Source organism: Mobula hypostoma, chromosome 3 (assembly GCF_963921235.1).
Source record: "Mobula hypostoma chromosome 3, sMobHyp1.1, whole genome shotgun sequence".
Taxonomy (NCBI): Eukaryota; Metazoa; Chordata; class Chondrichthyes; order Myliobatiformes; family Myliobatidae; genus Mobula; species Mobula hypostoma.
The window spans coordinates 186,509,718-186,784,898 of NC_086099.1; the positions used below are offsets into that span (position 1 = coordinate 186,509,718).

Below are 275,181 nucleotides of genomic sequence, written 5' to 3' on the forward strand. Positions count from 1 at the left end.
GAGACAGAGTAAACAAACTGAGCAATGTCAAAGGCCAGTGGTGTCAGTGGTCAGATGTGGGCATTCAGGTCTCATTCACAAGCCTTGACCAATCATTACACTGCTAGCAACAGTACATACAGCAACTGGGTACCGATGTTTGGCTCCAGCCTCCATATCTACCACTCCAGCACCTGCACCCAACAATAGGCGCCTCTACTGTAAAAGGTGAAGGAGAGCTCTAAATGGTATTAAGCACACGTGATGTTACCCCATCCCCTGCTGTCCAGCCATTGGACAACATTTCTGGTACTTGCCCGACATAAAAGTAGACAGCAGAAAGTTCACCTACTCCATGCGGTTCAGCAAACAGGTAAGGGCTATTTACAATCCTCACATCTCCACCACATCCTCAAAGTTCACTGGATGAATAAGAAAACCAACATCAGTATCTTCTCCCAGGTGAACTTCCTCATCATTGAGGCTTTAGCAGAAGTCAATTAGCTGCATTAGGCTTGCTATGTCATTCACATTATTCCCAAGACAAGCATAATTTTCTGATCAGCTCATGCACCACTTATTCCATCTGTAGATTGTCAATGAGACCTCACAATGACCTCACCGGCCGCCTCAGAGCCCACAAAACCAGAGTGGGAGCAAATGGGCTGCAGTGGGTGGCATGGTAGCGCAGTGGTTATCATAACGCTTTACAGCATCGGCACCTGGGTTCAATTCCTTCCACTGTCTGTAAGGAGTTTGTACATTCTCCCTGTGACTGTGCAGGTTTCCACCAGGTGCTCAGCTCTCCTCCCAAATCCCAAAGGTGCACATGTTAGTAGCTTCGCTGGTCACATGGGTATAATTGGGTGGCACGGGGTCACTGGGCCAAGAGGTCCTGTTACAACGCTGTATCTACAAACCAAATAAAATAATCCTGAAAGATTTCTGTAGAGGATTAGGTATTAATAAATAAACTCCTGCTAACCCACTCTATGTCTAAGATCATGATTTCAGAAATCTTGCATGCATCAGTCCAAATGCCCAGACTTGATAATGTTAATGGAGACAACCAAGGCCTTGTTGATGCTCCCATTGACAACGGCAATTAAATTAAAAGGATTATACTATAAGAAAAAAGTGCACCCTCTCTGCATCCCTTAAATTTAAGAGATTGTGTTGAAATAACTAGGGATGCTTGTATTAATTAAAAGAATTTATAGAAACTATATCCCCCAGTGAGGAATTCTGGACAAAGAAGAAAATGATCATAAAATCAAAGCTGGGCATTTCAAGAAAGATGACAGAAGATATTTCTATGTTCAAAGAGTGCTGGAATTATCTCTTCAAAAAACTGCAGCAAGTAGAAGTGAACATTTAAATTCTATAAAAAAGATCATTGTTTTTAAAAGGACAGTAAAAGAAGATGAGTACAATGCTGTTACAGGCATGACTGAGTGAACAGGCTCAGGAGTCCACCTTTTGTATTTTCTTAAGTTCCTATGAAAGAAAACAAGATCTGATCAACCTACAAATAAATCTTGTTTTCCCTGCTTTCCTGCTGAGATTTATCCACATGAAACTATCCACAGCCGATTGAGAACTTTTGTTGCTTTTGCGTTTTACTCATTCATTCACTAGTGCACTTTGAGGTATGATGCATCAGCTTCCATCTGAAGTCATGTTGCAGCTGCTTTGAGATTTACTTTCACCTACACCAGAAAATACATCTTAATTCTGCACAGAAATCTGGCAAGAGGCATTCGCTGGAGCTTGGGAGGTGGCCTTTTCTTTCTTTGAAATAAGTTTGTGCATGTAAAATGCCATTAGCATTAGGAAGCTGTCAGGTTCATGGATTTATTAAGGATTGGATCTTCCTTTAGTATATCATGGGCTCATTAGAAGTGTTTGGATGAGAAAACTCTCTCAAGCTCATATGTTATACATTACACATCTGGGAATTACAATATGGTGGTGTCACTTAATGCCAGGAGTTACTTAATTTTTTCCAGGTCCATATGTTTGCATAGTCCTTCAGCACTGCTATGGAGACAGGTTTTCTGATATCAAAAGTTTCATTGTATCAACAGTTTCTTTCTCAAGAGCAACAACGGCTAAATTTCTTTTTAAAGGTTTATTTCTAAGAATTATCCAGCCAGCTAACCAGAGGCAAAGGAAGATACATGTAGCCTTCCATAACTGAAGAAATAAATCATATGCACACAAGAAGAAGTTGTTTTTTGGTTACTATGACTAGAATTTCCTCAGGGATTTGCCCACACTGCCGTCTTTACGTCAGACAGATATATGAGTGGAGGTTATGACAACTGATCAGAAGTCACTCTAAAACATTTCCCGATGATAAATAACATCAGAAGCAAAGTGGAAAGTTTTTCTCTGATGGCTATAAACCCCTTAGTGATCTAAATGAAGACATTTTTGATTTTGATAGTAATAGTGATTCTGTGCTAATCAACTGGCTGGAGTGTTTATCAATATCTTAACCACTCATTTTGAAGTCTGAGATACCTATCTGCTTCAAGTAGGCTTCAATTTTACCAGTGCCTAAGAAAAACGTGGTAACCTGCCTTAATGACTACCATCCAGTAGCCCTTACATTCACTGTGATAAGTATTTTGAGAGGTTTGTGAAGAAACATATTAAATCCTGCTTAAGAATTGACTTGGATCCTTTATAATTTGCCTACCAGTATAACAAGTCCACCACAGATGCAACTTCTTTGGCTCTTCACTCAACTGTGGAACATCTAGATAGCAAGGATGCATACGTCAGGATGCTCTTTATTAATTACAGCTCAGCATTCAATACTATCATCCCCTCAAAACTAATCAATAAGCTTCAAGACCTTGGCCTCAATACTTCCTTTTGCGACTGGATCCTTGATTTCCTAATTTGCAGACCCCAGTCAGCTTAGATTGGCAACAACATTTCCTCCACAATCTCCATCAGCACAGGTGCATCACAAGGCTGTGTGCTTAGCCTGTTGCTCTATCTGCTTTATACTTATGACTGTGTGCTAAGCACTGATCCAACACCATATTTAAGTTTGCTGACAATAGCACTGTCATTGGCTGAATCAAGGGTGGCGATGAATCTGCATATAGGAGGGAGGTAGAAAATATGGCCAAGTGGTACCAGAACAACAACCTCTCACTCAATTTCAGCAAGACCAAAGAGATGATTATTGAATTTAGGAGGAGAAAACAGGAGGTCCATGAACCAGTCCTCATCGGGAGATCAGAGGTGGAGAGGGTCAGCAACTTTAAATTCCTCGGTGTTATCATTACAGAAGATTTGTCCTGGCCCTAGCATATAAGTGTAATTATAATGAAAGCACAGCAGTGTCTCTTCTTCCTTAGAAGTTTGTAAAAATTTGGCATGATATCTAAACTTTGACAAACTTCTATTGATGTTTGTTGGGGAATCTATTGACTGGTTGCATCATGGCCTGGGATGGAAACACTGATGCCCTTGAATGGAAAATCCTACAAAGAGCAGTGGATACAGTGGATGCACCTACACAGTGCACATCTACATGGAACACTATTACAGGAAAGCAGCATCCATCATCAAGGACCACCACAACCTGGGCCATGCTCCCTTCTCATTGCTGAGCATCAGGACCCACACCACCAGGTTCAGGAGCAGTCATTACCCCTCAACCATCAGGCTCTTGAACCAGTGGGGATAACTTCACTCAACTTCACTCATCCCATTACTGAACTGTTTCCACAACCTATGGACTCACTTTCAAGGGATCTTCATCTCATGTTCTGAATATTTATTGCTTATTTATCAATTATTATTATTTCTTTTGTACTGTTTGTTATCGTTTGCACATTGGTTGTTTGTCCATCCTTTTGTGTGCTGTCACTAATTTATTATATTATGTTTCTTGGACTTACTGAGCACGCCTGCAAAAAAACAAGTCTCAGGGTTGTATATGGTGACATATATGTACTTTGATGATAAATTTACTTTGAACTTTGAAGAGATATTCTCACAATATTAATGAAGTCACAATACTTAACAACTAAATTGCTCCTTCAAGCTTTTTTTTAGATTGAAGTGTTACGTGGTCGGCAACAATGAATATAGAATTGAGTCAGGTTTTATAAACAAACTTAAACATTTATTAAACTCTGTTCAACAATAGTGAAAAGTAAACAAACGACTAACTTAACTGGAAGTTAACTGCTATTTGGCAATTTAACAAACAGCCAACTCTGGAATAGTTCTTAAAGTGGTAAATTTGAACACAGTCTTAAAGTGGTAAATTTGAAAGTCCAAGTGATTTATACAGTCAGTAAGGAGAGACTTCCCTGAAAACTGATTTCTTCGAAGATGTGACGTTACTGCTGATCCCAGTCGAGAGATGCCTTGTCCAAAGGACTCACGACGAAGGAATTAAAACGGCTTAACGGAACTGACCTTTTTGCTGAAGGGTGAACACTGCACAAACCTTCCTGATCTTGCAGGGTTTATCTCAGATGCAGGCCACTATTCCTGAACAAAGATTCAATAAGGTCAATCCTTCATAAAACCGCCGAACGGCACCAACTTTACTCAATCCTTCGGGTTCCCGTACTTTGGTAATGTCTTCACTCTCCAATACTAGACTGTAAAGGTAAAACAAAGGTGCAACAAACAAGAACTGGCAGCGATTGTCGAAACTGCTGGCACAATGTTTTTACCTTAAAATAGAAAGTAAAACTCCACTTTAAAACGAAACTGCATCATGAGACGAATACGCAGCAAAACTAACTGATGCACTAACTGACGAACTAACTGTGTGACAACAGAGGTTTCTCCTTATATACCTGTTGGAATATGCCATCACGTGACCTCACACTGGCAGGAAGATTACATCACCCCACCATCACAAGACAATTATATCATGCTCACAAGATACTCAATTACGTCATGGTCATAAGACAGTCACAAGATACCCACGAGGTATGTAACAGAAGCAATAGCAACATAGCCCATTAGTTGTCATGAGGAAATGAAGTCAACCACATTTTGTGGAACTGGAGTCATACTGACTGAGATTAGTTGTTGTTCCCTTGCCTGGAGGAGCTCTGATGAAACAAGTAAATTTATAGTAATATCCAACAGTTTTATTATTGGAAAGCTGTCTTCATTCTTGCCTCTGCTACTAGCTTTTCAAGCAAAATTCCTTCTCCTCTCACTAAACAGTCCCGCTAATAACAATGGCCATGTTGTTATTACCCATCTTTCTTACATAAGAATGTAAGAAATTCGGGGCAGGAGTGGGCTTTCATCCTATTAATTCTGTGTGCCTTTCAATGGAGATTGGAGCTGATCTACCTTTTCTTTTCCTCAATGCCAGTAAATGACTCTCAATTTAACAGCCCTTCAAAAATGTATCTACTTCCTCTTTATGTACCTCAACATCCCTCTGAGGTAGGGAATTCCAAAATTTCTCTATCTTCTCTGAAAAGTAGTTCTTGCTCACTTCAGTTTAACTTATGTGCCTTCGTAACTATTCTTCAACTGAAGGAAACTTCTTCACATCTACACTGTTATTCACCTTGGAGATCCTAATGAATTGCCCCTCATTTTTTCCAAACTCCAAAAGACATGTAGATTGTTCAGCCAAGTTACATACAAATGTGGAAATTGTGGAACTGTTATAATAACACAACAGGTTTCCTAAGCTTGTGTCCCAGTTAATCTTTACAATCAACATTACAATCAAATGTGATCATGTCAATATACACCATTCAGTGTTTTTAACAGGAATTCAGAATAAAGTCTGTAAGGGGTTTCTTCTTTTATGTTACTGCGAAGGCTAACAAAATGGCTTCTTTGTTATGTTATAATTAAAATTGGCTTTTTTGTAATAATAACTGCAATGTAAGGAGTTCGCTCTTTCTCTCTGCTTGTTTGGGTTATATTATTGATAAGAGAGAGAATGAACCAATTGGGATAGATGTTATTCTTTCTTGTGTGTCTGTAAGCTATTGTGTTTCGCAGGCTTTGGCACAGAAGGCGCGATGGGGACAGAGAGAGGAGATGCGATGCTGTGACCCTGGGTGGCGGGACTGACCCTGAGCGGGAGTCCGAGGCCCAGGGTCTTCGGCAAGGAGAGGAGACGGAGACAGACTCGTGTGGAGCGTCTGGTCAAGGGGGGTCGGATGGGATGGAAAGGTGGAAAGAAAACTCCGTTAATTGAGCTCCAACTGTTGCTCATGAAGTGGTTGAACCTTGATAAGTTTGGTGCCTTTTATTTTCCTTATATATTTTATCTCTATTAATTACATAGTTCCAGCAAGATCTATAAAGTGTAATCATTTAATCGCATATTGTGTATTGTCTGTTATTTGGTAGGGCGGGGTACATCACATAGCATCCACACAAACTTGATTACCCAGTTTGGCAGGGCCAAAGGCTGCTCCCCCTAGGGGAAAGCGAGTTGAGCGAGCCTGAGGCTTACCAGGGGGCTACAAATCTGGATGTGGGAATGTTGACTGTTTTTCCCCCTTACCCACAATTGAGTCAATTCCATTCTCTCGTTGTTTTTTTATTTGAAAACTGTTGAGGAACAACAAATTTCATGACATATATCAGTGAAATAACCCTGATTCTCATTCTGATTTTAACCTCAAGCTCTCTATTGGACAGAGAATAATATCACTCATAGCCCCAACAAATTCCTGTGAATGAGTACAGACAGGGGCCTCCCCACTGACTTCCATCCACGTGGCTGTGAATTTGACCAGAAAATATCTGTGTGGGGTAAAAACGTTCACCCTTATTTGTGAGCACAGGAACTCCTCACACAGAGTGGTGTATTTCTAGAATTCTCTACCTCAAAGAGTTTTGAATTCTAGATGAATTGCAGGCGCTTAAAAAGGAATTGGAGACTGTGTTCTGATAAATTTTGAGGTTAGTCTCTTACCCAAGCTTTTTCCTCACTTCCTGTTACTCCCTCATAGTGGCTGCCAAATTTTAACCACCAGACAAATAGGAAAGAATCAAATGTCTTGACCATGTTTTCCCTTTTGGTTTTGATTGAAAACAGAGGCGTTTTTGAATAATTTCATTTAGGCAGAATTAAACCACAGTTTTCTCCTTCCTAATCAATCTACTTCAACTCTATAATCCTGCCATTCTATTATCTGACCATCACAATTGTACAATAATGGCCTAGGATAATTTCCCTGAGTATTCAAATGATATTTTTTCCTGGGATGTTGATGGAGTCAGCAAATGATTAAAAGAATAGACTGGTTATCATTCTATGTGGAGCATGAGAATTTCAGGTCCATACCTACCTTTGCACTATTTTAATAGAATTGTGAGATAATGTTCCTGCTCTTTAAAACACTGATTAAACTACATTTGGAATATTGCGCTCAATTCTGGTCCCCTCATTTTAGAAAGGATATGGAAGCTTTATAGAGGGTGCAGAGGAGATTTACTAGGATGCTGCCTGGATAAGAGAAAAGTCTTATGCGGATAGGTTAGATAGATAGATAGATAGATAGATAGATAGATAGATAGAAACTTTATTGATCCCTAAGGAAATTAGAGTGTCATTACAAATGCACAGATACCAAAAATATTAAAAGAGAAGTAAGAAATAATAAAAAAAAAGTTACCTCAAACAGTTTAGCGGGGGGGGGGGGTGGGAGTCATCTCTTCCCCAACTATAGGTTGACTCATTGTAGAGCCTAATGGCCAAGGTTTGAGAATGACCTCATGTAGCGCTCTTTGGAGCAGTGGGCTAGGGATTTTCTCTTTGGAGTGAAGGAGGATGAGAAGTGTCTTGATGGAAATGTACAAGATGATAAAAGGCACAGCTACAATAATGGAGTATAAGTTCCAGGTTTTAGGAAGAATGTTTAGGCGATGTGTCAGAGGTAATTTGTTTTTGTGTGGAGGGTGTATGCAATGCCATGACAGAGATGGTGGTAGAGGCAGATACATTAAGGACACTTAAGAGAGTGTTAGATAGGCATGTGGATAACGGAACAATGGATGGCTCTATAGGAGGGAAAGGTTCAATTAATATTAGAGTAAGCGAAAAGGTCCACACAGGATTGTGGGCCAAAGATCCTGTACAGTTCTGCAGTGTCCTGTTACAGGTCCTGTATATTGTATGTTCTATGCTCGATGAGAGAAAAGCAGAGCAGATCATTCAGCTCCTTACGACTTCTCTCTCAGTCAATAGTCATGGCTGATTGTTTCACCTCAGCCCCACTTAGAGACAGCAGGTTAACTTGCTTTCAATTCCCATAACTTTGCATAAAATTGTCAGTAGGTGCTAGGGTAAAATGGAAGTTCTTGATTTTGACCCCAACTCCTTTGACTTTTACATCTACTGCACTTATTGCTTGTTTCCCCATTTAATATGTAGAAGTATGCAAAAGTGAAAAAGGCTAGATAGCCAATTGTACTAACCCTGACTCAAAGAGGAGCCATGTGACAATGTTTAACATGTTTGGAGAATCACAAATGTTGCAAAATTTTCAAAATAAATACAGAAATACTCTATTTAGAATATACCTTTGAAATTCAGTGAAGTTCGAGACTGTGTGCATTAACCTTTACAAATTGCTCAAAGGGGTTTATGTGAAGGAGATGACCCATAGATGCTGTAAAAAGGGAAATGAGAATGAGGCACTGGCTACTAGGATTGTATTTTCTTCTTTCCATTGGAAATGAGGAAACCAGATCTAAGGAAAGCGATATAAAAGTATGAATCAGGGTTATTAAGATATTAAGATGGCAGACTCGGTCAGTTTACCAGATTTTAGAATAAACGTGGAATTCTTCAAGTAAATTTGACACCATGTGACTCTGGTTCCTTCGTGTAGTCACTAACTCATAGGTTAGTCCAACTCATTCTAGTCTGAGGAACCAGCTGGTATGACGGACAATTCCAGAAGACAATCATATAAGCGAAGGTGAAATAACAGCTTCTTGAAGTGTCATCCATGTAGAAGGTAGGTTACATATATGTATCCTTTTTTATTCATTCACAGGATTTGATCATTGCTGGCATTTGTCATCCTTTTACCATTGAGCTACAGAGACAGGTAAGGCTCAAGTACATTGGTTGGTCTAGAATGGTTTACAGGACGGACTGGGTAATGATAACAGACTATCTTCTGAAAGGCAAGGCTAGGGCTGTACAATGATTCAGTAGTTTTATGCTTACTGTTATTGAGACTCGTGCTTTTTTCAGGAAAACATTTTTATTTCATTATTTGAATCCAAACTCTCGAGCTTATGCCAATGGTTCAATCCTTTGATTGTTCGTCAAGTAACTTAACCAATGCACCACAATGCCCCCATGCAGTCCATGATAAATCTACCTAGTAGTAACAGAAACTACTCTTATATTTACAGTATACATTGTAACATTCTCACACACACACACACATATATATATATATATATATATATATATATATATATATATACACACACATATAAATTAAAGATTTTAAAGATTTGTGAAAGAACAGATTTCTGATCTTTCACAAGCCAAGACAAATGAGCTAATGATTTCTAAAACTCTGTTTTATGATAAATTGGTGCATTTTGTTTCTTATTCTGTCTCTCTTAGTTGGACCAGATCCCTTTGAATATGTTTCAGCCATTGATTTTTTGCCTGACAATCTAAAGAACACAATTTGTGTGCTGGATTTCCTCCCTAATGACAACTCATCTAGATGAAACATGATCGTTGATTGATTGGGTGAATGCCCTACTCAGTTCCTGGATACGGCAAGGTTAGTGTGTTTAATTCCTTTGGATCTCACTAAGAAACCCTAGTGCCTTATGAGAACGCAGCACCAGAAGGGCCTCTCCTGCTTATTGACTTTCACACAGCGGAATGCAGACTCTCCACTGGAGATTTCCATTTTCCGTTTGGAACTTGGAACGCACTTCTCCACCTTGCACTGTAATCAGATTCAGGTTCTTTATTGTGACTTATCTGGCTGCTGAACTGTAAAGGTTTGTTTTTGGGCATGAGCTCAGTCTTCATAGCACACTTACAGAATAATCCGTATTGTTTGTAATAGGCGGCTCTCTCTTTTTAGCAGAGTCTTTTCCTTTGGCTGCTCCTGTGGTACTCTTCTGTTGTCTCCTTGGATACTGACTTACTAGTTTAACCTTGGTATTCAATACTATGTATTGTTTCACTTTCATGTCATGGCATTGTTTCATTACTTTCCAAGAGCACCCTGCAATTACAAAACATCTTCTTTTATATAATAATATTCAATCTCCAATAATGGACACACATCCTAATGAATTTCCCCACTTGTGCCTGACATAGGCACTTCTAAACTATAAGCCATAGAGCCAACAAAGAAATGACTTCTATTCCCAGACTGCTAAAGTGACTGTCTCTTTTGTAAGTCATTTGGGGGTGTATGGTAGTTACAAAAGTTCACTCTCCTAAACAACTTCATCTTTTCTAAGTGAAAATAGAATTCACTTGGGTTACGAGGGGTACCGAAGTGAATAGCAACACCAATAATAGAGCACACACATGAAGGTCTTTGGCACTCCTGGGTCAAATACAGGACTCTTAGAATCAGGATCAGGTATAACCGTTAAAACATCAAAAAAAGGTTTGTCAGTGGATTTTCATTCTCGATGATAGCTTTATACAAATAAAATGAAAGGGTGTAATGTCGTTAGATTAAGCTGTATAATGGAAGGTATTGATTAAGTCACATTGCTTCCAACTCCTTCATTCTTATTTCCATTGTAGCTATTTCTTGTTTTTATTTATATATCATAAGATAAAGTTGAGACGGAAGAGTTGGCTGTTTTCTTCCATCCACCACTAGCCTTGCCAGAATACACAGTTTAGTATGTTACTGTTCTCCCCACTGATTACCCGGTGGAGGAAAATCTTAAATGTGCTCTGGTAGTTAAACAAGCTGATTTGTTCCTAGATTCAATGCATTTCCAGTCAGAACAAAATCAATCTCCATCTTACAGAGCTTTGTTTTTATGAAATATGTGAAGAGTCATTGAATTTCTAAATTGGCAGAAAACACTGTTAATGAACTACATATCAAATCATAAAATGGTTCAGCGAGCACCTCTTGCATTGATATTCTGCAGTTTCCTTTACAGCGTATCTCACTTTCAATCATTACAGTTGTGCATGGCTTTGAACCACAACTTAATTACTGCCACCAGCTTAAGGATTAAGGAGAGGTTCAGAGGGATATGGGCAAATCACAGGCAAATGGAGCTAGCTCAGGCAGACAAATTGTTTGGGATAGATGGGTGGCCCAGAAGAGCTATTTCCATGCTGTGCTGTATAACTATGACTCCATGATTATTTTGGAGACAATTCATCTTGTATTCAGTAAATTGATTCTTGGGGTGAAAGAATTGTCCAATGGGTAACCATTGCTGGATTGACCTGATTGAAAGGGATAACTTAGAAGGATAAAAATTTGTCTAATTCAGATACATGAAAATTTGGATCCCAGGTGCTCCATATATAACACGTACTCAGCCCCATGGGGTGCAGTTTCTTCTGTTATCCTATTCTACATAAAACAAGGCTTTCATGGAAATTGGGTGGTAACTTGTGGCACGGAGTGAGTGCTGCATTGTCGGGGTCCTTAAGAAACTTCCATAAGTAGTCCATTGCTACTCTTTGAAATGGAGCCTATGGAATTCCCAAGGTGCATCATTCCCAAAATATTGACTTTGAGTTTGTTATGTATAGAATTTGAGTTGAAGATGAAACATGACTGTGACTAAGCACTGTCTCAATGCCACTTGTAAGTTTTTCCAATGACCCCATTGTTGCTGGATGAGTCAGCCTATGGAGTGGAATAGGACACCTGGTTGAGTGATGCCACAAGGGACCATGGTTCAGTATCAGTGAAACTAAAGAGGTAATTGTTGACCTTAGGAAGGGGAAGACAGGCAGCATGTGCCTGTCTGCATTGGGGAATTAACGATGATGAGGATCAGCAGCTTGAAATTCCAGGATGTTAAAGTATTGGATAACTTGTCTTGGGTCCAGCCTGTAGATGTAATCAGAAGGAAAAATCACAGCATCTTTACTTTCGTAGGAGATTAAGGAGGCTTGGCTTGTCACTGCACATTCAAGCAAACTTCTACAGACAGTATCCTAACTGGTTGTATCATAGTCTGGTGCAGAAATGTAAGAAGCTGCAGAGAGTACTGGACTCAACCCAACACATCCCTCTACACCATGAGTAGTATCTACAGGAGACACTGTCTTAGGAAGACAACATCCATCATCAAAACTCACCTCTATCCAACCATGCCATCATCTCGCAGCTACCATCTGGCAGTGGGTACAGAAGCCTGAAGTCCCACACCATTAGGTTATTAAACTAGTTGGCATAACCCCAATCCCTAAAACACTATGACTGCTTTGATCACTTCGCACTAAAATTAACAATTGAGTATAATTTATGTTTAATTTTTGTTTTATTGTGAATGCTGCTTATATGATGCTATGTGCCTGTGTTGCTGTTGCAAGTAAGCTTCTCAGTGGACTGGTGCTCACATGTATTTGTGTATATGACAATAAAATGAGCTCTGACTTTGACTTTGATGTTGGAAGAAGTTTGCGGAGGTTGCTGGGAATGAAGCTGCCCACGCTGAATAAATGATCCAAATTATTTGTTAGAATGTCAAATATTAGATTTAGAAAAACATACTTCTGATAGGTTTCAGATGTTTTTGAAAGGCAAACATTCAGTGTATTTATCTTTTGACAGTAGGCTAAAGCTGATGAAGTTTAGCTGGCTGTCGAGATTTTAGCAGATGCAATTTGATGAGGCTTGGTAATGGCATTGGTTTATTATTGTTACGTGTACCAAGAAACAGTGGAAAGCTAGTCTTGGATACTGTTCATACCGTTCAAATCATTGCACAGTGCACAGAGATGGAACAAGGTAAAAAAAATAACAATGCAGAATACAGTGTAACAGCTGCAGAGAAAGTGCAGTGCAGGTAAATAATAAAGTGCATATTTATAACTAGGTAGATGGTGAGGTCAAAGGACCATCTTATCATACAAGATGTTCATTTCAGAGTCAGATAACAGTGAGATAGAAGCTGTCCTTGAGCTTAGTGGAAGGTGTTATCAAACTTTTGTATATTCTGCTAGATGAGAGAGGGGAGACGAGAAAATATCTGGGCTGGGTGGGTTCTTTGATCATGCTGGTGGCTTTCTAATGGCAGTGAGAAGTACAGACAAAGTCCATAGAGGGGAGAGTGGTTTCCATAACGTGCAGAGCTGTATCCACAACTCTCTGCAGTCACCTTCTTGCAGCCACATGCAGAGCATTTGCCATACCAAGCCGTTATGCATCCAGATAAAATGCTTTCTATGGTGTATCAATAAAAATTGGTAAGGGTAGATCAGAACATGCCAAACCGTTTTAGACTCCTGAGGAAGCAGAGGTGTTGGCGAACTTTCTTGGCCATGAAATCATTGTGGTTGGACTAGAACAAGCTATCTGTTTTATCAGTCCTATTACTCCTAGGAACCCGATACTCTGAACCCTCTCAAACTCAACCCCATTGATGGAAACAAGAGCAAGAGCATTGCCCCCCCTTCCTGAAGTCAATGACCAGATCTTGTTGACATTGAGGGAAAGGTTGTCATGACACCATGTTGCTAAACTCTTTATCTCCTTCCTGTACTTCAATTCATTGCCATTTGAGATGCAACCCATTACAGTGGTATCATCTGCAAACATAGATGAAGTCAGAGCAGAATCTGGCCATGTAGTCATTAGTGTACAGTGAGTAGAGTAGGGGGCTCAGGTCCCTGTCTGTCCTTACTGATTGTGGTCTGTTGTTATGGAGGTCAAGGATCCATTTGCTTTGGGAGGCATTGACTCTCAAGGTCCAGAGTTCTGGTCACTTTGTACTTCACCTTCACAATGTGATCTAATTTAGTCGCAAACACTGGCAAGGCACAGGACCCTGGTGCAAGGAAACAAACCAATCCTCAGCCACTGGTCACATATTAGGATACAATATTTTCCAGAAAAAAAGGCAACTAATCTAAAGCATTGCTCAACAATTCCCATCTTCTACCCTTCATAATGTTGAGCTCACCTAAGATTCCCAAGCACATAAGCCCCACTGCCCTCTAATCACTTCCACACAGCCCCAACTTTCAATGTTTTTTATAAACACATTCTCGTCATCCCTCTGACTCCACCCTCTTACTCTCCAATTCACTACTTGGCTGCAGTGCCTTCTGCTGTTGAAGCCCATCTGTCTAGAATTACCTTCCTGAATCTTCTGGCTTCTCCATATCCGAGATTCATAGGGAAATCCACCACGGAAACAGGCTGTTTGGTCCACTGAATCTGTGCAAACTATCAATCATCCATTTACACATTTACACCCTGTTTCATACATCAAGTATCGGAGGAACTGGATGAAGGCTTCAAGGAGAATAAAACTGCTGAGATAGTAACGTAATGGGAGGTGTATGGAGGGATATGGTCCGTGTGCAGGTCAGTGGGACTAGGCAGAAAATGGTTCGGCAGAGCCAAGAAGGGCCAAAGGGCCTGTTTCTGTGCTGTAGTTTCTATGGTTCTATGGTTCTATGGTTCTATAAAGAGAAAGAGATGGGAATATGACTGAGTAGAGTGTTCAGGAAAAAAAAGAGCATGATCTCCTGCTACACCTATAAGGTTCACACAGCAGACCTAATCTTAGAACCTTTGCTCTTCTCTGCTTTTCTGTAGTCAGTTAACTTTTAATTCAAACAGCTGCTGCTTCCAGCAAATCCCAGCCTACTGTGAAGATCAGAGGTGGAGCTAACAAGTATTCCAGCTTCACATTAACACCATGTTCAATCTCCCATCCAAAGACACCAACAGGCAGTCCTGGATAAGATTGCAGGTTATACTCAACCTCTCATCCTCCAAGACCAACTTCGATCACCCCTAACATCTCATTGTTTGGCACCCCCTTTTTAATGTACAGCTATGAAACAGTTGCCTTTGCATTATAGGTGCTGTACGAACAGATGGTTATTGCTGTGGGCATATTAGCAGATCTCATTAAAAACCAGTAAAGCTCATCCTCTGAATTCTTTATGTTTAAATCTTTTCCAATTTTGCAATCAGCTTTAATGCGGGTAGAACTTAGTTTCCCTTAGCAACTGCAACATGTTATAACTGATGCTGTGGTGATGTGCAGCAATAATAGCCAAAGACAGCAAAACTACTCATTCTGTGAGGGAACAGCTGTGTCAGAAAACCGGATGTCTGACCTACACAATGTACTTGTAGGCCACCCAGTGTTTTAATGAGAGAGCAAAGACAATGCAGAGATGCCTTCATTTCGCGTTACTAAAAACAGTCAGGGGCTCAGTGCCATGTAAACAGATAAGCTCGGCCCCAGCACAAACCTCTTCGCCCTCTAACATGGGCACAGATGCAGGCTTCAGTTCTCATTGGCAGAATCTCCCTGCAGTTTCCTCCAAGTTTATTTGAGTTTTATTGCATGATCCTGCTTTCTTGTGTTCTTTTCCTCAGTTGGTGTACACCTTTGCCACTCCTGATCACTGCTGATCCTAATGTGAAAATGAGAGTGTCAAAGAAATCACTGGTTTGAGATATGTGGAGCGCACAAGAGCCAAAAAATGGAAAGAATTCATTATTTGCCTCAGGACTTACATCCTTCCTACCTAGGTAAACATTGTAAAGGAAATACCTACATATCTCCTTGCTGATGCTAGAGTTACACTTTCATAGTGTTATGCCATTGATGCACGAAGGCATGGAAACAATTTCTGAATCAGAGCCAGGTCCTACTGTGTAAATGAAAGTTTAATGTAACAGTGGATCCTTTAAAGCCGTCCTCGGAGGCATCTGCCACAACTGCCGTGCACGTATGATTGCTGTAATGTTAGTGAGAGCAGGAACAATGTCTTCATCACGCTTCCCGGGAGAAAGAAGGGTAGGGTACCCAGGGCAGAGCTTTTCCCAATTGGTGGGATTCCCTTGATTGCAAGGCACTGTACCATTACTGAGTGGATAGCAGTGTTTTTCATAGCAACTTCAGACTCTACATATTATATAGAATGACATAGAAATTACAAGATGGAAACATACCGTTCAATCCAACCAGTCAGAGTTGGCACTATTCCTTCGCTGTCAGAGTAATCTCAATGCCATATACTTGCCCTGTTTCCACATCCCACCATTCTTCCTTTGTCAGTTATTTAAATATGGACATAATTCTGCTTCAGTCACAGGCAGTAATGAAGCATTCCTCAACATTATAATCCTGTGAAAATGAAATATATACCCCTGCATTATTGTTCAGCTGATATCTGAATAAATAAATAAAACTTGTGGGTGTTGCTCAGGGAATCCAAAGTTAAAACCAGAAATGCTGCAATTACTCAGCAGGTCAGTCAGCACCTGAATGATAGAGTAAAAGAGACATGCAGCAAGGAAACAGGCCTTCAGCTCACGACATCCACACCAACCATCATTCATTAGTACTAATTAGTACATTCATTAGTACTAATCCCATTTTAATCATTCGCACTTCCTCATCAACCCCAGTGCCTGAGGTCAGAATTGAACCTGGGACCCCAAAGAGAAAGGCTCTTGCGTAACTTCACATCTGCTTCTTAACTAAATGCCTTCAAGAGGTGGTTCATCTGGTCTACAGTTCACTATCGATGTGTTTACTCTAATACAAAGTGCTCATCCTTCAGAAGGAGCAGGAGGAGAAGATGGTGGTGCGCCTGCGCGTGTGCAGCCCTCCGGTGAAAAATGATATTGTATCTGTTAAATAGGGGCCATGGACAATTCTGATTTGATGGAGAATGGACGTGAAAGCACAGAGGAACATCTGGAGAAATTTCTGAAACGGAAGGTTCAGTGATCTTTCGGAGGGTAGGCCTCAATATCCCCGGCCTTGCCTGCTTTTGGCGACCAAGAAGGAGGCCAAATCGTTCAGACAGAGATGGCGCTCAGTACTCGGTGTCAGAGAGCTGATCAGAGCTCAAAGTTTTCAGATGACTGAGAGTCGGATTGTGGTCGGCATGGCAGGGAGAGTTTATCTTCCTTCTCCCGTCTGCGTGAGATGAGGGACATTTGAGAGACTTTGAACTTTACTGTGCTCATGGACTTCTTCATCAAGTTATGGTATTGTTGCACTGTTGTAACTATATGTTATAATTATGTGGTTTTGTCAGTTTTTTCAGTCTTGGTCTGTCTTGTGTTTTGTGATATCACACCGGAGGAAATATTGTATCATTTCTTAATGCATGCATTACTAAATGGCAATAAAAGAGGACTACGTGTCTTCATAATCTAAAAATTCAACAGTACATAAAACATTGTTGATTTCAGATATGTCGAATATTATATGCAATAGCATTTTTAAGTAAAAAATTGCAAAATGAATGATTATCTTGTTTTTTAAAATGGTCCAGATTTATTTCATTCACTTTACATTGATTTTCAAAGCTTCCAAACAAATCATTGTGCTTTATAGAAGTTTGTAATAACTTTCTGAGCACTCTTCGATTATTCAGGAAATGTCAACATTTCTTTGTCTGTAAAATGAACCTGCAGTAGGTTTTCAGTTCTTCAATCTGGCTTGTATCTGCTTCATAGGCTATCCCTTCATTTCAGTGGCCAGCGCTTGGTCCATATAACCTCCTATAAGAGCTCTCCTTTAACTTTGGGGTTCCATGCAGCAGCAAGCCCCATGACACCTTAATGATTGTTAGCAGCGTTGGGAGGCTAAGCCCATTTAGACTCATATATGGTTACAAAGTGGTGATGGAATGCGGAGTAATATGAGGGTAAGCACAGTTAGATCAGTCTGACCCATCAAGTTGTTTAGGAGTTTCATTTGAAATGCACTTTCTGTTAAATAAAAGTAATGAAGGATTTGGTGATACAAATAATGCCTTAAACATGTGTTTTGATTCCAATTGCAATTATGATCTCTGAAAGAAAATCTGGCTTTTCAGGGTCTCCATTTCAAAACAATTATTCCACTCCCTCTACTCCCAGGTCTCTCCTCCTACAACCACACCATTCATTAGCCTGGACTTTGAGGCTGTAAAGATAACTTGATATCATCTTTGGATAGCTGTACCTATAACATGGGGTCGAAGGCATTTTCTGGGTGAGAATGTGCACATAGATATTGCTGAGTGATAGCGCTCTGCTCTTCCAAAGCTTTCTGAAAAATCATACTCAATTGCATTCCGTTCTATTTTTAATTCCTGTGTGCATACTGAAGACTGGAGAAACAGGTAATTTTGAGACTGCTTCCAAAAACGATGTCTGTTGCTGATCAGCTTCTGCTGTCTGGAATTGAGCAACGGCTTTTGCTTTGCAAGGGTCTCACTAAACTGGAATAAGCTCAGATCTCTCTAGTGGCCAAGATCCTGGTCTTGCTCCCCTCACACACGACACAGTAGTTGGCACCATGTTGGAGTCCAGATGAAGTGTAAATTGTGGGAAGGGGTTGGAGGGAAGACTGGAAAGGATGTTCCATGACAGTCCATCAGGCAGAGGCCCAGTTGGTTTTGCAATGTCACTGTGGCATCACCAGTGTTTGGAATAATGAAATGAGACCACTGACTAGGTGGCTCGTTCTATTCCGGCACCTACCGAACAAATATGCCTCACACAGTGACTAAATGCAGCGCTCCATCTGAGTTGCACTGGTGTGTCAGCTGAAGTTATGAAGTGTGGTTTGAAATGAGTCAGAGGCGAGAGCACTGATGTGACATTTCTACAGTACAAATCTAGATCACGATCATGTGTTGGAATACAAGCCTATGCACGGCACTGGGAAGAAAGTTGCTGGTATGTTACCTAGCTATGAAAATATGGGAGCTATGTGCTTGGCACACAATAAATCTTTTTCTTAATATGATGTGTAAAGGCTTGCTGGTAGCAAAGACATTTTGATTAACTCTACACCCACCACAGCTGAACACTATCTTTTCATCAGGTAAATTAATCTTCAGATTTTGGCAGTGGAATTACTGAATAATTTACACTCCATCAAATGGTAATTAGTTTAAAAACTGCTTCAATTCTGAAATAGACTTGAAGATCACAGAGAAAAAGGATAAAAAAGGTACACTGTAAATTTGAAATTTGGGAAAGAGAACGGAACATTTTACATTCGTTTAACTTTTAAAAATTGATTCGGGCTTCTGAACATCATTTGTTGCTTGCCAGCCAACACAGATCAGGTGATTTGAGTAAGCAAAATAACTAAGCATTCAGTTGCTAAGCATAGGTTCTAGCACCATCAGGAACTTGGTGTTCCTGGCTGGATGATTTTTCGTGGGAGGTGAGAGTGCCGTTGTGAGATGGGATCTTGGCTTTTGATTCTTTCTCTCAGTCACTAGAACTTACAAGGGCTGGGTGCAGGAAAGCTCCAACAATAAGGACCTTGTAGTCATGACTTCTCTTTCTCATGTCCTGAAGTTCACCTACCTTTAGTAGCCTTGTCTTCCGTGTCTTCTGTAGGACACTTCCATCTTTTTAAACTTCTCTTTTGTCTTTTTCTGCAACTCTACACTAACCCTGCAGGACACTGAAGGAATCTTTTGCGGTGTGAACCTCCTTAGCTGCATTCTTTGTGCACTAAATGACTTTCAACCTATTGATATGGTCTGTGAAGTTGCTGAAGGATTCACGGACATCCTGCCCTTCAGCAAGGGGACCAATCAGTGGCTCAGTTCTCTAAATATATTGGAATGCGGCTTCCTGCTTGAGGCTGTTTTCCCTACACTTAATTCTTTTCACTGAGTCAGATGCTATTTTGAGAGTAGAAATAGCCGAACTGCGATACTATAATCAACACAGTGCAGTAATTTTCATTGTGTCATGGGAGCACTGCAGGAGAGTTAATGATGCAATTAAGAATGATCGATAGTTAAACAGGAAGCAAGGTTTCCACGTATCTTCTAGATAGAAGACAAAGTGCACGGCTTCTGAGTCATGGCTGGCAAATTAACCTGAATGGTTTCAAAGGGTGATTTTATGGAAATAACTGTGCCTTCTTTATACTGTGCATTATTCACCAGAAGCTTCCCACAGCCAGAGAGGAAACGTGACATACCAAAGCAGAAAGTTTGACTTATTCATTAAGCCAGAGGTGTGGGTAATGAGACTACAAAACTAGAAGTGTAAATTCAAGTTCCCCCACTGTATTTGTGTAATTAGTTAATAGGTTTATTAGTATCAGTAATGGGGACCATAAAACTCTCAAAGTGTTATAATTGTTTAGTTGACCATTGCCCTCTAGGGAAAGAAATGAGTCATGTACCCGACTGTTCCATTCAAAATCCGGTTCTTAATTGCCCTCTGAAATAGCTTAGCAAGCAGGACACTGAGATGCTTTAAATTACTACAGGTGCTTAAAGAGGGTGTTCTTGCTGCCAACTCTTCAAGGACAATTTGGAATATTTTATATATACTGGCCTTGCCAGCAATGGTTAGATTCGCTGAACAAAAAGAACATTCTGACAGGCTGCATCACTGTCTGGCATGGAGGGGCTACTGCACAGGACCGAAAGAAGCTGCAGAAGGTTGTAAATCTAGTCAGCTCCATCTTGGGCACTAGTCTACAAAGTACCCAGGATATCTTTAGGGAGCAGTGTCTCAGAAAGGCGGCATCCATTATTAAAGACCCCCAGCACCCAGGGCATACTCCTTTCTCACTGCTACCATCGGGTAGGAGGAACAATTTCTTCCCCTCTGCCATCTGATTCCTAAAAGGACTTTGAAGCTTTGGACACTACCTCACTTTTTTTTAATATACAGTATTTCTGGTTTTGCATGTTTTTTAAATTTATTCAATATATGTAATTGATTCACTTGTTTATTTATTATTATTTTGTTTTATTTAACTTATTATTAGTTTTTTCTCCCTGCTAGATTATGTATTGCATTGAACTGCTGCTACTAAGTCAACAAATTTCACGTCACATGCCGGTGATGATAAACCTGATTCCGATTCTGATTATCCTGCATCCAAACTGATCCTGTTGTTGAAGTGCACCTAATTTTAAAATGGAATTAAACATAAACACAATACAAAATGAAAAAATGTGCACACAAAGCTTTCTTCCCCCTCCTTTTTCTGTGTGATGGAGCTGCCTCACAGCCCTAGTGACCTGAGTCAATCCTCTGATGCTGACCCTGTGCAGATTCTCCTATTACCTGCATGGATTTCCTCCCATATCCCAAAGATGTATGAGCCTGCAACTCGTTCCAAATGTGCTGATGAGTGGGAGGGGGAAGATGATGGGAATGTGGGGAGAATAATGTGAGTTTGGCCAAGACTAGTGTAAATGGGTAGCAGAGACTTGGTGGACAAACAGATTCGTTTCTGTGATGTATCTCTCAATGACTCAAAACTCTGTAACCTGTCAGTATAACCTGTTCATGGGGCACAACTCCATCGTGGCTTGTTATGTTAATCACTTACAGGGCAGGAAGGACGAAATAACAGAGGTGCACCAGATTCTACTATTAACTATTCATATACTTTCCCTATGTGAGTGGTGGAGGTTAGTTAAGAGGCAGTGATGTGGTACAAGCCAGTTGATGGCATGGAGGGCCAGAAAGCTAAGAACTGACTAACATTCCCCGCTGATGGATAGCACCGAAGCTTCTTATAAAGTCAAGGAAAGAATGAAGCTTTAATCACGCAGATCTATTTGTCTCAGCGAGTCACTGGACAAAATGGGGCTACAATAGAACGAGGTGGATTTTAAACAACATTGTTACTGAGTTGGCTGTGAATATTTTAGGATATTCTGGTATAAATAAATTTAACTCCGCTCCAGATTGTGATTAGTAAACTGGTGTTGTTTTTTTGGAGATAGTGCGGAAAAGGTCCTTTTGACCCAATGAGCCATGTCGCCTAGCAACCCACCTTTTTAACACGAGCCCAAAAACTGGACAATTTACAATGACTGATTAACAGCGCTGGAACTGAACTCTGAACACTGACGCCCCGAGGTGTAATAGGGTTATGCTAACTACGACGCTACTGTATTTTCTTGAAGAATTATCCCAGATCAGTTTTGTTTAATAAGTCACTTTCAGGATTCCTATATTGTTGCTCAGTTCCTCTGTAAAAGCTCTATCAGGTCCAAGAAATATGTTATTAATTTATGAAAATAGTAGTCCCCTGGCAGGCTTCAGAAATATCTTTCTACTGGCTGTTATTTAAAAATTTAAATCAGGGATAAAAAAAAAATCAGTAAACCAATATTATAATGTTTCTGCAAATGACTGATAATTTGTATAATATCGAATAATTATGAATAATATAAAAGGTAAACAAAAACAAAAATAAAACATTAAGATTTATTATTACCATTGATTCTCTCCATTAATAATACAATTCAAGCTGGATCATCTTGATATTGCTGTGTTCATAACTAGTCTTTCGCTCAGTAATCTGGGTCAGTACCTTTGTACATCTGTCCCAGTTGGTATGATATGAACGAAATGGTAATCATTATAGTGAACATAAAATTGGTCTCATGGGATACCAACAGCTAAGGAATATGAAATCAGGACCAAAACTGTTTTTTGTGTAGTTGCTGTGCACATAATAACCTGTTTCAACTTGACTTTGACATCTACTCTTAACTGAAACACACGTTTATTATTAAGTACAAGGTTGGCTTGCTTATTAAATGTGAAATCTTTGGAAGTAACATGAGGTTGTATAAAATTGTGACCAAGATCCACCAGCAGGAAAGAAAACTATTCCCTGATATTTTAAATACTTAAGAATGTTTCTGTTAGTGCATTTAGAACCGAAAGTATAGGCACCTGTAAAGGGTGGATGAGAAAATCATTATATTCTTAGTAATTCTGGGAGCATTGGTTAACTTTCCCCACCTGATTTTTGGACTGGTGGCTTCTTTAATGTCCTTAATAATGCTTTCGGTAGACTCTGCTGCAGTAAGGTTCAGCAAATTGGATCCGATCCCACTGTCAGCATTTGAGGCTGGTGTCCAATGAAGGGACTATCATGGTGCATTTCGTAACCTGACTATAAACAGATTGATGAAGGCTGCATGGCTTTCATTTGGGAATGTTCTCAGCATGTATCTGTAACATCCTGGACTGTGGCGCAGATGCTTGGCAATCAGATAAAGGAATGGTGGGTGGGGATTCAGCCTTGATCTGCAGCAGTAAATAAGTGCCTGACTATTGGCTGCCAGTTTGACGCACCTCTCTATCTTCAGATTCATGTGTGAACACTAATATCCGGAAGTGACCACTAGCACTAGTCAAAAGCCTTGCCGGTGAACACTGGTGAATTCTTCTCCTCCAACCCAACCCCATTCCATGTTGTGTGAGTGATCTGCAGATCTCCGTGTGGCTGTTTGTAATTCAGAGCTTCTATAATGCTTGTTGGCAAAGAGATTATTGATCTAAATAGAGTCTTCCCGTGGCTTTTTAACATTTCACGAGCAGTAATATTCTGTGTTCCCCAATTCCCTTGCAGTTTGTAGTGTCTGCTGAAAATGGAGAATTCAAGCTGAGTGAAAATTCAGCTTGTACAGTTAATAAGACCTAGTCCTTAAGCCAAAGCTCAAAGGCACTGGTAAGACCTCATTCGGAGTACTGTGTGCAGTTTTGGGCTCCATATTTACAAAGGGATGTGCTAATGTTGGAGAAGGTTCAGAGAAGACTCACTAGAATAATTCCGGGAATGAGAGGGTTAACAAATGAAGAACATCTGACCGCTCTTGGACTGTTCCCCATGGAGTTTAGAAGAATGAGGGGGACCTCATAGAAACATTTCGAAGGTTGAAAGGCATGGACAGAGTGGATGTGGCAAAGTTGTTTCCCATGGTGGGGGAGTCTAGTACAAGAGGGCATGACTTAAGGATTGAAGGGCGCACATTCAGAACAGAGATGCGAAGAAATTTTTTTAGCCAGAGGGTGGTGAACTGTGGATTTAGCCAGAGGGTGGTGAATCTGTGGAATTTGTTGCCATAGGTGGCAGTGGAGGCCAAGTAATTGAGTGTATTTAAGGCAGAGATTGATGGGTATCTGAGTAGCCAGGGCATCAAAGGTTATGGTGAGAAGGTGGGGGAGTGGGACTAAATGGGAGAATGGATCAGCTCATGACAAAATGGCGGAGCAGACTCGATGGGCCAAGTGGCCGACTTCTGCTCCTTTGTCTTATGGTCTTAAATATTTTGGCCATATCATGAGAGGACAGGATTTCTTGGAGACGACTCTCATGTTTGGTAAAACAGAAGGTAAAAGAAGAAGAGGATGACAGAGGCTATGATGGATAGAAAATATTGCTCCGACAATGTGTATCACCTTGGGGGATCTTAGAGAGGCAGTTTCCAACAAGAAGGCTTGGTGTGCAGGAGTCCATGAGGTCATGAAGAATCAGACTCGGTTTAACAACTGAACAACAAAACAACAGTCTTCAAGTATAAACAGCACTCATGAAATACTAGATGAGTATGTTTTCTAATCACACCTGAGGTGTTTGTCTGCTGGAGGTCATTGTCATACCATTAAATTTATCCAATAAAGATAAAACAAACCACACCAGCAGAATGCAGTTCAGGCTCGTACGTGAAAATCTGCTCCGATGCCTCTCCAAAAGAAAATGCCATTGCTAAAACTTGCCAGTTCCTGTCATCAGACCAGGTAACAACTCCAACACTCAGTCACAGTCTCACTGAAGGTGGCAGCAGCAGATATCTGCCAATCACTCAGGTGGTTCTGCATCTCTGCTTCACACAGATCTCCGTTGCCACGTCTGCTCAGACTGAATCATCAGATGATAGACAGATACAACCTGGACACAGGCTCTTCTGTGCAAGGGTGCACAACAAATATTATGCCCCATTTTACACTAATCCTGCTATAATCTGTTTTATGTTTCAGCACACCAGAACAGGCATATGTGTAAGGGAATCCTGCGTTTGTGAGGTTTGTCTGATGTGTGCTCTTCAGTCGTGACAAACCCTCCATACTGGATTGCAATGTGGAGCTGTACTGCGTGCATGCAAATTGAATTATGACCCTTAATGCTTCAAAATTTGAGACCAGCATTGATTTATTAATCCCATAAAGACTCAGAGCTGCATTATGTCAGAAGATAGAATACAAAAGAATAGAGCACAAGAATAGGCCCCTGCACACATTGGCTGTGCTAACCATGAAGACAATATAAACTTTCCATCTGCCTGTATAAGGTGTATATTCCTCTATTCCCTCCTTATTCATGTCTTCTAAATGCCTCTGCAATATTGATATTCTGTCTGCTTCTACCGCCTTCCCCAGCAGCATATTACGTTTAAAAAAATCTCAAGGATCTCCTTTAAACTTTCCCCTTCTCACCTACAACTATGCCTTTGAATATTTGACATTTCCACCCGAGACAAAAGATGCTGCCCAATCTATGCCTCTCCCAATTTGATATACTTCTCAGTCCAAGGGTGAGAGACATGTCAGATTCACTCTGAAACAAGGTGGAGTGCTTAGACCATTGTTCTACCCTCCCTACACTCATGACAGTGTGGCTAGGCACAACTTAACACCATCTATCAATCTGCTGATGATACAACTGTTGTTGGCAGAATCTCAGGTGGTGACAAGAAGACAAGCGGAAAAATTTGTTGTCTGGTTGACTGGTGCCACAACTACAACCTTGCAGTCAATGTCAGCAAGACCAAGGAACTGATTGTAGACTTCATGAAGGGGAAGTCAGGAGAATAATTTCCAATCCTCATTGAGGAGTGAGTGATGTCAACATCACAGAGGATCTATCCTAGGCCTACCATATTGATGCAATCATGATGAAGGCATGCCAATGACTATGCTTCTTTCAGAGTCTGAGGAGATTTGGTGTGTCATTGAAGAATCTAGCAAATTTCTACAGATGCACTATGGAGAGCATTCTGACTGGTTGCATCACTACCTGATATGGAGGCACCAAAGCACAGAAGTGTAAGAGGCTTCAGAAGTTTGTAGATGTTAGGGAGCATTCTGGAATTATGTGGATACAGCAGATACTAATTCAAACGAGACCCAGTCTTCAGTTCTTATTGTAAATTGCAAACTGTAAATTGAAGTTAAACTGGCCCACAGACTAAGAGATTTCATATGCACCAGTCAAGCATTAAAACAATGGGATTGTGTTAATTGGCTTGTATCAAACCAGGCACTATTGTGAGTTCAACTTGGCAGACCAAGCGGATGTTGTCACTTCACAAATCAAACATGGGCATAGGCATAGGTAATCTATGGCTTTTATGTACCGACCCATATTTGTGTACACAGAGAAAGGCCTGACACCATTAATTGGTGAAAACATACATTAATTCTATTATGAGATCTTCCCCCTTCCTTTTCAGTCTCGAAGAAGGGTCTTGGCCTGAAATGTTGACCGTTTATTCATGTCCATAGATGATGCCTGGCCGCTGAGTTCCTCCAGCACTTTGTGTATGTTGATTAATTTTAGGTGTCTGGCTCTCTGTAGTTAGAATTTTTTTGGAATACTTGCGTTAGTTAGTTTCTCTCAGCAAAGGCGCTTGAACCTGAAGAGATGTATAATCAATTACAATATGCTTCTACTGTAAACATGTACCTCAAAGGAACTATTTGTTGTCCCAAAATATTGAACACATTGTATCATTTGGAGTTGTATTGAATTACCTGCTGTGCCTTGACCTTAAGGTATGAAAATGTGATATACCTTTGCGTGTGTGAGCTTCCACTGAGAGTGCCTTCAGAATGATGCCTGCTTGTGATGAGTAAAGACTCTATATCACCAGCTTCAGTGTCTATCCAGTGACTTTGATCACAGCCGCAGCATTTTGATGCTTGTCTGGGATATGCTTGTGACCCACTGTGTGGCCTGCGATTTAAGCAGTCTAAGAGGATGAATATTTTTTAAGACTAGCACTCATTCTTAGATCTGGTTAGGTCAATGACCATGGGATCCTAGAGTATCAAGGGACATGGCGGAGAGCTGAACTGTTAAAAGTGATGTGTATGTGTTCCTGTGTTCTGTGTAGAGGACCAGCTATCAGATAGTGCAGGGTAGTTTGTCTAGACAAGGCCAACAGTTGCGAAAGGTAGATGGTTTGGGATGCCAGAAGGTGCGTGACAACAGATTATGTATAGTGTGGCTACTGAGAACACTTGAGTAGTGTGGGAGATAGCCTTCAGGATGCCAGAGGGAGCATGCACCGTATTTTCACACAGGGAATTCCTTGTGTGTGTCTCACCGTGTGTGGGAAAACCTGAGAATCAAAGTCTAATTTGGGCGATAGTGCAGAGGTGTTTAACTTTCTACATAAAGGGGATACAGCAACATCATGCGCTCAGTTACGAAGAGGGGAGAACTCACATCCCTTCCTCATTAGGGGCTTCATTTGGGAAGTGTTGCACCAGGGACCGAGATTAGGAAAAACTTCTTCACACAGAGAGTGGTGAATCTGTGGAATTCTCTGCCACAGGAAACAGTTGAGGCCAGTTCATTGGCTATATTTAAGAGGGAGTTAGATATGGCCCTTGTGGCTACGGGGGTCAGGGGGTATGGAGGGAAGGCTGGTACAGGGTTCTGAGTTGGATGATCAGCCATGATCATAATAAATGGTGGTGCGGGCTCGAAGGGCCGAATGGCCTACTCCTGCACCTATTTTCTATGTTTCTATGTTTCTAAACAGGAGAGGTTATACTCAGTACTGCCTGTCAAAATGGCACCTACAGAGACCAGGCAATGAGAAGCTCAGCACCCCAATGATAACAGCCAGCCACTCACTCACGCTCATCACCACCATCCACAAGCTCTTCACCCTATTCTCTCAGAACTGTTCTTGCACAGATTTGCATGTGGCAATGCGAAATGTTGGCACAAGTTAGAAGAAATGATCAAAATCCACTAGGTACACCCCAAAGACATAAACATATTGGTTAACGCTAAATGCCTGAGGAATACATGGGACGGTATGACCCCAGAGTGCAGGATGGAACATGGGCAACTAGTGTGAAAGCCAGCAATGAAGAAAGATACTGGAATTTTAAGAAAGAAGTGAGGTGGTGATTTGGAAGAGGAGAGAGTAACTGGGGAATGATGACGTCAATTGTTCGGAAGGCCGATAAGCCTGTCATGGATGATGTAGAGTGAGATACTGGGCCTACGAGGAATACTGAGGGCTGGACAATCCAGGGTGGGATGATCCAGTCTTCCTGAGAATGCTCAAGGAAAGGCTGAGCTCAGCCCACTAGAAAATTTTAGACTTGGGGATCCACTTCCACCACAACAGTTTCATGGGCCAGGGAAATAGATGGAAAGAGAGGGAAGGGGGATTGTAAAGTGGCTGTAGCTGCTGTGAAGATGCTTGGATCTTACTTTGTTTGCCACTAGCCAGGGCACGTAGCAAGCGAATGCTGTGTTAGACATAGAAGGACAGGGGAAATAATATGTGACAGCTATCGTCTTCTAGGCCATGGTTGGAGACAGCGTCCTAACAGGGGAAGGAGGCATGAGAGTCACCCACTGAGATAGGTGGAGATCACAACAGAACCTGTCTCCAACCCTGACAGCACCCTCTCTGACCAATCCAACTGTTGACCAGGTGTTAGATCTAGTAAAGCCATATCTTAGTAAAGGCATCTGTTAGTCTTGCGAGACCATGGATCTGCACCTAGAAAGTCTTCACTCTCCAGGGCGCAGGCCTGGGCAAGGTTGTATGGAAGACCAGCAATTGCCCATGTCTCCTCTCTCCAGGACACCAATGTTGTCCAAGGGAAGGGCATTAGGACCCATACAGCTTGGCACCAGTCTCATCGCAGAATAATGTGTGATTAGGTGCCTTGCTCAAGGACACAACATGTTCCCTCAGCTGGGGCTCGAACTCACGATCTTCAGGTAGCTAGTCCAATGCCTTAACCACTTGGCCACGTGCCCACACCATATCTTAGTGCAATTCTACAATATGAGGACAATTTGTTAATTGCCTCAGAGGACAAAGCTGGGTACTGTGTGAGTCAATAGTGAGAGTTTTTGAGGTATTGCAGCAACAGGGATTTAAGGCCCAGTTTGGAAAGCAAACTGTGCAAGGTAGAAAGGACATGACAGATGACAGAAGGATAGTAATCAGTTCCATGTGAGGGGAGTGAAGGAGGCAAAGGGATTGCTCAATTAATGATGCAACTTCATACCAGGATTTGAGGCAAAACTAGCCCCAATGCAGACTTCAGTCAAATGAGGGAAGCCCTCTCTGGAGGTAGTAAAGTGTGGGTCAGTAGAAGACTAAGCTTTCCTGGATATTAAGAAGGCTCTAGGTCCTGCACCAGCTTTAGGTTTACCAGTTGTGACTCACCCTTTTCACCTTTACTGCTGCAATGAGGGAGGGTATACAGTAGTAACCCAGGACCACAAGGCACAAAAATACCAGTAACATACTCTACAACAAAATAGACTCCTGTTGTAGCCGGTCTTCCCCAATGTGTCACAGCCTTGGTTGGTGCAGCTTGGGCTGTGCATGTTTGTAAGCCCATTGTAATGGTGGGGCAGCTCATATTGCACACTCCACTCACCAACGTAGAGCTCCTGAAGACTGGGAGGCCGAGGGCAGTCAGACAGTCGGACAACAGCTTGGGAGGCATTTCTCCTCCCCGAAACCAAATCAGAAACGATAGTGAGAGACAGTGGAGTGAACACTGCAAGTGCCATTCTAACAGAGGGTGAGACACACGAGTGTCAACTGGAAATAGAGCAGGAGGGAGGTACTGGTGTAAAGGAAACTCTTCTGGAAGGGGAAGTAGAGGAGATTTTCATAGATGGGTCCCAGAGGTATACAGATAGGAAGCCACAGACCGGATGGAGAGGAATTAGTCGCAGGAACACTGCATGGAGGATGCTCAGCTCAGGTGGCAGAACTAGTAGTTTTAATAGAAGCACTACACTACACTACAGCAGGGGGAGGAGAGTTATCATATCAAAGAGTCATCAAAGGTATGCTTTTGGGGTGGTGCATGATTTCCTGATGGCATGGGCACGCAGAGGGTTCGTAATCTCAGCAGGCACAAGTATTCAGCATGGCTGCTGACTAAAGGAACTCCTAGAAGCAGTGGCGTTGCCTGCAGAGGTAGCAGTGATCAAAGGCTCACCAGAGAGAGGAAAGCTGTTGGTTTTTTGGGGGGGGGGTCGATTTTCCGAGAAGCTGCAGCTTCTGATAATCTGCATTAAGGAGCTGGAGGTGGAACTGGATGAACTCTGGATCATTTGGGAGGCTGAGGGGGTGATAGATAGGACATGTAGAGAGGTAGTTACTCCCAAGGTGCAGGGCACTGAGATTTAGGTGACTGTCAGGAAGGGGAAAGGGGTTAAGGAGTCATTACAGAGCACACAAGTGGCCATCCCCCTCAACAGCAGGTATCACTTTGGTTATATTTGGCGGGGTGGGGGGGGTGGTGGTGGGTGGCGGGTTGACCTAACAGAGGAAAGTCACAGCGGTCGGGAGTCTGGCACTGAGTTTGGCTCTGTGACTCAGAAGGGAAGGGGGAGGGAGAAGAACCATGCTGTGTGATAGGGGATTCATTCATTAGGGGCACGGATGGGTAGTTCTATAGACGAGAACGAGATTCCCGGATGGTATGTTGCCTCTGGGGTGCTAGGGTCTGGGATATCTCAGATCGAGTCCTCGGCATTCTTAAGTGGGAGGGTGAACAGCCAGAATTCGTGGTCCTTGTAGGTACCAATGACACGGGTAGGATGAGTGACAAAGTTCTGCATAGGGAGTTCAGGGAGTTAAGTGCTAAATTAAAGGGCAGGACCTCTCGGGATTGCTGCCTATGCCACGTGCTAGTCAGGCCGGAACTAGGAAGATTATACAGTTTAAAATGTAGCTAAGGAGTTGGTGTCGGAAGGAGGGCATGAGATTTTTGGATCATTAGGCTCTCTTCCAGGGAAAGTGGGACCTGAGCAGACAGGACGGTTTGCATCTGAACTGGAGGGGGACTAATATCCTAGCAGGAAGGTTTGTTAATATTGCATAGTGGGGCTTAAACTAGAGTTGCAGAGGGATGGGAACCAGAGTGCCAGAATGGTTAGATGAGAGGTTGCTGAGACAGATGTTGATAAGACTTCAGACAAAGCCAGGAATCAAAAGGTTGAGCATGGTGCGACTAGTGTCCTGAGGTGCATATATTTCAATGCAAGAAGTATTTTAGGAAAGGCAGATGTAGAGCTGAAGACCAGGTAGCAGGTTTACAAACAGAGGCAATGTGTCGTGAAGAGAGGCTGTTGATAGGGCAAAATTGCAGTCAACAGGATGAGTTGCAACGTAAAAAGCAGACAAAATCGTAAAGGGTAAATACAGGACTGAAGATGTTATATTTGAACGTACACAGTATACGGAATAAAGATGATGGGCTTGTAACACAGTTGCAGCTTGACAGATTTGATGTCAGCATCTCTGAATTATGGCTGAAACAAGATTATAGCTGGGAGCTTAATACCCAAGGATACACTTTGTATTGAAAGGACAGGCAGGAAGGCAGAGGAGGTGGCATTGCTCTGTTGGTAAAAATGAAATCAAATCGTTAGAAAGTGGTGACATAGGGTCAGAAGGTATTGGATCATTGTGGATAGAGCTAAGGAACTGCAAGAGTGAAAAGACCCTAATGAGAGCTGTATGTAGACCTCCAAACAGCAGTAAGGATATGGTCTACAAATTGCAATGGGAGACAGAAAATGCATGTCAAAAGGGCAATGTTACAATAGTCATAGAGGATTTTAATATGCAGGTATATTGGGAAAATCAGGTTGCTGCTGGATTCCAGGAGGGGGGCTTGCCTACGAGACGGCTTTTTAGAGTAGCTTGTGATTGAGCCCACTAGAGGATCAGATATTCTGGACTGGGTACGGTGTAATGAACTGAAATTGAGCAAAGAGCTTAAGGTAAAAGAACTCTTAGGGGACAGTGATCATAATATGATTGAATTCACCCTGAAATTTGAGAAGGAGAAGCTAAAGTTTCTTCAGTAAGCACATGATGGGCCAAAGGGCCTTTTGTTGGATTGCATGAATCTATGCCAATTGTAATGTTGTAGCGGCTCAATGTTTTAATTCTCTGAATTCTCTCCTTGAGCCCTGATTAATCATACTTGTCATTTCTTTGCCAGCACAACCTGCCTGGCACTGAATCCAGAACAGAAAAAAGAACAATGGGAAAGGTGGAAGCAGACATACTTTGCAGAACAATTCTCATTTGGCAGACAAATCACGGGCAGATATATTGATTCAGGACATTGCAACTGGGCAGAGTTTGCTTGGAACTATTAACATGCCCCGTGGATGAAAAATTGTCACTTTACTGCACGTCTTCTCCTTTGTCTTTGAGCTTTGCTTTTCCAATTTCCGTTTTTGATTTACAGGTGAATGAGATCAAGAATTCAAGGAAAATAATCAATTCTTTTTTCTTTTCTCTTGGCAACTGTAAGATGTAATAAAATGCCCTCAGCAATATTGCTCCAGCTGATGATTTGTCGCTCATGCTCGATGAATGCATGAGTTTCAATGGGACAAAAGAATGTATTGTTCCACCTGTTACTGTCAGTACTTCTGCATTCCGGCAATGCTGCAGAACAGTTAATTATCACCACAGAGGCAAGGCAATATTTATATATTTAATACAGGGCCTGACCAAATATATGCTAGGACATTGTGGAAAACAAGGGAAGTAATTGCAAGAGCCCTGGAGATTATTCTATCCTCCCTAGACACATACGAGGTACAGAAGATGAAGAGTGGCTAATGTTGGATCTTTATTTAAGAAAAGTTACAGAGACAAGTCAGAGAACCTCAGGCTGGTGAGCCTAATGTCAGTGGAGGGAAAGCTACTGGAGGAGAATCTGAGAAACGGATTCTATCAGCATTTGGAAAAGCAAGGACTGATTAGGAACAGTTGGTGGAAAATTTTGTCTCAGAACTTCGAAGAGGTGACCAAGAAGCTTGATAAGGGCAGGGTGGTAGAGATTGACCACCTAGACTTCAGCAAGGCTTTTGACAAGTTCCTGCATCTCCAGGTGAGAACACATGGGTTCCAATGTAAACTAGCCAAATGAATACAAAATTAGCTTGTTGGGAGGAATACGAGTATGGTGGTGAAGGGCTGTATTTTAGATTGGAGGCCTGTAACCAGTTAAGTGCTACAGAGGTCAGTCTTGGGTCCTCCGTTGTTTGGCACATAGATTAACGATTTTGATTAGAATATAAGTTCAAAGTAAATTTATTACTGAAGTACATATATGTCATCATGTACAACCCTGACATATATTTTCTTATGGACAATCACAACAGATAGGAGGGAGATTGCCTCCTATGCTATTGGAGGCATGATTAGTAAGTTTGCCATTGACATCAAAACTTTAGTTGTCTAAAGTTACAACAAAAATTGAACGTTCAAAGCAAGTTTATCAAAATACATATTGTATATTTCACCATATATAACCCTGAAATTAGTTTCCTTGTGGGCATACTCAATAAGTACATAATACAATAATAAAGATGATAGAATTCATGGAAGACCGCACCAACTTGGGCATTCAACCAGTGTGCAAAAGACAACGAACTGTGGAAATACAAAAGGAAAGAAATAATAATAATAAACAAATAAGCAATAAATATCGAGAACAGGAGATGAAGATTCTTTGAAAGTGAGTCCATAATTTGTGGAAACAGTTCAGTGAAGGGGATGAGTGAAGTTGAGGGAAGTTATCCGCGCTGGTTCAAGTGCCTGATGGTTGAGGGGTAATAATTGTTTCTGAACCTGGTGGTGTGAGTCCTGAAGTTCCAGTACCACCTTCCTGATGGCAGCAACGAGAAGAGAGCATAGCCTGGACGGTGGGGGTCCTTGGTGATGTTTGCTGCTTTCCAGCGGCAGTGCTACACGTAGATGTGCTCAGTGGTGGGGAGGGTTTTACCTCTGATGGACTGGGCTGTGTCCACTGGGATTTTCCATTCGAGGACATTGGTGTTTCCATTGTCAGACTGTGATGCAAGCAATCTATATACTCTCCAACACACATCTATAGATGTTTGTTGAAGTTTTAGATGTCATGCTGAATCTTCACAAACTTCTTAAGGAAGTACAGGTGCTGCAGGGCTTTCTCATAATTGCACCTATGTGCTTGGCTTGGGACAGGTCCTCTGAAATGATAATATGAAGGAAATTAAATTTGCTGTCCCTCACTATCGCTGATGCCCTGATGAGCACGGGCTCATGGACCTTTAGTTTCCTCCTCCTTGATCTTGCTGACATTGAGGGAGAGGTTGTTACTGTGGCACCATTCAGCCAGATTTTCAATCTCCCTCCTAAATGCTGATTCATCACCACCTTTGATTCAGTCAACAACGGTTGTTTTAACAGCAAACTTAAATATGGCACTGTGGCTGTGCTTAGCCTCAACAGTCATGTGTAAAGTGAGTAGAGCAGGGGCTAAGCACGGTCTTGAGGTGTACCTCTGCTGATGCAGGATCTAGATCAAGTGGAAAAGTGGGTAAAGGAATGGCAAATGAGATTTTACTTGGTCAAGAATTAAGTGATTCATTTTGGGAAGTTAAACTTGGGCAAGACATACATAATGAATGACGGAGCCCTAGGTATATTGAAGGACAGCATGTCCTGAAGATAGAAGTTTCCTGAAGGTGGCATCAGGCATAAGGGATGATGAAGTATATGAAGACGTATTCTCCTTTGGCTCCTGCTACTTCCTTCAAACAAAAGGTGTAGCTATGGGTACTTGCATGGGTCCCAGCTGTGCCTGCCTTTTTGTCAGCTATGTGGAACAGTCTATGTTCCAAACCTACACTGGTATCACTCCCCACTTTTCCTACACTACATTGATGACTGCATTGGTGCTGTTTCTTGCATCCATGCCAAGCTAGTCAACTTCATCAACTTTGCTTCCAACATACCCCCTGCCCTCAAATTTATCTGGTCCACTCCCTCCCCTTTCTCAATCTCACTGCCTCTATCTGCTTATCTACTGATGGACTCTCATGGACTCTCATAGCTACCTGCACTATACCTCTTCCCAACCAGTTACTTGTAAAAAGGCCATGCCCTTCTCTCAATTCCTCCGTCTCTGCTCTATCTGCTCTCAGGATGATACATTTCATTCCAGAATGAAGGAGATGTCGCCTTTCTTCAAAGAAAGAGGCTTCCTTTTCTCCACCAACTACATCTCTTCCATTTCACGCATGTCTGCCCATCCTTCTGCCACTCCACCAGGGCTAGGATTCTTCTTGTCCTCACCCACCTCTCCACCAGCCTCCTCGCCCAGCACTTAATTTTAAGTAACTTCCAACATCTCCAACAAGATCCCACCAACAAACGCATCTTTCCCTCCCCTCCCCAACCCCCCACCCTCCACTTTCTGCTTTCCACAGGGATTGCTCCCGACTCATCTCCCTTGCCCATTCATCCCTCTCCACTGATCTCCCTCCTGGCACTTATCCTTGCAAGTGGAACATGTGCTACACCTGCCCCTACACCTCTTCCCTCACTACCATTCAGGGCCCCAAACAGTCCTTCCACATGAATCAACACTTCACCTGTGAGTCTGTTGGGGGTCATCTATTGAATCCCGATTCTTCCAGAGTGGCCTCTTGTATATCGGTGAGACCTGATGTAGATTGGGAGACCACTTCACCGAGCACCTATACTCTGCCCACCAGAAAAGGATGGATCTCACAGTGGCCACCTGTTTTAATTCCCATTCCCATTCTGATATGTCCATCCATGGCTTCTTCTACTGTCATGATGAGGTTGGAGGAACAGCACCTTATATTCCATCTGGGTAGCCTCAAACCTGATGGCATGAACATCGATTTCTCGAATTTCCAGTGAAGACCCCCACCCCATTCTCTATTCTCCAATTCCCATTTCCCTCTCTCACCTTATCTCCTTGCCTGCCCATCGCCTCCCTCTTGTGCTCCTTCCCCTTTTTCACCCATGGCCTCCTGTCCTCTCCCATTAGATTCCCCCTTCTCTAGCCCTGTATCTTTTTCACCAATCAACTTCTCAACTCTTTACTTCACCACTCCCCCCACCTTCCAGCTTCACCCATCACCTTGTGTTTCTCCCTCCCCTTCCTCCACCCTTTCGCTCTGACTCCTCATCTTCTTTTTTCTCCAGTTCTGCTGAAGAGTCTCGGCCTGAAACATCGACTGTACTCTTTTTCATTGATGCTGCCTGGCCTGCTGAGTTCCTCCAGCAATTTGTGTGTGTTACAGGTATATGGCACGGGTGTCTTCATTGCATAGAGCACAGAGTACAGGAGTTAGGACATCACATGACAATTTACAAGATATTTGTGAGACTGCACTTTGAATAACGTGCTATTCTGGTTGCTGAGTTATAAGAAGGATGTAATTACGCTTCAAAGATTACAGAAAATATTTACGGGAATGCTGCCAGGATTGGAAGGCTTAAGTTATTAAGGATAGAGTGGATAGGGCTGCGACTTTTTTCTCTGAAGGAGGTTTATCAAATCATGAGGGGCACAGATAAAGTGGATGATCAAACTTCTTGAAATAGGATCTAGTGCTTTTAGATTATTATATTATTAGATTATGAGGACACTCAGTCCTCGTTTATTGTCATTTAGAAATGCATGCATTAAAAAATGATACAAAGTTCCTCCAGAAAGATATCACAGAGACACAGGACAAACCAAGACTAAAACTGACAAAACCACATAATTATAACATATAGTTACAACAATGCAAAGCAATACCATAATTTGATAAAAAGCAGACCATGGGCACAGTAAAAAAAAAAGTCTCAAGTCCCGATAGCCCCATCATCTCACGCAGACGGTAGAAGGGAGAAACTCTCCCTGCCGTGACCTCCAAGTGCCGCAAACTTGCCGATGCATTGAAACATACTTCCTTTTCCATCAATATGGAGTTTAGAGATTTAAAATGAGAGGAGACAGATTTAAAGGGAATCCATGTGGCAAGTTCTTTTACATAGACTGTGGCAGGTATATGGAGAGAGCTGCCGGGAAAGTGGTAGAGGCAGGCACTATCACAAAGATGAAGGCACAAAAGAATGTAGGAGCTTGAATCTAGAGCAACAAACTATCAGCTAAGAAAACTGAATGGGTTTAGCAGCACTGGTGTGGAGAACAGAAGTGAGGACATTTTGGATCAAAATCCTGCCACAGGTTCTGATGCAGGTTTTGCCATTTCCTTTCACCCACAGATGCTGCTTGACTTGCTGAGTTCCTCCAGCAGGAAGTTTGTTGCTACAATGACAACAAAGTTGGACAAGCTCATGGATAGAAATTTAGAGAAAAATGGGTTAAATGCAGGAAAATGGAAGAAGCTCAGGAAGGTACCTGGGTCGGCATGGCAAGTTGGGATGAAAGACATGTTTCCATGTTGCATTACTCTATGACTCTAAAGATTTGAGAAGAACTGCCAATGAAACCCTGACAGGTCCCCATCCTCCACAGGAGCTGCCCATGACTGAGTAGATGTTCTAGAAAGCAATTCTTTTCTGCATTTTGTGTTATTTCTCCAGAGAGTTCATTGATCTCCTTACTATTGGTTTTATTTCCAACCAATTCCTCACAATCACTGAGTGTTGTTAGATGTTAGACACAAGTTATTTTTTTAGAGGCTTAGATGAGAATTTCCTCAGTTAGATGATCACCATGAATTCACAAACAGTCTTATGCAAATGTGTTAGTTGTAGGAAAGCAAAGGACGGCAGGTGTTCAATATCTGAACTGAAACAAAGAACGTTGGAAATATTCAAGAGGTCAGAAAGCATCTGTGGAGTTAATACATTCTATTATTTATGTGGGGAAAGAATTCAAAGTTCGGAGATGCAGCGGGACTTGGGAGTCCTCATACAGGATACCCTTAAAGTTAACCTCCAGGTTGAGTCAGTAGGGAAGAAGGCAAATGCAATGTTGGCGTTCATTTCTAGAGGAATAGAGTATAGGAGTAGGGATGTGATGTTGAGGCTCTATAAGGTGCTGGTGAGACCTCACTTGGAGTACTGTGGGCAGTTTTGGTGTCCTTATTTAAGAAAGGATATGCTGACATTGGAGAGGGTACAGAGAAGATTCACTAGAATGATTCCGGGAATGAGAGGGTTAACATATGAGGAATGTTTGTCTGCTCTTGGACTGTATTCCTTGGAGTTTAGAAGAATGAGGGGAGACCTCATAGAAACATTTCGAATGTTGAAAGGCATGGACAGAGTGGATGTGGCAAAGTTGTTTCCCATGATGGGGGAGTCTAGTACGAGAGGGCATGACTTAAGGATTGAAGGGCGCCCATTCAGAACAGAAATGCGAAGAAATTTTTTTAGTCAGAGGGTGGTGAATCTATGGAGTTTGTTGCCATGGGCAGCAGTGGAGGCCAAGTCATTGGGTGTATTTAAGGCAGAGATTAATAGGTATCTGAGTAGCCAGGGCATCAAAGGTTATGGTGAGAAGGTGGGGGAGTGGGACTAAATGGGAGAATGGATCAGCTCATGATGAAATGCTGGAGCAGACTCAATGGGCCGAATGGCTGACTTCTGCTCCTTTGTCTTATGGTCTTATGGTCTTATTCCAGTTGATGGCTTTTCATTAGGACTGAAAAGAGTTAGAAATTAAATATTTTACTTTGCAGAGGAGTGGGAGCAATGTTGAGAGCAAATGGAGTGGCTATGATAGGGTTGAAACCAAAAGAGACTTGGTGATGTGGATGAGAAAGGATGGTAAAAGTTTGGTCTCTGCAACTGGTGTATCAGCAGGACACGAGGATAGAAGGAACTGAATGGAAGCAGTGAGGAAACAAACAAAACACTGGGACTGGGAGAGAAAAACGAAACAGATGCTAGAAATTTGAGATTCAGACAGAGAATGGTAGAAATACTCAGCAGGCCAGACTGGACTTGAGGAGGGAGAAAGGTAGTTCTAATATTTCATCAGAACTAGCCATTTCTGGCACAAAATGAAAAGGCTGGTTATCTGAAACCATAGAATTCAATGTTATGTTCTACAGCCTGCAAGGTGCACAGTGGAAAGGTGAGATGCAGTTCGAGTTTTCATTGGGCTTTGTCAGGACATTGTGAAGTAATGGTATCTGTGCAGGTGGGAAATTATATATAAGTGAACTTAGACGGACAGTAAAAACTTAAAAGATCTGACAAAAGGTCACAATGTACCCAGCTGAAACAGTTAGCTGTAGTGATTGAGTAACAAAGGAATAAATGAACTCCTGATGGCTTTAATATCATTTTGCTTCATTTTGGTGGACATGTACAGCAGTTCCACTTACTTTGCTCCATCCCTTGACACTTTATATAATCATTTCAATTTGGAAAATGTCAGTTAATCTTGAATCCATGCCCTTTTCAGACTTTCAGAGATCATTAACAGCTTTGTGAAATATTGGTTTCACTCCTAATTGGCCCGATGTAGAATTAAGGCAAATAAAAATGAAGAGAAAATCACCATTTGATTTGTAGGTGCATCAAAAGTCAAGGGAATTGCATCCTAGCATCCAGTTAGATGCTGTTGAGGTGTAATTGCTTGTCAGGAGGGATGTCTTGGGTTCCTCTCTGGAGCTGGATGAGAGCACATAGGTGCAACCTAGTAACATAGAACATAGAATAGTACAGCACAGTACAGGCCCTTCGGCCCACAATGTTGTGCGGACCCTCAAACCCTGCCTCCCATATAAGCCCCCACCTTAAATTCCTCCATATACCTGTCTAGTAGTCTCTTAAACTTCACTAGTGTATCTGCCTCCACCACTGACTCAGGCAGTGCATTCCACGCACCAACCACTCTCTGAGTAAAAAACCTTCCTCTAATATCCCCCTTGAACTTCCCACCCCTTACCTTAAGGCCATGTCCTCTTGTATTGAGCAGTGGTGTCCTGGGGAAGAGGCGCTGGCTATCCACTCTATCTATTCCTCTTATTATCTTGTACACCTGTATCATGTCTCCTCTCATCCTCCTTCTCCCCAAAGAGTAAAGCCCTAGCTCCCTTAATCTCTGATCATAATGCATACTTTCTAAACCAGGCAACATCCTGGTAAATCTCCTCTGTACCCTTTCCAATGCTTCCACATCCTTCCTATAGTGAGGTGACCAGAACTGGACACAGTACTCCAAGTGTGGCCTAACCAGAGCTTTATAGAGCTGCATCATCACATTGCGATTCTTAAACTCTATCCCTCAACTTATGAAAGCTAACACCCCATAAGCTTTCTTAACTACCCTATCCACCTGTGAGACAACTTTCAGGGATCTGTGGACATGTACCCCGAGATCCCTCTGCTCCTCCACACTACCAAGTATCCTGCCATTTGCTTTGTACTCTGCCTTGGAGTTTGTCCTTCCAAAGTGTACCACCTCACACTTCTCTGGGTTGAACTCCATCTGCCACTTCTCAGCCCACTCCTGCATCCTATCAATGTCGCTCTACAATCTTCAACAATCCTCTACACTATCTACAACACCACCAACCTTTGGGTCGTCTGCAAACTTGCCAACTCACCCTTCTACCCCCACATCCAGATTGTTAATAAAAATCACGAAAAGTAGAGGTCCCAGAACAGATCCTTGTGGGACACCACTAGTCACAATCCTCTAATCTGAATGTACTCCCTCCACCACCCGCCTCTGTCTTCTGCAGGCAAGCCAATTCTGAATCCACCTGGCCAGACTTCCCTGGATCCCATGCCTTCTAACTTTCTGAATAAGCCTACCGTGTGGAACCTTGTCAAATGCCTTACTAAAATCCATATAGATCACATCCACTGCACTACCCTCATCTATATGCCTGGTCACCTCCTCAAAGAACTCTATCAGGCTTGTTAGACACGATCTGCCCTTCACAAAGCCATGCTGACTGTCCCTGATCAGACCATGATTCTCTAAATGCCTATAGATCCTATCTCTAAGAATCTTTTCCAACAGCTTTCCCACCACAGACGTAAGGCTCACTGGTCTATAATTACCCGGACTATCCCTACTACCTTTTTTGAACAAGGGGACAACATTCACCTCCCTGAAATCCTCCGGTACCATTCCCGTGGACAACGAGGACATAAAGATCCTAGCCAAAGGCTCAGCAATCTCTTCTCTCGCCTCGTGGAGCAGCTTGGGGAATATTCCGTCAGGCCCCGGGGACTTATCTGTCCTAATGTATTTTAACAACTCCAACACATCCTCTCCCTTAATATCAACATGCTCCAGAACAGCAACCTCACTCATATTGTCCTCACCATCATCAAGTTTCCTCTCATTGGTGAATACCGAAGAGAAGTATTCATTGAGGACCTCACTCACTTCCACAGCCTCCAAGCACATCTTCCCACCTTTATCTCTAATCGGTCCTACCTTCACTCCTGTCATCCTTTTTTTCTTCACATAATTGAAGAATGCCTTGGGGTTTTCCTTTACCCTACTCACCAAGGCCTTCTCATGACCCCTTCTTACTCTTCTCAGCCCCTTCTTAAGCTCCTTTCTTGCTTCCCTATATTCCTCAATAGACCCATCTGATCCTTGCTTCCTAAATCTCATGTATGCTGCCTTCTTCCTCCTGACTAGATTCTCCACCTCACTTGTCACCCATGGTTCCTTCACCCTACCGTTCTTTATCTTCCTCACCGGGACAAATTTATCCCTAACATCCCGCAAGAGATCTCTAAACATCGACCACATTGTCCATAGTACATTTCCCTGCAAAAACATCATCCCAATTCACACCCGCAAGTTCTAGCCTTATAGCCTCATAACTTGCCTTTCCCCAATTAAAAATTTTCCTGTCCTCTCTGATTCTATCCTTTTCCATGATAATGCTAAACCCTTGGAACTAATCAGGTGCCAATCAATATTAGGGAAGTTAAAGTCACTCATGATAACAATCCTGTTATTTTTGCACCTTTCCAAAATCTGCCTCCCAATCTGCTCCTCTGTATCTCTGCTGCTACCAGGGGGCCTATAGAATACCCCCAATAGAGTAACTGCTCCCTTCCTGTTCCTGACTTCCACCCATATTGACTCAAAAGAGGATCCTGCTACATTACCCACCCTATCTGTAGCTGTAATAGTATCCCTGACTAGGCTCCAGCCAACTGTTGTATCATTGAATTTTGCTTATCGGTAGTTGGATTTGACCAATTTTGCATTTTCTACCCTTTTGGTCCCTACTCTGAGGTAAGAGTTCACCAAGAGTGGTCAAGTGATTAAGTCACAGATCTGCACATGGTTGGCAACCTGTACAGAGGTGGGGAGCACTGACCATCCTAGTGTGACATTGGGCTAAGACACCATGAAAGGTTTCTTCCAATGAAGTATTCAATATGAGTGTTAGTCAGATATACACATCTCTATTTGTTCCTGGCTTTGTTATGTCCATATATACTCCGGGAAAAGAACCTGCTACTGGCTAAACTACGATATTCTCTCAATCTGCAGTCATGGGAATGCCAACACGAGCAGGAAGCGGAGAGGAATAATTGACTTGAAGGATGATTGGCATCCAACTAGAACCAGGAAGAAAAGTTGAAGAAGAGTTGTTAGGACATCTTTAAGTCTGAGTTACCTTAATGCTGTTACTCTGAGCAATGGTTCTCCCTTTTTCAATAAATTTACCATAAATGTTGGTTTCAGTGAAGTTCACAACAATAAGCTTAAACAGATCATCTGATCATTATTACTTTGATATAATGGGAGCTTGCTGTCAGTAAACTGTTTGCCATGTTTCCGCTGCCTTGGGAAAGCAGCCAACATAATCAAGGATGCCTTCCACTCTGATAATTCTCTCACGTACCACCAGGCTCAAGGATAGTTTACATCCTGCGGATATCAGACTCTTCAAGGGACCTGTCACACGGTAAAAGACGAACCTTTGGACACTTGATCTCCCAATCTATTTCTTTATGACCTACCTGCCTGGCAGCTGCAACACCACTGTATATTCTGCATTCTGTTTTCTCACTTTAATTATAAAAGTCATGATCTGTCTGAATGGCACACAAACCAGAAGCTTTTCACTGTATCTCAGTATGTGTGAGAATAACAGACCAATACTAACATACTAACTTATTGACAAAACATCAAGTATTCACTCACTGTGGGGTTTCCAAAGGGTGTGAGAAACGTAATGTAAATGCAACACTCGCTTTCTTATCACTGCTTTGTCCACGAGAATAACCATTGTCCTCTGGTAAACAAAGACATTTATGGAGCTAAAAACAACCTGCCAGAAGAGCACGGCACTTCAGGAAACATCTGTAGAGGGAAATGTACAGTCAACATTCCATGTTAGGACCCCATCATGTGAATTCCAGATGAAGAGACTCAACATAAAACATCGACTGACCATTTTCCTCCACAGATGTTGCCTGACCAAGTTAACTTCCTCTAGAAGTTTGTTTCTGCTCCAGATCCAGCATCTGCAGACTCTTGTGACTACAGACCACTACGGGTCTGACTAACACTCAACGTCAGGAAAGCCAGAGTACAGACATCTGAACAAAGTGTTTCCTGTTTGGAGTGGGGTGCTCCTGGACGTGCTCTCTTGAAAATGCGGAGTGGGCAGGGAGGATGTCCTGGCTTAAGGAAACCCTAATTAGGTTCTACTTACAACTACTACTATATTATTGCTCCAAAATTAAATGCATGATAATAGACGTGGAGCTGAATTTCAAACAGTGCATTTTCACTTTTTAAATACTTCTGGATTGAACTCCCTGGGAAAAAAAATATAAGCTGTGTCTCTCCCTTTATAATAACATAGAGTTGCATTCCAGTGACATTATGCTCAGGGCGGTGGACTCTGGACATTACTCTTCAGTCATGATGTCACCTGACTGGAACTTGGTGATTTAACTGTACAGGGAATTCAGTAAAACACGTGTTCTCAGTTTGCCACTGATGTAGAGATTTAAAGCACAAAATATTGAAACACATGGAAAACATCCATGACTTTAATGATGGTTCCCTTTATAATATTTGGATTTCATGTTATTTCAGATGAATTTTGATCTCCTTGAACTGATTAAAACCTTCCATGCAGAACAATAAAGGCTGCAGAGCTCAGCTGGTCTTCAGTGTACCTTGTTATGAAGAATTATTATGGTACAATTTTCTTGTGAATTATACTGCATGAATTTTTAAGAATATGAACCCATCACAATGCCAAGTAGGTCATTTCATATTAATAAGTTAGTTCCTTTTATCATTATTTTTTTCAATATTCCCCACCCTTCCTCTTTTCTCTGTGAGGATTCATTACAATGCTCAGTTTTACCAAATATCACACACAGAATTTTCTACACAAGGTTTTCAAGATTTAAACCCTTACAGTCAAATTAAGGTACACTTCATCCAGAGGAAATTAAAAAAGTCCATGCTAGTATGATGCAGGAATCCTCATTTAATGTCCAAAGTTCTGCTAATTTCTTTTTGTTTCTATAATTTAATTCATTGCTAATGTTGACATCTGAAGGAAAATACTGCTGCAATTTTCATTTTTGATTATGTGAGCTAAAGGGAAACAATCTCATTTAATAAATGATTAACACAAGATATTCTGCTGGTGATGGAAACCCAGAGTAACTCACACAAAATGCTGGAGATCCATGGCCCGAAATGTCGATTGTTAATTCCTCTCCGTTGAACCTGCCTGACCGGCTGAGTTCCTCCGGTATCTTGTGTATGCTACTCATGCAATAAATGGTTGCTTTTGCAAATATAATTATTTTATGGCAGCTAAGTGAGTCAGTATTACATATTATATTTAATATATATTAACTATTAATATTGTAGAAATGGTGTATCAGCATTGGTGTTTTGAACAGCAGTTTTCCTTTCAGTAACTGTAATACTTTTGCCATTTTGGTGAATGAACATTATGAAAGGCAGGGCCAAGGTTGCCAGTTTGATGCCAGCAATTTAAACTGTCATCCCCGTTGAGGAGTTCCTGTAAGCCAAGCTCTCAATGCACCTGAGGTAATTCAAATAATAGCAAAAAATTGCTGGAAGCAGTTGGCAGCAAAAGAAACAGAGTTAGGAGCTTTGGGTTTGAAGCTCTTTACTGGAGGTAACCTAATATAATTTGACTGAGGCAATATTATAGCAGTAACTGCTGAGTGGCAGAAAACAAAAGGGAAGTTTCACTGAAGAAAGATTGTTGTTCCTTTCTTTCCACCCGGACAAAGGTGCAACTGTATGTGAGGAACTGTGAGAACGCAGGGTTACTTAAAGAGCTTTGACAAAAACAACGGCTACTTGCATTGCTGGCTCTTGAATTACAGACAGTGGCAGACTGGATGTAAACCTGATGAATTTATCCAAAGTAAATGCCTGGAATATCACCCATGCAAGCTTGAGATTTGGCAAGTGGTGGCACCTCACTGATGTGGTGCTCTGCCTGGTACAATGTACCCATGTCAGGTATAGAGGAAACATGCCTATTTACGACTACAGGACAAATTGCCCTTATCCGATAAAGGACGACTGTATCTATGTAAGATGTAAAAGCCACACATATACAACGAGCACAGGACAAACAAATATGGCAGGTGACCAAGAGACTGCAAATAAATCTTACTTCTTGTGCTCTCCAGTCTCTTGTTTGTGATTCACCTCAATTCCTCCCATTCTTGTTCTCTGCCTTATATCCAACCTATGGTACACCCAGCACTCACTTTCAATTTCCTCCCCTACTGGTATGAGTGGTGTAGTCGAGATACATCTCTACCAAATGAGGCGCACAGTGCTCCTTCTCTCCACTAGCCTGTAGATCACCCTTGGTCAAGGTATAACTCCTAATCAGGGTCATATGAAGCCATGGGAACGGGTGGTGCACGGTCATATGAATAGTTTGTACATACCACAAGTCCCGGTGATGAGACCACTGATGCCGGGCAGACAATTTGTGAAGAGTATTGATAATGGTTGGGGTCACTCGAATTGTAAAGACACTGCCCAGAAGAAGGCAATGGGAAACTGCTTCTGTGGAAAACTTTGCCAAGAATAATCATGGTCACGGAAAGACCATGATCACCCACCTCATACAACACGGCACATAATGAACAGATGAAACCTTCCTGGTTTCTTTACCTACTACCTACACAATACATGTACCAGATTCCCTCTGCCATTTAGTTCCATCAGTCGTTCACCTCTCCTCTAATGGTTTCTACTATCACCATACCTTTGAACACTTGTAGCCTTTGTGTCACCACTTATCGCCCTCCAGCCTCTGACTTTCAACACTATGTGTCTCCCAACTCCATCTGCCTTCTCTATCAATCATAAGTCATTCTCATTCCACCTATCACCTACTAGCCCTTATCTCATTCCTCCCTTTCAACCCTTTAAATTGGCTCTCTTCCCTCTCCACTCTCAGTCCTGTTCAGGGTATTGACCCAAAATGTCAATGACTCCTTTTCTCTTATCAGTACTGTTTGATCCACTGATCTCCTCTAGTAGTTTGTTTTTTTATACCATGTTGGATATGGGCCAAGCATATCCATGCCAAATACAGTTTAAACATGCCTAAGCGAGTTACAGGAGAAATATGCTCATGTCAAATACACAATGAGTTAAAGTGCACCTCACAGCTTCATTTCAGTGTTGCATTCCCTAAGAAAACTTGAGTCATAGAAAGATATCACATGGAAACAGATCCTTTGGCCCCGAGTCAGTGCCGACCATTAAATGCTCATTTGCAGAAATGAGTATGGGCCCTAGCTTTGCCTGTGTTTTCGTTGGCTGCATGGGACAGGTTAATGTTCTGAGCCTTTCCTGGTATGCTCCCCAACGCTTCCTGCTCTGTAATGATGACTGTATTGGTGCTGCTTCATGTACCCATGGTGAGCTCATCAATTTCATCAGCTTCCACCCTGCCCTTAAATTCACTTGGTCCATTTCTGATACCTCTCTCTGCTTTCTCAATCTCTCTGTATCCATCTCAGGAGACAAACTATTATAAACTCACTAATTCCCATGGCTATCTTGACTATACACCTATGCAATTGTGGAATTGTTTTTGGAGGACTCTGTGGTTCATGTTCTATCTGTTTCTGGTTATGCTTTCTTGCTCTTTGAGTGATTTGTTTGAGGCACTTTGGCATGGAGCTAGCTCTGCTGCTGAGGCCTTCAGCCAACGATGCAGTGCTAAACTGTACTAACTCAGTGGTTGTTACTCCTGGAACGTTTCAGAGGCCCTGCAGTTTGATGTTTGATGTTCTGTGTGATATTAGCTCACTTTTTGATGTTTGCATGATTTGTTCTATTTTTTGCGCATTGGATGTTTGATGTGTTCGATGGTGTTTCTTTGTTTTGTGGAGGATGAAGCTCAGGATTTTATACTGTATAATAAATGAACTTTGAAACTTTAGTCCATGGCCTTCTCTTTGGCTACTCTCATGGTGGAGAAGCAACATCTCATATTCTGTCTGCTCCAATCTGGTGGCACGAACATTGATTTCTCCTTCCAGTCATTTTTTTTTGCCTTTCCCTTCCCTCTTCTTCTAATCCCCACTCTGACCTCTTCTCCTCACCTGCCTATCACCTCCTCTGGTGTCCCTCCTTCTTCCCTTTCCCCCATGGTCCACTCTCCTCTCCTACCAGATTCCTTCTTCACCAGGCTTTACATTTTCCACCAGCCTCCTAGCTAGTCCTCCTTCCCCTCGCCCCACCTTCCTTCCCAGTCCTGCTGAAGGGTCTCAGCCTGAAACATTCACCGTTTATTCACTTCCATAGATGTTGCCTGACCTGCTGAGTTCCTCCAGCATTTTGTGTGTGTTGCTTAGGATTTCAAACATCTGCAGAATCTCCTGTATTTATCATCTGCAAGAATCTCATTTTATTCTCACACATTCTTATCAACTCCGCCTCGATTCTACCACTCACCAACATCTTCTGGACAATTTTATGGTGGCAAATTAACCTACCAACTAGTACACCTTTGGGATATGGGAGAGAGGTTGAATACTTATGAGAAAACCAAATTGTTAGAAGGAGAATGTATACATCCTACAAAGACAGCACAAAGACAGGACCAGCCATGGGCTGCTACCATTGTAACGTAGTGGCACATTTGCCATTGCCTTACCCCCTGAGTGAAACTCTGTGAACAATTCTATTCAATAGACTGGTTATTGCTGAGAAATGCTGTCAACTCATGATAAAGTTACAAATTCTTTTTGGCTGTGAGCCCAAGTTTTTTTTTGATTAAACGGAAAATGCCTTAAAAAAACATTAGTTTCAGAAAACTTCCAACTGTCAGAAGGCAGAGAACAGAAGATTTCATCTCATCAGTTAGGTATGAATTCGAGTCACAGAAGGAAAAGGCTAACTTCCAAATAATGGTGTCAATCTGGGTCTTTATAGCATGACATCTATTGGCCCAGGTTTCTCTGTAGAACAGCAGCAGTCAGCTGATCTTAGTTTGAATTCTCAAAGTTCAATTGGAATTTTTCTGTGTGACCATTAACTAAAATTGTCACTGGTAGTGTTGTCATGTAGAATAACAAGGGGTATTTGGAACCTGATTGAACATGTGATGGGGATTTCTTTAATCAACCAGACACTTACTAAGACCAAAAGACATACGAGCAGAGTTAGCCTATTTGGCTCATCGAGTCTGCACCTCCATTCCATCATGGCTGATTTATGACCCCTCTCAACCCCATTCTCCTGCCTTCTCCTTGAAACATTTTATGTCCTGGCTAATCAAGAAACTATTAATCTCTAGATCATATATACCCATTACTTGGCGCGTGGCCAAGTGGTTAAGGCATTTGTCATGTGATTTGAAGGTCGCGAGTTTGAGCCTCAGCTGAGACAGCGTGTGTGTCCTTGAGCAAGGCACTTAACCACACATTGCTCTGTGATGACACCGGTGCCAAGCTGTATGGGTCCTAATGCCCTTCCCTTGGACAACATCGGTGGCACGGAGAGGGGAGACTTGCAGTATGGGCAACTGCTGGTCTTCCATACAACCTTGCCCAGCCTGCACCCTGGAAACTTCCAATGTGCAAATCCATGGTCTCATGAGACTAACGGATGCCTATGAATGTACCCAATGACTTGGCCTCCACAGCCATCTGCTGCAATTAATTACACAGACTGACCACCCTCCTCATCTCAGTTCTATATGGATATTCCTCTATTCTGCCCCTCTGATACTAGTGTCCCCCATTATAGGAAACATCTTCTCCATGTCCATTCTCTCTAGGCTTTTCACCATTCAATAGGTTCTAATGAGATTCTCTCTCATTTGTCTAAATTCCAACACAGTCCAGAACCATCAAATGTTCCTTGTACGTTAACCCTTTCGCTCCCAGAATCATTCTCATGAACCTCCTCTGTTCCATTTCTAATGCCAGCACATCTTTTCTTAGATGAGGGGCCCAAAACTGCTCACAATATTCCAAGTGCAGTCTGACCAATGCCTTATAAAGCTTCAACATTAAATCCTTGCTCTTATATTCTCGTCCTTTCAAAATGGATGCTGACGTTGCATTTGCCTTCCTTACTACCGACACAACCTGCAAATTAATCTTTAGGGAATCCTGCACAATGACTCCCAAATCAACCTGGCACCTCTGATATTTTAATTTTCTTCCCATTTAGAAAATATGCTATGCCTTTGTTCCTTCTGCCCAAGTGCATGACCACACACTTTCCTAAACTATTTTCCATCTGCCTCTTGCTTGTCCATTCTCCCAATCTCTCCAAGTCCTTCTCTAGAGTCCCTGCTTCATGGGCACTACCTGCCCCTCCTCCTACATTCGTTCATGCCATCAATTCCGTCATCCAAATCATTGGCAAGTAACGTGAGAAGAAGTGATCCTAACGCCGACCCCCTGCAGAACATCAATACTCATTGGCAGCCCGCCAGAAAATAAACTCACTCCCCCCCACTCATTGCCTCCTGCAAGTCAGCCAAATTTTCTATCCATGCTAGTATGTCCTTTGTATACCATGTATACCACGTACACCATCTTGTTAAGCAGCCTCACGTGCTGCATTTTGTCAAAGACCTTCTGAAAATCCAAGTAAACATCATCCACTGACTCCTTTGTCAATCCTGCCTGTTATTTCCTTCAACAATTCAAACAGGGTTGTCAGGCGACATTTCCCCTTCAAGAAACCATGCTGACTGGCCTATTTCATCATGTGCCTTCAATAATGGTGCCACCAACTGAAGCATTGTGGGAGAAGGAAGATCAGGATTTTGCAGCAGAGTATGCTGCAGACGGAGGTCTCTCTAGTCGAGTGATCATTCCCTCTCTCTCTTTCTCTCGGTGGTGGGGAAAGTTTGCTGCCAATTGTCAAATTGGAGAACCTTGGAATAAAAAGAAACATGGCAGACTGTAACCTGGTAACAGCGACTGATTGTTGGTTTTCCCTTTTGCTGTGAAATGGGTGACACGCCTCTGTCCCTTGTTAGTGAGAGAAAGTGAGCCTGTGGCATGTTGAACTGTCAGGAAAACAGTTCTTTTTGTTGACTGCAGATCGTGGTCTCCCTTTGGGAGCTTGCTGTTGCTTGGTGGGTAGTGGGTGCTGATGCTTTCTGGTGGGGCTAGGGGTAGGTTGATGTTTTGCTGTTGCTTGTGCAGGGGAGGGAGGAGAGAGGGCTTTGGGGTTCAAATGTTTTTCTGTCACTCATTCTTTTGGGATTCTTCTGCTTTTTTGTGGATGTCTGTGAAGAGTAAGAATTTCAGGTTGTACACTGTATATACTCTGATAATTACAGGAAAGACTGAGACTTTATAAAGCCCTGGTGAGGCCTCACTTGGAATATTTTGTGCAGTTTTGGATCCTTTATCTTCTAAAAGATGTGTTGAAACTGGAGAGGGTTCAAAGGAGACTGACAAAAACGATTCCAGAATTAAATATCTCCTCATATAAAGCACATTTGATGGCTTGGGCCTGTATTCACTGGAATTTGGAAGAATGAGGGGATGATCAAATTGCCACCTATCGAACGGTGAAAGGTCTTGATAGAGTGGATGTAGAAAGGATCTTTCCTATGGTGGGAAAGTCCATGACCAGAGGACACAGCCTCAAGTTAGAGGGGTGTCCCTTTAGAATGGAGATGAGGAGGAATTTCTTTAGCCAGAGAGTAGTGAATCTGTAGAATTCGCTGCCACAGGCAGCTGTGGAGGCCAGGTCTTTATGCATATTTAAGGCAGAGGTTGATAGATTCTTGATTGGTCAGGGCACGAGGGATACAGGGGAAGACAGGAGATTGGGGCTGAGAAGAAAATTAGTTCAGCCATGATGAAATGGCAGAGCAGACTCAATGGGCCCAATGACCTAATTCTGTTCCTATAACTTATGGTCTTATAATAAGTGGAACCATTTGAAGGTACCTCAAAACCTCAGCCTTAATAATGGACTCCAACATCTTTCCAACCAATTTTATAGAGCATTACAGAAGAATTTTATAGATGAAGTTACCAGGAAAATTGATGAAGGCAAGGCAGTGGATGTTGTCTACATAGTCTTTAGCAAGGCCTTTGACAAGGTCCTACATGGGAGGTTGGTCAAAAAGTTTCAGACGCTTGCTATTGAAGATGAGGTTGTAAATTGTATTGGACACAAGCTTCTTGAGGGAGGTAGTAGATGACTGAATCTCTGAGTGGAGGCCTGAAACTAGTGTGTGCTTCAGGTAACAGTGCTGTGTCCTTTGTAGTTTGTCATCTAAATCAATGATCTGGATGATAATGTGGTTAACTGGGTCAGCAAATTTGTGGATGATACTAATATTGGGGGTGTAGTGGACAACGAGGAAGACTACCAAAACTTGCAGTGGGATCTGGACCAGCTGGAAAAACGGTCTAAAAAATGGCAGATGGAGCTTAATGCAGACAAGTGTGAGGTGTTGCACTTTGGGAGGACTAACAAGCATAGTTCTTAGACAATGAATGGTGGGACACTGAGAAGTGTAGTACAATGAGGGATCTGGGAATTCAGTTCCATAATTCCTTGAAAGTGGCATCACAGGTATATAGGGTTGTTAAGAAAGATTTTAGAACATTGGCTTTCATAAATAAATGTATTGAGTTTAGGAGTTGAGATGTATTTTGAAACTGTATAACACATAGGTGATGTCTCATTTGGAATATTGTGCGCAGTTTTAGTCACCTATCTACAGGAAAGATGTAAATAAGATTGAAAGAGTTCAGAGAAAGTTTACAAGGATGTTGCTGGGACTTGAGGACCTGAGATATAGGAAAAGATTGAATAGGTTAGGAATTTATTCCCTAGAGCATAGAAGATTGAGGGGAGATTTGATAAAGGTACACAAAATTATGAGGGGTATAAATGGAGTAAATGAAAGCAGAATTTTTCCACTGAGATTGGGTGAAACTAGAACTAGAGGTCATGGGTTAAGGGTGAAAAGGAAAATGTTTAAGGGGAACATGAGGGGGAATTTCTTCTTTCAGATGGTGGTGAGAGTGCACAATGAGCTGCCAACAGAAGTGATGGATGCAATTTCGATTTCAGAATTTAAGAGAAATTTGGATAGCTACAGATAGGTCGAGGTACAGGTTGATGAGACTAGGCAGATTAATATTTTGGCAAGGGTAAGTTGAGCCAAAGGGCCTGTTTCTGTGTAGTAGTTCTATGTGTATGTCATGGTCTGGTCCGTGAAGTCTGCATTCCGGTTCACGGTCCGGTCCATCGACCCTTGCTCCAGGTTTTCCTGTCTACTCTGTTTCTGTTCCTGTTTGAGCACTAATCGAGGCGCTGATTCTCGTTGGGGCTGGCTGCATAAATACCTCCAGAGACCAGGGCGGGGGACTGGATTGTTCTTGTCCTTACTCCTCGTGTTCCTTCCCCTGCCTTCTGTTTCCTCGCCTGAAGCCTTGCCTTGTCTTGCCGGTAACTCTCGCCTCACCTGAAGTTCTCGTCTCGTCTTGCATTGCCTGAAGCCTTGCCTTGTCTTGCCGGTAACTCTCATCTCGTCTCACCTGAAGCCTTGTCTTGGAGCCACCCTGTACCTAGCTCCCTTCCTGTCCCTTGCCTCCGTTGGGTAAGCCGGGCCAGATTGCCATTACCCTGCGGTGGGTTCTGTCCCTTCCTGTCCCTTGCCTTCCGTCGGGTAAGTCAGGCCAGATTGCCATTACTCTGCGGTGGGTTCTGTCCCTTCCCGTCCCTTGCCTCTGTCGGGTGGAGTACCGCGCCCTGCCCAGGAGTAGCTTCAAGCCCCCAAGTCTCCTGTCTTGAGCCTCGCCTCAAGTCTGAAGACTCCAGCCTCGTCCTGCCTGCCAGCCAAGTCACGTCCTTGTCTAGTTCTGGGGTCCGAGCCAGAGGCAAGACCCAGGTTCTGGGTCCTTGTCCAGTCTCTGGCTCGGAGTCCAAGCCCTGGCTCCTAGCTCCCTTGTCCAGTCCTGTTCCCGGTTCCTGGTTTTCGTGTCCATGTCCTAGCCCTCACCCTCTATCCAAGTCCTGTCCCTAGTATTTCAGTGCCTGTGTCTTGCACTTGGGTCCATTCCCAGCCACCACTCTATGACAGTGTAGTGCTTCTGTGTTGTAGTTCTATGTGTAGTGTTTCTGTGTAGTAGTTCTATGTAGCCATTCAAGTTACGCTAACTGGCCTATAGTTTCCTTTTTTCTGCCTCCCTCTTTTCTTGAAATGTGGAGTGATATTTGCAATATTCCAGTCCTCCTGAACCATTCTAGAATCTAGTGATTCTTGAAAGATCATTACTAATACCTCCACAGTCTCTACAATTATCTCTTTCAGAACTTTGGTGTGTAGTCCAAATGGTCTAGGTGACTTATCTCCCTTCAGACCTTTCAGATTCCAAAGCAACTAGTCCTTAGTAATAGCAACTACCTTCCCACCCCGACACTCTCAAATTTCCAGCATACTGCTACTGTCTTCCACAGTGAAGACTGACACAAAATGCTTAAATCCTCTAATTTCCCACTAATTTTTCTAATTTTCACCTAATTTTTCACCTTTGCTTTTATGCTGTCCTTGACTTCCCTCATTAGCCACAGTTGTGTCATCCTCCTATTAGAATACTCTTTCATCTTTAGGATGTATCTGCCCTGAGCTTTCCGAACTTCTTCCAGAAACTCCAGCCATTGCTGTTCTGCCATTGTCCCTGCTAATATCCCCTTCCAATTACCTTTAGCCAATTCCTCACTCTTGCCTCTGTAATTCCCTTTATTCCACTGTAATACTGATATATATGACTTTAGCTCAAATTGCAGGGTGAATTCTATCATATGTTGATCACTGCCTCCTAAGGGTTCCTTTGCCTTAATCACCTGAATCAATTCTGGTTCATTCAACCACAGGATGCTCTAAAAGCCCATCTTGTTGGGATTCTACAAATTCCCTCTTTTGGGATTCAACACCAACCCAATTTTCCCAATCTATTTACATGTTGGAACCCCTCCATGACCATCATAACATTGTGCTATTTAGATACCTTTTCTATCTCCCATTATCATTTGTATTCCACATCCTTGCTACTCTTTGGAGGCCTGTATATAACTCCCAGTAGGGTCTTTTTGACTATAGTTTCTTAACTCTATGCATAATTCTATATCCTCCAATCATATAACCCCTCTTTCTAAGGATTTGTATTCATTTCTCACCAACGGAGCCACCCTCCCTCCCATCTGCCTGTTTGTTGTGCCAAAGCCTGACAACTCTAACACTATCCATGCACACAATGGCCAGTCCTACAATGGCCGCTCTGCTTACACCTTGATCTTTTTCATTGGCTTTTGCTGAGTACCTAAGAAATTGCTATGATTGCAGCCCACTGAAAAATCCTGAAAGGCCCTGAGCTCTTTTTTAAACCTGTGCCACCTCAGCCAATCAAGCGACTGTTCGTGAGGACTGCGGCCTGCCAAGAAGTCCCGAAAGGCCTCGAGCTCTTTTTAAACCTTGTGCCACCTCAGCCAATCAAGTGACAGTCAAGCTTGTGATGATTGCAGCTTGCCAAAAATATGACCTTTCCAAAGAATTTGGAATTAGAATTGTAAGCATATTGTTATTGTGACATGTACCAAGATACAGGGGAAAGCTTGCCTGGCATACTGTTTGACTGATCTAATCATTCCGCAGTGCATTGAGGTAGAACAAAGTAAAACAATAACAGACTGCAGAATAAAGTATAATAGCTACAGAGAAAGAGCAGAGCACGTAACAATAAGGTGAAAGACAATAACAAGGTAGACTACAAAATCAACAATCTATCTTATCATACTAGGGAGCCATTCAATAGTCTTATAACAGCAGGATAGAAGCTGTGCTTGAGCGTGGTGGTGCACATTTTCAGACCTTTGTATCCGATGGAAGAAGGGAGAGGAGAAAGTATCTGGGGTGGATAGAGTCTTTGATTATGCTGGCTACTTTATCGAGGCAGAGAGAAGAATAAACAAAATCCATGAAGGGGAAACTAGTTTCCATGATGTGCTGAGCTGAGTCCACAACTCTTTGTAGTTTCCTCTGGTCATGTGCAGAGCATTTACCATACCGAGCTGTGATACATCCAACTAGTATGCTTTCAATGGGTCACTGACAAAAATTGGTAAAGGTCAGTGAGAACAAGACAAATATCTTAAGCCTCCTGAAGGAACAGAGGCATTGGTGAGCATTCTTGGCTATGGCATCTAGGTGGTTGCACCAGGATGTCCTCTCCTATATGGCAAAGTTATTTCCCATGGCAGGGGAGTCTAAGACAAGAGTGCACGACTTCAGGATTGAAGGACGTCCATTTAGAACAGAGATGCAGAGAAATTACTTTAGTCAGAGGGTGGTAAACCTGTGGAATTTGTTACCACGAGAAGCTGTGGAGGCCAAGTCATTGGGTGCATTAAAGGCCGAGATAGATTGGTTCTTGATTAGCCAGGGCATCAAAGGGTATGGGGAGAAGGTAGGGGGAGTGAGGACGACTGGAAGAATTGGATCAGCCCATGATTGAATGGCGGAGCAGGCTCGATGGGCCGAATGACCCACCTGCTCCTATATCTTATGGTCCTAGGAACTCAAAGCTCTCAGCTCTCAACCTCGACACCATTGATGTAAACAGAAGCTTGTGCACCACACCCCTTCCTGAAGTCAATGATCAGCTCTTTTGTTTTGCTGACATTGAGGGAAAGGTTGTATCATGACACCATGTTACTAAGCTTTTTATCTCCTTCTTGTACTCCAACTCATTATTTGAGACATGACCCACTATGGTGGTATCATCTGCAAGCCTGTAGGTGGAGTTAGAGTTGATTCTGGCCCCATGGTCATGAGTGTACAGGGAGTAGATTTTGGGGGGTGAGGAAGCAGCCACGTGGAGCATAGTTTATGTTGAACTGAGCAGCTCAGAACCTGAAGGAGGATAGTGTATGTCTGACCAATGGAACTAATATCTTGACAAAGTACCTCAGCAACATTAAATCAGAATATAAGAAAGATTTTATGACTTTAATAAAGAAAACTTGCTATTCTTTCAGTGTGCAAAATTGTGAAATGCATGGTTGAGTGAGAGCAAGCAAGGCATGTATTTTGCATAATGTTTAATCATGTAAATGATTTCTTCTTCATTTCTTGCTCCCTGCTGACTTGCAGATTTACTAATGAATGTTCAGAACCTTGGTTGCGATACTGAGGGAAAAATTACTCTCTCCTAGTTCATATACATTATTTTGTCATTTGAAGGCAGCACCCATGAGGTTACTGAAAGGTAATTATAACTGTTCCTGTGAAGACCATTCTTAGCTCGCCTCCACTTTAGTAATGAAGCACCTCCTCCTGAAGGTGTTCCTGGTTCCTTTAAATCATGCCAGAGGTTTGGATTTCATAACTTGCCCTCAAAGTGGGGCACCAGGTTTGCCAATTATTGTTTTTTTGTTTCCCCCGCGAGCCCAGAGAGACATTTTGCCTTCACATTGGATTGGCCAATTCTGAAGTAAAATGAGAGGAGTGTCGGTGATTTCTCACATCTTTGGCCTGATCGTGGGGGAGGATTTGTGAGTAGTTGGTGTAAGTATAAGAGGAGACTGATGTAGGGGACTAGAAATGTCTCGCCTTTCCACCTTTAGTCAGACCATTACACTTTTTTTTAGCATTGTGGAAATATTCCAAGGCTGGATTATTAGGTTCACCGTCCTCTGTAACTCTCAGAATCACTGGGTTGTAGAGCACTTCAGTACAGAATCAGGCCCTTTGGCCCATCTAGTCCATGCCAAACTGTTACCCTGCCTAGTTCCATCCACCTGCACCTGGACCATAGCCCTCCACACTCCTCCTTTCCATGTACACGTCCGAATTTCTCTTAAATTTTGAAATTGAACCTGCATCCACCACTTCCACTAGTAGAGACACCTAAAGCACTTTCTGTTCCATGAAGGAATTCGATCTTCTTTTGCTGTTTACTCTCCGGTCCAGAGCTGCACATCATCATTTGCAAACTGGAGACAAACGAGACTGCTGGAATCGGGCACAATGAGCAGCCTGCCAGTGGAATACAGTGCTTTGAGAAACACCTGTAGGGGGAAGAGTAATTGTCAATCCAGCATTAGGATTTAGAGTGGAGAGGGTTTTTGGCCAATATAAAGAGGAGAGGGGGAGTGATGACACAGAGGTCAGTAGTGGATTGGCAGTATCTTTGCTACCAACTACAGTGTTTTTCACAGATGCTGCACACTGCAGCCTCTTTACAGTGAATGAATCTTTATGATGGTCGGTAGAGTGTCAGTCGTGCTGACTGCATGCCTGGCCTATTCTAATGAGCTGCAGGCACCAGTTTCAGCTGGCCTCTGTTCCCACATGATCAGGTGTGTGTAGTATAGCCTACCCTTTACATATGCATTTTGGACACAATGAAGCTTCCAGGGCAGGATATGTTATGCAGAACTTAAGGTCATAAAGCTTTACATTAAAGAGTGCACTTACCAATGCTCAATGTGAAGTCTATTATAACTGTATGGTTCAGGAAATAAACAGCTTGTGACATTTCCATTTGGCCACTTCATTCCTAGCTGAACTCTTCCCCCCACACTGATTTCCACCCCCTTATCCAATAATGCAGAGCATCTATTTATTTCATAAGCTTCTTAGGAACAAAGCAAAGGGAAGGCTCACGGCAAAGGAAAATACACGCCAAGCTTTTTTTTTGCTTATTATAAATGAATAAATCAATTTGCATTGATACCTTGACTGCAGCACATTGTCCCTGCTGATTTGGGTATTCATTAGGGAAGTAATAATTGATATCAAAAATGACTTAGGTTGAAAAGAATTGAGGAAAGGAATATGGGAGCACATGATATTAACATCCAGAGAATGAGCAATTGAAAGAACCATCTTAGATGCTGAAAGGAGGGTCACTTTGAAGGGAATGCAAATTGGAAGCCCAGCCTGCTGTGTTTACTTTTCTTGTAAGTATATTGTGTCAGGAAAATAATAAAACTTTTGTTTGAATTAGACCTGTCACAAGAGTGCAGTAAAAATCCTGCTCCATTCAATTCTGTGACTTGCCCTTAATTTAGACCAGTATTACCACTTTGAAATGAATGTTATTTGGTCTATAAGACAGATAGGTAGGAAAAAGACTCCATCAAATGTGAGACATATGTAACTATCTTTCAGTATCCCATCAACTAAATTTCTACCCTTTACATCTGGCATCATTCCAGAAGCTGGAAGTGCATCTACTTCCCACTGTTTGGAAGTTGACTTGAAACACCACATCCCATAAATCACAGTAAGTCCTAGTCAATCATAACACCAATATTTTTTCATGGGTATGTACTTGACTGATTAAATTGATTAACTTTAGTTTCAAGCTATTAAATTTGAATACGATAAAGGATGCTTTAGTATGCTTGCACAGAGATATCACAATGAATTATTTTCCTTTGTAGTCTGGTTATTCATTGCTTACAATGTAATTCTGGTCAGCAAATTTAATTGCCTCTTCTGGGATTGAAACACATGCAAGCAGATTAATTATTAATATCTCATATGGATCATTGTCTTCTGCAGAATGGTCAAATGTGAATTATCACTTTCAATGTGCTGCTTTGGACAACGGTAAATAAAATTTTAACTTAATAATATTTTGATTTATTAATTCAATTAATTACTAGCTTGAAAGGCAGGGCCATAATTTCTGGAATCTCCAGAGAGGGCAGTACTGTACATTGCAAAAACTGCATTATTTTAATCAGTGAAAAAATTGAATCCCATGATACTGAGTGTTCCTCATCCCCATCATCACAAGGCCATCAAAACTTAGCCTGTAAAGGTCACAACAATTATTCCCAATCACAATTGAATGGCAAAATTTCACTTTTGTGGACTCAGCCCGTGGGGTTAGAAATTTCACAGTATGATTTCAGTGTGCACTTGGTATAATATCTTCTTGGTAGGCAAATTTATGCCGTCTTTTCCATTAACTGCTGTCAAAGTCATAGGTTTTTTTTCTGCCCCTTTCTCTGATATGCCTGCCAGATCTCAAGGGAACATATTTAAATATGTTATAATGAGGGGCAGTGGTACCACAGCTCCATTCTAGTCCACTTGTTATAGCTGAATTAGACTAAGAATTAACATACAGCTGTTGCCAGGATTGGATGGAAGTCTTGGCTTGAATGTGAGTCTAAAGAATATGGAAATATAATGATTCCTGCAGCTGGGAACAATTTTTTTTGAGGCAGCTTTCTTTGTACGTCATACTTCTTCATAATCTGAGCCACATTTTGACAATATGAGGCTCCTACATAATTTTTTGCCAAGTTGGTTTGGCTCTCTCCATGGACATACCTTTTTGTGCCTAATTTCATGGAAGAGGAACAAGAGACCATTAATAAACAATTAAGGATGGATTTTGCTAGATATTGTTTCTTCATTGTAAAAACAAGTATCATATGTTAGATGGTAGTTGATTTAGTGAGATGTGTGGTTTCACCACAAAGATAATGCAGAGCTCCTTTTCCTACTGCATGAATTTCAAAGTTCAAAGTACAAAGTAAATTTATTACCCAAGTATATATCACCATTTACTACCCTGAGATTCATTTACTTGCAGGCATTCACTGCAGGAAAAAGAAATACAAGAGAATCCATGAAAAATTACAAAGGACTGACCAACTACCAACGTGCAGAAGAAGACAAACTCTGCAAATAAAAAAAACATGAATAGTAATAACAAGATTATCTGATCTAGAAAATTTACAAAGAAAAACAAGAACTGAAATGACAAATTTTCTAAAACACTGCAATGAGCTTAGATTAACACTACCTAGGACAGAAGGAGAAAGAAGAATAACAGACATAAAAAAAATTGCACAACAGTCAGATAAAACTTCTAAGATTGAATTTCCATCAACAAAAACAGGATTCAGCGCTCCACATGAGCATATGCAATTCTGATAAGGTGTACACACCACTAAACTTAAATGAAAGCACAACCCAGAAAAATGAAGAAAACAGAATTATACAGGACATTGAAAGTAAAATTTGACAGACCAAAGTGTTGGCACAGAATTACCAACACAGAGATAATGAACTTTTGGTCTAATATCTGGCCAAACACGCTGATGCACAATCAAGAAGAAGCTAGATTAAGCAGGGAAAAGAACACAATTGAAAATATGGAAACACCTGTTTTTACAATGGATATGCTAAAAGTGGTTATTAAAAGATACCCACAACTGGAAATGTACTGGCAGTGATACTATTCATAATTATTGATATAAAAATGACCTTTCGTTGTAGTCCCACCCAGCCTCAGTGAAAAAAGCCTGCTTGCATATTCCCTTTTTATACTCCTGATAATTTGGTATGCCTCTACCATATCTTCTCTCAATCCTCTACGCTCTGAGGAATACAGAACTAACTTATTCAATCTTATAGCTCATCCAGACCTGGCATCATCTTTGAAAAATTTCTCTGTACGCTTTCAAACTTATTTACATCTTATCTGTAGTTAGGTGACCAAAACCGCACCCAATACTCAAAAATTAGGCCTCACCAATGTCTTATACGAGTTCAACATAACTTCCCATCTCCTATACTCAATACATTGATTTATGAAGTCCAATGTGCAAAAAGCTTTCTTTACAACCCCATCTACCTGTGATGCCAATTTGAATGAATTATGGGCCTGTATTCCCAGATCTCTTTGTTCTATCAAATCCTCAATGCTCTACCGTTCATTGTGTAAGACCTATCGGGGTTGGTTCTACCAAAGTGCAAAACCTTGCACTTGTCTGCATTAATTTCCATCTGTCATTTTTCAGCCCATTTTTCCAGCTGATGCAGATCCCTCTACAAGACATAATAGTTTTCCTTGCTGTCCACTACACCCCCAATCTTGGTGTCATCCTCAAATTTGCTGATTCAGTTAACCACATTATCATCCAGATCACTGATATACATGACAAACCACTGATCCCTGCGACACATAAACACCAGTCACAGGCCTCCACTCAGAGAGACAACCATCTACTCCCACTCTCTGGCTTCTCCAATGTCTGATCCAATTTACTACTTCATTGCGAACACCAAGCAACTGAACCTTCTTGACTAACCTCCCATGTGGGACCTTGTCAAATGACTTGCATCTTACCTAAAGCAGAAATCACAAAAGACCCATCAAAATATCGTCTTGTTGCATGTTTACAAACTATATATAAAATTGTCACATTGTGCATTTCACAACTGATCACCACTCACTTAGATAACCACAACATACTTACAGAAGAGCAGAAAAGATGCTGTAAGGGTATAAGATGATGTAAAGAACAGAACTACAGATTCTGTAATTTTAAATCAAACCTGACCAAAAAGCAAAAATCTTTCGTGTTGTTATATTGACAACCCAAAAGCTACTGTGACACACCTATACATGGACAATTTGAAATTATATGCTCCTTCAGCAGTAAAGCTAAAACAATTGATTCAAATAGTAAAACTGTTTTCTAAAAATGTAAACATGAACATGAACATTAAACATAAAGAAAGGTGCAATAGAGCTACTAGAATATAAAACAGAGCAGCAGGATACAATACAGCTGACAGATGAATATGAAACATATCAGTATCTTCGATATCAAGAAGCTAAGAGAATAGATCATAGTGCAATGAGGGGAAAACTTTTGACAGAATTTACATCAAAGCTTAAGAAAATCTGTCAAACAGTGGTAAAAATATAACGAAGGCAATAAACACTTTCGCTATATCTATATTAACATATTCTTTTGGCTTAATATCTTGGTCCAAAACCAATGTGTAAAATTTACAAAGAAAAATAAGAACTGAAATGACAAAGTGTACATAGAAGACAATATGTACACTTAAACACTCATAGATTAACACTACCTCGGACAGAAGGAGTAAGAGGAATACCAGACGTAAAAAATTTACACGACAGTTAGATAAAACTTTTAAGACTATATTTTCTTCAGCAAAAACAGGGTTCAGCACTCAATGCAATTCTGATAAGTACACACCAATAAACTTAAATGTAAGCACAACTCAGAAAATTATCACTAGTGAAGAAAAAGTTTACCCATGGAAGAGCAAGGAAGACATCCCCATGATCTGAGCAGACTAGATGTTGACAAGGAAGTGTCAAACACCTGGTTCAGAGTTGGAGAGCTCTTCCTAGAAACAGAGAGGTTCTTTGTGGCAATACAGGATCAGGTGGTTAACAGAAAAGTCAAGTGGCAAACATCATTCACCAAAATCTTGCTTTAAAATACAAACTCATAAAAGACACCGTACCTTACTATTGATACAAGCCTGATCCAGTTTTAGAGTCTGAGTCCTACAAGTTGTATTATGACTGATCCATTATTACTGATAGGGCAATCCATAATAACCATCTGGATATAATATTACAGGATAAACAAGCAAGCAGGAACAACCTACTAAATTATTATAGCCATTCCAAACACACTTAGCATACAGAAATCAATAAGTAAAAACACCAGAAATATACTGAATTAAAAGCGGAAATTGAAACGATGGAATATAAACAAGGTATACATTGTCCCAATAGTAATATCTACACCTGGAATTGTCCCAAAGTCACTACATAACCGCAGTAAACAATTAGGCCTACACAGCAATATTTATGTAAAGCATCAGAAACCCACAATACTAAACACCATTTGAATAGTTTGAAATTGAGAAATGAGTGTGCTTGGCCATGCCCAAGCTCAGGTTTTACTAGTCTGAGCGGAGAAAAAATAGAAATATAATAATTATAAATACTGAGAACATAAATTGTTGAGTCCTTGAAAGTGAGGCCATAGGTCGTGTTCAGTGATCAGTTCATTGCTGAGGTGTGAAGTTATCCACACTGATTCAGGAGTCTATTAAAGGTAATTACTGTTTCTGAACCTGTTGGTATGGGACCTAAGGCTCCTATACCTCCTTCCCGTTGGCAGCAGTGAGAAAAGATCATGGCCTGGAAGGGTCCTTAATGATGAGTGCTGCTTTCTTGTGGTAATGCCCTTGTAGTGCTCAATGGCAAATATGTTAGTCAGGGTTTTTACTTCGAAGCAGGAGAGAAGTGTCTTATTTGTACAAGAGACACTTCAGGCCATGAGCGAATCTGCGTAGCACTGAAACTGAATCCACTCTGCACATCTCAACAACAGAACCTGGCTCTAACACAAAAACCAATTATTGGGCCTGGTACTCATTCCTTGCCTCAATGCAAATATAGAAGATTGTTGCTGCAATGAAGGACGAAGTAGGCCATGTAAGTTCCGAAGTTTACTGTAAAATTTTATCAAGGAAATATTATTGGGAAATAGTAAGCATATTTAATACACCATTGATATAGATCTTGTAAAATGATTATCTGGCTGAAAGCAGAAAGAGCTGCTTCGTATCTGAAGTCAGATGTAGTGTGCAACCAAATTTGGATTGATTATCAATTTATTAGCAGATTCACATCTGAAAAGCCACACAAATACAGCTTTTCACCTTGGCAGTAAAATTGATTTAATCATTCTATGATAGAAAAGGTAATCTGAGAATAAATCAATATTTCTCATTTTGGACTGGCATTACCAATTATGTAAATTAAATTAAATGGACTGGAAAACTTTTCATTTGTTCTTTTATCTTACTGGCAGACTTAACATAGCCACAGCTCAAATAAAACACAATAGAACACCTTATGTTATCATGGAGAGACTGTCTGAAAGACTTAGCTGCAGTCTGCGTTCCTTGATCATCTTTGATTTCTGCAGTTGTCCTCCACCTCCACACCTCAAGTGCTACGGAAGTAGTAAGTATTCCATGGCAATAGGAGCCATTTAGAGCACATTAGAGACAAACTTTGTTGGAGTCCAAATAGACATTCTGATCCTACATCTCATTCCTCAATTAACTTACTGAATACAACTACAATTTAAAGTTCTTACATTTCACTTTTACCTGTTTTTTAGAACTTTGAATCACCAGAAATAATCAATTTATATCAATAGTCTTGTGGAAGGATTGCAACAGGATCAGGACAGTCAGTTGCATGAGCCTTGTCTGTATCAGCTTAACTGGTGGTGGGTCTTCTATATCTCAGGTGAAAATAATCTATTGATCCCAATAACCTAATAGTAGCATTCTTTCAAATATCATTAGAGTCAGCTTTCTTAGCCTTTAAGAATGTTTGAAACACATGATATGTGTTCATGATATCTGATTTATCTACTGTTTAATTTAAAATTATGTTCCTTTTATTCCAGATTTTCCCCACAAAGGAAATCATTCTATTGTCACTGCCATCCCTTCATAGTTTAAATATTTTGAACAACGTGCATTAACCTTCTCTGTTCTAACAAAAAGAGCTACAACTTTTGAGTTTGTTTCCTTAAATCTGCATTTTACTACATTAGAATGCAATTAAATGAGGATGTAGCAGTCAGTGGAAAACCAAAGTTTATTGACTGTATGGCTTGCTCAGGCATTCTGAAATGCAGTCTAAATTCCCCCTTCCAGGACGTGCCCTTTTCCCATTGCTACCATCAAGGAGGAGGCACAGAAGCCTGAAGGCACACACTCAATAACTCAGGAACAGTGTTTACCCCTCTGCCATCCAGTTTCTGAATGGACATTGAACCCATGAACACTACCTCATTACTTTTTTTTATACTACTTCTTTAATTTAACTATTTATATATATAATTATACTTACTGTAATTCACATTTTTTCATATTATTTTGTATTGCACTGTGCCACAAAGACAAAAACTGTCACAATTTAGCTGACAATATTAAACCTGATTCTGATTCTGAATTTAACAAAAATATTACTTATCTGGAACTACATGCACACAGGTTAGTACAGGAGGATTTCTTCTGTAAAGACATTTGGTCAAACTAAAGGCCAATCACCATCATTGAAATCAGCTTCTTTATTTAATTACTTAACAAAACTTACATTCCCCAGTTTTTCTGATGGTATTTAAACTTGCCTCTGCATTATTAGTCCAGGTTTCTTGATTATTATTTGAGTAAAGTAATTTGAGACATCTGATTACAGACTATTCTACCTTGACTTCTCATCTTCTTGTTCTCCAGTCCCAATGAAGGGTCTTGGCCCAAAACATTGACATATACTTTTTTCCCATAGATGCTGCCGCCTGGCCTGAAGATTTCCTCCAGCATTTTGCTTGGATTTCCAGCATCAGCCGATTTTCTCTTGTCTACCATTCTACCATTCCCAGTGTGATCTGGAGTGAACTCCAGTAGTTTAGCACAGTCAAGACTTTGGTGGTATCAGACTGACAGAATTTCTGGTCGGGTGGATACTTTTCATATTGGTATCCCAAATGCTTTAACTTCATCTTTTGGGTGTTGCGCGGCAGTATCATAAATCTTCCAAGAAACTCAGTAAGGGGAAGGGGAGCATGGAAATGGGACCCCAGTGACTTCCAAGGATACCTGGGAAATTGGATCCCAATACATTTAAAGGATCCAGGAAATAAGGCCCTGCTGAGCAGGAAACAGGACCAGATGCGCTTTAAGGCGCTGATGGAAATAGGAACTCGGTGAGTTTACATGGAGCCCTTGATGCACCACTCGATAAACCCAGATGCCAAACTATTAGGCTTTTTGAATAATCAAATATCAAATAATTAGAGCTGTACCAATTTCAGACAACCCTCACCTTGAGATTTATTAATACTAACCTCACAATTGTTGTATTTCATTCCCATTGGCTGAAAGCAACGTATTTTGTTATCTGTGCTGTGGCTTTCAGAGTTATTGGTTCCAAGCTCATGCTTTCCCTAAATTTAGTTTTCATCTCTCACTCAGTATCTGAGTTAGATTTAGGTGACAATCGTGAAAAGGAGCACTGGATGAACAGATGATTATGAACAAAGTGTCTCAAATAAGATGACACTGGAGGAGCAGGACATGCCAGGCAAGGTTAAAACTGACATCCTTTCTCAGCTGAAGACACTGTGGCTTCATTTTTCATGGGTCTTCTCAATAAATTAATGTTGTTATCCAAGCAAAATTACCTTATGTAGTAATTCTGAGGCTGTCAAAGCACTTTACAAGATATGTGACTAATACATTAGAACTCACTAGAATCTCTCCAGTGGCAGAGGAATTCAATATTAAGCTATGGATCATTTGACTAAACATCAGAATTTTTATTTGTAAGAGCTTGTTGTGTACAAATCAACCATATAAGTCTTACATTGGAAATAAGCCATCAATTTTGAAGCACGTGGGACATCTCAAGGATATGAAAAGTTTTAAGGAGGACTCAGGTCCTGAAAAAGGGTCTTGGCCTGAAACGCCAACTGCTTGTTCATTTCCATAGGTGTTGCCTGACCTGCTGATTTCCTCTAGCATTTTGTGTGTGGTGCTTTCTCTTAAATCTGTTTATCTTTCATAAGTAATAATGCATAATCTCTAATTCAAGGCACTTAATTAACTTTGTTTCGGCACTAATCTTGCCCTTAATTCTATTGTTTGAAGCAAAGTATTGGATTTTTTGAAACATTTTAATGCAAAGTAAGTGACTTGATAATTAGGAGTAGATTATGAGATCATCTCTTCTCTCCAGATTACTGAGACGTAATTCTGTTAACCCATTTTAAAAACTCTTAACTCAATCCCTTCTGCATGTGAAATCTCATTTTTTTGTCACCATTTCAGCAAATGACTGTCAGTTTTTAAATATGGTGCTCAAAAAGTATTATTGTGAATGAGGTTGGGCCAGTGATCGTGCTTTTGTCTTTCCAAATCTGGATGGAATATGTCAGCAGGAAACCTTTTAACTCAGATATCAAAAGACATGAATTACCATCTGCTGCAGATTATACATGCACTGTGAATGAAGAGCTGATGAATTAAATGTCTCAATTGGGCATATTAGCTCAGGAAACTTTTTGGACAATATTCTGTGAGAGATTTTGACTTGAAATTGCTTGAATGAATTGTCAGCAGACATTTACAAAAGGAAGAATAGAAAGGGAAAAAAGAATAACATGCATGATAACTGCAGATCACTCAACATGCATTGTATATGGTGAAGGGATTTGGAATTTCTGCTGAAGTTTAGGGAAAGCAGCCACCATTGCGTGCCAGTAAGCTCCCAGAAACAGGTAACAACATAATTGTTCAAGTCATCTCCGTAAAGTGCTGTTTGAGGGATAAACACTGGTTAACCAGGAGGATATATAAATCATACTGCAATAACCCACATCTATCCTAGATTACTAATATGTGATCAAAAAAAGATGCAGAAGATTGCAAGTTCAGCCAGCTCCATCATGGGCATTGGCCTCCCCAGCATTGAGGATATCTTCAAAAGGAGATGCCTCGAGAAGGCGACATCCATCATGAAGGACCTCCATCATACAGGACTCGCTCTCTTCTCATTGCTACCATCAATGAGGAGGTACAGGAGCTTGAAGCCACACATTCATGACATTCTCCACTCGCCATCTGAATTCTTCATGGAGAATGAACCCATGTACACTCCCTCACTGCATTTTTTGCTCTTTTTTCACTGCTTATTTATATTTCAAATTTTAAAATACATTTCTTATTGTAATTTACAGTTTTTATTATGAATAACAATAGCAATTGAATAAATTATTGTACATTAATAAATTATAAATTATAACATATTTCAATAATAAATTACAATAAACTGTTGAATAAATATACAATAAATTATAAATTGTTATGAACTGCAGTTGCAACACAATAAATTTCATGACACATGATAGTGATATTAAACCTGATTCTGAGATGCCATCTGCAACAGTGGAACACTTCCTTGATATTAGACAGCGTGATGATGTGCTCAGATTCCTTGAGCAGTGTTTGAAACCCCACCATTCTGGCTTTCAGCCATTTGGACCTGTTGTTAACAGTTGATCGCTGGAATTAAGTTGGAAGTTACCTGTAGAACTGATCAAATTTATAAAATTGAACATGTCAGTAATATTAGAGATAAATACATGGCATCAATTTTGGAAACAAAAGGCTGTGTGAATCATTTTGATTTGTTTTTCTCAACATTTGGTATTCCTTGTATTTTTTTTGTGTGATTGGTAAAAGAGTCATGGAATCACAGAGATATAGGGCATAGAAACAGGCCCTGCGACCCACTGCATCCATGCTGACATTTTTACCTTGCTATATTCTTTCTGCCTGCTTTAAGTCCATATTCCTCTATGCTAAATGTCTGCCTAAATGACTCTCCCTCCTCTGGCATTAAGTTTCTATAATCATCTCCTTTCTGTGTCAAAAACATCTCACCCTCAAATACCCTTTAGAATCCTTTTCTCTTAGCTTAAGTCAATGCCCTCTTGTTTATGATCACTTCTAGCATAGAAACAAGATCCTGACTATCAGAAGTTTTCCATGCCTCTTGTTACCCCTCCCCCAGATTCCATCCTTCATTCCATAGAAAATGAACAAAGTTCAGAGTTAATTTATTACCAAAGTACATATATGTCACCATATATAACCCTGAAATTTGTTTTCTTGCGGGCATACTCAGTAGATCCAAGAACCATAACAGAATGAACGAAAACCGCACCCAGCAGTGTGGACAAACAACCAATGTGCAAAAGACAACAAACTGCACAAATACAAAACAGAAAAAATAATAAATAAATAAGCAATAAATGTCAAGAACATGAGATGACGAGTCCTTGAAAGTGAGTCCATAGGTTGTGGGAACAGTTCAGTGATGGGGCAAGTGAGGTTGAATGAAGGTATTCCCACTGATGACTTAGGGGTAATGACTGTTCATGCAGCTGGTCCTGTGAGTCCTGAGGCTCCTGTACCTTCTTCCTGGCAGCAGCGACAAGAGAGCATGACCTGGATGGTGGGGATCCCTGATGATGGATGTTGCTTTCCTGTGATAGTACTCCACGTCAATGTGCCCAGTGGAGAGGAGGGCTTTACCCATGATGGACTGGGCCGTATCCACTACTTTCTGCAGGATTTTCTGTTCAAGAGCATACCATACCATACCAAGCTGCAATACAACCAGTCAATATACTCTCTACCACACATTATAGATGTTTGTCAAAGTATTAGATGTCATGCCGAATCTTCACAAGCTTCTAAAGAAGTAGAGGCACTGCTGTACTTTCTTTGTAGTTGAACTTACGCTCTGGGCCCAGGACAAGTCCTCTGAAATTATACCACCAAGAATTTTAAATTGCTGACTCTCTCCACCTCTGATCCCTCGATGAGGACTGGCTCATGGACTGCTGGATTCCTCCTCCTGAAGTCAATAACAGCTCCTTGGTCTTGCTGATATTGAGAGGTTGTTGTTATGGCACCATTCAGCCAGATTTTCAATCTCTCTCTTTGATGTGTTTCATCACCAACCTCTCAAAACACTTCATCAGTGTGGATGTAAGTGGTGCTGGACAATAGTTACTGAGGCAGGTTACCAGATTCTACTTAGGCGCTGATATGATTGAGGCCTGCTTGAAGCAGCTGGGTACTTCAGAATGCTTAATATTGCAGCCAGTTGATCAGCATAGGTCTTTAGTACACTGCCAGGTATTCCCCCTGGGCTAGATACTTTCTGTGGTTTCATCCTCCTAAATGATGCTCTCGTGTTGATCTCAGAGACTGAAATTCAAGCCCTGCCACAGCTGTTGAGCATCTTTCATTGATTCAGGCTTACTCCTGAATTGTCACTTCACCCATGAGATGGCTTTCCAGAGATCATTTTACTTTGTTGCCAGAAATGAATGCTCTGATCTAGCCCTGAATAGATTGTGGATCGCCTGGTTCATTCAGGGATTTTTGTTCGGGAAGACTGTACGACTTTGTGGGGATACACTCATCTACGACTGCTTTTAGAAAGTCCATGACAAACATGGTGTGTTCGTTCAGATCCACTGATGAATCCTCGAACGCGGGCCAGGTCCACTGACTTGAAGTAATCTCATAGCCACTCCTCTACCTCTTGCGCCCACCTCTTCATTGTCCTTATCCTGGAGCCTTGATCTTCAGCCTCTACCAGTATGCAGGTAGCAGAAAGACAGTCAAGCAATCAAATTTCCTGAAATGGAACACTAGGCATTCCTTATCGTAATATAGTGTGTTGGGATCTCTGGGGCTACAAGTTGTAGGCTGATGGTAATTGGGCAGAGATTTATTCAACCAAGCCTGGTGGAAGTCTCCAGCTATGATTTGAAATGTGTTGAAGTGGTCTGCTTCTTGTTTAGTGATGGCAGCATGCAGTATCTCAAGTACCTGATTACAGTCAGCCGATTGTGGTATGGGAACTGTGGTCAGAATCACAGAGGAGAACTCTTTTGGTAAATAGAACAGTCAGTACTTGATCGTTAGGTGTTCCAGGTTGGGGGAGCACAATTACAAACAAACACCACATTGGAGCACCATGGAGAGTTTATCACGAAAAACAAAGCCTATCCAATCTCCTCCTGTAACTAAAGTCTTCAGATCCAGGCAATATCCTGGAAAATCTCCTTTGCCTTCTCTTCAGCACAACCAGAACTGCATACAATAGTCCAAGTTCAGTATAATCAGTATTTTGTAAATTTGAAAAATAGTGTACTCGAATTTTATGCAAATAAACTACTGAAAGAACTCAATGTGTTAAGCATCATCTGTGGGGGCAAACTATACCATCATTTCCAGGGAATTATGGGACTGAACCCAAGGACTCTCTCTCCATCAGTGTTCTTTAATACTCTAATATTGTATATGTCCTATCCCTATTTAACTTCCCCGGAATGCCTCACCTTGCTGTTGATGGGATTAAATTCCACCTGCCAATGCTCCATCCATCTTTCTATCCAATCTATACCGTATATCCTGGCATAACTTGAACAACATTCCTCTTGGTCCACAACAACACCAACTTTCATGTTATCGACAATCCTACTTATCATACCTCCTGCATTATTATCCATGTCATTAATATGTATCGCAAAATGTATGATTCCCAAAAGTCACATCACTGGTCACAGACCTCTATTCAGAAAAAAAATCCCACCATCACTACCCTATGCCTCGCTCTGACCAAGGCAATTTTGAAACCAACTAGCCATGTTGGTTGGAATCCCTTCTGGACCATCCTGTAGGATATAAATGACACAGATTTCCGGGTAGCGCAGAATTTCACAAAATCAAAGACAGCTCATAGTAAGTTAACACACCAGTTTATCGTGGATTTGCTTCTTATCTTTCACTGGCTGAAGAAGCATGATGGAAGTTTAGCAGTTGACACAGTAGTCAAGAGTGCATTCGGAAAAGTAGTGCAGGTGTGCAGTCAGAGCATATAAAAAATAGGGCTACTTCATACATTCTGAGTAGGATCTATCTATCCATGTGCCTACCAACATGTAAGTGTTAAATCTCATGTGGCAAAACCTGGTCTGCAGTCAACTTGGTTCCACTTGCCATTGGACCAAACCTTTCTTCATGTAGTCCAAGGCTGGTAACCAATGGCAACCTCATGTTAAAGAAAATCATGCATATGCAATTTATATGCACTCAAGTATAGTTTTGCGGCTATGTACTGATATGAGCTTTTTAAATGGAATGTATGTAGATCTTAAAGGTCTCTCTCCTATCTCCACCTAAGAAGATCTATATTATTAAATCCTGCTCCTCTCAAGTCAAAGGTTTCTTCTAAAATGTGGAATTCAACATATTTTTATTTTTAGCATACGTACTAAATAGTGATTTACAGATTATTCAATTTAATTATATCCCAATGTGTGCTCTTCTATTTCATTTCAAGCATTAATGCACAATTCTAGTTATAGAAAATAAACAAAAGTGACTGGAATCATGAAATGGGTCCACTTTAATTTAGGATAGTGGACTGCCAGTCCACGGCAACAAATGGACAAATACTGACTGAAGTGAATTGTTTTTCATATACAAAAACATTAAAATACAGGAATAATTAGATGAAAAGTCAACAAGTAGCTAGATACTCGTATGATAACATGAAAAAGGTGTTGATTTGATATTTTCATTTCCATTTTGGTCTGTTTTGGAATTTTATTTTCTATATCAATTGGTGTGCACACACTTCAATAGAATCATATATTGGTTGCATAATCCTTCCAACCTAGTAATGACAATTTTTAAGGTTGGAATTAGCTCATTTATACCAAAAGGCCACTTCAGAATTTACTTCCTCCCTTACACACATATTGTACAAAAATCTATGGCCTCAATGTTATTTTTAGCCAGGCTTTTTGAACTCTCTTATTGAAAATAATGAATTTCCAGAACTAGGTTCAAGAGATGCAGTATTTTCTCACAACCTGATAGAATACCAGTAAAAATACTTATTTCTACCTCTGTTACACTGATGGATTCTCGTCTTGCCTCAGCTAATGTAATGTTTAAATTTTTATCCATGCTATTGCTATTTCAAGACTTAACTATTTCATTTGCACTCCTGGATAGCTTTCCTTGTCTTATTCTTTGTACCCAAGGCCATTCAGGACACTGCAACATGCCCCCTATGCATCCAATTAATTCTCTCATCACCCAGTGTTCAACATCCTTCAATAGCTCCTGGTTAAATTCTCATCCTTGTTGAAAATCATTCCAGCACTTCTATAATCTCATCCAACTGTGCAACTGTATGCCTAGCATCCTGCAGTTCTAATTCTGGATCATCCCCAACCTTATCACACCACCACGGGTGGTTGTGTCTTCTGATGTTGAGGGTGTAGGAGCCAAAATTGTCCACTTAAATCTTTCTGACTTGCTATCTTTGGTGCTCCTTGGAATACATTAGGATTTTTAGTTCATGAAAGCTCTTAACTAATAGGAGGCTGTTGCTGAAGGTGCTGAGGTCAGGATTCATGGAATTCTAACCGGGCAGTTCATGGCTTTCATCCATGGGCTACAAACATCGGTCAATTGTTGGTGTGGCTGAAGATAGAGTTGGTCATGTTTTTAATTTAACTGCACATGCTCAGTTTGAGAAAGCCACCACAGATAGTGCAAACTTGAAGTTAATTAACAAGTATAATAAATTTGGAAATAATACTATAGCAAGGTCTTTGACTTACATATTACATTTTTGGTTATCAAATACAGTAATGGCAATTTTTTAGTAGCTCTTGAGGTTTATATCTTGAATGTTAAAACTATAAGAAGCATATTTTTTTATTTCCTCCAAAAATTTATGCTGATCTAACAGGGTGTTGAAAAAAATTGTGTACAGGCATTAACTTCATTTTTGGTAGCAACAATATTTTTGAAAAGTAACCCTAAATCCTTAAGGTATAGGAACAGAATTAGGCTATTCAAACCATCAGGGTTTCTAGGCCATTCAATCAATGCTGATTTTTTTTCACCCCCATTCTCCCACCAAGACCTATAACCCTTAACCCCCTTACCCACCGAGTATTTCTCAATTTCTGCTTTAATTATACCAATGACATGGCCTCCTTCACCCTCTGCGGCAATTAATTCTACAGATTCATCACCCTCTGGCTGAATCCATTTCTCCTCATCTCAATTTTGAAGGCACATTCCTTACTCTCTCACCTACTAAGGGCAACATCCTCTCCATCCAGATCTTTCATTATGCGGTAGGTTTCAATGAGATCTCCGCCCAGCCCTTCTGAACGCCAACATGGCAACAACCTTTCCCTCGGTGTCAGCAAAACGCGAGAGCTGGAAGCTGGGCAGTGCACAAGTTCATGCTTACATCAACAGTGCTGAGTTTGAGAGGGTTGAGAGTTTCAAGTTCCTAGGAGTGACCATCACCAATGGCCTGTGCTTGTCCAATCACATAGATGCCATGGCAAGTAAACTCACTATGCCACTACTTCCTCAGAAATTTGGCATGTCCCTTCTGACCCTCAACAATTTCTATTGATGTACCCTATCCAGATAAAAGGTGGCTTGGATTGGCAACTGCTCTGCTCATGACTGTAAGGAACTGCAGAGTTCTGTATATAGCTCAGCGTATTATGGAAACTAGTCTGCCCTCCATGGACTGTCTACACTTCTCACAGCCACAGTAAAGCAGATAACGTAATCAATGATCACAGCCATCCTGTCAGACCTTCACATCAGATAGTAGGTAGAAAAGCCTAAAAGCATGTACCACCAGGCTCAAAGACAGCTTCTATTCTGCTGTTATAAGAGTATTGGATATTCCCTGGTATGATAGTATGGACTCTTGACCGCACAATCTACCTTGATATGACCTTTCACCGTATTGTCTTCCGACACTGAATTTTCTTTCTAACACCTTATTCTGCAGTTTGTAATTATTTTAGCTTGTATTGTCTCAATGCACTGTTGTAATGAATTGATCCATATGATTGGCATACAATGCAAGTTTTCTATTATATGTCGGTACGTGAAAATAATAAACCAATTTACCACTGAAGCCCAGAGCTATCGAAAGCTCCTCATATGTTAAGCCTTTCATTCCTGGGATCATTCTTGATAACTTTTGCTGGATCCTAACTAGGACTAGCACTTCTTTTCTTAAATAAAGACCTCAAAATTACTCACAATATTCCAAAAGGCTCCAGACCAACACATTATACAGCCTCAGCAGTATATTCATGCTTCTGTATTCTAGTCCTCTCCAAATGAAAGCAAACATTGCATCCATCTACCCTATTACTGACTTAACCTGCAAGTTATCCTTCAGAGAGTCCTGAATTAGTTCTCCCAAGTCCGTTTGCATATCTGATTTCTGAATTCGTACCCCATTTAAAGAATAGTCTTACCTTTACCATTCCTACCAAAGTGCATAGACCCACACTTCCCTATGCTATATTCCATCTGCCACGTTTTTACCCATTCTCCTGGCCTAAGTCCTTCTGCAGATTCTCTATCTCACAAAACCACCAGTCCTAACACCTATCTTTGTATAGTAAAAAGGGATACTTTAAAACTTGTACATATTGTGCAGTAAAAGCTTATAATCCTTTTTAATCACTATGTGAGTAATACCCAATCTAAAACATTATATATTTTGCATTCTTAATTTACATTAGCTATGAATGTTTTGCACTGTATCATAAATGTTTGGTTTGGAATGTATTGACATGAAAATTAGAACCAAATAGATTTCCAGCATAAGGGAAACAGTTGAAATCCTAAACGAATACTCATTGCTCACCAGACTACCCAGTAAATATTAAAAATGAAACAGTTGACAGAAATTGGAAATTGCTAAGGGTGGAGTGCTCTGCAACATAAAAATGTAAACAACAACTTGACCTCATCAGATGCTGTGTCTGGGTCAGGTTACAGTGACAGATGTGATAGCAAGCTCATTTTTTTCTGTCCCTATAGGATTCTGCTGCCTTGGAAACGGGTCAGACAGCAGGCGCAGTAAAATGAACAACCCACTTCTTTCCACCTGCTCATATTGAAAACTGCACTGGCAGAGAAAGAATTATCTTTATTTTTCTAATAAATTCAGACTTAGAAAAAACGTATTCATTTGAAAGACAGAAACAGAATTGTATTAATAATTTCACCAGCACTGATCGCAAAAATACAAGAGAAATAACCTGCTTTGGAGTTCCTTCTAAACAGCATTACAATTTTGTTAATTCAGAGCACATCTACATGCATAAAGTTAGCCTCAAAGGATGGTAGTGAAGATTAGGGTGGTAGCATTGGGAATGTGGTGGTGATATCCTCATATCAGGTTTTCCACTCTTGGTATCAAGCTGTGGGAGACCATGGACACCTCACATTCCACCAGACGGGTCTACCAGACATCGCCATCCATAGAGACGTCCTTGAGTTGTGTTTCTAGTATCTGGATTATAGATTGAATTTGAAGGCTGAAGGAAAAATTATGTATAAATTTGCCATTTCTAATGCCGCATATGTACTGAACACTAGGAAGCATCACAGAAACATTCATATATATTCAGTCATACAAATGTCCTTGAATTATCCATTCAATTTACTCTTCTATAAAGCCTATGATGTTCTGTTTAAAGTGTGGTTAATCCTCACTTATAATATATCCCTAGGGTACACATGGTTCCTGTATTTCAAATAAACAAGCTAGTGGCTCTGAGAATACCCATGTGGCAGGAACAGAATAACATGATTATGCAATTTGGCTCTGCAGTAGATTCTGTACACTAGGAATGGGAGAAATCAGCACCCTTCTTCCCCGTAACTTCATTAAGAACACCCCCCAAGACCCCTGGTGGCCATATTGTGAAGCCACCAACTATTTTTTTGGTGGTTAGCTCAATCTAGATGTTAATTGTGAAGTTTTCTTTAAGGAATACACCTCCCTAAATTTTGCCACATCCTGGTGAATATCTGTAAAAATAAATAGTAACCTTCTAACAGAATGTGGATCAACCTGGTCCTTTCTTCAAAGAGTATTGCTGCAACACAAAAAATAAAACATTCTGAAAATAAAACATTGGCCCTATAATGCAAGTTTGGTGGGGATGGTGGTTGGTGCTTGAAATTTTAGGATATACTGGGGATGGATGAAATATTAAAACATCTCAAGTTAGATTTCAACCTCTAACCACAAAATACTCTGCAGATGCTGGGGTCAAAGCAACACTCACAACATGCTAGAGGAACTCAGCAGGTCGGGCAGCATCTGTGGAAAAGATCAGTCAACGTTTCGGGCTGGAACCCTGCGTCAGGACTGAAGAGGGAGGGGGCAGAGGCCCTATAAAGAAGGTGGGGGGAGGGTGGGAAGGAGAAGGCTGGTAGGTTCCAGGTGAAAAACCAGTAAGGGGAAAGATAAAGGGGTGGGCAACGGGAAGCAGGGAGGTGATAAGCAGGAAAGATGAAGAAGGAATAGGGGAAAACACAATGGGTAGTAGAAGGAGGTGGAACCATGAGGGAGGTGATAGGCAGCTGGGGGAGGGGGTAGAGTGAAATAGGGATGGGGAAGGGAGGGGGAGGGAATTACCAGAAGTTGGAGAAATCTATGTTCGTACCAAGGGGCTGGAGACTACCTAAACGGTATATGAGGTGTTGCTCCTCCAACCTGAGTTTAGCCCCATCATGGCAGTCAAGGAGGCCATGTATGGACATATCCGAATGGGAATGGGAAGCAGAGTTGAAGTGGGTATATCAACCTCTGTTAAAGCTCTCCACTAATAGAGACAGGCAAAGTGCCAGAAAAAAAATAGCAACTGACCTCCTAGTTAACCCTTGCCATCTAGATTTCCAAGATACACAGGTTCAGCAGTTACAGGGAGACAGGAATATTTTGGGAAGATATCTCTGTATAGTACATCATTTTGACCAGTAGTGACAGAAGTGCTTCCTCTCAGTTCTCCAAACTAACCATCGTACCTTAGCTCAGACCACTCTCTATTTCCATGTAGGTCACGCCTCCGGAGTAAGTGATTAGACAGCTACCCAATGAATTGTTCCCTTTGTATGCAGATAATGTCCTTCATAACATTGTGAACATTGTGAAACTTTTATGAGCTTTACAGCTTATAATGCACCTTTGAGACATTGTTAGGTAGGGAATGCAGCAGCCAAATTTTCAGTGGATGAAGTCTTATAAACATCATTGTGATGATAGCCATGTTTTCTAAAAACAATGTTAGCTATGGGACAAACTTGAAATTTTCCTCGTATGAACAAATATTGTCATGTCTAATTGAGGTCAAATAAGTTTTCTGTTTAAAATACTAGTTAAAAATATGCTGTCCGCAGTGTGTCTCAGAACAATGTTGAATTTGGTATTCAAGCCTAAATTTTGTATTCAAGTTTCTGTGTTAGGTCCTGAATCCAGAAAGTTTTGTTCAGAAGAAAGACTGTAACATAATGCACCATTCGACATCCACTTAGTTCACTAGTATTTTTAAAGCTGAAGGCAACTTTCTGTCGTACCATCCAAACAAATTCAATCAGGTACAGTGAGGGACTTCCAAGAATTTATTGAATGTTGTGTTTTCCAAATAAATTCACTATTTACTGTCATAATCTACCAGCTACTTTGCAAGATTTGCCTTTAAACAAGAACAATGTGGACTAAGACTAGGAAATCTACTGAAGGCACATTTTTTTCCTGCAGTTTATTTTGTTCATATTATATGGATGTAGAATACATTTGCAATGGTTTCCTTTTAATATATTCTTAATGCTTCTCTGCAATTGTTCATCAATTTATATCTTGAAGTGCAATGTTACAATAGTATCCTTGCAGAGTGTGATGATACTTTTCAATGCTTTGTTGTGTGGCCAACTCCTATTAACTTACTATTCAACTATATTACTCTGTCATTGATGTAATTTTTCTAAGTAAATTTTAAACTATTAAGTTTGAAATGATAGATTCAGATTCAACTCCATTGATAGCTTCTCAAGAAAACCAATATTCTTGATATAGAATGAGTACTTAGCATCTTTACACAACACAGAAAATTGTTTCTTTGTTACCTTAAACAATTCTATGTCAAAGAAATAATAGCAAACATTTGTGATAATAATGCATTTGATTGTAGTCTTGTTGCAACAATATTTCCATTTTTGCACTTACATACATACATTGTCTGAATATGAAAACTATAGGCAGAATGTATATGACAAGTTATGAGGATCAAAAGGTAACAGGGTGCATTTTACAATACAGTTTACTTTTTTCAAAACATACGCTATTCTTTAGTGTTGTGGAATATATATAAATTTATGTCTTTCTATCAGGTTAATGTCTTGCTCGAGTTTTTTCATTTTGGCTTCAAGATTTTGTTTATGGTGTTGCTTGGAAAGAGTATCTATCAATATTGAAAGACCTTGAAATTCACGATTTAGTTCCTCCCAGTTCTGCTTCAGTCCCTGAAAAATTACCATAAATAGAAAAGCAAACAAGTCAATATTGTGTTATCAGTCTAAAAGTATAACAGTAATATTTAAGCTACCTTGGTATGAAGTATGAACTTTCATTCAAAATTATATATTAAGCAACACACACAAAATGCTGGAGGAACTCAGTAGGCCAGGCAGCATCTATCGAAAAGAGTCCAGTCGGCGTTTCTGTCTGAGACCTAGGGTCCTGCTAAAAGGCCTCGGCCAGAAACGTCGATGGTACTCTTTTCCATAGATGCTGCCTGGCCTGCTGAGCTCCTCCAGCATTTTGTGTGTGTTGCTTGGATTCCAGCATCTGCAGATTTTTTCTTCTCTGTAAAACATTTATTTTCACTTAATGACACGATAAGAATGCCTTGATACTGAGGAGAGCCGATTGTGAAGTTAAAATTTTGCTAGTCAATTCAGAAATAAAAACTCTGCTACAATTAAAGGACTTCTAAAATTTGGAACAGCTATTTAGTAATCATTTAATAAGCAAAAAATTCTGAAAAAAGAAAGAAGTAATCTTACAACAGGAATTCTGCAGATGCTGGAAATTCAAGCAACACACATAAAAGTTGCTGGTGAACGCAGCAGGCCAGGCAGCATCTCTAGGAAGAGGTACAGTTGACATTTCAGGCCAAGACCCTTCTTACGTTGACTCTTCCAACCTGTTAGGATAAATGTATTGAACCACCAAAAGAAGTGAAATTCTCCCTTTTCCTTGTGCTGACTCATTACTGGAGAATCCAAAATTAATACAACTCTCGTCCTAACAAAATAACTGGAGCTTGTAGTCTAGGGTGTGAATTCAACACCAAAAACCAAAGAGAAGTATTTTCTTCATCTTTGTTTTCTAAACAGTTCAGATGGATTCAAAGTCCAATGTTGTCTTTCAATATGTGAAGACAGTGTAATGGATGCCCAAGTATGGCAGGAAAAGCCACTCATTTGCATTTCTCCTTGGGGCACTGAAAATGAGTGGCTCTTCCTGCCATACTATGGTTCTGATCTCTTCTAACTAGATGGCAACTACAATGTTTTCTGAGATGGACTTGTGGGAGGAGAAGATGGCGGCGCAACGCAGCTCGCAGCGGCCACTCCGGTGGTGATATCTGTTAGCTGTCAAGTAGGGTACCGTGCACAATCCTGATTTGATGGAGACAGACGTGAGAGCACAGAGGAACATCTGGTGAAACTTCTGAAATGCCTGCTTCGCTGCTGCTTCTACTGTGATATCCAGAATCTCCGGAGGGGAAGGCCCCGAGTCCTCGGCTTTGCTTGTTGCTCGGTGGCCGGGGCGGGGTCGAAGCGCTCGGTGTTCAGTGTCGGAGGTTCGAAGTTTTCGGACGGACTCAGGGTCCGTTGCAGTCGGGTGCTTCCAACGGTGCTGCATCGGCAAGTTTGTGGCGCTTGGATGTTTGTGGCAGGGAGAATTTCTCCCTTCTACCGTCTGCCTGAGATGATGAGGCTATTGGAACTTGAAACTTTTTTTCACCTTGCCCATGGTCTGCTCTTTATCAAATTACGGTATTGCTTTGCACTGTTGTAACTGAATGTTATAATGATCTGGTTTTGTCAGTTTTAGTCTTGGTTTGTCCTGTTTTTTTTTGTGATATCATTCTGGAGGAACATTGTATCATTTTTTAATGCATGCATTTCTAAATGACAATAATTGAAGACTGAGTGCCCTCATAATCTAATTTAATCTAAAAGGTATCTCCTTATAAATTCACACCAGTCCTCATAGGAGGAACAAGAGTTGCAGAGTAATATGCAGAAGAAGTGGATGGAAGAGAAAATCCAAATAAAAACTGTGTGGGTTATAGTGTCAACTGCAAAGCAGGTAGCTAACAATGAAATACCAACATAACAGGGAAATATACAGTGCAGTTCCTCAGGAGCCAGTGGTAAGGCTGCTACCTTTTGTAGTATGTGTTAATGAAATAGGCTTGAACCTGTAGGCACTATTCCAAAATTTGGCAATGATACAAAATGAAGAGGCGTAAGATTGTAATTGGATTTCAAGGAGATATAGGCAGGCTGGTGGAATAGGAATGAAGAGAACAGATGAAAATAAGTAGTGAGAAGCAGTACATTGATGACAGTATTGGTGTTGCTTCATGCACCCATGCTGAGTTTGTCAATTTGATCAACTTTGTCTCCAACTTCCACCCTGTCCTTAAATTCAATTGATCCATTTCCAATGCCTCTCTTTCCTTTCTCAATTTCTCTGGCTCCATCTCTGCAAACAAACTGTCTACCAATACCTTTTATAAACCTACTGTTTCCCACTGCTATCTTGACTATAGTTCTTTGTACTCGTTTCCTGTAAAAATGCCATTCACTTTTCTCATTTCCTTTGTCTGCACCACATCTGTTCCCAGGATGAGGCTTTCCTGTCCAGGACATCAGAGAAGTCATCCTCTTCAAAGAAAGGAATTTCCCTTCTTCCACCATTGACACTGCCCTCACCAGCATTTCCTCCATTTCCCAAACATCTGCACTGCCTTAACAGGGATAGAGTTCCTCTTGACCTCACCTACCACTCCATGAGCTTCTGCAACTTCTCTACAACTTCTGCCATTCCAAACACGTCCTTACCTGCCCCGTCATCTTTCCGCAGGGATTGCTCACTCCATGATTCCCTTGTCCATTTGACGATCTCCACTAATCTCTCTCCTGGCACTTATCACTGCAAGTGGCAGAAGTGCTACACCTGCTCATTCACCTCCTCCCTCGCCTTCATTCAGGCCCCAAACAGTTCTATCAGGTGAGGCAATACTTCACCTGCAAATCCTTTGGAGTCATCCTTTGTATCCAGTGCTCCCGACCTGACATAGATTGGGAGACCACTTTTATGAGCACCTCTGCTTCATCCACAAAAAGCAGGATTTCATGGCCATTTTAATTCCTATCCCCATTCTTATTTTGATACATCAGTCCATTGCTTCCTTATCTGACATGCTGAGGCCACTCTCAGGTTGCAGAAGCAAAATCTTATATTATGTCTAGGTAGCCTCCAACCTAATGGCATGGACATTGATCTCTCCAACTTCTGGTAACTTTTCCTCTTTCCTCTTCCCTCTTCTTCGATTACCCCACTCTGGTCTTTTACCTCTTCTCCTCCCGTTGCCACTCCTCCTTCCCTTTCTCCCATGTTCCACTCTCCTGCCTTATCAGATTCCTTCTTCTCCATCCCTTTCATGTCCCAGCTTCTTATGTTATCCCCCTCTCCCACCCACCTGGCTTCATCTAAGACCTTCTAGCTTGTCCTACTTCTCCTCCCCCCATCTTGTTCTGGCATCTCCCCCCTTCCTTTCTGGTCCTGACGAAGGGTCTCAGCCTGAAACATTGACTGTTTATTCAGTTCCATAGATGCTGTCTGACTTGCTAAGTTCCTCCAGCATTTTGTGTGTGTTGCTCTGGATTTCCAGCATCTGCAGAATCTCTTGTGTTTCGGAGAAACAGTTGGCAGGAAGAGTGAGAAGAGGTAATGCAGGTAATTGTGAAATTACAGTAGAGTGGGATCAGTTGGGCCATAGGAGAGCAACCAGACATCACAAATTATGGAGCAGAGAGAAGAGTGTCATTTTGAACTCATGAAAAAATGGCACCACTGAATTGCGGTGGGGAAAACTAAGACACTACAGAAGAGTGCAACAGGTCTGAGCTGTTATTGCTCTCTTACTTCCAACTCATACCAGTGGTCTGATCTATACTAAATAACTTAAATATATAATCACTCCATACCGTTAACACATCATTTCTCTCCTCTTCAGATAACATCTTCATTGAGCCTTGCCGAATACGCTCCTTTACATAAGCATCATATTCTTCTTGAGCTTTCTTCTCCTCTTCATTCCGCTTGATTATATAATCTGGTACTTTACCATAGCCCTATTAATTGAATAATTGAGATTTACATATGGAATATGAAGTACACACACTGTTTTATTGTTGAATTAATTAGTTTGAAGGTGACGCAAAAATTGGTGGAGTTGTGAATAGTGAAGAAAGATGAAAGGTAAAGATTAGCATTATTTGTCACAAGTGCATTGAAACATGACCAACACAATCCAAGAATGTGCTGAGGGCAGCCCACAGGTGCTGGCATGCTTTTGGTACCAACATAGCATGTCCACAGCCTACCAACACTAACTCTACATCTTTGGAATTTGGAAGGAAACTGAAGCACCCAGAGGAAACCCATGCAGTTGCAAGGAGAACATACCAACTCCTTATAGACAGTGTCAGGAAGTGAACCACATTCGCTTTGCTGTAAAACATTATGCTAATCATTATGCTACTATGCCGGTCAAGTCATCAAATGGTAGCTCATGATATAGATCAGGTGGAAAATGGCAGATGCATGTTAATCGAAGCAAATTAGAGGTGATGCATTTATTTTAGGGGGTCAAATGCAACAAGGAAGTATGTAGTAAATAGCAGGACCCTTTGGAGTATTGACGTGCAGAGGAATCTTGGAGTGCTAGTCCATTGCTCTTGGAAAGTGACAACACGAGGATAGGATGATAAAGCATGCTTGCCTTCATCAGCTAGGAAGCAGAGTATAGAAGCTGGGAAGTCAAGTTGCAGATGTATAAAACTATGGTTATGCACCTTTGGAGTATTGTGTGCTGTTCTGTTTGCCTCATTATAGTAAGGATATGGACGCTTTGGAGAGGGTGCACTGACTGTTCACCAGGATTTTGTTTAGATAAGAGTGTACGAGCTATGAGGAGAGATTGGACAAACTTGATCATTAAGGACCCGTAATATCTTGGACACACCCTCTCATTACTACTATCAAGGAGGAGGTACAGGGGCATGAAGATGCACATTCAACATTTTAGGAACAGTTTCTTCCATTCCACCATTAGATCAGATTTCTGAACTCACAAACACTTGAACACTACCTCACTATTTCCCTTTTGACTAATTAATTTATGTATGTATTTATTTATTTATTATAATTTACAGTAATCTTTATGTCTTGCAGCGTACTGTTTCCATGGAACAACACAATTCATGACATAAATCAGGGATAATAAACCTTATTCTGATTCTGAACTTGGATTGTTTTCTCTGGAGCATCAGAGGTGGCGGGGGGTGCACCCTGATAGAAGTATACAAAGTTTTGAAAGCATATTCATCTGCATCTGCACTAGGTGTGTCAAGCTCCAGCTCCTTAGGGACCACATTAGGGAACTGGAGATGCAGCTCGATGACCTTCGTCTGGTCAGGAAGAGTGAGGAGGTGATAGAGAGGAGCTATAGGCAGGTAGTCACTCCGGGACCACAGGAGACAGAGAAGTGGGTAACAGTCAGGAGAGGGAAGGGCAAGAAGCAGGTGCTAGAGAGTACCCCAGTGGCTGTCCCCCTTAACAATAAGTGTTCCTGCTTTAGTACTGTTGGGGGGGGGGGAACGGCCTACCTGGGGGAAGCAACAATGGCCGCACCTCTGGCACAGGGTCTGGCCCTGTGGCTCGGAAGGGTTGGGAAAGGAAGAGGATGGCAGCAGTGATAGGGAACTCTATAGTTAGGGGGTCAGATAGGCGATTCTGCGGATGCAGGAAAGAAACACGGATGGTAGTTTGCCTCCCAGGTGCCAGGGTCCGGGATGCTTCTGATCGCCTCCACGATATCTTGAGGTGGGAAGGAGAACAGCCAGACGTCGTGGTACATATTGGTACCAACAACATAGGTAGAAAAGGGAGGAGGTCCTGAAAACAGACTACAGGGAGCTAGGAAAGAAGTTGAGAAGCAGGACCTCAAAGAGTAGTAATCTCGGGATTACTGCCTGTACCACATGACAGTGAGTACAGGAATAGAATGAGGTGCGGGATAAATGCATGGCTGAGGGATTGGAGCAGGGGGCAGGGATTCAGATTTCTGGATCATTGGGACCTCTTCTGGGGCAGGTGTGACCTGTACAAAAAGGACGGGTTGCACTTGAATCTGAGGGGGAACCAATATCCCGGTGGGAAGGTTTGCTAAGGCTATTGGGGAGAGTTTAAACTAGAATTGCTGGGGGGTGGGAACCGAACTGAAGTGACGGAGGAAAGGGAGGTTGACTCACAAATAGAGAAAGCTTGGAGACAGTGCGAAAGGGAGGATAGGCAGGTGATAGAAAAGGGACGCGCTCAGACTAATGGTTTGAGATGTGTCTGTTTTAATGCGAGGAGTATTATGAATAAAGTGGATGAGCTTAGAGCGTGGATCAGCACTTGAAGCTATGATGTTGTGCCCATTACGGAGACTTGGATGGTGCAGGGGCAGGAATGGTTACTTCAAGTGCCAGGCTTTAGATGTTTCAGAAAGGACAGGGAGGGAGGCAAAAGAGGTGGGGGCATGGCACTGTTGATCAGAGATAGTGTCATGGCTGCAGAAAAGGAGGAAGTCATGGAGGGGTTGTCTCTGTGGGTGGAAGTTAGGAATAGGAAGGGGTCAATAACTCTGCTGGGTGTTTTTTTTTTTATATAGACCACCCAATAGTTACAGGGACATCGAGGAGCAGATACAGAGACAGGTTCTGGAAAGGAGTAATAATAACAGGGTTGTTGTGGTGGGAGATTTTAATTTCCAAAACATTGATTGGCATCTCCCTAGAGTGAGGGGTTTAGATGGGGTAGAGTTTGTTAGGTGTGTTCAGGAAGGTTTCTTTACACAATACGTAGATAAGCCTACAAGAGGAGAGGCTGTACTTGATCTGGTATTGGGAAATGAACCTGATCAGATGTCAGATCTCTCAGTAGGAGAGCATTTTGGAGATAGTGATCACAATTCTATCTCCTTTACCAGAGCATTGGAGAGGGATAGGAACAGATAAGTTAGGGAAATGTTTAATTGGAGTAAGGGGAAATGTGAGGCTATCAGGCAGGAAATTGGAAGCATAAATTGGAAACAGATGTTCTCAAGGAAACGTACGGAAGAAATGTGGCAAATGTTCAGGGGATATTTGCATGGGGTTCTGAGTACGTACATTTCAATGACACATGGAAAGGATGGTAGGGTACAAGATCCGTTGTGTGCAAAGGCCTTTGTAAATCTAGTCAATAAGAAAAGAAGAGCTTACGAAAGGTTAAAAAAACTAGGTAATGATAGGAACCTAGAAGAATACAAGGCTAGCAGGAAGGAGCTCCAGAATGAAATTAGGAGAGCCAGAAGGGGCCATGAGAAGGCCTTGGCAGACAGGATTAAGGAAAACCCCAAGGCATTCTACAAGTATGTGAAGAGCAAGAGGATAAAACATGAACGAATAGGACCAATCAAGTGTGACAGTGGAAAAGTGTGTATGGAAGCAGAGGAGATAGCAGAGGTACTTAATGAATACTTTGCGTCAGTATTCACTACGGAAAAGGATCTTGGCGATTATAGGGATGACTTGCAGTGGATTGAAAAGCTTGAGCATGTAGATATTAAGGAAGAGGGTGTGCTGGAGCTTTTGGAAAGCATCAAGTTGGATAAGTCACTGGGCCCGGACTGGATGTACCCCAGGCTACTCTAGGAAGCGAGGGAAGAGATTGATGAGCCTCTGGCAATGATCTTTGCATCATCAATGAGGACAAGAGTGGTTCCAGAGGATTGGAGGGTTGCGGATGTTGTTCCCTTGTTCAAGAAAGGGAGTAGGGATAGTCCAGATAATTATAGGCCAGTGAGTCTTACTTCCGTTGATGGACAAGATCCTGAGAAGCAGGATTTATGAACATTTGGAGAGGCATAATATGATTAGGAATAGTCAGCATGGCTTTGCCAAAGGCAGGTCGTGCCTTACGAGCCTGATTGAATTTTTTGAGGATGTGACCAAACACATTGATGAAGGTAGAGCCGTAGATGTAGTGTACATGGATTTTAGCAAGGCATTTGATAAGGTACCCCATGCAAGGCTTATTGAGAAAGTAAGGAGGCATGGGATCCAAAGGGACATTGCTTTCTGGATCCAAAACTGGCTTGCCCACAGAAGGCAAAGAGTGGTTGTACTGTATATGGGTCATATTCTGCATGGGGGCTGGTGACTAGTGGTGTGCCTCAGAGACCTGTTCTGGGAGCCCCACTCTTCGCGATTTTTATAAATGACCTGGATGTGGAAGTGGAGGGAAGGGTTAGTAAATTTGCTGATGACACAAAGGTTGGGGGTGTTGTGGGGAGTGTGGAAGGTTGTTAGAGATAACAACGGGACATTGATAGGATGCAAGACTGGGCTGAGAAGTGGCAGATGGAGCTTAACCCAGATAAGTGTGAGGTGGTTCATTCTGGTAGGTCAAATACGATGGCAGAATACAGCATTAATGGTAAGACTCTTGGCAATGTGGAGGATCAGGGGGATCTTGGGGTCCGAGTCCATAGGACACTTAAAGCTGCTATGCAGGTTGACTCTGTGGTTAAGAAGGCATACAGTGCATTGGCCTTCATCAATCGTGGGATTGAGTTTAAGAGCTGAGGTAATGTTGCAGCTACGTAGGACCCTGGTCAGACCCCACTTGGAGTACTGCGCTCAGTTCTGGTCGCCTCACTACGGGAAGGACGTGGAAACCATAGAAAGGGTGAAGAAGAGATTTACAAGGATGTTGCCTGGATTGGGGAGCATGCCTTATAAAAATAGGTTGAGTGAACTTGGCCTTTTCTCCTTGGAGTGATGGAGGATAAGAGGTGACCTGATAGAGGTGTATAAGATGATGAGAGGCATTGATCGTGTGGATAGTCAGAGGCTTTTCCGCAGGGCTGAAATGGCTAGCATGAGAGGGCATAGTTTTAGGGTGCTTGGAAGTAGGTACAGAGGAGATATCAGGGGTAGGTTTTTTAAGCAGAGAGTGATGAGTGCGTAGAATGGGCTGCTGGCGGCAGCGGTGGAGGTGGAAACGACAGGGTCTTTTAAAAGACTCCTGGATGACTACATGGAGCTTAGACAAATAGAGGGCAATGGATAAAGCCTAGGTAGTTCTAAGGTAGGGACATGTTCGGCACAGCTTTGTGAGCCGAAGGACTTGTACTGTGCTGTAGTTTTTTTATGTTTCTAGAATAAATAGTCAGAGTCTTTTACCTCGGTGAAAGTGTCAAATACTGGAGAGCATAGCTTTAAGTGAAAGTTGAAAGGAGATTTGCAAGGCATAATATTTTACACAAAGAGCGTATGGAATGCACCGCGAGTGGAGGTGTTCCAGTCTCTGCCACCCTTATTTACAAACATTAAGAAGTTCTAAGAGCTATACTGACGAAGAATAATTACTTGTTATACCGTATTGATGAACTACTGAAATGTGTTTAGGGAAATAAAATTAGACATCAATTCTTTACCCCAGGAACTAAAACATGACATTAAACAGGATAAAATTTCAAAGAATTTGATAAGTTCACATTGGTAAATCAATTTATTCACTTGATTTTTGTGCCTTTTAATGTCTACATCAAAAAAAATACATAGATGCTTGAGCCTCTCCTAAGTAGTTAAAATTAATTATGTTTCTTAGTGTTATGACTTAGTTTTCTGAAAGCAGAGCATGGATACTGAACAGATACATTTTCCAAAAATGCAGTTGCAGTAAGTCAAAGGACTTACTTATCATTCTGCATTCTGTTGTGTTAGTCCACCTATTTTACATTTTATGAAAAGGAATAAAATAATGCTAAATATTATTCAGGAAAAATCTGCATTACCTTCATTATGGATTGAAGAACGAGATTAAAAAATATCAGTCTTGTTTCATGGTCTATAAATTTCAGGAATATTTTAATCAGAGAGACATGGAGCACATTTTCCAATGTTAAGTGCACTTTGAAGTTGCAGCTCAAATAATTACTGTTAAAGGCAGTGACATGTGCAACATGACTATGTTAGCGTGGCTAAAGATGAAGATTTCCAGAAGCTATGGTGGTAGGGATTAGGGAAAGACTGTAAGGTTCTTAGGAATTGAGGGAAAAAAGGAGATTTTGATACTTATGGGGCAAGTCAATCCATTTGTGCTTGGAAGCATGGTTAAATCACATCCACACCAAGATGCTTCACAGAATATGAGAAAAATATACCATAGACAGTTAGTAAGTGAATCATTATTCAAATATCTATGCTCCAAGTATATTACAATTAAGTAATTTGAGTCCAGTCACAACTGTAATATAACTATTTCCTTCAGTAGTAGTATTATACAAACACATGAATTAGGAGCAGGACGAGGCCACTCAGCCCTCGGGTTTGCTCCACCATTTAATAAAGTCATAGCTAATCTGAAATGATCCATTTAGCTGCAGTAATATTTCATTCTCTTATTCATCAATTATCTATCTACCACTACTTTCAAGATATTCAAAGACTTTAGTTCCACTAGCCTTAGAAGAAGAATGTTCCAAAGGCTCATAACCTTAAAAAAAAGCCAAATCTCTGGTTTGAAACAGCAATCCTTTATTTTGAACACTGATTTACTCTCGAGCCCCAGATCTAGATTCTCCCTTCATGTAACATCTGAATACATATCCTGAGAAAATTCTGCACCACGTTAAGTGAATTAGTCAAGTGCCCTCTTACTTTTCTGAATTCTAATGGGTAAGAGGTTAGTCTTCCCAAAATTATTGTCAGAAATCAATTTACCTGTTCCAGATAATATTTATGTAAACTTTCTCTGTATTCCTTCATACATTAAAGTAATGTTGCATTAAAAAGCAGTGCTAATGAAGATATTAGGACACCCACTTCTTTGTAAAGGCACAAAACTCACCCAAGAATTATAGACCTGGCTTACTGTCTTATTTAATAGAAGCTGTTGTATATTTAATATTTCATTATGATTTGAGTAATATTGTAAATGTATTGTTTGATTAAGCATTCTTTGTTTACATAATTCATTATGGGTTATATGTAAAAGTACATTGATGGCATACATCATGTTTGCGTGCCTCAGTAAAGTAAGAACCAAGAAGACACATTATTCTCTGCCTCCATATTTTTTTTCGATTAGTTTTACGTTTTGGAGTTACAAAACATAATAAAGGCATCTTCATATAGCAATTCCTTGGTACTGCAGTGAAGTACTAGCATAGGTTATGTCTTCAGTTCTCAGCAATAAGAATTTGATTCACGATCTTCTTTTATAATTGTTGAAGTGCTATGAGAGAAGGTAATTTCAATAATTTCTAACATAAAATGTCACATATTTTTTTTCACTCACATTACATTTCCTACAATGTTTTGGACGGTAGGGAGGTTGTCTCATTTCCTGTTCTAGAAGAAATACAATAGATGCCCGCAGAGATCGAGGTCCTCCAAGAGGACCACAATCTTGCCATAGGGTGTGGAGGCTAGCGTGCCTCGATGTCCTGGAGAGCTATGTTAGCTGGGGTCAGGGCTTTATGCTTTAGTTCTTTGTAGGGTCACCCATGCCAAGCAGGTCAGGGTAGAGGACTGACTAAGAGTGGTCCATTAGTCCTCCAGGTTCAGGGGTTCAGCTCTGGTCTAACAACCCTGACTGGTAAAACAAAACTGTTAAGGAAACAGCGATATTGGATCCTTCTACATCTGTGTACGATGGTATTCCTGAGTCTCCACCTGGAACTCGCATGCCTGACAGTAGTGAAAACTGAGCGACTGACACAATGAAAGAAGCCCTGAACATTGCCGGTGATGAGGAACTTCATTGTCACCCTAATTACCAGCAGCATAATAGGCAGTAGGTAGGTCAGGTAAAGATCGAGGTAAAATGAAATAGTAAATTAATGTGTGTGTGTGTGTGTGTAATATATATATATATATGTAGTGGGTAGTGGCTCCATATGTCCCTACTGCAGGGCGTGACGACCCTGCCTTAAACGAGTCCCGGGCTCAGTCGGCTCCGGCTGACAGTACCTGGTATGGGCCCCTATCCAGGGTTACAGATCCCACTGCCTTGTGGGTATCTTCAGGAGAAGAGGCTAAGGAGTAAACCCTACACAAATCCGGAGTGGAGCCCCTAAGGCGGTTGGATGACGTATCATGTCACCTCCCGGTAGCTCCTGCAGCCAAGCTGATGCCAAATGTACTGCTTTGCGTTCCTTTGGACCACATCTGCGAGGCTGAGAGGGGGATCTTGATATCTGGGCAGCCCAGGATCTCCATATTCATTGCCCAGGTCTGCGCCCCGGACAGGCGCATCCATTGTCTAAGACAGACGGAGCCATTAATTAATTAATTATATGTTCTTTAGTTAAACATAGAATTATTTATAGCAGAGGTAGAATGGTTTGTGAGACAGAAGATCATCAAACTTGACATGAAAATGTTGCTATAGAGGTAAAAAATGTTGAGACAGAGAGGGAGGGGAGGAGGAGGGGAGAGAAGAGAGCTGAAAGATTAAAGATAGAAACAAAATGAAATTATTGTTATTTGGACACCCTTCATCAGTCATGTTATTCACAATTTAGAATGCACTCTCTTAAAATAAATAATCTTTGCCTGTCTGTCTCGCTGAGCATGAGACATCTGATGAGAGGTTTGACAGCTTCACATATTCCTGTTTCTGATTCACCAACTCCCTGTCATAAGACCTTACTTATTCAAGCACCAGCCTACACATCGTCACTTGGGAGGAGGTAAGGAGTGAGATCATAGACACAGACTTTCATATAAAATCTATCTTTTGCCATGAAAACAAGAAGGACTTCTTACAAGCTTTGCTGTTGTTGATTATGATGATGCAACTCTAAAACTCATATATTCAAGCTCCACATTATAAATGTTAAATCAATACTATCAAAATACTTAAATTGTAAGAATTATTTATTTAGAGATACAGCACGGAACAGCCGCTTCCTGCCTAAAGAGCCGCACCCACCAGAATCCCACCTATTTAACACTGGCCTAATCACAGGACAACTTACAATGACCAATTAATCTACTAAATGGTACATTTTTGAACTGTGGGAGGAAACCAGGGCATCTGGAGAAAACCCTCGTGGCTATGGAGAGAACATACAAACTCCTTACAGGCAGCACTGGAATTGAACTCCAGTTTTAGAACGCCTGGGCTGTTATAGCATTGCACTATCTGCTATGCTACTATGGCTCCCCAATTATATTAATGTAATATAATTATTTTAATATCCAAGATTGCAATAGTTTATCCTGACTTTACCTCAGGATGCACTGGGATTAACTTATGCATGGCTGTATAAATACATGCAAACTATCTTACTGGGTAGCAGATTAAATAAGGTGGTGAATAATTCAGCCTCTCATGCTATTTCAGTTCTATCCCCAAGGTATGTCATTTGGAAGCTATCCTCTTTCTCAGTTAATTACTTGATTTCTTTCAGACCCTCAATAAGTAATTTACAGTTGGAAACACAGAAGACTGCAAATGCTAGAATCTGGAGCAAAAAAAATTCTTGGAGGAACTGAAGAGGAACTGCTGGAGGAACTTGGACTTATATGATGTACTTGAGGTATTGAAAACTAGTTCCACTGAATTAACATCTGGGAACATATTTGTGATCCAAATAAAATAGAATTTCAGACTATGCTCTCTCTAATCTGTTAACTCCTCCAGAAAAATACCTTAAGCTCAGATGTTTTGTCCAGGTATAAAAGGGAACTGGGATCTAGTTGAGCAGTCACTTTGGAGCATACATTTTTGGGAATGGCTGTGTTTGAAATGTAAGTGCTGTGGTTGAGTATAAGCACCGAGAGTTTGGTTCAGGAAGCTTTGGGAGAGGAGGCTGAGTAGGTAGGAGCAGGTGTTGGAGATCAGGGTAACTACCAGTGTTTTTAATGACTTTGCTTGTAGGAAGTGCACCAAACTGCAGCTTCTCACTGACCTTCTGAAGGAACTGAAACTGCAGTTGGATATACTTATGTTAATCTGGAATGCTGAGGGCATCATAGTGAGGTCTTCAGACCTAAGGTACAGGTTACAGATAGTGACTTCCAGCAGAGGTAAGGGGAAGGGAGAGCACAGGACTCCCAGGGGCCATTCCTCTCAGCCGTAAGTCATTTGGATAATGCAGGAGGTATGATGATGGGTGGGAATGACAACAATGTACAGCAGCAGCCAGCAGGCCAGTGGCACTGTGGCTCACTGAAGCTCAGTATGGGAGGGTAAAAGCAGGCAGAGCAATAGTGATAAGAGAATCAATAGTTAGGTAACAGACAGGAAATTCTGCAGCTGCAAAAGAGATGCCAGGATGGCGTATTGCTTCGTTGGAGTCGAAGATGTCTCAAAGTAGCTGCAGAACATTCTCAAGGAGGAGGGTGAACAGTTAAAGATTGTGCACCTTAGCAACAAAGACTTATGTAGAAAGGGGGAAGTAAGCAATGAGTATATCATTGGTGAATTTTGAATCCTTCCTCCGTGTTGTTAATGCAGATTGTGAACAATTGTGAACCAAAAACTGATCCTTGTGGTATCCAGGTGTTACCTCATACCAGTCTGAAAAGGTCTCATTTATTTCTACTGTTTTCCTTGAGACAGACTGTTTTCAATTGATTCTAACACTCTTTCTCTGATAATCTGAGTTTTCAATTTAAGTATCAGATTTCTTCTAATAATTTTGTTATAAGGATCTTGAAGCATAAGGGTATCAGTTTGAAGAGCAGTAAAAATTACCACTTTATTCTGTAAGTACTCGTGCAAGTACAGAATCAGTATGAATCAAAATAATGAATTCCAAACCATTTCTGGATTTTCTTCTACATTGCATCTGGGAAATCTATTCAACAGGTGAAAATGTGGCTAGTGGCTTCTTTTGCAATGTCTTGGGGTGTCAGCATTTACCAAAGAGCAGGATCTAATGTAATGAAACAGGGGATGCCTATCAATGTGCTACTTTTATATAATCCCCACAAACAACACAAATTTTGACTTGCTTTTCTCTATTTGTTGACAGTGAGAGTGTCCAGCAATGGATCATGGTTTCTGTGCACTGCCACTGTCCAACCAAGGAATAAAGGTGAACTGCACCAACAAAATATGAATTCTCAGCTTGGCGAATAATCCCTACTGTTTTTGAAAAGCAGTATGAAAAGGCTTGGCTATCCACAGTTCTGTTGCAGGTTTCTTCTAATTAATTCTATTAATTCTAGTTAAAATATAAGAATGCAAGAAGGCAGACATTCCATGATCTAGGATCCCCTCTGCCATCCAATTTCTGAATGAACCCAATGTCACTATTTTTTTTATTCCTAGCTTTGCACGACTTTTTTAAATTTAACTATTTTATATATATATATATACACACACACACACACACTTACCGTAATTTCACTTTTTTTCTGTTATTGTGTACTGCATTGTACTGCTGCCGCAAAGGCAACACATGTCACAACATGTGTTTGCAATATTAAACCTGATTCTGAAAAATGAGCCAGAGATGATCATTGAAACTTGTTCCAGATTTCAGTGGGAGAACAGATGATCTGATCTTAGCTTTAACTCCACTTTACCTTCTGCATCCCATAACCCTCAACTCTAATACAGTCCAAAAACCTGCCAATATATTCTCTCATGATCTATCTTACTACATCACATATTTATTCCAACCTCTCATTCTTTTGAAGTCCAGCTCATAAAGGCCCGACCTGTTCAATCTTTCCTCATAAGAACCCCTTCATTCTATGTATTGATACAGTATAGAGCATTCTCGCTCATCCATCTTGAATGTAATGCTATCCCTCTGCAAATAAGGAGACCACAGTTTTACATAGTACTCCAGTTACATCCTCACCAAAGCCCTGCAGTGTTACACCTGGACTTCACTATTTAAAATCCATCCTCTTTATATCACATGCTTTTATTTCATTTTCTTGCTTAAGATCTTGATGTGCATTCCTGCTAACTTTCTGTTTCCTACAGGGAGATACCCTTTCATACCATTATAATTGCCTTTATTGAACTTTAAAGCACTACGTGCATGTCTTAATTTCTCAAATTCAAACTAAATGCAATTCTACAGTTAGCACCGTTTCAATATTCAGCTTTCTTGGGCATCATTATTTCGCAGGACCTCACTTGGAAGAACCATATCTCCTTCATTAACAAACAGGCTCAGCAGAGGATGTACTTCTTGTGATAGTTGGTAAAATTCCCCCTTCGCCAGAACATACTGGAGCAATTCTACAGAAAGCATCCTCACATTAGCCATTACTGTTTCGTTTGGTGCAGCATACTTTCGCAATATACGAAAACCACAGGGAGAGCAGGAAAAGTCACTGGATGCTCTGCAGTACTCGTATGTGTCTGGGGCAAAGAAGCGGGCAGGAAACACCATTGTGGACACTATCCACCCTGCAAACTACCTTTTCCAAAAATTCCCTACTGGAAAGTGCTAATTGGGCTGTTAAAACAAAAATTTAATGCCATCTCAGAAGTTTCTTCTTCCAGGCATTTAATCTGATCAATCATTTTAGTTAGCACCCCCCCCCCACTAACTTCAATCTATTACTTCTTTCACTGCAATGCACTGAAAACATTTTAAAATCACTTTTTATAATGTTGTTATGTACTTTTTATTCCATATCTGTACTTTAACCTCTAACTTATTTTTATATAATTCTTTATAATTGTTGAATGTTCTGTTTTGTTGCTTGTTGAACCAACACACCATAACAAATTCCTTATACAAGTACAGTATATGTATATGGTTAATGAAGTTAATCCCTGATCAAATGCCATTTGGAAATCTTGCTAGCTATATCATGAAGACCTAAATTTGTCAAATAAAAGTTTATTTTTACTAATAACATGCTGACTTTCAATGAAGGTCTTATGATTTTCTAAACGTACTTCCACTACTTCCTTAATAATGAATTGCAGCATTTTCTCTATGACAGAAATTAGATTAACTACCCACTGTCTCCTTTTTCCTGTTGGTCCTTTCTCAAATAGAGGTGATGCATTTTCTAAACTGTTGGCTTCCTGTGTAGTGGTAAGGAATATTTCCAGAATCAAGGGAATTTTGGAACATCATGACAGTGCATTCATTATCACTGCATCTACTTTATATAACAACCTTAGATGCAGGCTGTTATGCACACAGTAAATGTCAGCCATTAGTTTCGCTCATTCTTTTTCTCTGGCAATCTTGATAATTTAAAATCCTCTCCTCTTTTTACTCCAAAATTTTCTCATACTAACTAAATCCTGAAATGCTTTTACACATTTTTTCTACCATGAAGACATGAAATATTTCACTGAAGTCTTCACCATTTCCATTGCTCGGATTATAATTTCTTTAACTTATCCTCATTATTGTTTATTTTGCTACTCCATTTCTTTTTTCACGCTGGCAGAAACACTTATTGTCTGTTTTTAATATTTCATGGTAAGTTCTTCTCATGATATATCCTTTGTTGTTTTCTAAAACTTTCCCAATCTTCTGGCTTACCACTCAGAGTTATACTACACAAAATGGGCCTTAAGCCCTACAGGTCCATGTCAACCAAGATACCCATTTGCCCATATTTCAAGATTCAAGATTCAAGCACACTTATTATCATATATAGGCATCCGTTAGTCTCATGAGACCATGGATTTGCGCCTTGGAAGGTTTCCAGGGCGCAGGCCTGGGCAAGGTTGTATGGAAGACTGGCAATTGTCCATGCTGCAAGTCTCTCCTCTCCATGCCACCGATGTTGTCCAAGGGAATGGCACTAGGACCGATACAGCTTGGCACCGGTGTTGTCGCAGAGGAATGTGTGGTTAAGTGCCTTACCAAAGAATGTAAAAATTATACACCTTGAAGTTTGTTTGCTTACAGGCAGCCACAAAGCCTGAAGAAACCAATTTTAAAAAGGCAACCATAAAAAGAGAAAAAAACCACACATTATGCAAACAATAGAAGCAAAACACAGCATTCCAACTAGACTGAGTCCTTAGATATGCTCCCCGGACCAGCAGGACTAGGCCCAAGCTTACTCATATTAGCCATCCCAGTTCATCATATTTGCAGGGCAAAAACACCGCAAGCTCGCTGAGACGACAGCTGCTGGAAAGAGAAATGAACATTGCGGGAAAGTGATCCAAATCAGCCCTCGCCTTGCCTCCGGTCCTAGACATCCCACCCTGCAAAAACTCATTTCAGGGAGGTAGCACCCCCACCCCCCTCAACCCCATATCATCCCCCCGCCCCTCCACCGTCGACCTCCAAGGGTGTATGTAATACTTTGCTTAGAAATTTGGTCTAATCTGTAAACCAAGTTAGGTATATGCAGCAAATGTGACATTAAAATATGTACTTATATTATATTATATTATCATGTTTATTTTATTACAACTTTAAGCAAGTCTACAGGGAGTTTGGCCTCATCATGTAGGACACTAATTAATAGCTAGCTCCTTGGCAGCTAGCCAGCTAGTTTAAATCAGGGGTCCCCAACCTTTTTTGCACCGTGGACTGGTTTAATATTGACAATATTTTTGCGGACCAGCCAACCGGGGGGTGGGTGTTAAAACACGACCGGAATATAGGTGATAAGTCAACTATAAGTCACTTGTAAGTGGCCAACACACTCAATTTCATTTCTAAAGGGGATTATCTAATGAATTTAATATTAAACACACAGAGCATATTTTCCTCACATGAATGTAGTGATAAGTCAATTATAACAGTGGTCCCAAACCTTCGGGCTGCAAAGAATGCAGTAGTACAGCGGTAGCCAGAACGCACCCAGCACACCTTTAAGAAGAAAGCCGAAATAAACAAGCTAATTGATTAGGTGCCACCCGGCACGTAAATGTCGGCCCAGATCAGAGACGACGCAATCTGCAGTCGCCTTTGATCTGGGCCGACATTTACGTGCCGGGCGGCACCTAATTAATTAGCTTGTTTATTTCGGCTTTTTTCTTAAAGATGTGCTGGGTGCGTTCCAGCCACCGCTGTATTCTTCGCGGCCCAGAGGCTGGGGACCACTGAATTATAAGTCACTTATAAGTCAATAGCATCATAACATTTTAAGTAATGTTTGGATATTAAACACACAGCGCATATTTTCCTCGTATGAACATATAAAGTCATTGCAACACACCAATAGCGCTGTATCAGTGGGAGCCCTGGGCTTGTTTTCCTGCAACAACACGGTCCTATCGAGGGGTGATGGGAGACATCGATACTCGAAGGGGGTTCCTTATGTCCAGTCTATTCCGCAATGTAGTTTTCGTTGCATTAATTGCAGGAAACTGCTTCACAGAAATATGTTGGAAATGGAAGCAACGTTTGCAGTGCTTTCGTGGCCATCTCAGGATATTCAGCCTTGGCTTTGATCCAGAATGCCGGCAGAGATGTTATATCAAATATACTTTTCAGCCCACCGTCATTTGCAAGCTCGAGGAGTTGATCTTTTTCCCGCGCTGACATGGATGATTCACCGGAAACATTCACAAATGGGTCACGGACCCATTCCTTTGCACGTCTTGAGTAACTGATGACCTCGTGTGCATTAAGATTCAACAGTGCGTGACAGGGAATGAGGAAAGGTGCAGCTGATTCATATCGTTTCATATCACCAAATCATATTGTTTCCTTGCGGCCTGGTGGTTGGGGACCACTATTAGCACGAAGAGAGACCAATCAGGATTCTCGCTCTCCCTCTCAAAAAATAACTACTTCCGGGATATTGTATATAATTTCCTTGCATCAGGGAGCCACTATCGATATGCGGGAGACTCCCAGAACTTCCGGGAGAGGTGGGATGTCTGTGGTCCTGACAGGCAGGCTTTCCAGTATACCTGGGCCGGCGTTTAAATTGTCCAAGCACCGGGTGGTGCACCCCTCTATGACTAGGCCCTGGCGCAGTGACACACCCAGACCACACAGCCTGAAGCTAATCTTGATCTCACCAAATTGGCTCAGCACTTGCAGCTATCCAACCTTTCATCTGGGTTAGGTGGACGGGCATCGAAACGCTTTCACATCGACTCCTCTCCAAACCGTTCACTCCCACAGCGACAGTAATATGAATTCTGTCTGTGACCCTGTCTTGAACACGTTGCCCCTTTGGCCTTGCAATGCACTTGCATGGCCCATCCTACGAATCAGCTTCACTTCCACTTGCTTCTTCATCATTTGCGGTGATAGCTGACCCCAAATTACTTCAGAAAAGTGTTACTAATAATATTTTAGTTGTATTTCTTGCCTTCTGAACTACCAGTGAGCTGTCACACAACCTCAGTAGCAACATCTTAAACCAGAAGACATTATTTGACCTTTCCTATCCATGTACCCATCCTAGTACCTTTTAAATGTTGTTAGTGTACCTGTTCAATCACTTCCTCTAGCAGCTCTATTCCATATACTGACCATCTTGTGGGTGAAAGAGTTGTTCCTCAAATTCCTATTAAATCTTTCATTTTCCCTATTAAATCAATCATCTTTAGAGCAATATTTTAATTCCATTTAATACCATTCTTAACTTCCATGGTCAATCATTATTGGATCATCCTTCTCAGAGTCTTTAATAGTCAATAGAATACACCTTGGTTGAGAACGATAAAATATCTCCTCAAAAGACTGTTGCTACTTACCTATTGCCTTAAGATTTAATCTATTTTTTCCCAGTCCACTTTATCCAACTCTGCTTTCATACCATTATAATTATCTTTATTGAACTTCAAGGCACTACTTTCAGATCTAAATTTCTCACATTCAAACTGAATACTAAATTTTATATTGCCATGGTTACTCTTCCTCAGAAGAATCTTTACTGTGAGATTTTGAGTCATTAAACATGACCACACTTAAGATATTGTGTTTCCTCCTTGTTTACTTACACCACAGTTTCGTCGTAGCTGCAACATGATATCCTGCATTCTGCTTTTCTTTTCATTACCTCAATATATTTATGTATGGAATGATCTGTCATCATGGCAGGCAAACAAATGCTTTAATTTATCTTGGTACGTGTGGCAATAATAAACAGTACTTGGTTCCACAACATATTGTTCCAAGACATTGCCCTGAAAAATACAATGAACTTGCCATCGGCCATCTATCACTTTGATTTGTCTCATTTATGGGATTGTTATAATTACTCATGTATAAAGTATTACATTTCTTGAAAACTTAAATATTTATTTATACTCTGCCTTAGGCCAGTTTTGTTCGAGAGCATGCAGACTATTTCCACCAATTTGCTACCAGCTAAATTGAATCTATATCTTCATTTTGAGATGAGGGATCAACAAAAGGGGCAAGGTTGTAGGGAGAGCATGTGACTTAAATTATCTGAACTTGCAGGCCATCACTTGTACTCTAGTGCAGAGATCTAAAAAACATCTTCTTTTAATATGAACAGGAAAGTTACATATATTTAATAACTCTTACTTCAGTGGTTGATAAGTTGATGGAGAAGATCCTGAGAGGCAGGATTGATGAACATTTGGAGAGGCATAATATGATTAGAAATAGTCAGCATGGCTTTGCCAAAGGCAGGTCATGCCTTACAAGCCTGATTGAATTTTTTGAGGATGTGACTAAACACATTGATGAAGGTAGAGCAGCAGATGTAGTGTACAGTATATGGATTTCAGCAAGGCATTTGACAAGGTACCCCATGCAAGGCTTATTGAGAAAGTAAGGAGGCATGGGATCCAAAACTGGCTTGCCCACAGAAGGCAAAGAGAGGTTGTAGACGGGTCATATTTTGCATGGAGGTCTGTCACCAGTGGTGTGCCTCAGGGATCTGTTCTGGGACTCCTACTCTTCGTGATTTTTATAAATGACCAGGATGAGGAAGTGGAGAGATGGCTTAGTAGATCTGCTGATGTAACAAAGGTTGGAGGTGTTGTGGATAATGTGGAGGGCTGTCAGAGGTTACAGTGGGACATTGATAGGATGTAAAACTGGGCTGAGAAGTGGCAGGTGGAGTTCAACCCAGATAAGTGTGAGGTTGTTCATTCTGGTAGGTCAAATATGATGACAGAATATAGTATTAATGGTAAGACTCTTGGCAGTGTGGAGGATCAGAGGGATCTTGGGGTCCGAGTCCATACGATACTCAAAGCTGCTGACAGGTTGACTCTGTGTAATGTTACTCAAAGCATACGGTGCATTGACTTTCAGCATTCATAGGATTGAGTTTAGGAGCCGAGAGGTAATGTTACAGCTATATAGGACCCTGGTCAGACTTGGAGTACTGTGCTCAGTTCCGGTCGCCTCACTACAGGAAGGATGTGGAAACCATAGAAAGGGTGCAGAGGAGATGTACAAGGATGTTACCTGGATTGGTGAACATGCCTTATGAGAATAGGTTGAGTGAACTCGGCCTTTTCTGCTTGGAGTGACAGAGGATGAGAGGTGACCTGTATAAATAATGAGAGGCATTGATCGTGTGGATAGTCAGAGGCTTTTTCGCAGGGCTGAAATGGCTAGCATGAGAGGGCATAGTTTTAAGGTGCTTGGAAGTAGGTACAGAGGAGATGTCAGGGGTAAGTTTTTTTACGCAGAGAGTGATGAGTGCATGGAATGGGCTGCCAGTGACGGTGGTGGAAGTGGATTCGATAGGGACTTTTAAGGATCTCCTGGACAGGTACATGGAGCTCAGAAAAATAGAAGGCTATGGGTAACCCTAGGTAATTTCTAAGGTAAGGACATGTTCGGCACAGCTTTGTGGGACGAAGGGCCTGTATTGTGCTGTAGGTTTTCTATGTTTCTATGATTTTACTAAAAGTAATCTGTAATGTGATCTGTAAATGATCCACTGATTATCTGCCAAAACGTTATAAATGTTTTGTATAATATGTACTGGAAATTTCTAATTTAATCCCAAATAGATAAATTGAAATCTACCATTGGATAATTTTCTTCAACTATTTCTGGTTGTAGGATGTTGATTATGCAATTTTCTAAAATTGACTAAAGTATAGTGAAGAGCTACATTTTAGGTACCGTATGTGACAGATATAAGGATTAAAACATGGTTTTGGATGAATGGAATTTAAATAATTAGAAGAATTTTCTGTTAGCAAGTTAAAAAATGTGGTGCATGACACATGCATAAACATTCCTTTACATATGATAAAAGACTCAAAACATTGCTCTGAAAGCTTCAAAAGAAAAGAGCAAATATTCTCTTCAGTCCATAAACGCACTCATTAAATCAGCTTTCTACCTTTCTGTACAGGAGGGTTGGAAGAAGCCCTGATGGTTCCAATAAGTTTTTATTTCCTCTCCTGGTATCGACATAGATGGGCACAGGTTTCTTCGGCACTGACATCTTGACTTCAGCTACATTGGCTTCAATAAAATTTTTTTTGGTCTGGAGTCCCATAAGTGGCTTTTCAGATGGAATCGAGGTTTTTATTCCATCCACAGGGACTTTGTAAGGTTTTCCTGTGGAATTAAACATATTAAATTCTTGAGATACTTTTTAATAAAGAATTCCTTGTTACCGCATCACTCTATTGTGCAATCCAGAATGAAATAATGGGTTCTTCCTTCTACTTGCTAACTGAAACTGATACCCATGGAAAATATGCACAAATTCTATTCTCCTGTATCCCAAACAGGGGCAATGATATGTGCACCAAGCTTGCAATTATTCATCCTCTGAAATGAATGCACAGAAACCATTGATTTGGCATTCCTAATTTTTTGCAAGCTCTGCTCAATCAGTTCTTTGATAAATCAGGATTGTACCCAAACTTGTGTTAAAAAATACAAAGTTTACAAGATGAGTTGTTACCAGTCTTTCCTCTCACAACAGATGGGGCTCACTAGATCTCCCTCTCCTCCTGGAGAAAAGAAATGAGAAATTGCATTTGAAAGCTTGCACTATAAAAGCTATGTGCATTCTTCATGATGCAAAGAAGGCCAGAAAGAGATTTTGCTGATGAATGAAAATTCATGGCAGTTCTAGACAGGGCAAATAGTGAGAAGCTATTCACTATTAGCAGATAGCTGTAGGATTACGACACAGATTTATAGTGAAAGGTGAAAGATATAAGGGAATTGTGAGGAAAAATTTATTTTGTAAAGACTGATGTTGTTCTGGAACAACATCTAGCTCTAGCTAGGGGGGAAAACGCACTAAGCAAAATAATAGGGCTGAAGGCCAAGAAATACTCTGAACCTCATGGTCTGCAACCAAGGACCTTAATAATTGACTGTAAAACTGGCAGATGCATTGCTTGTAACATACCAAAGTCCTTTGGATTCTAGAGGGGTCCCAGAGGAATAGAAAATCACAAATGTAGCTGGAAACTGTAGGCCAGTAAGATCAATTGTGTGTAATTACTCAACGTCTTTTAATTTTAATTTAGTCTAACATGGTTTTGTATCTCATCAAAGACTCCCTGAAAGTCCAACCAACACTATAACATCTGGTTCATGCTATTCTATCCCACCAATTACAATCTCTAAATGTTCACACATTTGTCAAACATGACTTCCCATTTATAATTCCATGTTCATCCTGGCCAGACTTATTTATATTAACACTTATGAATTATGAATTCCAGGATTGTCCTTATCATTGATGTCAGGCTAATTGGTTAAGAGCTTTTCAACTCACTTCTTTCTTAACTACAAGAGTTACATTCACTGCTTTCCATTGTATGGAACTGTTCTAAAATTGTTACAATTTTGGATGGTGTCAGCCAGTACTCTGGCATATCCAGGGCCACCTTCTTTAAAACATCAGGCCCTTCATCGAATACAAGGCTCAGATGAAACTTAATTCTATGAGTGTCTCACAAATATTTGTTTATCTTCATGGAAGGCACACAAAACTTGTATAAATGATGCTCAAGTTTCAGAAAAGCACAGTTGAACTAATCTTCTATGTCAAAATGATTTAACCTTTCAAAAGAGAAACTGTGTAGAAGTATGTATTGAATGTCATATTGAAGCTAGTAAACCCTTTATTTCACTTGCTACATTTTAATATTACAAATTATAAAATGTTTTATTCTATTTTACAGACGCTTACTTTCTGGTAGCTTTTGTTCCTTGGAATGCTTCAACAGATGATGCTTTGGGCAAGGAGGCTCAACCTTAGGTAAACCCATTGTTTTGTGTGAAGACTTCTTACTATTCCATTCATCTTGTACCATTTTCCGTTGTTTTGAAAGATACCTCAAAAAAATAAAACTTGTAAAATACTTTTGAGTCAAGGCAGATGAACAAAGAAACTAGCTATTATTTTGGTATAAGAACTATTTACATATTTTCTAAAAGAGTTGCAGGTAGCTTTCCTATGTCCAATGTTCTTGAAATGATGAAGCTGCATGTCAGTGCAGAGAATGGAATTACTTCTGAGTATTTCATTTTCATAGCCCTCTTCATACGGCATCAGATGTCATAAAAGAGAAAGTTGCCCATTTTTAGCACCACATCCACCACTGACGCACCCTCGATGTGGTATCCCATCTGCAACATCCACATGAAATGTTGCTGCAGAAAAGCAGCATCCATCATCAAAGATCCTCACCACCCAGGACATGCTCTTTTCTCACTGCTGCCATCAGGTAGAAGGTACAAGAGCCTCAGGACTCACACCACCAAGTTCAAGAACAGTTACTACCCCTCAACCATCAGGCTTTTGAACAAAAGAGGATAACTACACTCATTCTACTGTTGGTGTTCCCACAACCAATGATGTCACTTTAAGGACTCTTTATCTTGTTCTTTCATACACTTGCATAGTTTGTTGTCCAATGATCCTGTTTAAAGAGATTGTTCTATAGATTTGCTAAGTTTGTCCGCAGACAAAGAATATCAGGTTTGTTTGTGGTGACGTGTATGTACTCTGATAATAAATTTTACTTTGAATGTTGAACTTTGAAGATGCATTGTAGACATTTTCAATATGAGCTTCCAAACTTTGTCATCTAGCATTCTGGAGAAAGGGCAGCAAAGGTGTGATATCACCATCCCCCTCCAAGACCATGACCAGTGGGGAGCCCAGTTCCCCTCCAAGTCATACTCCATCCTAACTTGGAAATTATTTCCAACTTGCAGCATTGTTGGATCAAAATCTTGCAAATTCTAACTTACCAACACTGCAGGACTGTCTTTATCATAAATCAGCTTTTCAAGGGGGCAGCTCAACACCAGCTTCTCATGGGCAGTTCAGAATGGATAATAATACAATTGATTCTGGTTAATTGGAACACATTGAGACCACTACATTTTGGCCCAAAAAGCTGAAACTTTGTGGAAATAGTTAAAAAAGGTATAAAAAAGGCAAACTGGGTCGGAAATTATGTATTTAAATGAAATAGCGAACAAATTGGAATACTACCAGTACTACAAAAATAACTATAAAACTGTGTATTAATTCCTAATAGTTATCGACAGAGAAATTCATCCAGTGTTTGATGGAGTGCTAGTAACACACACAAAATTTTGATGGAGTGTTCTTTTGACTGTAAATGAACAAAACCAGTGCAGAGACCTAGTGCAGATAATGGACTGACTACCTAAATGCTTTAAATGACTGCATCCTCCAAATCTTCACTTTCGTTGTAAAATTCAGGGTGATTGTTGATACCTTCAAATTCTTTGTAGTTCCTAACTTGCTGGAGAAGTGAAAGCATTTCATCTTTACTCCCAGCCATTTCCGACATCTCTGAGCCTGAATGCTTGAAATTGCAGTGAGCAAAACAGCTCTGAATTGTTTTATTGCTTATTTCTTGCCAACTATCAGTGACAAAAATCACTGCTTTTTGAATAGAAGCTCACGCAACTGGTGCTACTTAAAAACAGCAAAACAAGTGCATGCTACTGACGCTTGTTAGAAACTGTTTGGCAACAGTCTCCTGTCCAAATTAAGTGGCAATGTGTCTCAAACAAATGAAGGGAATCTTGGCTGTTTTATTGATTAGTTTTTGTTCTTTGAGAGTTGTCCCAAATAAGTGGCTGTCCCGATTAGCTGATAGCCCAATTAACCAGAATCCACTGCATTGGCCTTGTCACTAAAATGCATATTCCATTAAATTAAACAGGATTAGGTACTCGTTAGAAAATCTGAAAAAATTATGGAGCCATTTCCAAACTGTTCTGATACTTAGCTGCCGTCAATTCCAGTCTAAGAAATTTATGTACCAATTGTTCTGAGAAATCTTTTGTTTTTGAAGAACTGAAACATTGGGTCTTCTAAAAGAATTTGGTGCACAAAAGATAAATACCAGCCTGATCAAACTGTACCAACAAATTCTGGATCCATATTCCAGAAGCCATTTGCATACACCTATAGCTAGAGATGCACAATCCTCATCAGATGAAAAAGTAGTAATCTATAAAGGATTCAATATGCCACCAAAGCCGTGAAGGAATATGTCGAATGTTTCATCAACTTCACTGGTGCCATTAAGAAAAGTAACTGCTGAAATTGTTAGCACTTGCTCCAACATGCAAGTAATTTGCAGCAAAGCTAGGGCTGGAAAGTGCACTGGAGACTCTTTGACTATCACAAGGTTACAATAGTACCTACATTTAATTAGGTAGAGGTTTATGGTGAAATGGAGAAAGTTTAAAGGAGATGTGCAAGGTAGTTGAAGTTAGGGGAGGTGATTGAAGTAGATGCAATAGCAACATCAAAGAAACAGTTAAACAGACACTTGGACAGGTAAGGAACAGAGAAATGCAGACCATGTGCAGGCCGATTGAAATACTTTAATTTAGCATCATAGTCAGCACAGGCACGTAGGGCTAAAGAGTCTGCTCCTACTCATAATGGTTGAGACCTGAAGTCACAAGAGAATAAATATTCTTGGATCTTAGCAAGACCAAGCTGCTGGAGGAACTCAATGGTTCAGGCAGCATCTTTGGAAGCAAAGGTATAGTGAACAATTCAGGTCTAGACCCTGTATTAGGAGAAGGTACAGTATAAAGGGCAGACAGTTAGTGAAAAGATGTTCAGGAGCTGGGTGAGACAGGATTTGGTAAGTGATAGATGGATCCAGGCGGCATGGGGTTGATAAACAGATGGCGGGGCGGGGGGGGGGGGTCAGGTGAAAATAGCAACACAGGCTGGGAGATGATTTATGGTGCAAATGTGTAATACGGAGATGATTTAAAAGGAAGGTAATGGGGTACTGAGTTGATTTAGTATGTGGGTGACAAGCAGAAGGAACCAGGTGGGGGAAGGTAAAGGAATTGTTGAAGGCAGGTGGGGGAATGAAACAATATCTCATATTCTCCAATTTCAGGTACACTGCATCCTTTCTGTTGCTTCCTCTTCCTTTCTGGTCCTACAGCATATTTCCTTCTTTCCAAGCACTAGCCCCTCCTACACTCCATAGTCCCTAGTTAGTTAGAGCTTTATTGTCATTGCCGAGGACAACGAGATTACAGTGCTACTCCATTCCACGCAAAACAGCATACTGGCATTTCAATTACTGAAAGCACAATGACTAAATTTAAAATAACATCTGAGTTATTTAGACCGACATCCAAGTTGCAACTGAATTAAAAATAAGCAACTCTAAAATAATGCACGATAGCCCGGAGGGGGGGGGGGCTGTTTTTTTCAGGTCTGGATGTCCGTGCTGAGATGTTTCTGTATCTCCTGCCAGATGGTAGGAGATTGAACAGGTGATTACTGGGGTGGGATGAGTCCATCACAATTCTTTGCGAGCCCGCCATAGACATTGTGAGTTGCAGATGGCTTCCATATCTGGTGGTTATGTCCCAGTGATGTTCTGTGCAGTTTTGATCACTTGCTGAAGAACTTTTTGGTCAATCTTATTGCAGCTTGTGTACCATCATGGTATTTATTTATTTATTGAGGCACAGTGCAGAATAGGCCCTTCCGGTCCTTCAAGCTGCGCCACCCAGCAATCCTAGCCTAATCACAGGACAACTTACAATGAACAATTAACCTACTAACCCATAGGTCTTTGAAATGTGGGACCACCAGGAGGAAACCCACCAGTCATGGAGAGAACATACAAACTCCTTACAGATGGTGCTGGAATTATCTTTTTACAAAATCGTTGAGACTTCTTTGAACATAGAATAGAAATTCACAATTTTCTCCACCGTGTACTATCATCAAGTTGCATTCCAATCCAGTTTGACTGGACACGTTATAAGCACAACTTGGAGACTTTTGATATTAATCGCCTTCCCACCTTTTACCTCTACGATCACGCCCACCCTCCACTTCCCTCCAACTCTCTCATTCCCACCACCACCTCCTCACTTGGCACATCCTTCTGTCCGAGCCACCCAGTCTATGGATAACACTCACTTGAGCCGGTGACGGGGTGGCTCTTCGGCACGGGGCAGTAGGTTGTAGATGCACTCGCTCGAAGCTGCCTCGTCCATGCTGGTACGAGGTAACCTGTTTAGTGAGTGGACAGAGACCGAACGCGTTACCACAGAGACCGTCACTAACAACAAACCGCTTCCATGGAGCGTCACTTCCGTTCTGGAGACTCGATGTATGTGATTGGTTAACGCAAGTTCCCGGGCTCCTGGCGGAAGGTGACGCAGAGTTTGACAACCAGCAGAATGGGGAGAGGAGCAAAAGCATGTCGGAATAGCATAAATGAATAATAAAGGTAGGGTATTGGAGTCATAATGCGGAGCAATGAAGAATTAGAGACAGGATAATAAAACTACGCGTAACATGGAGAGTAGTAAACGGTGACAATGTGAGGTAATAGCGAGTGTAATATAGAAGAATAGGATCCAAGATTGTTTAATGTCATTGCCTGTACATAGTGTAAAGAAGAATGAAATAATTGTTACTCCGGATCCGATACAGCACAAAACCCCACAAAAGATAAAGAACATAATAATACCACTAATAAAACAATAAATATAAATACATAAGGCAGCTTATATACAGTACATAGATTGATTGTATGTCCAGAAAATGACGCTAGGCGGTACATAAGGTGAATGACAGGAAATTATAAAGTAGTGGCCCAGTTAGAGGGTGGAAGTGTTGATCAGTCTTAATTTTTGGGGAAAGTAACTGTTTTTGAGTCTCGTGGTCCTGGTGTGGATGTTGTCGCTTCCTCTCTTATGGGAGTGGAACAAACAGGGTGGGTGTTAACGATGGTACCGATCTGTCTACATGCCCTTGATGCCGAGTAAGCTGGTGTTGGTGATTCACTAGGCAATTTTAACTACCCATTGTAGAGCCTTCCTGCCCACAGCAGTGCAGTTTCTGAACCAAGCAGTGATGCAGCTTGGCTGGATGTTCTATTGTGCATCTGTAGGATGACATGAATATGAATGTGTAAGGCTGGCTCTCTTCAGCCTCCTCTCAAAGTGGAGGCATTAGTGAGCTTTCTTGGCTGTGTAAGATGTGTTCTGGAGACGTAGGTTGTGGGTGATGTGGGGCAATAGAGTTGAATGCCTCAGTGAGGTTCAGAAAGAGCACTCTGACATAAATGTCCTTGTTTCTTAGGTATGTTAGGGTCGGGTGCATGACAGGTGCTAAGGCATCTGTTGTGGAGCAGTTCTGTCGGTAAGTATATTAGTGAGTATCCAACGTGGCAGGAATGGAGTTTTTGATATGTGCCATTATCAGCTGTTCAGAGCACTTCACGATGACTGGTGTCAGTGCCACTCGGCGGTCGCCATTTAGCTCTGAAGGTGAAGAGTTCAGGGATGATGGTGGCTGATTTGAAGCATATGGGGACAGCAGCCTGGATGAGTGAAGTGTTGAAGGTGACAGTGAAGACCTCAGTGAGCTGATGTGTACACTCCCTGAGTACTCGGCCTGGGATGTTGTCTGGCCTGGATACTTTAAGGGGTTGTCTTGCTGCAGGGCCCTTCTCACATCTGCTGTTGTTACAGAGAGTGGCTGCTCATCTGGGAGAGAGTTAGCTATTGTGGCTGCAAGTGTGTTGCATGACTCAAAGTGTGCATAAGAGTTGTTTAGAGCATCAGGGAGGGAGGTGTCACTGCATAGTCAATGCTGTTATTCCTTGCATAGTCAGTAATGCCCTTGGCCCCAGCCACATATGCCAGGGTTTGTTATCAGACAGGTGTTCCTGAATTTTTTGTGCACAGGCGTCCTTTGCCCTCTTGATGCATAAGACGAGGTTTCTCCTGAATGCTCAGAGCAGGGACAATTGACAATCTTATATTACAGAGATCTATTACTTCATAATATAGTTATCTCCATACTTGTCCCCACTAATGCTGTAATATAAATATAATGGAGAGAGAGATCAGAATCAAGTTTTCTATGACTGGCATATGTTATTAAATTTTATTTTTATGTGGCAGCAGCAGACTGTAAATTGCAGTAAGTATATATATATATATATATATATATATACACACACACACATACACACACACACACACACACACACACATACATACACACACACACACACACACACACACACACATATATATACATATATATATATATAGTAATTAAATAAGTAGTGCAAAAAGAGAAAAGAGAAGTAGTGAGGTAATGTTCATGGGTTCAATGTCAATCTGATAACAGAGGGGAAGAAGCTGTTTCTGAATCGTTAAGTGTGTGCCTTCAGGCTCCTGTACCTCCTTTCTGATGGTAGCAATGAGAAGAGGGAATGTCTTGGGTGAGGGGGTCCTTAATGATGGATGCTGCCTTTTTGAGGCATCGTTCCTTGAAGATCTTCCAGATGCCTGGGAAGCAAGTGCCCATGATGGAGCTGACTGAGTTTACACCTTTCTGCAGCTTATTTCAATCCTGTGCAGTGCACATCCCCATTCCAGATGGTAATGCAGCCAGTTAGAATTCCCTCCATGGTACACCTGTAGAAATTTGCGAGTGTCTTTGGTGACATACCAAATCTCAAACTCCTAATGAAATATAGCTGCTGTTGTGCCCCCTTTGTAACCATATCAATGTGTTGGATAGATCCTCAGAGATGTTGGCACCCAGGAACTTAAAATTGCTCACCCTTTCCACTTCAAGTCCCTTGTTAAGGACTGGTGTGTGTTCCCTCATCTTACCCTTTCTGAAGTCCACAATCAATTCTTCGGACTTTCTGCATGGAGTGCAAGGTTGTTGTTGTGACACCACTTAACAGCTGATCTATCTCACTCCTGTACCCTTCTTATCACCATCTAAAATTCTGCCAACAATAGTTATGTCATCAGCAAATTTACATTTGAACTGTGCATCTTAGTGCAGTGGGCTAAGCATACATCCTTGAGGTGTGCCAATATTGATTATCAGGGGGTTGGAGATGTTATTTCTGAACCACACAGACTGTGGTTTTCAGGTGTGGAAGCTGAGGATTTAGTTGCAGAGGGAGTTACAGAGGTCCGGTCTTGGAGCTTTTTGATCAAAACTGTAGGAATAGTTGTGTTAAGCGCTGAGTTGTAGTCAACAAGCAGCAGCTTGATTCAAGTATTAGTATTGTAATAAAGTAAAGGCATCGGTTAGTCTTGCGAGACCATGGATCTGCACCTGGAAAGTCTTCGCTCTCCAGGGCACAGGCCTGGGCAAGTTTGTATGGAAGACCAGCAGTTGCCCATGCTGCAAGTCTCCCCTCGCCACAACACCAATGTTGTCCAAGGGAAGGGCATTAGGACCCATACAGCTTGGCACCAGTGTCGTCGCAGAGCAATGTGTGATTAAGTACCTTGCTCAAGGACACAACACGTTCCCTTGGCTGCGGCTCAAACTCACGACCTTCAGGTAGCTAGTCCAATGCTTTAACCACTTGGCCATGTGACCACAGTATTGTAATGGTGATCCAAGAACATGTGAAGAGCTAGTGAGATCGCATCTGCTGTAGACCCATTGTGGTGATAGGCAAATTACAGTGGGTCCAGGTTCTTGCTCACACAGGAGTTGATTCTAGCCATAACCAACAAATCAAAACACTTCATCGCCATAGATGCGAGTGCTACTGGATGATAGTCGTTAAGGCAGCTTACCCTGCTCTTCTTGGGCACTGGTATAATCATTGCCCTTTTGAAGCATGTGGGAACTTTCAACAATATCAATGAGAAATTGAAAATGTCTTTGAACATACCGCTAATTAGTTGGCACAGGTTTTCAGAGCCCTACCAGGTATACCATCAGGTCCTGTCGCCTTGCGAAGGTTCACCCTCTTGCAAGACATTCTGATGTTGGCCTCCAAAACAGAGGTCACAGGGTCACCAGACGCTGCAGGGATCCTCCTAACTGTAGTTCTATTCTCCGTCTCAAAGTGTGCATAAAAGGTGTTGAGCTTATCTAGGAGTGAAGTATCACTGTTTTGTGGGAAGTAATGGCCTGCAACCCCTGCCAGAGTTGATGTGCATCTGATTCTGCCTCAAACCTCGATTGGAATTGTTCATTTGCACTTGAGATAGCCCTCCATAAGTCATACCTGGCCTCCTTGTATAGTTCCTCACCACCAGACTTGTATACCATCGATCTAGCCCTCATCCTGACTCATCCACAGCTTTTGATTTGGGTACGTCCAGTTTATTCTCATAGGCATACACTTATCCACATCGGTTTTAATTAAGTCAGTGACAACTGTGGCACATTCATTCAGACGACAATGAATTCCTGAATACTGTCAGTGCACTGACCCAAAGCAGTCCTGTAAGCGCTTCTCTGCCTCTTCGTCCATTCCTACTTGGTCCTCTCTACAGGTGCTGCAGTCTTCAGTCCCTGTCTATCGCTCAGCGAGTAGAAGTACAGACTTTCCAAAGTGAAAGTGGGATGGTATGGTAAGCATTTTTGAAGATAGTATTACAGAGGTCTGGTGTGTTGGCTCCTCTGGTTCCCACAAATGATACATTTGGTGATAAGTATTTGAGACTTTTTCAAGCTGCTTGGTTAAAAATCCCTTATGTTGGGGAATGCACCAGCATGTGCTGCTTCATGCCTGTTGGTTACGTTGATCAGTTCATCTAGAGCCTGTTTGACATCGGCCCGAGATAGAATGTACACCACAACCAAGATGATGGCTGAAATTTCCTGTGGCAGATAAAATGAACAACACTTGATTGCCAGATGTTCCAGATGCTGAGTGAGCAGGACTAGGACAGAACTGCCATGTTTGTGCATCAAAAGGAGTTAATCATAAAGCATACTCCACCTTCTCTGCCTTTGAAAGACTCAGCAGTCCTATCTTGGTGGTTAATCATGAAGCCAGTGAGCTGTATCACTGCGTCTGGAATAGCGGAGGATAGCCAAGCCTTAGCAAAACATAAAACACAACAGTGTCTGATATCTCTCTGGTACATCAATCTTGCTCTGAAATCTGGATTTTAAATTCCAGAGATTGTATGTTTGCCAGCAGAATAGATGGCAGAGGAAGTCAGAACCCTCTTCTCTTTAAATGAACTTTTAATCAGAGCTGATGGAAATGTTCCATCGGAGGTTAATTATAAGCGGGCAATAGAGATGGTGAGATAATAGACTAGCAGAGAAAAGTGTGAGAGTAACAGAAAATGTTAAAACAACAGGGAATAAGACAGAGCAACAGACGATAACAGAGAGAGTACAGTGACAGTCCTAGGAGAGAGAGTACTTGAGATATAATAACAGGCAAAGTAATGACATAATGGAGGCTGAGTGCAGTAGAGGTAGAGAGAATGAGGTGGAATTATAGATAGCAATGAGACTGAAACAGATTATTAGAAAGCTCGACACAAATAAAAAGAGGGTTTATAATAGTGATTGAATGTAATGAGGACTTGAGAGGAGCAAACTTTAGAAGTAGTATATAATATGCTGATACAACTATTGACTTAATTTAGTGCTACATATTAGTTATGAAATTATTGGAAAGATAGTATTGTAAAAGTCTGAAAATTTGATATGTTTGTAAATCTTGACAGCTTGACATCATAGAACAGTACAACAAAAGAGAAGCTACTTTAGCCCATGATGTTTGTACTGACCATGATGCCAATCTAAGATAATCACATGGTCCATATCCTTCTATTTCCTGCTTACTCACGTGTTTGTCTAAATGCCTCTAAGTACCTTTTTATCTGCTTTTACCACCTCCCTTGCAGCACCTCTGCCTTGCAAATCTCATTTAAATTTTCCCTCCCTTTCCTTAAACATATTGCCCTCCAGCATTTAATATTTTCACTTTCGGGGTGAAAAAAACACTGAAAAATTACCCTTTCTGTCCCACTCATTAGTATACTAATCCTTGTTGTCTGCAGAACTGCATGATTGGCTATGTATCACTGGGAGCAGCCAGAGCAGGGTTTAGAAATATGGATAGGTTTGAGACCAGAAGCAGAGTCCAGAGTGAGGGTCAGACATACAGCTGGTGCCAGGCTTAGGAGTATGCATAGGTTTCAATGTTTTTGACAAGCTCAGTCTCACTACTTCTCTGTCCTCCCTTTAGACTTACCAGGGCTTATTTTTTCACTTTAAGCTCAAAAGGTCCATGGCAAAATGTATTATACCACCATGTACTCTGTTTAAAAAGTGAAATACAAATTATAAGTTAAAATAGACTGAAAATCCATTAGACTGGCCTCAAAATCCTGAGGCTGCCAAGTTATTGGAGTTTTATTGTAATTGGAATAGAGATCGGATAAAAATGAGGATTAGAAGAGATCAAAGAGAAAAAAGAAATAGTTGAAGAGAAATAATGGAACAAGAGAGAGATACATGGACAAAGGATTTGAAGTAGATCATAGCTAAGTTCGTCTCCTCCATTTTCAAGATTCAATTTTCAGCCTTTACCTTCTCTCACTACCTTTGTGACTCCTTATTTATTGGGAACATTTCTCAAAGAGCCATGTTCCTGCTTTTCTGCTTATGGTTTGCCCATCACTCAGGCTGACAATTTGTGAAGCCGGCACTTGGTTATAATGTTAAACTTGATTGATTTTCTTGTACTAAGATTAATCACAGGTTTGAGACCATTTTTGGAGCTGACAGTATACTTAATGTAGGGAGTTTATGGAGGACTTATGGAGGACAGCTATAGTGGACTTTTGTTGGGAATGCTCAGGAAGAGTGCAGAACAGGATTGGAATAAGGCTTGTGAAAAAGCCTTTTCAAAATTAAGACAGCTTGTTGACTTGTTCCCAGCACTTGCTTCAGGAATTATACAGCCAGTGCTAATGCAGGTGACTTTTAGAATGTACTAAATGATAGCTCTTGCTTCTCGGGTTCTGAGAGTTGTTGAGAAGGGGTAACACATACAAAATGTTGGAGGAACTCAGCAGGTCATAATGGAGATGAATAAACAGGCGACGTATCAGGCCAAGACTCTTCATCAGGAACGTGCTGCAGGGATGGTGGTAGATCTTGATTTTAACAGACACAGTGTTCCCGAGCTGCCGAGATCCTCTAGCATTTTGTGTGTGTTGACCAAGATTTCTAGCATCTGCAGAATCTCTTGTTTTGAGAAAGGGTATTCAGTTTATGGCAGATATTTATTAGCCACCATCTGAGCGAATAACCATTTTACAACACAATCTATTTTCCCTCCTTCCCTATCAACCTAGTTATTGCTGGGTAGTAGAATCGAGGACAGATGGTATTAGGTTGAAATGAATGGATAAGAGTACTTGGGCACCATGATGGACCTTTGTGTTGAAAGTGATGGAATTATTAGTAATGGTTCTGCTGAGCCAATATTAGCAACAGACATTGACTGTAACTGTTTCCAGACACACTCCAGGAAACTGATGTGGGGGATTAGATGAAGTCACATAGGTGTAGACATATTTGAACACCTAGACGAAGGATCCCAAAGTATAGAATGTAAAGCTAGCCTGATGGTAGCCTGATGGTTACCAAAGTAAATTAAAGCATTCCACATTAATCAGGGGAAATTGGCTCAACTGGGAGGTAGCCTGAGCCTGGTTGGTTATATACAGCCTACTGTGCAGGATTGTGAGGATGGTGCAGAAGATGAATTTAACCTTTTCTTTAGAAAATCTATTCGGGGAGGTGTATCAGAGCAGGAAAAGCAAACACACCTTTTGGGAAGAACAAGTATAGTTCAAGCGAAGAACGACTGACAGAGACATGTTTCTCTATCTTGTTGACAGTAATTACAGAGTTGTATTGCAACACATTACTCTGTTAATTCCAGTGTCGTCGTGGTCGTCGTGGCTATCCCTCGAGGTTGAGGATGATGGTCTTCATTCTGAAGAAGTGGCCCACAGAGCGAAGACGCCTGTGTGTGTATTTGTTTAATGTGTACTTGATGTTGCACTCAGTCGAAGCAAGCAACTGAGAAGAAGGGAGTGGAAGAAATCGGGTAGAAAAAGTCAGTTTTTTTTAAACACTGCTCGGGGAGAAGGGTCTGCACTGCGCAGGAGCGCGACGTAGTGCGCCAAGGTTTAAAAGCAGACCTCCATATACAGTGGCCATAGTTGTAGCGGCCATCATCGGAGTGGACTGAGTCAGAGTGGGACGGCTTTGGCTCAACAGGCTTCAGCGAGAACAGGCAGAGGCCAGGGTAGGTTCTGGTAAGTTTTTTGTTCAGATTGTTTAGTGCAGTGAGAATGCCAGGCAGGATGTTGGAATGCTCCTCTTGCAGGATGTGGGAAGTCAGAGAGCCCTCTGGTGTCCCTGACAACGGCACCTGCAAGAAGTGCATCCAGCTGCAGCTCCTGACAAACCGCATTAGGGAACTGGAGCAGGAGCTGGATGACCTGCGGATCATTCGGGAGAATGAGGAGAGTATAGATAGTAGCTACAGGGAGGTAGTTACACCAAAGGAGCAGAGGACAGGAAATTGGGTTACTGTCAGGCGAGGGAAGAGGAAAGGGCAGGCAGAGCAGGGTTCCCCTGTGGCCATTCCCCTCAACAACAAGTATACCGCATTGGATACTGTTGGGGGGGATGACCTACCTGGGACAAGCTGCAGTAGCCAGATCTCTGGCACTGGGTCTGGCTCTGCAGTGCAGAAGGGAGGGTGGAAAAAGAGGAGAGTGGTAGTGATAGGGGATTCGATAGTTAGAGGTGCAGATAGCAGGTTCTGTGGTCGTGACAGAGAATCCAGGATTGTTTGTTGCCTCCCGGGTGCCAGGGTCAAGGATGTCTCTGATCGCTTGCATGACATTCTGAAGAGGGAAGGTGACCAGCCAGATGTCGTGGTGCACATTGGTACCAATGACATAGCAAGGAAGAGTGAGGAGGTCCTGGAGAGTGAGTATAGAGAGGTTGGTAGGAAGTTGAAAAGCAGGACCTCAAGGGTGGTAATCTCAGGATTGCTACCTGTGCTAGGTGCCAGTGAGGGTAAGAATAGGATGCTTTGGAGGATGAACGAGTGGCTGAGGAACTGGTGTAGGGGGCAGGGTTTCAGATTTCAGGATCATTGGGACCTCTTCTGGGGCAGGTGGCACCTGTACAAGAGAGACGGGTTACACTTGAACTACAGGGGGACCAATATCCTTTCAGGGAGGTTTGTTAGTGCTGTTGGGGAGGCTTTAAACTAGATTTGCAGGGGGATGGGAACCAGAGTGCCAGAGCTGACAATGTGGCTGGGGTGAAAATAAATGATGTTAAAAGTTCAAGCAAATCCGCTGGTAGAAAGGTTGCGAGTTGTGGTAAAAATCTTCTGAGGTGTATATATTTCAATGCTCGGAGTATTGCGGGGAAGGCGGATGAGTTGAGGGCGTGGATTGACACGTGGAATTATGACATTATAGCAATTAGTGAAACTTGGCTACAGGAGGAGCAGGACTGGCAACTTAATATTCCAGGGTTCCGATGTTTCAGATGTGATCGAGGCAGAGGAATGAAAGGTGGGGGAGTAGCATTGCTTGTTAGGGAAAATATTACAGCAGTGCTCAGGCAGGACAGATTAGAGGGCTTGTCTACTGAGTCCCTATGGGTGGAGCTGAGAAACAAGAAAGGTATGGCCACATTAGTGGGATTGTATTACAGACCACCCAATAGTCAACGAGACTTGGAAGAGCAAATCTGCAGAGAGATAGCAGGCAACTGCAGGAAACATAAAGTTGTGGTGGTAGGGGATTTTAATTTTCCATACATTGATTGGGACTCCCATACTGTTAGGGGTCTAGATGGTTTAGAGTTTGTAAAATGTGCTCAGGAATGTTTTCTAAATCAATATATAGAGGGACCAACTAGAGGGGATGCAATATTGGATCTCCTGTTAGGAAACGAGTAAGGACAAGTGACGGAAGTCTGTATAGGGGAGCACTTTAGTTCCAGTGATCATAACACCATTAGTTTCAATTTGATCATGGACAAGGATAGATCTGGTCCTAGGGTTGAGGTTCTGAAATGGAAGAAGGCCAAATTTGAAGAAATGAGAAAGGATCTAAAAAGCGTGGATTGGGACAGGTTGTTCTCTGGCAAAGATGTGATTGGTAGGTGGGAAGCCTTCAAAGGAGAAATTTTGAGAGTGCAGAGTTTGTATGTTCCTGTCAGGATTAAAGGCAAATTGAATAGGAATAAGGAACCTTGGTTCTCAAGGGATATTGCAACTCTGATAAAGAAGAAGAAGGAGTTGTATGAAATGTATAGGAAACAGGGAGTAAATCAGGTGCTTGAGGAGTATAAGAAGTGCAAGAAAATACTTAAGAAAGTAATCAGGAGGGCTAAAAGAAGACATGAGGTTGCCTTGGCAGTCAAAGTGAAGGATAATCCAAAGAGTTTTTACAGGTATATTAAGAGCAAAAGGATTGTAAGGGATAAAATTGGTCCTCTTGAAGATCAGCGTGGTCAGCTATGTGCGGAATCAAAGGAAATGGGGGAGATCTTAAATAGGTTTTTTGCGTCTGTATTTACTAAGGAAATTGGCATGAAGTCTATGGAATTGAGGGAATCAAGTAGTGAGATCATGGAAACTGTACAGATTGAAAAGGAGGAGGTGCTTGCTATCTTGAGGAAAATTAAATTGGATAAATCCCCGGGACCTGACAGAGTGTTCCCTCGGACCTTGAAGGAGACAAGTGTTGAAATTGCGGGGGCCCTGGCAGAAATATTTAAAATGTCGCTGTCTACGGGTGAGGTGCCGGAGGATTGGAGAGTGGCTCATGTTGTTCCTTTGTTTAAAAAAGAATCGAAAAGAAATCCGGGAAATTATAGCCTGGTGAGTTTTACATCGGTAGTGGGTTAGTTATTGGAGGGAGTACTAAGAGACAGAATCTACAAGCATTTGGATAGACAGGGACTTATTAGGGAGAGTCAACATGGCTTTGTGCGTGGTAGGTCATGTTTGACCAATCTGTTGGAGTTTTTCGAGGAGGTTACCAGGAAAGTGGATGAAGTGAAGGCAGTGGATATTGTCTACATGGATTTCAGTAAGGCCTTTGACAAGGTCCCACATGGGAAGTTAGTTAGGAAAATTCAGTCGCTAGGTATACATGGAGAGGTGGTAAATTGGATTAGACATTGGCTCAATGGAAGAAGTCAAAGAGTGGTGGTAGAGAATTGCTTCTCAGAGTGGAGGCCTGTGTCTAGTGGTGTGCCACAGGGATCAGTGCTGAGTCCATTGTTATTTGTCATCTATATCAATGATCTGGATGATAATGTGGTAAATTGGATCAGTAAATTTGCTGATGATACAAAGATTGGAGGTGTAGTAGACAGTGAGGAAGGTTTTCAGAGCCTGCAGAGGGACTTGGACCAGCTGGAAAAATGGGCTGAAAAATGGCAGATGGAGTTTAACCCAGACAAGTGTGAGGTATTGCACGTTGGAAGGACAAACCAAGGTAGAACATACAGGGTTAATGGTAAGGCACTGAGGAGTGCAGTAGAACAGAGGGATCTGGGAATACAGATACAAAATTCCCTAAAAGTGGCGTCACAAGTAGATAGGGTCGTAAAGAGAGCTTTTGGTACATTGGCCTTTATTAATCAAAGTATTGAGTATAAGAGTTGGAGTGTTATGATGAGGTTGTATAAGGCATTGGTGAGGCCGAATCTGGAGTATTGTGTTCAGTTTTGGTCACCAAATTACAGGAAGGATATAAATAAGGTTGAAAGAGTGCAGAGAAGGTTTACAAGGATGTTGCTGGGACTTGAGAAACTCAGTTACAGAGAAAGGTTGAATAGGTTGGGACTTTATTCCCTGGAGCGTAGAAGAATGAGGGGAGATTTGATAGAGGTATATAAAATTATGATGGGTATAGATAGAGTGAATGCAAGCAGGCTTTTTCCACTGAGGCAAGGGGAGAAAAAAACCAGAGGACATGGGTTAAGGGTGAGGGGGGAAAAGTTTAAAGGGAACATTAGGAGGGGCTTCTTCTCACAGAGAGTGGTGGGAGTATGGAATGAGCTGCCAGATGAGGTGGTAAATGCGGGTTCTTTTTTAACATTTAAGAATAAATTGGACAGATACATGGATGGGAGGTGTATGGAGGGATATGGTCCGTGTGCAGGTCAGTGGGACTAGGCAGAAAATGGTTCGGCATAGCCAAGAAGGGCCAAAAGGCCTGTTTCTGTGCTGTAGTTTCTATGGTTTCTATGATTTCCAAGTCAAGTCAAGTCACTTTTTATTGTTATTTGACCATAACTGCTGGTACAGTACACAGTAAAGGCAAGACAATGTTTTTCAGGACCATGTTGCTACATGAAACAATACAAAAACTACACTGAACTACATAAAAAACAACACAAAACTACACTAGACTACAGACCTACCCAGGACTGCATAAAGTCCTGAAAACCGTGCAGGCATTACAATAAATAATAAACAAGACAATAGGCACAGTAGAGGGCAATAGATTGGTGTCAGTCCAGGCTCTGGGTATTGATGAGTCTGATGACTTGGGGGAAGAAACTGTTACATTGTCTGGCCATGAGAGCCTGAATGCTTCGGTGCCTTTTGCCAGATGGCAGGAGGGAGAAGAGTTTGTATGAGGGGTGCGTGGGGTACTTCATAATGCTGTTTGCTTTGCAGATGCAGTGTGTGGTGTAAATGTCTCTAATGGTGGGAAGAGAGACCCCGATGATCTTCTCAGCTGACCTCACTATCCGCTGCAGGGTCTTGCGATCCGAGATGGTGCAATTTCCGAACCAGGCAGTGATGCAGCTGCTCAGGATGCTCTCAGTACAACCTCTGTAGAATGTGGTGAGGATGGGGGGTGGGAGATGGACTTTTCTCAGCCTTCGCAGAAAGTAGAGACACTGCTGGGCTTTCTTTGCTATGGAGCTGGTGTTGAGGGACCAGGTAAGATTCTCCACCAGGTGAACACCAAGAAATTTGGTGTTCTTAACGATCTCTACGGAGGAGTTGTCGGTGTTCAGCAGAGAGTGGTCGTTCCATGTCCTCCTGAAGTCAACAACCATTTCTTTTGTTTTGTTCACATTCAGAGACAGGTTGCTGGCTCTGCACCAGTCCGTTAGCCGCTGCACCTCCTCTCTGTATGCTGACTCATCGTTCTTGCTGATGAGACTCACCACGGTCGTGTCATCAGCGAACTTGATGATATAGTTCGAGCTGTGTGTTGCAGCACAGTCATGGGTCAGCAGAGTGAACAGCAGTGGACTGAGCACACAGCCCTGGGGGGCCCCCGTGCTCAGAGTGATAGTGTTGGAGATGCTGCTTCCAATTGGGACTGACTGAGGTCTCCCAGTCAGGAAGTCTAGGATCCAGTTGCAGAGGGAGGTGTTCATGCCCAGTAGGCTCAGCTTTCCAATCAGTTTCTGAGGAATGATTCTGTTGAATGCTGAACTGAAGTCTATGAACAGCATTCGAACATACGTGTCTTTTTTGTCCAGGTGGGTTAGGGCCAGGTGGAGGGTGATGGCAATCCAAGAAGCACACAATACTTCACAAATCAACCAACTGATTCCAATGGCACGGAAACCACGACGATTGGAGCTGATGGATTTGTTGCAGCCTTCATCCGCCTTCACAGCCTTTGAGTTCGAAGTAACTTCGTCTGCCTGTTCCACCGTTGAGGTCTTGGTTGGATTGTTCTTTGTCAGGGATCTCACCCTCGACCGTACCGCCATGGCTCCATAGCTCCAGACAGCATTACTCTCGGGATCACAGGACCACACAAGCTTCTCCACCATGACAAGGTGACAATCCATGGAGAAGAATTCCAGTGTATTGGCTAACTGGATCCCATTGAGTCAAGAAGTTGTTTGCTCCACTCTGTAAGGATTGGAACATGGTTTCATTAGAATATAGAGACAATAGAGGCTTGAAGGATCATTACACCGAATAATTTGGCGGTGAGATTCAAGATTTACCAAAACCAACCAATAAATTAAACCAATCACAACAGCATTATTTTACTGAAGGGGATTAAGGAGGAGCTCTCTCAGATGGGGAGGGCTTATCATTAAGGGATGTTATGAAGAATAGTGAAATTCATCTGTGACTTGAAACTTTGTTATACATTCCGATTGTGGTGAATAGTTGGAATTGGTTTATTGTTGTCACATGGACTGCTCAGACAGATGAATTCATTGCACAGTACATTGAGGTAATACAAGGTTAAACAATAACAGTGCAGAATAAAGCGTATCAGCTACATAGAAAATACAGTGCAGGTAAAGAATAAGGTGCAAGATGATAATGAGGTGGATAGTGTGATCATGAGTCCATCTCATTGTGAAAGGGAATCATGCAGTAGTCTGAGAACAGAGGGGCAGGATCTCCTCGAGTCTGCTGGAGCATGCTTCAGGCTTTTGAATCCTCTGCCAATGGAGAGGCGAGCAGAGAGCATGACTGGACAGGTGGGGTCTTTGATTGTGCTAATTTCTTTACTGAGGCAGCAAGAAGTAAAGACAGAGTCCATAGGCAGGAAGCTGGTTTTTGTGCTGTGCTGAGCTGTGTTCATAATTCTCTGCAGTTTCTTGTGGTCACATGCAGCGCAGTTGCCTTTATGCTCCAGATTTTGACTATCCATATAACTGCTCTTGACAGCACTGTCATAAAACACATGTTCCTCATATTTGAATTTTGAACTAAAAAGCTTTCTATAAATCTTGACATACAGAAGCTGTGTACACATGACATGAGTTTAGCCTCATTTGACAGCAGAAAGTACTTGTTTTGTTTGTGCACAACTGCGTATATATTAAATAAAAGCACGCACGTGGAAGATGGCTTTAACTGGTGTATTAACATTGCAGCAAGAGAGAGAGAGAGAACAATGTGCACGTGCAGACAACAGTCTATATGTTGTGCTGGGGGTGGGGGGGGGGTCATTGCTCTAGAAGAAATAGATCCACACATTATACTTCCTCCCCCTTTAGATTATTGCAACATAAAGCTGTATATGTACATAACATTCAATTTCCTTTTCATAAACCCATATTCCAAATAAACATGCATTCACAAAAAACAGTCCATAACTAAGTTCACAGTTCTAAAGATTCAGTCTTTTGGGTGGTGCTCTGTTTCTTTCAGGTTAGCACCTCTTGACCTGTGGTGTGTCATTAGGTTTGGCAGGTGTCTTGTCAACGACAACTTTCTCATCTTGCCTCCAGGCCTGCGGAGTGGCATCAGGTTTGGTCAGTGTCTTGTCTAAGATAACGTTCTCAGTTTCCAGTGTCATGTTGCTGTCATGACATAATCACTGAGAGGTAAGTCTGATCACTGTACTGAGTCTATCTTGTTGGATGCAGTCGGCTCAGGTGTGTTCTTTGGTTGAGCATCCAGTAGCTGGTCTACGTGGTGTCTCCAAGTCTGATCTCCAGCATCCACTGTGTATATCAGTGGTCCAGTTCTTGTAGCTATCCTATTGGATGTCCATTTGTCATTTCTGTAATCATGCGCTAAGGTTTCCTGTCTAATATCGAAGCTCCTTGCTGCTTCACTTGGCAACTGGCTGAACTGTTTATTCTGCACTTCCCTCCATTGACCTGGTTTTAGGAGGTCTATGGGCGATCTCAGCTCGTGAACGGCACTGCAGCTGCTTGATTTGTTGTCTCATGAACAGAGTTCGAATACACAAAAAGGAAGTTGTCCACTTCGTGCTGTAGAGAAATGTCCTCCTTGTCCATTGCCTTATTGGACTTCTTGAAGGTTTGGACAAAGCTTTCAGCTAACCCATTCATTGCTGGGTGGTGAGAAGCTGACTTGCAATGTCTGATGCCATTTTTCTTCATGAACAGTCAGAATTTTTCTGATGTGAATTGTGGTCCGTTGTCACAATTTGTTTGGGTAAGCTGTTTCTGGTGAAGATAGTCTCCAGAGAGGAGGTGGTCTTTGCTGAGGTGGTTGACTTCATTGGTATAACCTCCAGCCAATTTGATAGGCATCCACAGCAATCAGAAACATGGAATCCATAAGTGGCCCAGCAAAGTCAATATGTATTTTTTGCCATGGTGATGATGGCCACTCCCATGGGTGTAACGGTGCCTGTGGGGATGCATTTTGAACTTTTTGGAATCCCAAACAGCTTTTTGACAATTTTTCAATATCTATTCCTGGCCAACGCACATAGCTCTGGGCAAGACTGTTCATCTTGACAGTGCCCAAATATCCTTCATGCAGATTTCCTAACACTCTGGTCAGGGCATGAAGGGATATGAGAAAAAGGCAGAAGATTGTGGCTGAGAGGAAAATTAGATCAGCCATGATGAAATGGTGGAGCAGACTCGATGGGCCAAATGGCCTTATTCTGCTTCTATATCTTATGGTCTTATGGAGAGGGGAACTAGTTACTCCATTAAAAAACGGTCAGCTAGTGTACCACTGAGACAGGAGTTGCGGTCAGGGAATGAACAGGTGATTCACGGGAGGTAAGTTCTCATGGGATCTGGAAACCTAAGGTTAACTCCCACCATAGCAGATGGGGATTGAAATTCAAGTAGCTGAATATACACTCAAACAAAAGGAATTCTGCAGATGCTGGAAATTCAAGCAACATACATCAAAGTTGCTGGTGAACGCAGCAGGCCAAGCAGCATCTATAGGAAGAGGCGCAGTCGACGTTTCAGGCCGAGACCCTTCGTCAGGACTAACTGAAGGAAGAGTGAGTAAGGGATTTGAAAGCTGGAGGGGGAGGGGGAGATGCAAAATGATAGGAGAAGACAGGAGGGGGAGGGATAGAGCCGAGAGCTGGACAGGTGATAGGCAAAAGGGGATACGAGAGGATCATGGGACAGGAGGTCCGGGAAGAAAGATGGGGGGGGGTGACCCAGAGGATGGGCAAGAGGTATATTCAGAGGGACAGAGGGAGAAAAAGGAGAGTGAGAGAAAGAATGTGTGCATAAAAATGAGTAACAGATGGGGTACGAGGGAGAGGTGGGGCCTAGCGGAAGTTAGAGAAGTCAATGTTCATGCCATCACGTTGGAGGCTACCCAGACGGAATATAAGGTGTTGTTCCTCCAACCTGAGTGTGGCTTCATCTTTACAGTAGAATATACACTCAGCTACTTATATACACCTCCAGTACTTAATAAAGTGGGCACTGAATGTAGATTTGTTGTCTTCTGCTGCTGTAACTGATTCACTTTAAGGTTTGACATGTTGTACATTCAGAGAAGCTCTTCTGCACACCACTGTTGTAATGCATGGTTATCTGAGTTAGTGTTGCCCTCCTTTCAGCTTGAAGCACTCTGACCATTTTCCTCTGACTTCTTTAAGTAGCAAGGCATTTTCACCCACCGAACCATCACTCTCTTGATTTTTTTTTTGTATTTTGCACCATTCTCTGTGAACTTAGACACTGTTGTGTGTGAAAACCCCAGATTAGCAGTTTCTGAGATAATCAAAGCACCCCATCTGGCACCTTCAAATATTCCTCAGTCAAATTCACTTGGATTCCATCTCTTTTCCAATCTGATATTTGGTCAGAACAACAATTAAGCCTCTTGACAATGTCTGCATGAGTTTATGCATTGAGTTGCGACCACATTATTGACTAACTAGATATATGCTTTTATGGGCAGGTGTACAGGTGTACCTAATAAAGTGGCCACTGAGTGTTTGTGTACCCTTGGGACCTAGCTTGTGCTGGTCCACAGAAATTGCTCCAATTGTCTTCCACTAAACAGGAGAGCTTTTCTCTTTAAGTATAGACACTCCCCGGGTCATGTAGGGGAGTGAGAACTGCCATTAAACCAAAGTTCTATTGGCTAAGATTGTGAACGTTGCAATGGTAGGTAAATTAGCTTCAGATCTTAATTTATGTTTTAGATTCTAGTTCGAATTAGTTGGTTTGTATAGTTATGTACTGCAGAACAAAACATGATAGACTATGAGAATTGCTGGATTACAGAATGCTAGACTAGAGTTCAGCCAGTAATGGTAATCAAGAGGTGACGAGATTGTTAAACCACATCTGGTTTAACAGTACTTTACACTAATTGTCATGGCTATAATTTGACTTTTGACTGACCACAGAGTGTTGATTACACTCTGTCTTTTTTCATTTTAATGGAAATTGGGGGTGGACAGTAGCTCTCTGCACATTCAATGAATGAATAATTTAAAGAAAACACATATTGTACTTTTGAAGAAAACAGCAGATGCTGGAAATCTGAGATAAAAAAAACCAGAAAATGCTGGAATATTTAACATGTCAGGCAGCATTTGTGGAGAGAAAGAAATGGACCTTTTGTCTAGGATGTAATATTCTCAAAATAAAAATCAAGCACTGTTGCATGGAACTTTCGTTTCAGTTTGCTATTTATCTATTATCGCTGTCCAAGTTATACTGCAGTTTATCATTTCCAATCCTCTCCAGTAAGGGTGGAAAACTAGTCATTAACTCAAAACTCTCACTCAGGAGCCGGTTGAGAGGCAAGACAAAATGAACGCAGCATTTTGTAGCCAATCAGAATATTAGTGCAGCATTAGCTCTGAGTATTTCTGACTTCATTATCACTCATTTATCTCAGTAATACGGTTGTAGATTTTGCAGATTTTTTTCGAAATTATGAAGTGCAGTGGTTCCTTAATATTGATGCCATTACACCATGGCAATTACAGTTACAGAAATAAAAATGTAAATAAACTTATTCACACTGCATGAAGTTGGGTCATGTATATTTATTGAGTATTTATGTGTACTTGAATGAAGTTTATAAATAAAAATGCAGTAAAATTCATTTCAGAGTTTGATGCTACAAAGCTGACATATGGTGTGGGGGTGGGTTTGGTTCTGGACGGCTGTGTGATTACCCATGCTACTGCGAAATCTTGGCTCTTAATTTTCATACAGTAAATCTGTTTTACCATGTTATTTATGCATTCACATTTCATGTAAGATTCAAATGGAATATAAGAAATGGATAACCACACTTTGGGCATTGAGGCTAAATTTTCTTACTGTTTTAAGTAGTGTGTGTGTGTGTGTGTGTGTGTGTGCATTTGAGTAAAAAAAGACTATATATTATTGCCAAAATGCACTATATTGTGTTTTCATTGCTGATAAGCTCTGTGATGAAGTTCATTTCTGTGTTCAAATACATAAAATTTTACTTTATCTTGAAAACTGGATTGTAATCTAAGATAATTTTGCCAAAGGCAGTAGAGTATATTAGGTAACCCAGTTAAACTGGTTTGTATCTTCCAAATCAACAATATAATTCTAACAAGGATAAAAATTCAGAAGTCAGAGGTACGAAAGGATTTGAGAGTCTTGTGCAGGATTCCTTAAAGGTTAACTTGTAGGTTGAGTTGATGTTAGCATTCACTTCAAGAGAACTAGAGTATAAAAGCAAGAAGGTAATACCGAGGCTTTATAATACATTGGTCAGACTGCACTTGGAGTATTGTGAGCAGTTTTGGGCATCTATGAAAGGAAGTACTGACATTGGAAGGGGTCCAGAGGAAATCCATGAAAATGATTCTGGGAATTAAAGTGTTAACGTATGAGGAGCATTTGGTGGCCCTGGGGCTGTACTCGCTAGAGCTTAGAAGCATGATGTTGGGGGGTGGGGCAGGTGTGAATCTCATTGGTCCCTATCAAATATGGAAAGCCTTAGACAGAGCGGATGTGGAGAGGATGTTTCCTATGGTGGGAGGGTCTAGGACCAGAAGGCACAGCCTCATAATAAATTGAGGTGAATCTGTGGAATTCATTGACAAAGACGACTGTGAAGGCCAAGTCATTTGATATTTTTAAAGCAAAGGTTGATAGGTTCTTGATTAGTAATGGCATCAAAGGTTATGGGGAGAAGGCAAGAGAATCAGCCATGATGGCTTGCTGGGCCAAATGGCCTAATTCTGCTACAAAAGTTTTCTGGTCTTATATGCCTGTTCGTGTAATGAGAATGGATGTTTTAAGTGTTAAAAATCAGCATTTTGTACTTGGCTAGTCCATAGTACAGGTAATTTACCCCATTTCTCACGGTGATACCCAACTTATTTATGGAGGCCAGGGCCTTTTGACATGCAGAATATAGGTGTGATGACTTAATTTAGTTCAAGTGCAAAGAAGTAGTGGCCAGGGGAAGGTCAAGAAATGGAGTTCATTTCTTTTCCATGGCCAATTCCAAAAACAAATAGGCCTGCCTTATTTCAGCTTGTTGCCTCCTTGTCTGGCAGAACATAATCTCCACTCTTGTCCCCATTTCTTGATCATTCTGCCCAATTCTACTTTCAGACGCTTTTCTCATTGGCTTCCTGCCTTGTGCATGACTATCACAAACCAGAGAAAATCTGCAGATGCTGGCAATCCAAGCAACAGATGCAAAATGCTGGAGGAACTCAACAGGCTAGGCAGCATCTATAGAAAAGAGTACTGTACAGTCGACGTACTGGCCCGAAACATTGTACTCTTTTCCGTAGGTGCTGCCTGGCCTACTGAGTTTCTCCAGCATTTTGTGTGTGTGTTGTGCATGACTATGTTGTCTTTGATGCGTGATCATTTCTGGTTACTTGAAAGTCTGATAAGAAATAGTGAGCCCAAAACTATCATTGACCCCAACTTTGCTGTTCATTGTGGGTGAAAATTTGAAACTAAATCCACTTCTGTTTTTCCTCGAAGTGTTTGCTTGCATTGCTATCTCAGACTACTCCCGGGTCATGTTGGTGACCTACTTCCAAGCTCTTATGAAGGCCAATAATTGATGGGCAGCCATCAGACAGATCCTCTGGAGTGTATCTGTGACTCAGGTGTTTCCTTCCTCCCGCAGAGATACCGTCTCTGGTCTCCATCTCACATCTCCAGCAATAAGAAAATATGGAGTGAGGCTTTAACTTGTATTCTGCCACACCGTCTCAGTTGTTAGAGCTCCTGTTTGTGACCTTAATCACCCCTGAAATTGTTACTCCACATGAAGTAACTAACATAATCAAAAGATTTGAGAGTATAGATTGTATAATAACAGGCAGCTGCTTTTCATATGCCAATTTCCGATGACTGCTATGATGTTGCAACTTGGAAAACCTATTAATCAGACTGGTTAGATGACAGAATGTCTATCAAGTTAAGATTAACTTAGCTGTTGATACTTATGTTCTCAATGCAGGGCCTCAGGACAAAAATCCTATTTTGTAATTTCATTACAATAATTTCATTATTATAGTTCCAAATTTGAAACGCCATTTAATAAAAATATAAAATGTAAGATTGTTAGCTAAACATTGTTGATGGACATGATCACTAAATACTTCGTACCTACGTCTAAGCTTTCAGTATTGAATGGTCCAATTTTTCCTCTGCAATTGAATTCATGTTCTTTCAGTGCTGTTGAAATAATGGATTAAAATGCCTTGGACATTTTCTGCCCTTGTTATACTTTCAACCAAATAATTAGTTATGATGTAGCTGATGTACTGATGATTTGCACAGAAGATGAGGCAGTGTTTCAGCTCCTTCAGTATTGCCATTTCTGTAGAATAAATAATGGTTTCTAATTCATCTTGAGATTTTTATCTTACTTTACAGCACTTTATTCAAATTCAAATCTCCAAATTTATCAGTAAAGATGTTTTTCCAGAAAGTCCTCAATTACATTCTGAAATGATGTGCAGTGAAGCAGAGGTGGGTGCAGCTGGCAGCAAAAACTGTGGGAGTGCAAACACAAATGTGTCAGTGCCTTACCTCAGTAGTATATATTGGCATGAATTATGTATGATAATAGCCATTTTGATGTAACATTGTGTCCTGGACAACCCACCTCAGTTATCTTCCTCTGCTGTAATACAGATGCCACATTTGTTCTGAAATACATGAGCATTGCTTTTAGACTGTGAACTTGGAAGTGCACACAAATTCCAAATAGAAACAAACCATACATTTTTATTCCCATTCTCTTTCATGCCTACATTAATTTTCTTATTGTTAATATGAGCAATTGGAATCTAATTCTCCACCTGGAAAATTCACAGATGTTTGATTTTGTCTTACAAGCCTGTTTCTATTGAGATCTAAACAGAAAATGTTGGAAACACTCAGCTGGTCAGGAGGCATTTGTGGAAAGTGAAACAGAGTTAATGTTTTAGGTCAGAGATCTATCCTCAGAACTGTTGATGGGTTCTGTCATTTTTTGTATCTATTTCAGATTTCTGGCATCTTCAATTTCTCTTTTTTACTTTCAACAGGAAGGGAAAACTAGCTATATTATTATTGTGATTTTCAGTGGGTCTGCTGTACCTGAATATCCCTCTTGGACATTTGTCTTTAACCCATGTCTTCAGCCTAATGACATGCAAGCCATGATCACAAGCCACAGAGCCAGTCCCGGTGCTGACTAGTATCGAGCAAGGTGAGGTCATTGCCCACTTTTTTTTACATTTTCTCAGCACAATGTTCCACCTCCGGCATGTTTCCACTAGACTGAAGTTAAATGTAAAGGGCATATGGGAAACTTGAACCACCAAGGTTCTTCCCACCTCAAGGCTTTGAGCTACAGTATACAGGTGACATTCATAAATGTGTTTATTTGTAGACCAAGCTCCAAGTCTTAAATGGCTCATTCAAAGAAAGGTACAAGAGTGTAGGCCTTACACTAAATATCTGTAAAACAAATATCTGTCTAACAATCTGTCTCCCTATGAACACCAAACCTACCTCCCTGAACAATATGGATCCATGAAACAAACCTGGGAAATTTGGACTGCTTCGCAAATCTCAGGGATCACATCTCAATGACATGTGCTAGTGATAGTGAACCTGATTCAGATTCTGACTTACTTTCTGTTCAGTGAACTGCTATAACTTTTGGCCACCTGAAGAAAATGCATCTTGAAGATAAAGATCTCAAACCCCATATATAGTTTATGGCCTCTCAGACTGCATCCATATCCATTCTTCTGTCTGCTTCTGAGAGACAGACTAACTGGAGAAGATACTTTGAAGCCCTGGGGGCAGACTACCAAAGATGACCACACAAAATCCTCCAACTTTATTGGTATGATGTGAACCAATGTCAGCATCCTCAACCTGGCCAATGCCTCTAGCGTAGAGAGTCCAAGTACTGTGCACTCAGTCAGCCGTGTCATTTGCATGCCCAATCCTAGAACCCTACCAGTGCTGAGTTTGTAATGATAAGGGATTACCAGGTGGACTGAAAATGGTGGGCAGATAATTTCAAAACATCCTTAGAAAATGCAATATTCCCACTATAATGGAAATTTCTAACCTGAGGCTTCCCAGAACGGAGAAAAAACAGTTATTTATATTGGGCTTCTGTGGGTTCCTCCTGTATGGATTCTAGGTTCTCATTCCTGATAAACTACCCACCTACTCACCTGTCCCATTTGTTACAGAGTCTGCAGATCCTATGCTGGGCTCTTCAGTCTTTATACTTTATACCTTATTGTCGCCAAACAATTGGTACTAGAACGTACAATCATCACAGCGATATTTGGTTCTGCGCTTTACACTCCCTGGATTACAAATATTAAATATTAAAGATATTAAAAATAGTTAAAATTAGTACATATTAAAAACTTAAATTATAAATTATAAATAGAAAATAGAAAAATGGGAAGTAAGGTAGTGCAAAAAAAAAACCGAGAGGCAGGTCCGGATATTTGGAGGGTACGACCCAGATCTGGGTCAGGATCCGTTCAGCAGTCTTATCACAGTTGGAAAGAAGCTGTTCCCAAATCTGGCCATACGAGCCATCAAGCTCCTGAACCTTCTCCTGGAGGGAAGAGGGACGTAAAGTGTGTTGGCTGGGTGGGTCGTGTCCTTGATTATCTTGGCAGCACTGCTCCAACAGCGTGTGGTGTAAAGTGAGTCCACGGACAGAAGATTGGTTTGTGTGATGTGCTGCGCCGTGTTCACGATCTTCTGCAGCTTCTTTCGCTCTTGGACAGGACAACTTCCATACTAGGTTGTGATGCACCCTAGAAGAATGCTTTCTATGGTGCATCTATAAAAATTAGTGAGGGTTTTAAGGGACAGGCCAAATTTCTTTAGTTTTCTCAGGAAGTAAAGGCGCTGGTGGGCCTTCTTGGCAGCGAACTCTGCTTGGTTGGACTAAGTCAGGTCATTTGTGATATTGACCCCGAGGAACTTAAAGCTTTTGACCTGTTCCACATGCGCACCACCGATGTAAATTGGGTCGTGTGGTCCGCTACTCCTTCTGAAGTCCACAACCAATTCCTTCGTCTTGCTGACATTGAGGGATAGGTTATTGTCTTCACACCATGCCGCCAGGTTCTTAATTTCCTCTCTGTACTCAAACAATCAGCTGACAATCCTTGGATCAGAGTGGAGGCAAGTCCAGGGAAAGAGGGTTCAGCCAGAAACCTGTTTATTACACACATCTGCTTCTTAGCAAAAATGTGTACGGTCAGCTGTTAGCTGTTAAAAAGGTGCAAGAAGGAAATAAATCAGTCTGAATCAAAGACAGAACTATATGTGCTCTTCTATCCAATTAGGAAATGTCAGTGAAATGATGAACAGTCTTCCCAGTCAAGGGGAGAAACAGTTTTAAGCATCCAGATTGCCAAGCATAGTGCGAAATTGCTGAGATAATTGGCACCAGCACCTGGAAACCTGGAATCAGTAAATTAATAAGAACAGGATGTGAGTACCACTCCTAATTCATCTCTGTCCTTTGAACAACACATCTCATGCATCACATCCTTCAACATCTAGAACAGTGACACACTTCTCATTCCTAATATTCCTTTTGCCGTTTACAATGGCCACCAGGAGCACAGCAGGTACCCTTTTCTCTCAACATCTTCCCTGCCTGATTCCATTTCCTTCTTCACACTGTCAACATCTGTAGATACATTAAGCAAGTCACATAAACTCATTCTTCCTTGCAGAAGACATTTACTTTCTCCTTCTTCCAAATAGGACAAAATAGCAGATTCACAACAAGAATATCATTGAATGCCCTACCATCCACCTTAAAGTGGAACCACTTTACTGGAAATCTGTGGCTACTCAGAACTTTTGGTAATCTGTGCCTTCACTGAACTTCACTGCCCAATCAGGCAGCTTAACAACACTGTGATGAATTGATGGTGTGACGGTAAAGGTGGTAGTTTTAAGCAACAGAATGGTATTAATCAGCTGGTGTTTTGGGCAGAGCATTGGCAGATAAACTTTAATTCTGGAAAGTGTGAGGTGATGCATTAAGGGAGTTGCATTAGTGTAAGATATACACAATAATGGTTTCATTAGCCAGGGCATAAAATATCAACACCAAGAGATCTTAAAAGAATTTTTATTGGCCACAGCGAGAGTATTGTGTGCAGTTCTGGTTGCCATATTATAGGAAAGATGTGAGGAGTTCAGAGGATGTTTACCAGGATGTTGGCAAAAAAAAACTGTAGGGCTTCTTTTTCATCATGGATGTTGTTTGACCTACTGAGTTCCAGCAGCAGACTGTTTCACCAGGATGTTAACTGAGATGGAATGTTTCAGTTATTAGTGGAGAATTTTATCAGATTTTGATGCAGCAGAGGAAGCTGTGGGAGGACTGATAAAGATACATAAAATTCTGAGAGATGAGGATAAGTTAGAAAAAAAATTCCCATGGAAGATGTCTAAAACCAGAGAGCATACATTGACAGTGATGAGTAAGAGATTTAGAGGGGGTCTAAGGTACAGTTTTTCATTCCTTCTTCAAAAAAGCACAAATTCATGAGACCTGGTTTCCTATGCACAAAGCCATGCTGATTATCCCTCATCAGTCCTTACCTTTTCAAATCCTGTTCCTTAGAACCCCTGCAGTTACATACCCACCACTCACATTAGACCTAGATCCCTGGATTGTCCATGCAGTCTTTTTTGAATAAAAGCACAATATTATCTATCCTTTGGTATCTCACCACAACCAAGAAAGATACAAGTATCTCTGCAAAAACTGAACATGGGATAATTGGACTAGTTCATGTAGACAACTTGGTCAACAGGGATGAGTTGGGCCAACAAGTGTTTGTTTTTGTGTGGTATAACTATGACTCAGTGAGTGGTTTGCAATCTGGAATGCACTGCCTGAGAAAGGTAGTAGAGGCAGTACCTTCACATCTGGACAAGCACTGAGTCACCAAGGATCAGCACAAAAGTGGTGAGTTCTGTAGAGGAGCTTCCATCAACTCCCATATTATTTCCAAATACCAGCACGGAAAATCCATCATCACCACCCTCAACACATCATCACCCCCAACTCTATCCAATATCGAAAGCAAGATGGAAGAGTATCTATGTAATTAAACAAGACACACAAAATGCTGGTGGAATGCAGCAGGCCAGGCAGCATCTATAGGAAGAAGTACAGTCGACGTTTTGGGTTGAGACCCTTCATCAGGACTAACGGAAAAAAGAGCTAGTAAGAGATTTGAAAGTGGAAGGGGGGTAGGGGGTTAGTAAGGCAATACGCGGAGAAAAAATGAGGTACGAAGGTAAACTAGCCAAGAATATAAAGGAGGATAGTAAAAGCTTCTTTAGGTAAGTGAAAAGGAAAAAACAGTTAAGACCAAAATTGGGCCCTTGAAGACAGAAACGGGTGAATTTATTATAGGGAACAAGGAAATGGCAGATGAGTTTAACAGGTACTTTGGATCTGTCTTCACTAAGGAAGACACAAGCAATCTCCCAGATAGAATAGTGGCCAAAGAACCTAGGGTAATGGATGAACTGAAGGAAATTTATACGAGGCAGGAAATGGTGTTGGATAGACTGTTGGGTCTGAAGGCTGATAAGTCCCCAGGACCTGATGGTCTGCATCCCAGGGTACTTAAGGAGGTGGCTTTAGAAATCGTGGACGCATTGGTAATCATTTTCCAATGTTCCATAGATTCAGGATCAGTTCCTGTGGATTGGCGGGTGGCTAATGTTGTCCCTCTCTTCAAGAAGCGAGGAAGAGAGAAAACAGGGAATTATAGACCGGTTAGCCTGATGTCGGTGGTGGGAAAGATGCTGGAGTCAATTATAAAAGATGAAATTACGACACATCTGGATAGCAGTAACAGGACTGGTCCGAGTCAGCGTGGGTTTACGAAGGGGAAATCGTGCTTGACTAATCTTCTGGAATTTTTTGAGGATGTAACTATGAAAATGGACAAGGGAGAGCCAGTGGATGTAGTGTACCTGGACTTTCAGAAAGCCTTTGATAAAGTCCCACATAGGAGATTAGTGGGCAAAATTAGGGCACATGGTATTGGGGGCAGAGTACTGACATGGATTGAAAATTAGCTGGCTGACAGAAAACAAAGAGTAGCGATTAACGGGTCCTTTTTGGAATGGCAGGCGGTAATCAGTGGGGTATCGCAGGGTTCAGTGCTGGGACTGCAGCTGTTTACAATATATATTAATGATTTAGATGAGGGAATTAAAAGTAATATTAGCAAATTTGCCGATGACACAAAGTTGGGCGGCAGTGTGAGATGTGAAGAGGATGTTATGAGAATGCAGGGTGACTTGGACAGGCTGGGTGAGTGGGCAGATGCATGGCAGATGCAGTTTAATGTGGATAAATGTGAGGTTATCCACTTTGGTGGTAAGAACAGGAAGGCAGATTATTATCTAAATGGAGTCAAGTTAGGAAAAGGGCAAGTACAACGAGATCTAGGTGTTCTTGTACATCAGTCACTGAAAGCAAGCATGCAGGTACAGCAGGCTGTGAAGAAAGCTAATGGCATGCTGGCCTTCATAACAAGGGGAATTGAGTATAAGAGCAAAGAGGTCCTTCTGCAGCTGTACAGGGCCCTGGTGAGACCACACCTGGAGTACTGTGTGCAGTTTTGGTCTCCAAATTTGAGGAAGGACATTCTTGCTATTGAGGGAGTGCAGCGTAGGTTCACAAGGTTAATTCCCGGGATGATGGGACTGTCATATGTGAAAAGATTGGAGCGACTGGGCTTGTATACTCTGGAATTTAGAAGGCTGAGAGGGGATCTTATTGAAACATATAAGATTATTAAGGGATTGGATATGCTGGAGGCAGGAAGCATGTTCCCGCTGATGGGTGAGTCCAGAACCAGAGGCCACAGTTTAAGAATCAGGGGTAGGCCATTTAGAATGGAGTTGAGGAAAAACTTTTTCACCCAGAGAATGGTGGATATATGGAATGCTCTGCCCCAGAAGGCAGTGGAGGCCAAGTGTCTGGATGCTTTCAAGAAAGAGATGGATAGAGCTCTTAAAAATAGCGGAATCAAAGGTTATGGGGATAAGGCAGGAACTAGATACTGATTGTGGATGATCAGCCATGATCACAGTAAATGGTGGTGCTGGCTCGAAGGGCCAAGTGGCCTACTCCTGCACCTATTGTCTATTGTCTAATGTGTTTTGGCATCATTTTAACCTAAGTCCTCCATTCATCCAAATGATCGTCAAGTACACTTGAAACTAGGTTTAAGGGAATCTCTCCTATGTCCAGGCATTTAGCATAGAGAACAATTTGTGGAGCTGTCAGGGGATTGAAGAGAAGGCCCTTTTATGCATGAAAATATTTCCCAGCAAATATAAACAGAAGCAAGAGGCTTCAGCCTCTCAGCTGCCAGGTATGTTTATTTTCATTTAGTTTAATTGTGAAGTGCTGATGTTTGTAGTGGCAGAAACTTGACAACAGCAGAAGTAAGGTATTTATAGTAGAAAACAAATTAATTCTGCTGTCATGTGGGATAGATTCTGTAATTTGACACCTGAGTGAAGCAGTGATTTGAAGCTGGGTTGGTAATTGACTAGAGCAGTTTGGCTGACCAACGTGCCAATCAGCCAATGTTTTGTTCCTACAGTTTCTAGATTTAGTATAAAGTTGTTTTAATACATCATTCTCAGTTTTATTAATGCGCATTTAGTTTATCTCATGTTATTGACAACTTTAATTGTACATTTTATTAATGTGTGCTCCTTGGCACTTCTGATTGCTTTGAAACATGTGGAATGCTTTGCACAGGAAGGGAGGAGCTGCTATTAAACTGGTTACACATGTGTAGTCAGCTCAGGGGATCGACACAGTGGAATTGTTCCATTGGCTCAGACTAGGAGAAAGGATATGTTGATCTCTGCCTTGAACTTAGAGAGACAGTCAGCAGGACTGGGATAGGAAGGTGTACAATCCTCTTAAGTTTTTAGGCAAGTAAGTCTCCATGGTAGACAGATTTGCTGGAATGTGCAAAAGAATGATAATTAGGATCTCCTGAAAAAAGCAGCCTTTTAGTTGTCATAAATAGATATTGCACATGTCTGCATTTGGGCTTTAAAAGAAAGTGCAGCCTCTTAACAATAAATGTTGTGGTGAATAGAGGATACAGTGTAGAATTTCCCTTTCTAGGCAAAATGGCTGGTGGCGCAGTGGCATCAGCGCCAGACTCCAGAGAGAAGGTTCCGGAGTTCAAACCCAGTCGGGTCACTCCTGGGCACGCTTTCCATCCATGCCGGGTTGAGTGTCGAGCTTGCAACTCGGCCTTGTAAAAAAAAACTGCGCTGTGAGAAGGCCATGGGGGACTACTCACAGAATATTTCCTCCAAGATAACCACTTGAAAAGTGGCCCCCGAGGCTCTGGCAGAGTATGGCACACACACAAAAAAGGCGAGATGAAGGGATGCACTTAAAATAATGAAGGATAATGTGCTGAGTAGCTTTCCAAATTGTTCAGGCTTTCTGATAAGCTAATTAATTTTAAATGAGTTTTTATTTAATTTCCTACTTTTTAAATGCTAGTTTATATCTTATCTCAGTATAATTAAACTTGGAGAACATTTTGCAGAAGCAAGGGAGATAGAGGCTTAGCGTTCGGCCTACCTCGGGTAATTATGCAAGGTGCTGGAGTAAGATTGTGTCTGTCATTTCTCTCAGATGGACTGAAAGGAACAGTACAAACAGTTTTGGCTTAGTCTGTCAATGAACAGCTCTAACTTTATGTTCCCAGGAATTAAGAAGGATAGGGTGCAACTCATTCAAAGATTTCAAGGTATGAAGTGGAAATAACAGTATTTATTTCAACTGGTTGATAAACTGATAATTAGGACATTGATATAAAGAGGAAGAGCTTGGTCTTTCAGGAATGTATGTAGGACATTCTTTACACTAAAATGTCATGGAAATTTGAGACTTTTTGTTATCATTAATTGATTCTGTCAATTATAAACTTTGTCCCGGAGTAATAATATTTTGAAAATCATTGATATTAAGGTACAGAGGCCAAAAGTGGCCATGTGGATACAAATAGAGTTCTGTCACAGACAAGCCATGATCTCACTGAATGTGAGAGCAGACCTGAATGCTTCTCCTGTTTGTATAATCTATGTTGGGGCACTGAACAGGGTTCAAAATATCACAAACTGCCAGATTTTCTGAACTTCATTTACAGTGAAATCAGATATCTCACCATATCTACATGAGGTACACAGGGAAGCTTTGTGGACTTAAACAGATAAAAGCTATTTCAACCTTCTGTTTATCATGTTCAGAAATGAAGATTTTCATTGATGAATACTCATGTTCAGTTCTTGCAACTCCTTGCATTACTCAAATTTACACTAAACCAAACTCTGATGGCGGTAAAATTCTCTCACTCAAGTGTCAGCAAATAATCATCTTCAACCAAAGCAGAGCTAACAACTCCTTCTTGATATTCAGTGGAATAACTATTGCCAGATCACCCACCATCAATGAGAAGGGATCCATTGAATAAGATTTGAAAGACTGGTCAAGTAAAAAAGATTAGGTTTCTTGCAACAAAAAGCTCACCCCATTTCCCAAACCTTTTTCAAAAATCCAAAAGCGGTGGGTCATGAGTGTCACATACATCAAAGTTGCTGGTGAACGCAGCAGGCCAAGCAGCATCTATAGGAAGAGGCGCAGTCGACGTTTCAGGCCGAGACCCTTCGTCAGGACTAACTGAAGGAAGAGTGAGTAAGGGATTTGAAAGCTGGAGGGGGAGGGGGAGATGCAAAATGATAGGAGAAGACAGGAGGGGGAGGGATAGAGCCGAGAGCTGGACAGGTGATAGGCAAAAGGGGATACGAGAGGATCATGGGACAGGAGGCCTAGGGAGAAAGACGGGGGGGGGGTGACCCAGAGGATGGGCAAGAGGTATATTCAGAGGGACAGAGGGAGAAAAAGGAGAGTGAGAGAAAGAATGTGTGCATAAAAAGGAGTAACAGCTGGGGTACGAGGGGGAGGTGGGGCCTAGCGGAAGTTAGAGAAGTCAATGTTCATGCCATCAGGTTGGAGGCTACCCAGACGGAATATAAGGTGTTGTTCCTCCAACCTGAGTGTGGCTTCATCTCTACAGTAGAGGAGGCCGTGGATAGACATGTCAGAATGGGAATGGGATGTGGAATTAAAATGTGTGGCCACTGGGAGATCCTGCTTTCTCTGGCGGACAGAGCGTAGATGTTCAGCAAAGCGGTCTCCCAGTCTGTGTCGGGTCTCACCAATATATAAAAGGCATGAGTGTGTTGGATTCCATCAACATTTCAAAAGTATTGCACTGACCAAGTCAAAATAGTCTGCTCGATCATCATCTAATTCTCCATCTTAAACATTTACTTGCTCTAGCATCAGAGAGCATTGTCTACATGACATTTTGCAGTGCATTACCAACGTTTCTTTGACAACTCCACTCGAGCTTGTGTTTTTTTCAGTTCAAAGTAAGTTTTCTTGTCAAAGTACATATATGTCACCTTATACAATCTTGAGAATCATTTTCTTGTGGGCATACTCAATAAATCTATAGAATAATAACTATAACAGAATCAGTGTGTTCAGACACTAGTGTGTTCAGCCAGAGTGCAGAAAACAACAAACTGTGCAAATACAAAAGAATAAATAATAATAATAAATAAGCAGTAAGTATCGAGGACATGAGATAAAGAGTCCTTGAAAGTGAGTCGATTGGTTGTGGGAACATTTCAATAATGGGGCAAGTGAGGTTCAGTGAAGTTGTTCCCTTTGGTTCAAGAGCTTGATTGTTGAGGGGTTCCTGAACCTGGTGGTGTGAGTCCTGAGTGTGCAGGTGTTTCAGAACTTTATTACTTTTCAATTTCCAAACAAAAAATACAGCATTCTTACATGAATGTGTATTGCTCTTTTTCATCACCATTGAGTCAAAGTTGTGAAATACCCCACATAATAGCTCTGTGAATACTTTCTCGCTGTGGTCTACACAAGTTTAGAAAGCCAATACCACCTTAAGTTAGGGATGTCCAATAAAAACAGAATTTCTAGTGACCTCCAAGCATACTACCTACACGTTTGTGAGGACTCAAAGAATCTACTCTCGTTCACCCACAGAAGGTTAAATCACACAGTTTTCTTAGCAGACTCATAAACAATTATTTTCCCAAAAGGATTTAATTTAATATTGGCAACAGGTTTGCACTTGGCTTTCTCTACATATTTCTTTTGTTCTACTCTAAAACATGCAAAACTAGACTTTTATTTGATTTCCTGAGGCAGAATGACATCTGCTTGTGATACTCTTGTCAAAACAGTTTTAATCATAAAAGTAGGTATTAACCGATTCTCATTTGACACTGCTCACTAACATGAAAGCCACTTAGGATAAACAGCTGTCTTTCTATTTTACAGGATTTCACTTCAGCCAGGGAGGAACATTTTCTATGGCTGCTCTGTGTCAGCAGCATTATAAATAAAGCAAAAGATTTTTCTTCCGCTTATTTCTGGTGAAATAACAAATCTGCTTTCATGAATTGTTTTCAGTTTTCCTAGAAATGGCAAATGCAAGGATGATTATTCTTGTATGATGTCTAACCTGTTTCCTGGTTAGAATAACATGAAAATTGGTGAGATTTGCAAACAGGCATGAACAATGTAAAAGGCCTATCCAATGTAGTCTTCCAGTGACTCATAAAACAATGGGAGACTTATTCAGATATTTAAATGGAATTATGCACTTGTGTAGAATCTGACTCATTCTTATGCATTAATACATTAGTTGTCCTTGCCATGGAATAATCATGTAGCACTCATAAAATATACAGTGCTAACCAAATATATATTGAGAAAACTAAGTCAATATTGTTCAACTGGCATGCTCACAACGTTCAGCAGAATAAGTCAAGCAGTAACAATGACAACACCAAACAAGACAACAGCAAAACAAGTTCTGTTCCCACCTTACACACACACACAAACACACACACACACACCCACACACACACACACACACACACACACACACACACACACACACACACACCCTTCAATCCAATCCCAGGAGGCCTGCCAGATCTTCCAGATCTTCCTTCCATTAGGAACTAGAACTATCCCTGTCGGTGGCTGAATCCCCTAAATGAGTTTACAGTGCCTGTCAGCTCTTTAGTGTTTCTGTGTATTGGGCATTTAATGGAAGTAGAGTTGTCATAGAATTAAACTCTTATTGAATGTCTCAACTCTCAACTAATCTTTTATTTTATCAAATCCCCTGGGACTGAAGATGACTTGCTTTTACTCTGATTATGTGGGCTCTTAGGAGCTGAGGAGGCTAATATGGAAATTGCAGAGTAATTAACTCTTGGGTTTGAAGAGGATTGATAGGTTGACTGGCAGGGGGCTAATGATGTTGTGTGCTCCTTCTGTTGCTTATACGGGACCGATATGCGTGTTTGGTACATGGCCTTGAGGTTCTCATTACCACCCTGAATGTCCCTTCCCCACTTCCAAGGAATTATGGATCTGTATTCCTTGACCCTCTGTTCTACCACCTCCTCAGGGCCTGTTCCCTGTGTAAACCTTACCCTGCTTTGTCCTAACAAAGTTTAACACACGTGTCTGCATTAAATTTCATCTGCCATTTTTCAGCCCATTTTTCCCACTGATCCTAATCCCACTGCAAGCTTTGATATCCTTCCTCACTGTCCACTATGCCCCCAGTCTTGATGTCATTTTCAAATTTGCTGACCTGTTTACGATATTATCATACAAGTTTTTTTGGGGTTATCCAATACCATTCAATGCTATTTTACTCTTTTTAACTAATCTTGAGCTGTATTTATTTACAGTATCTACTCTAGCCACTAACAATTCCAGTGAATTACTTCCCCAGACATGCTTCATATCTTTTCTCATATCTTTTGTGCAATTACTCCCCTATAATGCACACTAATCATGCACAACTCTAAGTACACTAAGTTAATTTTTAAATTATCATCAGATAACAACTCATAATGATTGCCAACTACAACTAAGCATCTTATTTGTATCAGATCTTAAAAAGTCAAAAATGTTCAGGAGGTGAGGCAGCATGCATAGAAAGTATAAATGAGTTAATGTTTAAATTGAGGACCCTCAAATGAAATTGTAAAGTAAATAGTTGCAGGGGGAAGATTTGCATTGTTAGAACAGAGGGAAAATCTGTAGCAAGGAGATGATCAACGTGCGGGTGACTCAATTGTTTTTGGTGTTGCTTTAAGAGAGGAAGATGAGCACTTGTTAATCATAGCAGATGAGGTCTGGAGGAGTGTAATTGGAGGGCGATGAGATTAGAGGAAAAGAAATGACTTGCTGGAACTGTGGGACTTAGAAAACTACAGTTGGCTGAAATTTGAGATGGAACAAATGCTGGAAATACACCAAAACTCCAGTAATCAAGCACACTCTGGATTCTTGTGGCAAAATCCATAGACTATTGATGTTATTCATTTTCATACCTGAACACATTATTATTTCACTTTTTTATATGCTACATATTAGTATTTTTTGTGAATTTTACAGCTTTGTAGAGTCTATGACTGACAATAATGGATGGTGTTGTGGATAGCGAGGAAGATATTCTGAAGCTGCAGATAGATATTGATCAGCTTGTAAATTGGCCAGATCAGTGACAGATGAAGTATAATTTTGGAGGGTAGGACATACACAATGAATGGACTTGTCCCAGTGAGTATTGAAGAACAGAGGGACCTTGGGTTTACATGTCACAAGTTGTTGAAATGGGCAGACAAGATGGTAAAGAATATATTTGAGATGCTAACCTGTTCTCCTCCCCTCTTCCCTTCTAAGCCACAGAACCAGACTCAGTGCCAGAGACTTAACTACTGTGGCTTTTTTCTGCTGACTTATCCCCACCCCCTCCCCCAGCAGAATCCTAAATTATATACTTGTTATTGATGGGAACAACTTCAGAAAAAGCCCTGCACTGACTCCCTATTACCTTTGTCCTGCCCTGGTAGTCATCCACTTACCTATATCCTGCAACTTAGGAGTAACCACCTCCTTATAAATCTTGTCAATCAACCCCACTGTCTCCCAAAGGACCCAAGTGGTCATCCAGCTCCAGTTCCCAAACACAGTCTGTAAGGAACTGCAGCTGGATGCATGTCTCAGAAGTGTAGTCATCAAGGACACTTGAATTCTCCCTAACTTCCCATATCAAAGGGGAGCAGACCATTGCTCTGGCTTCCATTCTATGGCGTCAGAGGGAAGGTTCTGACAGGCACCAATTTTTAAAATCTTCCACCTTTTGTGGTAAGTAATGGCTCTTGCTACCTGAAATTGAACCTTGGCTCACCAGCACCTCTACTTCTTCAGGAGGCTAAGTAAATTTGTCACGACTGCGTTAGTCCTCACCAATTGTTATTGATGCTGAATAAAAAGCATCCTATTTAATACAACATGGCTTGGTATAGCAACTACTCTGCCCAAGACTGCAAGAAACTTGCAGAGAGTGGTTGACACAGATCAGCACAGCCTCCCCTCCATGGAGACAGGAAAATCTGCAGATGCTGGAAATCACCTACCAACTTGTACTTCTTTTTCCCCTACCTCCAGCTTCTTGCTCTAACTTCTCATCTTCTTTTTCCCAGTCCTGATGAAGAGTTTTGGCCTGAAATCTATGGACAAGATACTACCAGGCCTGCTGAGATCCCCCAGCATTCTGTGTGTGTTGCTCCCCTCCATGGATTCTGTTTGTACTTTCTACTGCCTTGGTAAAGCAGACCACATAATCAAAGACCCACCCACTCAAGACATTTTCTCTTCTCCCTGCTCCCATCAGGCAGGAGATCCAAAAGATACTTTATACTTTATTGTCGCCAAACAATTGGTACTTGAACATACAATCATCACAGCGATATTTGATTCTGCACTTCCCACTCCCTGGATTACAAATATTAAATATTAAAAATAGTTAAAATTAGTAAATAATAAAAAATTAAATTATAAATCATAAATAGAAAATAGAAAAATGGGAAATAAGGTAGTGCAAAAAAACCGAGAGGCAGGTCCGGATATTTGGAGGGTATGGCCCAGATCCGGGTCAGGATTCGTTCAGCAGTCTTATCACAGTTGGAAAGAAGCTGTTCCCAAATCTGGCCGTACGAGTCTTCAAGCTCCTGAGCCTTCACCCGGAGGGAAGAGGGACGAAAAGTGTGTTGGCTGGGTGGGTCGTGTCCTTGATTATCCTGGCAGCACTGCTCCAACAGCGTGCGGTATAAAGTGAGTCCACAGACAGAAGATTGGTTTGTGTGATGTGCTGCGCCGTGTTCATGATCTTCTGCAGCTTCTTTCAGTCTTGGACAGGACAACTTCCATACCAGGTTGTGATGCACCCTAGAAGAATGCTTTCTACGGAGCATCTAAAAAAATTAGTGAGGGTTTTAGGGGACAGGCCAAATTTCGTTAGTTTTCTCAGGAAGTAAAGGCGCTGGTGGGCCTTCTTGGCAGTGAACTCTGCTTGGTTGGACCAAGTCAGATCATTTGTGATATTGACCCCGAGGAACTTAAAGCTTTTGACTTGTTCCACTTGCGCACCACCGATGTAAATTGGGTCGTGCGGTCCGCTACTCCTTCTGAAGTCAACAACCAATTCCTTTGTCTTGCTGACATTGAGGGATAGGCTATTGTCTTCACACCATGCCACCAGGTTCTTAATTTCCTCTCTGCACTCAAACTCATCATTACCCAAGATACGGCCTACAATTGTTGTGTCATCAGCAAACTTATATATTGAGTTTGATGGAAACTTAGCTACACAATTGTGGGTGTACAGTGAGTACAGCAGAGGGCTGAGTACACAGCCTTGTGAGGCACCGGTGCTCAGAGTGATTGTAGAGGAGAGCTTGTCCCCTATTTTTAGAGCCTGGGTCCTGTCTGTGAGGAAGTTGAAGATCCAGCTGCAGATCTGAGTGCTAAGGCCCAGGTTCTGGAGCTTAGGAATCAGTTTATTTGGAATGATGGTATTAAAGGCAGAGCTGTAGTCAATGAAAAGGAGCCTTATGTATGCGTCTTTATTCTCCAGGTGTTCTAAGGAGGAATGTAGGGCCAGAGAGATGGCACCTGCCATTGACCTGTTGCTCCGGTAGGCGAATTGCAAAGCGTTGAGGTTGTCCGGTAGTCTGTGGTTGACGTGTGCCATAACCAATCGCTCGAAGCACTTCATAGCAATAGATGTCAGAGCCACAGATCGATAGTCATTCAGGCATGCCACCTTGCTCTTCTTCGGCACTGGCTTTATCGTTGCCTTCTTAAAACACGAGGGGATCTTAGACTGAAGCAAGGAGCAGTTGAAGATATCAGCAAATACTCTAACTAGCTCGCTTCCACAGGCCCGGAGAACCCGTCCTGGGACGCCATCTGGGCCCGTCACCTTCCTTGGATTTATCTTCAGGAAGGCCCTTCTAACGTCCTCCTCGGTGACAATGAATCTCGATGCCACCAGGTCCGGTTCATCCGGAGGGAGCGGGACGCTCCTCTTCTGTTCGAATCTTGCGTAGAATACGTAGATTGAAAACATGTACCAATATGTTCAAGAACAGCTTTTGTCCCACTCTTGTAAAATTAGTCGATGGCTTCTTACTACGATAAGGTGGACTCTTGACTTCACAATTTAGGTCATTATGACTTTTCAACTTACTGCCTACCCGCCCTGTATTTTCTCTGTAACCACAACATTTCATTCTGTATTATTATTCTTTTACTTTGTACCTCCTCAATGCACTGTGATTTGATCTGTATAAATGGGATATACAAGACTAGATTTTCACTATACTCCAGGACGCGTGACAATGATAAACTAATTTACCAATTAATGTAACTCTTTATAATCTACAGACGTAATGTTACAAGTGGATAATGATTTCAGATGCCTACTACCTACTACCATAATGGGTTATTAGCTGATGCAGTTTCTCTGGCTCTCCACTCTACTCTGGGCCATCTGAACAACAGGAGAATATATGTCAGGTTGCTGTTAATTGATTACAACTCTGTGTTCAAACTTACCATTATCTCCAAAATATGAGCCTTTGTACCTCTCTCTGCAATCGGCTCATTGACTTCCTCACTCATTGAGGGTTGGTAACGTCTCCTTACTGACCATCAATCCAAGTACACGTGAATGCTGTGTACTTCCCCCTACTCTGCTGTCTATACACATGTCTGTGTGGTTAAGCACAACCTCAAGCCATATACAAATTCACTAATGATACCACTGTTGATGGATGATTCATGGGTGATGATGAACCAGTGTACAAGAGTGAGGTAGGACACCTGATTGGGTGCTGCCACAAACATCAAACTCCCGCTCAATGTTTGGAAAAGGAAGAAACAATTGTTGACTAGAAAAGTGAAAGAAGGTGAACTTATCAGTCTAAATTGGTAGATCGACAGTAAAGAAGTTCAGCAAATTCAGATTCCTGGGCATTATCGGATGACTTGTGGTGGACCGAGCACACCACAATCACAAGGAGAGCATGTCAGTGTCTTTAAAGGTTATGGAGGGTCAGTATGTTACTGAGCAGTCTAGAAGAACTTCGATAGGTGTGCTGTTGAAAACATCCTGACTGGTTGCATCATAGTATGGCACGACAACTTGTACAGGAATATAAAAAGCAGCAGAAAATAGTGGGCTTGCTTCAAAATATTCTTGACACATCCCTCCCCAGCAGCAGAAATACCTACGTGAAGTGCTGCCTCAGGAAGGCAATGGTTATCATCAAGGATCCTCACTATCCAGACCGTGCCATCTTCTTGTGGGAGATGCAGAAGTCTGAATTTCCACACTACGGGGTTCAAAACAACTACTTCCTTTCAGTCATTCAGGCCTTGAACCGATCTGAACATCTCCAATCAGTACCTCTGTATGGCAACACATTGACTACTTTGCAGTACCACGGTCTTCTTTGTTCTAATTGTGTTCTTTCTGGTGTAATTGTGTAATTTATGTTTAATTCTTTTTGAGAATGGTTTCTCTGATGCTATGTGCTTGTGATGCTGCCACAATGAAGCTTTCATCCCACCTGTGCATACACGTTTTATGCAAATTACAATCAACTTGTGTTTGACGTTGGCATCAGAACTACTCAGTTCTGACTCATACAGGAAAGGCTTGCTATCTGAAACTGTTTAGAGAGCTACAACATGCCTAGAAGGATGAAAAAGTGCTGTTCCTCAAAGTTATAAATTTATGCTGGGCTTCATTGTAATAAGTAATAAAATCTAATGAAAGAGAGATCTGAATGAGATTGGGGTGGAGAATTAAAATGACATTATTAGATATGATGAACACAATTACAATTTATACTTTAGCTATTTCTTAGGAATCTCACCTTTGTATTTCTGCTTTCCTACTGTCTCACACCCCCATTTCCCTCTGACTCCCTGTGGACTCTGCACTTTTTCTTCTACTATTCCTTTTGAAGTGATGAGGTCACCTTCTTTGACATTCCCGTTCTAAATTGTTTCAAGTGCTTGCAATTCTCCCACAGCTGTGTTCAACTTCATATATCACATTTTGGCTACATGATACTGGACTGACATCAGTACTGTGATCTCTCTCATAAAATCCTTGAAAACTTGAACCTATTCCACATTAAAACACATTTTTCTTAGAGTGTCCAACACAGTTTGCACTTGATTCAAGCCATGCAGTAACTCTCTAAACAAGACCTTTGGAGTTTCTGAGTGCTCCTTTAAGGCTTGGGCTGTCCTTTCTTCTGCAAAAGTATCAACTGAGTCACAAGTAATTTAAGTTACTTTGCTCCCCATGCCATGCCTATCGCTTTTCACCTTGTCTGTGGTTCTTGTAATATTGTAGCCATCGTGTTGAAACTCTAGGGAGAGACCGTCTCATTCTTGCCAAACTAATCACTGACTCATACTTTGAACTATTGAAGAATGCAAATTGTCCCATTGCTATGGAAATGCTAAATAGTTGTCCAAATGTTACTCTGGTCTCAGGCTGTTCATAACTATCTATTCTTTATTTTGGAATATCTCACCCTGCTCTGAGAAAATGTTATTTTTTCATTGAAGGCTTATTGCACTCTCTTGGTGACCTCAGCAGACAATTCAGTGATGGATACCCTCTGCCCTATTATCTTAGTGCTGTCATAATGCAATGTTTAATTCATTTGTTAATCCACAGCAAAGTAAGCATGTTGGCAACATTCGTTAGTGAATTCTAAACTACCAGCCAACAAAACATGACTTTTGAAGAGTCCTCCTAACCTCTTTATGCTATGGCAGGTCTATTTTTTGTTGATGTTGTTACCAACCCATTTCTGGGTAGCTTATATTTCCCGTTTCCACAGTATGGTTTCTCTACAGCTCTGTACAACTATACATTTTCTGATTTTAGCTCACAGCCACCATTGAAGAACTTATATTTAGTGTTTCTCCTTGTTCCTTAGTCCAAGCTTCATGTTCCTCTTCAGATGGAGTGTTGTCATATTTCATTTGTAATGGTACCAGTACATTACCACTTGTGTCTTGATGATCGCACCTGACCTTTTGGGAGTACTATCTATTTTCACTTTCCTAATTATGCTTTCTCTTTCTGTTTCGGCTTGTGGAATGGCAGTCATAGATATCTTGTTTTCCATGACAACTGTTTTGCAACTGCAGCCTGTGACTCTTGAAGGAGCTGATATTGGGCAGAGCCCATAATATCCTTGGCAATGTATCCCCTGCTTTTTGCATTAAAAGATTGCAATGTTCTCACTGTTAACTTCACATAAACCCCTGGCTTCTCATTGAACCAACTTGTACTCATCTGTGAAGAAAGTTATAGTGGCCTAATCATTTATTCCTTGCCTATACCTCAGAAATGTACCCTGGGCAAAATTACCTTACTACTTCACCACACTTGTGGCTGTTTTGATCAACAGATCCAGAATGTCTAACAGAGGAGATGGGGTGGGTTTGGGTTGTCTGGGTTCAACAGCATGGAAAATTGAAGGAAAGGTTAAAGGAAGGAGAGTGCAGGAGAGGTTATTAAGGTATATAAAATGAAAAAAACAGGACAGAGAGTTTAGGAAGGGCTAGGAGTCTAACTTCAGGCAACATGTGGGTGACTTTGTAAGGAGAGACAGTGAATACAAGGCACAAGGCTGAGGGTGTTGTAATTGAATGCACACAGCATGCATAGCAAGGTAAATAATTTTTACACTACAGATAAAAAATGACAGGTATGATGTTGTGGGTGATACGGAGATGTAGCTAAAAGAGGATCAAAGCTGGGAGCCAAACATCCAAGGATAGGTAGCTTTTTGATAAAATAGGCATGTGGGAAGAGGGGTGGGGAGTAGTGGCCCTGTTGGTAAATATGAAATTAACTCAATAGCAGGGAGCAATATAAGATCAGAAAATATGGAATATTTAGTAGGTAGAGTTGAGGAACTGCAAAGGTAGAAAGGCACAGATTGGATTTATGTAACACGCCTCCAAATAGTAGTCAGAATTTGGGCTAAAAATATATCAGGAGATAGAAAGGTAGTGTTACAGTGATCACGGAGAACTTCAATGTGTGGGTAGACTAGAGAAGAGGATGTTCTAGATTTGGTGTTGTGCAGTGATGTAGATTTGATCAGGGATCAAGGTAAAAGAACTTGCAGGAGGTAGTGAATATAATTCACTCTGCAGTTTGAGAGGGAGAGAAGCTGAAATCTGATAGAATTCAATAAAGTAATTACAGTGGTATGAGGGAGGAGCTGGCTAGAGTTGATTGGAAGGGGAACTGAACAGGGAAGATGGTTGGGCAGCAATGGCAGGAGTTTCTGGGAATAAATGGGGAGAAACAGCAGAATTTCACCCTAAGGAAGAAGATACACACTGAAGGGAGAATGAGGCAGCCATGGCTGACAAGGGAAGTCAGGGACAGCGTAAAAGCAAAAGACAAGGCATACAATATGGAAATGATTAGTGGGAATCCAGAAGATTGGAAAGGCCTTAAAAGCCAACAGAAAACAACCAAGAGCCCCAAGGGAGGAGAAGATGAAATGCAAGGGTAAGCTAGTCAATAATATAAAATAAGGTTGTAGAAGTATTTTTAGATACAGAATAAGTAAGAGGGGCAAGAGTGGATGTTGAACTGCTTGAAAATAATGCTAGAGAAGTGGTAATGGGTAACAGAGAAATGGCGGAGGAGTTAAATAAGTACATTGCATCAGTTTTCACAGGGGAGGACTCCAGTCATGTGTCAGAAATTCAAAAGAGTCAGGGGGCAGAGCTGAGTGTAGTGGCTATCACTAAGAACAAGGTGATGGAGAATCTGAAAGGCCTGCTGGACTACAGCCCAGATGTCTGAAAGAGGTGCCTGAAGAGATTGTCGAGTCAGGGAAGATAATAGAGGATTCAACAATTGCAAATGTGACAATACTGTTTTAGAATGGAAGGAGACAAAAAAAAACAGGTAACTAAAGGGAAGTTATCCTGATCTTGGTTGTTGATAAGACTTTAAGAGTCCATCATTAAGGATGTAATTTCAGAGTATTTGGAAGTATACAATAAAATAGGACAAAGTCAGCATGGTTTCATTAAGGAGAGACCTTGCCTGACAACCCTTTTAAAATTCTTTGAAGAGGTAAAAAGCAGGTTAGACAAAGGAGATATGGTGGATATTATTTACTTGGAAGGCCTTTGACAAGTAGCCACACAGGTTGCTAAACAAGATAGGAAACTATAGATTAGAGGCAAGGTGCAAGCAAGGATAGAAGATTGGCTGACTGGCTAAAGGCAGAGAGTGGGGATCAAGGGGTACTTTTCAGTATCAGTGATAATTAAATAAATAGTGCAAAAAGAGATCTGAAGGCACAGCCTCAGAACGTCCCTTTAAAACTGAGGTGAGAATGAATTCCTTCATCTAGTGGGTGGTGAATCTGAGGAACTTGTTGACGAAGAGGGCTGTGGAAGCCAAGTTACTGGGTGTACTTAAGGCAGAGGTTCTTGATTGGCAAGAGGGTTAAGGGTTACAAGGATAATGCAAGAGAATGAGGTTGAAACTGTTCTGCCATGATTAAACAGTGGAGCAGACTTGATAAGCTGAATGGCCTAATTATCCTATATCTTATGGTCTTGGGTTATAGAACCGTAGAGTCATAAAGATTGCAGCACAGTTGCAGGTACTTGCAATAGATTTATGTGAACTCTCATTTATAGGCTGCATCAAAACAATTCTGCATTGCCATATTGGAAAACGTCTGGAAATTGCACCTTCTTGACAATACTTGCTACTTGGCCATGCACCAACTCTTCTCTCTTGCTTTGGGTTGCATGTGTCAAAATGTAACTTCCTGAGATCTGTTAAAGCACAATCATTGAGTCAGTAATGTCGGTTTAAGATCTTTACAATGTCTTTGTGATAGATGAGAGGTAAGAATGGACTTACCAATATCAAATGTCTTTGAGCCTGTTACCTATAACTATAGCAACTTCTCTGAATGTAAATGCCTGCAACTCTGCACAAGACCCCATCACCCACCCTTCATCTCCCAACAACCTCAATGAGATTATTTACTTTCATGATCATTTTCACCTGTTCCACGCATACGTTAAATGGCCAAACTCTCTGAGTTTGCAAACATACCCACCACATTCCTCATCCACTGCGGGCATCAGAAACACAACAAGCTTTGCAAAAGCAGCAAAAGGAACTAAACTCCCCACCCCACCCCATCCCATCCCACACATCTCACTGGGCACCTCCTGTAGATCTGTGGAAAGTTCTGTATTTCCTACATTGGTCTCATCAGCCATTTCAGAACCCCAAAATAATAGTGGAAGCAAATCATGGTTGATCCCAATGCACTGCCTAAGAAAAAGACTTGGGAATCCAGTTCGCTGTCATCCTTGCACCTGAATACAGATCCGCTACTCCCTCAAGCAGCCATATTCTATAGGCTCTTTGATTTTGGTGAATACTGAGGCAAATGAGAAGCTATGAGAATTTTTTTTTTTAATTTTAGGCAGTCAACTTCCAAATAACAACAGTGACTGGTGGAACAGTTCATTTAGTAATCCTCATTTTTATACTATAGAGCTCACAAAATAATGCAAATGATATTAGCCATTGGGATAGGTGTAACTGGAAGATTTGCCAGGATGCTAAGCAGTAAATCAGCAGCCCAGGAATCTCCAGCATCAAGATTGACATCCACAGAACCCTGTTGTATCATTGCATGTTAAAGCTTTTATGAATACACTTGTGTTCATGCCACTGATCATAAAATATACATAATCCATCATCCAGTTTAAAGACAACACCTTTAATAAATTATTAAAAATTACATCTTGAAAAAATAAAAAATATTTTTTACAAAATTTACATTGCTGCACAAGGAGTTATCCTTGAGTTTCCAAAAGCAGAATACTGAAATCCATTTGAAAATAAATTTGAAATTATGTTTGAAAATGTTACGGTATTTCAATGGGCTAATACTTACTGCCACTTCAGGAACGATACTAAGAAAACAGACTCCAAATGTCACATTATTATTTTTTTTTTCTCAGCTCAGGCTGGTAAAACCTGAGGTACAGGCATAGTCAAGCACACTCACTTGTCAATTGCTAGGAACTTTCGGAATATCCTAGTGGTGTTTAGTATTGTGGCTTTCTGAAGAATTATTTAGATATTACTGTGTAGCTCTAATTGTTTAATGCTATTATGTGGTACTTTTGGGATGACACCGGTTATAGATATTATTATTATTATTTTATTTTTAATATAATAATAATAATCTGATTAGAAAGGCAGACTCTGTTATAGGAATCAAACCGGAGGCTGTGGTAGAAACAAGGACCTTACGGGAAATCCTGGCAATTCTGTACAATGTTCCTCATCCTCTGCATGCCACCTTGGCTGAACAGAGGAGTACTTTTAATAATAGACTATGACAAAGAGCACTATATGAGATTATTCTTACCCTCGGCCATCAGGCTCTATAATGAGTCAACCTGTTAGACTCTTTGAGGTAACTTATTTTTTATTTCTTACTTCTCTTCTAATATTTGTATATCTGTGCGCTTGAAATGCTACTGTGACAATGTAATTTCCTTTGGGATCAATAAAGTATCTATCTATTATTATTCTCTTTCGCTTTTCTAGGCATTCCAATTGATGACAAACATTGTACAAGTTCCAGTATAAATTTCTTTTGATACGAAAAGGGCAGTGTTGGGATGCAGAAACTCAACCAACATGGTTGAAACATGTACTTACTTATACAATAATTTAGATACCTGTACGGGTGTAAAATGATCTAGGAAGTAAAATTCTGTTCCCAAGATGCAAAACAAATCAAATGAATCATGAACTTTCAAAATTGGGCATAATCAAAAAAAATTCCTTTGCTTCTGGAGTTGCTGTTGACAATGTAAATAGTATTACAAGCGATTAGTGATTGCTGATGCAATCCAGATATGGAGTCTGGGAGGTAATTTCACTCCATTATTGATTGTTGTTCAAATGGAGTACAAATGAAAATAAGGACAAGTTCTTCTGAATGTAGATCAGTTTTTGAAGAGCAAGGTTGTTGAATCTATCTTAAATCATTATTCTGTGCCACTTAGATTACAATCAAAATCCACTTGCCAAGCAGTACAGACTGTTGGGTACCACTGAATGCCTTTCTAATTGTACTAAAGTCCCTGCTCTGTTGGCTTTTCTTATTTGAAGAGAGAAGCTGACCAGCAGAAATTGCAACTGCTCAACCCACCACATTCCCTGAATAATCTCCAAATAGTCTCTGAAACCGATGTGCAAGCAGCCTTCAGGAGGGTGAACCCATGAAAAGAATCCGGCCTGGATTGGGTACCTGGCCAAATACTAAAGCGCTGTGCTGATCAATTAGCTGGAGTATGTACTGAGATCCTTAAACTCCTATTTCATCAGTGCATTGTACTCACCTGCTTCGAGCAGGTTTCCAATATACCGGTGTCAAGAAGAGTGTGGTGACCTTCCTCAATGACTATTGCTCAGTAGTGCTTACATCCACAGTGATGAATTGTTTTAAGAGGTTCGTGATGAAACATATCAACTCCTGCCTGAAAAGTAACATAGATCCACTCCAATTTGCCTACTGCAGCAACAGGTCCACAGCAGATACCATCTCATTGGCTCTTCACTCAACCCTGAAACATCTGGACAGCAAAGATATATACATCAGGACGTTCTTTATCAACTACAGCTAAACATTCAATATTATCATCCTCTCAAAGCTAATCAATGAGCTCCAAGACCTTGTGCAATTGGATCCTGGGTTTCCTCATTTGCAGACCCTAATCAGTTCAGATTGGCAACATCTCCGCCTACAATCTCCATCGGCACAGGTGCACCACAAGGCTAGTTCCTGCTCTACTTGCTTTACATTTGTGACTGTGTGGCTAATCACTGCTTGAATGCCATATCCAAATCTCCTGGAAACACCACTGTCATAGGCTGAATCAAAGGTGGTGATGAATTAGCATATAGGAGGGAAATTGAAAATCTGGCTGAGTAGTGCCATAACAACGACCTCTTACTTAAGTCAGCAAGACCAAGGAGCTGATTACAGACTCCAGATGAAGGAAACTAGAGGTCCATGAACCAGTCCTCATCAGAGGATCAGAGGTGGGGAGGGTTAGCAATTTTAAATTCCTAGGTGTTATTATTTCAGAGGACCTGTCCTGGGCCCAGTATGTAAGTGCAATTATGAAGAAAGCACGGCAGCACCTCTACTTCCTTAGAAGTTTGAGGAGATTTGGCATGACATCACAGGTAAAGCCCTCCCCATCATTAAGCACATCTACACAGAGTGTTGTCGCATGAAAGCAGTATCCATTATCATCACTGCTGCCATCAGGAAGGAAGTATGGGAGCCTGAGGACTCACACCGCTAGGTTCAGGAACAGTTACTATCCCTCAACCATTATGCTCTTGAACCAGAGGGGATAATTTCATGCAACTTCTCTTGCCTCTCATTGAAATGCTCTCACAACCAATGGACTCACTTTCAAGGACCTTACATCTCATGATCTCCACTTTTATTGCTTATTTATTTATTATTATTATTTCTTCTTTTGTATTTGCACAGTTGTTAGTTTGTTGCCTCCTGCACTGATCACCCAAGTTGGATGGTCTTTCATTGATCCTGTTATGGTTATTATTCTATAGATTTATTGAGTATGCCCACAAGATTGTGGACTTTAGAAAGGGTAAGATGAAGGAACACACACCAGTCAGAAGTAGAGGGAGTGAGCAGTTTCTTGTTCCTTGGTGACAATATCTCTGAGGATCTAACCTCGACCCAACATATCGATACAGCTTCAAAGAAGGCATGACTGTGGCTATAGATCATTCAGAATTTGAAGAGATTTGTTATGTCACCAAAAACACTCACAATTTTCTACAGATGTACTGTGGAGAGCATTTTAATTGGTTTATCACCATCTGGTCTGGGGGTAGGGGGCAATTGTACAGGATTGAAATCAACTGTAGAGAGTTGTAAACTTAGTTAGCTCCCTCATGGGCACTAGCCTCCGTAGTATCCAAGACATCTTCAAATAGTGATGCCTTATAAAGGCAGCCTCCATCATTAAGGACCTTTATCACCCAGATTATGCCTTGTTCTCATTGCTACCATTAGGAAGGAGGTACAGAAGCCTGAAGGCAGACACTCAACAATTCAAGAACAGCTTCTTCCCCTCTGCCATCCAATTTCTGAATGGACAGTTTACTCTATAATAGGGATAGCATTGTACTGCTGCTGCAAAGACAACATATTTCACAACAAATACCGATGATATTCAACTTGATTCTGATTCAGAAAATGAATATCAGGGTTGTATATGGTGACATATATGTACTTTGATAATAAATTTACTTTGAACTTTGAACACAATGCATATCTTACCTACCATATATTACCTTGTTGTGCACATAATAGATGATCCAACCCGGACCCACAACACCTCCTCATTAGTCAAAAAGGCCCAACAGTGCCTACACTTTCTCAGGAGATTGAAGGGTGTAAGCCTCCCTTGTCCCCATTCGAACAACTTTGTTCAGGAACATGTTTGAGAGTGTCTCGTCTGGCTGCATCACTGTGTGATACAGAAGCTGCAAGGTATCAGAACACGAGACCCTAGAGATGATAGTAGATCCTGCTGAGAGGATCACTGGAACATTGGAGTCTCCCTCCCCGCTACTCGTGCCATTTAACAGGAACATTGTATACAAAGTGTATGAGGCATTATTATGGATCCCTAATCCCTATTCCACAACCTCTTTGACCCACTACCATCAGGCAGGGGGTACTGGAGCATCAGGATATGACTGCCAGACTGGGTAACAGCTTCTTCCCCCAGGCTGTGAGACTAATGAAATCACTTCCACCACGGAGATGTTGTCACTAGGACAGCAAGCTGTTTACCGTTACTATATTATTTACTATTTACCTGTCCTGTGAACTTCACAAGCATTTTGAATTATATGTTATTAACTTATTTGTGTAATTGTTTTGTTTTATGTGCTGCATGTGATATATGTATTGTGGGTGCAATGTTGTCTGAAGGAAAGTTGTTTCGTTTGGTTGTATATATGTACAGTCAGATGAGAATGAACTTGAACACTGATTTCATTGTGGATCAATTATTCATTTTGGATGGTTATGCAACTAATAATTGCAAATATGTGTGTTAGAGGTGGATGGGAGAGGTGGCATAGTTCCTGTTGCATTTCTAAATCAGGTCAAAAAAAGTACCATTGCCAATTCTACTTTAAAGATTGTGTGAATTTCATTTAACCCTCTTAGGAGGAAACTGGCAGTGTTAGAGCAGAACTCCATGCAAGCATGAGGACCACTGAAAGGGAGCATTACAATTGGAAAACAATTCAGAAAGATGCTGAGAGACTCACATGACATCTCAACGAAACAGCAACCTTTGCCAAAGCTGAAATGTCTAGAGGCTAAACCGTGACAGACAGGAACAAAGTAGAGTAGATGTCCAAGGGTCTGCAGATAAAATGAAAGATAGGTTCAGCACCTTACCCCTGTTTGAAGTGAAGATAATGCCTCATGAAGCTGGTAGGAGGGTGTCTTCTTTGACATTCCATTTTACCATCTCCATGGGTTAACACTGCAGTATGCCTGCCCGAAGTTATAGACACAGGTGAGACTGCTGCTCTTTGTTAATCGGCTCACTGTTGTATGATTTCTTCAAGTTTTCTCAAAGCAGATGGCAAAGCTACTAACTGGAACTTTTTGAAGATATTTACCCCTGTATGTGCCAGAGCTTCCATAAATGACTGGTAGCAACCTTGGTGAAATCATCCAGTCAGGAAATGCCTCTCTCCATCAGTCTGCCATGCTTTCCTTTATCCACTATCGAATAAAGCATGAAATAATGTAGAAAATGTCTGTTATGGTGATTTCTCACATTTCGAAATGCCATATTGCTATTGTCATTTTATCGCTTTCCAGAAAAGGGTTTTTGCATGTTTGGCTGAAGGAAAACTAAGGCAGCCAGACGTGTTTGATATACCTGTGTGAGTGCTCCCATCTTCCAGAAACTTCATCCAGGAGAACATGGTGCTTGGGACAAACTGAGCAATCATAAATAAAGAAGTATTATTGGCAAATTGTCACAAGAAAAGTATTAATTTGACATGTAAGAAATGTACATTCCTTAACACAAATATGTCTTTTCTATACTTTTCATGCTAAAATTCCTTGACAGTATTGGATTTCACATGAGCATAACAAAAGTCTTGCACATTTGAACATTACAGCAGCTTTTATTTAGGCGTGTCTTATTTCAACACTCTGACCCTTGCACCTGTGTACTAAGTGCAAACAAGTAGTAATAACAATATATATTGTGCCAATACTTTTTCTTTATCACAAGTTCAAAGTAAGGGCAAACAACAACCAAGGAATTTAAGTGGATTTCAGCAGAGGGCAATGTGATAGAACCAATAATAGAAAGAGAAACAGGCCTTTATCACTTGAAGCAAGTTACTAAAAAGAACTGATAAAGATTTGAAACCTATTTTGGAATCAATGGTGAACTCGTATTGCTGCCTGAAATGACAGTTTCTGCTGACACTGTAATACTCTGCTCATTATCATGCCTAGGATATATAACAAGCTAGTAACCCTTGTTATAAAATCAAATATTTTAGGAATGTCTCCCAATAAGTGTCACATTTATCAAAATCAGTCAGTTTTATAGAATCATGATTTATATTTGATAGTTTAATGAGATAGTAAAGTTTGGAGTTACCTACATATTTAATGTTATTGATATTTTACTTTGGTGATTTTGTGCTGCTTACTTTGAAGCTTATTAATCGTGACATTTTATTTATAACTGATAGCACTGGCAACTTAATGTCTCATATAATTACAGGTCTCTGGTTGTAGGTTTCTGTTTTGACATCTAATGGCTAATATTCAGTAAGCATGACAGGAACATGCAGTAATGGCTGGAGAAAATGTAAAACACATTTTGACCTTCCTTGGTGGATGTTGAATACTGGATTGCCACTTTCAGACATAGGTGATTCTGCTACTGAGCAAATCAGAGAGCACTTATGTTTGAAATTGTTTCCAAAAACAGATTTCCTGTCTTTTCCCTTCGATGTGGTTAATCTGCATTCCAGTGATTTATTACTGAATTTTGCACATTGTTCTACAGGATATTGCTTTTAAAAGTAAACAGCTTCCAGTCATCTGCTGCTGTGCATAAGCTTTGAAATAAATATTAATATAAGTGATGCTTATATGTTTAATATTTAACAATGATTTTGACAAAAAAATTGAGGAGGATAAAATTCAATCACTCCCCTGGCGACACCTAGAGTCGGAACATGGTATCACAAGATTTTAAAAAACAACATAATAATAACTATGTTTTTGAAAGTATCCTACTAGTTTCTGATGATAGCACACCTGTTATTTCTGGATAATATGCATAATTAAATGCCATGGCATTGAAACAATAGCCAGGGCAATGAGAGAGGATATCTCACTGGCAACTCAAATTTAATCAATGCTTATTCTTATAGGTAAATTGGTACTTCTAGTGTGAATATTGTTTTAGTCTTTGTTGTGCTTAAAAAATCATATCAAACAGTTGTCGGCCCTTACCAAAGAAAAGTGAAGAGAAGAAGTGCAGAGCAAAAATAAAAATAAATACTAGCTGTACAAAAAGGTCAACGAAAAGGTGATGGACGTGCTTAGCTCCTGAATCCTGGTTTAATCACTGTTAAAGCACCACTGGACGAGTTGTGTGACATTTCAGGCCATTTTATATTTTCCTATGAGGACTGCTGACATCAGAACATCCTTCAGCAGGGTGAAACCTTGCAAGACCTCAATCCTGATGGCATATCTGGTTGGGTGCTGGAAACCTGTGTTGACCAACTAGCTGGAGTGTTCAGAGACATCATCATCTCACTTCTGCAGGTTCCCATTTACTCCCAAATGGCATCATTGGTTTTGGTTTCCAAGATGACAAGTGTGACCTGCCTCAATGTCTACCATCTGATAGTGCTTACGACTATTAAAATGAAGTGCTTTGACAGGTTGAAGCACATCTGCTTCAGCAGGGACCTGGTCCTGGTTCGGTCTGTCTGTTGCTTACTGTAGGTCTACAGCAAATGCTACGTTGTTGGCTCTCCATTCTGTGCTGGACCACCTGGACAGCTGGAATACTCACACAGTGGCTACTTTATTAGGTACACTTGTACACCTGCTCTTTAAAGCAAATATCCATTCAGTCAATCATCTGGTAGCAACTCAACGCATAAAAACATGCAGACATTGTCAAGAGGTTCAGTTGTTGTTCAGACCAAGTATCAGAATGGGGAAAAAATGTAATCTAAATAACCTTGACTGTGGAATGATTGCTGGTGCATTCAGGGTGGTTTGAGTATCTCAGAAACTGCTAACTGCTGATCTTCTGGGATTTTCATGCACAACAGTCTCCAGAGATTACAGAGAGTGGTGCAAAAACCAAAAAAAGAACATTCAGTGAGTGGCAGTTCTGTGGGCAAAAATGCCTTGTCAGGGAGGCCAGAGGCAAATGGCCAGACTGATTCAAGCTGACAGGAAGGCAAAGTAACTCAAATAACCACGCGTTACAACAGTGGTGTGCTGAAGAGCATCTCTGAAGTTTGGAGTCAGAAGACCCATATCTGAATATTCAACAATAGCTGCATTCCCACAGCCATCAGCTTCTTGAACTGACCTGAAAATCTTTAATTCATCCCCAGACTGTATTTTCCTTGAAGCGCACTAATGTTGTTATGTTACTTTCTGTTTTTTATGTTAAGTTATACATAATTTATATTAATTTGAGTTAATGTGTGTTCATAGATGCTGCTTGGCCAGCATTTTGAGTGTGTTGTTCTATATTTTATTTTTGTCATGGTTGAAATGTTCTATACTGCTGCAAAAAGCTAACTTTCATGGCATTTATGCCCTGGGTGTGTATGCCAATAGCATTAAATTTGAACTTGAACTTAATAGTCTCTTCAGTAAATGCCACTATTCTTTTCTGCACCCCAAATCTGGCACCCCAAGAAAATATTGCTTCCTGTTCATAATATGCTCCTTTCCTTCTCAAGGATGAATGTTCCCTTCTTCCAGTCTCAAATACACATGCATGCTAACATGGTAACATTGATCAGAGTTCAGCCATTTTCTATATGCTGGATAATTAGGAAGGAGCAGTTTAAATTTGTCCACCACAATTGATAACCAGTTATTAATAGCAAAGGAGAAAGCTTGATATGGTTCTGGAAAATGGTGGTTCAAGTGATCCGCCATGTAATTGAGAATACTCTAGAGAAGTACATGCTGAAATCCATAGAATGAACAAAACTGTAGATCAAGTCTCTGGTAACAGTAGGAAATAATTCAATCTGAAACAGAAGGATCAAATTATTTTAACTGAGTAAAGGAAAGCAACAAATAACACCCAATTTTTATCACAACGAAGGAACTGTAAACTACTGAAGGAAATTAGTAATTTGTACAGACAATGACAATTGAAAATCTCATGTTTACATTTGCCGAATGGCCAAAATAGTTTCTAAGTTATGGTAATAAATTAAAGTGTTCATTGTTTGTTCTACATTGAAGAACTGTGATGTAAAAGATCAGTCTACCTTGAAAAAACATTGTTGTTTTAGAATAAAACATTTTTTATTAAAAAACAATTGATCTTGGTTAGGAATTTAATAGGGCTTAATGAATTAAATTAATAAAACTGATGAATGAGGAGACGATATTAAACACGGAAATGATGTTGCTCTCAAAAAAAATATTTTTGAAGACCCATAGCATTTAACATTGTAATATGATCCAGTCTGAATTACCAAATAATTGAGAAAAGCAATTGCATTAAAGTGACGTTGGATTATCTTCTGGCGTAATTTGCTCTTTGTAATCATGGTAAAGTGAATTTTGAATACAGCTGCATTTACAAAGATTGTAGTAATAATCTACCACAGGAGGGCTCTGTTGCAAGTAATAAGTCTTTCAACCAGATTAACAGCAATTTTGTTAAATTAAGCTGAAAGGAAAAAAAAATGTGGAGTCCTCATGTGTGGATGATGTTATTTATTTCTGTCATACTAGTATAGTCATACAGTCATACAGCAGTGAAACAGATTTCTTGATCCAACACGTCCATGCCATTTTTTGTGTTCTCACATATACCAAATCCCATTTTCCAGCATTTGGCTTATAGACTCCTGTGTCTTGACAATTTAAGTGCTGGTCTAGATATTTCTTGAACATTGTGAGTGATTTTACCTCCACAGCACCCTCAGGCTGTGTGTTCCAGATTCTAACCATCCTCAGTGGGGAAATAACCTTCCTCAGATCCCCTCCCAGTCCCTTACTGTTTACTTTCAACAATAACACCAACTTTCATATGGTCTGCAAGCTTTCAGTTACATTCCACATTAATTCCCAGATTTTGAACTGATTTGCTAACTTGCCCTGAATCATACTGTGTGGGCTGTACTGCTTTGGACTGATGTCCCATGTGTTTTGTTCAATTCATTCAAGGAATATGGGCTTCCCAAGCTGAGACAGTATTTAATTGTCCGTTGAGAATTAAGAATTCTTGAGAAGATAATGGTGAGCTGTTCTTTCTTCCTGACCTACTGATGTCCTTGTGGGTCTACCCCACAATGCTGTTAGACTTTCAGGATTTTAACTTAGCAATGGTAAAGGAACAGTAATAACAGTAACAGGAACAGTAAGTCAGCCTAGTGTGTTTCTTGAAAGGCAACTGCCAGGTTGTGGAGTTTCCACGTTGTTAATGTTTTTGCCCTTTTGGCTGGTAGGGGTCATGGGTCTATAATGTTCTGTCTATGGAGTATGGGTGTGTTGCTACAGGGCATCGTATAGATGCTTATGTGAGAGTGCTGTTCTTGGACTACAGTTCAACATTCAACACCATAATTCCACCCAGGCTTGACAAGAAGCTCAGAGACCTCAGCCTTCACCCTGCCTTGTGCAGCTGGATCCTGGACTTCCTGTCAGATCGCTGGCAGGTGGTAAGAGTGGGCTCCCTCACCTCTGCTTCTTTGACTCTCAACACAGATGCCCTCAAGGCTATGTCCTAACACCTCACCTTTACTCTCTGTACACCCATGACTGTGCCACCACCCACAGCTCCAATCTGCTAATTAGCTTGTCAGATGATACTACATTGATTGGCCTTATCTCAAATAATAACGAGGCAGCCTACAGAGAAGAGGTCATCACCCTGACACAGTGGTGTTAAGAAAACAACCTTTCCCTCAATGTCGCAAAAACAAAGGAGCTGGTTGTGGATTACAGGAGGAATGGAGACGGGCCAACCCCTATTGACATCAATGGATATGGGGTTGAGAGGGTGAACAGCATACACATCACCGAGGATCTCACGTGGTCTGTACATACCAGCTGTGTGGTGAAAAAGGCACGACAATGCTCCTTTCACCTCAGATGGTTGAAGAAGTTGGGCACCCTAAATCCTAAAGACTTTCTACAGGGGCACAATTGAAAGCATCCTGTCTGGTCGCATCACTGCCTTGTATGGGAACTGTACTTCCCTCAATCGCAGAACTCTGCAGAGAGTGGTGTAGACAGCCCAGCACATCTGTAGATGTGAACTTCCCACTATTTAGGACATTTACAGAGACAAGTGCATAAAAAGGGCCTGAAGGATCATTGGCGACCTGGGTCACCCCAACCACAAACTGTTCAAGGTGCTACAATCTCGGAAACGGTACCGCAGTATTAAAGCCAGGACCAATAGGCTCTGGAACAACTTCTTCCACCAGGCCATCAGACTGATTAATTCATGCTGATACCATTGTATTTCTATGTTATATTGAGTGTCCTGTTGTACAAACTATTTACTACTGTTTATTACAAATTACTATAAATTGCACATTGCACATTTAGACGGAGATGTAACGTAAAGATTTTTACTCATGTATATGAAAAATGTAAGAAATAAAGTCAATTCAATTCAATAAAAAGATGTTACAAACTGTGTTTTAATGGTCTAGTGAGTGAATTGTTGTGAATGAAGTGCTATATCCTGTAAGGTGTTGTGTTTCTTGAGTACTGTTGAAGCTGCGTTCATCCAGGCACATGGAGAGTATTCCCCCACGTTGCTGACTTGGACCTTGTAGTGGTGCACAGGATTTGGAGAATTAGTTGAATTACTCATCAGGAGATTCCTATCCTCTAACCTGTTTTTCTAGCCACATTGTACATAAAGCTACTTCAGTTTGTGTTCAATGGTAGCCCTTGGGATATTAGTAATGGGAGAATTCAGTAATGGTAATGCCATTGAATGTTCAAGGGTAATGGCTACTTTGTTGGATAACTTCATTGCCTGGCACTTGTGCAGCATGAATGTTACTTTCCTGCTAGCTGCCCAGTTCTGGATGTTGTCTAGGTCTTGCTGCTTTTTGTTGTGGACTTCTTCATTAACTGAGGAGCTGAATATGACACAACCATCAGCAAACTTACCAATTTCTTACCTTACATTTGACGGAAGGTCATTGATGAAGAAACTGAAGATAGCTGAGCACAGGACACTACCCTAAAGGACTCCTGTAATGGTGTCCTATGATGGAGTTCATTGACTACAGCCACTTTCCTTTGAGCTAGGTATGATTACAAAAAGCAGGGGGGTTTCCCCTGATTTCCATTGACTCCATTTTGCCAGGGCTCCTTGATGCCATACCTGATCAAGTGAGAAATTATGCTCACTTCAGCTCTGTAGATCATAAACACAACACACACAAAACACTGGAGAAACTCAGCACATCAGACAGCATACATGGAGGGGAATAAACAGCTGATGTTTCGGGCTGGGACCCTTCACCAGTACTCTGTGGTTTAGCTCATTTGTCCATGCTTGGACCAAGGTTGTAATGAGACCAGGAACTGAGTGACTTTGGCAGAACCCAAACGGAGCTTCTGTGAACAGATTGTTTCTGAACAAGTGCTGCTTGATAACTTGATTGATTATGCCTTCCCTCACTTTGCCGATGATTGGGAATAGACTGGTGGGGACAGTAAATAGCCAGGTTGTATCTGTACTGTTTCTTGTGGATAGGACATAACTGGGCAATTTTCCACGTATCTGGTAAATGCCTTTGTTGAGGCACAAGTGGAGATTCTGCAGATGGTGGAAATCTTGAGCAACACACACAAAACACCCTTGATAAAAATGCCTTCAGGCTGAGACCCTTGATGAATGGTATCAGCTCAGATTATTGACTGTTCATTTCCCTCCATTGATGCAGCATAACTTGCACAGCTTCCCCAGTATTTTATGTGTGTTGCTCTGGTGGCTTTACTGGATTAGCCTGACAACTTCTGGAAGATAAGTCTTCAGTACTTCTGCCAGAATGTTATCAGGGCCCATGGCCTTTGCTATGAGCCTTTTCTAGCCTTTTCTAATGCTGTGAGCTATTTCTTGATATCGTGTGGAGTGAATAAAATAGGCTGAAGACTGGCATCTATCATGCTTGAGATCACTGCAGGATTTTAAGGTGCACCATCTACTTAGCACTTCTGGCTGAAGAATCTTGCAAATGCATCAGCGTTCTCCTTAGCATCGATGTGCTAAGCTCCCCCATCATTGAGAATGGGGATATTTGTAGAGTCTCATCTGTCAGTGAGTTTTTTAATTGGGTGCTACTATTCACGACTGGATGCGGCCTTATTATGTCATTGCAGACCATATCAACTGTTCTCCCTCATAAATATTCTGCTACTTATTCTAAAAATTCAATTGTATTTGCTAGATAAGACTTTCTCCTAAGAAAATCGCACCGACTATTTTTGATTAATCCTGCCATTTCAAGCATAGATTAATCCTGGGCAAAACAGACAAAATGCAGGAGGAACTCAGCAGGTCAGGCAGCAACTACGATTGTTTACTCATTTCCATAGATGTGCTCTGACCTGCTAAGTTCCTCCAGCATTTTATGTGCTTTGCCTTGAATTTCCAGCATCTGCAGATTTTCTTGTGTGATAGATTAATCTCGTCCCTCTGCGGTTATTCCAGTAACTCTCTCCTGCTGATGTTAGACTCACTGGCTTGTAATTACCTGGAAAAGGTATGCTGACTACAAACATTCCTCCTGCTAGCTAGCAATGTATTAAAACAATGATTGAGCTAGGGCTTTACTCTTTGGAAAGAAGGAGGATGAGAGGAGACATGATAGAGCTGTACAAGATAATAAGAGGAATAGATAGAGTGGATAGCCAGTGCCTCTTCCCCAGGGCACCACTGCTCAATACAAGAGGACACGGCTTTAAGGTAAGGGGTGGGAAGTTCAAGGGGGATATTAGAGGAAGGTGTTTTACTCAGAGAGTGGTTGGTGCGTGGAATGCACTACCTGAGTCAGTGGTGGAGGCAGATACACTACTGAAGTTTAAGAGACTATTAGACAGGTATATGGAGGAATTTAAGGTGGGGGCTTATATGGGAGGCAGGGTTTGAGAGTCGGCACAACATTGTGGGCCAAAGGGCTTGTACTCTGTACTATTCTATGTTCTATGTTTTATCTTTTTTATTGATCAATTATTGTTATCCCCTCTTGTGCTAAACACACTGCTCAATGTGCCATCCAGATCCACAGGTTGCCAGATGAAGATTATCTTGTTTTATTTTTGCTGATATATTTAAGTCAGGATAGGGGACCAGGTGCTGAAAATATGAGATGATTGCAAAATCATAGAAACAAAACTTTGTGTCCATGCTGGACTATCAACACCTATTTACATTCATTTCACACTAATTCTATTTTATTCTCACTGTGTCTGATGCCCTTACTTAATCTACCACTTAGTTCTACACTGGGGCCAATTTAGAGTGGCTAACCAATTTGCCAACCTGCAGGTCTTTGGGACGTGGAAGGAAACTCAGCAGAAGCCCACCCAGACACAGAGAGAACTTGCAAACCCAGAGACAACACCAGATTGTATTCAGGTTACTGGAGCTGTGCCAATATACTGTCTCTCATCACTGAATAGACCAATCTGAAGGAATTGGAACTTTTTACTTGAAGATTAATAGACATTCCAAGCTATTTTAAAATTATTCATTCATGGGATTTTGGGATTGATGCCAATATCAACAACTATTACCAAAATCTATTTCGTCTTGTGATGGTGATCCTCGTGTACATTGGTAGAATTAGCTTAGACTCTTCATCAGGCTCTCTTAACCCATATTCTATATCTAAATTTCAGATCTGCCTTTTCAATATCAGGGACTGTATACACTTTAATTTCCCCAAATAAATAGAAGAAAGACATTACCTTGAATCCCTGCCCTAAACCCCATTCCCTAGCCAACAAGCCTTTTCCTTTTCCTGGTAACTGTCGGAATTAAAATCTGAAACTTTTCTGTTGTCTTTGACTTCGTGATGAGTTTCCCTGATTTTGGCCATAATATTCAAATGCGTTCCACTTTGGTTCTTTTTTGGGACGGCTTACAGGCAATGGGAGCAGTTTCCACTGGGGAATTTTGGAGGGGCTTGCTTGTGAAAGGATCCACTTAGCTCAGGGAAATAGTAGCAGGATGGAGATGTGTGGGAAGAAACTTGTAGTTCAGATGACGTGAACATAGGAAAGAGAGGAAAAAGGCAAAGCATGGATCTGGCATATGTTCAGGACAAATGGATCACAGATTTACTTTGGTACTAATGTGCAGATGGGGAATCATGGGTGTGAAGTCCCACAGGTTTTACATTTCCTGCTGAAAATTAGTTAGAAACTGAAGAACCAGTGGCCAATTCGAGAATGATTGTGATAACTTTATCACTCCATACTCTAAACTACCAGAGTGATCTACATTTTAAACCTTTGGCACTCGATTCATGTCGTATTCGATCACGATTTAGGAACATTATCTATTTGATGTGATTGAGATCAAACCACTCACAACTATTTCTGATTAATAATTTCCGCTTGCCATTTATGGGGGTGGCATGGTAGCATTATTGTTAGCGTAATGCTTTTTAGCACCAGCGATCTGGGTTTAATTCCTGCTGCTGTCTCTAAGTAATTTGTGCTTTTTAGGTGAGACCGTGTGGGTTTTCTTTAGCTGCCCCAGTTTCCTCCCACAGTCCAAAGATGTATATTTGGTCAGGGTTCGAAAGTTGTGGGCATGCTGTTGGCACCAGAAGCAAGGCAGCTCTTGTGGGCTGCTCCCAGACTGTGTTGGTCATTTATACAAACAATGCATTTCACTAGAAGTTTTGATGTACATGTGGCAAATAAAGCTAATCTTCTTTAGGTCTTTATTTTAATATCAGAATTCTAACTCTTATTGAACAAAATTACTAATTATTAGTTTCCCCTTCCATCCATCAAACATCTGGTTGTGTTTTACTACTGAGTTGCCATGGTGATCTGTCAAATCATAAACATCTGTAATTTGAGGAGCTTCCTCGCTGAAGAGAAGATACACAAGTAATTTTTGTAGTAACCTGTAAACATGGAGAATGGATTGTCCTGGGGAAAATAAATCACTGATAATATTTAAGCAAGTTTAGAGGGAGCTTATAATTAAGTTTACTCAAGTATTATATTTTTCTATGGTTTTATTTGGAATTGAAAGCATGTCAGTATTTTGATATGGTTCTCTGGATCTGCCTCTTTGTTGAAATGTATCATATATACATCCTGTTACTGAGACAGGATTATAATGTTCTCATCCACAACAGTACAAGAATGGTTATTTTTGGTTTCCTTTCATTTCTTATGCCTGTGAATAACTTCCACAACCTTACTGTTTATGAGATAGACAGCCTGCAGCAACTAGGCTGGATTTTGCAATTACTTATTAATCTGATATGGGGTAGAAAATTCCAAGATGACCATCTATAATTTAGGATGATATTTTTGTTCAAAACCTTAATGTTGCCATCAATAATGATGCATCATTTCAGAGGTATAAATTTTTGAGTTCTATTTTAATTGACAGATTTGATTTATCCAAGCTTGGAACAATGGGAATGTTGGGATTTACAACCAATGTTGACCATTTATTTTTGGTCTGCTGCTTCAGAAGCTGGATGCTATGAGACTTTATGAATTGCTGTCTTTTGCATAAAAGCTTTTCATCTGAAACCAGTATTCATTTTGTTGAGCTGTTTTGGTCCTTTATTAAATACTAATTAATACTTGTGTATTACCTTACATCACTTTAAAACAAAATTTTTAGTACAGCTATCAAAGAGAGAAGCATACAGGATTTTATTTTGAACACTTGATTCCTTGAATCAATGTTCCTTGAACATTGATCAAGGAAATTTTCCTGAATTATGTTTAGGAAAGTTTTCTTAATCAATATATCAAGGTCCCAGTTAGAGAGAGTACAACACTGGATCTCCTATTGGAGAACAAGATTGGGGAAGTGACAGAAATGTGCGTAGGAGAACACTATGGATCTATTGATCATAATTCCATTAGTTTCAAGATAATGATGGACAGGGAAAGGACTGATACTCTGACTGAGATTTTAAAGAGGCTGATTTTGATGGTACTAGAAAGGATCTGGCAGGTGTGGATTGGGATTAGTTGTTTTATAGCAAAGTGATGCTTGGTAAGTGTGAGATCGACAAAAGTGAAATGTTGAGAGTACGGAATTTGTATGTTCTTGTCAGAATAAAAAAGCAAGACTAACAGGTTTAGGGAGCCTTGGATATTGAGGACCTGGTTAAGAAGAAGAAGGGAGTGCATAGGAGGTATAGGCAGCAAGGAAAATGAGTATATGTAATGCAAGAGAACACTGAAGAGGGAAATCAGGAGGGCTAAAATAAGGCATGAGGTTGCTCTGCAGACAAGTTGATGGAAGATCCCAAGGGGATTTCAGGCCCTGATGGTGTACCTGAAAACACGTGCTAACCATCTGGTGAGAGTGTTCAAGGACGTCTTCAATCTCTCACTGCTGCAATCAGAGGTTCCCACTTGCTTCAAAAGATGTACTATGAACATGTGGTGGATGTTTAGGGATCTCTTGCAGGATGTTAGGGATAAATTTGTCCCGGTGAGGAAGATAAAGAATGGTAGGGTGAAGGAACCATGGGTGACAAGTGAAGTGGAAAATCTAGTCAGGTGGAAGAAGGCAGCATACAATGAGGTTTAGGAAGCAAGGATCATATGGGTCTATTGAGGAATATAGGGTAGCAAGAAAGGAGCTTAAGAAGGGGCTGAGGAGAGCAAGAAGGGAGCATGAGAAGGCCTTGACGAGTAGGGTAAAGGAAAACCCCAAGGCATTCCTCAATTATGTGAAGAACAAAAGGATGACAGGAGTGAAGGTAGGACTGGTTAGAGATAAAGGTGGGAAGATGTGCCTGGAGGCTGTGGAAGTGAGTGAGGTCCTCAATGAATACTTCTCTTCGGTATTCACCAATGAGAGGGAGCTTGATGACGGTGAGGACAATATGAATAAGGTTGATGTTCTGGGTCATGTTGATATTAAGGGAGAGGAGGTGTTGGAGTTGTTAAAATACATTAGGACGGGTAAGTCCCCGGGGCCTGACAGGATATTCCCCAGGCTGCTCCACGAGGTGAGGGAAGAGACTGCTGAGCCTCTGGCTAGGATCTTTATGTCCTCGTTGTCCACGGGAATGGTACCAGAGGATTGGAGGGAGGTGAATGTTGTCACCTTGTTCAAAAAAGGTAGTAGGGATAGTCCAAGTAATTATAGGCCAGTGTGCCTTACGTCTGTGGTGGGAAAACTGTTGGAAAAAATTCTTAGAGATAGGATCTATGGGCATTTAGAGAATCATAGTCTGATCAGGGACAGTCAGCATGACTTGGTGAAGGGCAGATCGTGTCTAACAAGCCTGATAGAGTTCTTTGAGGAGGTGACCAGGCATATAGATGAGAGTAGTGCAGTGGATGTGATCTATGTGGATTTTAGTAAGGCATTTGACAAGGTTCCACAAGGTAGGCTTATTCAGAAAGTCAGAAGGCATGGGATCCAGGGAAGTTTGGCCAGGTGGATTCAGAATTGGCTTGCCTACAGAAGGCAGAGGGTCATGGTGGAGGGAGTACATTCGGATTGGAGGGTTGTGGCTAGTGGTGTCCGACAAGGATCGGTTCTTTGACCTCTACTTTTCGTGATTTTTATTAACGACCTGGATGTGGGGCTAGAAGGGTGGGTTGGCAAGTTTGCAGATGACACAAAGGTTGGTGGTGTTGTAGATAGTGTAGAGGATTGTCAAAGATTGCAGAGAGGCATTGATAGGATGCAGAAGTGGGCTGAGAAGTGGCAGATGGAGTTCAACCCAGAGAAGTGTGAGGTGGTACACTTTGGAAGGACATACTCCGAGGCAGAGTACAAAGTAAATGGCAGGATACTTGGTAGTGTGGAGGAGCAGTAGGATCTGGGGGTACATGTCCACAAATCCCTGAAAGTTGCCTCACAGGTAGATTGGGTAGTTAAGAAAGCTTATGGGGTGTTAGCTTTCATAAGTCAAGGGATAGAGTTTAAGTGTCGCAAGGTAATGATGAAGCTCTATAAAACTCTGGTTAGGCCACACTTGGAGAACTGTGTCCAGTTCTGGTCGCCTCACTATAGGAAGGATGTGGAAGCATTGGAAAGGGTACAGAGAAGATTTACCAGGATGCTGCCTGGTTTAGAGAGTATGGATTATGATCAGCGATTAAGGGAGCTAGGGCTTTACCCTTCAGAGAGAAGGAGGATGAGAGGAGACATGACAGAGGTGTACAAGATATTAAGAGGAATAGATAGAGTGGATAGCCAGCACCTCTTCCCCAGGGCACCACTGCTCAATACAAGGAGACATGGCTTTAAGGTAAGGGGTGGGAAGTTCAAGGGGGATATTAGAGGAAGGTTTTTTACTCGGAGAGTGGTTGGTGTGTGGAATACACTGCCTGAGTCAGTGGTGGAGGCAGATACACTAGTGAAGTTTAAGAGACTACTGGACAGGTACATGGAGGAATTTAAGGTGGGGGGTTATATGGGAGGCAGGGTTTGAGAGTCGGCACAACATTGTGGGCCGAAGGGCCTATACTGTGCTGTACTATTCTATGTTCTATGGTTTAAAAGGTTGACAATTGTACCAGTGCCCAGGAGGAGCAGGGTGAGCTGCCTCACTGACTATCGCCCAGTGGCACTCACATCTACTGTGATGAAGTGCTTGGAGAGATTGGTAATGGCCAGAATCAACTCATGCCAAAGAAAGGACCTGGACCCACTGCAATTTGCCTATCATCGCAATAGGTCTACCGAGGATGCAGTCTCAATGGCTCTGCACTTGGGTCTGGATGACCGGGTCAGTAGCAATACCTATGTCAGGCTACAGTTTATTGATTACAGCTCAGCAGTCAACATAATCACACCCTTCGTTGTAATCAACAAGCTCCAAAACCTGGACCTCTGTACCTCCCCCTGCAACTGGATCCTTGGCTTTCTCACTAGGAGACCACAGTCAGAGTGGAATGGAAATAACACTTCCTTCTCACTGACAATCAACGCTGACGCCTCTTAAGGATGCATACTTAGCCCACTTCTCTACTCTCTTCACACACGACTGTGTGGCTAGGCATAGCTGAAATGCCACCTATAAATTTTCTGAAGACACAACTGCAAGCCAAGTAGGTACAATATGGAGAGCAAGCTATTGTCCATGTAGCAGACTCCCCCTCTCCACACAGCTGATGAGTAAAGAAGGACTGGCAGAGATCGATGCAGTTTGGCACTGGCGGCATTGCAGGAATTGCTGGTCTGCATTGAACTCAATGTAGGATTGTCCTAGGGACTCCAGCTCCAGATTTTTCCTCAGGGTTTACTCCTGAACCTTCCCCCATGAGTAGGTAGAGCCATGATGCAGTGGAGGTTTGAGATCAGGGGTTCCCTTCTCCAAAATGAGCTGCCAACCACAGCTGATGAGCTCCATCTGCCCAGCACATCTATTGCTGGCCAAATTTCAGATGATGACAAGGAGGTGTATGGGAGTGAGGAAGATCACCTAGTTGAGTGGTGTCGCAACACAAGTCTTGCACTCTTAATCAGTAAGACCAAAGAATTGAATGTGGACTTCAGAAAGGGGAAGCCGAGGGAACACACACCAGTCATCATTGAGGGATCAGCAGTGGAAAGGGTCTCAAGTTCCTGGGTCTTAACCTCTCTTTAGATTTACTCTGAACCCAATATATTGTTGCAATTACAAGAAAGGCATGACAGCAACGGACTGTCAGAATCAGAATCAGAATCAGGTTTATTGTCACTGGAACGTGTCCATAAGACCATAAGACCATAAGACAAAGGAGCAGAAGTCGGCCATCTGGCCCATCGAGTCTGCTCTGCCATTTTATCATGAGCTGATCCATTCTCTCATTTAGTCCCACTCCCCCACCTTCTCACCATAACCTTTGATGCCCTGGCTACTCAGATACCTATCAATCTCTGCCTTAAATACACCCAATGACTTGGCCTCCACTGCTCCCGTGGCAACAAATTCCATAGATTCACCACCCTCTGACTAAAAAAATTTCTTCGCATTTCTGTTCTGAATGGGTGCCCTTCAATCCTTAAGTCATGCCCTCTTGTACTAGACTCCCCCATCATGGGAAACAACTTTGCCACATCCACTCTGTCCATGCCTTTCAACATTCAAAATGTTTCTATGAGGTCTCCCATTCTTCTAAACTCCAAACTGTCTAAACTGTCATGAAATTTGTTAACTTAGCAGCAGCAGTTCAATGCAATACATAATATAGAAGAAGAAGAAAAAATAAATAAATAAATCAATCAATCAATCAATCAATCAATCAATTACAGTATACGCATATTTAATAGATTGAAAATAATGCAAAAAACTGAAATAATATGTATTAAAATAGTGTTCAAGGGTTCAATGTCCATTTAGGAATCGATGGCAGAGGGGAAGAAGCTGTTCCAGAATCACTGAGTGTGTGCTTTCAGGCTTCTGTACCTCCTACCTGATGGCAACAGTGAGAAAAGGGCATGCCCTGGGTGCTGGAGGTCCTTAGTAATGGACGCTGCCTTTCTGAGACACCGCTCTCTGAAGATGTCCTGGGTACTTTGTAGGCTAGTACCCAAGATGTAGCCAACTAAATTACAACCCTCTGCAGCTTCTTTTGGTCCTATGCAGTAGCCCCACCCCACCCCACCATACCAGACAGTGATGCAGCTGGTCAGAATGCTCTCCACAGTACATCTATAGAAGTTTCTGAGTGTATTTGTTGGCATACTAAATCTCTTCAAACTCCTAATGATGTATAGTCGCTGCGCTGTCTTCTTTATAACTACATTGATATGTTGGGACCAGGTTAGATCCTCAGAGATCTTGACACCCGTGAACTTGAAACTGCTCACTCTCTCCACTTCTGATCCCTCTATGGGGATTAGTATGTATTCCTTCATCTTACCTTTCCTGAGGGCCACAATCAGCTCTTTCGTCTTACTGATGTTGAGTGCCAGGTTGTTGCTATGATTGCACTTCACTAGTTAGCATATCTCACTCCTGTACGCCCTCTCGTCACCATCTGAGATTCTACCAACAATGGTTGTGTCATCAGCAAATTTATAGATGGTATTTGAGCTATGCCTAGCCACACAGTCATGGGTATATAGAGGGTAGAGCAGCAGGCTAAGCACACACCCCTGAGGTGCACCAGTGTTGATCATCAGCGAGGAGGAGATGTTAGATTGTGGACTTCCGGTGATGAAGTCGAGGATCCAATTGCAGGGGGAGGTACAGAGGCCCAGGTTCTATAATCTCACAATCAGGATTGTGGAAATGATGGTATTAAATGCTGAGCTATAGTCAATGAACAGCATCCTGACATAGGTGTTTGTGTTGTCCATGTGGTCTAAGGCCGTATGAAGAGCCATTGAGATTGCGTCTGCCATTGACCTATTGTGGTGACAGGCAGATTGCAATGGGTCCAAATCCTTGCTTTTTGATATTTTTGAGTTTTCCAGTGCCATCTTTGAACATTACTGTGGTGTCATCCAGTACCTTTCTTAATTTACTTTCAGTTGACTCTATTTCTATTGCAGAGGATGTGGCATGCAAATGGTGGATGACCCTCCAATCAAGTCTCAGCCACTCACAACCCCACAATGCTGGCCTTCTTTTTGTGACCATATACAAGCCCAATGTGGCTTGTTGGTTGTTGTATCTCACTGTTACAAATGTCATTCCCGAATGAATTATCTTTTCTCCAGTATAAATTCTTAGTTAGATTTTTGCAGGCTTCAGTTCAGTATCTTTGAAATGTGTTTCAAACTCATTTTGTGAAACCCCCGAGCCAGTGTCCAATTCCATTTACTTTTCCGTTCACTTCTGGTGTAAGCCATATTGCTTGTCTATTGTTAATTTTACAATATAAATCTCAAGTCTAGCCAGTCTTGTGTCACTAATCATTATCAGATTTTTGATCAACAGCATGCAGATTAGTGCTCTTTTTGAAACTGCCACTTGACTTTTTATTTTTATCTTTTCCCCGCACAGTGCATTTAATTTTGTCTGCTCAATACACTCTTTGTATATGTTCTACTTTGTTTGTGTCCTACTTTTCTGCAGGTTTTGTCTGGTGAATGTGAGATCCTGACACAATGGTAACACAATTTGTTTGGTCAGGTCAGTTTCTGTTTAGTTGTTTCAATTTTGTTCACGGTCACTTTCATTCCTGACTGCAACTCAATTGTGTCTCTGTCCATGGTTTCCAGAGATACAGTGACTTCAATTGCTCTTTTAAATGTGAGTTGTGCTTCACTTAGGAGCTGTTTTTGAATGCTGTCTTGTAAAATTCCACAAACTAAATGATCTCCTAGTGCATTATTATTCCCAACACCAAACTGACAATGCTCAGACAATCTCTTCAATTCAGCCACATAAGCTGAAATAAACTCTCCTTTCTTTTGATTTGGCTTATGAAACCTAAAGTGTTCTGCAGTTGTGAGCCCCTGTGAGCCTCTGTGGCCAGCCTTAGAGCTTTGGGCTCCTAGGTTTCTGGAGCACCTGTTTTTATTGTTAAACCCTTGTGCTTTCTCTTTAATCTTTTCAAGTTTATTTTGACTGGCATGCGTATTCCATGTTCTGTGATTATTTAAAACTGACTCCCGATTAGTGCTTACCACAGGATCCTTGTGTTGAGAATGATTTGCCTTGCTATGTTACTTGGTCACACCACCAATCTGCTGGAGTTCCTATGTACAACTTCTTGTTTCCGTCTTTACGTGGAAGTCTGTTGTTCCACCGCACCTTCGTTCAGTTGTTGCCAGCACATACCGTGACAGCAATCAACAATGACTTTGATTCTAAATGTTCCTGCATTATTTTCACAATATCAGCAAAGCTCATTTTAGCTGGTTTGGTTGGAGCAGTTAAACTTCTAAGCAAACTGTATGTCTTTCCACCCAATGCACTCAGCAAAACTGGCACTCACTTTTCACTGGCTATTTTATTTGCTTCAAAATACTGCTCAATTCACTCAGTATACAATATCCAGTTATCCCTTGTGCAATCAAACATGTCTATCTTTTTGATGTACCAGCCATTTCTGCTTTTTATTTTATTTGTGATTATTATCATCCAATACTCACTGTTTATGAACTTGTGAATTTAATTTGTTTTCTGCCTTTTTAACCTGACCCTCTCTCTCCTTTTCCAAAGAAACTACATGCTGCACTTTGTTTTAAAACTCAAACGATGTGCTCTGCTTCAACAGGTATGTAGTCATCTCGGGTTTGTTTTAAAACTACCTCCTTTCCACTCTTATGTTTTGTAATTCCAAAAATTAATTGAAAGAAAAACACAGGAGCCTGAAGATAACTCATGTACATTTACTTTTTCCTTTAGTGTGGCATGCACATATAATATGGTGGCATAGTGACATATGCCATTCATGTACTTTGAAGATACAACCCATAATGAGTTATGTAATCAACAAAGAGCACTTAATCAAATAATATATTTACAACAGTACTGAAATATTAAATATCCAACATGGACCCTCTGTTATAAGGAAATTACATTCCTACAAAATAGCCCATGTCATGATTTTTTTGTAATCATCTGTGTGTATATCAAGAAACACAAGTGAAAATATAGTAAACTGGATTTTTTTATTTCTTGTCTCCACATAAATTGTGAGATTGAAATTTTATTCCATCTCACAGTTACACTGTGTGGCTTGGGAGTTGGGTGAGTTGTTGTCCTTTGCACACTGTTAGTGCAGTCTTTCATTGATTCTATTATGGTTATTCGATTTATGTAAGAAAATCAATCTCAGGGTTGTATATGGTGACATACAAGTATTTTGATCATAAACTTACTTTGAAAAATTTCTGAAACCTGAATGGTTGTATCATTTGGAGCTCCCAGTATAGATGGACATAGAAATTAACATGAACATGGTAAGCCAAAGGGCCCATTTCTGTGCTACACAACTCAATGACTTTACAGACCGAATTGGCATTGATAGAATATACTTGGCACCGTTTTTTAGAAAATCATAATGATTTAGAGTTAAACAACATGGAAATAGGCTCTACAGTCCAACTGATCCACGCTGACCAAGATGTCCACTTGTAGATTAGATCAGATTCAACTTTATTATCATTGTGTGGTACAGATACAAAGCCAATGAAATTCAATTAGCATCTGACCAGGTGCAAAAGAATAGTATTATTTACAAAATAACTGTGAATAAAAAGTAAGTGCTACATCATACAAATATAAAAGTACTGAGACAGTCCAATATGGGTGCAATACTGCTTAGCGCTGTGATGTGAGGTTCAGCAGAGTCACAGCCTCAGGGAAGAAGCTCTTCCTGTGCCTGCTGGTGCGGGAGCAGAGCTCCTGTAGCACCTACCGGATGGGAGGAGAGTAAAAAGTCCATGGTTAGGGTGAGATGCATCCTTGATAATGCTTTTCGCCCTGCCCAGGCAGTGTTTATGGTAGATGTTCTCAATGGTGGGCAATTAGGTGCCGATAATCCGCTGGGCAGTTTTCACCACACGTTGGAGTGCTTTGTGGTCCAATACGGGACAATTGCCATACCACACTGAGATGCAGTTGGTGAGTATGCTCTCAATGGTACAGCGGTAAAAGTCCGTCAGTATCCTGGGACAGAGGTGGGCTTTCTTGATGCTCCGCAGGAAATAAAGGCGCTGTTGCGCCTTTTTGATCAGGATGGAGGAGTTCAGGGACCAGGTGAGATCATCGGAAATATGGACACCAAGGAATTTGAAGCTTGATGTACTAGTCCCATTTGCCTGTATTTGGCACATATCCCTTCAAACCTTATCCATGTTCAAATATAATTGTACCCACCCCACCACCAGCTCATTTCATATACCCACCATCCTCCGAGGAAAAACTTGCCCTTGGAACTCTTTTAAATCTTTCTCCCCTCACCTTAAATCTATCCTTCTAGTTTTAGACGATTCTGTCTATTTTCCTCAATTTTATGACAGATTCTTCAATGATAAAGACATCTTTCACACGGAGTGATCTTATTAAGATATTAGAAATTTAGGACCACATTCGGCACCTTTATCTTAATAAAGGCAATGCGCCACAGCTGGACAACCAAATAGGGAAAGTAGAGTTAAAGGATAGAAAATAATTGAGCAGTACAGACATTTGATGAGGTATCTGTCAGTTTTAAACAGAAGTATATGCCATCGAGCGATGGAAGCGTTATGTCTGAGAAGGTGAACGGACCATGGCGAATTAAGTAACTGAATGATGGTATTAAATGGAAAGAAAAGGCAAATAATGTTGTTGAAGATTAATGATCGGCGAGAGAGAGTGAACGAAGGGAATAAAAAACCCCAGCCGCCAGCCTGCGCCAACCAGGAAGTGTATCGCGAGTCAGGGCCGGCCGGCCAGCCGGCCTCGAGGAGCCGCTGTCTGTCTGAGGCTTCACGGTGTGGCCGGGCTGGCGCAGGACCCGGCGACAACTCCAGCGTGGAGCCCACCACCCAACCACGATCTGCTGCGAGGAGGATCCCCGCCTGGCAGTTCTGTTTTTCGCAGCTGTTTACTTAGTCCAGCTTCGAGTTTTACTTCCGCGGCCTCCCGGTTTCCCCAGGGACTCTCGAATTCATCGCTGGCTGTTAACTGGTAACTAGCTAGTGTTCAGCAAATAACCGCTGTGTGCTAACACATCACGCTAACTAATTGATAACTGTTGGCTGCCTTTTCAATAATTACTAACTGTGGCCTAACTAAAAGTTTGACGTTAGGTAACTGCTCCCACCACATTAGCTGTTAAGTGATTACATAATGTGCTGATATTAATTATGTACCTCCAGTTCATCAATAAACCACCTGCTAATTACCATTATTGTGCATAAATCAGTTAAGCCAATTCATTAACCTTTCATTAATTTAATACCTATAAGCTACTTACTGCTCCACATTTATTAATTGCTCAACAGTTAATAACTGTCTGCTAAATACATAATGGATAACAGGTACTATCAATAAATTAGCAAGTCTGCTAATCAACTCCACAATATGACTACTTGTGAAGCTGATTAATTAGAAAACTATTAACTAATCTGTTAACTACCTGCTGCTGGGAAATGACCTGCTGTTTTGGTAATTACCATCTCAAACTCAGTAGTTAGCTCCTTCCAGCAGATGATCTACTGCTCAGTAATTACTAAATATGATAGCAATTTGCTGTTGTCTGCTATCAACTCGGTTTCTACTGATCTACTTGTCAATAAGTACTAGCTATAATTAAGTAATTAGCTACATACTGGTTAGTAATTAATCATTACTTGCTAACTGACTACTACTGCCTCCTAATGGAGTCAATGACTTATGAGAATTTGGAAATGTTAGAAATTAAATGTGTTGTAAATTGTAAGGAAACAGGAAGGTGAGGGAAAATGGTGAGACTATCTGATGAGGTGCTTGTGTTCATCATGCTGCTGTCTCTCTTCCTAAGACCCCTTTTTTTCACCCACCTCTCTTATTTCTTTGCCTCTACTCATCCTACCTTTCCCTCATAAGGACAGCCTTTTCATTCTGTGGTATCCAATAATATTGGTGTTCTATTACAATTTACAGTGGGAGTGGAATCACAGTTGACTCAATTTTTTTTGTATAAAAGGACTAACTACATATTTTTAATCATAATGTGATTGTATCATGCCCTTAACATCTTTATGTTGTAACATTAATTTTTTAAGTTCTGTGTTAAACATTTTGAATGTTATGATTGTTAAATTATGTACATTAGTTTACAAATCATTACTGAATTTCTTGAGGGTTGTTAGCATTTTTAAGACATTGTAAGCTGTCTAGTACAAATCGGGTCAAAAAGGGGTGGCAGATTATGAGTCTTTGATCTTCATGCTGTTGAAATATGTTTTTTCATCTACTTTAATACTACCATGTTACCATGTTTCCATGTTCCTTCCAAGTTTCTGATTTTTCCATATCTGGTCCTTTTCCAGAAATCCTTCAAGATTTTAAATGGGTTTTTAAAAGTGTAGTGCAAAGAATTGGACATTTCTTCACTTGAGGCCTAATCCATGACTGAAAAGCAGGATCATTTCCTTATTTTCAGTCCCTTTTATTTTGCATCCCCAAGAATCACACATGCTATCTGTGGTCTGTCAAAGCCTAACTCCATTATGTAAGCCTGGGGGGTTTCTTTTAATTTATTTCTTTTAAAATTCTAATATTTAGCTTCTATTACCTCTCATTATTCCTGTCAGTCACATTGCTCTGTATTAAATTTCTCCTGTCATGTTTGCCAATTTCACCCGTCTGTTTCTGCCTTCCTGGAGCTTGCTGCTTGCTATCTTTACCTCCTCTTCCAGATGGTATATTATGGGAATTATTGTTTGGCTGAAGAAGGAGAATTTAAATGTTTTCCCCTTAGTGAATAGATGTTTGAATATATATTTAGAGAATTGTTTCTAGTGATGTTTGCACATTGACTATTATAATATCTACATAAATAACACTTGATTATCTAATCATGACTTTGGACCCAAATGTCACACAAGATTGTGAGGTTCAGATTGTTAGTCTGATTATGTGCAGTTAAGTACATTAAATCATTTTATAAGCTTACATGGGTAGTACTAAATTTCTGCTAATATTGTCCAGCCTCTTTAATTGAAAATGAATGTAAGTGGGTCTCTGTCTATTAAATGATATGGTATAGTGATTCCTGGGCTTGTATTTACCATTTTAAATTTATACATTAAGATTGTCAGTGAAATTTAGCTTTATTGCTCTTTTTATACATTTACCACTCTCTACTAATTTTATAATATGGCATTTGTATGAAAATGGAGAAAGTAATGAGACAAAGGCTATTAAGTCATAGAGTTGTACCGCACAAAAATGGGCTATTTGAACTGCTGCATCCATTTTGTTCCATTTGCCCAGCTACACTTGTTCCATTTGTCCACCTTAGTTATGTATCTTTTTATACCTAGCCTATTTTATTTCCTGTCTAAATATCTCTTAAATATAGTGATACTATCTGATTCATCTCTGGGAGCAAGTCATCTCTGGGAGGAAATTAAGAACCTGGTGGCACGGTGCGAAGACAGTAACCTATCCCTCAATGTCAGCAAGACGAAGGAATTGGTTGTTGACTTCAGAAGGAGTAGCGGACCGCACGACCCAATTTACATCGGTGGTGCGCAAGTGGAACAGGTCAAAAGCTTTAAGTTCCTCGGGGTCAATATCACAAATGACCTGACTTGGTCCAACCAAGCAGAGTCCACTGCCAAGAAGGCCCACCAGCGCCTTTACTTCCTGAGAAAACTAAAGAAATTTGGCCTGTCCCCTAAAACCCTCACTAATTTTTATAGATGCACCGTAGAAAGCATTCTTCTAGGGTGTATCACAACCTGGTATGGAAGTTGTCCTGTCCAAGACCGGAAGAAGCTGCAGAAAATCATGAACACGGTGTAGCACATCACACAAACCAATCTTCCGTCCTTGGACTCACTTTACACCGCACGCTGTTGGAGCAGTGCTGCCAAGATAATCAAGGACACGACCCACCCAGCCAACACACTTCTCGTCCCTCTTCACTCCGGGAGAAGGTTCAGGAGCTTGAAGACTCGTATGACCAGATTTGGGAACAGCTTCTTTCCAGCTGTGATAAGCCTGCTGAACGGATCCTAACCCGGATCTGGGTGTACCCTCTAAATATCCAAACCTGCCTCTCTGTTTTTTTGCACTCCCTTACTTCCCATTTTTCTATTTTCTACTTATGATTTATAATTTAAATTTTTAATATTTACTATCGATTGGTAATCCAGGGAGCGGGAAGCGCAGCATCAAATATCGCTGTGATGATTGTACGTTTTAGTATCAGTTGTTTGGCGACAATAAAGTAAAGCATAAAGTCTAAATATCAACCACTATTGAAATCTTAAAAAAATCTTCAAATCTCCTTAAAAATAAATAAGAAGCTTTATTTGTTCCATGTACATTGAAACACAGAGTGAACTGCATTATTTGTGTCAAATCAAATCACCAAGCATTGTACTAGGCATCCTTGGCCACTGTCACCACACTTCTGATGCCAACTGTGCATGGCCACAAGTCACTCATCTGAACCTGTAGAATGTGGAAGCATTCTGGGGAAGTCCATGCCATCACAGGGAGAACATACAAACTTCTTGCAGACGGTGGCAGGAATTGAACCCTGAAATGTGTAAGCTGGCACCATAAAGCAATGTACAGTACTAACTGCTACGCTACTGTGCCTTTAAAGCTTCTTCAGCTTGTCTTAAACCAATGCCTTGTTTCTGATGCTTCTACCATGGGGGGAATAATTCTATCTGCCCAATTCCTGCTTCTAATTTTATATGCATTTGTCAGGTCACCTCACAGCTTCCTTTAGTCCACTGAAAACAAACATAACCAATCCAGTCTATCCTTGCAACTGAAGTCCTCAATCCAGGCAATATGCTGGTGTATCTCCCCTGTACTCTCTCTAGTCCAAACATTCTTCATAGGTGACCAGAACTGCATACAGTACTCTGAGTATGGCCTAACAAGTAAGTCAGCATAATATTCTAACTTTAAAGCTTCTTCAGCTTGTCTTAAACCAATGCCTTGTTTCTGATGCTTCTACCATGGGGGGAAGTCCTTGAAACCCACATTAACATTCCTTAGCACTCTACCATTTGCTAAATATGCCCTTTCCGTATTCGACTTCCCAAAATGCATCACATTGCACTTGTCTGAGATTAAATTGAATCTGTCAACACTTTGCCTAGCTTTCTATCTGCTCTATATTCTGATGTATCTTTAGATAAACTTCCTCCATCATCCACAACACCACTAACTTTTGTATCAGCAGTATATTGGAAAAGACATGACTTTAGGGGGATGGGACTAGAATCGGAAAATAAACTGGAATAATTTACTGACATACAGAGATGTACAACAACAGCAAGAGCCATTCGAACAGTGATTAATGGAGTGTAGGAAAATGTATTAAACTAAAATGCAAGAACAGACCAGAAATAACTTAACAGGATTGAATGAGCAAGACAGATATGAAATTTAAGGAAAAAGCATGTACTTGGTATGTGGACAAAGGAACTATAAATTCCAATATAGAAGAATTCCAATGGGAGTATAAAGAAAAAATACAAGTCCATTTGTTATACAAGTCCATTTGCCACAGAATATAAAAAGAAATAAAATACTCTCAAGATACAAAAATAACAGTGAAATCAGAGCAAATAGAGCTTTATCATACTGGGCATGAGGTGAAAAGATAACAGAAGTCAATTCACTTTTCTCATCTTCAAGGTGCTGTTTGAAGCCAATGTTATCCCAAATCAGGCCAACTACTTGATGCATTCACAATTTTTAAGGTCATGTTTCCCTCCAACTTTGAAAGTAAGTTCTGTGAATAATGCAAGTTATGCACATATAATTCTTTCTTTCTAATGGTATGGCAAGAAATTGGCAAATAGCACTGTGCTACATTGTGCTACATTATTTTAGTAGCAGTTTTAAGAGTGCAAGAACTAAGAGGTCCACTTACAACTTACTGTCTTTAAAGAAAGTATTTTGGCATCTAATTATTTTGGATTGTGGTAACCATTGTGTGCTGAGAATTAATTCTCTGGCAAATCCAAGCACAGCTTTACTAACATAGTAATTATCTTTTAAAACTAATTCTCATTTCCAAATGAAATACTAATGAGATGTAAAAAGAAAAATCAATCTTATGTAAGATGGTCTTTGCATTTTATGCAGAAGGTTAATCTTTCAAATACACAACAAACTGCACTCAGATATAAAAAAGTGAACCAATTTTAAGAAGGCAGTATGAATTATTCATAATAATCATGGTTAATTAGCCTATCAAATGAGTCATTGGTTAATTTAATTCTAAAGTAGTTAAAAATATCTCTTATCCCCAGGATCATGTTAGAGGGATTTCCAGAAGTGATTGCCTGACAGCATTATTTGGGATTTGAAGTTCAAAGGTTCATTTATTATCAAAGCATGTATCCATATACAACTCTGAAATTCATCTTCTCCAGGTAGCCACGAAACCAAAAGAAAGAACATGAAAGTCATACAGAGAGAAACATCAAATCCACTTCTCCCCCTGCAGAAAAAAAATGGTAACATGATCAACCCCCAAAACCCCTCCCTTCATACAACCCCTCCCAAGAAAACAAGCCCTCTTCCACACACTAAAAAACTAACAGAACATTTACCGGAATGATTTGAGCAATTTGTAACTGCTGGCTCAAATCATTCCTGTAAATGTTAATATAATAGAGTTGAAAGATGCTATCAATTTTCATTTTGCAGTATTGAGGTCAACAGCAGGTGGTGTCGGAACCAGGATTGTTGGAAGTCTGGATGAGGCAAATCTGTGGTCTTCCCTTTCCTGATACATTTCTTGAATATAAACCCTGATGCTTTTGTTTTAATGAGTCACAGTAACCATATATTATAACCTTTTATTCAGCCCATGTTTCATGTTTTATTGAAATGCCAACTATAAGTTTGAAAATTAATTCTGTAACATTGAATAAAGTGCAATCTTTATGCTGTGAGGGTCAGAGGAAAGGTTTTGCAATTTTATACTGCCTTTTCATCTTTTTGTCAGAACACTGAAGTGCTTTAAGCCTTTGTCTAATTTCTAATGTCAGAACTGAATGTATATGGCAGTGCCTGATCATCAGCTGTGAGATAAGTGACCAGGTAATTTCGGCACGGACTAGAAGGACCAAAATGGCCTGTTTCCGTGCTGTAATTGTTGTAATATGGTAACCGGAGTTGACAGAAAGCTCGACATTAATCTCATCTATTTCCCACATGATATCTCTCCCCCCATCTCCTCCTGGATAAAGCAAGGATAAAATTTCCTATTCCTCGCTTTCTATCACACCAGCATCTAGTGTATATTCAACAGATCGCCCTCACAATTTCTGCCACCTTCAATGTGTCTCCAGCACCAGATACGTCTTCCCTATCCTTCCTATTTCAGCATTCCAAAGGAATGTTCCCTTTACAATTCCCTAGTTCAATCTTCTCTCATCACCAGTTACTTCTCTTCTGATGGCACTTTCTCAAGCAACTTCAAGTGGGTACAACACCTTTTCCTGTACCTCTTGCCTTTCCACCATTCGGATATCAAAACTAACGAGACCATGATTGCCTGCATTTCTTCCAAGCTAGTGTACTGTAATTGCTGCTGACAATATAGTCTCCTCTGCATTCGACAAAGAAAATAAAATTGTATGATCTCTTTTAATTCTGTGCCAGTATTACTGATAACCGAATGTAGAATTAGTCTGTGTTCAGTCCAGAGCTTCCTGATAACTCCCTTATTATTTTTCTATCCCATTCCCACACTGATTGGTCCACTTATGGCCTATACACTTTTAAGTGAGGACCAGTGTTAAATTAACTTACAGTATTTTAACTTTCATAGAAACATAGAAAATAGGTGCAGGAGTAGGTCATTTGGCCCTTCGAGCCTGCACCGCCATTCAGTATGATCATGGCTGATCATCCAACTCAGAACCCTGTACCAGCCTTCCCTCCATCCCCCCTGATCCCTTTAGCCACAAGGTCCATATCTAACTCCCTCTTAAATATAGCCAATGAACTGGCCTCAACTGTTTCCTGTGGCAGAGAATTCCACAGATTCACCACTCTCTGTGTGAAGAAGTTTTTCCTAATCTCGGTCCTAAAAGGCTTCCCCTTTATCCTCAAACTGTGACCCCTCGTTCTGGACTTCCCCAACATCGGGAACAATCTTCCTGCATCTAGCCTGTCCAATCCCTTGAGGATTTTATACGTTTCAATAAGATCCCCCCTCAATCTTCTAAATTCCAATGAGTATAAGCCTAGTTGATCCAGTCTTTCATCATATGAAAGTCCTGCCATCCCAGGAATCAATCTGTTGAACCTTTTTTGTATTCCCTCTATGGCAAGGATGTCTTTCCTCAGATTAGGGGACCAAAACTGTACACAATACTCCAAGTGTGGTCTCACCAAGGCCTTGTACAACTGCAGTAGTACCTCTCTGCTTCTGTACTCGAATCCTCTTGCTATGAATGCCAGCATACCATTGGCCTTTTTCACCACCTGCTGTACCTGCATGCCCACTTTCAATGACTGGTGTATAATGACACCCAGGTCTCGTTGCACCTCCCCTTTTCCTAATCGGCCACCATTAAGATAATAATCTGTTTTCCTGTTTTTGCCACCAAAGTGGATAACCTCACATTTATCCACATTAAATTGCATCTGCCATGAATTTGCCCACTCACCTAACCTATCCAAGTCACCCTGCATCCTCTTAGCATCCTCCTCACAGCTAACACTGCCGCCCAACTTCGTGTCATCTGCAAACTTGGAGATGCTGCATTTAATTCCCTCATCTAAGTCATTAATATATATGGTATACACCTGGGGTCCCAGCACTGAGCCTTGTGGTACCCCACTAGTCACTGTCTGCCATTCTGAAAAGGTCCCGTTTATTCCCACTCTTTGCTTCCTGTCTGCCAACTAATTCTCTATCCACATCAATACCTTACCCCCAATACCGTGTGCTTTAAGTTTGCACACTAATCTCCTGTGTGGGACCTTGTCAAAAGCCTTTTGAAAATCCAAATATACTGTATCCACTGGTTCTCCTCTATCCACTCTACTAGTTACATCCTCAAAAAATTCTGTGAGTGTCATCAGACATGATTTTCCTTTCACAAATCCATGCTGACTTTGTCCGATGATTTCACCGCTTTCCAAATGTGCTGTTAATCACATCTTTGATATCTGACTCTAGCATTTTCCCCACCACCGATGTTAGGCTAACCGGTCTATAGTTCCCTGGTTTCTCTCTCCCTCCTTTTTTAAAAAGTGGGGTTACATTAGCCACCCTCCAATCCTCAGGAACTAGTCCAGACTCTAAAGAGTTTTGAAAAATTATCACTAATGCATCCACTCTTTCTTGGGTTACTTCCTTAAGCACTCTGGGATGCAGACCATCTGGCCCTGGGGATTTATCTGCCTTTAATCCCTTCAATTTACCTAACACCACTTCCCTACTAACATGTATTTCCCTCAGTTCCTCCATCTCACTGGACCCTCTGTCCCCTACTATTTCCGGAAGATTATTTATGTCCTCCTTAGTGAAGACAGAACCAAAGTAGTTATTCAATTGGTCTGCCCTGTCCTTGCTCCTCATAATCAATTCACCTGTTTCTGTCTGCAGGGGACCTACATTTGTCTTAACCAATCTTTTTCTTTTCACATATCTATAAAAGCTTTTACAGTCTGTTTTTATGTTCCCTGCCAGTTTTCTCTCATAATCTTTTTTCCCTTTCCTAATTAAGCCCTTTGTCCTCCTCTGCTGGACTCTGAATTTCTCCCAGTCCTCAGGTGAGCCACTTTTTCTGGCTAATTTGTATGCTTCTTCTTTGGAATTGATACTATCCCTAATTTCCCTTGTCAGCCACGGGTGCACTACCTTCCTTGATTTATTCTTTTGCCAAACTGGGATGAACAATTGTTGTAGTTCATCCATGTGATCTTTAAATGCTTGCCATTGCATATCCACTGTCAACCCTTTAAGTGTCATTTGCCAGTCTATCCTAGCTAATTCACGTCTCATACCTTCAAAGTTACCCTTCTTTAAGTTCAGAACCTTTGTTTCTGAATTAACTATGTCACGCTCCATCTTAATGAAGAATTTCACCATATTATGGTCACTCTTACCCAACGGGCCTCTCATGACAAGATTGCTAATTAACCCTTCCTCATTGCTCAATACCCAGTCTAGAATAGCTTGCTCTCTAGTTGGTTCCTCGACATGTTGGTTCAAAAAACCATCCCGCATACATTCCAAGAAATCCTGTTCCTCAGCACCCTTACCAATTTGGTTCACCCAATCTATATGTAGATTGAAGTCACCCATTATAACTGCTGTTCCTTTATTGCATGCATTTCTAATTTCCTGTTTAATACCATCCCCAACCTCACTACTACTGTTAGGTGGCCTGTACACAACTCCCACCAGCGTTTTCTGCCCCTTAGTGTTATGCAGCTCTACCCATATCGATTCCACATCCTCCCGGCTAACGTCCTTTCTTTCTATTGCTTTAATCTCCTCTCTAACCAGCAATGCTACCCCACCTCCTTTTCTTTCATGTCTATGCCTCCTGAATATTGAATATCCCTGAATGTTGAGCTCCTATCCTTGCTCACCCTGGAGCCATGTCTCTGTGATTCCAACTATATCATATTCATTAATAACAATCTGCACTTTTAATTCATCCACCTTGTTACGAATGCTCCTTGCATTGACACACAAAGCCTTCAGGCTCGCTTTTACAACGCTCGTAGCCCTTATACAATTATGTTGAAAAGCGGCCCTTTTTAATTTTTGCCCTTGATTTGCCGGCCTGCCAGTTTCACTTTTCACCCTACTACTTTTTCCTTCTATCCTCATTTTACACCCCCTCTGTCTCTCTGCACTTGTTCCTATCCCTCTGTTGTGAACTAACCTCCTCTCTCCTAGTGTCTTTAATTTGATTCCCACCCCCCAACCATTCTAATTTAAAGTCACCTCAGTAGCCCTCGCTAATCTCCCTGCCAGGATATTGGTCCCCCTAGGATTCAAGTGTAACCCGTCCTTTTTGTACAGGTCACACCTGCGCCAAAAGAGGTCCTAATGATCCAAAAACTTGAATCCTTGGCCGCTGCTCCAATCCCTCAGCCACGCATTTATCCTCCACCTCATCGCATTCCTACTGTCACTGTCGCGTGGCACAGGCAGTAATCCCGAGATTACTACCTTTGCGGTCCTTTTTCTCAATTCCCCTCCTAACTCCCCATATTCTCCTTTCAGGACCTCTTCCCTTTTCCTACCTATGTCATTGGTACCTACATGTACCACGACCTCTGGCTGCTCACCCTCCCACTTCAGGATGTCTTGGACGCGATCAGAAATATCCTGGACCCTGGTACCAAGGAGGCAAACTACCATCTGGGTCTCTGGACTGCGTCCACAGAATCACCTATCGAGTCCCCTTTTACAACTGCCCTCCTCTTCCTTTCCCTACCCTTCTGAGCTACAGGGCTGGACTCTGTGCCGGAGGCACGGCCACTGTCGCTTCCCCCAGGTAAGCTGTCCCCCCCCCAACAGTGCTCAAACAGGAGTACCTATTGTCATCTGGGTATGTTATACCCTTGTGGACGACGTTAAATTCTATAACCTTGGGTGACTTTATTTTCTCTGTTTGGATCAGAGTTCTCTCATTCTGTTTTACATCATTGTTGGTAATGTTGGTTCAGATTTTCTTTCTCCACTAGCATCATCTGACCTTTTGGCATTATGTGCAGCTCTATATTATGCAGTTTTTATTTTTGTTTGCAGTTTCTCTTTCTAACTGAACCACATCTTTTATGTTTTTTTGTTTTTGTGTTCTCTCCCTAGCTGCCTTAAACAGCTGTCAACCAGATAACTTCCCCAACAGCATATCCCCATAACAACCCTGAACTTAAGCTACCAGAGAAATTCCTTTTATTCAATCCACTCCTTTCCCTGCTATCTCTGCAAGAGATTTCTCCTTCTTTCTCATGGAATTACACAATTACACCACATGGAAGCAGGCTGACCAGTGGATATCAGACATCCCACCCTGCAAAAACTCATTTCAGGGAGGAAGCACCATCAATTTGCAGGAGACTTCCGGGAGAGGTGGGATGTCTGCAATAGAGTAGCTCCTGAGCAGCTAGCCAGCCAGTTTAAATAACGTTAGCTATGCTAATGAACGAATGACACCTGTTAAACTCACCTCAACACGTCTTTTACAGTCTTAACCCACCATGGGCAATAGAAAGTCACTGTTGCAAACAGTGCAGTGAGCAACACTGTCATTATTTTGCCCCTATTAGGCAGGGGTACACTTTAGTCTGGTTTGATGTACGTTTTATATATTTTTTTGGAACACTCTGCCATGGCACACTGTCACTCGCTCTCTCTCTCTCTCTCTCGTGGTCGCTCACGCGCTCACAAGCGCTCTCACTTGCTTTCGTTTGCGCTCTCTCACTCGCTTTCTCTCGCGCTCGCTCTCTCACGCACTCTCGCTTGCTTTCTCTCGCTCGCTCTCTCTCGCTCTCTCTCGCTCTTTCTCGCGTGCGCATGCGCTCTCTCGCGGTCGCTTTCGCATTCTCTCGCTCACTTTCAAAAAAATTGATTTCCGTGATATTGTATATAATTTGCGGGCATCAGGGAGCCCCTATTCATATGCGAGAGACTCCTGGAACTTCCGGGAGAGGTGGGATGTCTGGGATACTCTTTCCCGTTAACTCCATCGTCCAGCATTTGGTCCATAGACTTCTAGACATCTAGACATATAAATGCTGTCAACGATGCAGTTTCAACTATTCTATCAAGCGGTGAATTCTAGGCACTTACCACTCACTGTGGGAAGAAGATCCCTGTAATTCCATCTGAATTTCTCCCCCCCACCCTTACCCTTAATCTTTGTGTATCTGCCTCTGATAGGTACATGGAAAAAGAAGGATAGAATTACCATATAATAGATTGATTCACATATGTCCAGGACTTAGAAGGGTCTTGGCCTGAAACATCAGCTCCATAGATGCTGCCTGACCTGCTGAGTTCCTTTGGCATTTTGTGTGTGTTTCTCCAGTATTTAGGTTGGATACTGTAAATGTGTTGGGAGAAAATTATTTTTTAGTTGGTTAGTTGGAAGTAGTGCATTATGTGCTGAAGCTTCAGGAAATAACTCTCATTAAAGTTGGCAACCATTATCAGGAACAATCTATGTTCCGTGCCTATTCTGGTATCTGTCCCCCACTTTTCCTTCGCTACATCGACGACTGCATTGGCGCTGCTTCCTGCACGCATGCAGAGCTCATTGACTTTATTAACTTTGCCTCCAACTTTCACCCTGCCCTCAAGTTTACCTGGTCCATTTCCGACACCTCCCTCCCCTTTCTAGATCTTTCTGTCTCTGTCTCTGGAGACAGCTTATCCACTGATGTCTACTATAAGCCTACTGACTCTCACAGCTATCTGGACTATTCCTCTTCTCACCCTGTCTCTTGCAAAAACGCCATCCCCTTTTTGCAATTCCTCCGTCTCCGCCGCATCTGCTCTCAGGATGAGGCTTTTCATTCTAGGACGAGGGAGATGTCTTCCTTTTCTAAAGAAAGGGACTTCCCTTCCTCCACTATCAACTCTGCTCTTAAACGCATCTCCCCCATTTCACGTACATCTGCTCTCACTCCATCCTCCCGCCACCCCACTAGGAATAGGGTTCCCCTGGTCCTCACCTACCACCCCACCAGCCTCCGGGTCCAACATATTATTCTCTGTAACTTCCGCCACCTCCAATGGGATCCCACCACTAAGCACATCTTTCCCTCCCCTCCTCTCTCTGCATTCCGCAGGGATCGCTCCCTACGCAACTCCCTTGTCCATTCTTCCCCCCCATCCCTCCCTACTGATCTTCCTCCTGGCACTTATCCGTGTAAGCGGAACAAGTGCTACACATGCCCTTACACTTCCTCCTTTACCACCATTCAGGGCCCCAAACAGTCCGTCCAGGTGAGGCAACACTTCACCTGTGAGTCGGCTGGGGTGATATACTGTGTCCGGTGCTCCCGATGTGGCCTTTTATATATTGGCGAGACCCGACGCAGACTGGGAGACTGCTTTGCTGAACATCTACGCTCTGTCCGTCAGAGAAAGCAGGATCTCCCAGTGGCCACACATTTTAATTCCACATCCCATTCCCATTCTGACATGTCTATCCACGGCCTCCTCTACTGTAAAGATGAAGCCACACTCAGGTTGGAGGAACAACACCTTATATTCCGTCTGGGTAGCCTCCAACCTGATGGCATGAACATCGACTTCTCTAACTTCCGCTAATGCCCCACCTCCCCCTCGTACCCCATCTGTTACTTATTTTTATACACACATTCTTTCTCTCACTCTCCTTTTTCTCCCTCTGTTCCTCTGAATATACCCCTTGCCCATCCTCTGGGTCCCCCCCCCCCACCTTGTCTTTCTTCCCAGACCTCCTGTCCCATGATCCTCTCGTATCCCTTTTGCCTATCACCTGTCCAGCTCTTGGCTCCATCCCTCCCCCTCCTGTCTTCTCCTATCATTTTGGATCTCCCCCTCCCCCTCCAACTTTCAAATCCCTTACTCACTCTTCCTTCAGTTAGTCCTGACGAAGGGTCTCAGCCTGAAACATTGACTGCACCTCTTCCTAGAGATGCTGCCTGGCCTGCTGCGTTCACCAGCAACTTTTATGTGTGTTGATTATCAGGAACAGGTGTTTTACAATCTGTATCATTCACTCCCAGAAAACTTGATTAATTTCCATATCCTCTATTTATTCTTTATATATTCTACCACAGTGCTTGCTCTTCTTGTTAGCTCATTTTTTAAAAAAACAGTCTCCAGTGAAAACAAAGGCACTTGCTGATTTTAAAAACTAAAAAAGCTTCCTGTAAATTTTCACTTCAAACTTTTGGTTGAATGCAACTAAATATTCACCGACTCTGGTAAAATACTTAACACACACACACACACACACACACACACACACACACACACACACACACACACACACATATATATATATATATATATGTATGTGTGTGTGTGTGTTTATTAGAATTTATATATATATATATATATTCTGGTGGATGTAGTTGTGATCTGATATAGCTGTGTCATTCCTCAGTTTCAGCCAACAAAATGATAGCAAACAAGTGATCCACCCTAAGTCAATTTGTTGAGAATTGTATAGTGCCCAGAAATTCAACTCCTTTTCTGGGAAATACCATGAGACAGTCTTCTGTTCTTGTAACAGTGCTGCAGAGGGCGTGTTTAATGAATCAGCTAGAACTTGGGATCACAGAAGAAGAACATGGTGCCGATGAACCATGGCAATGGGGGCTATGTGCAATATTTCTAAATATACCTCTTTTGAATTAATCTCACTGCAATTTGCAACATGTTATGGAAACTATGATGATTAAAGAAGAGGAAGTACTGGAGCTTTGAAGGAATATAAAAGTGGATAAGTCTCCGGGTCCTGAGAGGATATTCCCTAGGACCTTGAGGGGAGTTAGTGTGGAAATAGCAGGGGCTGTGACAGAAATATTTCAAATGTCATTAGAAACAGGGATGATGCCGGAGGATTGGCGTATTGCTCATGTTGTTCCATTGTTTAAAAAGGGTTCTAAGAGTAAACCTAGCAATTATTGGCCTGTGAGTTTGACGTCAGTGGTGGGTAAATTAATGGAAAGTATTCTTAGAGAAGGCATATATAATTATCTGGATAGACAGGGACTGATTAGGAACAGTCAACATGGATTTGTTAGTGGAAGGTCATGTTTGCCAAATTTTATTGAATTTTTTGAAGAGGTTACTAGGAAAGTTGACGAGGGTAAAGCAGTGGATGTTGTCTATATGGACTTCAGTAAGGCCTTTGACAAGGTCCCACCCGGAAGGTTGGTTCGGAAGGTTCAGTCTTTAGGTATTAATATTGAAGTAGTAAAATGGATTCAGCAGTGGCTGGATGGGAGACGCCAGAGAGTGGTGGTGGATAACTGTTTGTCAGATTGGAGGCCGGTGGCTAGTGGTGTGCCTCAGAGATCTGTACTGGGTCCAATGTTGTTTGTCATACACATTAATGATCTGGATGATGGGGTGGTAAATTGGATGAGTAAGTATGCAGATGATACTAAGATAGGTGCAGTTGTGGATAATGAAGTAGGTTTTCAAAGCTTGCAGAGAGATTTAGACCAGTGAGAAGAGTGGGCTGAAAGATGGCAGATGGAGTTTAATGCTGATAAATGTGAGGTGCTACATTTTGGTAGGATTAATCAAAATAGGACATACATGGTAAATGGTAGGGCATTGAAGAATGCAGTAGAACAGGGGGATCTAGGAATAATGGTGCATAATTCCCTGAAGGTGGAATCTCATGTGAATAGGGTGGTGAGGAAAGCTTTTGGTATGCTGGCCTTTATAAATCAGACAATTGAGTATAGGAGTTGGGATGTAATGTTGAAATTGTACAAGGCATTGGTGAGGCCAAATTTGGAATATTGTGTACAGTTTTGGTCACCGAATTATAGGAAAGATGTCAACAAAATAGAGAGAGTACAGAGAAGATTTACTAGAATGTTACCTAGGTTTCATCACCTGAGTTACAGAGAAAGGTTGAACAAGTTGGGTCTTTATTCTCTGGAACGTAGAAGGTTGAGGAGGGACTTGATAGAGGTATTTAAAATTATGAGGGGGATAGATAGAGTTGATGTGGATAGACTTTTTCCATTGAGAGTGAGAGGGATTCAAACAAGAGGACATGAGTTGAGAGTTAAAGGGCAAAAGTTTAGGGGTAACATGAGGGGGAACTTCTTTACTCAGAGAGTGGTAGCTGTGTGGAACGAGCTTCCAGCAGAAGTGGTTGAGGCAGGCTCGATATTGTCGTTTAAAGTTAAGTTGGATAGCTATATGGACAGGAAAGGAATGGCGGGTTAATGGCTGAGTGCAGGTCGGTGGGACTAGATGAGAGTAAGAGTTCGGCACGGACTAGAAGGGCTGAGATGGCCTGTTTCCATGCTTTGATGGTTATATATATATATGGTTATGTAATTGCCCTTTCACCAATGTACTTTTAAATTGACTTAATAATCTACAGATTTCACCATCTTATGAAGGACTCAGCAGACTTTATTTTGATGCAAGCAGGTGTGGCATCTTGAAGTGGAAGAAGGTTCACTGCCATGGCTGGAGGTGGGGATGGAGAGCTGCAAGCCAGGCTGAAACAGAGGGGGATGAGGCCTCCTCTGTACAGCATCTTGTTAGTAAATATACAGTCACTGGAGAACAAAGCTGAGGATTTGAGGGCACGATTGCCGTATTGGAGGGAAATGAAAGGTGTTGTGTTCTGTTTGACTGAGATATGGCTTACTCCCAGAATGCCAGATATGGTGATCAGACATGAAGGATTCTCATTTCACAGGATGGACCGAACTGCTGATTGGAAAAGGCAAAAGGTGGAAGTGTATGTTTCATGATAAACTCTCTGTGGTGCTCCGATGTGGCAGTTTTGTCTAACTCGTATTTCCGTGACCTTGAACACTTATTAGTCAAATACTGCCCATTCTATTTCTCTACAATCTTGACCATAGTTTACATACCATCAGTGGCCTACTATAATCAAGCGCTTGACATACTGCATGATGTCATCTCCAAACCAGACACAGACCATCACGACACATTTTAAATCAGAGTCATGGACTTTAGCCAGGCTTGTTTCAAGAAAATCCTGCCCAATTACCATCAGCATATAACCTTTAGCATCAGAGGTCCCAACACACTCGACTACTATTATATTAAAGTAAGGAAAGCCTACTGTTACATGCCCAGACCACATTTCTGTAAATCTTATCACTTAGCTGTCCTTCTCCTAGCTGCAATCAGGCAGAGGCTAAAGACGAAGGCTCTAGAGGTTATGACAACAAAGAGGTGGTTGCAGGAGGCAGAGGAACAGCTAACGGACTGCTTCAAGTTAGTGGACTGGATTGTGTTCAACCATTTACCTGGAGATCTGAATGAGTACACCGTGGTTGTAACGGACTTTGCTAAAAGAGTTGTAGACAAATGTGTTCCATCAAAATCGTTCATAGACTTCTCCAACCAGAAGCCCTGGATGAACCATGCTGAGAGCCAAGTCAAAGCATGCAAGTCCAGTAATCAAAAAAAGTTACAAGGGGTCCAGTACAATCTCCAGAAAGCCATCTCATGGGCAAAGAGGTAACTCTGGACTAAACGTGAAAACAACAAAAGATGCTCGACAGTTGTGGCAGGGCTTGAATATTATCACCTCTTATAAATTTAAATCAAGCGACACAGGTGACAATTGGGCTTCCCTACCAAATGAGCTCAATGCCTTCTATGCTCGTCTTGACTGTCAAAACCTGGAGGAACCATCACAAACTCCTGCAGCCCCCATGATCCTGTGATTTCAGTCTCTGAGGCCAACATGTGAACCCATGAAAAGCATCCAGCCCAGATTAGGTACTTGCTGGGTACCTGGCTAAGTACAAAAGACCTGTGCTGATCAACTGGGTGGTGCGTTCACTGTAACTTCTCACTTCAGCAGTCTGACGTACCCACCTGCTTTAAGCAGACTTCAGCTATACTGCTGCCTAAGAAGAATGAGGTAACCTGCCTCATTGACTATCCTTCAGTACCTCTTACATCTACAGTGATGAAGTGTTTTGAGAGGTTGGTGATAAGACATCTCAACTTCTGCTTGAGAAGCAACTTGGATCCCCTCCAATTTGTCTACTGGAGCAACAGGTCCACAGCAGATGCCATCTCATTGGCTCTTCATTCAACCCTAGAACAAGCAAAGATGAATACATCAGGATGCTGTTTATCAACTAGACAGTAAAGATGCATACATCAGGATGCTGTTTATCAACTAGAGCTTGGTATTCAATACCATTATCCCCTCAAAACTAATCATTAAGCTTCAAGACCTTGGCCTCAATACCCGTTCTGCAATTGGATTCATGATTTCCTCACTTGCAGACCCCAGTCAGTACGGATTTCAACAACATCTCCACGATCTCCATCAGCACAGGTGCACCACAATGCTGTGTGCTTAGCTCCCTGCTCTACTCAGTTTACAGTTATGGCTGTATGGCTAAGTACAACTCCGATGCCTATTCAAGTTTGCTGATGATACCACTGTTGTAGACAAATCAGAGATGGTAAGGAATTGGCATATAGGAGGGAGATTGAAGATCTGGCTGAGTGGTGCCACAGCAACGACCTCTTAGTCAATGTCAGTAAGACCAAGGAGCTGATTGTTGACTTCAGGAGGAGGAAACCAGAGGTCCATGAGCCAGTTCTCATCAGAGGATCAGAGGTGGAGAGGATCAGCAACTTTAAATTCTTCGGTGTTATCATTTAGGGGGACCTCTCCTGGGCCCAGCACGCAAGTGTAATTACAAAGAAAGAATGGCGGCACCTCTAAGAGTTTGCAAAGAATCAGCATGACATCTAAAACTTTGATAAACTTATATAGATGTGCACTGGAGAGTGTATTGACCGAGTGCATTACAGCTAGGTATGGAAACACGAATACCCTTGAACAAAAAATCCTACAAAAAGTCGTGGATACGGCTCAGTCCATCACAGGTAAAGCCCTCCCCACTATTGAGCACATCTACACCAAGCATAGTCGCAGGAAAGTGGCACCCATCATCAGTGACCCCCACCACACAGGTCATGCTCTCTTCTTGATGCTGCCATCAGGAAGAAGGTACTGGAGCCTCAGTACTTGCACTACCAGGTACAGGAACAGTTGTTACCCCTTAACCATCAGACTCTTAAACCAAAGGGGATAACTTCACTTGCCCTATCGATGAAATGTTCCCACAATTTATAGGCTCACTTTCAAGGACTCTTCATCTTATGTTCTACACAGTTATTGCTTGCTTTTGGTTATTTATTTATTTATTGATTTGATTTACTTACTTATCAATTTATCTATTCATTCATTCATTCAATCCTTCTTTCTGTATTTGCATGCTGGTTCAGTGCCCACATTGGTGCTTATTCTAATAGAATCTATTATTTTATTACAGATTTATTAAGTATGCTCACATGAAAATGAATCTCAGGTTTCTAGATGGTGACATATGTACTTTGATAAGTTTACTTAAAACTTTGGATAGTCAGCCTAGATTGTTACACCCAATTCCGTGGAGTAGTTTATGTTAGGTGAGTGACTGGACCATGACATTTCATTAAATTACTCTGTTCCTTTGATTTTAAAAAAATGAGTTTTATTTTGTAGTTATGAACATGCTTTAAAGGTGAACTTACCTCACCTCCCTATTGGTCAATATGGTAAAGAAATTCACGTTTGATTGTAAATGCCGAATGTCTGTGCATTTAGCTGTTTGTCACCTCCTGCACGTCCATTCCAGTGAAGTAATTTCAAACACTTGTGCAGAGATTGACAATAATTGGCAGCCAGTAGTCTCAAATTTGTTGTATGATTCATGCATCATTTAAAATCTGGTCTTGGATTTGGAAAGAATTGTGTGAGCACTGGAGATTCCATCCATATTCAGATTTATAAATTACATTATTGGTGGTGATGTGAAAGATTTTTAATATTAGCACGTCACTGCAAATACTTTCTGTGATGACGCGCTTTTTTTTCAAAAAGCTTGGTGGAACGTTTGGTCGAGTAAGTCCTTTGTTAGTACGTTTCTGTGATCTCCATGTTTTATGAGCTTAATTATATGTTTTCAATAGCTGGTTTTTATTTATAATACAGTTCTCTCAAAGAAATAGCTGTTGTTTTTTGTGGATAATATTGAGACAACATTGGTCTGGACTTTGTTGATTAATATTGATAGTTCTTGCATAACTATCAGGAATTGCTAAATTTAAGATGAAGTAACCAAGATTCATACAAGTATAGACAAATTGAGGAAGACAACAAAAATACTTTTCAATACTTGCAGCTTGTATTCAATACCTTGAATCCTCTAGATTCTACGTGAAGTCCAGAGGTTTGCTAAGGGTAACAGGCACTTAGAATACGAAGTGCCTTTTTGGTCCAGTATTAAGTTAGATTGATGCAAGAATATCAACCATATTGATTCTAATGCAGGTTGTTTGGCTGTGGGGAAGAAAGGAAAAGGGAAAGTATGTTTCTTTTTAAATCGGGTTTAATTTTTTTTAGATGTTTTTAATTGATTATATTTTAAAATAAATTTAATGATTATAAACCTCTAACAACAGCATTTCCTTTCCAGGCTTTTCGGAATTATTTGCAATGATACAGCTTTTGCTCTGTCTGCAAATTTTCAAAGCTGGATTCTTGCAAATTGTCAAGACTGCAATAGAATTTTGGAACACAGTCTTACAACCCATTGCTACCCCACTTCTGTCCCTTATTGGACAGAAGGTCATGATGTCTAAGCTGATTTCTACAGGTATACATTACCTGAATTTTAACAATTGTGGGATTATACAATTGAAATATCCAATTTATCTTAGTAAAAAAAACAAAATAGAAAATAAGGTGATGAATGTTTAAAATAGTACAAATTAGTCTGTGTTGTTAATTATTTTCTGTGTTTTTGAGGGTGTTTAATGATGTTTAATATTTTAAAACAATTTTTCTTTTCTTTTTTAGGTAATGTCCCCTTGGACAGAAGGTCATAATGTCTAGGCTGATTTCTACAGGTGCACGTTACCTGACACACAGACTTCTTTACATGAATGTGTATGACCCATCTTTAGTTTCAGTGAATACGAGGTGTGTTTTATCATATTTAAGGACACTCCCACGTTATAAACATCCTGTGTCATTGCTGTCCACACTGTGTTCATTGGTGGATGAAAAAAATATTGTTCTTCTGGGTGCTCCTGGTGCAAGGAAGACAAGAGTGGGGGTCATTCTTGGCCAGTTGACAGGCCTTCCTGTGATCGATATTGCTGAAGTACTTGAAAAAACCTGGCATATGAGTGTAAATCAGAAGCTTCAGCAGATTGGTGATGAATTATTTTTGCAAGAGGAGGGTGAAATTCTTAAGAGCTTATCAATAACTCGAAGCATTATTACTCTTACTGGGTCCAATCCAATGCATCCCCAGAGTATGTACCACATAAAAAAGAATGGAATCATTATTTATCTTGATGTACCTCTTGAAGATTTACTTGAAAGACTTGAAGGGATGAAGGTAGATCATATTGTTGGGCTGAGGCCTGGCATTCCGGTACAAGAATTTCTTCAGTGCAGACAACAATTTTACCACAAGTGGTATGACATACGGATTCTATGTCATTTTGGTGATACATCAGAAACTGTTGCTGAGAAAGTTCTTGATGCTTTGAAGAGACATCAAGGCTCGAGTGCATTTATTTCCACAAGAAGTATAGCTAAAACTCCTGAGTTAATGAAAGATCCCAGCACCTTCACTGATGTTCTTATTGAAGGCTTGGCTTTGGATGGCGGTCTCTATGTCCCTGCGGATTCTCTTCCAGAAATAACTGTTGGAGAGTGGCAAAGGCTGGTTGAGGCATCTTATGCTGAGCGGGCACAGGTCCTTCTGGAGAGGAGTGTGCACCCTGACGATGTGCCACCTGTCAAGCTGCGAAAGATGGTGAAAAGAGCTTATGGACAGAACTTTACATGTAACAGCATTGCACCAATCAGACATTTGACTGATAATCTGTTTCTTCTTGAATTATTCCATGGGCCTACAGCATCCTTCAAAGATTTTGCTTTGCAAATGATGCCACAGCTATTTGCTTATTGTATGCCTAGGACTTGCAGTTACCTGATTCTAATGGCTACATCTGGGGATACAGGGAGTGCTGTTCTGGATGGTATCAGTTGTCTCAGTGATAATGACAAGCAGAGAATATCAGTTCTTACATTTTTTCCCGAAGAGGGAATTAGTCTGATTCAGAAGGAACAGATGATTAGTTATGAAGGGGAAAATGTAAAGACAGTAGGTGTCAAGTCTAACTTTGAATTCTGTCAGACAACCATGAAACAGATACTCACAAATTCCAATTACACTGGCTTTCTGACAGTTGAATATGGGTCAGCTCTGAGCACTGCAAACTCAATAAACTGGGCTTGTCTGCTGCCACAGGTAATCTATCATGCCTCTGCCTATCTTGATCTAATCAAGCAAGGCATAATTGCTTTTGGAGATCCAGTTGATGTTTGCATTCCCACAGGGAATTTTAGCAACGTATTGGCAGCAGTATATGCAAAATGCATGGGGATTCCAATTCGAAAATTCATTTGTGCTTCAAATCAAAATAATGCTCTGACCAATTTCATAAAAACAGGCAAATATGATTTGAGATATAGAACTGTAACAACTTCCTTGTCTCCAGGATTAGATGTTCTCAGGCCCTCAAATTTTGAGAGATATTTACACCTTGTTGCACATGGCGACGGGCAGCTGATGAGGGAGTTGTTTTCGCAGTTGGATGAAAGGAACCACTTTCAGGTGCCAGATACTTTGCTGAGGAGAATTCAACATAACCTTGTGTCAGATTGGTGTTCAGAGGAAGAGTGCTTGGCTGCTATATACTCAGTGCATAAGTCTGCAGGATACATTTTGGACCCACACACGGCCGTAGCAAAAGTTGTAGCAGACCGTCAGCAAGACCGAAGCTGTCCAGTTATTATTTCGTCAACAGCTCATCCTTGTAAGTTCGCAGCTGGTGTGTTGCAGGCTTTGGGAGTTAAGGAAATTGGCCAGCATCCAATCGATCAGCTGCAGATGTTGAATTCCCTAAACTCATTGCCTTCTGTTCACAAAACTGTGCTGCAGAGAATTGGCAAGATTCATGTCCAGAATTGGCAAGATTCATGCCCAGCAGATCCAAATGTATTTATGGATACTATAGAAAACTTTATTCAACAAAAATTCATGAGAGTTATTTAAATTACTTGATTTTCACCTGTAAACTCTTGATTCATTATGATCGAAGTTTGAGGAATGAAAATCTCTTTATGTTTTAAGCTGAATTTGGAAGCATTGTATGTTCTCTCATGTTTGGATTGTCCTGGAGCACGTGTATTAACCGAATCCTGTTCCTTTATGCGGCCTTTAAGCTTCTGTCATCCACTGTATGAACATCTTTGTCATTAACAGATTATATAGGATAAATATTTCAGCAGTAAGAGAAGCATTGTATCTGCTACTGTGAAGCAAACAGAAGCTAGAGGTTATTGGAGGAGATCTCTTACCTAACATTGGCCACAACATAATCCAGTTTGAAGTACTTAAGGAAAATAAAGACCAGAACATATTGAAGGTAAAATGCTTAACTGTGGAGAAGCTAATTTCTTTTGAAGTTGATTAAGAAAAGGACCCTTTTCTCCTTGGAGTGATAGAGGATGAGAGGTGACCTGATAGAGGTGTACAAGATAATGAGAGGCATTGATCGTGTGGATAGTCAGAGGCTTTTCCCCAGGGCTGAAATGGCGAGCATGAGAGGGCATAGTTTTAAGGTGCTTGGAAGCAGGTACAGAGGAGATGTCAGGGATAAGTTTTTTTTACGCAGAGAGTGGTGAGTGTGTGGAATGAGCTGCTGGCAGCGGTGGTGGAGGCGGAAATGATAGAGTGTTTTAAGAGACTCCTCGATGGCTACATAGAGCTTAGAAAAATAGAGGACTATGAGTAAAGCCTAGGTAGTTCTAAGGTAGGAACATGTTCGGCACAGCTTTATGGGCCGAAGGGCCTGTATTGTGCTGTAGGTTTTCTATGTTTCTATGACCCACCAGTTAGATTGTGGAACTGTGCAATATTGAAACGATGAAGACACTCTTGGAATAGAGTGTTCATGTGGTAAGTAAACATATTTACCTGAATGATAAAGATACAACATCCAGTACTACTGCATCTGAATGACAAGGAAGTATAAAACAAGCAGGAAAAATGGTACTTATGACAAATATCAAGAGCAAGATTCATGTACTACCCAGGAAAACAATGGGAACTACAGAGATCTGAAAAAGTTATTGCTGGTTGTGAGAAATTAATAACATTAGTTTAAAGTGCAAAGCGTTTTATAAGTAATAATAAGACCTGTGGTCAGATCTTTGTGAAGGCAATACAAAATATTCATTTAACACTTGTTCCAGAAACTATGGCAGAAGTATCAATTGAGTCCTTTGCATGTAAGAGCAACCTCAAGTTTTGAAGGTTACACTAAAGGAGTAGAGGGAGTTTTTTCAACAGAACCTAGTAGAGAGAGGAGAAAAACCAAAAAAAAAATTAATGTGGTTGAGGAAAGAATAAATGCTGAAAATAGTAGAGGAATTGTTTGCAACTTTTCATTCCTCATTGGATGCAGAAGTAATGTTAAAGTGCTAATTGTTACCTAATATTGTACAACTACTCAAGGTAGGGAGAGAAGCTAGGAAACAGGTCAGTCAACCTGTAGGGATTATTTTACTCCTTATTTTATTTAGAATTTCAGGGCAGAACAGATCCTTCCACCCACTAGCCAACCTATTTAACACTAGTCTAATCACAGGACAATTTACAATGACCAGTTAACCTTACTAACTGGTATATCTTTGGACTGTGGGAGGAAACTGGAGCACCTGGAGGAAATACAGGTGGTCACAAGTAAAACTTACAAACTTCTTACAGACAGCACTGGATTGAACTTCGACCTCCGATTCCCTAAGCTGTTAACCGTGTCACACTTACTGTGGTGCCCCACAGTATTCTTCACTTGTCCATTGCATAATAGAGAGATACAGCACAGAAACAGGTTGCTTGGCCCATCATCTCTGTGCAATCATCAAGCTCTATTTTTATACTAATCCTGCTGATGTCCATATTGGTCTCTATATATTCCCATAAACTCCCCTCAAGCGACCACCACTTAACTATATACCAGCGGCAATTGGCTAATTAATCTATCAACCTGTATTTTTTTTCTGGGATTTATGAGGAGACTGGTGCACCCAGAAACAATCCATCTGGTCACAGGGAAAACAAGCAAACAGCATTGAAGGTCAGTATTGAACTTGAGTTGTGGAACTGTGAGGCAATTAACATGTTGAAGTTTAATCCTGAATTGCTGTATTTAACTAGCCTTAACCACCTGGGCGGTCACAGTTTCAAAAGAACAGGTCTGCTATTTGTAACTGTGATGAGAAAAGAGTGGTGAATCTTTGGGATTTTCTATCCAGGAGGACTCGTGTCGTGAGGGTATTCTTGACAGAGATGCTTCGACTTTTGGATATTAAGGAAATCTAAGGATATGGGAATAGTACAGGAAAATAGTGTCAATATAAAAGACCAGGCATAGTTTTACTGAATGGCAAAGCAAGTGCAGAGGGGGCCAAATTGTGTATTCCTTGTATTTCCTTGTTCTTATATTGGAGTTGTAATTTTATTTTCAAAGAAATAAATGGTGTTTATCAGTAAAATTTTCTTACTGTTCCATATAACATGCTTGCTTGTATACATGTATACATATTATCATTGGCTCCTGATAATCAGTTCCATTACTTAAACAAGATTGTCACATTTTAATTGTTAGTTTCTTAGTTTCCAAATTATTTTGAAGATGGTAATTTAGGGTGTCTGATCTTCTGGTGTCTTCAATGATCCTGATAAATCAGTATCACTCTGTCTATTTTATTCTAGAATGAGCAGAATTTCTCCCAAGCAAGCAGTGTATTAAACAGCTTTACTAGATATAAAAGCATATATCTAGTGTATGAAATCATACAATTGTGTAGTTCCAGGAAACTCTATTTATGAATGTTATTTGTAGGTTAATGATTAGAGAAATCCACTTGTGTCAGTTGTCTCTGTGGCAGGTGTTAAGGTTCCAGCTGGTTAATTCATAAAATTTACTATAATATCTGACACTCACAGTCAACATGCACATGGGAGACATTGTGTTGGAGTTGCCAAACATGGCTCCAAGTGATTAGTCCCTGGACTTTGCAATTTCCTACTAATTCCTGGCTTCACTTTTGAAGGTCAGCTAAAAAGCTGGCCATGACCAATCTCAGCCAACTCCTAAGACCAGTCTTGGCTTTATTGTAGGCATATTTTGTGTAATAGAGAGCAGGTCTCATGACAAAAGCTGTCCTTACCAGTACTGGCTAAAGGTGCGCATATTATTGAATTTGAGGCAAATGCATCTTTGTTGTTGTTCCTTTTCATACCCTGTAGCGCATCAAGTGGCAATCTTGCTATTTCTTTAGCATTTGTCTTTTTTTTTACGAGGCTGAGTTGCTTGCTCGACGCTCAACCCAGCACGGATGGAAAGTGTGCAAGGAGCTGGTTGTATTCAAACCCAGGACCACTCGCCTCGAAGTCCAGTGTGGATGCCACTGCACCACCGGCTGGCTAAAATACATCTTTGATGGCATTCAAAATGAGAGTCATTGTCATTCTGTAGACATAATAACAGGTTCTGCACAACTATCAGTTAACTACATAATTGAGTCCAAAGTGAGCCTATCATCTTTCCTGCTTGAATTTCTAATCCTCATCCTCAGTGGAAATACTGGATTATGGAATCACACAAAGCAAATTTACTTTGTGGAATGAGATTAAATTAAAGGAATTCCCATTTACTCTAACGTAGAACAAAAAAATGTGTCGAGTCAGTGCAAATATGCGTAAATATTTTCCATTTCTGAATTCTCAGTGGTGTTTAAAGAGTTTGTTCTACTTGCCATGTATTGAGCAAATCAATTTTGTTGTAAGAAAAGTAAATGTTGACTTATTGAGCAGATGTTGTGTCCCAGATTACAACTTTGATTGGATTTTTAATTATTTGATTTGTACTGATTGGAAAAACTGACTTGAAGACCATTAAAATTTAAAATCCTTTTTATTCTCTCATTTCTTCAGGAGTCAGAATGCTGGGGAGACTTTGTCTTTCTTTAAATTAAGCAATGAACAGCAAAAGTTGGCAAGGTGATCTGAGCAAAAGCTGTCAGCCCAAGTCAAAAGTTCTGGTAGATGGCACTGCTAGTACCAGTCTAAGTAAATGTTCTAGTCTTACATGTAAAGAACCTTTTGAATACCCAAAACACTTAGTGGTTTTTAAAGTTTTATGTTTTAGGCTATAGACTCTGTGAAGGGGAAGAGTTATCTTGTTGAATTCGGTGTGTGGAGAATGGCATAATTTGGATAAAAAAGTGAAAATGGATAGCAGATTGGTATTGTGCCACTTAAACTCACTTAGTTGAAGCCCGGAGTTATCATGAAATTTTGAGCGAAAGGCCCAACGACATAAAATGAACTTTCCTGAAGGCATTCAGTTGGCTTTTTTTCTCGATGAGCACTCTAACGATAATAGATGCAGCTTTTATGGAGCAATACAGGTGAGCCTGTGCACCCAATTCCAATGTATAACACAGTAACACACGCATACCATAAGGTATAGGAGCAAAATTAGGCTATTCGGCATATGGAGTGTTCTGCCATCTCAGTATGGCTGTTTCATTATCCCTGCCAACCATTCTCCTGATAACCTTTGACACCCTAACTTATCAAGAACTAATGAATGTCAGCTTCAAGTATACCCAATAACTTGGCCTCTACAGCTGTCTGCGGCAATGAATTCCACAGGTTCACCACCTCTGGCTAGAGAAATTCCACCTCATCTCTGTTCTAAATGGATCTGAGGCTGTGCCCTCTGGTCTTAGATTCACTCACTATAGGAAACATCCTCTCTGTTCAGTATTCAACAGTTTTCAATGAGATCACCCCTCATTCTTCTAAACTCTGGTGAATACAGGCCTAGAAGCATCAAACCCTCCTCATAGGTTAACCTTTTTCTTCCTAAGATCGTTCTTGTGGGCCGCCTCTGGACTCTCTCCAATGTCAGCACATATTTTCTTAGATAAGGGGCTCAAAACTGCACACAATACTTCAAATGTGGTCTGACCAATGCCCTGTAAACCCTTAGCATTACATCCTTGCTTTTATATTGTAACCCTCTGGATATGAATGCCAACACTGTATCTGCTTTCCTTGTCACCAATGCGGTCTGCAAGTTAACTTTTAGAGAATCCTTCAGAAAGACTCCCAAATCTCCTTGCATCTCTGATTTTTGAAATTTTGCCCCATTTAGAAAATAGACTACACCTTTATTCCTTCTAACAAAGTGCATGACCATTCACTTTCCTACACTATTTTCCATCTGTCACTTCTTTGCCTATACTCCCAATCTGCCTTAAGTCCTTCTGTGGACTTCCTGCTTCCTAGCACTACCTACACCTCCACTTAACCTCAGATCATCCACAAACTAGGCCACAAAGCCATCAATTCTGTCATCCATATCATTGACATATAACATGCAAAGAAATGGTCCTGACATTGACCCTTGCGGAATAACACTAGTTACATCAGCCAAGCAGAAAAAGTTCCCTTTATTCCCACTCTGCCTACTGCCCATCAACCAATCTTCTATCTATGCTAAAATCTTCCCTGCAATAGCATAGACCCTCATCTTGTTAAGCAGCTTCATGTGTGGCACCTTCTCCAAGGCCTTCTGAAAATCCAAGTGAACAACATCCACTGACTGTTCTTTGTCTATCTTGCCTGTTATGTCCTCAAAGAATTTCAACAGACTTGACAGGCAAGATTTCCCTTTCAGGAAACCATGCTGACTTTGATCTATTTTATCATGTACCTCCAAGTACCTCCAAACCTTATCCTTAAAAATGGAATCCAACATCTTCCCGACCACTGAAGTAGGGCTAACAGGCCTATTACTTCCTTTCTTCTGTCTCTCTCCCTTCTTAAAGAGTGGAGTGACATTTGCAATTTTCCAGTCCTCTGGAACTATTTCAGAATCTAGTGAATCTTGAACTATCCATACTACTGCCTCCACAATCTCTTCAGTTATCTCTTTTGGAACAATTGGCTGTAGTCCATCTGGTCCAGATGACTTGCCCTCCTTCGGACCTTACGGCTTCCCAGGCATCATTGTAGTAATAGCGACTACACCCACTTCTGCCAGCCTGACACTCAAATTTCTGGCATACTCCTAGTGTCTTCCAAAGTGAACACTAATGAAAAATACGTAAGTTCATCTGCCATTTCTTTGCTTCCATTACAAACTGAGGGTGATTAATATTCTCGCGGGCAGGTTTGTTAGAGCTGTTAGGGTTTAAACTAATTTGGCAGGAGGAATGGGAACAGGAGATAAGGGACTCTGGATAGGACGGATGATAAAAAAGCAAAGATAGCATGCTAACATTGTTACGAAGGGCAGGAAAATGATAGGACAAAATTGCAGCCCTGTAGGGTGAGTATCAGTGCATTCAGGATGCAGAATCAAAAAGGGTAGCAAATACAGTACTCAAAACTTTGTATCTCAATGGGCGGAATAGAAGAAATAAGGTAGATAATCTTTTTGCCCTTTTACAGATCATTAGGTATGATGTTGTGGCCATCACTGAATCGTGGCTGAAGGATGGCTATAGTTGGGAGCTGAATGTCCAAGATTACATGTTATATCAGAGGGATAGGAAGGTAGGCGGAGAGAGTGCCGTTGTTATGCTGGTAAAGATGGCATCAAATCATTAGAAAGATGTGACATAGCTTTAGAAGATGTTGAATCCTTGTAATTTGAGATAAGAAACTGCAAGGGAGAAAGGATCCTGATGACAGTTATGTACAGGCCTCCAAGCAGGAGCTGGGACGTGGACTACAGAATACAACAGGAAATGGAAAAGGTGTATCAAAAGGAAAATGTTATGATAGTATGGGAGATTTTAACATGCAGGTAGATTGGGAAAATCAGGTTGGTAATGGATCCCAAGAGAGTGAATTTGTTGAATGCCAATGAGATGGCTTTTCAGAGCAGCTTGTCATTGAGCCTACTAGAGGATCAGCTATACTGGACTGGGTGTCATGTAATGAACCGAAGGTGATTAGGGAGCTTAAAGTAAAAGAATCCTTAGGAGGGTGTGATCACAATATGACTGAGTTCAACTTGAAATTTGATAGGGAGAAAGTAAAGTCTGATGTAGCAGTATTTCAGTGGAGTAAAAGAAATGACAGTGGTATGAGAGAGGAGTTGGCCATAGTAAATTGGAAGGAGATGCTGGCAGGGCTGACAGCAGAGCAGCAACGGCTTGAGTTCCTGGGGAAAAAAAATGAGGAAAGTGCAGGATAGATGTATTCCAAAAACAAATACTCAAATAGCAAAATAATACAACTGTGGTTGCCAAGGGAAGTCAAAGCTAATGTAAAAGCAAAAATTAGTGGGACGAAAGAGGATTGGGAAGCTCTTAAAAACCTACAGAAGGCAACTAAAGGAATCATTAGAAGGGAAAAGATGAATGCAAGTTAGCTAACAATGTTGAATAGGAAAAGCTTTTCCAAGTATATAAAAAATAAAAGAGGGATGAGAGTGGGTATAGAGCCACTAGAAAATGAGGCTGAAGAAATAATAACAATGGTCAAGGAGATGGCAGACGAACTAATTGAGTATTTTGCATCAGTCTCCACTATGGAAGGCATTAGCAGTGTGTCAGGTATTGAAGAGTGTGAGGGAAGTGAGTGCAGTTACTATAACAAGGGAGAAGGTGCTTCAAAAGCTTAAAAACCTAAAAGATGCATAAATCACCCAGACCAGATGAACTGCACCCTAGGGTTCTGAAAGAGGTTGGAAAATGCATGGTCATGCACTTTGGTAGCAGAAATAGATGTGAAGACTGTTTTCCAAATAGGGAGAAAATCCAAAAATCTGAGATGCAAAGGGACTTGGGAGTCCTTGTACAGAACACCCTAAAGGTTAACTTGCAGGTTGAGTTGGTGGTGAGGATGGCAAATGCAATGTTAGCATTCATTTTAAGAGGCCTTGAATACAAGAGCAGGGATGTGATGCTGAGGCTTCATAAGGCACTGGTGAGGCCTCGCCTTGAATATTGTGAACAGTTTTGGGCTCCTTACCTAAGAAAAGATGTGCTCGCATCGAGAGGGTTCAGAGAGGTTCACAAGGATGATTCTGGGAATGAAAGGGTCATTGTATGAGGAACGTTTGATGGCTCTGTACCTGTACTCACTGGAATTTAGAAGGATGATGAGGGATCTTATTGAAACATTCTGAATGTTGAAAGGCCTAGACAAAGTAGATGTGAAAAGGATGTTCCCATGCTGGGGCAGTCTAGCACAAGAGGGCACGGCTTCAAGATAGAGGGGCATCCATTTTAAACAGAGATGTGGAGAAATTTCTTTAGCCAGAGGATGGTGAATTTGTGGAATTTGCTACCACAGGCAGCTGTGGAGGCCAGGTCACTGGGTGTATTGGAGCAGAGATTGATAGGTTATTGATTGGTCACAGCATCAAAGGTTATGGGGAGAAGGTCAGGGAGTGGGCTGAGGGGAGGGAAGAAAGATTAGGCATGAATGAAAGGCGAAGCAGACTCAGGCTAAATGGCCTAATTCTGCTCCTATGTCTTTTGGTATATATTCTTACTACCTCTCCAGTGTCATTTTCCAGTGGTCTGATATCCACTGTCACCTCTCTTTTGCTCTTTATGTATCTAATTTTGCTATATTATATGTTCTCTCTTTTGCTTTTATGGTGCCTATGACTTCTCTTGTTAGCCTTGGTTGTGCCATCCTCACTTTAGAATACGACTTCATTTTTGGGATGTATTTATTCTGTGCCTTCCAAATTGCTTTCAGAAACACCAGCAATTAATGTTTTGCCGTCATCTCTGCTAGTGTCCTCTTCCAATCAATTATGGCCAGATCCTGTCTCATGTCTCTGTAAATCTGTTTATTCCACTGTTATAATGATACATCTGACTTTAGCTTCTCTTTTTCAAACTGCAGAGTGAATTCTATCATATTATGATCACTGCTACCCGAGGATTCCTTTACCTTAAGCTTACTCATCAAATCTGTTTCATTACATAACGCCTGATCAAGAGTTGCCCTTCCCCTTGTGGTCTCAACCACAAGCTGCTCTAAAAAGCCATCTCATAGGCATTCTACAAATTCCCTCTCTTGGGATCCAGTGCCAACCTGATTTTCCCAATCTACCTGCAGATTGAAATCTGCCATGACTAACATAAGATTGCCCTTTTTACATGCCTTTTATATCTCCCATTGTAATGTATATCCCACATCCTGGCTACTGTTTCCAGCAAGGTCTTTTTACCCTTGCAGTTGGCAGTTTAATTCTTCTCACAAGGATTCTATATCTTCTGATCTCATGCCAACTCTTTCTAAGGATACAATTTCATTTTTTATCAACAGAGCCATCACCGCGCCCCCCCACCCCGCCCCACCAAGCTGCCTGTCCTATTGATACGATATGTATTGTTGGATGTTAAGTTCCGAATTATGATCTTTCAGCCATGGCTGAGAGATGTCCACACTGCCCACAACCAGCCAATCTCTAACTGCACTACAAGATCATCTACCTTATTTCATATATTGCGTGCATTCAATTATAGCACCTTCAGACCTGTATTAATCACCCTTTTCAATTTTGGCCCCCCGGTTATACTTTAACTAATCGTACTGATTACAGTTTTGCTCTATCCTCCCTCACCGTCTCACTACACACAACATCTATGGTACTTGCATACCAAATGCCCCGTCTTCCACCCTATCACTCTGTTCCCATTCCCCTGCCAAATTATGTTAAACCCCCACCCCCCCATCAGCTCTAGCAAACCTGCCTGCAAGAATATTGGTTCCCCTGAAGTTCAGGTGTAACAGGTCCTTTTTGTTCAGGTCATACCTTCTCCAGAAGAGATCCCAATAATCTCAGAAATCTGAAACCCTGTACCCTGCACCACTTCCATATCCATTCATTCATCCGTACTATTATCCTGTTCCTGCCCTAGCTAACACGTGTTACTAAGAGTAATCTTTCATGCCCACAGAATCTTCTGCCTGCTTCTCCATCTGTGGAATCCACTGTCACTACTGCTTTCCTCCCTTTTCCCTTCTCAGTTGCAAAGCCAGACTCAGTGCCAGAGGCCTTGTCTTGATGGCTTCCTATTGGTAGATTATTCCCCCAACAATATCTAAAGTACTATACTTATCAGTGAGGGGAGCAGACACAAGGCTACTTTACACTGGCAGCCTATTCCCTTTCCCTCTCCTGATAGTAACCCAGGTACCTGTCTCCTGAAAGTTATGAGTGATTACCTCCCTGTAGTTTCTAATACTTTTTTCTCCATGAGAGCCAAAGATCTTCCAGCTGCGGTCCCAATTCCCTTACATGGTCTCTAATGAGCTGCAGGTCGATGCATTTTGTGCTGATGATGTTATTAGGGAAAGTGGAGGTCTCCCAGAGTTCCCACATCTCACACAAAGAACATGGCATTAACTCTGGACCCATCCTTACAGCACTAGCTACAGCATGTATTAATAGACAAAGAAAGAGAAAAAAATAGAAATTTACTTCGAACCTGCTCCTGTTTTCCCCTAAGCCTGTTGAGTCAGTGATCAGTCTAACACTAGCCCACTCACACAATGCCTGCTTCCACAATGGCCGCTTCACTAAAGCCTTGCTTCTTTTTATTGGCCTTTGCCATGTGCCTCATATATCATCGGCAAGTTCTAAAATGTTCCGAACTCTTTTTAAACTTCACATTGTCTCAGCCAAACAAGTGATTGCTTGTGATGATTGCAGCCTGCCAAAAACGAATTTCACATTGGTTTGGAGACAGAGAATGAAAAGATAATGGATTCTTCAATGCAATATTAAAAGTTCTGTGAGTGGACAATTCCTCTTCCTGTCTGCTTCAAATTTCTTGGACTGAACATCACTAATAGCATATCTTGGTGTACGTGACATCCATGTAGATGCCACTGCCAAGACAGCTCACCTGTGCCCCTTACATGATACTTCTTTCCTGGCCGAAAACATCGACTGCTTACTCTTTTCCATGGATGGTGCCTGGCCTGCTGAGTTCCTCCAGCATTTTGTGTGTGTTACTTTGGATATACAGCACCTGCATGCTTCCTTGTGTTTTTATTCAAATTCTCCTTTTGGCTAATACTCTCTACTCCAGGCATCATCCCAGTAAACCTCTTCTGTACTCTCTCTGAAACTTTAATATCCTTCCTGCAAATTAGTAGCCAAAATTGCACAAAATACTCTAAGTATGACCTAATCAAAGTTTTAAACAGTTGCAACATTTTTGTCTAAGTCATTTATATACAGTATATCAGAGTCTACATGGCTTTTATACTCAACAGCCTGACTGATGAAGGCAAGCATGTGTTATGCATTCTTTCCACCCAATCTATTGTGTTGTTATTTTCAGGAACTTGGACTCCCAAGATCCCTCTGTACACCAATGCTTCTAAAAGGTTCTGCTGTACTCTTACCCCCTTTACCTCTAAATCTGCAACACTTCACACTTCAATTTCATCTGCCATTTCTGTCCATATCTGCAACTGATCTATATCAGAATCAGGTTTATTATCACCAGCACATGACATGAAGTTTGTTAACTTAGCAGCAGCAGTTCAATGAATACATAATCTAGCAGAGAGAGAGAAAAAAATAAAGCTTAATAAATAAACAAGTAAATCAATTACGTATATTGAATTGATTTTTTAAACAATGTGCAAAAACAGAAATACTGTATATTAAAAAAAGTGAGATAGTGTCCAAAGCTTCAATGTCCATTTAGGAATTGGATGGCAGAGGGGACAAAGCTATTCCTAAATCGCTGAATGTGTGCCTTCAGGCTTCTGTATCTCCTACCTGGTGGTAACAGTGAGAAAAGGGCATGCCCAGAGTTCTGGAGGTCCTTAATAATGGACGCTGCCTTTCTGAGACACCGCTCCCTAAAGATGTCCTGGGTACTTCGTAGGTTAGTGCCCAAGATGGAGCTGACTAGATTTACAACCTTATGCAGCTTCTTTCGGTCCTGTGCAGTAGCCCATCTATACCAGACAGTGATGCAGCCTGACAGAATGCTCTCTACGGTACAACTATAGAAGTTTTTGAGTGTATTTGTTGACATGCCAAATCTCTTCAAACTCCTAATTTTTAAAAAAGGAGGGAGAGAGAAACCGGGGAATTATAGACCAGTTAGCCTAACGTCGGTGGTGGGGAAATTGCTGGAGTCAGTTATCAAAGATGTGATAACAGCACATTTGGAAAGCGGTGAAATCATCGGACAAAGTCAGCATGGATTTGTGAAAGGAAAATCATGTCTGACGAATCTCATAGAATTTTTTGAGGATGTAACCAGTAGAGTGGATAGGGGAGAACCAGTGGATGTGGTATATTTGGATTTTCAAAAGGCTTTTGACAAGGTGCCACACAGGAGATTAGTGTGCAAACTTAAAGCACACGGTATTGGGGGTAAGGTATTGATGTGGATGGAGAATTGGTTAGCAGACAGGAAGCAAAGAGTGGGAATAAACGGGACCTTTTCAGAATGGTAGGCGGTGACTAGTGGGGTACCGCAAGGCTCAGTGCTGGGACCCCAGTTGTTTACAATATATACTAATGACTTGGATGAGGGAATTAAATGCAGCATCTCCAAGTTTGCGGATGACACGAAGCTGGGTGGCAGTGTTAGCTGTGAGGAGGATGCTAAGAGGATGCAGAGTGATTTGGATAGGTTGGGTGATTGGGCAAATTCATGGCAGATGCAATTTAATGTGGATAAATGTGAAGTTATCCACTTTGGTGGCAAAAATAGGAAAACAGATTATTATCTGAATGGTGGCTGATTAGGAAAAGGGGAGGTGCAACGGGACCTGGGTGTCATTATACACCAGTCATTGAAAGTGGGCATGCAGGTACAGCAGGCGGTGAAAAAGGCGAATGGTATGCTGGCATTTATAGCAAGAGGATTCGAGTACAGGAGCAGGGAGGTACTACTGCAGTTGTACAAGGCCTTGGTGAGACCACACCTGGAGTATTGTGTGCAGTTTTGGTCCCCTAATCTGAGGAAAGACATCCTTGCCATAGAGGGAGTACAAAGAAGGTTCACCAGATTGATTCCTGGGATGGCAAGACTTTCATATGAAGAAAGACTGGATGAACTGGGCTTGTACTCGTTGGAATTTAGAAGATTGAGGGGGGATCTGATTGAAACGTATAAAATCCTAAAGGGATTGGACAGGCTAGATGCAGGAAGATTGTTCCCGATGTTGGGGAAGTCCAGAACAAGGGGTCACAGTTTGAGGATAAAGGGGAAGCCTTTTAGGACCGAGATTAGGAAAAACTTCTTCACACAGAGAGTGGTGAATCTGTGGAATTCTCTGCCACAGGAAACAGTTGAAGCCAGTTCATTGGCTGTATTTAAGAGGGAGTTAGATATGGCCCTTGTGGCTACGGGGATCAGGGGGTATGGAGGGAAGGCTGGGGTGGGGTTCTGAGTTGGATGATCAGCCATGATCATAATAAATGGCGGTGCAGGCTTGAAGGGCCAAATGGCCTACTCCTGCACCTATTTTCTATGTTTCTATGTTTCTATGCTTCTAAAGTATAGGCATTGTCTTGCCTTCTTTATGACTACATCAATATGTTGTGACTAGGTTAGATCCTCAGAGATCTTGACACTGAGGAACTTAAAGCTGCTGACTCTCTCCACTCTGATCCCTCTATGAGGATTGGTATGTGCTCCTTCGTCCTACCCTTCCTGAAGTCCACAACCAGCTCTTTCACCTTACTGACGAAAAAGGATTCTGCTGTATCCCTCTATGTACACCTCCAGCAACTGTATGCTATTTGCAAAACTACTAGTCTGCCTGTCTGCATCTTCATCCCAGTCAGTTATATAAATTACAGGATAAAATAAATTTTATCCCATCACTGACCCCTACGCAACCCCACTGGTCACAGACCCCCATTCTTCATGGGAACAACATCTGCTATCTACTATCCTCAAAAATCATCGTCATCTCAAAAAAACTCAATCAAATTTATAAGACATAAACTCTCAAGAAGAAGGGAAGTCAAATGTTTAAAAACTAACCCTATTTCTATTTTCTGTCTGACTTACTGCGTATTTCCTGCATTGTCAATGTTGATTGTTCCCTAATTCTGAAGTCTATCATTCTTAAGATATTTAGTAATTATTGGAATAATTCTCAATGGTATAAATTTTGTGAATTAAGAAGGCAAGAATAAACAATTATTGAATCAAGTCATGATTCAAAACTTGAAAGTGTATTGGATTGTGATGTGCAGTAATCTATTATCTACAAGATGAAATGCACAGGCTGGTGCAATGGGACAGATGGGAGATGACATCTATTGTTGAGGAATGCACTTTGGTGTGACACGAATGCAAAAAAGCAATGTAAGCTAGATGGCACAAATCTAGAAACAAGAACAGGCACATCTGTGGGCATATCTGCATATTTCATTCTAAATGGCAAACTGAGAAAATGCTTAAAATACAGGATCCTGAATCTTAAAAGAGGGGCACTGAGTGCAAGATCAGTGAAGTCATGGTATCACTTCAACCACATATTGAGCATTGTATCCCATTCCAATTGCCACTGTTTCAGAAAGATGTAAAGGCTTTACAGAAAGTGCAGAAGAGATTTGCCACAGTGATTCATAGAATGAGGGACTTTAATTTTGTCTCTAGACCAGAGAAGCTGTTCCTTTTGGAATAAAGGAGGATGTAAGGAGATGTGATAAGTATTTAAACTCATGAAGTACACAGAGAGAAACTTGCTGTTGGTTAAAGGATCAAAAACCAAGTAAATATAGATAAAAGACGCCTGGCAATTGAACCATAAGTGACATGAGGGTTGAACATTTTTACGTTCTAAGTGCTCACGGTTTGGAATACAGTTCTTTGATAATACTGGAATCAGACTCAATTGCATCACTTGAAAGGGAGCTGGATGAATAGAATGGAAGACTTTGTGGGATTTTGACAAGCAGATAGGAGAGCAGGACAAGATGGAGCTGATTTAGATTTGACGAGGTTAATGACTTCCTTCCTGCTCTAACCATTCTGTAATCCACAGCTTGATATCCAGAGTGCCATCAAGGCCACCTGCTCTGATAAATTTAACAGCACTTGAAATGCAGCTTGGAGCAAGCTGACATATTGCTTGGTCTAATATCAATTTCTGCTCCTTTATTACTTCAGGCCCTCTGAATTGATGAGTTCTTTAATTTGTAAAAGATTTTTGCTGCAAAAAAACTGCTGGAGGAATGGGAGTTTGCTAGCCACTGATTTTCAGAAGTTTAGAACATGCTTAATTTAACTAAATTTTCACCTTTGCAATAAAGTTAAAGATTATATTACCAATTAAGCTCTTTTACATTCACAGTTAATCCTAGCTCAGCTAAAACACGTTTCTCATTAACAGGGTAATTTGGTGATTCGTTTTAATAATGTTTCTACTCCTACTGATGTGTTGTATATTTGGAAATATTATCCTGCGATACCATTTTAGATTACACTTGTGAGTGACATTAACCGCCTACTTAATACTGCATCTTTAAATAATTAGGTTGAAATACCTCAAAGGAATTCATACTCATTTGATAACTCATTATATAGTAACTGTCTACAGAATGAATACAGTTATATTATACAGTAATCTTGATGCCATGCTGAAGCTTTAGTAACCATTTGTAAATTATATTCTTTCCAAGTGGCTGTGGATGTGCTAGCTATATTGGTTACAGTGTAAACTGCAATTAGAATTACTCATCTAACACGATCATAAAGGATTTCTCGAACAGAACTTCAGTAAGAGCAAGTTTACTAAACGTGTAGTTGGAAATTAAATAATTATTTTTTTCTAACTACCACAACTTGAAATTCCACAGATCTGTGTTGCTAGTGTCAAGACAATGGGTTACTTGCAGAAAGAAATTGGCTTGAATACTGGGCATGTGGGGATGGAAAAGTATTTGAAGCAGATGTAGTCAGATCACCATTAGTTGTATGTTCAATTGAGTTGGATAGAGCACAATAGAAATTTGGAAGCCATTCGGCCCTCTAAACCTCTCCTATCCTTGCACTTACCTAGATGATGTTTAAATGTTGCTGATGTGTCCACCTCAACCATAATTTCCGAAAGTTCTTACCAAATGTGCACTACCCTTTCTTTGGAAAAGCTGCTTCTGATGTCCCTCGCCAGTCTCTCACCTCTGTTCATAAACACATGCACTCTTGCTTCTAGCACCCTCTCCCTGGGAAAAGGACAATGTGCTTTCACCCTGTTTATGACCGTCAATGTTAAAAGTAAGTTCAAAGCAAATTTTGTTACTTAAGTAAAGTACATATATGTTACCACATACAACCCTGAGATTCATTTTCTTGTGGGCATGCTCAACAAATCTATGGAACAGTTACTATAACAGGATCAGTTCAAGATCAACCAGACTACAGAAGACAGCAAACTGTGCAAATGCAAGTATAAATAAATAGCAATAAATAACAAGAACATGAGATAAAGAACCCTTGAAAGTGAGTTCATTGGTTGTGGGAACATTTCAATGATGGGGCAAGAAAAATCGAGTGTAGTTATCCCATTTTGGTCTCTGCCATGATTATTCTTAGCACTGATGCCTCACAAGACTTAATCCGCAGCACTTTGCTCTGCTCCCTTTACACACGTGACTAGATTCAATCCTAAATCCATCTACTAGTTTATAAATGACAGTACTATAGTAGGCTGAATCTCCAATAACAATGAAGGAGGAAGAATTAAAGAGCCTAGAAGCATGGTGTTATGATAATCCTGCCCTCCATGTCAGCAAAACAAAAGAGCTGGGCATTGACTTCAGGAAGGTTGAGGGGGGAGGGGGTGCAGAGTGCATACATTCTTGTTTGCATCAATGGTGCTGAGGATGAGGGGTGAAAGCTTCAAGTTCCGAGTTCCAACACCCATAGCCTACACAGTTCCGACCATGTAGATAGCACAGACAAGAAAGCCCAGCAGCACCTCAACTTCCTCAGGAGGCTAAAGAAATTTAGCATATCCCCTTTGATCCTCACTGATTTTTATTGATGTGTCATAGAAATCATCTTACCTGGATGCATCATGCTTAGAGTGGCATCTGCTCTGCTCAAGACCACAGGAAAGTGCAGAGCCGTAGGCACAGCTCAACACATCACAGAAACCAGCCCACTTGCATGAACTCTGTCTAAATTTCTCGCTGCTTTGGTAAAGTAATCAACACAATCAAAGACCTCACTCACCCTGGGCATTCTCTCTTCTCCATCCTCCCATTAGTTAGAAGATACAAAAGCTTGACCTGCCACAAGGCTCAAGGACAGCTTCTATCCCACTGTACTAAGAATATTGAATGGTCCTTCAGAATAATAAGATGGACTCTTGACCTTACAATCTACTTTGTTTTTGATCTTGCACCTTGTTGTCTGTCTGCACTGCATGTTCTCTGTAACCCTAACATTTGAGTCTGCATTCTGTTATTGCCTTGCCTTGTACTACCTCAGTGCAGTGCTGTAATGAAGTGATCTGTATGAATGGCATGCAAAGCAAGTTTGGTACTTGTGACGATATTAAACCAATTTAGCAATTACCCTTTCTCTTCAAATATTGTTAGATCCTGTTTCTCTGAGACCTCTCCAGCAATATGCCCACCACCAATGTCACACTCACCAATCTCTAGTTTCTTGGCTTGTTTTTGCTACCCCTTTTAAACTATGATACCATATTAGCCACTGTTCATACTTCTGGAACTTCTCCTTTGGTCAGAGATGAAGCAATAATATCCGAATATACCTTAGAGCAATTCAAAGTTGAGCTTTGTGCTTGCTCTCTCCATATTGCAGGCTTAGGGACAAAGGAAATTCATAGGCCAAATTTAAGAAATTTAATCAATAACTGCCCCTTCCAGAAAACATTCCCTCTTTTTAGGGATATACCTTTGAGCAGAACAAGCAAGCAGGTTGTGGGCATATCCTAATGTGGAGATGTGTAAATTCCTTTAGAGGAAAAGCAAGAGCAAACTTTTATACTGAAGGAATTATTCAACTTAAACATAAAATCTTTAATCATTTTACACATCAGTAATTGATCAATGTTACTCTTTGAATATAATATTGTACTTTAAACATTGATAGTTTCAAAGATCAGTTGAAATCCTTTGAAGGCTTTGAAATCCTTGTTTGTTTACAATGTGCTCCAGCGGTTTATTTCAATTTCTATTGTTAGAATGTCACACTAGGCCACACTAATGAGAAAGTGCCAGTTTGTTTCAATAAATAGCCCATAAAATATTAATTTTCATTGAATTATCTACTATAAATGAAGTTTTTACTTTTTAAGTAGCAGAAAAAAAGCTGAATTTATGGAGCAATAATGGCTAAGAGCTGACAATGTCCATTAATTTGGTGCTTGAAGATTCGGATAGATAAGAAGTAAAATTAAGAAAAACTCCCTGCCTAATAGTGTGGTACTATGCATCCTTTGACTGTAATATTTAAGGGAGACTAGGACATTATATTTCTTCATAATAAAAACCATGCAATCCAAGTTGAACCTCTATGTGTAAATGTGATCTTTGGGATTTGAATCATTGATTTATCTTGAAGAAAATTTGTATATTTCTTTCTCAGTTTCCATTCCATGTATTACCATTGAATAAATGCCTCAATTTCATTATTGCTCCCCCTTCTACATTTACCACACCACCTTAGCCCTCCCTACTTGCTTGAAAGCCTATTTCAGAGTGGTTATCGAATTATTACGATCCACCACAGGATGGTGCTGTTGGAACTTTGGAAGCTGTTACCCAGCCGTGCCAATCTGCCAGTTCAGAAGCAGTTGTAACTCTTTGGAGCTTGTCTACTTGAGCCAATAGGACTGAAAGTAAAGAAACTCGGTGACTATTGCCCAGCACTTGCACCGAAAATGATGAAGTGTTTTACAAGGCTGGTGTTGAAGCATGTCAGCTCCTGTCTGAGTGGTGATTTGGATCCATTCCAATTTGCCTACTGAAGCAGCAGGTCTACAGCAAATACCATCTCATTGGCAGTTCTCACAACCTTGAAACATCTGGGCAGCAAAGATGCAAACATCAGGAAACCCTTTATCGATTACAGCTCACTACTTAATACCATCAAACCCTCAAAACTAATAAGTAAACTCCAAGACTTCATACTCCTTGTGAAATTGGATCCTGGATTTTCTCACTTGCAGACCCCAGTTAGTTCAAATTGGCAGAAACATGTCCTCCACAATCTCCATCAGCACAGGAGCACCCCAGGTATGTGTGCTTAGCCCCCTGCTCTACTTGCTTTACACCTATGACTGTGTTGCTAAGTACAGCTCCAAAAACCATATACAGGTTCGCTGATGATGCCACTGTTGTGGGCTTTACCAACGGTGGAGATGAATTAGCATACAAGAGGGAGACTGAAAATTTGGCTGAGTATAATAACAACAACCTCTCACTCAATGTCAGTAAGAACAAGGAACTGATTGCAGACTTCAAGAGAGGGAAACCAGAGGTCCATGAGCCAGTACACTTCAGAGGTGGAGAGTGTCAGTAACTTTAAATTCTTGGGTGTAACTATCTCAAGGACCTATCCTGGACCCATCATATAAATATAATTGCAAAGAAAGTACAACAGCACCTCTATTTCCTCAGGAGTCTGCGAAGGTTCAGCATGTCATCAGAAACCTTGGCAACTTCTGTAGATGGGTGGTGGAAGGTGTGCTGACTGGCAGCTTTTTGTCTTGGTACGGGAACACCAATGCCTTTTGAGGAAAAAATCCTACAAAAAGTAGTGGGTTCGACCCAGTACCTCACAGGTAAAGCCCTCCCAAGGATTGAGCACATTTACACAAAATGTTGCTGTAGAAAAGCAGCATCCATCACCAAAGATCTTCACCGCCCAGGCCATGCTCTTTTCTCACTGCTGCCTTCAGATAGCAGGTACAAGTGTTTCAAGACTTACACCATCAGGTTTACTACCTTCAACTATCAGGCTCTTGAACAAAAGGGGATAACTACACTCATTCTGTTTCTGGTGTTCCCACAACCCATGATCTCACCTCAAAGACTTGTTATCTTGTTATTTCATACTTGTTATCTATTGCTATTCATTTCTATTTGCACTTGCAGAGTTTGTTGTTCATTGATCCTGTTTACAGTTACTGTTCTATATATTTGCTAAGTATTCCCGCAGGAAAAAGAGTCTCAGGGTTGTATGTGGTGACATCTATGTACTCTGATAATCAATTTTACTTTGAACTTTAAGAAAGGAGGTTTCTTTTGAGGGGTTGAGGAAAAGATTAGGAATGTGGCAAGTACCATGCAATGTCGACAAAAAGATTAAAATCAAATTAAAAGGAATTGGAGGACCTATATTAAGGCTGATTATCATTAACATCAGGAGAATGATGTGTGCTCTGCTTTGCACATACAGCTTCGGCAGAGCACCAGCAACTCAGAACCATTCTGGAGCTGTTTTGTGTATATCAGAGCTCGGTTAGGAGTATTTGCCACCTGTTTTCTATATATAGAAGCTGTGCTAAGTCCATTTTGAGGCATTCATACTGATATGATTAATACACTAATAAGCCAGGACCTGCCGTGAAGTCTCATCCACCTGTGATGACTGCCGCCATATGAATGAGTTATAGATTTACTTTTTCCACATCTGTTGATGTCACCTTGCTACCACATGCCATCCCATCATCCTAATCCAAGGTACTGCGGCTCGGCATGGTGTTATTATTGATGCAAGACTATCAGGTGGGTGGGGTTGGAGGGAGGAGGAGTGTCAAAGTAAGATGCATCGACAAATCATAAAGTTAGGATGCTGGAAGTCTTGAGCAACACAGCAAACCCGGCATAATCTATGGAGGAGAGTAAACAGTGGCTGTTTTGGGCTGAGACCATTCGTCAGTCTTTATTCCCCTCCATAAATGCCACCTGGCTTGCAGTACCTCCAGCATTTTCAGATGCTGGAAGTTCAGAGCAGCACACACAACATGCTGGAGGAACTCAGCAAGTCAGGCAGCATCTATGGAGCGGAATAAACAGCGGAAGTTTCGAGTCCTGATGAAGGGTCTCGGCCCAAAATATTGACTGCTGTTTATTTCTTTCCATAGACGCTGCCTGACCTGCTAGGTTCCTCCAGCATTTTGTGTGTGTTCTGCTAATTTATTTATTTATATACAGATCCTCTGAGAGAAAATATTATTCCTTAAATTTTTGGGGAGTGATTTGTGAATTCTATAGGAGCAAATTTTTAAAATCTGAATAGCAATGATACAGGGGTTGCCTAGACTAGTCTGAGTATGGAGAAGTAAGTACTGTAAACTTGTCCACAGGAGATATGAATGTATACCATAAATGAATGGTCTGTAGGTTTGAAACATAGAAAACCTACAGCACAATTTAGGCCCTTCGGCCCGCAAAGTTTTGCCGAACATGTCCTTACCTTAGAAATTACTAGGTTACCCATAGCTCTCTATTTTTCTAAGCTCCATATTTGGAACTTTCTAAGTATTTCCAGTCCCTGAGGCATTCTGATACCTAGTATATTGAAAGCATTTTAATGCAATTAGGATGCTACAAAATCTTGAAGAAGCAGTTGATTCCTTGTAGCAATAAGGGAGGATAAAGGGCTCTGACAGTAGTGCAACAATAGGAATGAAGATGTGTGGTTGGATTGTAGGTGGAAGGATGGCTGGTGGGCAGAAGAGCAGTTATCAAGGTGATGATTTCTGGAGTGGCTGTATTTAGGAGAAGCACTGGCACAATGTGTGCAGAGGGTATTTAGCAGTATTTCAGTTGGTATCTGGAGTACAGCAACACTAGAGTGGATGTCTGTAAGCAGCTCTTCAACAATGCATACTTGCATATTTATCTCTGTTTATATTTAAAATTTCCCCCTGTTTTGAACCAACTAACAGTTTACAAGATAGTTGCTTATAGGCTGGAAATTTGGAGGCAGCCTCTCTTATAGGAACAAACAAATCTGATGACAGTGGTTAAGTGATAATGGATGGGCTCAAAACTATCCTTCATGTTAAAGAAAATTTATCAAACTCCTGTTTGGTTGTTTTTTGATAATAATTAAAAATAGATAAATCCAAGATGTTACAGACGTCTTCAATGTTCAAAGTAAATGTATTATCTAAGTATATATATGCTCACTTGAGAAATCATTTTCTTACAGGCATTGAGAGGTAAAAAAGATATCCAGTAGAATAATACAAAAAGCTATACATAAATAGACAAGAATTGACAAACAACCAATGTGCAAAAGAAGACAAACTGTGCTAATAAAAATAACACTGATGCATGAATTATAAAGAGTCTTTGAAAGTGCTGAACAATCTACACTTCAATTCTACATGGTGGTGATTAAAGCTTCCATTCAAGTTAGTGGTTATAGGTTAATATATATGGGCACGTGGCCAAGAGGTTAAGGCATTGGACTAGTGATCTGAAGGTCGTGAGTACGAGCCCCAGCCGAGGCAGCGTGTTGTGTCCTTAACCACACATTGCTCTGTGACGACGTAGGTGCCAAGCTGTATAGGCTCTTGCCCGTTCCTTGGACAACATCGGTGTCGTGGAGAGGGGAGACTTGCAGCATGGGCAACTGCCGGTCTTCCATACAACCTTGCCCAGGCCTGCACCCTGGAGCGTGAAGACTTTCCAGGCACAGAGCCATGGTCTCGCAAGTCTAATGGATGCCTTTCATAGGTCAATAACTGTTACTGAACTTGGTGATGTGGGACCTAAGGCTTCGATACCCAAAGATAGTAACAAGAAGAAGGCATAGCCTAGGTGGTGGGGGTCTTTGATGGATGCTGATTTTTTTGTAGCAGCACTCTACGTAAATGTACGCAACGGTAGGGAGGGTTTTGCCTGTGATGGGCTGTGCTATATCCACCACTTTCTGCAGCTTTTTCTATTCCTGAACATTGATGTTTCCATTCCAGGGCATGATGCACCATGTTAGGATACTCTCCACTGTATATCTATAGAAGTTTGTCAATGCTTCTGGTGACATGCCAAAAACTTTTAAGAAAGTAGAGATGCTGTTGTACCTTCTTTGTGATGACGCTTTTGAGGTGGTCCCAGGGCAAATTTTTTCTCATTTGCTGATGCCAACATACTTGACTCAAAAATTAATAAAATCTTGCGAATCATGAGGAGAAAAGTAATTTTACTAGTTTTCATTATATTCCTTTTGCGTTCTGCAAGGAAGTATTTGAAACACTGTACCACAGGTGCAGCTGTAAACCGGTGAATGATCAGACAGGATCCTTCCTCCTTAGTAGGTCAACTGATGAATTCCATGTTGAGTAAAGTCAACTTCACATGTTCTTGACCAATATTCCTGAGGACCAACCTGTCATATACATTTTTTTTTTGCTTTTCAATGAGCATCACTGGGAAAGCTACTATCTGTTACCCATCCTCAACTTTTCTTGTGAAAGCAATGGTGATAAGTTTGTGATTTATTAGGCCCTTCAGAGAGCATTAAAGGTAAATCATAAATTCATCAGGCTATGTAAGGACAGCAGATTTCCTTCCCTTAGGAGAAGAGAACTTGCTTATTATGCACAGAAGGAGGCTATTTGGTCATTAAGTCTATGCTGGCTCCCAATAGAACAATTCCTACCCACGCTCCCACCCTCCACCCGGTGCTAATACCTTGTAGCCTTGCAACTTACCCTTTTTCAATGTCGACCTGCTGTCATCAGTTCTTTTTCACTTGTACCAGGAGGTAATTCATAAAAGCCAATTAACCTACCAGCATGGATCTAGGATGTGGGAAGAAGACAGAGCATCTGGCAGAAACTTGTATGGTCACTTGACAGAAAGTGCAACTGAGATCAGGATCAAAGTTGGGTGTTTGGAGCTGTGAGTCATTAGATATATTAGATTTACTAGATGTGGTTCTGTGACATTCTGATAATTTCAGGGTCATCATTTCTGATGAACAATCCTTGTGATATCCTTATAATTACAACGTCCCATCTTGAATAGGACTCATTTAATTCAAATCTGCTTCTTGTAAGTGAACTAATAATTAATTTATTCCAATATATCACCTGCCATATGATACACTGTAATTCTATTTATTAATCTTTGTGTGATACCTTATTGATGGTCTTCTGAAAACTTGCTCAATAACAGATTCTGGTATTTTTCTTACATTTATTCTTGGGCTAACAGATCTGTAGTTCCGTTTGTTCTCTTGCCCTCCTTTCTTAAACAGTAGGGTTAGACTTTTCCTATCTTACAGTTTGAGGGAGCCATTATAGAATCCATGGCATTTTGGAAAATAACAGCCAGTGCATCTATTTAACTCTGCCACCCCTTTCAAAACGATTTGAAGTACAGTAGGTCCCTAGGTCCTGGGGATTTATCAGCTTTCAGTATTTCTCTAGTACATCCTCTTAGCATCTTGACTGTAAAGCCCCATCAGAACCTCAGAGTTTCACTTCAGCAACCTTTCCTCTTGACACAATCCCTTTATCTTAGAAATCAACTTAATAAACCTTCGCGGAACTGCTTCTAGATGATCATTTGATGCACAACATGGAGTGGAAGCCAGTGAACAAGTTGAGAAAACAATTCATTAACACTACTGACTTTATTTTTTATCTTTGTTGCGGTTTTATAATGATTAAAGCTGTTCTCCTGTATCTTGTATAGTCACAAAGCTATTCTACGTGAAGCAGGCTATGCTCCTCTCCAAGTCTCGTGGCACACTGGGCAACCTTGCCATTTCTTTAGCATTTTTCTGGTTTTTTTTACAAGGCCGAGTTGCTAACACGATGCTCAACCTAGCACAGATGGAAAGTGTACAAGGAGCTGGCAGGATTTGAACCTGGGACCACTCACCTCAAAGTCCAGTGCAGATTCCTTTATGCCAACTATCTAACAGCTATTCATGCACTTATCCAAGGAGACGTAAGAGACTGTGGATACTGGAATCTGGAGAAACAAACTATTTGGTTGAGCAATTCCAGCAGATTGTTACAGTAACCCTACACTGGTCCCATTTTATTCTTGCTGCTTTTCCATTACTTCCCCCAGGTTCTATTCTTTACCTGCCTGAGTCTTTTGGAATGGGGAAGGAAACTGAATCACGTGGTCACAGGGATTATGTGGAAACTCCCAACAACAGTGACCAAGGTCAGAAATGAATTACCAGACCTGTGTGGAAGAAGCTCTATCTACCAGCTGTGCCATTGAGCAGACTTTACTGTCCCACAATCTTTAACTGCTGTCACGTGTTTGCACCATCTGTAGGAGGATAAACCGCAGACTAAATCTGCCTCAGAAATGACATTTACCATGGAGGACTGGGGACCTGTATAAACAGGAAAAAACAAATCAGTTTGGAAAAATTGTTAGTGAGATCTCCAGGGTCTGTATCGGGGGAATAATTAAGTGAATAATAAATTATGTAAAATAAAAATAGAGGGAAACATTGGTTTAAATCAGATTAAAATAACAGAGAAAAATCTTAAAAAACACATTTTAACACCTGTGAAAAAGAAATTCAACCTATGTAACATATTTTCAGTGCCTGAGAAGAGATACGTACTTGGATAATAAATTTTACTTTAAGCTTGACTTTGAGTAATTAAGACATATCAAGCTGTTAAAATGTCTCATGAATTTTGATGGCAGATCTCTTAGTGAAATATTATGAGCAATCAACAATTCTGGCATTGCTGGCAGCCATTCAATCTACCATGTGTTGTTGGCCTCAAAATGAACTCTTTATGTTCATTCCAATTCTTAGTTATCGGTCCATAGCCTTGAGGCTTTCTCACAGGCAGAGAATACCCATCATATTCTGGGTCATTCCTCCATCACTCCCATTCTCTATTTCCTACAAATGGGCTTACATCTATATTACAGTGACTGACCATTGCTATGGAAGTACAGTATGTCCTGTGTATCTAGCTCCTAGTGCATATGTGATTAAATCTTGCCTACGCCTCTTCTATTCTAAGCAAAATGACCCCTGCTTAGCTAACATCGCCTTTGTAAATTTCTTCTGCAGTTTCTCTGGTGCTAACACATCTTTGCTATTGTATGATCTGAACTAATTGTAGTACTTTAGCTGTGGCCTACCTTGTGCTTTGCATAGTTTTAGCATGACATCCCTGCTGCTTTATTCTGTGGCACTGATAATTATAACAAATGCCAATTTTTGTTTATGACATTATTTACCCACCTATAGACAAGCATTCTAAGATGCTTCTTTTCGTTTATACACCTTAGTATACTACCATCGATTGTGCATTCTGCTAACTTGTTTGCCTTTAACAAATTCATTAGCTCACACCTGAGATTCATTTTCTTGCAGACATTCACAATCAAGACAAAGAAACACGATAGAATCAATGAAAGACCTCACACAAGATAGACAAACAACCAATGTGCAAAAGACAACAAACCAGGCAAATACAAAACAAACATGATAATAATAAGAGTTCAAAATTGGAGCCCTCTTCCCAGAAACAAATGGGTTCCTTTTGACAATACAGGACCAAGTAGTTAGTTCAAAAAATATAAAAAATACATAATAAAAGACAACAAATTCAAGACAATAAATGCAGAAAATACCAATAGAAACTAGAAAAAAATCCAACACACTGCTGGATCCTGCAGCAGTTTAACTCAATCTGATTACTTAACAGACACAATTAAGTGGTAAATATCATTCACCAAAATCTTGCTTTAAAATACAAACTCATAAGACACCGTACCTTACTATAAGTACACACATAATCCAGTTTTAGAGTCAGAGTCCTACAAATTATATTATGACCGATCCGTTATTACAATAGGACAATCCATAATAACTGTTCTGATGTATAGTATTACAGGACAAGCAAGCAAGAACAACTTGCTTAATAGATGTAGCCATTCCAAACGCATATAATATACAGAAATCAGTGTGTGAAATATCACCTGAAATATGCTGAATTAAGAGGAAGTTGAGAGACTATGGAACATGAACATCGTATACATTGTTCCAATAGTAATATCTATGCAACTCTGGCTTCGGCTAGCAGCTTAATATAGGGGGCGATAACCCCCAGCCCGGCCAAACTTAAGAAATCTTGTTTGGGTGGATGTTGTGCGATGTGTCCCGTTATAAATCAGTACCCCGAAATAACAAACAGTCCACAATATGCGATTAAATGATTAAGCTTTATAGTTCTTACTTTGACTATATGGCTAGTAAAGAAATGAAAAAAAAAACAAAAGGGCCCAATCTTATTAAACAGTCTGTTGTGCAAAATTGGAGCTCACTGATAAGTCGATCGTTCACCATTGACTTCCTCTGATCGTCGCTGCCCTTCTGACCCTCGCTCCAAGTCCACCCCGTCCGGCGGTCTACCAAATCTCTCCATTCACATCTTCTCTCCTCACCTCTCCCCGGCAAAAGCCCGCAAAAAATCTCCTTCCAGATTCACAGGACAGAGCAACAAAATCCTGATTGGCTAACATGCATACCACAGTCCTGTTATCTCCAGCCATAACCCAAATATTGCTGCTACAGAGAAACCATTACCTCAGCAGTGAACATTACAGAGAAGCCATTTTATTAGCCTTAGCAGTGAAACATTACAGAGAAGCCATTACATTAGCGGTGAATCCTTACAGCATGTTACATCTACAACTGGAATTGTCCCCAAATCACTACACAATATCATTAAGCAATTAGGCATACACAGCAATATTCAGAAATCCGCAATACTAAACATCACTAGAATAGTCCGGAAGTTCCTAGTAATTTGAGAAATGATTGTGCTCGGCTATGCCCTTACCTCAGGTTTTACTATCTTGAGCTGAGTGTGAGATGAAAAGGCCTTGAAAGTGAATCCATAGGTTGTGGTAACAGTTCAGTGGTGGGGTGAGTGAAGCCTGATGGTTGAAGGGTAGTATCTCTTCCTGAACCTGATAGTGTGGGTCCTGAGGCTCCTGTCCTCTTTACTGACAGCAACAGAGAGAAGAGAGGACGGCCTGGATGATGGGGGTCCTTGATGATGGATTCTGCTTTCCTGCGACAATGCTCCATGCGGATGTTCTCTGTGGTGGGGAGTGTTTTACCTGTGATAGACTGGTCTGTATCCCCTACTTCTTGTAGGCTTTTCCATTTGAGGGCAACGGTACTTCCATACCAAGCCGTAATGCAAGCAGTCAATATATTCTCCACCACACGCCAATGAAAGTTTGTCAAAGTTTTAGGTAACACGCTGAATCTACGCAAATTTCTAAAAAAAAGTAGAGGGGCTTCCATGTTTTCTTTGTAATTGCACTTGCATGCTGGATGCAATACAGATCCACTGAAGTGATAACACTAAGGAATTTAAAGTTGTTGACCCTCACCAGCACTAATCCCTGATGACAACTGGCTCATTGACCTCTGGTTTCCACCTTTTGTAGTCAATAATCAGCTCTTAGGTCTTGCTGACATTGAGTGGGACATTGTCGTTGTGGTGCCATTCAACCAGATTTTCAATATCCCTCCCATATGCTGATTTATCACCACCTTTAATGTGTTCTAGTGGAGGAGGTGGCCATTTACACAATCCTTTCTGAGTTTTATATTTAACTGCATATGTGGGATTGCTAGAAATTGCTGCCTGACTTACTACTTTGACTTTGGCCCTACCAGGAACATGAACAGTTATTACACTACAACCATCAGGCTTCTGAACTGACATGGATACTTCATTACTCTGAACTGATACTGTGACCTACAGCTTCACTTTCAAAGACTCTTTACTACACATGTTCCCAGTATTATTTTTATTTACACAGTTTGCCTTTTGCACATTGGTTGTCAGTTTTTGTCTTGTGTATGGTTTGTCATAACATTCTATTTTTATCTTTTTTTTTGGTAAATGTCTGCAAGAAAATGAGTCTCAAGGTAGTATGCATAACATATATGTACTTTGATAATAAATTAACTTAGAATTTGAACTTCGAAGTTATGTTTGTCATAAAATCTGCCTTGCTATTTGTTACTGTCACATGCCTAGTGAGTTGTTTGCCTTTTCATTAACTCCTCGCTTTCTGTTTGAATTTGGGCTTTTAAGGGGTGGAGCTGGAATTCCACAATGTGACCTGATTTCCTGCATGATGTAAGTGACTGAGAACGATGGAGGGGAATTTTGCCGTCTCCCCACTGCCTCATGGTGCTCACTCCAGTACTCCCCATCTTTCAGTGTTCTTTAGTACTTCATTGTTGCCAGCTGGCTTAGTTAATTAGTGACCATAGTGAAAAATAATGGGAGAGCAATTGTCTTCTGCAAGCTTGGACCGGCGTCTGGTATGTGATATTGTAGCTCACCTCATCTGCCATATCTTTACATATATTTAAGTGTAGCTTTTCTGTTAAGGAGATGATCATGTAGGTGAAAGACATCATTACCCTTGTTAGTTGAAAGATTTAAAATCCTGCGAGGAAAAAAATAGGCACTACAGAGGTATCTTTGCAAAGAAAATCTTCGTTTACTATGAGAATTTAGAGGAATGAACAACAGCTGCTCCTTTTACTCCAAAACCACAGGGATGATCTCTGATGTTGCACAAACAGGTGCAGATGTCTGTGAGTTAACATGTTGAGATGCGCAGAACTCAAAGGTTATCTGACCCACCAGAGAGCCATTACTATAAAAATCAAATTGTATTACTGTTAAGAGATCTTTAGCACCTGTTATATGAGGGCTCTTTAGGTAGCAATGCACAAAATGAAACATGGCTTCATGATAGAGATGGATTTTATGGCACTAATGAACCTTGGAGAAATGGTTTGACATTAGTTTCTTCACTCACTCTTGACCTCACTCTCATAAGCTACATTTTTGGCTATTCTATTATATTCCATAAGGTTATTATCCTTAATATAAATTTAAAATATCCTTCAAACAGTAATCAAAACATATACTTTAAAGTAGTAATATGTATATTGTTGAAACTAACTTGCTGTGCAGCCTGTAAATTTCTACTGTGTTATTGGTGGAACTTCCATTTCTCGAAAAGGAAGATGAGTTTTTAAAGAAAAGCACATTGGCTTCATTTCACAAGGATTGCTAAAATGAAAGTGTATCATTCTGTGGTGGCCATGGTACAACCACATCCCATCCTAGTGAGATGTTTATCACAGCTAACTATAAAGGGGCAATGCCTACTACAGCAGAGTGTTTATTGGGTTCTGATTAGGACAGGGGTTGGCAATGGGTTAAATGCAGGGTTGTGCTTTGAGAGGAGTTCCCTCATTTCTCTCATTTATGTCACCATTATGGATATGAATCAACTGCACTTCACTGTTACCCTGTTGAACATTTTGATGGAGCACTGTAAATTCAAGGTTAAAGCTAATGGACAACCTGTTGAAGATTCCAGATGTGCTGCCATCCAGTCTGCCCTCCCATAGTCAAAGGCTTTGTGGATTAATTGTTCCTTGGAGTCAGTCAATTTCTTCGGATTCTATTCTTGTAGCAAGCATGAATAGGTTGTTTGGAGATCACAGTTTATTTATTGCTCCTCAGCGACTGTCCTTTTTAGTGAAGGCCTTGAAATAAAGTATCTATAGCCAGCTAGCTACATCCATCCTCTGATGCAGATACTCCACGTCTTTATGAGTTACCATAGTGCTGAGTCAGTTGTGTTGTCACAAAGAGAAAGATCAAATTCCCTCCTGAACCTTACAAGGTCTGAGTGTTTAACTGCACGGGAAGGAATATTTCTACACTGGTGGACCTTCCAAGTCCCATGCTTGATTTGATCCTCTGAATCATCAAACTGAAATCGTGTCATGTTGCAATATATAAATCTTACTGAAATGCTTGTAAAATTAGATTTTACAGAGTAATAAGAGTCCAGTGATACAATTGGGTATTCCAGTATGCCATTCCAATCCCTGCCCATCTGGGTTTGCATCATAACCAACACTTCTAAATTAATAGGATTAACTAGCTTTAGTCTTTAGAGTGGTGGGTGGAGATGTGTCTCTACCAGACGAGGTGTAAGGCACTTCTTCCCTCCGTCAGCCAGGTCAACCTTGGGCAAGGTATAGCACCTGCTTTGACCCCCAATCAGGATCATGTGAAGCCATGAGTGCAGGTAGTGGATGGTCGTATGAGCAGCTGGTACAAATCACAAAACCTGTTCGTACAAACCACTGATGTCAGGCAGACGATCTCTGAAGAGTATTGATAATGGCTGGAGTCACCCATCTTGTAAAGACACTGCACAGAAGAAGGCAATGGCAAACCATTTCTGTGGAAAAAATTTGCCAAGAACAATTGTGGTCATGGGACCATGATCGTCTACATCATACAGCACTGCACATAAAATTGACGAGTCTTCAGAATGGTGTGATAAAGAGCTAAGAGCGCTCGAGGGGAAGGAAGACTTTTACTCAAAGGGTGGTTGGATTTTGGAATGCACTGCCTATGGCTGATGAAGGCAGGTACTTTCAAAACATACAAGAAAAATTGAGAGAAACATTGGAATTGCAAGGCAAGAATGACTAAGGACCAAATGTTGGTAAGAGGGATTAGCATGGACAGATGTTTGATGGTCATCAATGACATAATATGCTTGTTTCTGTGTTGTATAATTCTATGACACCAAATTGCTAGAAAGGATGAACAAGGAATTATAAATTCCTAATAAACATTGGATATTGCATGTTGAATTTGTGAAAATATGTACGACTGACCTGATTTTTGATGGAGAATTATCAACAAATGAAGCCATTAATACAGGATACTTCAACCTATAGTAGGTCAAGGAAGCCAATTAAGGAACTTGATGAATTTGTAATTTCTATAACATGTATTATAAGCTAGTGAGTTTTATAAAATTACAAAAACCCAAGGTTCCCTTTGCTGTAAAGTGAACAACTAGGTTACATTAGTTTCTTATCATATACAGTACATCAGTGTGCAATGATTTTCCTGGCTCACACGAAGTTCACAATGTAAACAGCATACATGATAATAACTGCAGCAATAAATACAATGGATGCAAAAGAGTAGAATAGTGTAAAGATTATTGTGCAAAGAAAATGCTCAACTGACAATAGCAGATTAACCAAAAGTGTGTGTCTAACTTCTTAGGGGGACAAGTGGCGTACAGCCACACGAGATTGAGCGATAACAGGTAACTCCATTTGCGAAGAGGATATGAGAGAGGTGATTAGTTCCAAGTCTGAAAGAAGAGAAATTAAGAGGCTTCTTAAATCTGGACTTTCAAATTCATGTTTCTTCTTCCAGAATGTAGAGCAGAGAGAAAAGTGCTTCCAGGTTGATAGGCACCTTGATAATACTCTCATCCTTCCTGATGCTGGACTGAATGGAATGAAGTGACGTGCCTGTGATGGACTGAGACAATGCTTACCATTCCATCTAGGTTATTGATAGAAAATTAGTAGTTGTAAAGGAAAGATCTGATTGTGTGCTGGCAATGGAAACCCTCGTGCAGATACTTTCCTAGTGTGACTAAGACAAGAAATACTTTAATATGCGAGGCTCCGGACCAACTGTGGGGAAAGGTATTAACCTAAATTACTCTTCTTTGGGAAACATGGCAAAGATGAACCAAGTAGCTTCCTTCTCTGCCTTTAATTTGTCCTGATTCTAAGATTCTATAATATCCTTCTGATAGTAATCTTTATTCCCCCTTTCCAAAGGAAGAGGTTTATTCGGTGATGATTGCATCAATAACACAGTATTCCACAATTCACACGATTTGCAATCAATAGTTTCAAATTTTAACACATTCAGAAAGAGAGTCAGGTTCAATATTCCCGGCATATGTCATGAAATTTGCTGGCTTCGTGGCAGCAGTACAAGGCAATACATAATAATAGAGGGAAATACTGTAAATTACAGTAAGAATATATATGTTAAATAATTATCACAATAAGAGAATAAAAATTAATGAGGTAGTGTTCATGGGTTCAATGTCCATTCAGAAATTGGATGGCAGAGGGGAAGAAGCTGTTCCTGAATTGTTGAGTGTGTGCCTTCAGGCTTTTGTACTTCCTTCCTGATAGCAGCAATGAGAACAAGGCATGACCAGGGTGATTGGGGTCCTTAATGATGGATGCTGCCTTTTTGAGACTTTGCTGCTTGAAGATGTCCTGGATACTATGTAGTGTAGAGCCCATAATGCAGCTAAGTTTACAACTTTCTGCAGTTTATTTTAGTCCTGTGCAGTAGCCCACAACCCATCCCTCCCCCATACCAGATGGTGATGCAGCCAGTTAGAGTGCTCTCCATGGTACAAGATATTTGCAAGTGTCTTTGGTGACATATGAAATCTATGTCATCAGCAAGTATATAGATTGCATTTGAGCTGTGCCTAGCCACACAGTTATGGGTGGAGAGGGAGTAGAGCAGAGGGTTAAGCACGCATCCCTGATGTATGCTAGTTTCGATTGTCAGCAAGGTGGGGATGTTATTTCCAATCCGCACATATTGCAGTTTTCTGTTTAGAAGGTCAAGGATCTAGTTGCAGAGGGAGGTACGGAGGCCCAGGTTCTGGAGCTTGAGTCATCTCTATCCAGGACAAATCCAGCTCCTGTGGCGGACTCTGGTCTCAAAGTCCCCAGTGTATCTGTGGATTGCAGTAATTTTGGTGGCAATGTGGATTTCTTCAGGATTGTTTAATGTAATTTCCAGTACACAAGTGTAAAGGAGAACAACATAATTATTACTCCAGATCCAATGTAGCACAAAAAAAATCATAAGATACAGAACAGAATAATAAAAAAATCAATGAATATAAGTACATAAAATAGCTTGTATACATAGGTTGTACCTTCATAAAGTGACGTTAGGAACAGGAGTGCCTGTACAGATGGTGACTGACAGGAAATGATAAACTATTGGTGTTTGGGTTAGTGGGTAGAGGTGTTGATCAGACTTGCTATTTAGGGAACGTAACTGTTATTGAATCTGGTTGTCCTAGCATAGATGTTATGTTACCTGCCTTCAGATGGGAGTGGGACAAGCAGTCCATGAGCAGAGTGGGTAGGATCCTTCCTGATGTTTCTGGCCCTTTTCTGGCATCTTTCTGTATCTGGGTCCTTGATGACTGGTAGGCTGGTACTGGTGATATACTGGGCAATTTAGATTACCTGTAGTAGAACTTTCTGTCTGACGCAGTGCAGTTTCCATCCCAAGCAGTGCTGCAGCTAGTTGGGGTGCTCTCAACTGCACACCTGTAGAATGAAGTGAGTATAGATGTGCATAGTCCAACTCTCTTCACCCTCCTCAGAAAGCAGAGGAGTTAGTGAGCTTTCTTGATTATGTAGAATGTGTTCCGGGACCATGAGAGATTCTATGAGATGTGCACACCCAGCAGTTTGAAACTCCTTTGTACGTTTTGTTCTGATGCTTAACCAATGTGGGCAATTGAATGTTCAAAACTTGCTGAAGTGGGATGGCATATAAAGGAGCTGCATCTTGCAGATATGCAGAAGGCCAGGAGATTTTGAAAGACTAAATACAGATCATGATTTATCATTGAACACCGTTTAATGGTCAAGTAATGTTGCTTCACTGTTTGCCTTGTACAAACATCTTTGGCTTCAGTCATCTGCTATTTTAAAGAGCTTGCTGAATTTTCAATGAATTACCTTTACCGAAAATTAAGTCTAGTGACTAATAGCTAAATGATTACTCTTTTATTAGTGATGTGATAATTGTTAACACATGCATTATTACCTATCCCATAAAACAAACCATTTTAAAACACAGTCTCTTTTCTGGAGGCTGTGAATTATTGTTGATAACAATGCGTTAAAATGTCAACTTTATTTACTTTTTTTTTCTCTTGGCCTTCTTGTTTACTAATTTTGTAATCCTGTCTTCTTTCACTTCTCTTTCTGCACCTGTTAACTCTAATTTGTCACTCTTGTTTAACCTTGTCTTATTTCACGTTCCTCAAATTTTACTGGTTATAGAATTAGACTGTTGGCCGTTTAGGTCTTGGGCAACTTTTAGACCACAACTTCCTGGATATCATCAACTTGTACTTCTAAGGTAGGGGCTTCACTGAAAGGCATATGACCTAAAATGTCCAACTTTAATAGGATTCAGGCCATCTGCTCTATTTCCTGAATGATGGGAAAGGTACATTTGTGCATGAAAACGAAGGTAGGCGGAGTTACACTGCACCAGATTAAATTGGAAGAAGAGGCTCCAAAGTTCACTTACAATATGTAGATTTTGAGTAGTGGTATTTCTGAAATTATTAGGATTATAAAACATTTTAACATGTATTGAAAAAAATGAGCTGTAATGTAATGTTAATGGATGGATAAACAAGAAGGAGGAACATTAGACTGCTTTGCTCTTCCATTTTGTAACTGGCTTTCCTCTCCATTCCCCACAACCCACGATTCCGCTGTATGTATTCATTCTGCCCTTTTCAGCCTTGAATATCGAGCAATGTGGTACCTAAAGCTCTAAGGGGTAGAGATTTCTAATGGATTATAATTTTCAGAACCAAGAAGTTCCAGCTAATCATCATAAATAGTTGATTCTATATTTCCCCATGTGGTGATCTTCACAGAATCAAAAGAAGGTACTAATTAAATGTCAAAAAATTTTCACAGGCACCTGAATAACATAACTAATAATCATATTATAAGTATGAGCCAAATAGTGTTTTAAAAATTAAACTTTTGAGGAAGGCAGAAGACTGAGAATGTAAATGAGGTTTGTTCCATTGAGACATCTAACATATTAATATTTAAATTTAATTTGAAATTAATAGACATTGTTCAGTGTTATTGCTGCTGAAAATATTTGAAAACAATGAGATAAATGAATTAAAGCATATTTGATATTAACACTGCAGCTGAAAAGTTGTGATAAAAGCTTATCTTTTCTTTTTGAACATGATGTGAATTGAACTAAGAGTCATTAGATATGTGCTCCAAGGCTCACACGTTAAATGAATTTAGTCAACATCAATTTAGTCCTTTGTGAACAAGACTAAAACTACAGATGCTGATAGTTATTCAATAATGTAGTATAGATTGGCTCCTCAAAGACAAACCATGTAAAGCGTGGAAATACAAGACAGGTGGTTATGGACTGTTCTCTGATTGGACATACATTTTTGGATTGCTGTTGTTTTGGAAACAATACTGCTATTGTCAGATTTGATGTGAGAAACTTTAATTGGTTTAAAGTGTGCATTGATTCTTTTTCGCACTCATCATTTTGAAATTTAACAAGTAAAAAAGATAGCAAATCTGTCAAATTGGTATTGCTATTTTCTGTCAGGTTCCTCACATTGGGGATATTGAGTGACACCAGATCTGGAAATGTCTAGCTAAAAGGTAGCTGCATCTTAAACTGAAAAACATAGAGTGGAGTTGAAGGGAAACATTGAGAAATGGAGGGTCTGGACTATTAAGATCAATGGTGAGTCTTCTCACTCTGAACAATTTATTAGAGTATGAAGAAAACAGCAAAGTCAGTAAACTGCCAGAGGGAAGGTACTGAAGTGAAATTATATGATTGAACTGAGAAACAAAAAAATGATTATAGACAAAAAGATATGCCACCTGCAAACAAATTCAAATTTTCACCCCAATACTATTAAGTGTTAGGTTGTCTGTCCACACTCCCTGTTCAGATAACATGTTCTAGATTCCAATCACTCTCTAGGTAAAACAAATTCTCTTAAAATCCATTTTAAACCTCCTACCTGTTACCTTAAATTTATGTCTTCTGGTTTTAGATGTTTCTGTTACGAGAACATTTCCTCACTACCTGTCCTATTTATTCTCCTCATGATTTTGCATGTATCAATCAAGTTCCCTCCTCAGTTTTCTTGTTTAAGTAAAAGAAAGCAAGCCTATCTATTCATGGTTGAAGTGTGGCAAACCAGGTAACATCCTGGGTAATCTCCTCTGTACTTGCTCTAGGGCAATTATGTCCTTTACTGTGTGGCAACTAGAACTGTACACACAGGACTCCTGTTGTGGCTCCTAATGTTTTACTTAGTTGTACTGTAACTTCTTGCTCTCCCGGAAAATGAAAGCAATATTCCATATGTCATCTTAATCACTTTATCTACCTCTGCTGTTGCTCTCAGTAATCCATGAATATGTACACCAGGGTCTCTTTTCCCTTTAGTCATTCCTGGGGTTCTAGCACTCAATGGGTATATCTCAGTTTTAACAACCCTCTGAAAATATATCAACTCACATTTTTAAGGATTAAATTCCATTTGCCATTTCTTTGTTCATCCTCCTAACTCTTTAAAGTAATTCTACGACAGGGTGGAAAGTTGGAGAGATAAAACTTCCACATTATCCCTTTGGTTATTTAACATCTACTTTGACAGGCAAGCTTCCAGCTCCCAGTTAGCTTTGTATCAAAGCTTGACAGGTGAATGTGAGGGATAGATTTGGTTATACAGCAAGCAGGCGCAACCTGGTTGCTCAAGTTGGAGTGGAGGCCCAATGCAGGATGTGGGAGTCAAAGGTGATGGCTCTGGGCAGTGGTCCCAATCCAGGAAACTGAGTAAAAGTGCAATGATTGCATGCAGTCATGTTTAACTAAAATTACAAAAATATTAGAAATAGTGTATAAAAGCAATGCAATGCATCTTGGGCACAGGAGTGTCACGGCTCACAGAGCCAGAGACCCAGCTTTGACCCTGACCTCAGCTGTTGTCTGTGTGGAGTTTGTAAGTTCTCAATATGATGTGTGAGTTTTCTTGAGGTTCTCCAGTTTCTTCCAAAAAAATAACAGGTTGGACGATTAACTGGTCACTGTAAATTGCTTCTTGCTTTTACAAGTAGTGGTAAAATCTGGGGGGAAGAATACAAATGGGATTGGTGTAGGATTCGTGTAAATTTGATGGGCTGAACGGCCTGTTTCTGTATTGTATCTGTGAGCTTTCAGAAAGCTTTCATTGAGGTACCCCACATCAGAGATTTCTGACAACTGTCACAACCTTCAGATGAATCAAGAAGCAAAACAGACTGAAGGAAAAGGACACAAAAAAAAACAAAAACACAGAGCGTGGTGAGTGGCATTCCCTAAAATCTTTGGTGGAATTGCTGCTTCATCATAATTTGAACTGGGATCTTAGAGATTAGGCATTAAAGTCTATATAAAAAAAAAACAAATGTTGGCTAGGATTAATAATGTGGCAGGAGCTCATAAGCGATTGCAGAATGCTAGGTAGGTAAATTGATAAGATGAATAAAGAAACTGCTTATTCATCAGAATAAGAAACTAAATGAGATAAATAGGCAAGGAAGTCTGTGAACACATTGCAAAAATGCAAGCAGCAGCAACACTATAATGAGGCTACAAGGTTAAAAAAGGCTGAAAAGAGTGAAAACAAAATATTTCTAGAGTGGAATACAGTATCAGGGTGATGATATTAAATCCAAGAAGAATCTGGTTATCTTGTTTAAATGTCAGCTGGAGCACTAGGAGTAATTCTAGCACTCATACTTGAGAAGGTGCAGGAAATTACAATATGTGACTGGAAATTAGATATATTTTTAAAAAAAAAGTCAAGAAGCTGTTTTCCATAGAGAGAAAGAGACTGGGAAGTGGTGGGGGGAGTGGATGTGGAGGTGAAGGGTGGGGGTGGCAGGAGGGCTGACTTGCTTTATGTTTCCAGCACATTTAAAATAGGATTGGATGAATCTGGAGAAGTAGCTTGCTCACAGATTCATGTTCAGATGAAGGAATGCAATTGTAAATTATCCAGGAATAGATTAACTAAATAATTTAGGATGTATTTTTTTGTACAGTGGCAAGAATGTGACAGTCACTGTCACGTAGAGAGAAGGGGCAGAGGATGCCACTGGTACACTTAGGGAGCATTACAGAGTGGAACAGATGGCAGAGTGAGTGGAAGTGTGATGAGGATAGATGTTGAATAGCTTCTCTTTCTATTGTAGATTTTACTATGTATTTGGCAGAGGTAGCTAAATGCTTCATTAAATAAATTACTGAAAATCATTCAGCTTCTAGGAAATGGGCTAGTTGGAAAAAAATACAAGCTGACAGATTTCAAATGCTAATACTTTGTCCCAGGTGACATATTAAAATGACTTTTTAAAATTGCTTATTTACTCAGATGGATGTAGCTAGCTTTACTGCCTAAAAAGCCAGAACTCTGTTTCAGTGCTTGAGGTGAATGTTGCTCCTGTTTGTATCTCAACACATCTGCCGTATTTCAGCTAGTTTAGTTACCAGATATGTTCTGAGCATCTAATTGCACACAGTTACGCACATTGTGATGCCCAGTGAAAATAAATCATTGGTATTTGGTGTGCTCCAGATGTGAAGATGGGGCTATAAGAAACATGTTATCCAGGTCATAGTGAAGTTATTTAATAAGTTAATCACTGTATAAGTTAATCATGCAATTACATGAGCAGGGTTTAGAGTGATAGATTCAGTCTTGATTGTGAATGCTGGCATCCAAATGAAGATAACAAGTAGGAGGTCATATGAAGATGATTTAATTTTGTTGATCAGTAGAACAAGTATATGATAGCTTGGTTAGAGTATCAAATAAGCTTAAATTCCAGGACTGTCTATCATTCAGTGCGCCATCTTTAGTCAGATGAAATTTGTCAGCTTGTAGCACTATCTAACATTCTATACCCAAAGGCAATTACATCCTTATCAAACTGGCTCAGGTCAAGATAGCTTCCATATTGTGCATGAAATGATCAATGAGATATGTCCAGAAAGCCCAGCAACTGTTATAGGCTTACCCAAGTGAGCAGGCACTATGGGCAAAGGATCTAATGTTTGTGAAAATAAATGGAATGGCAACATTAGCTTGAAGGAGAAAAGACAATATTAAAGACAGAAGTGAGAAAAATTGCTTCCAGTAACAAACTGCTATGAAGTAAAGATCTGTTTGCCATAAACCACAAAAATTATGAAGATTTATAGAGGGAATGAAATTCTGGAAATTTAAAATAAAAACACAAATATTCCCAAAATGCCAACAGAATAGTCAGTATGGGCCAAAAATGAAAGAAAGCATCCAAAATCTGTAAATATTTTGTATTTGTATGCTGAGATACATCCCAGGAGGCGCTGGGACACACTATCGGTGATGTAACCTTGGGCCATTTGGTGTTTTGGGTTTTTCAACATCACACACCCTCCCCCAGGTGACAGTCACGTCTGATCAGGCCTAACAGCATTAGTCCATGAGTCACACCTCTTGATCCACAGCCATCTGGAGGCTCACTCAGCAGCCTCTGTGATGGTCCTGATTGTCTTTTTTTTGCAGCCCCGGAATGCCAAGGAGAGAGTAGGTTCTCACAGTGAGCAGCCAGCAAAACCCCTGCATCCCACCTCGATAGGCTCGGATCGTGCTTTCCACCCCTGTCTCTGGGACTGCTCCCCCAGCTTCTGGTACATGGCTTCTTAGGCTCCTCCATCCAGTCTTCCCAAGAAACTGTCAGTTCTACTATCATCGCCTGCTTTGAGGTTTCTGACAGAATGACCATGTCAGGCCTCAGGGATGATGATGTGATGAAATCAAGGAACTTTAATTGCCTGCTAAGGTCGACTTTCAGCTGCCAGTCAGACACTGTAGTGAACAAGCCTGCTGGTTATATGGGCTGAGGCTGCTTTGGTCTCCAGCTTTGACAAAGGCTAGGCAGTTGTATATACTAGATTTTCATTGAAAAACACTTGGCAGTTAAATTTGGAATAACTAGACCCAGATAGTCCTTGGGTTTGTGCCCTGAATCTTTATGTTCTCCTCTTCTGAGATGCAATATAAGATCAAAGTCTTTAACTGGTTTTTTTGTTTATTACCGTCTCCTCATTAGTGTTGAATTTTGCTTTGATAGTTATTTCCGTAACATTCCTTGGCCTGTTTTACTAAGTTACAAGTCCTATGTAACTATGTATTTCTGTTGATGTTGTTCAATTTTCTTGACATTGAATTATATGTACTGATTTTGTGAACTACATTACCTACACAGAGTTCTGCATGCCAAGGCAGTAAACAGTAAATGTGGATTTGGAAGCAGATGCTGCTATGTTTTCCATCAATTACATGAATTGGCTTAGTGAGTTTAATGAGGAAGATCACCAGCAGATACTTATATTTTCTTCTTGTGCTTCGCATTCAGGTCAATGCACTCTGCCAAAGAAAGGACCGGAAGGAAATGTGGTGCTAAGTGTCATCTTTATGTAAGCTATTTCTGCATACGTTAAGGAATGAATGAATAATTCATGAATATAATTATTGGTTACAGAATACACTGCATTCACATTTCTTGCTGTCAGTTGTTTAATTGCTGTTTTATTTTGGTGGCAATTTAAGTTGTAAAAAAACTAGTTCAATGTTCCTCTTTTACTGAAAATGGATAAAATGATTTATTACGTAGAACTGAATGATAACTAACTTATATGAGAAAGTTGTATTTTATTGTTGATAATTCCATTCATATTTATTAGAGGTAGCAAATGAAAACCGGCTTGTATTAATGTAGATGTAATAATGGTGCATCACATTTGTCAGGCAACTAACGTCCCACTTCATGAGTGGAAATGGTGGACTCATTATTCATCCATTTGTGGCCCTTGGCGGGAGGGAGGGGGTAGTAAAATTTGAAAATGGCATGACCCAATAGAGGTATTGTGCTCCAGTCAGACAGCACCTTAGAATAATATAAAGAAACAGACTATAATATTGCAACAGATTCTGACCACGTGGCATTGTAATCAGTGTAATCAACATGAAAACAGGTTGTCTGAAGATATCGAAATAATAGAATCAACACACACAAAAAGTGCTGGTGAACGCAGCAGGCCAGGCAGCACCAGGCCAGGAAGAGGTACAGTTGACGTATCGGGCCGAGACCCTTCGTCAGGACTAACTGAAAGAAGAGATAGTAAGAGATTTGAAAGTGGGAGGGGGGAGGAGAGATCCGAAATGATAAGAGAAGACAGGAGGGGAGGGATGGAGCTAAGAGCTGGAAAGTTGATTGGAAAAGGGATACCAGGCAGGAGAAGGGAGAGAATCATGGGATGGGAAGCCTGGGGAGAAAGAGAAGAGGGGAGGGGAGCCTGGAAGGGGAGGGGAGGGGAGGGGAAATAATAAAATAATCAAAAGCACTGCCAAGAAACGAAAAGTATCTGGTAGAATTTCATCTGGTCTGAGTAGCCCCAAGGGTAATTTGTGGGCATGTGTGAGAGAGAGTAAACTGATGTAGCACAGTGAAGTAAGAGACAAAACTTAATGGGATTGCCCTTTGGGAGCTAGCATGGCCCTAATGGGCCAAATTGCCTCTGTCTGTTTAAGTATAAGATGGGGCATGGCTTACGATCAGAGAGTGGCTAACACAGCAGTGGGCCCTTCAGCCAGCTATGTCTATGCTGATCATTTTGCCTACCTGCATGAATCCCATTTGCCTGCATTAGGACCTGATCCTTTTGTCTATGCCTGTTTACGTGTCTGTCTAACTGCCCCTTGAATGTATCTGTGACCCACTCTGTGTAAAACAAAAACTTGCCTCTCCTATTACCTTTAAAACTCTTCTCATCTTAAATCTGTGTCGTCTTGTTCTTGAAAGCCCAACCATGGGGAAGAAAGGTTTTGACTATCTCTCATATCTATATTTCACATAATCTTGTATATTACTATCATTTCATTTCTCTGCCTCCTTCATTCCAGAGAACACAAGCCCAAAAGAACTGACTGGGTGAAACTAAGGCCTTGACACTGGTCTGGGAAAGGACACTGATATTGGTTTGCATATCCTTCCAAAGAAGCTGGAGAGCATTGTGGAGGTTGCATTGGTGATATCTTTCCAGTGAGTTGAAATGCTTGCTGTAGATAGTCCAGGAATCACTGCTGCCCAGTAGACTATAATATTTGTGTTGGGTCTGAGATTATGATCTTCAAACAAAACTTTCAACATTTCATTGGCTCTGGTACACTGAAAGTGGTGGAAGTGGTTTTTGAGATATGAAAAGTGATCCATATTTTACAGCAGCTCATGGAAACTCAATAGTCGTGCTATATTAAGCAGGTGACATCTGCGTTGGTGTGCTATTAGAGGAAAGCTGAAGGCCATCAACTTGTTCATTCAATCCTTTTAGAGTATAGGCCTTGCATTCGACATTTGCAAGACAATAGGGCATCTATCAAATTAATTCTGGAGGAACTCAGCAGGTCAGGCAGCATTCCATTCTGGCTCCCCTTTTACCCTTCACTTCTCCTCACTTGCCCATTACCTTCCTATGGCTCCCCTGCTCCTACCCTTCCTTCCATGGTCCAATCTCTTCTATCAGATTCCTCCTCCTTCAGCCCTTTACCTTTTCCACCTATCAACTCCCAGCTTCTCACACCCCTTCTCCATCCACCCACCCACCTTCTCACATGGCTTCACCTATCACCTGCCAGCTTGTACTCTTGCCTCTCTCCCCATCTTATTATTCTGGCTTCTTTCCCCCTTCCTGTCCAGCCCTGATGAAGGGTCTCAGGCTGAAATGCCAACTGTTTATTCCCTCCAGAGATGCCCCCTAACTGCTGAGTTCCTTCAGTATTTTGTGCGTTGCTCTCAACTTCCAGCATCTACAGAACTCCTGTGTTTAGTCTATCTACCAATTTGCCCTCTGAAAATATGGCTCAGAGTGAAACTTTCCAAAACATGGTATGTCTACCATACTGATTATATATTTAAAAACGCAAACAACAGGAATTCTGCAGATGCTGGAAATTCAAGCAATATACACGAAGGGTCTCAGCCTGAAATGTCGACTGTACCTCTTCCTAGAGATGCTGCCTGGCCTGCTGCGTTCACCAGCAACTTTGATGTGTGTTGCCTGATTACATATTTGCCGTTTTTTTATACCAACATATTCATACATGGCAAAGACCTTGAAATGAACATTCTACTTTCACGTTTTCTGTTCTCTGAGCTACAATGTCTCCGCTTAAATACACCAATGAAATGAACTGAGAGATTCCCCAAAAAAGAGAGTATAATTCAATACAAACTATCAGTCATTACTTGTACTTAGATTAAGCAACAATTCGGACGGGCATAAACCATCATGTAGTTTCAGTATAAAATGAAGCTATATATCCACTGCTCGTGAAACCTTATCAAGCATGCAAGCTGTCGAAGGATCTGATTTAAAAAAAGAACAATTGCTCAAAGTTCAAAGTAAGCTTATTATCAAATTACATGTGTATATGTCACCATATACTACCCTGAGTTTAACAAGGAAATACAATAGAATCGATTAAAGACAACACACAGACAAATGACCAATGTGCAAAAGAAGACAATCTGCAAATATAATAGTGATTACATGAGTTGCTGAGTCCTTTAAGCGAGTCTGTAGTGCTGTAGTGAGTGATGTTATCCATGCTGGTACAGAGCCTGATGGTTGAAGGGTAATGACTTTTCCTGAACCTGGTGATGCGGGATTGAAGGATCCAGTACATGCTCCTTGATGGCAGCAATGAGAAGAGAGCATGGCCTGGATGGTGGGGGTCTTTGATGATGGTTGCTGCTTTCTTTTAAATGTTCATATATATGCTCAGTTGTGGGGAGAGGCTTTTCCTGAGATGGACTGGGTTATATGCACGTTTTTTTGTAGGCTTTTCTGCTCTTGGGCATTGGTGTATCCATACCAGGCCAGTGTACTCCCCACTGCATCTATAGTTTTCAAAGTTTTAGTTGACATGTTAAATCTTTGCAAACTTCTAAAAAAGTAGAGGCACTGCCATGCTTTCATTGTAATGGCAGTTACTTACTGGACCTAGGACAGACTCTCTGAAATGATAACACCAAGGAATTTAAAGTTACTGACACTCTCCTCCTCTCCTCTACTGATGAGTACTGGCTCATGTACCTCTGGTTTCCTCCTCCTGTAGTCAATAATCAGCTCTTTGGTCTTGCTGACATTGAGTGAGAAGTTGTTGTTGTGGCACCACTCAGCCACATTTTCAATCTCCTTCCTGTATGCTGATTCATCATTACAATTGATATGGCCAAGAACAGTGGTGTCATCAACAAACTTAAATATGGCATTGGAGCAGAACTTAATCTCTCGGTCATAAGTATAAAGCGAGTGGAGCAGGGGTCTTGTGGTATACCCATGCTGATGGTGATAGTGGAGGAGATGTTAGCTATCCGAACTGACTCGGGTCTGTAGGTGAGGAAATCAAGGATTCAGTTGCACAAGGAGGTAGACCTTGGTTAGTTTTGAGGGAATGATAGTAGTGAATGCTAAGCTGTAGTCAATGAAGAGCACCCTGATATATGTATCTTTGCTGTCTAGTACTTCCAGGGCTGAATGAAATGGCATCTGCTGTTGACCCCGTTATGACAGTAGGCAAATTAAAGCATACCAAGTCACTTCTTAGGCAGGAATTGATATCTTTTGTGACCATTCTCTCAAGGCACTACATCACAGTGGAAGTAAGTGCTTCTGGACCATATTCTTTGAGGCAGGTTACCATGCTCGTCTTGTTCAGAGTTCCTCTTGGGTTACCATATGACACAGAATGCCATTCCCTCCCTTATAATTTCTACATTCAAAAATAACAAACTAAGATGCATAGTTGCAATGCTGTATTTTTCCGTTGTCATCTCTGGGTTAGCATTCTGGAACTTAATATCATTGTTCACCACAAAGACTTCAAGGAAAGTGCCTCGATTAATTTTCTTAGGGAAACTGGAGGAACGTGTCAGCAGCACTCAGTCAAGAATAAATAATGGGAAACATTTCCATTGTGGTGTTATTTTAAAATGGAATCAACATAATTGGCAACATTACAACCATAAGGTTAACCATGGAAACAGAAGTAGGAGTAATCTCACACAGAAGCAGTAGAGTAGCAGTAATGTCCCGCACTATCACAATATCTTGCACAAGTAGCTGCAAGCAGTGTTTCAGAAGCCAATGTAGCCACAGCAACCTCAGTAAATGGCTCTCCTGACATTGATGCTCACTTGTCAGAAATTGTTATCAAGAAGAGAAGCGCACAAATCAGGTCTAAGAGTTCAACAGTCGATTCAACATTCATATAATGATGCAGCATCTTAGCTTTTATGACAGCATCTGCTCATACATTGGATTCAAGGATACAAATCATAGTAACTCAATTCAAATGGAAGATTTTGATTACAAACATCAGTTAACCATATAGGTTGAAACAATGAATTATCACGTGCTGAAGCACCAAACAGTGAACCATGGCAGTCTTTCTCTTGTTGGGGAAAGTGAGCCCTCTTCAGGTGGCAACATTAATGGAAGGTCTTGCACAGTGTAGTTGATGTCACCTGGACTAGCTAATAATGGGATACATCTTTTAATATCAATAGTCGTGTCTGGAGAATTGCTTTAACATGCTCGGTGTCTGCTCACTTTGGACTGCTATTCTATAAACACTACTTCATCTGGTCCCCACCTAGTAGGACACAAGGCACAGATTGTTGAAAGTGATCTTTGTTAATACCATTGGATTTTTTTCAAATGAGTTGGCGATTTCTGATCTTGTCTAGATTGTGAAATAAAGGATAAAATTACTGGCTATTGATTATCTTTTGTTCAAATCCAGTCTTTAGGTGTAGGGTACAAGAATGAAAATGATATACAATATTGATATCTGTAGGATTTGTATCACAACTTTCCTGTAGAATGTGCCCAAAGGCAATTTAGATTGGAAGATAATTAATAATAAAAGAGATAAAGAAAAAGACAGTAAGTCGTGAAGGTGGAGCTAAGGGACATAACTGGAAGTTTGGTCATTATGAAATGAATATCTTAAGTACTGTCACTCATCCATAATGAATGATTGGAAGGGCTGATAAATAACAATGGCTTGCTAGTCTATGCAGTCTTTGGGGGTGGGGAGCTTTTAAAGATGATTTATTGATATCAAGTTACACAGTAGCTTTTTTAAGCTACTTTGAGAAATGTTACATAGAATTCGAAAGAATCTATTCATTCTCTTATAACTATGCTTGGCATAACTGGGATTCATATTTCTACAGTTTTCCCTTTGAAGACACATCAGAATGAAGACCCAGAAGGTGGTTCAATGAACTAGAAGAGGTGCAGCAAATTAGGATTCTCACAGGAGAGGGAGTGTAAGAGATCATGGAGAGTACGGCTGACATTAATTATTTGTGTTTTATCACAAAATGTAGTCCTTGTCTGACTGTGTATAGAGCTTTTGTTAGTTTTTTTAGGTTCCTGAAATTTCAAGAGATAAATGTTCTGATGAAAGGTCAGTGACTTGAAATACTAAGGATTGTTCCTTTCCACTGAAGTTGCCCAACCAACTTGATGCTTTCTTTCTTACTTCAGAATTATGTGATCTGTAGTTGCCTGCAATATTTAATTTGTGAGGAACCTGATTTAAAACAATTCAGTCATGAGTTTTGACGTAGCACTAAAATTGTCTAGACTAAAGGAAAACTATGATTGTAACAATTTATATTTTGAAACATTATATTACAGATCTGGTTTGGATGAATATAAGATTATCAGAGCATACCTGTTGCACTTATTCATATGTAAGTACTTCTGGGAATCAAGAACAAAAAAAAGTAAGAAAAGTAAAATAATTTTATTTCGAAAAGATAATGAACAGTTATGTCAGTTTTTAAAAATGACTTTAGCTTGCTTTGAAACATTTATACTGAATGGCATGCAAGTATAACTCAAGATATTTTCTAGTGCATTGAAAACATACTTCTGGCATTTGTTCCCTGGCTCATTTCAAATTGTAAACAAAATATATATGGGATGCAAATTAGACACCCCTATTTTAATGTAATGGGTAATGAATTTAAGGAAGTTCTTTTTTTAATTTGGCCAGTTTACTGTTTAGGATTCAGGTGACAGCAAAAGGATAACCAAGTGCAGGGTCTAACCATCACTTTCCAATCCTCCTTGGGCATATGAATGCCAAAAGATTGGTGCACTGCTACTGTTGTATCCTTGTTTTAGAAAGAAACAATAAGTGGTGTAATTACAGACCAATTAATATAACTCAAGTGGTTGGAAAATTATTTATATCAATTAGAAAGGAGCAGATAAAGTGAAGGACTGCCAGCGTACATTTGTTAAGGGAAGAAAGTATCTCCCTGGTGGTTTGAACAGGTAATACGAAGGGTGGATATGGGCAATGAGGTTTACAAGGATTTCAATGTGACTTTTGACAAGGTCCTTCAAGGCTGGCTGTTCAAAGTAGAAAAGTCTAAGAAATCCACAGGAGAGTGACAAATTAGATCTAGGTTTTGTTTTGGCTTGAAGGGATAAATATTGCAGAAAAAAGACTAAGTTTTTTTTAATGTTAGAAATTGTTTGATTACTGATATGCCTTTTTATTCAGCTTCTCCATCTGCCATAGCTAAACCATGCCTTATGATTTCTTTGCTCAGATTTTAGGTCCTGCTTTCATACTAAAGACATCAATTTGTAATTTTTTGTATAATATTCTGATATAGCATCATGGCCACTGTTTCCTAAAGGCTCGTAATACATAGTCAACTTCAAATTACAAAACACTGGATCTAAAATAGTTTGTTTCCTTGCTGGCTTCTCATTGTATTGATTTGGAAAATCATCTTTCATACACTCTATACCTTCAGTCTCCACACTGTAATTGGTAATTTGATTTGCCCAGTCGACTGGTCGATTCAAGTCTGACCATTGTACTCTTCTTGTTATTTGTGCTGCTAATTTCCTGCTTCATTATATCCTTGGTGTTCCATGGATCCTGTGAAATGAGCAAATAAACTAAATTGGAAATAAATAAAATGTACTATTTGGGATGTTAATGAGCCTGCAAACTGACTAGATGAACTATGTCCTTGAATTTTGAGAGAGTTGGCTATAGAGAAGTACCATGCTTTGGCTAATAATCTTCCAAAATTCTACATACTGTGGAACAGGCTCTGCAGATTGAAATGTAACCCCAATATTAAGAGAGGAGTTTGGACAGAAATGGGAAACTACCAACCTATTTGGCTGACATCAATAGTGCAGGAGATATTGGAATCTGAAACAAAGGGTGTGATATCATGACACTTAAGAAATAGCAATGTGACTGAGCAGAGCTGATATGGATTTACGGAAGGGAAGTTAGATGTCGCTAGGAATGGAAAATGTTACACATGAAGAATGATTAGGCATGTCTTAGGTTATTTTCTTTGGAATAGAAGAAGGGGAGATTAGCTGAGCAGTATAAAATTACAAAGGGCCTTGGTGGGTCAAATAAAAAGAACTTACTATATTTCCCCTACTAGAGGCTTAAAAAAAATTAAAGGATACAGTTGGTGATGAAATCAACCACAAGCTGAGATAGAGAGTGCGTACTTCTGTGTCAGGAGCTCAAAGCTGTAAGAGTTCCACTCACCTTAATTTTTAGAACTTCAGGGTGGACCTGGTGCAGGGAGGGTTAGAGATTTTTTGCTTGGTGAAATCAGTTCCACCTGCCCCACACTTTGCTGTTAGGCTGATGGTAAGGAAGCCAGAACGAACAGCAACAGGGTGATCATGAAAGGTTTTATGAATTTTGGGCTGGGTTTAACCATGAGCTCACATTGTTCATTTTTGAGCCCTACTGTGTATTGTTTCAAGATATTTGATTGCAGAGCCTTGCAACCAAGTCCGTATTTGCCCTGTCCTGACGTCTGTACACAAAACTTCCAGCAGAAGGTTTTGCACTGCTATGAAATATAGGACCATTGGTTATTTTTCTTTCTTTCCTAATCTGGAATTACTGATCCCAGTTTTTGAGACATAATATAGGTTGGTTCTTTTACAGTTTGATATCTCTGAGACCAGGCCAGTTTGCATGGCTTAGTTACACACCAGGTATGCTCATTGCATTTCTGATTTTCTCGATCATATTACTGGAAGTAATAATAATTATTTTTAATTTTGATGCCTCATTAACAAGGTGCATTTTAATGCTGTAATTAAAGTTTAACATTTGGATTGCAATTAAAAAATTATGAGGGAGGGGGAAGGGGGAAGAAATTTCATTTAATTTCCAAACTGAATAGTCAACACTTACTTTGAGACATTAAGCCCCAGTCCTGCACAGCTCATACAGATGACACCTCATACATCCGTGCATTTTTCTTCTCAAGCCCCTTAATATTGTATGTGCTTTAATGAAATCAGATTTTGTTTCCCCGGGTTCAATAGAGTTCATTCATTTGTTATGTGCCATGGCTGATGTGGGTAATCATGGTATTTCCAAGACCATGATTGTTCTTGGCAGATTTTTCTACAGAAAAGTGGGTTGCCATTGCCTTCTGGGCAGTGTCTTTACAAAGCAGAGAACCCTAGCCGTTATTAATACTCCTCAGAGATTGTCTGTCTGGTGTCAGTGGTCACATAACTAGGACTTGTGATATGTATCAGCTGCCCCCATGGCTTCATGTAACCCTGACTGGGGGTCTAAGCAGGTGTTACACCTTGCCCATGGGTGATCTGCAGGCTAGTGGAGGGAAGGAGTGCCTTACACCTCCTTTGGTAGAGACATGCTGTATTTCCACCCTACAAATCGATAGAGTATAGGGATAGTATTCTCCCATGCATGTATCCTCAAGTAGAGAGACTAGAAGTTCATCGATATTCACAACAGGTCCCAAAATTATGCTAGAGGATTTGCCTCTATGGTATTAGATAGGAAAAGGTAAGTGCAAATTAAATTATTTGTTTTTATTTCATGTTTTTTTTAAATTATTTTTTAACATGTTTCAATTAATTTTATTTTCATTGATGCAAGTTTTAAATTATTTACAGCAATTTTAATACATTTTGATACAAATTAATAAAAAGCTTTCTTGACATTGACTGGAGTTGTGACTTTTCCTCACCTTTTCCCTATTTTCTGGGAATTCAGATTTAGTAGTTTGATAGATTTTTCTATATAACGACATTGTACTTACATCAACTGTACTGAAGGGTTTCGAGAGGATGGTGATATTGCAAATCACTTCAATTTCAGACGATGTGGATCCACTTCATTTTGCCTACTGCCCCAAAAGATTTACAGCAGATGCTGTTTTTCTGGCTCACCACTCTGCTCTGGACCACCTGGACAACAGGAACTCGTATGTCTGGTTGCTGTTCATTGATTACAGCTCGCTATTCAACCCTGTCATCCCATCAAACTCGTCATCAAGCTTCAAGACCAGGGCCCCTGCACCTCACTCTACTCCTGGATACTTGGTTTCCTCATCAGCAGACCTCAATCCCTGAGGATTGGTCACAACATCGCTTCCTTGCTGACCGTCATATGGGTACCCATTAAGGCTGTGTGCTTTGCCCCTTGCTCGACTGTACATACCACAAATAACAGTGTGGCTAAGCACAGCTCCAATGCCATCTTCAGATTCAACGATGACACTGTTGTGGGCAAGTCACAGGTGTTGATAGGTTAGTGAGATGGGACAGTTGGTTGAGTGGTGCTGCCACAGCAACCTCTTGCTCAGTGTCAGTAAAATTAAAGAATTGATTCCTGATTTCAAGAAGGGGTTGGAGAACAAATGACAGTGGAGAAAGACAGCAGTATCAAATTGCTAGGTGTGGACATATCAAATAACTGGTCTTGGGTCAAAGATTCATTTTATTATCAAAGCATGTATCCATATACAACTCGGAAATTCATCTTCTCCAGAGAGCCACAAAACAAAGAACATAAAAGTCATGCAGGGAGAAACAACAAACCCACCCCTCCACCCCGCACAAAAAGAACGGCATCCTAGTCATCAACTCCCAAAAGCCCCCCCTCCCTCGCACAAAACGGAACAGGAATATTGACTTCCAAAAACAACCCCTCCCTCACACAAAAAAACTAACAAACCAAAGAGAACATCAACCCCCAAACACTCTCCCTTGCACACCAAAACAGAAAAGATCAGTGATTTAAAAATACATAATATAAAAATCATAAGCCTGTAAAAATCCACAGTCCATAAATGCAATAGTCCAATACACAAACACAGAACCACGAAACCATCCTATGATATCACTGACATTCTTCGATAGAGAGGGACACCACACAAGGCAGAGAGGCCAGTGCACCTGCCACAGTGAGCCACACAGTGATAGGCCGCTCACAGATTCCTTCTCAGCAGTGATCAAAAGGAAGGCAGTCAGCGCTGAACTCTCACTTGTATTCCACATTTGCTTCTGTCTCAATCTTCCTTGACACATTATTTGCCAATTAATGGACACTTGAACTGGTGAAATGGCTCAAACATCCGCTCGCGCCTCGACTTGAAGTTTCTTCACCACGAGGCAACCCAAGTACGCGCTCGCTTCCTGGAATCTTCTCGGAGACTGTAAGTGCTGGATAACTCAATCAATATCCAAAATCACAGGCTCTAACAGTCCCAGAAACACACTTAAAGTGAAAAACAGATGTAAAAGAAGTAAAAAAGACCTTTTTGTGAGCTATCTGGAAGATGTCGACTGAGGGTGCATTGTATGTTGGTGCCATCTTGTTCTGAACATGGATGCAATCACTAGGAAATGTTTACACTGTTAGGGGTTTAAGGAGGTTCAGCTTGTCACCAAACACTAACAGACTTTTACAGATGTATTGTTTAAAAATATCCTGACTGAGTCTGGTACGGCAATTTGAATGTGTTGGAATGTCAATGGCTATAGATAGTAGCGAACTCTTCCCAATACGTCATGGGCATATCCTTCCCCACCATCCGTAGTAGCTGCAAGGGTAGCATTGGCTCAAGAAAGCAACATTCATCATGAAAGATTTTCACCACCTAAACCATGCCATTTTCACGCAGCTGCAGTCAGGCAGTAGGTACAGATGTTTGGAGTCCCACATCACCAGGATCAAGACCAGCTATTTTCCTTCAAACATCTAGTTTTTGAACCAATTGGCACAACCCTAATCAGTACATTAGTATGGCAACAACATGACCACTTAGAACTACAATGGACCTCTTCTTCTTTTGCGTTCTTTCTTGTAAAAGTTCTGTATAATTTATACTTTTTCTTTTGTATATTGTGTCTCTGATGGCATGTGACTGTGATGCTGCTACAAGTAATATTTTAGTTAGACCTGTAACAATAAACTCGACTTTGATTTTTTTTTAAAAAGGGGTTGCAATAAGAAAGCATCAGGGACCTCAACTACCCAGGACATGTTCTCTTTTCACAGCTGGCATCAGCAAGAAGATACAACAGCCTCAGGACTTTCAACACCAGGTTCAGAAAAAGCTATCACCACTTAATCATCAGGCTGTTGAACCAGCTTCACTCAACTTTATTTGCCCCTTCATTGAAATGTTCGCACAACTAATGGACTCACTTTCAAGAATTTATGTTCTCAATATTTATTGTTTCTTTCTTGTTATTATTATTGTTTATTCCTTGTTGTACTTGCATTGTTTGTTTACACACTGGTTGAACACCCAAGTTGGTGTGTGTTTCATTGATTCTGTTATGGTTACTATTCTATGGATTTATTGAGTATGCCCACAAGAAAATTAATCTCAGGGTCGTATATGGTGACATATATGTACTTTGACAATGAACGAACTTTGAGCTTTAATATCAGTGTAATGAAAGATGAAATCAATGTTGTTTTATATTTAATGGTTAACATTAATGATGCCACAGCTAGAGTATTATGTACAGTTTTGATCACTGCCATATAGGATGTATATGATTGCTTTGCAAAGGATGCAGAGGAGATTTGCAAAGATGCCAGAACTAAAGGCATTTATAATTGAAGAAAGGCTGTCTAATCTGCTGTCTTCAGTACAGTGGAGGCTGAGGAATGACGATTTCCCTTTTGCAGCAAGGTGGGTACCTAGGGGACATTGATGTAGAACCGACTGCCTGAAAGGGTAGTGGAGACAGACGCTCTCATCATATTTAAAGTGCTTGGCTGAACACTTGAAGAACTGTAATCTGTTGGGTACAGAATCAAGAGCTGGGAGTGAGGCTAGCCTGATATTAATTTTTCACCAACAATGAATGAAAGTTGAACATTAGGCTAATACATAGTAATACAGTACTGTAATTTCTATAGTTTATAATTGTGTTATGATTATTATAATTATTTCTGGTTTAAGGAATTTATACAGGGTTTGTTGCATTGACTGATAGTCAACTTTTAAAATACATTCCCAGTTGTCCTTAGACTTCCTTTGCCATTACAGGGCAGTTATGAAACATCCAGACTACTGTGGATCTGGAGTCATGTGTAGGCCAGATGGAAAATGGAAGCAAATGACATTTTCTAAACTTTTATGAAGTAGTTTCTTACGTGTCAAAAATTTTAATCGGCATACATGTCAAGCTTTCACTTTATTTTTAGCTATTAATACCAATGCTAACACATTGTTCCCCCTCCAAGTCATCATAATTAAAAGCATAATCAGTTCTGCAGATGCATTTGCATATTTTATTCTGCATTTTATTTCTTAGTTACAGCTCTAATTACTATCGTTAATATACTTTGTTTGTCTGAGACTCTGGCTGTGGACTGATTATGGAGATGTAACGTTAGTAGACCTTAAGGAAAAAGGAACCAGCTGTTCAGTGCTAAACATAAATTACTGTGGCTGCAGTCTTTGGGTCAAGTGAATGCTGGCAATTACATCTCCAGGTTTTGCTTTTGTTTTGTACATGTGCTGCAGAAGATGATGTATTTTTGCTTTCAAAACAACATTTGATCATAATTAGTTTTCTAAAAGAGTAACACATTCCGGTTATGGAAATAAATGATCAGAAACGGGTGTTCCAAAACAACATGCTACACAATTCAAATACTGGAAGAGCTCAGCCCATCAGGCAGCATCTTTGGAGGGAAGTAAACAGTCAATGTTTCAGGCTGAGACACTTCAGGACTAGAAAGAAGGGAGGCAGAAGCCAGAGTAAAAGGATAGGGGAGGTGGGGGGGGCACAGGAGGAGCAGGAGCTGCAGGTGATAGGTAAATCCAGATGGGGAGGTGAAGCAGGGAGATAGGGAACGGGTGGGGGAGAAAAGGGAATAATGTAAGGTGATAGGTGGGGAATGTAAATGGCTGTAGAAGGAGGTATCTGATTGGACAGGACAGTGGATCATGGGATAAAGGGAGCCATCAAGAGGAGGGTGAAGATGAGGATGGTGCGAAGGAACCTGAAACAGGAGTGACAGGGTTTGGGGTGGTTATACCAGCAAAAGAAATTGGAATCAGCAGAAGAACATCTAATAAGTTAGGGGTGTTTACAGTGGAGATGCTGCCAGTGTTGGTTGCGTTGCAATGGGTGCAGAAAGCCGGACAAGTCAAAGCATTGATATGCTCAGATTCATCCTCAGTTCTAGCAAGTTTAAGGTCTTTTCACACAAACAGTCGGCAAGATGTACTTTATGAAGTCCTTCAGTTAGTTGCAAGAATTGCAAATCAGGGAGGTCAGGTAAAATTTCTATGGGTTCCAGCACATGTAGGGGTGAAGGGGAATGAGAGGGTGGATGAGTTGGCAAAGAGGGCGTTAAAGGAAGAAAACATAGAAATGCACGTTAGTATCAGTAAAGTAGAGGTTAAGTGTGTAATCTGGGAAAAAATCAACCAAATGTGACAAGAAGGATGGGACAGGGAGGGGAAAGGGAGGCATTTACATCAAATACAAAAAAGTGTTGCAGGTATTAGGATTAGGTAGTGGAAACAGAAGAGAGGAAACTGTGTGGACTAGGTTAAGGCTGGGACACTGTGCATTAAACAAAACATTGAAAATGATAGGGAAACACCAGACAGGATTGTGTGAGGAATGTCAGGAAGAGGAGTCAGTAGAACATGTAGTTCTGAGTTGCAGCAAGTATGGGATACAGAGAGAGATGATGAGAATTAAACTAAGGGAATTGGGGGTGCAGGAATTCACATTAAAAGGTTGCTGGGCATGGGTGAGAGCACAGGTTAGGGTATTTTTAGCTTTCTTAAGGGCTACAGGGTTTTTTTATAGGATGTGATGGATGAACAGGAATAGGGTACTAGGATAGCCAAAGATGGGAGGATAAAGTATAGGTTAGGGTATGTGTATGTGTGATTGGGTGAAGGGATTTAGAATGTATGTCTATGGCACACTCCGGAGCAGAAGATGGCAGTAATGCACCATTAAGCTGGGTGCCAACCGCCGTAAAACAAGACACAGACAGACAGACAGGGTGAAGATGATAGGCAGGGGGAGGGAAAGAGAAGGAGTAACAGGGCCTCAGGAAAACAGAGTGGGGCTGGGAATGAAAAGAGTGGCCAGCATCTCTAGTCTCTCTTTTTCTGTGTTATGCTACTTTAGGTAAGTGCAGGTATATTTAACCACTGTCAACATTTAATTTGAACAATTCTGGATTAAAATGATCCCTTTTGGACCATGATTTACAGTAGACCCTTTAATTGTATCAGAATGTTATGTCATTCTACAATCATTTATAGTCATGCATTTATAATGTCACTATTATGCAATCTAAATCATTTTTAACATTGCACTTTTATTAAAATATTAGAGTTTTTTAATGGTTGCTCACCTGAATAAAATACCCCATGTACTGCAGATAAATAGCTAAATCTCACAACACTGTTGTGACATTATGTAAGGTTAACTTGAACTTGCCAGAAGAAGGGAACAGAAAAGCAAAAATTAGCAGCCTATTTCACAACTATCTTTTTATTGGCTTCATTACATTATACATTTGAACATTTTATCAGCATCTGCTTCTCCAGTAACAAAGAGCATGTGTCAGGTTGAATATAAGTCAGCTTTTTCCATCCTGGGTATTGCATTTTGAACTTTCAGAATGGGTGTGTGGGGATCAGGTCACAAGTTTAAAAAAATAAATACGGACTTGACCAAAACCAGCTATCCAGCTCAAACAACTACTCTCCCATCCCAAACTCATTATTACTGTTCTTCCAGCATTAATGGAGTAGAATCCAGATAAGACAGCAGAAAGAGAATTGATCACTGAAATTTTAAATGTATTGAATAAAAGTGCCTTGGAATTTTTACAGCACAAAAGGGGAGCCAGATATACTGATGGGGCAGTGCCATTAATGTGGTCTACATGGACTTCTGTGACATTCCAACATGGGAGACTTATCCAAAAGTTTAGACCCCAGAGGATCCAGGGCAGGTTGGCAAGTTGGATCCAAGCTAGAAGCAAGTTGATGGTAGAGGGTAGCTTTTGTAATTGGAAGCCTGTGACCAGTGGTGGACTGGTGCTGGGAACCTAACTGTTATACAGTAGAATTTAGACATGGAAGTGGAAGGTATGATTCGTATGTTTGCAGCTGATATGAACATCAGTGTTATTGATGGTGTGCGTAATAGTTATAGACTCGGGAATGATATGATCAGTTGGTAAGATGGGTAGAGCAAGGACAGATGGACTTTGGGATGACTAATAAGTATAGGACAATGAATAATTCAGGACCTGTGTGTATGTAGGAAGAGAGCAACCTTGGTTTGTCCAATTTTCTCTTGAAGGCCTGAGTAGAATCTCCACCACACCTACACTGCATTTCAGATTCCAGCCATATGCTCGGCTATAGAAATTTCTTTCTCGTACCACTCTTAATTTTCCTTTCCTTTCCTTTACTTCTGTGATCTCTGGTCCTTGAGGAAAAAATCACCCATTTCCCCTCTGGTCAGTCACTTCATTGTTTTATAGGCTTCTATCAGAACGTCCCTCAGAGCTTTTTTTCCAAACAAAACTGAGAGAACAGCTCGATTGTATCCATTTAAGAATTGTCCCATATTTCACAAAGCCTTCTGGTAAACATCCTCTCCAATTCCCCAGTATACTTCCCATAATGTGTTAGCCAGAATTGAACATAATACTCAAGATGAAGCCAGCTAATTATAATAATGACTTCCCTGATTTTACCCAATTTTATGATTAAAGCACATAATTTTGTCCTCATTAATAACCATTTCTCAACTGGTCCTGCCACTTTCAATAACTAGTCCATTTATGCCTGCCACCACTCCCCCCTCAACACCCAGCCCAGTTGCCTCTCTTACATCACCCCTGTGAACAGTCAGAGTTGTACAGCATGGAAGTGGGCCATTGTATTTGATTCCACCACTTGCTTTGGCAATACTTTTCTGAATATCAGCCACACTCTGTGCATTTTTAAAAAAACCTTCCTCTCAGATCGCTTTTAAAGCTCTTTTCTCTCACTTTAAATCTATTCCCTCATTTATATGAGATCATATCAGGGTTTTCTATACTTCTGTCAGTTCACTGTTCAGCCTCTCATTGCAAGAGAATCAAGCCCAGCCTCTTATCTATAATCAAAGTCATTTAATCTAGGCAATATCCTGGTCAATCTCCTTTGTACTCTATCCTTTTTTTGTTTCTCCTCATTCTTCCTCGAAATGTTTTACTCCTAGTTCTCTGCATTGAACATCATTTACCATGAATCCGCCCATTTCAGTGGCCTGTTCGGATGCTACTGCAACATATCACAATTCTCTTTGTCGTCTGCAACTTTGTAAATTATGGCCTGCACATCTAAATCTAGATCATCAACTGAAATTGGAAAAACAACGATCTTGGGAAATGCCACTATTCACTTTCCAACGAACTATCAGGATTTTCTGTTGCCTGTTACTTAACTTTATATCCTTGCTATCAATGGCTCTTTTATGCCATGTGCTTCAATTTTACTGATATGCCTGTTGGGCATTATCTTATCAAAAACATGTCTATGCCACACTGACTGCAATAACCTCATCAGCTCCATCTGTTGCCTCATTAAAAATTCAATCAAATTTGTTTAATAATATTTGGCCTTAATGTGTGTGTGTGTATAACATATAGCCTCAGTAATCCATTCTCCTCCAGGTGACAATAAATCTTGTGTGGGACCAATATTTCTAAAAGCTTTAACAATGCGAAGTTAAAACAGAGTTGCCTGTACTTGTTGGACTTATCCCTGCTGTATTTTTTTGAACAAAAGAGTAACATTTGTCACTCTCCAGTTCTCTGGCATCAGATCAGTCTTGTCTCTAAGGAGATTCCATAGTGGATATTGACCTAGTGTAGGTGTGTACAGCATGTGGAATAGAAATCAGAGGCTGCTCTCCAACTTTACTGTCACCAGGGCCTATTGTGGGTGAAGAAGAAACCTGTTTTCTCCACCTTCAGTACAGCCTGCACAGGTGCAACTTGTTGGTCTTGCTCAGAGGATGCCAGCATCTCAGCTGTCACAGCATGATTCGAAGCAGCCTCCCTCCGCCACACTGACCACATCACGTACAAGTAGTAGAAAGAGGAAAGAACAGCTAAATTGGAGAGTAGGGAATTTACTGAAATGGGAGCAGCACATAATCTGTCCACTGCCTTCTGAGGAGTGTGAGTGTATTCGCAGAAGGAGAATATGCCCAAGCACCTTGCAGAACTGATCTTTTAGACTTCATGGAGTGGTTAACTGAGCCTGGAGCCAGATGCTGGCAGGCAAGCAGAAATGAATCTGTACTGAGAAATAGTGAAGAATAGCACACTTGGTATCAAGGTTTGCATTGGAAGCCTTGGAGGAATTGGAACCAGAAACAGATTTAATATCAATAGCAAATGTCGTTCAATTTGTTGTCTTGGTGGCAGCAGTACAATGCAATATATAGCAGAGAGGAAAAGTCTGAATTACAGTAAGAATGTAGATGTTAAATTAAATAAGTAGTACAAAAATAGAAATTAAAAAATGTAGTGAGGTAGTGTTAATGGGTTCAATGTCCATTGAGAAGTTGGACGGCAGAGGGGATGAACATAAGAAGTTGGAGCAGGGTTGGAATATCCAGTCCATCAACCCTGCTCCAGCATTCAATAAGATCATGGCTCATCTGACCATGGACTCATCGCCAGCTACATGCCTTAACAACAAATAACCTCCACTGCTTCATCGGGCAGAGAATTCCACTGATTCACCACTCTTGTGGGGGGAGGGGGAAGCAGCTCCTCCTCATCTCCATCCTAAATTTAGTCCCCCAAAGCCTGAGGCTATGTCCCCTAGTTTTAGTCTCACCTACCAGTGGAAACAACTTTCCTGCCTATATCGTACCTATCCCTTTCATAATTTTATATGTTTCTATAAGATCTCCTCTCATCCTTCTGAATTCCAGCGAGTACATCCCAGGCGACTCAATCTATCCTCATAGTCTAACTCTCTCATCTCTGAAATCAACCCGGTGAACCTCCTCTGCACAGTCTCCAAAGCCAGTATATCCTTCCTCAAGTAAGAAGATCAAAACTGCATGCAGTACTCCAGATGCAGCCTCACCAGTACTGAGTACAGTTGCAGCATCACCTTGCTCTTAAATTCAAACCCTCTGGCAATGAAGGGCAACATTTCATTTGCATTCTTGATAGCCCGCTGCACCTACAAACTAACCTTTTGTAATTCATGCATAAACACTCCCAAGTCCTTCTGCACAGCAGCATGCTGCAATGTTTTACCATTTAAATAATAATCTGATCTTCCATTTTTCCTTCCTGAAGCTGTTCCTGAATCATTGAGTATGTGCCTTCAGTCCCCTGTCCCTCCTCCTTGATGGTAGCAATAAGAAGCTGGCCTATCCTGGGTGATAGTGGTCCTTAATGATCAGCGCTGCCTTTTTGAGGCACCACTCCTTGAAGGCGTCCTGGATACTATGGAGTCTAGTGCCTATGATGGAGCTGATTGTGTTTACAACTATCTGCAGATCATTTCGATCCTGTCCAGTAGACCCCCTGCTCCCCACCATACCAAACAGTGATGCAGCTAGTTAGAATGTATCTGTAGAAATTTGGTGACATACCAAATTTCCTCAAACTCCTAATGAAATATAGCCACTGCTGTGCCTTCTTTGTACCTGTGTCATTGGGACCAGGAAAGATCCTCAGAGATGTTGACGCCCAAGAACTTGAAATTGCTCACTCTTTCCACTTCTAAACCCTCTATGAGGACTGGTGTGTGTGTTCCTTCATTTTATCCTTTCTAAAGTCCACAGTCTGTTCTTTGGTCTCACTGATATTGAGTGCGAGGTTGTTGCTGCGACACGACTCAGCTGATCTACCTTGCTCCTGTACACCCTCCAATCACCATCTGAAATTCTGGCGACAGTAGTTGTGTTATCAGCAGATTTATAGATGGCATTTGAGCTGTGCCTAGCCACACAGTTATGGGAAGTGAAAGACAGAAGTAGTCCCTACAGGTATATAATCAAAAGGATAATTGTATGAAGTCCATGCCAGGATCAAGGACCTAAGTATAATGCTATGAGATATTTAATGAGCTCAATGATCAAGCAACTGTAAGTGGCTTACATTGACAATTCCTCTATTCTCACAGATGCTACTCGACCACTGAGTTCATCTAGTCATGCCATATTTCACCATGTGTAGTTCCATTCCGAGGTGTAGCATCATCCACCAAATGAAGATTTCCATCAAATGGGACCCACAGTTACTGCTCCTTTCATTCAAAACATCTCTGAACATTTGGCATCCAATGCACCTTCAACAGTTTGATCATTGCTACACACTTACTTTTCCATTGTAGGGCAACAAGCAAAAGGCAGGAAAATCGAGCAGCTGGAGGTAAACAGTGGAGACAAGTGTGCCTGAATATCAGAATCAGAAAGGGGTTTAATATCTCTGGCATGGGTCATGAAATGTGTTGTTTTGTCATAGTAGTACAGTGCATACATAATAACTATAAATTAAATTAAAAACATCATCATCATCATGTGCTGTGCCCAGTTTGAGCTTTGACTGCCATGGCCCACACACTCCTGTTTCGGGTCAAGTGGATCAATTTATTGGTATTCATTTCCAGTTCTCTGGCTGCTGTCTCCATCATCATTTGTCTTTCTCTTGTTTTCTTCCCTTCAATCTTTCTCATAATTACCGTGCATTCTAACTCCTCTTTCCCAATCACATGTCCAATGAAGTTATGTTTTTTCATGATCTCATACATTATTTCTCTTTTTGTGTTTGCTCTGTTCATGACATCCTCGTTAGATATTCATTTCATCCATGATATTCTTTGCACCCTCCTCAAAAACCACATCTCTGCTGCTTCAATTCATTTCCTCATGTTACTAGATATTGTCCAACATTTTGAGCCATATAACATAACTGGATAAATGTAACATTTCAGTACTCTGAGGCGGGTTGTCATGCCTAATTTAGTATAAGAGACATCTTGGGAATCAAAGTTGGCGGTGAAAGCATAATAATTTCAGATATGCAGATGACACTGTTAATTGCAAGTACGGAGGAAGAACTACAAAACTTAATTGATATAGTTGTTGAAGAAGGTGCAAAAATATGTCTATCTATCAATTGCAAAAAGACAGAATGTATGGTGATATCCAAAAATAAGGAGAATCCTATCTGCAGGCTGAGAATAAATGGGAAAGACATAAAACAAGTACAGAACTTTTGCTACTTAGGAAGCTGGGTAACATCAGATGGCAGGTGCGACATGGACATCAAAAGAAGAATAGGAATTGCAAAAGACACCTTTATGAGAGTGAAGAGTATAATGACCAACACGAAACTAGGCATGACAACCCGCCTTAGAGTACTGAAATTAAAAACATATATATTAAATAAGTAGTACGAGAAAAGAAAAAAATGGTGAGCAGTAGACGCGGATTCATTATTCATTCAGAAATCTGATGGCAGAGGGGGGAAAAGCTGTTCCTAAAACAGTGAGTGTGCTCCTGTACTTCCTCCTGGGTGATAGAAATGAGAAAAGGGCATGTCCTGGGTGAGAAGGGGCTCAATGATGAATGCAGCTTTTTTGAGGCATCACCTTTTGAAGACGTTCACGATGCAGGGGAGTCTAGTGCCTATGATGGGGAAACTGAGTTTGCACTTTCTGCACTTTTTCCGATCTCGTGTAGTCACCACTTTATACCAGACAGTGATGCAACTAATTGGAATGTTCTCCATGGCATACTGTAGAAATTTGCTGGAGTATTTTGTGACAGCAAGTCTCCTAAAATTCCTAACGAAACATAGCCACTGACATGCCTTCTTTGTAATTGTATCAATATGCTGGACCCAGGATAGATCCTCTGAGACATTGGCTCCCAGGAACCTAAAGCTGCTCATCCTTTCCATTGCTGATCCCTGGATGAAGATTGGTGTGCATTTCCCCAACATCCCTTTCCTGAGGTCCATGATCAATTTCTTGGTCTTACTGATGTTGAGTTGCGACACCACTCTACCAGCCGATCTAGCTCCTGTGCCCCTCCTTATCATCGTCTAAAATTTTACCAACAATAGTTGTGTTTTCAGTAACTTTACCGATAGAGTTCGAGCTGTGTCTAGCCACACAGTCATGGGTGCAGTGAGAGAGCAGTGGGGTAAACATGCTTGTTTGAATCAACCTCCTTGGGGAAATGATGTTTGTCAGTTGCTGAGGCTGCAGCCAATGACTGGGGAGAATCAATTTAAAGTCATGGTATCCTCTTTAATTCTCTTTCTTGCATCCCACTTCATCCTCATACTTTACTATGTAAGGCAGGCTGATCCGCAGATGATCAATCAGAGCAAGCAAATGGCAAAACAAGCTAACATATACCTCATTCTACATCTAACCATAGATTCCCACATGGAAAATACAGCCACAGATAACAAGGTATGGATCAGCGTTCAAACCTGTTTCCACCTGTCCTGAAAGTTAGCAAGTGTTCACACTAACAAGATAAATGCACCTTGTTATAGCTCATAAACTGTGCTATATACATAGTCATCACCTTTTGAAGTTCTTCAGAACTGTGATTTCACTTGATCAGTAATACAATGAGAGTAGGATTTGACAACTGTCTGCTGGACTTTTGGTAGGTGTGAGAAATGAAAGATCACACAAGTGATTGATTGTTTCATGACCTCAGGATGATATAGTGGGAAGCTAAACACATTCTGAAGTTAAAATTAGAATCAAGTAAAATGTGGATTCCTGTGATCTCAGGTAATTAGGGATTTAAGTATGACATCTATTTTAGATTTTATAGCATTTTAAAATTCATACAGCTGACAGGTATTTTAGATAGTTTAAAATCATTGTTCATTTTATTGGAAGGAATACTAAATCATGAAGGGGCATTTTATCTGCTGGATGGGTTTAATAAAATTAGTTTGTTTTGAATAGCCTGAGGATAGCTCCAATGATTACATGCAAGCTTTGTTTTCGTACAGTTTATCTCAAAGTAACCCCCTCAGGTCTGAGCATTGAAACAGATTGTTGTCAGAAAACTGACAGAAATATGTGAGACTTTGGATATACAGAGGATGATGCCAACAGTAAAATGTCAGTGCTGAGGAAGGTCAGAGTCTGAGAACGAACACTTCAGAATGCTTTCTGTCATCCCAAAGGCAACGGACTGACAGCCTGTTTGAAGAAAAAGGCTGGTTAACAGTTCTGCATTACATTTCTAAATTTGCTGAAATAGTGAGGGACACATTCCATTATGTTGTGCCCTCTCTGCCAACAGTAACAGCAAAACATGTGGATACATCATGTTTTGTCATACAAATGTCATATTCATGTATGCGCATATATCATGTGGGTGCCAAGGTAGTGCAACGCTAATACAGCCCAGGACTCCTGGAGTTTGGAGTTCAATTCCATGCCATTCTGTAAGGACTCTCCGTGTGTCCTCTCCATGGAATGCTTGAGTTTTCCCAGGTGCTGTAGACATACCGGGTAGGTTAACTGGTCATTGTAAAATTGTCCCATGATTAGGTCAGGGTTCATTGGGTTTGTCGGAGGTTGCTGGGGTTGTGTGGCTTGAAAGGCTGCAAGGGCCTATTCTGTGCTGTGTTGCTAAATAAATAAATAAAATCATGCAACATATCCACTGAGAATTGAATGTAAAATAACTTGTATATTGTCCTATAATTAGACAGGGACTGTCAACTGATATCATAATGCAAATTCAATGCACACTTCTCTCAGTGGTTTGTCTAATGTTTATTTGTACTCAAAATTAAATAGGGAAAGACTTCTGTGGCAGAGTATAAACGCAGATGATACAAAGAAGTAATATGGCAAATGTGAGATTATCTATTTTAGTGAAAAGAAAACTAATTTTTTGTTTAATGGTGAGATATATGAAAATGTTGATATTCAAAGTGCCCGGAATGTCCTTGCATATAAGCCAAAGAAAGCTAACATTTAGGTGCAACAGGCAATTAGAAAAGCATATGGTATGTTGACATTTTTGCTAGAGAGTATTTGAGTACCAGAGCACAATTATACAGTTTCTTGGCAAGGCCACACTTGTAGTATTATGTACGATTTGATAGCCTTGCTAAAAGAAGTGTATGCTTGTTCTGGAGGGAGTGCAGCAAAGATTTACCAGACTGATTCCAGTGATGGCATTGTGTGTCAAATGAGACGAGATTGAATAGGCTCTTTGGGGCACTTTGCGATTTTATAAGAATGAGAGACAGCCATGTTGCGCCATATAAAATTCTTCAATGTCTCAACATGGTAGTTAACTGGGAAAATGTTTCACTTGACCGAGGAGTCTAGAAGTCGTGATCATGTTCTCAAAATAATAGGTAGACCATTTAGGACTGAACTGAGGAGAAACTTATTTTATTCATGGCCAAGAATTTTGGAAATTCTCTGCTTTTGGATCTGTAGAGGCTCAGTTATTAATTGCATTCAGAACAGAATTTGACAGGCTTTTCGATGTCAGAGGATTAAAGGGATGTGAGAAATCAGGCACAAACTCTTTGAATAGTTGGGCAGGCTCAAAGGACCAAAGAGCCTCATCCTCCTCCTATGTTCACATTCTGTTGAAGGCAGTATTTATTTATCATTGCATTGCAATGATTGCTTGGATGATGGGCAGGATGGTGGTTCAGCTAGAAGAGCTACTGCCTCACAACTCCAGGGATCCAGATTCAATCCTGAGTTCCTTTGCACCATTATGTGGAGCTTGCACATTTTCCTGTGTGCTTCCTATATCTCAAACCCGTGTCACTGTAAATTGTTGCTTGTGTGTAGGTGAATGATTGAATTTGGGGGTGTTGATGGGAGTATGGTGAGAATAAAATAGGATGAGTGCAAATGGATGATTCATTGACCTTTTCCTGTGAAAGAGAACATACACATTTTGGCTTCCTTGTCCTCAGTCAGTTTTAATTAATAGTCATTCATGGGGAACATGACATAAGTAAAATAGAAAGGAAATGTTGACTTGCATCTCATTCTGTGCACAGGCTTAGCAAGCACTCTAGCTAAGGTTTAGAACCCTTGATTTCATTCATCAAAAATGAGAGCTTTACAGATTTTGTTTGATGCTCTGGAGATTGAGGAATGACAGAGCAAGCTATATCATTACAAATATATTATCAATCATCTGAATTTCATTATTCGTCATGTATCTGGGGGACTAAAGCACTTTGAAGGGCTGCTGTTTTCTAGCAACTTGCAATAAATTCACATTGACATGGCAGTCTTCATCATTTGTCACGTACTGAGTGATTGAATGCCCTCTCAATGCACGATGTTAAGAAGGTTGAGCTGGCTATAGCTCCCTGGACCTGGGAACAGCCAATGATATAGAAATGGGTAACATTAACTTCCAAAACAAAACAGAAAATGTTGGAAATAGTCACTCGTTAGCCTCAGTGTAGAAGGAAGTGAAATTAATATTTTGTGTCAATAATCCTTCGCTAGAACTGGAAAGGTGAGAAAACTAGTGTGTTGTAAGTAACAAAAAAGAACAAGGGGAATGTTTCTGATAGGGTGGAGATCACGGTCAGTTTCTCACATGATCAGTTCTGCTGAAGAATTAACCAACTATAAAATTAACTTTGTTTGTCTTTCTGAAGATGCTTTCTGACAGATTTCCTGCATCTGCATTTTTTAAAATTTTCATCTTGCAACAACTTTCATCATTGCCTTACTGGAAAATCAAAACAAAAATTGGCCAGCTTCCAATGGTCCAAAGAATCTATTTTGAATGCAATCAATGGGAAATGAATGTAGGAGGTATGATGAGTTACATTTACAGATGACATGATAATTGGTGTGTTGTCAATAATGAGGAGAGTTGGCTTTGACTACAGAATGAAATTGATAAGAGGATTGGTATTGATGAGCAGAATCTGAAAAGTGTGGGACTATGCATTTTGAGAAGCTAATGAGGCTAGGATATATACAGTAATGTATTTATTACGTACTGTGAAACAGGGACATTGGTGTACATGTTCAAGGATCTCTGGATCCTATGAAAGCAAGAAGGTTAAGAAGGCATATAGGATACCTACAGATATACAGAGGGTGCATATGTTCTAATGCCCACTGTACACAAAGACGTCTCTGACCCTGCTCCAATTAAAGGAAAAATTAAGACTTAAATTTTAGAATTGTTACTTCCCTTCTTATAAACCAATGAGGATAATCTTTTCTGCACTTCCTGTGTTATAAATGTATCCTTTAGTATGTAAGGGGACCAAAATTATACATAATACTCCTTCAGTTTCTTTAGCTTCTGAAAATTGTTCTATTTTTTGGAAGAAGTCATCTCTTCCAGTGTTGATCCCATCATGTTCCTTACACTGAGACAGCATTAAGACCTGTGAACTTTACTTTGCGAACCCATGTAAGGTGAAAGAAGAGGCATCAAGTCTGAATCAGCTGATTAGTTGAAGAGCCAATCAGAACCTCAATGGTAAGGTAGTTGTGAGATTGTGAATGTGGCATCGAGGCCCTGGTCTAGCCCTGCTGAATGATGATAGTTAACTGCACCTTGTGGGGAGAAGAAGTTAGGACCACCATCAGGAGCTGGAAAGCAAGGTTGCTGGTGGTAAGACAGAAGGACAGTTGAGACATTTAGGAGTTAGTGAGTTGAGGCTTAGGGATCTGGCTCATTTGAGGAGTGGGGTATGAGATCAGTACGCACAAATGCTGCTACACGAGGAGTTTCAAAGAGCAGAAGGTGATTCTCAGCCTGGAGAGAGAGTCCAGCAACAGAAACTCATTAGAAAAAATGAACATTGCATATTAAATAATATTTGTTCTTAATAAAGACAACCTTGGCATGATTTACCTTAGAACAATTTATTACTGATCTTCTCCTCGACCATGGGTGCATGCAGCCAGGTCTCCATCGTAGCTTCTATTTCTGGACGAATCCCTCACATTGCCCACTGGGAACCAAAGTTCTTGATTATGCACACGCATCTTCCCCCGAAAGAAAAAAAACGACAATACTATGTCCTCATAAACCTGAAAAAATACAATAATCTTCTCCAAAGATATCTACATTCCATAAGCAGAATTTTTTCTTTTTTAAAAATTTTCAACTGTTCAACATTTGAATTCAATTGTAATGAACAACTATAGTCCCTTATCCACTCATCAATTATCAATCAGTCTCAATTGCCCCTTTTGATCTGCTGTTTATTTCCACAAGTATATTTCTTGCATTTGCTGTGTTAATATTTGTGTCTTTCTGAGAGCTCTAGTCAACATGTTCAATTTTTTACATATGCTGGCCCTTTTGGTATATGGACAGGTTACACACTACAGCTATGGGTTTGAGTTTATGGTTGTAGATCCGTGTGGTTCCTTCTCATGAATGTCTCTTGCTCTTTCTGAACCAGGTAGGAATGTGGTGCTACCTCTTGCACATATCCCTGCATGGACCACAGGCCAGAATCGTGATCTCAGATTCACACTTTATCTCCAGGCTTCAGTACTGGTAGGCTTTTCGCAGTCTTCTCATGATATAATGTTTCATTTTCTTGCCCTATCATTTTAGCAAATTTGACCTTGTGTGCTCCTTCAGGTTTCATGCATTGGAAGATTACTGTGTATGTGTTGACCCATCAGCATTTGGGCGGGTGAAAGGTCATTCTGCAGTGCAGACTTCTGTAAATCATTAGACTTTTGTGGAAATCCTTCTGTCCATCTTGTGCTTTCTTCATGAGACCCTTCATTACCTTGACTGAACTCAGCTAGGCCAGTTGATTTTGGGTGATGTGGACTGGAAGGTACCTGTCAAAACTTCCCCAAGCATTGCCAAGGGACACAAATCCTCAGCTCAAAAATTGTGGACCATAATTTGATACTACTTCACTGCCTCGCAAGTATAGTTCTCAAGAAGGTGGTGACTGCTTTGCTGGATGTTGATTGCAGCGTTGCAACCTCTTGGTAATTGGTAAAGTAGTCTGTTACAACTGTAACACCCTGGTTAAGATTTTACTGCTAATGTGTAGGGTAGTTCATTTAATGGCTTTCTGTTGAAAGACAATATCTTTCACTTCTGACAGTTAACTTCTGCATGCACAGTAATCTTAAATACACACTGGACAGTCATTCTCAATTTATGACTATGAAGATGCGTAGTCCTCTTTTATTGTCACTTAGTAATGCATGCATTAAGAAATGATACATTATTTCCTCCGGTGTGATATCACAAAACACAGGACAAACCAAGACTGAAAAAACTGACAAAACCACATAATTATAACATATAGTTACAAACAGTGTAACAATACTATAATTTGATGAAGAAGTCCGTGAGCACAGTAAAGTTCAAAGTCTCTCAAATCTCCCACATCTCACGCAGACGGGAGAAGGAAGAAAAACTCTCCCTGCCATGCCGACCACAATCCGACTCTGAGTCATCCGAAAACTTCGAGCTCTGATCAGCTCTCCGACACTGAGTACTAAGCGCCATCTCTGTCAGAACGAGTCGACCTCCTTCTCGGTCGCCAAAAGCAGGCAAGGCCAGAGATTTTGAGGCCTACCCTCTGAAAGATTCCCGACTACACAGTAACGACAGCAGCAGATGGGCGTTTCAGAAATTTTTCCAGATGTTCCTCTGTGCTTTCACGTCCATTCGCCATCTAATCAGAATTGTCCACGGCCCCTATTTAACAGATACAACATCATTTTTCACCGGAGAGCTGCGCACGCGCAGGTGCGCTGCCATCTTCTCCTCCTGCCAAAGTTGCTGCCTGCATTGTAACTTTGAGTTCTTTCATTGTTTCATCTGACCCTACAGCTTTCCTAATCTACTCTGTTCTACCAGAGACTACTGGAAGGGAGGTTCAACCATGCCAACATAGGCCTGTATATCTGCATTAACCTCTTGGTCACTCTTTTCTTTCTTGTTGACTGCTCGAGACGGCACATCAGCAGCAAACATATATTTTCCCGGCGTGTAGATCATCTCCACATAAAAGTTCTACAGCTTATCAACAGCGCTGTATTCTCATGGGACAGTCACTCAGTGGTTTGGACATAATTGAGACCAGAGGTTTATGGTTTGCCTCCACCTCAAAAGCTTGTCCACAGATGTACTGATGGATCCTTTTGCATGCATACACGCTGGCGAGAAGCTCTTTCTCTGTCTGTGCATAGTTGGCTTCTGTACTTGTTAAAGCCCTTGATGCAAAGGCCACAGGTTGTCATGTGTCATCATGTTGCTACAGTAGTACTGCTCCAAGACCATACTGGGATGCATCAGCCGAGATCCTGGTACACCTTTCCAGATCATAAAACTTCAGCATGGGCTTTTCAGTTCTGACTCTTTTCAGCATCTCGAAACACTCTTCTTGCTCATGGGACCAAATGCACTCATTTCACTCCTCAAGGAGTGACCTAAGTGGTGCTGACACAGTTGACAATCAAAGGATGAAGGATGAACTTAGCCAGGTAAGTCACCATCCCCAAACATCATCTCACCTCCTCTTCGTTTTGGGGCCTCTGCATGTTTTCAATGTCTGACATCTTTTCTGAGTCAGGCTTCACTCCATCTTCAGATATGACATCTCCTACAAAGATCAGTGTCTCACATTTCTTTATTTAATTTCAAATTGACATTCTGTGTCATGTCAATCACTTGTCTCAGTTATGTATCATGTTTGTCCTTGGTGGATCCTCAGACGATGGTGTCATCCATCACAGTCTTGCCACCAGGTATGCCCTCAAAGATGTGGATGGTTTTATGGTAGATCTCTGGTATGGACAGAATTCCATAAGGTAGCTGAAGAAAGCAATATCTTCCCTGTAGGATGTTAAAAGTATTGTACACAGCCTCGAACTTGCTTCATCTGACAAGCTCAGATGATGCGTTGAGTTTGTTAATCCACTTGGAATCTGAAAACTGAGACATAATCACACCCGTGTTGACAATTTAAAATGCTCTCTCTTGATGGATTTACTGAGATCTCTTTTGTCTAGACATATCCGCAAGGCTACATTTTTCTTTTGCACAATGGCCAATGAGCTCACCCAGTCCGATGGTTCTTCAATTTTTTGTAAGACATTCATCTGTTCCATGAATGCTAGTTCTTGTTTAAGTTTGTCTCTGAGTGGAAACAGAACTATCCTGCATGCATGGACAACAAGAGTCACTGTCTCATCTGTATGGACTTTGTGTATACCAGGTATGCATTCGAGCCCCTCAAAGACATCTGCGTACTCTTCCATGAGCGTTGTATGGTCATCTTTAGTCTGTGAAACCACTTTGAAAACTCTTTTCACCAGGTTGAGCACTCACACCTGCACTATTGGCTGTACAATCTGTAGCTATGATTTTAGTTGCTGCCCCTTGTGATTGAAGGTCACTATACAGCCCTCTTTTACTGGAACGTTCCCACCATTGTAGCCTACCATTTTCAAATCAATGGGTATGTCTTGCTCTTTATTGTGAAAGTCCTTTTTATCATCCATTGATAACAGATTCACCTGGGCTCTGGTGTCAATCTTGAATGGAATTACTGTCTCATTCACGGTCACTGGAATAACCCATTCTGTTTTACCAGCACCAGCAATCCACAGAGAATCTGCAAAGACCCAGCAGTCTGTAGGGAATCCACAAAAAAATCTTCCATCTCCTCATCAACTGTGTGCACCTTTTACATGGTAGCCCCAGCTTTGCAACCCTTTGAAAAGTGATTCTTCTTCCCACAATTATTGCAGGCATTTCTGTAAGCAGGACACATTCTTTGGAATGTGACTGCCTCCACATTTGCTGTTTGAGCCTTCCTCTTTGCCTTCCTGTTGCATTAAGAAATGCCTTGTGTACCGATCCTCTGTTTTCACAACATGCACGGTTGTGTCTGCCCTGTGTAGCTCCTTAGCTTGTGTTCGTGTGATCTCTGCTGCCCTACACATATTCGCAGCCTTTTCCAGTTTCAAATATTTTTCAGTCAGCAGTTTTTCTCTGAGTCTGTTATCTGGAAATCCACAAACTATTCTGTTTCTAACTAGTGAGTTTCTCAAATCCCCAAATTCATGGGGCTTGCTCAGTTTCTAAAGCTCAGCTAAGTATTGGTTGAAGCTAAAACCTTGTTTTTTAGTCACAGGAAAAAAACTTGTATCTCTCAAACATGAAGTTTGTACTTGGGGCAAAATACTCTTTAATTTTTGCATTCAAAATAAAAGATATCTCATCAATTTGAAAGCTGTTATGGATGTCCAAAGCATCTTTGTCAATTACTTGCAGAAAAACAGACACTTTCATTTTTTTCATTGGACTCTTCTCTGCCATATATTGAATTGCTGTTTGAAGCATTTCCAGTTAGCAGTTATATTGCCGATAAACTGCATGGGTGCGAGAAGACTTAGCTTATCCATGATGGGAACTCTCGAGCTCTCACCTGAATCTCTCTTGGTGAATCTGGTGACTGCTGAACTTTGGAAACAATGTGTGTTCTCACCTTGCTGGCCACCTTCTCTCTGTCATAACTATTGTCTGACCTCACTTGCTGCTAGTACCTTTCGTACTCATGCAGTGTCTTTCTCAGTCACGCACTGTATTCATTTACTGTGTGTTCTGACACCATGTTATGTTTGTTCCTAATAAAGACAAACTTGGCATGGATTTATGTTAGAACATTTTATTACTGAACTGATCCTCAAAC

General features: G+C 40.8%; 2 protein-coding genes and 1 long non-coding RNA gene across 6 annotated transcripts; 1 reads left to right on the plus strand and 2 right to left on the minus strand.

The window, feature by feature from the left end:
• Positions 1-15,356: 15,356 nt before the first annotated feature.
• Positions 15,357-19,555, minus strand: LOC134343633 (uncharacterized). The gene is made up of 3 exons (XR_010017297.1): positions 19,503-19,555; positions 16,131-16,305; positions 15,357-15,589 (listed from the first exon to the last, which is right to left on the minus strand). It is a non-coding gene; the product is annotated as an uncharacterized LOC134343633 (long non-coding RNA).
• A 58,600-nt stretch (positions 19,556-78,155) lies between these two features.
• enkur (enkurin, TRPC channel interacting protein) lies at positions 78,156-108,633 on the minus strand. Its single transcript, XM_063042397.1, has 5 exons — positions 108,517-108,633; positions 104,251-104,396; positions 102,433-102,653; positions 83,122-83,268; positions 78,156-79,356 (listed from the first exon to the last, which is right to left on the minus strand). The coding sequence occupies exons 1-5, from the start codon at positions 108,591-108,593 to the stop codon at positions 79,183-79,185; spliced, it is 765 nt and encodes a 254-aa protein (XP_062898467.1). The 5' UTR covers positions 108,594-108,633; the 3' UTR covers positions 78,156-79,182.
• Positions 108,634-108,781: 148 nt separating this feature from the next.
• On the plus strand, positions 108,782-243,517 carry LOC134344448 (threonine synthase-like 1). Of its 4 annotated transcripts, XM_063044262.1 has the most exons (3): positions 178,855-179,351; positions 199,988-202,023; positions 243,425-243,517. In XM_063044262.1, exons 2-3 carry the CDS (start codon positions 200,016-200,018, stop codon positions 243,487-243,489), a joined length of 2,073 nt encoding a protein of 690 aa, XP_062900332.1. In that variant the 5' UTR covers positions 178,855-179,351; positions 199,988-200,015; the 3' UTR covers positions 243,490-243,517. The 4 variants fall into 4 exon arrangements, with proteins under 4 accessions (XP_062900331.1, XP_062900329.1, XP_062900332.1 ...); XM_063044261.1 differs by lacking the exons at positions 178,855-179,351; positions 243,425-243,517 and adding an exon at positions 108,782-108,829 and having other exon boundaries at positions 199,988-206,189; XM_063044259.1 differs by lacking the exons at positions 178,855-179,351; positions 243,425-243,517 and adding an exon at positions 121,224-121,261 and having other exon boundaries at positions 199,988-206,189.
• Positions 243,518-275,181: the final 31,664 nt, after the last annotated feature.

Coding starts and splice junctions, on each gene's coding strand:
- enkur (XM_063042397.1), bottom strand. CDS start 108,593: ATGGACGAGGCAGCTTCGAGCGAGTGCATCTACAACCTACTGCCCCGT. Junction 104,397..108,516: donor CCACCCCGTCACCGGCTCAA/GTGAGTGTTATC, acceptor TATTTTTTTGAG/GTATCTTTCAAAACAACGGA. Junction 102,654..104,250: donor GGAACAAAAGCTACCAGAAA/GTAAGCGTCTGT, acceptor TTAATTCCACAG/GAAAACCTTACAAAGTCCCT.
- LOC134344448 (XM_063044261.1), top strand. CDS start 200,016: ATGTCTAGGCTGATTTCTACAGGTGCACGTTACCTGACACACAGACTT.